We start from the raw sequence: 288,358 nt of genomic DNA on the forward strand, positions 1-288,358 counted from the left end.
TTGAACTCGGGCCACAGCGCACTCGCAGTCCTCAGCGAGTGGGACTGGCCCCTCGGCTCTTTCGGGGGCCGCCTGTGACCCTACATTTTGCAGGAGCAACTTGGCTCCTCAGCCGTTCCCTCCGGTTGGCCGCAACCCCCGGGCCCGCCGCGGCCCGAGCGAGGCGCGGCCGTTGCACGGCGCGGGCCCGCCCAGCGCCGCCGCGGGGATGCGCGCAGGGAAGGGATCGCCCTCACGGAATCGCGGCAAGGAGCGGGCGCTTTGCACCAGCCCCCGCGGGGAGGAGCCACGCTGGAGTAATACGGAGGAAGCGGGAAGAATGCCACGCTCCTGGGAATTGTTCATCGTAGGCGCGCGGGAAGCATAGTCACCCAGGACTGGTAGTAAAAGTAGCATATATGTGTAACACAAATACTACTAAATTCTTAAGAACGTGGAACGGATTGGGTTGGAAGGGACCCTAGAGATCATCTAGTCCCAGCCTGATGCGGGCAGGGACATCTTCCACTAGCCTAGGTTGCTGAGAGCCCCACCCAACCTGGCCTTGGAACGCTTCCAGGGATGGGGCACCCACAGCTTCTCTGGGCAACCTGTTCCAGAGGTATTGGGAAACACTACTGTGTAAAAATGAAAGTCTGGGGAGCATGTATTAATCACCGCCCAATTTAGGCAGGATAAGAGCTATGGATTCCTTATTTAAAAGCTTTAAAAAAATGCCACTACAACTACAGACGGTGCCGCTTTTAAAAGAAAAAACGCAACGCCGCGCCGCTCACACCCCCCCCCGCCCCTCAGCGGGAGCGCGCGCCCGCCGCCGCGCGCGGCCTGACGTCACCGCGGGCGGGCGGGCGTGACGCACTCCCTCCCCTGCCCTCCCCGCGCCGGCGGGAACGCGGGCGCTGATTGGCCACCGCCTTCCCGCTTCCTCCTCGCCGCCCGAGAACCCGCCATTTTGAAAACCTTGTTGATTCCGGGAGGAGGGAAGGGGGAGAAGGAGAGGGAAAGGGCAAGAGTGGTTGCTGGCCGTAGGGCTGCGCCGCGGCGGGGCGTGTGTGTGTCGCTGCGCCCGGACCCGCCTCGTCCAGCAGTAACTGCCGCCTTCAGCTGCTGCCGCCGCGCCTGAGGAGGGAGCCGGGGCTCGTGCTGAGGTGGGTCCTGCCGCCATGGCCGTAACGGCGCCCGAGAGCGGTCCCGCGTCGCCGCGCCCGGGCCGAGCGGGGACGGACTGTGACGAGGAGAAATGAAACGCGGCCGCCGCGCCGCCGGGCTCCCGTCTCGTCCCGCCCCGCCCCGCGGACGCGCCGTGTGCGGGGCGCCTGTCACCGGCGCTGCCTGCGCCCCGGCCCCTGCCCGGGGTGTTTGCTGGGTCCCGCCGTGTCCTGCGGTGGGAGCGGGCCAAGCGCTCCTGAGCCCGGCTGCAGCGGGAAGGCGGTGGCGCCTTGGCCGCCGGCGCCACCGAGCGCTGCGCATCGCCGTCCGTTCGCCCCGACATCCAGCGTACAGGGGGGATAGGTGGAAAGTCCCTGTGTGAAAAGCCCCAGCCGGGGGCGGGAGACCCTCTTCCGGTAAAGGTGGATCCCAGAACCCTTTTTCCCTAAGCAAAACGTCGTCCCGAACCCAGGTGGCGGAAAGCTAAGAAGTCAGCTTTCCCTCTTCAGTTCCCATTGAAAGAGAAAGGAGAGACAGCTTGTAGTGCTTCTCTTGCTTTTACTCATGCCTTCAAGTAAAACGAAAATGCCAGATTACTGAAATGCCAGATCATTTTTTACAAATGAAATACTGGTAGTAATACCCTGAAGGATGTATTTTTCCCTGATGGTTTAGCCAGGAAACTTTACTTTTCCCCGTACTATTGGTAATAAATATTAACTCGTGTTTTCTATCATTTGGAACATGACTGATCTCTGGTACCTACTAATGCTGCACGTAAGCAGCAGATTTAAATGTTACTTATTGCACCTGATCTCTTGCAGATAATGCTGGCTCTAGTGTTGAAGAAAGAAAATGGTTAATTGTGTAAAATTCTGTTCTAGATCTAAACGGTGAAAATTTTTGAAAGCTAGAATTTAAAAAAATGAAACATATGGTTATCTTGCTCTATTGGATAGATGTTTTCTGTTAGTGGGGAAATGGTACATGTATAACTAAGATATTTTAGTTTTAAAGTTTACATATAGGCCACTTCAGATGTTAAGAAAGGACTCTTAAATATGCGAAGTATGAAGCATTTATTCTTTTTTGCTGTAGATCTGTAAATTAAAACCAGGAAATATTTTTATGCCTAAAGATGTAGCAGCTGTCTGGGTTATGAAAGCAGTGTTAATTCTTTCCTGAATTGCTTGCAACTTTTTTTTTTAATACTTCTGTTCCCATTTCCCGTCTAAATAAGTAACTTGTTTAAGTTACTAGGAAACTTGTATGCATAGTTAACCATGATCAAGAATAAGTATTATGTTTATAGGAGGGTGCAGTAAAATGGTGAGATCTTAAAACGCTGCAGTTTTTAATAGATAGCAGTATCAGCTGCTTTGAGTGGGTGTTTCCGAATGCTTCACAAAAGCAGCTTGAAGACTTGTGTGTGAATACAATTTATAACCTTTTAGAGTGTTCTTTACCAGACTAATTGCAGAATGGATGGCAACTTGTTCTGAAAAGTTGTGTATATTGTGTGTATGCCAAACACCTTAGCGATTAGAGAATGTGAACGATCACAGTACCAGCACACTGCTTCTGCTGGACAAGGAGATCATTTTTGAAAGCAAGATTCCTGTGTTTCTTGTGGATGTTGTTCTACTGATGATGGTTTCCCTGACTCTTTCTACAGAAGCATATATCATGTCTTCTGTTGATTCATCAAAAGAAGATACAATGTCGTCAGAAAAAACAGATGAGAAACAACCTGAAACTGAAAACAAAGCTGAGGAAAGTGATGAAGATGAAGAGGAGGAGGAGGAAGAGGAAGAAGAAAAGGGTACTTTTTTTCCATTGAATAAGTTGTTCTTTAATGAATGCCAAGCTATTGAATGCAGTCTCCTGTGAGTCTGGCTAATTGTACAATCATTGCGGAGATTCCATGGTGCATCTGTCTCATGGGTCATAATAGCTTCCCAGTAGTCTATAACAGACAGTACTAAAAACAGTGGTGCTGATATATCTCAGAAAAGATTTAAGGAATTGCCAGCGTCCTGGACTTCTGTACTAGGGATTTTTTTGTTAATGTATAAATTTTTCAACGCTTCTAGTAGGTAATGTCCCTTATCAAATTATTTTTTGCCAGTAACACTCTGAAGTGATCTGTGTTTGCAAAAGAGAAACTTGTAAGTGTGCAGTAGTTTTGGAAACAAATGAATGTCTTTGCTTAACTACAGTGAATTAATTTTCTGGATATCCAAATGTAATTATATTGGCTCAGTGGAAATTCCTTTAGAGTAATTTTGGTAATAAAAAATTGTGGCAATATGAAAGGATGAGCAAGCAAGGCAAGTTTTTGGTTGTGGCGTGTAATTGAAGGTAGTCAAGGAGAACAAAACAAGATGAAGGAACTACTGTGCAAGAATGTTAATTTCTATTGTGAGCTCTCCAGGCATCTGTTTTCAAAAGGAAAGCATTCATGGAAATAGAGCTGTAATGTGGCACAGTGAAAACCAAGTCACTGATGCTCTTGGATCCTTGAAAGAGATGCAGTTTGTCTTTAGGAAAGGTAGTAGAAAGATGACAGGTTATGCTGTTTGGAAAGCAGTGGAGTATTTAGCATTGGATTTTCAGAAAAAAAAAATCTTTTTGCCCTGGTTTGATTATGTTCATACAGGTTTTGAAGTTACTTTCAGATGTTAAAGCCAGGACAGCCCATCTGTTTAGCTCTAAGGATAGTGTTACTTGAGGTCAAGTATTTTAATATGAAATGTTTAGATGAAGCTTTAGCTTTTTCTTCGGAGTGGTATCATTAAATGGGTGATGTGCAGGGTGTACGTAAAACAAGCTAAATCTATTCATTAGTAAGCACTACCAGAATGACTGGGAATAATACCTTTGTTGTATTCGTGACACTTGTTATTGTGCCCTGCAGAGTGCTTCTCTCTGTGCCCTGGGATGGGTAGTACAGTCCACTGCACTTGTGCTTCTGCCTCTCCTGCTGAAATGTATGGTTTCTCCAGTCCAGTAGTGAGAAACAAATCTGTATGCAGGCATCCTTGACCCTGCTTTTGCCCATCTGCTGGTAGTATTCTTCCTTCAGAGTGCTTTGTGTGGAGCTGTGTCGCTATGGACTGCAGCATCCAAGGAGGGTGTGTAAACAGGGTCAGTTTCATACCTGAAAAAGGCAGCGAAATGAGAGAAGGATGGGTTTCTGAAAACACCTAGTCCTGCAGTCACCATCATAGTGGTAATTTCCTCAAGTTACCTTTAGCAAATGTCTAATGGTAATGTGAAGTTACCTTTAGTCTTGTCTTCAAGGTTACCTTGGGTACAAGATTGTGCTGAAGAACTAGAGAGGCTTCTAGTTATGTACGTGCAGCTCCATAAAATCACATTGGCTTATTAGCCAAAGGTCTGAAAGTGTCATGGTGCCTGGTTATATCATCATCTGGTTTTGATTTGCTATTTCAAAGAGTCAGTGTTGTGTTGTCTGTCGCTTCAGTCAGATCTGCAATGAGGAATGTTGTGTTTAAGGCAGCTTTCTTTTGCAGAGAAGAGTCTCGTTGTTGAAGGAAAAAGGGAGAAGAAGAAGGTTGACCGACTGACCATGCAAGTGTCCTCACTGCAGAAGGAGCCTTTTACAATTACACCAGGTAAGCTTGACTTCTCACTTATGAACTGAGTGTTAGGAATGATAATGAAAACTCTAAAAAGATGAAATTACTAATTTGTTGTAGGTGAGACCTAGTTTATGAGTCATTATCATTTTTAAAACAATAAGGCTATTATATGAAAACCCTCTTTTATTCTGAGCATCAGTTTAAACTGTAAAAGTTTCATGATATTTGAGCTTACTTGGAATAGTATCTTTGGTACCTCACCACTACTAACAAAGGCAAGAACAGCCAGAAAAGAAATGCCAAATCTTTGTACCCTGATCTAAGTAGTATCAAGTAAGGCAGGTGAAGAGCCTGTCAGGATGCCTAACTGATAGGAAAAGGCCTGCTTAGTGTTTGACCTATTATAATGTCTAATGCTGGTTTTAAGTAACTTCTTTGCTAAAAAAAAAATAATAAAGTAGAACTTTAAATTATAAATGTACAGGTAAATATGAATGTGATGAAATAGCATAAATGATTTTAATTCTTTCAGGCAAAGGACAAAAACTCTGTGAAATTGAGAGGATACAGTTCTTTCTGAGTAAAAAGAAGACAGATGAACTTAGGAACCTGCACAAACTCCTCTACAACAGGCCAGGCACTGTAAGATTTTCAATCTTGTATATCCATTAGTTCTTATGTATAGTGAAAATGTTTGCAATTCAGTTTTTTACACTTGCACATATTGATCTATTTCTTAAGTGTTATTTATTATAAGCTACTTAGAAAATGGGTATTTGTAGGACCAGTTAAGTAAGTCTTCTCCTTGTAACTCCTATAAAATCTCTTCCTATAAAAATCCTGCGGCAGGGTGTACTAAATCAAGTCTCTTGAATGTAGATTTAATTTTTTTTTTAATGGGGTAATGGTGGATTACCTTACAAGGATGAGTTGGAAATAATTTATGGTTCACATGCTAAAGCTGCTGACATGCAGATAACACTCAAAATACTCCATGTATTAATACATTACTGCTTATCTACTGTTTTTCTCTTTGTACTAAGCAGTAGAAAGATAAAGGTGATAAAAATCACTGTTAAAATTTTATATATAACAATTTTTTTAAGATAATTAAAATATTATATCATCCATTTTGGATTTAAGGATGACACTTAAAATAGAATGGAAAATCTTTCTTGGAGTGGTTTATGTATCACTGATTGTGCCTAAAATTTCAGAGTAAATATGACCCATTTTCCTTGCTAATGGAGGCAAAATGTGAAATTCAGGCAGATTTACATGTACTATTTCTGTACGTTTACTATAATTATTGGAACTTTTTAAAATACCTTTGTGTATTTTGGAGACTTGAACAGCTAGCACAGAAACCAGAAGTTGAATGTTACTAGTACAGATGTGTGCTAGCTCTAATTGTCAGACCACTGCTTCCAATGCAATGTTTGTTTAAATGGCAAAGAATGATCTGTTGCCACAAGTATTCAAAAAAAGAATATGTCAGTATGGTTTCAGTCAAAACTATATTTTATCAGAGTTTTTGGGAACTCAGAATGCGGTTTAATATAGTGAAGGTCAGTCAGATCTTGTTTCATATGCACATATTTGTATGTGCTTTTAATTGTAATTAACACTTTCAATAAAACATACTAGTATCACCTGCAAATTTTCGTAAGGTGCTGGACAAAGCTTTTTGGAAAAGGAGCTCAGCTTTGGTAAAATTATAAACGAATGAAGTAATAGCAGAAACAAAATTTGTAGAAGTATGGAAACCTAGTTGAAATTATTCTTGAGGGTGTTGTAAAGATCTCAGAAGACAGAGAGATCTGGGGTTGCTTTTTAACAAATTCGGGGGTTTTTTTGCAAAAGGAGATGAGGTGAAAACTTAAATACACTTGTGATCTTGATGGGAGCAATTTTTCCATTATAAGGGCTGTTGCAATGAGATTTCAACCCAGATCGGACATCAGGTGTAATGGTAGAAGTTGTAGATTGAGTGGTACATAAATGCAAAAATTGGTCCTACTAATAAGAGGTTCAAAAATATAGTCATGGTCCTATGTAAGAGTTCAGAATAGCTAGTAAAGCAAATTACTTCAGCAGACTGTAGAATAAAAAATAAAATTCCCTACTTTGTAACAAATTACATGATACAAGGTGTGCAACAAGCTTCATAATGTTGTAGTTTTGCAAACCCGCAAATTATCATGCAGTACATTCTAAATGAGCTTGAAATGGCAGGTGACTTTGTCCAGTAAGTGTTATAAATTATCAAATTAGAAGCCAAATTTATAAGAAAATTTAGCAATGATTTATTAGATCATCAACAAAATAGAATTTCAAAAAAAAAACAACCACCACAGCCAAGGCAGCATCAATCCCGGGATCGGTGCTGGGTGAACCTGGATCTGACCGCTAAAATGTCAAGAGTCTCCCCTTTGGTTCACCCCGACTGCTTGCAGGGAGCTTATATACAGTTTATTCTGCCTGGGGCAGAAATGACCAAATGTTCCTTTGTGTCCCTTCACATGCAGAACGGGGGCCATATATGTGCAGGGGTAGACAAAAGTCCTATTCCAGGTGTGCAGATGATGTCAGAGCACTCCAGAAGTCAGTATTCGCATGTAAAGGGTGGTGCTGGTAGTAGATGCAATCTCCAATGAGCAGATCACTCTTGAGTGGCCCGGGCATTCCAGGGAAGTCAGTGATCATGGCCCAGGGAGGTTCCATTCATACATTAACAGGCTTGATACTATCTCAACGTGGTCCCTGGTCCGGGCGCTAATTGAATAAAAATAAGACTCTGCTCCCGAGACATAGCTTTGGATTTTACAATATTTTATACATAAATAGCATGAATTATCTACTATATCTATTATATACTACATAAGTTATTAAAAGTATCGCAGTCACAAGAGGTTGAACTTAAACGTTAGTTTGTCTGTCATGAGATAAGTAAAGGCATAATCCATGTAGGTTATAACTTAAAAGGTGTAGCTATGTCAACAGAAAGCAAAATGCTAGAACAGATTTTTCTTGTATGAAAGGTTAACAAATGTAATTTGATGAAATCTTTGAAACTGCTTGCAATGAAAAGTAATCTGTGTGCTCTGTTCTAGGTTGCATCCCTAAAGAAGAATGTGGGTCAGTTCAGTGGGTTTCCATTTGAAAAAGGAAGTGACCAATATAAAAAGAAGGAAGAAATGTTAAAAAAGTAATGATCTCTTGATAGTTAACATAGCTTGACTCATTCTATGCGCTCTATTTTTTCTTTTTTCTCTTCCACAGTTTTACTTGATACTAAAGTTGAACTATAAGCTTGCTGGCTGTTTAGTAGAGCTCTACAGTTTTTTTCTGAGTTCATTTTAATCACGCAAACTGGTCTCTTAAGACGGCTTCAAATGTATTAAGAGTTACATTGTGGACACAATTCCTAGATTCCTGACATTACCAATTGCATACTAATTATTAAGATTCTTCTGCCAAGTGAGAGGAAGGCATTATTTCCCCGGGGCAAGCATAGTGTTGTGAACACATTGCACTTTATTCATGGTGCAAACCTGCGTCCTTCTATGCCTCAAAACCTTCCTCCTTCAGAATCAAAGCCATTTCTGCTTATTATATATTAAATATACTAGAATCGCCATAGCAAGTAGTCTCAGAAACTCAGAAACTTTTTTTTTTACCGTCTCCCTTCATAAGTTGCTTTTCCATCAACAGGAGAAGCTGCTGCAACTTAGTTTTGGCTGCCCTGAAAGGGTTTAAAATGCCCTTGCATATTTGTGTAGCTAGTTGTAACAAATGAAAGAACTAGTAACATCTGCACAATATATTCTAAAACTTGGAAGTTTTTTTAGTGGCTGTTTGCTGATAGTGGAAAGGCTTCCAGAATTTGGAATTTTTAAATTTTTCTTCTTCAGATTTGCAGTTTTCCAGGACTACAGCTTGTCAAATAAGTGGGAATCTACAAGAGAAACTGTATCTCCTGATGGGAGTTTTGACGGTTTCCCAAAAGTTTAATTGGCTAATTCCCCTTATCAAAAAAAGGCTGCAAAATAAAGTAATTTTGCACAATTTTTTTCACATTTTCCATATGAAACAACTGCTAGCAGCAAATATTTTGAAACCTGGTTGCTTTGGGTTGCATATAAAAGGGCAGAGCCCTGTGTGCTTGCTTTACTGTGGTAGCTTCTGCTATTTGTAGCTGTATGGAACACAAATTGTTGATCAGTTTCTTAATTTGTTTTACCTCTGTGGTTGATTTCTGCCCAGTCTTTACACTTGCATGTCATATTTTAAGAACATTGAACAAGATGAACAAACGTCAATATCTACTTTGCAGAACCTTACTATTCAGGCTATAGATCATAAAGAATGTAATACTTTTTTACTGTGATTCCTTAATTTTTTAAAATATCCTGTTATACAGACATACAGATTTGGGAATTCTGTTTTATTTTCTTTATGTAATATAGTGATGATTCCTTGCTTGACCATAGATGAGACTGGAAGTGTATTTGACTGTGTATATATATTGTCAGGTGGCAGACACAAACCAGACAGCAGCTTCTAGCAGTCAGATGTTGATTGTTTAACATATGTGATACTGAATCTTTTTTTTTTCTTTTTTTTTTTTGCCCTTCAGATTTAGAAATGCAATGTTGAAAAGTATCTGTGAAGTTCTTGACTTGGAAAGATCAGGAGTCAATAGTGAGCTCGTTTCCAGAATATTAAACTTCCTTATGCATCCAAAATCTTCAGGCAAGGTGAGATACAGGTTCTTACACTTGCTTTTATAGCTCTGTTCTGATAGAAAATGCATCTGTTCTCTATTGCTCATTTGCTTGTTTCCAGTGATGATACAATTTCTGTTCTAACTTACTGAAGTAGGAATGACTTGAAAGAGAGTAGTTCTACTACTGCAGGCATCCATGATGGGGTGAGGGCTTAAATAGAAATTCTGTTTACATGTGGGTGTACCCATTACACACTCATAGTGCACAGAAGTGTGAGTTCAACACATGGAGCTAATTAGGATATTCATTCCCAAATATCAGTTAGCTTCTGCTTTGTGGGTGGAGGAGAATAGATACATGAAAGGACAGGAAAATCAAGCTTCAGATGTTACCTGTGTTTGCTGTATTTAGCACATGTATGTTATCACATTTGGACATCACCAAATGGAATTTGTTGCAGGGTACAAAACCAATGCAACATTCAGAGTGCCACTGCCAAGACTGCTAAACTCTGTTGTTAATCTTCTTGGACTTTCAGTTTTTACTCTAGAAGTAATACTAAAATAGTTGCAATGTTGCTCAGGAAACTAAATCCATTCCCAGCAAACCCTGGGAAGTGATGTGAATAAGGGGTCAGCATGCTGCTTTAGAGACACAGGTAGAGTTACAGCAAAATGCAGGTTTGCATAAGATGTTACAAAATTCTTGCCTTTAAGTCTTCTGAGTTGTCAGCTGACTTGTTATCAAAAGAAAAGGCTTGTTTTATGGATTGGTAGGTAAAAGAACAATCTAGAAGTAACTTTTCTTGCTTCCCTTCTCTAATGCCCAGTCTTTGAAGATTTGTTTGCTTAGGGAAGGGGTGCACTTGGCTTAGAACTGGAAGTTCATTTTGCTCAACTCTGTCTCAATAGTGAATATTTCCTTGCTGCAAAGTATTATGACTTAAGCGTACATAAAATAGTCCTGGATTGTGTTAAGACACCTCCATATTTGTTTACTAGTCCTTGATGTGATTGGAAAGAATTTATCTTTTTAAAATTCACTTTTGTATTCCTACTTGGATTACACACATCTCTTGTCTCTCAGCCATTGCCAAAGTCCAAAAAACCACAAAGCAAAGGTGGCAAAAAAGAGCGCACTAGCTCTGGAACAACAAGAAAAGCGAAACGTACCAAGTACCCAGAGATCTTGTCAGATGAGTCCAGTAGTGAAGAAGATGAAAAAAAGGAAAAGGATGAGTCTTCAGAAGAAAAAGAAAGTGAAGATGAGGTAATGAGTTGTTTTGTTTGCTTGTCAACATTATGTCATTGCTATGAATTGGTAACTCTTGGAACACAGAGTTGAGGAGCAAGTGATACTTAACTGAAAGAAAAGGGAACACATCTGCAATTTAGAAGAGGTTTTCTTAAATTCTGAGTGTGTTGAATTTAGAGAATCATTTAGATAAAAGGCAAATTTCTGGTTCTTGGGTGTATGTATGCACCTTATAAAACCATTTCGTATGTGTCATTTTGGGGCAGCCAAGATTGCTAGTTAATTTATTGTATTTCTTATATCATCTTCTGATGATTTTATTGTAATTCCATAATGCAGTGTTTAATTTTATACCTAGGAATTAACTTTGAGTTCAGTAGTAGCAGTCACTGACCTACCTGACTACATTGGTTTGGGATCTTGTTTCCATATTCCTCCTGGATTTTTTATCTTAAACTCTCTCTTCAGGTTTTGTGTCTGAAAGTAGACAACATAGTAGGCAGCCTTAGAAAGATCCCTGCAATCTCTGAAGTGTCTTGATCTCATTGTATTTTGTGGTTTTTTTTAAACTTTTTGCGTACTAGGCAAGAAGCATCAAATCATGGAATAGTTAGGGTTGGAAGAAACCTTTTAAAGGTCATCTAGTCCAATCCTCCTGCAATGAGCAGAGACATCAGGTTGCCTCATTCAACCTGGTCTGGAATGTTTCCAAGGATGGGCATTTGCAGCCTCTCTGGGCAACCTGTTTCGGTGTTTCACCACCTCATTGTAAAAGAAACTCTTCCTTATTTCTTCTCTAAATCAATCCTCCTTCAGTTTAAAACCATTAGGCCTTATCAGACCCCTGCAACAAAGTGCAGTTAGTCAAACTGCTGGTGTCCAAGAAGATTCTTTATGGAAGCTATGGAGCCCTTGGCTGTAATACAAGGCCACTGTTCACTTGGGTTACGTTCTGTCCGTTGAAATGGAAGTTTGACAGGCTGTTAGGGTAATAGCCTGAGCTATAGGAAATAGTAGCAATCTTTTATTAAAAGGCAGTTAATGTAACTTAAGAGTTTGTTATGTTGGGGTCATTTTGATAGGTGTTGGGTTTAATGTGAAAAGGAAATGTTCAAGGAAATTCCTGTGCCTCCATGGAACAACCTTAATTTTTACTGTGCCTTTTTCTTTTCATATAAACGGCAAATTGAAAGAGGGCTGAAATATGAAAAGTTGACATATGTGTTAATTTCTTCAGGAAAACAGGGTTTCTACTGTAGGAGAGGAATATCTTTTTCAGAGGCCGTTGTTGTCATATTTCCAAGAACATGGTTATTTTTTAAAAAGAGCCAAAAATCGAAAACCCTCCAAACAAAATTCTAACAAACAAAAAGGCCTAACAGTAAACTCCATTGATCTAACTGGGTCATCTTTGCCTTCTTTCAAAAGGTAGGAGTTAGGTATGTCTGCAATGGCTGAGTGGACTGAAGTCCTCAGAAAGTGAAGTTTAGGTGCATGAAATAAAAGCATAATTATTACAAAAGCACTGGTTTGTCAAATTAGTTTGAAAATAGGACTTGATGAAATGGAAGATATCCATTTGTACAGCTTTAAGATTGCAGCATTTTAAAAAAGATTTAGGTTTATGACACCTTTTGATATACTAGAGTTAGAAGGATGTAGGCAGTGTATCTGTTTTGCTGCACCAGCTCTGTTGGAAGCTTAGGCATGGAGTTGCTGGAGTAAATTGTCTTTAGAGTGGAAAATTTTCCTTTCTGGAAAAGAGGTGTGGATTGTTGAAGTAATACACATTAATTTTCTGATTTTCTTTTTGTAGCCCCCAAGAAAAGCATCTAAAAGAGAAAAATCTAAAAAGACGACTTCTAAAACAAAGAAAGCTGTGAAGGGTGCAAATGTCAAGAAGGCAGACAGCAGCACTACTAAGAAAAACCAGAACAGTTCTAGAAAAGGTAAATGCTTTAAATCTTTCATCATACGTTGCCCTGTAGCTTAACTGGCATGCTTATTAGAAAGCAGCTTTTGCACCTTAGTGTGAAAGAAAATGGAATTTGGTAAATTGTTTGGTTTCTACTTGATGTTTTTCCTTGAAACAGTAATAAAAAAAGTTGTTGGTTTGGATATATTTCATGTATTTCCTTCTGTCATGCTGCTGAGCATGTCTATAGTTTTTATTTGCATATAAACTGCAAGCATCAGCCAAGTTCTCTATTTTGCTGGAAGAACCATTGGTGAAGTTCTGTTTGGGCCTCTACAGTGGCTTTATACAAGTCTTGTAATTGATCCAGTGGTGTGTCTTTGGTTCAGCAGCTTGATACAAGTTTTTTGTTAACGTAGAAATTGTTTTCTCCGTGCATCCTGTTGCAGTTGATTTTCTTATATCTAAGGATGGGCATAAAGGATATACAGACACTGAGTTTGTTAATAACTCCGTAAAGATTGCAGTACTGAGGGTGGGGACTGCGTTGTCTTGCCAAGCAGGTTTGCCGAAAAGGGCCTGGCCGGGGCAGATGGTTCTTGCAGACAGCTGATGGAGGCCATTCAGCAGTGGGCACTCCTGATAAGGAACACTGACAGCACTCAGGGCTCTTGCTGCAAGCATGGGGCCGGTGGCTCAGGGAAGTGACTGGCACCCTGTCCTGCACCTGTGAGCTGGCCTTGGCAGCAGTGTCCAGCTGTGGGCTCCCTGGAGCAAGACAGGCATGGACATCATGGAGCGAGTCCAGTGGAAGGGCACCAAGATGGTGAGGGGGCTGGAGCACAGGGTGGAGGAGGGAAGGCAGAGAGAGCTGGACCCCTTCAGCCTGCAGAAGAGATGGATGAAAGGGGATCATCCTGCAGCCTGCAACTCCCAAATTGGGAGCGTATGGGGAAGGCAGGGCCAGGCCCTGCTTGGAGGTGCACAGGGAGGGGATGGGAGGCAATAGGCCCAAGTTGCCACCAGGGACTCTGTAGTTATTTGTTTGGGGAAGAAACTTCACCATGTGGGTGGTCACAGAAATGGGGCCTGGGGGAGCAGTGGAATCCTCATTGGTGGAGATATTTGGACATGAGCCTGGCAGGGGCCCAAGTAACCAGCTCCATGCTGGCCCTGTTCCAAATAGCAGCTTTGGTACCAGATGATCTCCAGAGGTCCTTTCCCACCCTAAATTCTCTGACACTCTGCGATAGCAGCCAGGTTTGTCACAGTTGTACTCTGAGTTACTGATGCAGATTATATCCATCCTGCAAAAGTACTTCCTTTAATGCTGCCACTGGCATATACATGCTACAGCACAAGCATCAGGTCACATTAGTTACCCTTCTTGTCAGTGCTTTGCTGAAAGGTGCAGATGAGCTCTTGAACATAGAATTAAGCTAAATTTCTTTCATAGCCTTGGTTCTCAGCAGAGTAACTGGCCTGTGCTGAACTTGGTGTATTTTCAGTTTGATTTCTAAATATGGCTGTGTTGTGTGTATACCTTATTTTGTCATCAGCATATATATATGTATACACACAAATGTTATATATTTGTTTGTCCTATAAGTTATGTAATATATTTGTAATTTCTTATTTACTCCTCCTGCATTTCTGTTTCCAGTTTAAGTAGGTCATTCTGTAAAGTCATTATCGAGTTTGTTTGGCATCTGCTCTGAATTTTGTCTTGTTGGCAGTAGAGGAACTGAGTGGATGTTGGAGTCATTCATTCTAATTCATTTTCTGCTGGAAAAGATTGTAGGAGTGTTCTGTGCCCCTTCACTTAATTTCATTTACAAAGTTCTCCCTATTCTCTTCTCATGGTGCCTTCTGATAGCAAGTTTGCAAAATGACATTGCAAAATTACAAGAGCCTAGTGTGCAACACTGCTAGGGGAACAGAAGAAATATAAACTCCTTTTTAAAGGAAGTAATTACTTTTTATTTTCTTAGGGCCATAATACCTGAAATAGAATAATTGTAATAACTCTTTTTCATTAGTTTGATAGATGAAATTAGTCCCATACTTCTTAGAGTTCTTGTTGATTTGTAAACTGATGGTTCATCAATAATTACACAAATTCATAAATAAATGTACTGATGACATTAGCTTTGTTTTTAAATGGATAGTCTAGCAAGATGTCTGTTTTAAAGGAAAACATCTGGATTGGATGTTTGTTGAAAGTTCTGATGGCTTCTGTTTTTACGGCAGAAAACAAACTGAAAACCTGTTACAATGCAATTTGTTCTTCATATTTAGAAAGTGAGTCTGAGGATAGTTCAGATGATGAACCTTTAATTAAAAAACTGAAGAAACCACCTACAGATGAAGAACTGAAGGAAACTGTCAAGAATTTGTTGGCCAATGCAAATTTGGAGGAGGTTACTATGAAACAAATCTGCAAGGAAGTAAGTACAATTTTGCATTCTCTTCATAGGTAGTGGATTGTTTGTGAACTGACTTTTATCATCATTTCAGAAATGGAGGCTTGTACTGTTCTGTTGTTGTTGCAAAACTAAATCGTTTTGCATTGGTTTATTTACTTGCTGATAGCTATAAAAATGAGAGCTTTAGTCTTTAGACATGCAACACTGATGTCAGCATTAAAAGGGAAATATTAAAATTAGCTACCTGGGATGTAGCAGTATTACCTCCAAAGCAAGTGCCATGTGTGACAGTGCAAATATCTGACATGTTTAGACAGTGCAGCAGCTTTGCTGCTGTCCATAGAGGAGGGCTGTCCCCTGTGCTCTGTACATTTCTGCTGCTCACCTTGCACACTCATTCTTCATATGTTCTCTTTATAAGTCCATTCAGCTGTCTCCTATCAGAATAGTTCTCAGCTGAGTTAGTGAGTTGAATCAATTCAGCAAGAAATCCATTAGTTGTCAGAACAGGTGGGAACCATGTGGCCAGAAAAGGGAAGGGTGGGGAAAAGTGACCAAAACACAAACAATACCCTTACCTTTATATTTTCCGGTCAACTCACATGTTTAATTTTCCTGGGAATTTCAAGATGTTGTCCTGAGAAAACTAAACCAGAAGTTATGAGAAAACTGTATGTAACTTTTTTTCATATTTATAGTCATTCTAGAAGTCTGAAATTTGGTATGCTGAAGTAAAATACTCTGAATTGGTTGTCAGTGTTGGCATCTGGTTTTTGTTTGTTTGTTCCTCTCCCACCCTGTTAATGAAAGAGTAGTTGTACAGTAGCACTCAAATGTTTTGACTCTTCTGTTAGTCTCTTGAAAGGATCACAGTTTTACTTATAAATAAGCCTTGGTATTTGATAATTTTTCATTAATTGTTTGGCTTCCTACACTAATGCAAGCTATTTGACTACTTAAGAGAGCATTTAGAACAAAAATTGGAGAATTCTTACTTGTGTGACATGACAAGCTAGACATTTCAGTTTGTAAATGTGAAAAATTATAGTACCAGTTTAGTCAGTGACCCAACATAAACGAGTACATGCATTTAAATATTTGTGTGGTCAAAATAAGGACAGGAAAATAAGCTTCTGTCTTCCCTTAATTAACAGAGGGCATTTTGGCAGTTGTAGTACTAGAGGCACCAACATGTTTTTTTGCCCTAATTTCATTTAAGCTTCTTCTACTCATACCATCTATTGAATTAAAGTAAGTGGAGGTTTATGCTTTTGTTTTGTTTTTTCTTTAGGTGTATGAAAAATATCCTAGTTATGACTTATCTGACAGAAAAGACTTCATTAAAAAAACAGTCAAAGAGGTAAAGACTTCATCATTTAGAAAATACTCTGGGTTGGGGTGGGGTTTTTTTCCTTCAGCTTGGCATGGCATCCTCTTACAGCCATTTTAATAGCTTCTTGTATAATATTGAAAGTTTAGTGCTCACCTAATCCTTTGATGTTTGGTTAGGGGTTTTTTCCCCCCTTTAAAAAAATAATTGCTTCAGATTTTCTTAGCATGCCACTACTACTCTTATGCATTTCTTTGGGAAGCATAACTAGAATTAAGGTTATCATAATTTTTAATGACTTGTACTCCGAAAGCTCTGAATTTGCTTTAAATTACAACCTTGGCTATGAGATGCACTCTTAATTCAGGCACTGGCCACATGCGTTCATAGATAACAACGCATGAGGTTGTACAAGCTCAGCAGACCGGTCAGCTAAGGCAAAAGAGAATAAAGACAGGTAGCTTTTCTCTATCCTGGTGGTACAGTTATGGTAACTGGTGGTACAGTTACGATGATGTTGCCTTTGAGTTTGCTGTGCTGAAGATCAGGCCTTATCTACTGTACTTATGATAGAGCGTTTGTCCAATCTGAGTTTTGTAATTTGTAAAAAAATCAGGTTTCAGTACTTTTGCTTGCCCTGAAACTAAAAATGGAACTGTAGAAGTGAGGTTCATGTAGTGTAGTCAAATAAAGGAATTTCATTTTCTTGTGGCTTCACTCGGAGATGTTGATACATAACTGTCTAGAATTGCTGTGTCTATGTCTTGTGCATAGACAAGCATGATAGTGTCCTGCGTCATTATCAACAAAGGCATAAGAGAGCAATTTGTCTGCTCTAGGGATGTTTTTGGGTTTTTTGTGATAGCAAGAGGAGAGTGTATTTTCATGATAATTTGATACAAAAGGAGATGTTACATGTGATTGCATTGAAGAAACGGAGAAAACTAATGCACTTCTCTTTTCAGTTGATTTCATGATCTGATTTGACTGTGGGAAATGAAGATTCCTGGGTTTTTGTTTCCATGGATTTGAAGATCTGATAGGCACCAGCAAAAGGAATGTGTCTTACCCTTGTATTTTTAGTCAGATCTAATTCTGCTGATCTAATGTTAAGAGTGTTAATGTAAATTGCTTTGTGTGGGTTTTTTTTGTTGTTAAACAGAACTGCATTTGATGCAATTTTTAGTTGAACATACTTAAGTTTCATGCATGGCAATAAATGTTCCCTTTTTATAGTTTTGTACATTTTGAATTGCATTGTATAACTAGATTCATTAGATTCATCATAGCTTTTTAGCGTGGATTACCAGTGTACAGGAGATTTTAAAATCTACTAAGATGAAAGCTGCTTATCTACACATATACATGCAGAGACTGGAATATTGCAGTATTGGTTACAAAGATATTTTGAATACATATTAATTCTGAAAATAAGAAGAGTTAGTCACATATTAATCTCTTTTATATTCTGATACATTCTACAGATACAGAATTATTCTGAACCTAGATTACAGTCTTGGATGTGTAGGCACTGAAAGAACTCTCACAGCATGGTAACTAATTGGCATATAGATGTTATTTTTGTACTTTCAAAAGGCTTTTTCTTGTGTATATAAAGTTATTTCAAATTTCTTTTGTGCAAATCAGTTTTTTAATCTTGTTATCTTTGAATTTATGACATGAAATGTCAGTGTTCAGCAGTGAGGCCGTGATAACAGGTGGTGTGCAGAAGTTTCATGAAAATGAGCTAAGGTTTCATGATATTTGTCTCATCTTACCTTGTACAAAAACTAAACTGTAGGTTTATACCTGTAGTTTAACTTCATACAGAGACTACAGACATTGTTTTAATGTCTTGGATGTAGTAAATAAAATCCCTCCAAAGGCAATAGGAAAATTTCCAGCATCTCACAAGTGGGTATCCAAGATATACAGCTGGAGGCTTGATAGCTTTGGAAATCCGCAGTAGGGCTTCCAAATCGGATAGCACTGATGTGAACATGTGTTTAACCTCTCTTCTGTGTGGGAAAGCTTTTCTGAACCTGAGCTTCATTGTCTCAGCATGAGCAATGGTACCTGTAAGCCTGCCGTCTTTAACTGTGGCTGGCAGCTTTTAGGATCAAAGCAAACTCTGTCCATAAGTTTTTGATTAGGTTTTCTCCGTACACCTTGTTTCTAATATGGGAAGTCCTACACTTAAAATCATGAAACTAAGAGCTGCCAAAGTGTGGGCTGCCATTCACACCGTGAGCACAGAATCCCTCTGACTAGTATTGCTAGAAAGACAAAGTGTATTTTTTTGAATTTTATTATTGTACAGTTGAGAAATAAGGGTTCATAAATTATCTAAATTCCAAAAATGTTCAGCCAGTTAGACTGTTGATCTTACACAGACTTTTGAATTTCTTTGCGTGTAATCATTTATAATAAGGCTGAATGTAATGGGGATTTTTTGTATTCAATAAATGTCTTTCACAAAAATGTAAATCAGTTTTAATCTAACATTTGCTTACATGTATAGTAAAAAAAAACCTATACAGGAACATGGTTGGTTGTCTTTATCTTATCTGCTAGAAAATATTGGCTTTTCTAGTTTAGAAGACACTATTGCTGAAATGTATGTCCTTGCACCAGAATTTTATATCTTCTGTGAGGTTGGTTTGTGTTTTGTTTTGATTTTTTGTGGGTTTTTGTCTGTCTCAACGAAAAGAACACTTTTTAATTTGCAATTTAAAACATCAAAAAATTTCCAAGTCAGTCTTAGGAGCAGAAAGTTACTTGTATTAAGTGTTGGTGTTTTACAAATACTTGAACTGCCTCTTGATTTTTATCTAAATGTACTAGCCAGTTTTAATTATATGGGTCAGGAAGTGTTTTTACAATTCACAACTCTAAAGTATAAATATTTTTTTAATAATTTAAATTCTAATGAAAACTTAGAAAACGATAGCATACTTCTATTTATTGTATTTATGCAATAGTTGCCACTTTGAAATTGCACAGATGGAATGGAAATGAACTTGACATTCTTCAAATGCTTTGTTTAAATCTCTTAGCAACTCAGTGTTAGTCCTCAGCGGAGAAGAGGACTGCCTGTTTCCTTGCTAATCCATCCCAGTCTTGCTGCAGCTGATACAGGATTCCAGTTCTTTCTGCAGCTGGGAGAAAGGCTGCAAGATAGTGCTAAAAGGTGAATAAAATATCCCGATGCTGTTGGATTAGAAGCACATCTGATCAAGGATCTAAATCCTGTTCAGACTTTCATAAAAGTAGAAATGGGTTAACTGGATAAAAGATAACTGAATAAATTGTTCAAGTGTGTGCCTTCCAGGTGCTTAAGGTAATGCCCTGACCATTATTCTCAAGAGAAAAACACTCCTAACCATCTTGATTTGATTACTTCTAGCATAATTCCTACAATCCAGTGTGTTGGTTCCTCTTTTTGGTTAGGCTTTTGGTATTCAGTATTTTGGTTGGTGACTAGCAAAACCACAGGTTAATCTGAATGATTTGCAGGTGTAAACAGCCGTTCTTACAAGTACTTGTGGCAACAGTGTATGGGGCCTGCAGGAGAAGGAAGATGGAGAGGGCTAGGTGGGAAGGAGATCAGCAATTTGGAGTGAAAAGAGGTTACATGCATTTAGAGTTACGTGGTAACCCATGGTATAGTGGTCAGGCATGCCTAACCAAGATGAAATTACAAAGACACAGCTGTAAATTCAATCCCTCTTTTTTCCAAAAGCTCTAGACTAACAGCCTTCTTGGACCTGAGCAGGCTGTTTATAGGGTTTGTAGTCTTTCTATGTTATCCTGTTACAAGGCACATGACAAAGCAAGATCTAAGAATTGTCTGAATTTATATTAGCCACTGCTAAGCTGTGCTTGAAAATAACCTTTTTGGAGGCCAGTACTTAATCTGGAGAAATAAAGCCCCTGGCTGTCAGCACAGTGATTCAAGTAAAGTTTATTATTAGCTCTTCTGTTTCAGAGAGGGTGGCTCATGACCACTTGGGCAGATCTAATCTTCCTTGTTTCCAAATCAGAAAGTTGACTATAATAGAGTAGCTTAAACTGGACTAGATGAAAACATCCCTGAAATTACTTCTGGTGGTTTTTATTTAGGGAGAAGAATGGAAAAATCTATAAGATACCAGAATACTGTCTAAAAACTTGCAGTAAGAAATGTAGTAAAATCAATACTCTAGTTGCTGAGAAAAGAAACATCTCGAATGCTGACAAATGTGTTGTTTTCCTTCTGCAAAGAAATATTTCTTCTGCCTTTGGACTCAGAAGTATTTATTAAAGCAAGATGCTGGAAATTACAGCTCTAAAGGTTTATTCTTGACTTGCAGAAGAAAGGGGCTGACAGGCATCTCATAGAGGTTAACAGAAGCAGAAGCAGCATCCTTCTTTCTGGGACAGAGTATCTCCACTGAACAGGGGGAGTTGGGACTGGGTTGTCTTGCCAAGCAGGTTTGCCGAAAAGGGCCTGGCCAGGGGCAGATGGTTCTTGCAGACAGCTGATGGAGGCCATTCAGCAGTGGGCACTCCTGATAAGGAACACTGACAGCACTCAGGGCTCTTGCTGCAAGCATGGGGCCGGAGGCTCAGGGAAGTGACTGGCACCCTTTTCTGTACCTGTGAGCTGGCCTTGGCAGCAGTGTCCAGCTGTGGGCTCCCTGGAGCAAGACAGGCATGGACATCATGGAGCAAGTGCAGTGGAAGGGCACCAAGATGGTGAGGGGGCTGGAGCACAGGGTGGAGGAGGGAAGGCAGAGAGAGCTGGGCCCCTTCAGCCTGCAGTAGAGATGGATGAAGGGAGATCATCCTGCAGCCTGCAACTCCCAAATGGGAGAGTATGGGGAAGGCAGGGCCAGGCTCTGCTTTGGAGGTGCACAGGGAGGGGATGGGAGGCAATAGGCCCAAGTTGCCACCAGGGACTCTGTAGTTATTTGTTTGGGGAAGAAACTTCACCATGTGAGTGGTCACAGAAACGGGGCCTGGGGGAGTAGTGGAATCCTCATTGGTGGAGATATTTGGACATGAGCCTGGCAGGGGCCCAAGTAACCAGCTCCATGCTGGCCCTGTTCCAAATAGCAGCTTTGGTACCAGATGATCTCCAGAGTTTCTGGGTGTAAGAGGATGGCAGTATGATGTAAATTGCCCTGCCCTTTCACCTGACCTCATTCACTGGACTGCACAATTTCACTTACTTCTGACCTAAGTGTTAGACAACTGGGCCAAAAGGAAAAACATACCCTCTGGGGTTTTTTTTTTTTGAAGGATTTTAATTTTTATAGGGAGTATGATGTAATCTGCTGAGTATACATTATGTTAAAAAACAGCATTTCATTTCTATTTAGCTTGTTTTTCTTAGAATGAAGCTATCGTTTTTCAAAAGCATTATCAAGTGTAATGAGTTGGCAGTTGGAGAACAATCCTCAGGGTACAAACTTTGAACTGCTAACCACGTATGACAGGGTTAGGGGAAAGCAGTGAATCTTGCCCCCAGTAATGCTTTCACTGGTTCAGACCTACATGTGGGTGAAATAAACTTTCAATGCAGTAAGGTATTTTTCACTTAAGGCAGCTGCAGTCAGACTTAAACTGAATGAACAGCTGACATCCCTTTCAGGAAGAACAATGTAGATAAGTGTTACTAGAATCCGTCATGGTTTGTATTTTAAAAATTTTTAGTATGTAGTCAGGCTTGCATATGCTTATAGTGGTCTGTGCTAGTAGGAAACTTTCAGGACCATAATCCTATAGCGTTCACACTACACCTACTCCATGAAAAGCATTAAATAGTTATTTGTTAATATTTGAAAGTTATGGGCCATGCTTCTCAACAATTATTACTAACTTAAATTTCCTCTGGTCTAAGGAAAATAATCTAACACAAGCTTATGAGTTGCTTTGTAAAACTTGGAGGCAAAAGACAGTGACTATAGTATTGTCCAAAGAATAGCAGTTAGGACTTAGAGCTCAGAGAAGGCTGTAAAGCTGCACTTTTGAGGAAGTGTCTAGCTGTAAGAATATACCAAAATGAAATCTTAATAAAAAATGTAATAAAAAAGTAGGCTTAGCTACTAGTTAAATTTAAAGGAAAAAAAAAAAAACCAACAACCACAACAGGGGCATCCCGTGGATACTTTCCAGTTTTATTCTGCTGGCATAACATAGTCACACAGAAGAACTGAAGTGTAACAGGTCATGCTCTGCATTCAAATCTTTTTAATAACATTTAAACAAACCTACTCAAAGAAAACATTCCCCAGTTCTTTATTTGAGGGAATAAATTAAACACAAAATTAAAAACACATACATGCTTGAAATAAATTTTAATATAGATATTAAAAAAATGTTGGGCAACATTGAAGAATGAAGTCTCAGAACCAGCCTGATGTTCTTACATATTTCAAATGAACGTAAATTATAATGGAACATACTTATTTACTCCTCAAACTTCAGTGCAGCACAAAACAGTTTTAAGTGCCCTGGCACGAAAACAATATACAAATAATTAGTAGACTAGGTCACTGGTAAATTTACCATTTGTTATCAGTTTTTCTAATGCTGTAAGCTTGCATCATCTAAAGCCAAATGTGATAGTATTTCTTCATGTCCATCTCTCTTCTCTCAAATACAGCGTTTATCTAGCTGCAAAGATGTAGCCAAATTGAAAACCCCAAGTACAAATTAACAGAATGACATCAAGCATGTTCATACCAACTTTGGACTGGAGAAATGGATGCTGAGCTAAACTTTCCAGACCATTCCTACCTGAAATGTGACATGTTTGTATCTGTTAATAAGCTGACTGAAGTTTTTAAGCATGGTTAGCTAAAGCAGCCATTGAATATAAGGTTTTGGGCTTGTAGTAATTAGCTTTTATTCCCACCACCAGAAGCTCCTCTCCTAATAATTTGTCATACATGATAAAGTGGGAAAGAAACTTGGAACTCAAACAAACATACATAGCTCTCAATCTTTGCTAGTTATGCCATAAGTTGGCCTGTAATATATGAAATTAACAAAGTGCAAAAGACTGCCAAAAGCAAAATTTCATGTCCTGATTGTTTTTTATCATCAGAAGGCTTTGTCTTGCTTCTTGCAGCCTTCAAATTGCAATTCAATAATTGGAAATACTTTAAAACTGTACATACAAGTATTTATGTAGAGGAAAATTATGAACAGTTACACTCTTCCTATTAGTCCATATAACTCAGCTTTAAGAAGCAGAACAGAATATATGTCTGAAAAACATCTAGTTATATAAACATCTTCACCTTGTAAATTAGAGATTAAATAAAGGGTTTTAACAATATCATACCTACTCTAAAAACAGCATACTACATATCTGAAAAGAAGAATTGCATTTATTCAGTAGGACCCTGCTGGTGTTCAAAGCCAGGCTGAACAAGGCCTTGAGCAACCTGGTCTAGTGTGAGGTGTCCCTGCCTATGGCAGGGGGCATTGGGACTAGATGATTGCTAAGGTCCATTCCAACCCTTTAACATCCTGTGATTTTTCTTAAGGTTGCCTGTTGTTTATTTCCAAGGATGAGCTTTAAGGAAATAAGCACTGTATCATTCTTAGATGAAAGGACTAATAAAAGAGAAAATGCATGAGAATGGGGCAGGATAGAGTAAGCGCTTATGTTCATTTCAGAAATCATGACATTTAGGCAGCCAAGTTACAGAGAAAGTGTGGGGGAAGAGATCTAAAAGTGGATTTTAATTTTTTTTCATTAATACCAATATAGTGGAACAGTATTACAATAGGTATCCCAGTTACATCTCTGTTGTTTCTGTTGAAAAATATTTTCCTCTCTGTCCCATGAAAAAGCTACTAGATAGATGTCTAGCTGTTACTGAATTACTCTCTCAAGTTGTTTTTAATAATACTTTCATAGTAAAAGAAAAAAAAATAAACTTCAAGTCAAAGTGCAAGCCACCTTGTTTCAGCCCTTCATAAGAATGTTAATATTTTTCCTCATTCATCTTCACTTATTTTTTAATATAAAACTTCAATGAGCTATTAGGAACTTACAGTCCTGCACCCCTCACTGTACAGTCAAATCAGCAGATACTTCCTCTATTCAGCCCAAATGAATCTGGAAGTTTCTTTTCAAAATAATTACAGCAATATGGTATTTTTAAACTGTCCTGTTTCTACAGAAGCAATGAGCAAATCTAAACTCTTAGCCTATTATTGTAACAAGAATTTCTCAGAAATGTCAGGACCCAGGACACACCTCTGGCTGTCCAGGACACCAGGGTCCTGCTAGGGGTCTCAGAGACCCTGTCACAGAGCCCAAGACACCTGTGGTTTTGATTATGACCCATGGAGCAAATTACCAACCTTATATGAAGATCAGCAAGCCACAACAGTTTAGGTAGAATAATAGTGAAATTATCACGGGCTGGAAAAGAAGATTTTGGGTTTTTTGGTATGGGGGTTCAGGAGGCAAGATGGAGGGAACTGGGTGTGTCCAGCCTTTCTCCTTCTTCTTCTTGGCCTCCATCTTCTGCTGTGATGTTGGCACTTGGGGATTGGTTTAGAATAGAGGTGCACTGTCTAGCATGGGTGATAGGTATTGGAAGGTAAAAGTAAATATGATATACGTAATTTGTAGTACAAAAGACGACGCAGCCTTGGGGTGGGCGGAGAGTGCCTGGAACTGTCTTGCTGAGCTGACCTCGGCAGGGCAGGAGAAAATTTTTTATAGATAAGATAAAATAAACAACCTTGAGACCGAGAAATGAAGAGCCCTGACTCCTTCAAGCGCCGGGCTGGGAAAAGAGACTTTCGAACTTTTCTCGGGGTCACTCTGACCAGCTAGAGATCCCGACACAGAAATATCTCTGCTACTTATTCAAAGTTTTCTAAAGTAAGCTAGAAGTTAATTTTTCAAGTTTTGATCAGCTACAATAACCTTTCTATGATTGCACAGTAAACTGTTCCAGCTTTCTTATTTAAAGGAACAAACTTCATATCCCAAAGCCCGCTTAGTGGATGCTAAGAATATGAAAAAATATTATAGAAAAGGTTACTGATTGCAAGTGGGAAAAGTGATAGTTGAGTTCCTTCCTACATTAATCCTAGATTTTTTTCTAGGCTATTCAGGCTTTTGGAAGCCAGTTTGAACTCCTATGAGCATAATCAACCTGAGAAGCACAGTTAGTGGAAAATTCCCATATCATCACTAACTGCCAGCATTTTTAATGCTGTATGTTAACTTAGTCTTGTTTTAATCTGACCTTCTGAAATGAAGGTTCACAATAGCATGACTTGAGCCATACAGAAGAGGACTCTTAACAAAAGTTCTCTTAGTTAAGCTGTGGCTGACGATTCCAATGTCACTCCTGCTAGTAATACCTTAGCTGGAAAAAAGCCCCCAGCAATATGTATCATCAGGGCCTAAAAATGGGGTGGGGGAGAAAGAGGAAAAGGAAGATGAAGACTTTTATCTTCAGGTACCATATACTATTCAAGTACCACGTAGGAAAAAGGCAGCAATAGGAAACTTGAAGATAGTTTTACCCACAGAAATCAATTAAAAATATGTCTAAAAACACAACATTTCAGTACTTAAAATGCTGCTATTTTGCTGGCTTCTCGAACCCCACTCAAGTAAGCTCCTGTAACGGTCTGAGGAAAGTGCCTATTTGTGGCCTGTATCAAAAAAAACAAAAAAAAACAAAGAAAGAAAAAAGTCAATTGTTTCTAAAAGTGATAGTACAAAATTTTAGTTTATAAGATCACTTTTGTTTTCCTTAAGCATATACCTACATTTTTAAAAGCCATGGAAAACTCATTAGAAAGAGCATTAAAGGAAACACTCAAGATTTTTAGCAACTTCAAAACTTGCAAGGAGTCAGCTACAAAAGCAGCAGCGTGTTCTACTATCTGCACTTTAGTGGGGCAGGTTAAGTTCTGCCCCAGTACAGAATGCATCCTACACTACCATAGTGCATTTGTTATGTTACCCACAAGTGGAGTAACAGACAATTTGACTAAAATTTCATTTTACTTGTGACCTGGAATATTTGGCAGACTTCCCATGCTCAGTAATGATACGAATAGAGAGAATTCTGTGTCAAGAATTACTAGCATATTTATATAACAATATTTATATACTACCTCTACATTAATGGTGTTGGATAACAAGAGATGATCTTCCATAAGAAACTGCTCCCAGTAACTTTAATCAATGGTAGCAAAGATACTTACCTCACCAGCAAAAAAAACTTTTCCTTGTATGTCTTCAGCTATCATGTCATAAGCTTCACCGCTGCCCCCGGTTTTCACAAAGCTGTACGCCATCTGCAGCCAAGGGTCATTGCTCCATCGAGTCACAAAAAACTTCACTGGCTCAGGAACCTCCTACATAACCAAAACAGAAGTTAAGCACTGCAAAGAAAACCTCAGAATTGCACAGCTTTTTCTCAAACAGTTTCTAGTCATCTTTGGAGTATTTAGTATTATTAAGATACAGATTAGATCACATTCCAGAATTAAATTCTTTTTTTTTTTATTACAGTAACAAAATAATTTTGTTTGCTAGACTCGCCTGATGCCTGAAACACCACAGCTGCACTATTCTGAATGCAACAGATCTGCATGTTGTAATACACCTATAAGTACACGAGAAAAAAAAATCCCCTTAATATACACATACTCTTGTAAACAAATGCAATACTGATATTCAGCATGTACATATGTATAATGTAAGCAATTTTTGTCTTGGTTAGGCATAATGCTTGTTACATCTAGCTTGTTAAATCTCAAAATTCAATTTTCATTTTGGAGATAATTTTATTCCAATGGATCAATAAGATAATTTATCCAAGATCAGAAAATGAGCTGTCTTGAAAACTAGGTTCAGGGAGAAAACAAAAACCAGGAAGTCAGCGTCTGGCTGAGCCATGACAAGTAATACTGTGTATTCTTTGTCCAACTGCAGCATGCAAATTCCACAGATTTCTACCAAAAAGAGCCTGAGTAACACTTGTATGAAGGCTTAGTCAACTACAGCTGTGTCTTACTCTGGAGGAGCTCAGGACAAGTAAACAAAGCCAGCTCTGCTTGCCTCTTGCACAAGGTCTGCTATCCACAGATAAATTCCATTCAGGCAGCACATGAGAAACTCAAGCTCAAATGATGAAAACAAGGAGCAGCCAAATATGACAAGTTGTATGGACGTCCCAGAAGTAGCTCTGGTACACCCCTGAAGCTATTTTGTCTTTGAAAAATCCCACTGCATCGTCCTCAGGTGACTGAAATTCACCACTGCTGTAAAGCATGGGGACAGCCATGAAATTCACTCTTCTGGACCAGAGTGGCACTGAAACCAAAGACCCATTTGCTGCATTTTCATGAGATCAAGATACAGGTATGTGAACTTCCACTGCATGTGGTTCTTGTAACAATAAAGCCATTACCTAGCCCATGTTTCTAGGAATAGTTGAACTTTCAGATACTGAAGTTCTTCCAAGATCATTAATCCCAACATTTGAACCATCAGTAAAACTTGAGAGATCACCCCTGAACACAATCATTCCTGGGGATCTAACTGTTTGAAGTAAATCAATTGAGGCATTATTGTCTCTAGAGTGGAATGCAAATAACATTGCTAAGTGATAGTGTTTTGTTTGCCCTAAATTTTCCTGATTTTCCGATTAGTTTTCATCCTAATGATGACCTGGGGGAAGAAAAAAAGGTAGAAACTTTTATCTAGGGTTTTTTTACATGCAGGATGTAGGGCCCTTGCTAGATCATTTTGCCCATACCTCCATCCCAAGACAGCTGATAACGGGTTGTTAGTTAGTAGAAGAGAAATGGATTGGATTGGTTTGGGGGTGTTGTAATTTCAGTTGCCTTGGCATGGCAGAAGGCAGAAATCAATCAAATTCATCTAGCTTAAAGATCTTACTATATATTAGAAGTGGTGATGACCAGAAAAAAAGTGACAACTAAGTAAGAAGTATGTTTTGTGTTACCTGCCTGAAGTACTACTTTTAATCAATTTTGCTTTTTAAAAGCATTTTAAAGGATGGTAGTTCATTTCTATTTTTCAGTTATATACTGCTGTCCTTCAGAGAGATCTAAGGTATTTCAATATACATTTTTCACACAAAAGACCAAAAATTGTGATTTTTAGTATGTCTCAAAACCTATTCCTTGAAACTGACAAGAAAATAATTGTTTTAAATGTCAAAGGTCTGACTATACATCATGAAGGACTACATTTGAAAGCTTTTATTCTGGTGACAAGTTAATTCATGTCTTAATGGAAGAGGCTCACTTCTCTTACCTGCTCCTTAAACAGCTCTCGGAGTACAGTCATACACTGTTGCAGTACTTGTTGATCATCTAAATTCTTAATGGTTGTCACAGCATCTCCGGTGACCACTGACATTAAAATGCTTTCTTTGCCCTAAAAACAAGAGCTTATTAAGTATTTCATAAACAGTCTCTTTTAATTGGTATTGCAAAGATATTTCCAGCTGCAAAGCAACTGTTGCTCTAGAGAAAAGTGGGTTTGACTCCTTGGAACAAAGGATGCATATTCTACAGTAATTATGCTCAAATTACTACATCTTCTGATGTCTTGTTCACAGATCTGTTACAGTCAGCCTCTTTTACTACTTGTTGAATTCACTGAAAACTTCCTATCTGCCTACTTAAAGGCTGTACCCCAAAAGAATTACACTGATAGTGTTATTCTTTGTGACCCTCTTAAGCTTCAGTTTTGTGCCAAACTTTCACCTCAGCTGTACTCCATTTCCATAATGTGGTGACAGAGAGAGTCTATTTAAATACTAGTTAGATGTGCTTTTTATTAGACCAATACTACGTTCTGACCAGCAGCTTTTGGACCAAGAAATGAAAGGTCATGTCTACTGGTATTTCCTTCCACCTGATGACATCTGCTACCATGCAGAAATTTTAGAGGTGAATTGGTGAGCAGGGAAGAGCACACAGGTTCTGAGTGCCTTTAAAGCACTCTGCCTCTCTTCCTCATGAGAGGGAATAATTCTTCTGTTACTGACTTTGATAATTAGTAGAGAATAGCTATCAAGAAAATTAAGCATTATATGTAGGGTGTCTGGACAGCACCAGCACACTGAACCTCTTGTAGCATGAGCTTAAGAGTACTGGAGAGAAGTCATTTAAGCAAAGTTGTATATGGGCACAAATCAGGCAGTAACAGAGCACAAACGTCACAGGATGGTCTCCTTTTGGAGTAAGACATCAGGTTACAAAATGGCCTTTTAATTGCTACCAAGCAGTAAGCAGCAGCTGTTGTAAAAGTATGAAGAGGTACAACGTAAATGTGTAATGTATCTGCTTGGAACTGGCAGGGAAGAGAAACGTGATGTCAATGCAGTGGTTTCAATTTGCTTTGAAATTCATGAGTATGAAACTGACCCTACAGATCTCAGTTTCACGCAGAACTTGGTGTTTATCTTTTCTTCTGCTATTCCAAATAGTTATTCAGACTACTGCAAGCCAGTAGTAAGCATTAGTAAGTCAGCATGATCATTTAAACTGAATTTTTAGCTGATTTAATAAGGAGACAGAGTCCTAAACTGGAAGTGACTAGTAGCCTTTTTCCCACATTAGCAGGTTTATAGTAAAGTATTACAGACTTGTCTTCAGTAGAGATTGAGAATGTACTTGCTTGTATATTAGTCTGTATCTGAACAATGGAAAACATTCCCATTTATTACAACAAAATATTGATGAGCTTTATCTAGATAAATAACACTGCTTCTTCCACTACTTTTAATAGCTGCAGATGGGGGGGGGGGGGGAAAGAAGAAAAATTTTGTTGTTTAGTAATTATTACACCTAGATTTCAAACTGAATTTATGAAGGGCCAAGAGAAAACACTGTTGGCATATATCATACCTCTGGATCCATGTCATAGAAGACACTAAAGAGCCCACGTTGGCTGGAATTAGGTGGAACATGACCAAAAAAATCAGCTCCTTGAATTTTACTGTCCCAAAATCTATATGGAAACTGCAAGGCGATCTAGAAAGATATGAAAAAAATGGAATTTAAGCATTTCATACCACAAAATTCATAAGAGGATATGGTATATGTTCTTCTAACGCATTTTCCTGTTTCCACTCATTTAGACACAGCTCTTCCTATGAATGGGTCTCAACAGAGAACAAATGAACCTGTCCTCCAAGGGGGACAGGCAAAGAAAAAAAAATGCTGATGTCATAAATTGCAAATGCACAGAATATCAAATCCACAATGGAAGTAATTGTGTGAAATGCTCAAGTAATTTGGCTGATTTTTTTTTAAACCTAATGTATAACTTAAATGAGCGGCATCCTGTATTTGGAGTATCTTAATATTGTCTTTAAATTTCAACATTGTCATAATCCTGTTTCTAGCATTACTTTGTTACTGTTTTGTTCTAAGCACACATCTTACTGGGGAGCTTTTCAGGAGAGGCTGTGTTTTTGTATTGGGAAAGGGTAGGAGATTTTACACTGGTCCAACACACAACTTGCAGTATTCTTCGCAAATACTTTATGAATTTACTAGGTTAAAATGACCTGAAATAAACACATTATTGGAATTCTGAAAGATCCAGGACCACCATGAATCTAAATTAATAACAAAATATTTACGCCATGAAATTCTGCTGCAAACAGTTTCTTTAAAACTGCCATTAAGGTGTGAAATCTAAGAAGCAGAAATACATGTGATGACCGATAATATTTTGCTCTCCTGGGCTACTGTATACAAGTAAAATATAAATGTATGTTTATGCATCATAAACCCTGATAAATACACTGCAAAAGCAGCAGGGACAGAACAACCAATGTTTCTATGAAAAGAAAATTGAAGATAATACAAAATCACTTACTTTCTCAATGACTCCCGCTCCCAAACTATTAATGGCTTTAATTTTTTTTTCTGACAGTGGAGGATTAAACTGAATGGCATTTTTCTGAAGAAGGGCCAGGGGTACAGTCACCAATACCTGAAAGAAATAGCTACAATCACAACAGTACCGAGACCTGAATACAGTACTTAAGCATCACAACATCCTCCTAACTATCTTGGATTATGCTAGTAGGATGCAGCATAATAATGAGCCAGACATTTCTAGATTAGTGTCTGGTTTTAGTTCCCATTAATGGGAAACACATGCCTTACATTCAGGTGAGAACAGAACCCACAGTTCACTAATTTTAAGTCGTAGTCTGGTGAACTGCTTGTATCACAGTGGCTAACCATGCTACCAATACTTCAGTAAATTATGTCAATGGCTCTCAGATTAACTAAACTGTCTGTGTGAAATGAGAGATAGAAAGTCAGTGATTTGGTTTGGTTTGAATTCCTTTAGAGATTCCTTCTCTTTAAAATACACTCAGTAACACTGTTGATGTCAATCCAATCTTTATCAAGTCTCATTTTAAAAATTACTGAAAGCTGAATTACTCAGCATGAAGAAGGTGGGGATACAAGGAATAAGAGAGATTGAGAAATAGGGGTTGTCAAATCTTGAAATTTTAACATGATACACATGCTAAGGGGGGTAAAGCTGAGCAGGGAATGGAACTAAATAACATAAATGTCACTTCAAAGACCAGATAAAAATCTATTTGCTTCACATTTTTAGTACTACCCTTTATAGTCCTTAGTTTTTCAAGTCAACTCATACTGAAATCTCAAACATGCTCACCAAAAATTAGGCTCTAGGATACCCTAATAAAGGCCACTAAAATACATGAGTATTTATCTTTGAATGGGGAGAAAATGGACTAAATAGTATTCTGAGAGAAAGAAAAAACCAGACATGTACTGTGTGTTCTCTAAAATTCTTAGTCTTGAAGTATACTTGGTACCTTTTGTGTTGTCCACACTGTTCCATCTGCAGTAGTGATCTGCACTTCTTCACCAGAATAGTCAATACTCTGAACCTATTGAAAGACACATTGAGTGTATGACAAAATGTACATATGCAATGCAAATTCCAGCAAGAATAGCTAAAATAGCACTTGTCAGCAATCTAGAAAGTGAATAACACTAATTTCCAGAGAAAATCTGAAAGACAAAAAATAGCCTTCATGAAGATGAAAAAGAAAAATCATCATGATTCTAACATGTAAGATCATATAATAATATTTAGGTACTGATAGTCCTCAGAGAGAATTTCAGAAATGTTGAAATTGTCCTCTTGGTTCTTTTTAAAGACAAATTGAAACAGTCATAGGCACAGATTTGCCTGGTCCCAAAGAATATAAATACATGACTGGGTGTTTCAAAGCAATCCAAGACAGGCACTGCATCAATGTTTTCCAGACTCACTGGGAAATTCAGCCGGATGTCCAGCCCTTCTGCCAACTTATCGATCACAGTTGAATATCCCACTGTTAGGAGAGTGTGATCTCCAGCAAACTGGGCAAAAAATTCATTGTGGTCCCATGAGCGTGCAGATACCTGTGGACAGAACATAACTGGCTGTTTCTACTGGTGAGGGGACATGGGTACTATGAGAAGTTCCACACTTTAGAAGAAACCACCCTAGCCCCTTTGCAACTGGGAAAAAAAAAAGTTTATCACCAGAATTCATGGCAATGCTGACAAAATCAAAATGCTTATTTACCTAATGCTATAACATATGAATTGCTGGATTAAGAAAAGTCATAACATGGGTTGGTCACTAGCAGGGAATTTATGGTTCTGCTTAGCAGAGAAAACAGGGAAAATAGTACAAAAATCCGAGGGAATTGCAGTGTATTTATTTCAGTTGACTGTATCTAGCAAAGTAATCAAATTTTACAGCCTTAGGACTTCATATAAAAATAGAAATAGCTTATTTCCCAACATAAAGAGGAAAATAAGACACCAAAAAACCCAACTTGATGGAATTATTCTGTCATTTTGGAGGTTGTTCCATGATACCTTTCATTGACCTTGTCCTCCAACCCCTGCAACCTTATAGTTAATAAAACAGTTATTGCACTAAGCAATTGCCATTTGGCAGTGAAAAATCTGAAACAATTCTCAAACTACTATTCAGATGCCAATTCCTATAATTGCAGATGCATAAAATCAATCATATTTTGATTTTTAAATTTAAGGTAAAGTAGATTTTTGCATCTTTCTTAATTCCCCTGGGCACTCATGGAATATGAAAATTTGACTTATCAAAATATTTTCCAGTGATTGCTCTGGTATAGCATTGTCTTGCAGATTTTTGTTATGTTCTTGTGTGCTTCTCAGTTCAGATTTGTGCATCTACACATACCAGTCAGCTGTCCCACTGCTGTAGTACAATTGACACTAAATGTCTTTAAACGTAGCAACAGGACCGAGTAAACAATGCACTGCCAACAACATGATACTTTTGTATTTCCTGGAGCTGCCTGGCTGAAACTGAAGTCAGGAGGGCAGCCAAGAGAGTACCTAGGAGTGGTGAACTGGGGCTCACCACCAGCAGGTTGGAACATTTCAGGAGTCAAATGCCTTTATTCTCAAGATACATAGCAGGGTAGAGAAATACCTCCGTTTCTGAACAGAGCTGAGAAGCAGAAGTCACACCCAGCATCTGAGGAGGAGTAACTGTCCTGTGAATCCTATCACCCAGCATCTCAGCAAAATGCCCAGCTCCCTTCTAACCATCTACTCTCAACTTATACTTAAAGAGCATCTCACTGGAAGCACATCAGGAGCTCCCATCAGATTAAATCAGGCAGTGCTGCAGTCAGTGTCTCAGTGCTTTCAAACAACAGGTTATGCGCGTAGGAATAGTCAGGATAGCTGATTCTTCCTCTAGGGCCATAGAATGCATCAGGTGATTTCTCAATGTTACTTCTGACTCTGTCTCCTGTGAAGCTCAGTCCCTTCAGAACACAGCTGTCAAAACTCACCTGAGAGAGATTGCTGCCGCAGGCATATTCCAAATTACTGAGATGGAACTGCAGTACTTTTTCTTCCAGCTCACTGAACTGGATACCAGACTCCTGAATAAAGGCTTTATAGATCTCTTGTATTTTTTCTGTGAAAGAACACATTTAAAATAAGAATATATGACAATTTGTCAGAAGTGCTACTGCATTTCAACATGCTGTTCCCTGGATCACAAGATTTTCATGCTTATAGCTAATTTGTACCAAGATGCTTTTCTTCTCATAGAAAAAAAAAAAGCAAAACCACAAGATCTTTTCACTGATAGAGTATAACTTTGTTCTTTACTCACAGGTTTCTGAGTGAGACAGGAGAGAAATGAATTGTTTAGCAATCATGAATGTAGAGTTGAAGATTTCAGGTAAAATACACTTTAAGATAATGGAGGATCTTTGCAAATAAATCCTGATTAATTTTTACAGTATCAAAGAACTGAGAAATTTGATCTAGGGTTCACTGAAGAACATAGGAGTTACTAATTCTGTCTCACAGAATCCATGCTGAAGAGATTTGGAGGCAGACATTTCTGAACAAGTTTATTTTTTGCTGTTGAGTTTGCAAGCTGTGAGTGTGGTGGGAGGTGTTACCAATGGAGATGGGACTATTCTTGCCAGCAGAAGGCTTTGATCAGGCTCTTTTTTAGGCAGATTAGTCAAAAAATATAAGAGCTAAGTCTAGCATGGCCTGCTTCAGCCAGAAGCAAGTCTTTGGAACTGCTAGTGAAACTAGTTATACTGAAAAAGCTACCTCACGAAAACAAGATACAATATCAGAAATACCTATTGGATTTAAGGTCAGATGGACAGCCACAAACTTATAAAATCATCTGATGTAACAGCCAATTTAATATAGAACTTTATGAACACAGCCAACATCTTCAATACATGTCTCACGTTTACAATACATGTCTCACTTACCACCAAGAGGAACATCTTGATGTTGGGTTTTATCTTTTCTCCACTCAGAGACGACATCTAGGATGGCATTGAAATGAAAGTCCATACGTTTATCAATAGTGGGATCTGTTATCCTTCCACCTTCCTGGATCAAGTCACATTTCTCCCCTAGTTTGTGCATTTTAATGCCAAGCTTAAGAAAAAGACATTTTATTGCTTTTTTAAGTATGGAAAACTACAGCACCCAGCCCACTCAAAGTTACTTAACCTAAGGTGAGTGCCTCACATTTAAGTGATACCATTTAAAAAACATCAACAACTTTAGTCAGAGTAACTCTTGCTCTCTTCAAACTGGAATATCAACAATCCTTCTATCTGTTAATTGTCCACAAATTGGTTTTTTCCCACTTTTCCATCCTTTCCTTTACTGGGGATTCAAAGAAACTTTCTCTGGAATTGTCCTGTCAGGCAAGGGAAAGTTGCAGTACAGAAATTTAGTCTGGTAATCAAACATGATGAACCAGTCTCCTTTATTTCTACCTCAATTTATTTTCTAAGTCACAATTAAAATCAGTTACTTTCTACGACTTTCTGGTGTCTGAGGCCCAAACAGTTCCCTGAATTCAGAAATTGACAAGATACTGCTTGCCAGTTAACCACCAATGTTATTAACCACCAAGCAAAGAAAGAAATTATTTGGAATTAAACCTTGCTTTGTTTGTCCAACCTGCATTGAAAACACAACAGAGCTAAACTGAAATAAAGATGGTTTTGAAGTGTACAGAGTCAATCCAGACAAAATAGCACAAATACAGTGCTAATTTCTTCCTAGGGGCTTTTTACTTAGGACATGCTCCAGTGTTTTTCGCATAACCTTCTCTAGGCTGTTGGTCACCACTGCATATCTTGAGATACAGCTGAACTTTCAATGAAAAATTACATTAAATGACCACAAAGGGATGAGTTTCTAAAGTGTATCCAGAAGTCACTGTTCCCCATTTCATAAATAAAACATGATTCTTTTAAAAAAACAGAATTTCTTCATGGCACTACAGGGCATTAACAATTAAAATGGCATGGCTGGATTTGCACGTGTCTCTGAGGAAAACCCATACTCAGATTCCACATGGAGAAATTCAGATTCCTACCTCCAAAAAACCAAAACCAAACTAGCAAGTAATAAGAATTTTTAAAGAAATTGAACTGCAGCATGTTTGCATCAGTAGCAATTTAATTGTTAGACATGTTGATCTTAACTAGAGCAGAATTTTACTAGAAATATCGAGAGGCAGCAAAGGCAAATCCATCACAAAAGCAGTAGCCTCCCACAGTAAAGCCTTTCCCAGCCCTAAGGAAAGATGCTGGGGCTTTTTATGTTACTACCTGTAGAAAAGAGGAAAAAAGTGGTTTCCTCTGGTTCTGAAGCTGGAGCCACCTTGCTTTTCTTTACATAATGTCCCTGAAACCATTCTAGAGCCCTTCTCCGTTCCCAACTGTTATCAAAGATATATTAGCAATGTGGGGTTTACTTACAATGCAGAACAGGATTTTAATCATGTCACAAGAAAAGGACTCCCACCCTTACCCAGCCATCTGAGGCTGGCTTTAACAAGTTTTTCACTAGTGATAATCATGACCACTGCAGGAACCCACTTGCTCACACATTAGTGCCATTGGGTTATTGACACATCCATTGACGATTTGTGCACCTCTTCCAACAGTGACTCCTGTGAATGTCTTGTCATCCCACACTCGGCCACCAATTCTGTCTTTAGCTTCTAAAACAATGACCTGTGGCAAAGTGCAGCTTAGTAAATTGCAAGATTTAATTCTATTAAACATATCCGTTCAACTCCAGAGCAAAGGAGAAAACAAAACACAAAAATAAAACCCCGAGCCAATCCAGCAATATTAGCAATCTTAACACTTTTTTTCATTTCTGGATTATTTGTAGTTAATTTATGCATTTAAATCATCTTAGAAAGGTTACACTTTGGGATATACACATATAAAATAACTTTTACTTTAGAAACAAGCTGAACAAAAATAAGCCTTCTTTTTAAAAAAGCTGGAGATTTATTCTGGAAATCCCAAAATTGGAGTTTAAGGCATGCTACAGGCTATTGAACACAATGATCTGTGTGCAGTGTCTGTATAAAATATATGCTGCATACTGTTTAATTTTAGATACAAATAAATGCTGGTTTTAAACAGCAGGTTTACTCAGTAAAACCCCAGATTAATTAGGGTGCCCTGTACATACATGTTTGTAACAAGAATGTAGGCTTTTTCTTTCTGATGAACAACACTCTTCAATGAGAGCAAGTCTGATTTCTTTAAGTAATGTACTCTAAAGCTTCTTACCTTAATTCCAAAGTTGTGCAGTTGTCGGGCTGCTGCTAATCCTGCTGCACCAGCCCCAACAATAATGACAGATTTCTAAAAAATATTAAAGTATTTAAATAAAAACAGTTAGAAATAAAATAGAAATTGTAATTTCACTCTCATTTGCTAAAGGTAAAAATGTTTGTAGAAGTCTAGGCTCTCTTGTCATCTAAAGTAATCTGTGATAACTTTTAAAGATGGCAGTGCATTTAATATAGAAAAAAGATCAGCGGTAGCTTTGAAAATAGTTAAAGTTTTTAAGGACTTCAAAAGAAGATGCCTCAGGTTTTTTTAACAGAAAGAGCTGAAGAACAAGAAGTTACAAGAGTAGGAATCTAATTGAATTATCAGACAAGAAACATACTCATCTTGTAAAGATTTCAATCATAGATTGGTTGACCAGTAAAAACTATTTTATAAATGAAAAACATCTACAAATACACTTTCCAAACATGACTTACAATTTCTAGGAGATACCCTTTTACAGAATACAGTAATTTAATAAGCTTTGGGTGCTAACAACTTTCTAGTCATAAACATCTTCCCTCTTAATCACAGTTCTTGCAAACCAACATGGAATAGCAGTTTCCTCGCCTATGGAAGCAGAGGTGTATTATAGGAGCCACAGAATCTGTATATTTTTCACACAGTTCCCATCCATTTGAACAGCACATTGAAAACACAAACCCATGGGAATGAACTCCATAGATTTTAGTGGGGAAAAAAATCTTTTTTGGAAGGAGTCTCATTGATGTAGTTTCTGTACCCATTGAAGGCATAAGAGAACAATGTTCAAAACTTTCCATATATTAGGTTTTAGATGTAATTTTACCTATCATCCCATCCATTTATGTAAATGAGCCAAAAATCCAGAACCAAAAAAATTATTGCATGCACCATGTAGTTTTATAGCACTAATAACATAGAGATTATCACAGCAACTTACATTGTGGTATTCCTTAGGAAGAAGGTACTGGTCAGAATTGACTGACAAAATCCCTGTATTAATTAACCCTTTCCTTGTCATAAAATACAGGATCCTCTCCATTTCCTGAACACAGCGGATCCGCACAAGCCCCCGAACAATTATATGATGGATACATTTTTGAGGGGTGAGAGCCTCCTGCAAAGGAGAAATGAAGAATAGAAATTGTTGATTTTTGAATAGTCCATTTATTCATACATTTACATCATATTTAAACTGTAAACCAAATGGTAAAAAAATCACGCCTCAGGCTTCTGAGATCATTTTAGAATTTCCACCAAAGAATTTTTGTGGAAATTTCTTGTTAGAGAGCTTTACACAGTATGGTAACAATTTATTAAGTAAGATTAGCATGGAATAGAACCAAATGAGTCTACAAGAGACTTTTGATAACTCCATGGTGTGTTCCATTAGTACAGGAAGCATTAGTGTTCCATTAGTACAGGTATTGATGCAGATTCCCATTTACAAAATGAATCTACATGGTGGCAATGTTCACAATGGCATTCCAGTAAAATCCATTCCAAAATATTCTGAAGGAAAAGGAGATTAATATCCAAAACCTTTCACATAAATGCAGACATCCATATCAGAAAGCATTGGTATGTGAAACTTCAGGAGTTCTACTGAAGGCAGTGCCATAGGCTTAGCCTAAACAAAAAGACAATCACTTCCCTGTCCAACAATCAGGTTAAAAAAAATTTAAATAATAAAACACCACAAAACACTGTTTAGATGTGTTCAAGCATCCCTTTAAAAAGTTAATAGCTGGGCAAGCACTGTAGAGTGATAATAATTTTAAAACTTTTGATTTTTATTGCAGAAGAAGCTCCTATGCAGGGAAGGGATAGGAAAAGGGGAAAAGGGGGAAAGGGGGAAAAGGGGGAAAAAGGAAAAGGGGAAAAGGAAGGGGAAAAGGGGAAAGAAAAACTCAACCCCAACAAGTCCGCAAAACCCAGCCAATCTTAGAATGGACTTTCAAAAACATGGGAGCAATTTTTCTCCCATGAAAATTCAACCCAAATATGGGTGCATAAGGAGACATCCAAGGAGTCCCCATACCAGAAAAGCTGCTATTATTTTTAAACAAACAAATTAATTATCATCATCTCTTACCTTGCAGTTTGTGTACCACAAAGCCAAAATCAAGTTTCTCAATGCCAGGTACATGGTAGGGTCTCGTGAATATTCTGGGAACTCATAGAGCTCATCCAGTTCCATGACATCTGGCCTCACACAGAGTGCTTTCCCACATTCATTGGGCTGGTAAAAAGGCTGGAAATACTTGTTCATGCCTGCAACTGCATAAAGAACACACCAGGAATTAGTCATACTCCATCATATCTTCATCATGTCCTTCTCCCTCTAAAACAATCCACTGACCTCACACAGATAACAAGTAAGGAAGCTTTCCAGCCTCTAGGAGCCTCCATAATGACTTCATTTACATGGCTCTCCTCCCTCCTGCCCTCTAGGCTGTGCATTAATTATTGTCCTGCTGCCTCACGGGTACGCCTTGGACCTATCAGAGCTGAATTTTTGTCAAAGAAACAGTCACTTTTCATGGCACTCCAATGCCATGAGGAGCCCAACAAGGAGTAGGATCTAAATTCAAGTGTGAGGACTAGCATCACTGTACAGACTCAAGCAGTACTCTGAACTCCTTTCTTCTTCAACACCCAATACTGCCCAGAGGGAGTAATAATTATTCATCTTCCATGTTTGGTATTGGAAGCTCTTTGTAATGAAGTTTTCTGTTAAGCAGATATAACATCTGTTGAACATATGAACAGATTTATTTTCAGTACCTAAGGAGAAAAAAGCCTGCTAAGACAACACATAAGCTGAAATTTCCTCAAAGCACTCTCTCTGAGATCAGTATGACAATCCTGAATTACCTTTCTCTATCCTTGGCCTGTTCTGCCAATCTGCACTCCCAGGCTGTCACTAGCAAAAAAAAGAAACCTAAACAGAATCTGAATGCCTTAAGAAATCCATTTCTTTTCTTCAAAGCCCCAAAGATCCATGATATAAAAATTAGCAGAATCCTAGGGTTTTTTGACAAATCTTCATTTCCTTAAGAATGCAAACAGTCTTTAAGTACCCACATGGTAATTTCTTGTTTCTGTACACAAATGGCAGTGGCACACAGGAAGCCTCTGCAGTCTGTGCTTGCTCCCTGAGGAAAAGCTGTAAGAAATGTATTACCTTTATCTTACAAACAAGCAAATGGCATCAAACGACAGAGACAGTCACAGAGAGACTGTGTTTTAGTGCTGAGAACAGAACCAGTGTGCTGAGTCAGAGGAATTAATGTGCCTAATAAACTCAGTTATCGGACAAAATGTATTCACACCTATTTAAGCAACAGAGCCCTGCAGATGGCCCTTACCAGTCACATTAGGCACGCTCTTTAGGTGCTCTAACTTCACAAGGTTGGATTCACCAGGTGACCGATTAGTGCTGGTACAGGATGGACTCATGCCCACGCAGTCTGGATAATATGCAGCTAGAAAGGGAGCTGCCACACTGTCTTTCAGCAAAGGAGGGAGTATGAGCATGGAGTACCACCAATGGTCTGAAACTTCAGCCACTCTCTGGCCAAGCGGAGAAGTGAAGGAAAGTGGGGAGAAGAGAACATGTCAGTACTTCAAAAACGTTGGAAAATTAACCAATTTCCCCCCTCCCTCCAAAAATGAGACCAAAAAGCACTAGAATGTCAGAATTGCAAGTCATAAAGACATTTTCTCTCCCTCTTTCCCCATCCTCAGCCTGACACAGAAAACCTGTAGTACTGATCTCAGATATGGAGCTGAAACTTCATAAACTCCACACCATGTGGAAAGCAAAAAAATGAGACATCCCATAACAACACATCTATGCCTTATCAGGCCCTTTATAAAACATTTACAGTCACTTATGCATCCAGAAATCTGAACCTAGAACTAAGTCCACACTAACTGATTAATTTAATTTAGATTCTGCTATCCCCATCAAAGACCTCCTAGAACCCTAAGAAGCACTAATGATTCACCCTTAATTTAGAAGTCAGACATGCATTAGGGAAACAAAGCCACAAAGCTTCTACAAGAGTCAACAATAAGCTTGAATGTGTTCCCTGTAGAAGTACCCTGTAGAACACATAGAAGTACCTCAGGTACACTTGTGAACATGGCTTATTGAACAAAAGTTTGTATGAAATCAGAAATGCAGCGTCACATGACCACAAACCCTTTGAAACACCAACATACGTCTTGTATGTACATTTTGTATTGCAAGGGAGAGGACAGAACACATGCTTAGGTGCTCTCTTGCAGTCTTCAAAAAAGTGAGACTAGCTTGACTAAAGATAGAAACCACCTGAAAGATGAGAAAATTTTAGGATGGGAAATTTTACTTGAAAGCTGGCAACTGAATACTATTTTGCCTGATCAAAAATGAGAATTAGGAGTAAACTTTGAGGCACAGGCCATGACTAAAGGACACCACAAACCACTTGAAAGCTACTTAGTATGGTAAGGGAAAAGAGGAAAAATATGAGAAAACAAAAGGCCCTAGGCTCTGTTGCAAATAGTGTTTCTCAATTTCCTGAGCAAAATGCATAAATACTGACATAATTGGTCAAAAAAGCAAAATAAAAAAGGAAATAAATATGCCATGCTTTAAGATTGCTTTCATATTTTAGGACAAATGAGGAGGGACAGCCACTACTCACCAAGTCCTCAGGCATGGAACATTGGTCTGAGCCCTCAGTCTGAAAGAAAAAGGCTATGAGAGCTATTCTTAAGTTGTATGGAAAAACTTAAGTATATAGCAAAATAATTTTCTATGGCATAATTCTCTAAATTAAAAAAACCCCAACATTTAAAAGTGCTTAGTGTTAACCTTCTGTAGTATACATGAATGTTAAAAAAAAAGAGGTAGAGAAATGTGTAGGTTAAAAACACAGCACACCATAAAGCAAAAGCACTCTAAAAAATGTTTCTCATTTGTTAAGTAAGTTTCTACTGATCAGACATTAAAATATACATCCTATTCCATAAAATGGGATAGAACACTGAAACAAATTCAGAAAAATACAACAGAATTTTATAGAAAAATTCTGGAAATAGCCCACATTTTTCCAGAGCAACTCTTCTAGTCTAGACTATAAAAGAGAGTTTCTTATTTATTTTAAGAGTATCTTTATCATAGAGTTTCAAAATTAAATGTTGACCCTTCATGTTTTCATATGGTCACTATTTTCACGTTATGTTTTTTCACGTTATAAGTGCCATACAGATTCTATGGCACTTTAAGGACTCTTTCAAATTTGAGGAGTTATCTTCATGCCAAAGCTGAAACTTCTTATGTAAAGCTTCATGACAGACTTGATAGCAATTAGGAAAAGCGCATTGAGCTTTTCAAATGCTTTCCTCAATTATGAAAAAAGGCCACACAAAACTGAAATGGGAAATTTGGTGTATTTCTATTTTTACATCCTGATAATAATCCCCTAGCTGAAGGACTTTACAATTGACTGTGCAGACAAAGATATTTCAGATACTTCTTTCTTGACACTTCTTGACAGAAAACAAAAATTCCAAGCAGCATGTAAGCCTGGCACTGTGTAGCTCTTCAGGCCATCAGACTTTCATTTTGACATTAGAGACACTGAGCAGCAAGCAAGAAGAAATTAATTTCTGCAAACAAGAAATCCCAATTTGTTAAGTTTCAATATGAGCAAAACTGTTGCATGGTACCTTGGTGGAATTGTTCAGTTTCATACCACATCTGTAGGTTTTTGCTATTTGTGGTGTCAGCTGGATTTCCTTTGTCAGCTGACGCCATTTACCACATTCTGGTTTTGTGCACTGCACCTACAAGTCAAAAAACAAACATGTTTTTACTTGTTGCTTGTGATTAGAGATAAGATTAATGCAACTTAAATAACCAATCAGAAAGAAGCCAGACATGGGAAAGTTGTAAAATATAATTGTTAGATATGTTCTTGTGTAATCATCAGGTCATAGTAGTGTTTGATCTACAGAAATCTTGTACCCGTTTCTGCAAAACTGAATTTCTGCACAGAACCCAAGGCCAAAATTAATTCAATTCCCCATTACTATGGTCTTCAGTAGACTTTGCAAGCATTACTTCAAAAATATATTCTTCATCACTTAAAGAAAAAACAAAAAAAAACCTCAAACAAATACCACTACTACCAAACTTCCTTCCATTCCCATCTTTCTTCCACTCTTTTTACCAGGGAAATACAAAATCTGATTTCAATGTCTTTCACACTCGTACTTTTCCTGCCAATCTTATTCTTCCTGAAAATCACAGCTGCTGCTTCACTGAAAAGTAACAGAAGATTGGTCTTTGTGGGGTGTGGAGGAAGTCTCCAACAGTGGAGGAGCTGATGAGATTTTTTATCTTGAGCTTTTTCACAATCCTCTAATACTAGAGAAAAAAACCCACAAAAACTCAGCTGACCTGCTGCTTGAACAGCAAAATATCAGAAACACATCAGAACATCACATTCCTATTAAATAAATCACCTTTCACCTTACCCAGTAAGGAAGCTGTTGATCAGCCATAAAGGCTTTTGGACTGGGCTCACTTTTACCATTGCTTGTCCAAATCCTTTTCCAGGCAGTGTATTTCTCATAACCATCTTTATGGCTAAGAAGAAAGAGAAAACAGCAAGCAGTCAGAAAATTGAATATCTAGTTAGCTTCAAGCAATAGCAGTTACTCTAAAAGTAAACATTTTATATAAGGACAGAGAAAGAAGTATGTAGAGAGCACTCTATTTCTGCTGTTGAAAGGAGAGAATCATGGTTCTTACGACAGCAACAAATTGCATCCTGACCATTATTTCCAGTTGCTTATGAGTGCAATTCCTGGTATCGAAGGCCTGGACTGCGTGATGGGTACTGCTGAGCACATAAGCACACAAAAACCTGGGCAGAGCTGGATGTAACTCCCACTAAAATGGGAAGGAGCTTGGAGCTGAAAACACTCTGTCAGCCCGACAAGAGTCTTCATGGTCACTGAACTGCAACAGTTAAACCAATTTCTAATTGCTTTTTATTGTACTGCTTTAGAGAGACAAGGTCTCCCGAATGCACAGTGTAAAGTGAACTTATAAAGGAAAACACATTTAGTCATAATTGTTCTCATAATTTAAAATCCTCTGACATTGTTTTTAAAAAAGACAAAAGCTTCAGAATAACTGCAAATACACAAACCAACCTGCCTAAACTAACCAGTTTTGTTCACGCTGCCCTGTTGAAGTTGATTAGTCCATACAACACCTACAGTTTTATTGTCAATGTCTAAGCCTCACTCTAACCAAAGCAAGCACAGAGGAACAATCTTTGCATTATGTTTATGTACATGATGTTTCAACAGCTGCCAAACTTTAATAAGCTCTGAAAGAACACAACCTTAATTGGTCAATCTACCTTCGGTAATAGTGGTCAAAACATTCATTGCAGAAGTGTTCCCCACAGGACAGATGGTACCATCTAGACGTGTACCCATTTTTTGCACATCTGTAATGCAGGAGACATAGAAAGAGTTTTATAGTACATTTAGGAAAAAGAAATCTTTCTATTGACAGTAGCATGTTCTAGAAGAGGAACACAATATTCAGAGAACAAGCCAGGGCTTTATGTTACGTTCATGAAGGCTGAGTTACACATGGCACTACAGCCATACAAACAACAATAAGGTCATTCCAATTGTCTCAAACATTTCCAGTTTCCAAACTAAGCAACACCAGATGCAAGGGAGGCAAAGAGTACACAATGTGCAGTTTTATAGTTGGTCTGGCTTTAGCAGCCTCCCTCTAACAATGGTCAACTGAGCCTGTCCTTAGTACCCTATAAGCAAGCATTTCCTGAACATGAAACAGTGAATATGTGCTGTGACACACTAAGCGTTTTGGAAATGTGTAAGATGACAAAGCTCCTCTCCACAAGAACTTAGAGTTCCTTTACTTTGTTGTATTTTCTTCCAATATTAGTGCAGAGTTGGAAGGGATCATTTAAATTAGCATTTTTCTTGTACATGTGATCAATTGATTCATAAGTCATTACAATGTTCTGTCCCTAGAACAACTGACAAAACTATAAAGGCAAATCAGATGAACACAAAACAGATGTTCCCTATTTTTTGTCATGTACAACTTGTGATTTTAACCCAGTGAGACAAAACCCTAAGGAAGCAGTTATGCATTCTCAGCATTTGTTCTTTACCAGTCTCAAAAAGAAATATCCATTACAAAGATTACATTCATCAGATAAACCAATTGTTCTCCAGTTGGAATACTCTCATTAAACTCACTGAAATTATTCAAGATAAATGCACAAAGTAAAAAGCAATGACCTAAGCTATCGACTCAAGCAGCCATGAAATGAGCTCATCTCAAACAGATAAAGTTGGAAGTATGTACTTGGGGGGAGGGGTGGGAAAGATGAAAATCAAAATATTAAAATAACAATTCAAGAAGATGAGTAAGCAGTATGTATTGTTTCCTAAATAAAAACTGTAATATCACCAATGCTGATCTCACAGGTGCTCACTTCCCAGACAAGTCTCTCAGGGAACTGCCAAAACACTTGGCTTCTCTATGACAACATCCAGAATACATTGACTTCCTGCCACCAAAGAACAATCCATGGATATAACTAAATGAAACACATAGTTAGTTTTATTTATTTTTCAGTGCTATAAAGAAGGAAAGTTTGTCTCAATTATCAGGGTGGGAGGAGTGCTACATAACTACAGTGTGCCTGCTTCATAATGATGTCTAACATGTTGCCTATTATAAGTATACCTTGCCAGTATTATGCTTTCAAAACCGCCAAGTCAGAATGCAAAAGCACTTGTGAAAGTGCAGAAAGAACAAAGAGTTCAGGTAAGTATGACTATCTCTCCTATGACCTAAAATTTCAAGGCTGGAACCTCATCTCAGACTGCAAAGCATTCCAGTGAAGGAGTGCTAAAGACTTTCTACAGTAAATGATGGTTTCATTTTCCATCTTGAAAGCAAGTTCAGCTTTCTCAGATTACATTAATATGCTCTCACTTTCACAGAAGCAAGACGTGTTCCAGAGGACACCATTAATAACATAAATAAGTATATCCCAAAGATAGTCTGTATCTGAATTAGCAACTTGCACAGGAGAAAGTTATGGACAACAGGAATAACTTGTGACATTTTCCTGGCACCTTAAGACTCCTATTAGCACTATCTTTCAATTCTCCCTCTACATTTAGGTATGAAGGAATTTTTCAGAATATAGTTAGAAACCTAAACTTCAGCTGCAGGTTTAGAAAGTCTATGAAAAATGCAAATAAAAAGTAACAAACCTTTCTGCTGCACTGGCAAAGCAAACGGGACATGTTGCGGTGCATCCAGCTTTTTCACACTTTCTATATTTCTTCTCTGATGCTTCATCATCATCATCTGCTGCTTCAGCTGCTTTCTTCTTCACCTAATAAAGAATAGCTGGAATCTGACCATAAATGACACAAATGCATCTTCTACAAAGCAGCATTCAGACGGTTTTGCAGCTTGTGAGTGGCATCCCGTGGTTAAAACAATCCTAATGAAAATCTTTGCAGCCATTGTGAACTAGCTGCAGCATGAAACAGCTGTCAAATTAGGTCAGATTTTTCCACTGAAAAAAAAAAAAAAAACAAACAAAAAACCGACCAAAAAACCCCTCCAAGCCCACAGTAAGACTGGAAATATCATTTATATCTAAAAATTTCTTGCCATGGTCTAATTGATGGCACTGAAGAAATTATAAGCAAAGCTTACAGTTTAAATAGTATTTTAAGCTCCATCATGTGTTAATGAGTCAAGCCTCATGCATTCATTTTATTTCTCCTTCAGAAAATCTCCTCTTTTAAAATACTTACCGGTATTAATTACAAGTGGCAATCCTATCTGTGCCTCAAATAAAATATTAGGGTAGGCTTTTTTGGATACAGGCATTTTTTTGGATACAAAACTGTATACCAAATGTCTCTTCTGGGCTCCAAAGGTACTGTGTATTATGTTGTTTTAGCTCTCTGGATGGGCAGACAGCTTTGTCTGACTGTACAGAAATCTGTGATTGTATTTTTAACACATTAAGTACTTACAGGTTATATAGAGTATTTATATTGTCTGAATATTGTTTGCAAAATGACCTGCCTATTCACAGAACTAACTCATTCTCCTTCTCTCTGGATAAGTAGTCCAAGACCTTACTTACCCACTTTTTTTACAAATGTCAACAGAAAATAAAAAAAAGCAAAGTACAAAGTCATGTATTTTTAAATTATTATAAATACCTGTCTTCCAGAACTCCTCACGGGAAGGCTGTCTGGAGACTGATCTGAAGAACATGCCTTTTTTTTCGTTCGTACCCTTCCCGTTGACATTGTATTGTTAGACCTGAAAAAAGGTAGTCAATAGTTAATTAATTTAAATTGCTTGACTTTGCAGAGCTAATCACAGCCACTCACAATACTACTTTTCACAGAGTTACCTAGGTAAGAATCTGTTCAGCTTGACTGTTAAATCGAGAGGAAAATGGGAATGAGGCATTAGGGGAAAGGAACAATACTACTATTTTAAACTAAATTCGTCGTTAAGATTAGATCCCTGAGTACCTCTTGACAGGCTGTTCCAGATCAGCATATCCTGGATTTCAATAATCTGATTTGCATTACGTGAAGATCTGGACTGGAATTTGAGTTGACAAAGTGAACAGACAGCAGCTCAATGCTGATGCAAGCATTCAAATACCACTCAGAGTAACACTCATGCTGCTAACTACTGATTTATTGGCAGCAAGAGATTTGCACTGTAAAGCACTTTTCCAAACAGAGTACTGAAGAGACGTTTAATACCAGATGAGCAACCAGTTCCAAGACTTGCACAGCCTCCTATGAAAAGAGATCAGAATTTGAAGTCTGGACTGCCATTATATTGCATGTGTGATTGGAATATTACAAAGTTTGTTGTTAAGTATTCTACAGGACAAAATAAAATATTTATGGCATGAGAGCGCTCTGTAGCTGTCTTTGACTGCATTGGTAGGAGCACAGAATGGACCACAGTTAACCACACAAACTGCAAACCACAGAGTGTGAGAAAGTATGATACAGAAATATGAAAGCGTATTTAAAATCAAAGGCATTCTTTTCACAGGGAGTAAAGCACAAAGACAGCCTAGAGGAAGAAGTAAATCTAAAGAGTGCTCTACAACATACAGAAAAGAAGTGGAAATTAACCCCTTGTACTACAGCACTGCATCATGAATGTTATTTTGTTGTAATAGGGATCAGTTTGTAATTATGTTTTTGGGAGGGTTTTTTAATATATATATATATATATATATGAGGCTTCTCAATTCTCCCTGTTTCAGGATGCAACTTCCTTATTCAACCTGTCAGTGATGGACAAGGCAGCAGTATCTTTGTTCAGAAATTCCATTAAAAGTCAAGGTAACAGGAGTAGAGTGGGAATTTTTACAAAATTTTATATTAAGCTGATTCAAGTCAAGTAAACTGGTGCTTCATTCTCCTTTCAAGATAGGAGAAATTATTTCTGAGAGGAAGACAAATCACATGAGGATATCCACACATGAGAAAAATTCGTTCAAACAACCCAATACAAAATTAAACTTTGTTTCTTGTATGTATCGCCTCCAATTACAACTAGCCAGAGGTAGGAAAAAGGTTACTAAGTCAATCTCTGTTGATCTCTGACAAAAAAAAAAAAAATTATCATCACTTCACTGTAACTTACCACTGTACGGGGGTGGATGAGGTTGGAGAGCAAAAAAACCCAACCACTTTCATTTACATGAGATTTCCCTAAACTGCACCCAGAAAATGGTGGCTTTTCCCCTCTAGAGCTTTCTTTATGTATCAGTGGCACAAGAGTATTTCTCTGTGTCCCCTAGTCTTCTGATGGTAAATAATCATTCTGACAGGCCATGGTCCTTACAGTCAGAGGCTTCCAACCGAGCAAGGAGTGCCGAGCAAGGCACCAGGTGACTCATTTTGGTGACCATCAGGTGATCACAGTCTGCTGCTGCTGTGGGGCCCTTTTATCCAAGAAGGTAAAAGAACATGTGAATTTTGCATTATGTATGTGGGGAGTAGAGAAAGTGTCAATCACTAGGAAGTTTGGTAAAAATATTTCAGATTCAGAGAGGCTGCCCGTTTTGAAAGGCAGAGGTCAGTTGTACAGAATTGCAGGCATATTTTTGCTATTACCCCTTCAATAGGGGTAAGAGGGAGGTGGGGAGAAAGGGAGAAAAAGACCAGGTGTATGATACTTTGTGCTCACTTCCCCTGACAAACCAAAAAACACCCTCCCAAAAAACCACAAATTTTTACAGAACAAACAAACATGGCTTACTCTACGAAGCTTTACATGACTTTGCATCCTGTCCTATAGACATCTTACTGGCTGAGAAAATAAGCCCTTTAAAAGGAGAGGGATGCATAATGTGTGAATGTCACATTCAATAACGTTTCATCCGTCTGTAATGCGTGGCCTATATCGGAAAGCTTTGTGGGGTTTACCCGCACAGTTGGCAGCCAGTTTGTCATTGGGGAAGAGAAAAAAAAATTAAGAAAAGAAAACACACAGACACACACTGTCAGAGACGGGGAGGAAGCGAGAGCAACCTGATTAACACGGCGAGTGCACCTCTAAAACTCAGCACGAGTCGAGCGGCGGCGCCCGGCTGACAGCGCCCGCCCCGGGCCGCGGCTGTGACAGCTGGCGGCGGGAGGGAGGGCGGGGGTCCCGAGGGGCACCCCGGGCAGGGGAGCCCCCGCGGCTGGGCTGCCCCGGAGCCGGGCGGAGGTCCCGAGGGGCAGCCCCGGGCAGAAAAGCCCCCGCGGCTGGGCTGCCCCGGATCTGGGCGGGGGCGATGCCGCCGGCGGGGCAGGCGCCTGGCACTCACCTCGGGGCCGGGTCACTCGGGGGCCGGAGACCACATTCACGCGTGTCCGCGCCGCCTCCTGCTAGAGCTGCAACGGGGAAAAAGGGTGGAGAAGGGGGAAGGAAGGGAGGGAGTGAGAAAGAGACGGGGGAAGGAAGAGTGAAGCGGGGAGGTGAGGACAGGGGCAGCGCTGGCACCTGCCCCGCCACCCCGGCGAGGAACAAGCAGCCCCGCGGTGGGCGCTGCAGCTGAGGGAGGGAGTCACACCACCGCCGCCGCCGCCATCCCCACCGCCATCCTCCTCCTCCCCGGTGCCGTGCACCCTCAGCCCGCCTCCTCCTGCCGCTGCTTCCGCTCTCCGCGGTGCGTAGCGAGGGGGAGGGCGGGGAGGCACCGCCCCGGCCCCACCGCCCTCACGGGATCCGCGGCCGTGCAGGTACCGCGGCTGCCGCGGCCCGGGCGGGGGGACCGAGCGGTGCGGCGGCGCTGAGCCACCACGGGTCACCCCGCGGGTCCCCCGGCCCCAGCAGCCGCCCGCCCCCGCCTTCTGCCCGCGGGTTTCACGGGACAGAAGTGTCGGCATCTCCCTCCTTCGTTACCGGGGTAGGGGGGGCTGCTCGATGGGTGCGAAAAGGGAAGCCACCGGCGGACCCGCAGTGCTGGGCGGGCCCGTTCAGCCGCCCCGGGAAACGGGGTCTGGCCGAGTTTATCGGGAGCCAAGAGTGTGCTGATGGCTGTGTCGCTTTCGGTATACTGCGACTGTCACCAAACGGTGATCTCTTGAGTTCTACTAAATTTTTGTTTGTTTCGAGGAAGTAAGGGCCAGTTCCAAACTATGCATTGGGTGGGGGTAATTCTTCTCTCTTTTTTCACAGCTACGAGCACTCCCTGGAGACATGGACCACTCAGCGGATGCATCCGGGCTCCTGGAAGCTTCTGATGTTGGGTCTCAGAAAGACAGAGTGGTGACAGAGGAGGAATGGCTAGAAAAATGGGAAATGGGTAACATCGGGTTTCACAAGGAAGAAGGGCATCCGTACGTGACTTCACTTTTCTGCCTAAGCTGTTTTAAGTAATGCCATGAGATGACTGGCTTGGCTCATTCGAGAAACTCTTAATTGAAAATGGAACATTTGCAAAAAGCAAATTATCTTACATGGGCACGTTAATTTTGGTTTTTGAAATAAAAATTAATATAGATATTTTTGTGACCTACATTTGTCAAAGGACAGATAAAAGAAAGTATTGAAATGAATTTAAAGCTTTTACTCTTGAATCAGGTTTTAAACCTTAGAGCTTGGACAGTTTGGCTAGAAAATCTTAAATTTTCTAATGGAGATGCTTTGTTCATGTGAAACTGGGCCTTGAAACTATGTGCAGAGGACATCAGAGCAACTAGCATGCAGTAAAAGACAAGGACTTAAAAGAACAAGCCTGATTATATAGTCTTTCAAGACCTGTAAAAGTGATTTGCTTGATGCAGAAGTTTCATAATCTTTCTGTTTAAAATCTCTGTTATGACATACTTAGAGGTGGGTTGGTTGGACTGTTTAGTTGCAAAGGCAAACAGAAAATAGAACAAACAGAAATGTGTTGATTTCTGAATTACATGAAATTGACTTTCTTGCTGTGTAAGTGGAAGGTGAATGCTTTTATTTTAGGTTTTTATTTCTAATGGCATGAAGCAGGTTGAGCTAATAACATCTGTGCCATTGTGGAGTTTTCATGCTACCTGGCATAGTGCGTAGCACTTGGCTTTTCATGTGCCAGCACAAATACTCATAGAGTTAAGTAAAACGTGTCTGTTCTTCTGCAGGCTCCTCCAAAAGTATCTGGATGTTCTTCTAAATGGCAGGAGTGGACTGAGGATATTTTTCCCACTTTGTGGTAAAGCAGTAGAGATGAAATGGTAAAACACAGCTAATAAGAGCAAAAATCTTACTTGATGTGGGGAGGGAGGGAGGGGGAATTCCCAACCTTGTACTGGCCAGTGGAAATGTGCCACATTTCCACTGCTAGGAAAGCAGTATCACTGGAAGCTGAAGGGAGGAGGAAACTGGTGTTCTATATAGTAGCATTAAATTGAATGGATAAGGTCTGATCTGAAAGTCCTACTGATTTCAGCTTGGAAAATGCTGAAATCAGATGGACAGAGTGACTGAATCTATGCCCTTGCCAGTGCTGCTTTCTGTAGCAGTGCCAGCTTAAATTACCCACAATGAGATCAGTTGTGTCAGACAACATTTTCAAGAGACCATGTGGCATGCCACTCTGGAAATTTAAGTGATTTGGGCTAAATGTAACTTCTTCTTTTTTTTTATAATTCATGTTTACTTTTCCTTTTTTTTTTTTTTGGGGGGGGCATGGGGAGGGAGGGTTGTATTTAAAATTAGGGCCTATATAAGCCAGTACTTTTTCTTGGAGGGAGGAAGCACAAGCTAAAACCTGCACTGCATCTTCAAGTAATCCAGCTATCAGGTTTTATCACAGTACCTGCTCCCTAGGCTGATTGTGGGCTCTGACACACGTTGGTGTTTTGCTGAGCTGCAGCAGCGCCGAGGTTACTGCGCCTCCTTTGCTGCCCGTTCCTGCCAAGCCACAGAGGCAGCTGGGTGGACACTGTGCCTCAGTCACCTCAGTTCAGAGCACAGCACCTTTCTGAAATGGACAGTGTCTCACTGTGCTCACCTCTGTTTTCATTGAGTTAGTAGGAATAAATTAATAATTCATTAAATCTAAATAAAGCATGTAAGTCCTCGTCAACTGTATGCTGAGTGGTGCTAATTTAAGCTCAGATCATGGAAGGGAGGTGTACAATATAATGTGAGCACTTCAGAAAATCAGAATTAGGCATATCAGGGCATCCTAAAACTAGGCTTTCCCTAATGAATAAATGATGAATGGGAGATGTGCATTTTGCCCAGCCTGTGGGCCCAATGTAAACCTGGGCCTTCTCTCTCTTGTGTGCAGGCTGGCAGACATGGGGCACAGCATTGTTGGTGTGGAAATCAGTGAGCAAGCAGTGAAGGAATTTTTTTCAGAACACAGTCTGCCTTATTGTGAGGAGCCAGTCCCTGAGATTTCAGGAGCAAAAATGTTCCAGGTATGTCAAATGATCTGGTGTGGTTTATTGTGTAATTCTGGCATAACTGAGTAAACGAGTCATTCTGCTTTTATGCATCTATTTTACTGGTAATCATTCACCTCTCCTGAAGAAGTCTAAAAGGAAGCTCTGAGTTGTATTTTTGGACTGAGAAGTTATTCTTCTAAACTTGCTACTTTGGCCTTCTTGTAACAGTGAAGCACCTGAATGTAGAAGGAATGTATTTTAACACTAGAGGCATGCCTTGATAGATTGATAAAAGTTGCATGCCTTGGTAGATTAGAACTTCTCTGGAGGGGATCAGAAGAGTTACCTCAGTAATCTAAAACTAAAAATATTTCTGTGTTTTTCCCCATCGCACATAAATGTATTTTAAAACTTTCATTTTTAATAGTGTATGGGTATATTTTAAGATGTGAAATATAAATATATACTTATGAGTGCGTATTTAAAGATAGTTAGCTGACAAAGATTTTTTCCTTTGCTTTTATTGTAGAGTACCTCTGGCAACATTTCCCTCTACTGCTGCAGTATTTATGATTTGTCCAGGTAGGAATACTCATAGTATTTTACAATTCTCCATAATCAAATATGTATTAATACTGTCCTATACTATTATTTTATTTGAATCAAGCAAAGATTTGTCAGGTCCTCTTAAGCAAACTCACATTAATTTGTATGAGAAATTTGAATGGCCAATCTCCAACAAAAGTCTAATTCCATTGTTAATTATTAAGGATGACAACTAATTGTCTTTAAATGGGCTTCTTATTCCAAGCCATTCTGTGAAAGTTATCAAAAAAACATTTTTGCTTTTACAGTAAAACCAAATTATCTTTAATATTACTGATGAATTCTATGAAGCAAAACTTAAGCACAATCCCTTACTCAGAGTAACTTAATAAAGAGAATATATCCACAGGTGTCTTAGCACAATAGTTCCCTCTTCTTGCAGTTCTTACTCAGATGCGATTTTTTCCCTAGATTATAAGAGGGTTTTTTGTGTTGTTTGCTCTTCTTGCAAACAACTGTCAGGCACAAGAATTTTGTCCCATGTCTCTTCAGTAGGGAGGAGGTAAAGTCTTAACCTTTACTTTGATGGGCTTTCCAGAACTAGTATATACAGGCACAATAGGTAGCTCAGGACAACAGAACACAGTGTTTACTATATGATCTCTTTTTTTTACAATCTGCCAAAATACTGGAAAAAAAACTATTTGTTACTAGAGTCCAGAGTCTTTCAGATAGCAGATCCATGACTGAGACTTCTGCTGCTGCAGCTGACTCCAGTTGGTTTGACTGGTCTATGTATGTAACTAGTCTTGCAAAGTGTTGAACAGATGGGGTGTGTATGAACGTGACCTTGTAGATACTGCCTGGTTTCTTACCCACCTTTTCCCTCCAGTGTAGTTACTTGCTGCACTGTAGATCCCTTTAAATCTTTCTTGCTGTGAGTTGACAAGTTGCCCAAGGATTGCTTAAGCTTCTCAGAAATTTTTTAAAAATTCAGTCATAAGTTTTGTAGCAAGTAGTGTGGTGAAACTTGTAACTTCTATCACAACATGGTGTAATAACCCTTTGAAATAAACTAAAGTAGGTAATTAGTGACAATTTCAGTGCATATCACTGGATCCAGTCCATAGTTTGTCACAAAATAAATTGGTAGATAGACGTTCTGGATGCAGAATGAACTGTATTCCCAACATCAGTCAGCAGATACCTGTGACTAGAAAAATGCACATGCACTTCTAGTTTCTGTGCGCAGACAATTTGGTTAATTACACAGTAATTATGGAAATTAAAATTCATTCTCTCTTGCTGAGGCTGGCCTACTAACAGGTTCCTTTCATCTCCATTAGCCTAGCATTCATTAGAAGAAAACTCAGATGTGCTCCTGACCTTTGTCGGAATGGGACGTTTCAAAGACTCTTGCTAGTTAAAGAGTAACAGGAATTACTGCTCTTTCTGGGAATTCTGGGACATATGTAAAACAGTTACATTACACAATCACTCTACCTCCTAATACAATTTTGTCTGCAAGACTTCAAAAGAAAATCAAAAATTGCATTAACTGAAACTACTAAACATATACAGAGATAGAAATTCACAAGTTTCTTCTTAAATCCACTGGGTTTTCTGCAGATATGTGAATTTCTGATTTCCATGTTAAATTTTGTTAGATGTAGTAGTCCCTAACCCATGCTGAACGCCGTATAAACACATAGCACTGTGTTACAGTGAAAGTGCTTCCTCATACCTTAGCTTCATCCTGAATCTGCATCAGTATGAAAGACAGCTGTGTGCCTTTTTTGACCTTTTCCTCATGGCTTCATTGTGTTGTGAAGGAAATTGGATGTGCAGAGGGACAAGGAGCACCCAGACACTCAGCAGGTCCTGAGATCTGGGCAGCCAGGAGACCAGGACTGAGACAAGGCCACAGCATGAGCCTGCCTGCAGCCCGGGATGTCTGTAGGCCTTGATGAAATAGCTTCGGAGTAAAGTACATGAAATGCATGTTTGGAGCCACTGCTGCCATTCCAGTTAGACCAGAATAAAGTTTGAAAGAAAAATCAAGTGCAGAAAACCTCAGTGGCTTGCATGAGGTCACCCAGCAGACTCAGCTATGCAGAGAGGAGAACTGCCTCCAAGCTTCAGAAGATCACATTTGTCACTTGCCCCACTAAACTCTCCTTTGTGCCCTGAACGTCCATTGCTTTTTTAACTATCTCTTTAAAAATCTCCTTTCAGTTACAAGGCTGGTTATTTAAATTAGATGCTTAGACTTGGAGAACTTTAAAAGAAGTCAGCACTTGAAAGTGTTATCATGTCTCATCACAGTAGAGTGGGAAATACAAGATCAGCTTGTAGGTTACATGCCAGAGACTTAGCAATGCCATTGCAGTGAAAATAGCAGCGGTGAGAGAGAAGTTCTCATGGTTTAACTCTGGCTAAGGTGGTGGAACTAAGCACCACACAGCTGCTTGCTCTCTCCCCCATCATGAGATGGTGGGGAACAATCAAAAGGGTAAAAGTAAGAAAGAAATGTGTGTGGAGTTTAATAATTAAAAATAAATTTCAAAAAGTTGTAAGAAAAAAAATACACAACAAAGAACAACCAAAGAGAGAGGAAAATAAAAACCACGAAAAACAAGTGGTGCAAATGAAAGCAGTTGCCCACCACCAACCAAGCAACTGATGCCTAGCCAGCAGCCAAGTAGTGCCCCCATCCACCAACCCCCCACCCAGTTTTATTGCTGAGAGCGGAACCAGATGGTCTGGAATATTCCTTTGCTCAGCTGGGGTCAGCTGTGCTTGCTGTGTCCCCACCCAGTGTCTTGTTCATTCATGTACTCTCCAGCCTACTCACTGGTGTCAGGGCGTGAGGAGCAGAAAATGAGTTGGTGCTGTGTAAGTGCTGCTCTGCAGTAACTAACTCATCAGTGTGTTATCAACATGATTTCAAGCCCAAATCCACCAACACAGCCCCATGCAAGCCACTATGAAGAAAGGTAACTCTACCCTAGCCAAAACCTGTACAGAAATGAAGACAGAGGTGATGCAATTGGACTCTGACACCTGCCCGGTAGGCAGAAGAGTATTGCACAATTCCATACCACATTTTTCTAAGTAAACTTATTCAAACTTTCTTTAAAATTACGCAATTTACTTAATTACTACCATACTGTCTTACTCCTATTTTAATAATTACCAAAAACAAGGCTCTTTCTTATCCCCAGATATTCTTTTGTGTTGCTCTGGCTGCTCTTACCATCCATTAATAAAGGCATTTCTTGATAGTCTTGCTCACTGGCAGGCTTTGGGTGGCTGCTGAAGCCATCTGCCAGCATATCCAGGAACAAAACTAGTGTCTGCAGCAGAGTTGCACTTAGGCAAGCAGCAGTGTAACTTAGCTTTTCTAGCATTAAACAAATTGTAAGCTGAAGCTGTCCTGGGCACGTAGCTGGGGATTTAGGTGTCTAAAGTTACTGAGTCAATGGTAGTAAAGCAACTGAGAATGTGCTGAGTCAATGATAGTAAAGCAACAAGGCAGCTTCCTTAGCCTGCATATGAAATCATGCACGGTCAAGAACTGTTGATGTGCTGAGTGAATGTTAGACAGTAAAGGATGTGGTTACTGGACACCCAGACTTGTAGCCCAAATGTGTTAAAAGTACACTCCTTCCTCCCTGCCATGTCTCATCAGTCCCTAAAGATGGGGAAGCACTGACCAATTCCCACACCTCTTTGCTATTGCAGCAGGACAAAGAACCAGGAGGGTTTCTTGAGTTCCAAATCCTGTTGGTTTGGATTATAAAAATGCTTCACTGTAACAGAAAGGTGATGGGAAATCACTAGCTGCAGGATCTTTGTGACCTCACAAAAGTGTCTGAAAGAAGATGAAGGTCCCTTTTTACTATTTTTAAGCCTTTTCCTTATCTCCTTATAGCTCAATAGTTGGCAAGTTTGATGGGGTTTGGGACAGAGGAGCTCTTGTAGCCGTGAATCCATGTGACAGACAACGGTGAGTAAATTGCATTGTTACTGCCTTTTCTCTGATGTATCAGTGACAAGTTTTTGATCCTGTGACTTGTTAATGAGTCGTTTTTCATTTAAAGGATAAACCTACACAAGCTCTTCTCTACCACAAGCATCTGCAGAGTGCTTTATTCTTCCTTCAGGAAGCCACCCTGCCTCTTGGTAGGAAAATATGTGGTTTGTTGCAACCCAGCAGAAGCAGGGCTGCAAGGCTCATCTGAATTCTATTATTTCCTTTTCACCACGTCTACTTCTTCCGTCTTTGTTCCTTTCCTCCTCACTCTCCTTGATTACAAATTTTTGTTCTTGCCTATAGCCAGCCCAAATTTAGTTTGAACCTGCTCTCGGGATTTTTTAATTAGATACAGAATCTTCAATTCACAATAATTTTAAAAGATAAGGACTGTACTGTGTACTGTATTCTGGACTGTGGCATATGAATACTTTGTCTATGAATCTTGAGTTGAATGTGCAAAAAAAGATAAATGCTTGTTTATGGGGAATAAATACAACTTTTATTTTATGTTTCTCACGTGTGGCATGAATTTTATGCTCCTGAAATTTAAACTAAGTTTTGGTTAGTCTCTGTGCAGTTCAGTTCAAATTCTGTCTGCATAGAAATGCATTTTTTTGAATATTTTGAAAGCTATGCTTGAGTGCTTTACAAAAATAATAAATTATAATTTTTTCCTTTTAGCTATGCCAGTTTGATGATCAGCCTAGTGGAGAAAAATTCTTCATATCTCCTTGTTACAGTTTCATATGATCCAAACAAACACAAAGGTGAGAACTTAGTACTGCTCACGTTGTGATTTTGCTCTAATACAAATTGTATAAAGATGTATTAGATGTAGATGTATTAAATTGTAGATGCATTAGTATCTTCCCCAAGATTTTTATCTGCATAGCTTTGTTAGCTGGTTAGATTTTTATCTGCATAGCTTTGTTAGCTTGTGACCCCAGTATGACTGTGTATAACTGTGGGTTAAAAAGTTTAGATATTGACCAAGCTTGGGACTAAATTTGTGTTTTCTCTAGCATTCAGACATGCTAAAGGTAAGTTGAGGACACTCGTGGTATATTAACAATGAAATGAAACTGTAAATGTGGCTGCTACAATGAAGATGGAAGTCAGAGCATTTATTAACATCCTGTCTAGCCTTGGGAGCTTGAAACACTCCCAAGAACATCAGCTTCATGCTGTTTATCCGGTATTTGCAACCCATTGTGTTGCCCATCTTGTGCCTCTCTCTCAGCCACTACCACGCTCTGAATGTACTTGGAAGAGGTGAAATTCTGTAAAATCATAAGGTATTTCTCCTTTTATAGTTTTTGTATTATGTACCTAAGTGGGAGATTTTTTAGTTGATATTAACTCACAAAAGAAAGAGATCCTTTTCTGCTTTTGGGCCCTTCAGCATAATTTCCCCCCCAAAATAGGTCTTGCTATCACAAGCAAGAACAGTTTAATTCATTGCTTTTCCTCTGACAATGTTCAGCTCTTAGCCTTAGTCATGCCACTGTAATATAAAGTGATTGTAGGCTGGATTCACACAGCACACTGAGAGTGCTCATATCCCTGTCACATTCATGATTCCCTGCTGCAGCTGCAGATGAAGCAGCAGCAACACCTGAAGCTGTCTGGCCTCCCAAGGTGCCACAAGCTCCTGGACATGTTTTCTGTTTCCTGCTGATGGTGCTACATCCTGGGGCCCCATTACAGGGCAGATGCTGTGAGTGAAGGGCTTGTTTCTCCTACTGCAGTATAAATTTTGTCTTCTTCCTATGTCTCCTCTCTGATTAGCTTCACCATTTTTTTTCAGGCCCACCATTTTATGTTCCTGAATCCGAAATTAAAAGTTTGTTTGGTGAGTAAAATTTCACTTAACCCTTAGGAATTTTTTCAAAAACACATAAAGATGTTTAAATGCCTTTACCTTGCCCTATGAATGATACAGTCATTTGCTTCTTATCTAAAGGCTAGAGTAATGGAAAAATACTAGGAAAAATAAATACCATTTAGCCACAGGGATTTTGCTGGCATGGAAAATTCTCAGTTCTTCAAAAGATATGAAGAAAACCCAAGAGACAAACAGTTTCTTGTCTCCCTTTGGTACCTTTTTTATTCTCCCAGGATTCATACTGCATTCAGTAATCCTGTAGCTGCAGTCTTAGAGTTCTGTTTGACCATTTTGTCTTTGCCTGCACCTCATCAACCAGTTGCCCTGGTTTTAATACAGCCCTACACGTGCTACAGTTTCTACTGTACTTTTGTGACAAAGAAGGACAGTAACATGGCACTCAAAGAAAATGCTAAAAATGTACAACTCAAATCCATCAAAATAATGAAATTTGGAGCTATGTCAGGAATTTAATTTTAGAAGTTCCTCCTGGTGTGCTGTAATATCTCAGTTTTAAATTTACAACTTTCTGAGACTCTGGAAGTGGTTGTGTGGAGTGAGTCATTGGCATAGACAGTTGCATCCCAGTACATAAGAGAGCAATTCCCCCCAGTGCACTGTGTTAGGCTCTGTGGGTAAATCTGTGGCTAAGATTTTTTTTTTGTGGACAATTTGCATTTTTCATTGACTAATCATTCACTAATTTGTTATCTTTACCTCCTCTTCAGGCAACTGCTGTGAAATTAGGTGTCTTGAAAAAGTTGATGACTTCTCAGAGAGGCACAGACAATGGGGACTAGATTATTTTCTGGAGGTGCTATATCTACTAAAGTTTGTAGCTTGATTAAAATTTGTTAAAATAACTTGCTTCACACCTTGCTTATTCTTGTATCTCTCATTTTAAAATGAGGCATTCTTAAAGCAGGGGTTTTGTCCATTTTGCTCACCAAGTCAGCTCTCCTACACAGCTGCCTTTACTACCTTGAGTTGTGAACAGCTTTTCTTAAACTCCATGCACAAACAGCCATTACCAAAGCGTACCTTTTTCTTCCATATCAGTTCAAATCATGAGAGCTGTGAGAGAGAAATGTTCCTATTCCTTTTCAGCCATTGCTGGTCGACTCTGTCTGCCTGGCATTCTGCATTTTGCATTCTGACGAGGCAACTCGGCCTCGTCAGCTGGCAGCCCTGGCAGTGTGGCAGCTGCAGTTCAAACACCATTTTATGGGGCACTGGCCATGCACCAGGCTGGGCAGAGAGGTGGGAAGCTGCTGCAAGTTGGTTCTCTCCATCCCTGTGAATATATGTTAAGTGAAGAGCCGTCAGTGAGCAGGCAAGGCAAGGCAGCAGCTGCCAAGAGGAAATTACCATCCAGCAAGCAAGGCTGGAGGGAAGTAGATGGATGACGGGGAGGAATGGGTGGGAAATGTCCTGAGAGCACCTGATGTTATTGCTAAGCCATTCTCCATCATATCTGAAAGGTCATGGAATATGGGAGGGGTGCCTGAGGACCTCCCCTTTTCCTTTTTTGGAGGAAAACCAATGTCGCTCCAGTCTTGAAAAAGTGCAAGAAGGAGGACCTAGGAAACTCACCTCAATCTCACCTTCATCCTTGGGCCAGTCAATCTCACCTTCATCCTTGGGCCAGTCAATCTCACCTTCATCCTTGGAACAACCCATCCTGGATGTCATCTCTAAGCAAATGGAGGAAAAGAAGGTTATCAGGAGTATTTCACCAAGGGAAATGGGCTGGGTTAGTGAACAGTGAGGTAGATTAAGTGACAGAGCTCAGTGTTGTGATCAGGCTAGTTAGAGGGTTTTAGCAAGCAGTGTTCCCAGGGGTCAGTACTGGATCCAGTCTTGTTCACCTTATTAATCAGCGACCTGAATGAAGGGACAGAGTGTACCTGCAGTGAGTTTGATCATGATACAAAACTAGGGGGGTGGCTGACACATCACAGTGCTCTGCAGCCATGCTGCAACACCTGGGCAGGCACAGGAGCCAGGCAGAGAGGAACCTAGTGAAGTTCAGAGAAGGCAAGTGCAGGGTCCTGCACCTGGGGAAGAAAAACCCAGGGCACCAGCACAGGCTGGGGCCTGACCTGCTGGAAAGCAGCTCTGCAGAGAAGGATCTGGGAGTCCTGGTGGTCAAAAAGTTAGCCAGCAGTGTGCCCTTGTGGCCAAAAAGGCTAGTGGTATCCTGGGGTGCATTAGGAAGAGTGTGGTGAACAGGTTCAGGGAGGTGATCCTGCCCTTCTACTCAGGCCTGGTGAGGCCGCCTCTGGAGTGCTGTGTCCAGTTCTGGGCTCCTCAGTACAAGAGAGACCTCAACATGGAGCAGGTCCAGCAGAGGACCATAAAGATGGCTGGGGGACTGGAGCATCTTGCTTATGAGGAAAGGCTGAAAGATCCATTGTTTATCTGGAGAGGAGGCAGCTGAGAAGGGACCATCAATGCTTACAAATATCTTTAAGGGCAGTTGACAAGAGGATGGGACAAGACTTTTCAGTGGTGCCGAGGGATGGGAAAAGAGGCAAAGGGCACAAACTGAAACACAGGAAGTTCCATCTGAATATGAGGAAAATCTCTACTTTGAGGTTGGCAGAGCACAGCGACTTCTCCCCTTTGCAGCTTATTTTGAAAGGAAAGGTATGATTGCAATGTAATGTATCCTAATTCGTCAAGAATAGAAGGCGAGTAAAAGCCATGGGGCGTTTTTTTAGAGTGCCATAGTCCTAGAGCTGCAGATGGGTCTGCTGGTTTTAGCACAGCAGTCCCCATGCCCACAGCTCATTGGAACACTCAGTATTGCTCATAGATACTCGTGTTTCAAGGCTGGGTTAACAGAGAGAAGAAGGGATGTAGCCAGTGGGCCAGTGCAAGCTGGGAGCTGCTGGTTTTGTTTGTTTTCACTCCTGGCCAGTACTGCAGCTACCAGGTTTAAACATCTCCTTCCTTTCAAGTTTTTTCCGGATGCAACATGAGAGCTCCCAAAGTTTATCTCAGACACTGAGATATGTGATAGCTGCAAAAGGCCAGGCGCTTGGCACGAGGCTGCCACATGCCCTGTGGTGTCCTGCACAGGACTCCCAGGCATGCAACAGCCTGGCAAGAGCAATGCCATGTGCCAAAACAGCCATTTTAGGATGTGTAAGATCTGTGTGTACCCTGTAACTACTCTGAGAATTCCCTGTAAATACACCTAGCAGAAGAAGCACATGCTGTCCATGCACCTTACAGAAATGTGTGTGTCTGAGAAATGTGTCTACTAGTGATGAATGTAAATTTTTCCTAAATTTTGCCAGAACAGTGGGAAATTCCAATGAGACCAAGGTGTTCACAGGGATGGAGTACATCTCCTATGAGCACAGGTTGAGAGAGTTGGGATTGTTTAGCCTGGAGAAGGCTCTGAGGAGACCTTAGAGCAGCCTTCCAGTACCTGAAGGGCCTGCAGGAGAACTGGACAGAGACTTTTTACAAGGGCATGTAGTGACAGGACAAGGGGAAATCTGACAGAGAGTATGTTCAGGTGATATATTAAGAAGAAATTCCTTAGTGCAAGGGTAATGAGATTGTAACATGTTGCCCAGAGAAGCTATGGATGCCCCATCTCTGGAAGTGTTTAAGGGTTGGATGGAGCTTTGAGCAAACTGATCTATCCTGGTCATCCCTGCCCATGGGAGGGGGGTTGGAACTAGACAATCATCAAGATCCCTTCTAATCGAAACCATCCAGTGATTCCACGATTCTGTAAAATTGTGGCTTAATTCCTTACTATGGTAGGGGCATAAAGAGAGCTAGTAACGGTACGGTAACTTGATAACTGGATGTCTGTAAGAATCTGGTGGGTGTGTGAATATTCTGGCGGGTAGTTGAATATCCTGGTGGATATTTGGATGTCCTGGTGGCTATATGAGCTCTGGCGGGTGCGCGGGCGCAGCGGTGGGTACAGGGACACTCGGCGGGAAGGGCGGCCCGGGCCCTGCTCTGCCCCCGCTGGCCCGCAGGGGGCGCGCGCCCGCCTCGGTCCTCAGCGCCCGCCCCGCTGGGCCCGGGGATCCGGCCCCGCCGCGGGGGCTCCGATCGCTCTCCTCAGGCGGGGATGGCGGCGGAGGACGAGGCGGAGCTGAGCCTGCTGGAGTGCCGGGTGTGCTTCGAGCCGTACGGCCCCGACGGGCAGCGGCGGCCGCTCAACCTGCCCTGCGGGCACGTCCTCTGCCGGGGCTGCGTGGGGGCCCTGGCCGGCGCCGAGCGCCAGAGGCTGGAGTGTCCCTTCTGCCGGCGGCTCTGCGGGCCCGCCGAGACCAGCGAGTGCCGCCCGCTGCTGCAGCTGCTGGAGCTCCTGGGCCCCGCCGGCGGCGGCCTCGCCTCGGCCCTGGGCAGGAGCGGCGGCGGGGCGGCGGCGGCGGCCCCCGCGGGGCTCGGGCTGCGGCTGTGCCTGGGGGGCTGGGGGTCGCTGGTGAACCCCACCGGGGTGGCGGCCTGCCCCGGCTCCGGCCGCCTGGCAGTGGCACACGACGGCAAAAAGAGGATCCACGTCTTCGGGCCGAGCGGGTTCTGCCTGCGGCGGTTCGGGGAGCGGGGGGACGCGAGCAACGACATCAAGTATGCGCTCGATGTGACGGTCACGTCGGACGGACACGTGGTGGTCACCGACGGCGGGGACTGCTCCGTGAAGGCCTTCGATTCTGAGGGAAGGGGAGTCCTGGCCGTCCGGGAAGGCTTCTGTTTGCCATGGGGCTTGGATGCCACCGCCAAGAGCGAAGTGATCCTGACCGACTCGGAGGCTGGCGCGCTGTACCGCTTGGCGGCCGACTTCCAAAGGGGGGAATTAAAGAAGTGTCAGATGATCCGGTCCCGTCTTGTCAGCCCCAGAGCTGTTGCTGTCTGCCGGAGCTCGGGTGCTGTCGTGGTAGTAGAGCACCTGAAAGCTCGAGGAGCGAGCAAGGGCAGCACCCGAGTGACGATATTCAGTGCGGAGATGGATCTCATCGGCCAGATGGACAGCTTCGGTCTGAACCTCGTTTTCCCCTCCAGAATATATGCTACGGCTGTGGCCTTTGACAGAGAAGGTCGTGTTATAGTGACGGATGTTTGTAGCCAGGCTGTCATATGCTTAGGGAAACCTGAGGAATTTCCCAGCTTTAACCCTCTGATTAGCCACGGGCTTTCTTACCCGGTCGGACTGACTTACACAGCAAACAATTCCCTCGTCGTTTTAGACAGCGGTGATCATTCAGTGAAAGTATATAGCTCTGCCTGAGTGGGCTTAGATGCTTCCTGCTGCAGGCTCAAGCTGCTTCTGGCCGTAAAGCATGCGGGGTTCTGGAGTTTGTAAGAGTGGAGGGAGGAGGCGGTTGTGGGGCTTTGAGTGTAAAATCACCCTCCGACCAACACGCCGTGCTTCCTGCAAAACTTGTATCATGTCTCTTGCCTACCTGTGGGAGAGAACCTGGCTGTTGCTGCCTGTAGCCAACAACAAATCAACCAAACAAATCACTTAGCATTTTAAAACTATTCCATGCCTTGACAACCAAGTGGTTTTGGTTCTTTTTGACACATAATGAAAGACCAGCACGTGTGAAAGTAATGCATCATTTATTTACATTTCCCAGCACATAGTTACCTCTATGCTTAATTAAGTATAGATACACTCCTGAAAGAACTGTTTCCAGGAATTGTGCACAAGGAAGGAGATTGCCTTGACAGAATGATAGGAGAATTGGAAGTCTCCATTCAAGGTTGCATAAATCCAGCTAAAATCATTGTGATGGAGGAGCTACCACTGATGAGTGAGTTATGAGAAGTGAAATGTTCAAAGGCCATTTTTTCCAGGAAAATGCATTTCTGGGGGCACTCTTTTCTCTGCTAGTTTATTCCTGCATTTATTAAGGTTCTACTGGAGCACTTTGTCTTCCTCTAAAATGCCCAAGTCTGTGTCTTTACCTGGAGATAATCTGATGTGTGGTTACACAGCGTGGGCTGCTTTGCCTAAAAGCCTCTTGAAATAGTCACGTTTAGACCACAACTACTCCTGCATATGTAAGTTTGAGTTGGCTCTGCTGCTAGCACAGCTACATGTAGGAGGTTTTCAGCACTACCTGCCCCTGTTTTGCCATTAATATGGTGCTTTTGCACTCCCAAACCCCAGGATTCAACTGCAAATTGAAATGTTAGTGAGAGGTAAACCTCTTTTTTTTTTTTTTTTAAGCTTCCAAATGAGATTTTGTTGATTGTGAACACACAGGAGATTTAGATCAGTTTATATTCTCTTGTTTTACTCACAGTGCTATTATATTCTCATTTATATTCTCACAGTTTGACTGTGGACACAAGTCCTTTTGCCTTATTGCATAGTGGAAATTAGGGTATATATGACTTATTTTGAGAAGGATTTAATACCCCCACTCGAAGTCACTGCTGCATTTTTAGGCATTTATGTGCTGCTAAAATGACTACTTAGATGGTTCAGCATTAAAATGAAATTAGATATAAATGTGAATGCTATCTGAGGTAGAGATGAGCAGGTTAAAATGGCATTAAACTTTTGGGGTAATTTCTTTTTTTTAGTAATTGAAATCATTAATATTAACTAATGTAATTTGAAATTCACAGGCATTCTATCAGTAAATTTTTTATCTGGCTTTTGGTCTGACTTCAGGGCATTTAATAACTGCATGTGTTACAGCACCAGTGATTTGCCAAATACTTGCATTAAATTGGAGCAGTTTAGCCCTCTAATTCAGCCAATCTGTTAATCTGTCTCATGTCAACATTTATATAAACAAAACAAATTATTAATTGCAGCTATTTGTAAAGGTTAATTGAACAGTGACCTGCCAATAAAGTGTGATTTGCTGCTATATTTTAATAATTTAGTGATAATTCCTCATGTTTTTTCATCACGTTTCCTTGTTACAACACCATTTCTGTATTGCAGTTGCCCTGTAGATGGTTTTTTCTTCTGTTTGGGGATATCCTGCAGAAGTTGCTGTAGAGCCATTTTGTGCTCTTGAGAATTATATGGATGTGCACAGTTGGTATTTTTCAGCCTTCTCTACTGCCTGGCCAGAGAGCAAGTGCCTTTGGAAGAACCAGAAATCCTCCTTGGCTGTTCTGCAGTATGAGCTGTATGGCCCTGAGCTGGAGCCCAGCTGGGAGGTCAGGAAGGAAATTTGCTCAGAGGAGGAGACCCCTGGATGATATATTCCTTTCTAGATGCCAAGGAGACTCCTGCCTTTGATAGAACCAATTAGATAACACTTCCTTTGGGGGACTGCTGTGTGTCAGAATGCGTGCAATGCCATCAATGCTGTATTCATACATAATTAATACTTTGTCACAGTAACACTTCCTCTGAACCATGGGCTGTGAGCTTTCATCTCCTCAAACCTTTGTGTGCACCAGGAGCTTGGTTTTGCTGCTAAATTAATGGATGGGAAAATTTCCTAGGACCTACTGCCATGTAGGCAACTTTCCAGCAAGCTGAAATGCTGATTTTTAAACATTTGACTCATACTGTTTTAAAATCTACAAAAACTCCCATTGTTGCCCATTCTGTTCCTGACTTTGGTAAGTAGAAATCACTTGATTTTTGGATTTGTAAGCAAAATAAACTTTGGGACTTTATTCTACCTAACAGAACTTTTTTTCTTTGTGCCACCTCCTGCAGCCTCTGCTTTACCTACCTACTGAAAGCAAAAATTCTGTGAACAATGCAACTGTTTTCTTTTTACTCTACAGCTTGCTGCTTAGTGTTGTACAACAATTACATTCTGCCTTAATTAATTTGATGCAGGTGCCTAAATTGATAAGCCATAATGAACTGTATAAAACCAAATATTAAAAATTATGAGTTCTTTGGTTCTTAAGGGAAAATGCAGCAGTAAAGCTGAAATCTTTCTTTTGACACAAAATCTTGTGTTCTGAGAGAGGGATGGCAAATATTGAAGGGTCCATGGTTGAACTGATTCCTTAGGTTTGGGGTCTGAGTGGCCGTGCTTGGAATGGGGATATCTAGATGTGTGCTTACCTTTGGAAAAGAGTGGTGGCCATTCCATTTAGAAAGGAACATAGAACTGTGTCTAGATGCTTCAGTGACAATTAGTATTGAGTTTATTTTTTAAAAATCCATCACCTTTCCATAACTTTCTTCGCCTCATGCTCTATCCATTGGATTAAAACCAAATAAATATAATGCACAGTCTTCCTTTAGTGTCATGTCTTCAGCCCCTAGTAGAGATTTTTATGTCTGTTGTACACACACACACACACACACTGCAATTCCTATTTGGTTTATTTTTAAGCACTGATCTCACATTGCATATAAACATATCAGGGTGTGTTGACAGTGTTAAGGAATTAAAGGAGTCAGAGGAGTTTCAGCATTGCATATTGAGATGATGTTCTGTAGCATATATATTTTTTGTTTTGCTGGTGAAAAAAATAATTTTAGATAAAGAATGTATTTTTTCAGATTGATGAATAAGGTAGAAAGCTTAAAAAAAAGTAAAATTTATTTCATTTTGGCCATTGTCCCTTTGAGCACCTGTCAATTCCCTCCAGTCACATTGCTGTGCACATCAGTTTGATCTTTATATTTTCCCAAAACATGCATGTAACATCACTGTAGCATTTTTTAATATGGACTGATGTCAGGGGAAGAGGGGATCTCCTGTAATATCCAGCCCCCAAACTACTAAGAATGTTATAGAGCAGGTCCATCAAGATGATAACCTATAATGTAGGAGACCTTTCAGTTCTGGAAGGATTGATGGAGGTCAAAAAGCAGCTTTCTTACCTGGGACCATGGGTCACAGTGCTGTTGCACACCCCATAGGAGGAATTCCTTTCCTTTCCTTTCCTTTCCTTTCCTTTCCTTTCCTTTCCTTTCCTTTCCTTTCCTTTCCTTTCCTTTCCTTTCCTTTCCTTTCCTTTCCTTTCCTTTCCTTTCCTTTCCTTTCCTTCCCTTCCCTTCCTTCCCTTCCCTTCCTTCCCTTCCTTCCCTTCCCTTCCTTCCTTCCTTCCTTCCCTTCCCTTCCCTTCCCTTCCCTTCCCTTCCCTTCCTCCCTTCCCTTCCCTTCCCTTCCTTCCCTTCCCTTCCCTTCCCTTCCCTTCCCTTCCCTTCCCTTCCCTTCCCTTCCCTTCCCTTCCCTTCCCTGTTTTTTTCCCCTGACTCTTCTCAGAGGTTCACCTTACACTTTACATGTCACCTGTGAGTCACAGCTTCCCTCCACAGGAGCAAAGCAAAAATACAGATATTTTTCAAGTGAGTTGTAAACCTTGCTTTTCACTCAGGCATCTCAGGAGAGCTGACAGATCATTCGGAGAGCAGCAAGCACTTCTTTGATAGTGTTACATAAACATCCAGGCTTTCTCTAAAGTGCCTCCTTTGTGTAACATGTCTGACTCTCCTGGACAGCTTCAAAGCTCTCTAATACTGGAGAGGTTCTCAGGGAGCAGATGATGCATTGCACTTACACCTTTTTCTCACTACTGCTTTCCAAGAGATTTAGAGATATTCCTGAACTTGGCACCCCACCCTCTCTGTGAGGCAAATGCAGTGCAAATGTCTTGGCCCTGCAGCTGCAGACAAGAGCTGAGAATCGAGGGAAGCCTTTGGCAGACTTCAGGCTAGATCTTAGAGTTCCCATCAAAAGGTTACCTTAATAAAGCAAGGAGAGTCTGTGTTTAATCATCCTCCTGTCTGGGAGGTGCCTTCCTGATTTTGGAAGATGTTTTGACACTATATTGATGATCTTGTTACTAATTCCTTTGGTGTTTCCTACAAATCATGGAAATTAATACTTTTCCAAACCACACTGTATTCCTAGATAATTGGTTCCAGTGTGCTCCAGAAAAGTGTGTGGTTTTGAAATACTCAAATTTCACATTAAGGATAGAAAGGAGGAGATCAACTCTGAAAGGGAAAAAAAATTAATGGAAGGTGTCTGTGGCTTAAGCAGAGGGTGAACTCCACCAAGTCAGAGCACAGAGCACACCCATCATTCCAGTAAAAGGAATGCATTCTTGAGAGTTGAAGCATTTCAGCCTGGAAAATGGACAAGATGATAAGGGCTGTTGCCTTTTGATTAGTATTTACCTCTGGCAGAGGAATAACCTGCATTTGAACAGATCTTCCAGCTACAATTAGACACTTTTCAGATGGCAATCCTTAGGAGAGCTATCAGATGCTTGTAGCTTTTATTATCTGTTAGTTTGTAGCAAAAATCTGTGGGAGGTGGGAGGGGAAATAAAGATTTGGAGCAAACTAGGCATTTTAGGGAAGTATGCTCCCTGTAATTGAATTAATTCATATGAAAGCATTTTCCTAAAGATTCCTCTTAATGTAGGCAATTTTTATTCTTTGCTCAAGGTGAGCACTATATGGGCAGCGAGTTGAGGTGAGAGAGCAAATCCTGCTTTCATGGAATATATTTTAAATCAGGAAACTATTGCTTGTCCCGAGATTCCATAAAACATTTTAAATACTTCAAATATCATTATATGCCTTGTAATGAATAAAGGGTAGGCAATTTTAAGCAAGACATAGGATTAGAGATCTAAAATTATAACTGAGAAAAAGAAAGAATTTACTTTGAGAAAACTCTGAAGATACTAAGAAAACAAACCAACCAACCAAGAAAAGATAAAATGTTTTTTATCAAAGCTTGCTTTTAAAACTTCTAGCACAAAAAAAAATGCTCTTGAAAGAACTATACCCCTACATAATCACAGGAGGTAACTCTTACTGGGAATTTTTCCAAATATAAATAGATGAAAGATAAAACCCATCTGATACTCACTTAGCATGATTTCCTGAATAATATGGACTGTGTAATTTAACCAGTATTAACCAGTGTTTGGTAACTACTGATCTGTACTACCAGTAAGAAACAAAGAACAATTGTGTCTTTTACTATCACAGACTAAGGCATTGCCATGAGAAGAAATATAATGTCATTAAAATATGCTTTATAAGAAATCTAGCAAAAAGAGTCAGACAGATTAAGTATTAAAAATATATAATCACTTTAATATGAAAAGGATGTGCCTGGCTCCCTTATCTGTCATTGTCCTTAATTAGGTAGGAAATAGAGCTCTTCAGTGAGTTCTCTGCCAACTTCCCCTCAACTTACAGCATGACATTATGGAGCCAGAAGTATTTAAAGTACGTGTATCAGTCTTTTCTATTCCTAATATTACTTGAACTGACTTGTTTGAGTTGAGGCTTGCTCTGTCATGAGCAGTTTATCTGTGCAGTCATGAGTACTGCAAATGGAATTGTCCACATAAATAAAGGCTGCAGGACTGGGCTTGAAGTCAGGGAGATTCAGGCTAGTACAGAGGCTTGCCCTGGAGAAGTCTTTGCAGCAGACTTTACGATGACAATTTCTGGGAATGCTGCTTTGAGGTTTTATGTGCTGAAAGTCCTATGCATGTTTAGAACACATTATAAGCAATTATAACTTTCAGCATCAGAAATCCTTTGTGAAAGACATTTATTGTAATAGTTTAGCTTTTCTTATTTATTCTTTCATAATATACTGAACCCTTGCTTGGTTCCTAACAGTCCTTTAGACTTGAGTGGAGCAATACCACACTTCCCTTTTGGCATGTGCAGTTGCTCAGTAACCAACAAGCTGGGGCAAGACCCACTTTGGACCAGCTTCAGTGCAGACCTTACACCTGAACATGTCTTGCAGATCCTACAGAGGAGGTTTTTAGTCTTAGCCAACAGTTTAGAAAAGGTGCAATGTTCACACTGTAGTTGAGATTACACTCTAGGTTCTAGTTCCAAGAAGACTGTGTGAAAAGATTTCTAAGGCTGCAGGGTAGTTAGCCACTTCGAGTTTTATTTTGCAAGGATAGCTGCCTTTTAAAGACCAAGTGAAAAGTGCACCATTTCTTCCCTAGTACGGCAAAGTGAAATTGAAGTTTCCCCAGGCCCAGAATTAGAGCTTTTTGTAATTTGTGATGTTCATAAAGCTGTTCAGTACTTGGATTATATTATCATTAAAATGCAGCTGATACTATATTTCACATATTTCCACTGTGTCAGTGTTACTGAGATTAAAAAAACCAAAGAAACCCAAACCACTTAGAAAAGTGTACCTTGAAGGCAGAAGTAAATCTTGTCTTTCTTGTATCTCTCTCACTGGATAAATAAAAGCCATGCAACTGAGTTATTATCAGACATCTATATCAAGCCATGGTCTTTCACCCTTTTGTTTGACTTGACTTAAACCTTAAGTCAGTGTTCTTAATGATAAGGCTAAAGCTTTGATTTCTGAATTTCAATCACGTTGTTCCTATTTGTGACTTCTGCACAACCCTTAGCCATTATTCCCAGCTGGTTTAGTCTGTTCCCGAACTGTATTTCTCACTAGCTGTTGTTCAGTCAAACTGTGGTTGTATATGTGTGTCCTCACCACTTTGATTTCAGAAGAAAGGTTAATTCCCCCAGAGGTTCTGTCCATGTTTTGGTTGTGCTGAGTTACTTTTCTAAAACAGCCTTTCATCTTTGCTGTCAGATTAAAGGGAGGAAACCTCAGATCACAATATGAATTGTGGGAAAGGACCTAAGTCATTCAGGGAATGCCTTTGGGAGACAGGCAATGCAAGCTTTATTACAGGAGCGAAGAGGGACTGTACAATTAAAACTGTGTGTGGACTAACAGTTTTAGGAATCCTTCTACCCTAGCTCCTCCTGTGCAGCTCCATTTGTAACAATGACTGTGGGAAAAATTAAATCAGAAGTCTAACTTCTGATTAACTAACTTGCAAGTCACTGGTTTGTTGGGGTTTTTTTCAGTCCTCTGCAATAGCAGCAGGCTGGTCTCAGTGACCATGACACTGTACTAGATTTTGTGGGTGATTGCTATAACTGGTCTGAGTTTTCATATCAAATAAAGTTCATATCCAACCTACAAGAAGTTTGGGAGCTTCCATAGGCCATCTGTTATTCAATTTATATTTTTACCTGCAAAGAGCAAGCCTTTTGTCATGTGTTAAAGAAAATAAAATTTGAAGCGACATGACAACAAAGGATCCCCAGTGGTTGCACTCTTTGATAGTCTTCAATAGACAAGTGAGAGTATGGTCTATTGCTGATAATTTTGATGGTGGTGGTAGTTATGAGATTATTGGTTTTGGTATGTGTTCTTCAGACTGGAGAGAACTGGGAGGAGAAATGATGGGGTGTTTTGTTTTCTAAATAAAAGATCATAAGTCTTATTATGCACCTTAATTAGCGCCTTCAGCACTTGTTTCCACCTTCTACAGGAACTGATGAAACCTGCTCAACTTCATGTGAGTCTTCTTGATGACATCAATAGACAGCACACAGATCCAAGATCTGTGCTGAGCTGACTTCCATATGTTTTAACAAACACAATTCCACCTCCTCTCTCAAGGCTTTGCCTCATTCAGGTTCCTTACTTTGCTGATGTGTCCATTTGTACTGTTCTCCTTTCTAATCTCTTTCAAGCAAGACCTTCTTTCCTTCTCCACACTTTATGAAGATAACATGTTTGGCTAGAGTGCTTATTTGCCGGCATTGCTAAAAAGTGATTGCGTAAGGAGGAATTTTGGCTTGGCCAGCATGGGTAACAGCTCAGCTTTCTTAGTAAGCAAGCCTGGTGGATGTACTCCTCCCTCCCCACCCTCCTCCTCCTCCTCCCAGGGGCAGGGCCCCAGTTCCAAGTCTCTCCCATGGTAGCCAGCAAAGTTCAGCTTCTCTCTCAAAGCAGAAAGTAAACCAGTAAGGGGACTGTGACGAGGCGCAGAAGGGCTAACAGGAAAGCTGCTCTTTTGCTCCAAGAGGCTGCTGCCATTAATCAGGCTGTTTATATTTACAGCTTTCCCACTCACCCGCACTGAGCATAAGGCTCACCTCTGAAGACAGAGTCTGAACACTGCTGTGTGCTTGACAGACTGCATGTAGGATCTGTTTGCTAACTAAAGACACTTGAAGGCTGCAGACTCACTTTTCCTATCTGTAGAACTAAGGCACACACCTGCACTTAGTAAATGCAAAATAATTAGTGATGCTCTGGATAATGTTTGTGAGCCAACTCCCTGCTCACAAGTGCCTTAATCTCAGTTTGGGACTTGCAGTCACAAGAGAACTGCATGGATGTGCTGGAGTGATGCTTGCATACCAGACATTCCTAATCATAAAGATGAAGAGGGGTGAGAGCTTTCTGGGTAGGGGGAATAATGGCAGGGTTGTCCTTTCCGTCAGTTCACTGGGGCCTGCCTACTGATTTAAATTGTAAATAACTTTACAAACCAGCTGTGGCACTTTGTTTTCACTTAGGCAAAGCATCTGATTTCTCTAACACATAGGAGAAGACTGAAAGAAAAAAAAAGGAAAAATATCTATTAATTTAACATCAATCCCTTTTCATAACTTAATAGTTATATTAACCACAGATAGGTGATGTCAGCTCCTTTGGGACCTTGTGATCTTACTTTTTAAGAGTACAAAACTGTTTCCTTTCCCTTTCCTTTCCACTACCATAAAATATTATCATCACCATGATGTTTAAAGACTGAATAGTGGCATATGTCTGGTAGGGTCAGCAAGAAAGGTTCCCTGCTATCATGTCACCTAACCCAATCAAGCTCACTCTTAAAATTAGCTTAATTTAGTCCTCTGGTCTTCTGTGTAAGAAGCCATTCCTCTGGGGGTAGAAGTAAATTCATTTCCAGCCTGAGACAGAATGATTGAGGTTGGCAGGGACCTTTGGAGCCCATCTGATCCAACTCCCCTTCCCAAGCAGGGCCACCTGGTAGCACAGGACCGTGTCCAGATGGCTTTTGAGTATCTGTAAGGATGAAGCCTCTACAATCTCTGTGGGCAACCTGTGCCAGTAGTCAGTCACTAGTCAGTCACCTTCACAGTGAAAAAGTGTTTCCCAGTGTTCAGAGGGAACCTCCTGTGTTTCAGTGTGTGCCCATTTCCTCCTGGCCTGTCACTAGGCACCACTGAAGAGAGCCTGGCTCCCTCTTCTTTGCACCCCTCTTCAGATGTATCTATACATTGATGAGATTCCTCCCTTTGAGTCTTCTCCATGCTAAATAGCCCCAGTTGTCTCAGCCCTTCTTCTTAGGAGATGCTCCAGAGCCTAAATCATCTTTGTGGCCCTTCACTGGACTGTCTCCATTATGTCCATGTCCCTCTTGTACTGGAGAGCCCCGAACTGGACACAGCATTTCAGGTGTGGCATCACCGGTGCTGGGGTAGAGTCACCTCCCTTGACCTGCTGGCAGTGCTCCTCCTAAAGCAGCACAGAATACAAGGACTGTATAAAAGAGAGTTTACTCTCATTTGTTCTTGTCCTAGTGTTTTTCCTGGAACTTCAGTAGCACCATGCTTTTGACTGGCCTGAAAGAAAGCATAAACAGCCATATCCCTTCTCAGTCTTTATTTTGCTAGACTAAACAAACTGAATTTTTTTAGTCTGCTCTTCTTTGATAATCACCATTCCACAGTTCTCCCAGTAACCCTTTAATGTGTCTGTTCTGTTTTGAACTCCTCTTCCTAAATGCTGTACTGAGTTTTCCAGGTGCAATCTCGGCTATGCTTTTTATCATGTCATCTGTACCTCTTCTTTCACTGTAGGAAATAACTGAAATGATTACTGAACTACATAGATTTTCATTCAGGTAATACTTGGTTGAGTCCAGGATGAAGATCCACAGCCCTGCTCATCCTGGTATAAACAAATTTAGGAAGGTATTTGAGTTGGGGATGGAGTGTTCCCTGAAATAAATAAGGGATGGCATGCACATAATTAATATCAATAGCAATAAAAATGTAAATAAAGCCACCATTTCTTTCCTGGACAGATAAGGAATGTTAGTTACATAGAACACAACTAGCTGTCAGAGGAAGACACAACTGTTGCTCATATCTGAGGTTATAATTGCAGGGATGTTAAATTTCCTGCCATAACCAAATCCCTCCCAAGATGACAGTAAAGTTCAGTTTGGATTCAGTAAAAGCTTTAGTCACACTTTTGTAGTACAGGGAGATGTATCCGAGCCATATAAAAATTTTTTTTTACTTCCCATCATTTCCCTTGCTACCTTTGCCCCCTTTTTTACTTCCCATCAGTTTCTTTGCTATAGCTGCATTCCTCTGCTTCTAAGCTAATTTATTTCTATTAATAGGACTTCTCATCTGTAGGTAGTAATGATCATTAAAGTTCACACAGTACTTTGAAACTATTTTTCTGTTCTAAGTGATAGGAGATGGGGAACAGAGCTCCCTGCCCCCTCTTCTTCAGAGAGTGGAGCAAAGAGATTGTCCTCTGCAAAATGGTCATGGAGTTAAATGTAGCTGAAATTGAGCAGCTCCACTTACAGGTGGGTTAGTTTCATTTACTGCACTGATCTTGGGATGAAGTTTATAAAAGCCTATTGCAATAGTGTATCAGGGGCAGGGAGAAAATATCAGATTTTTTCAGTGAAATTGCATGTGATATTTTTCCCCCCACAGCAAGGAATGTTTCAGCTCAATGTAGATGTGACTACGCCTGTGTTGGGAACATTCATTTGTTGTAATTGTTCACCTCTGATCCCAGTGTGAGATCTACTGTGGAGCAGCCAAGGTGGGCATGGAGGCAGAGCTAGGATCTAGCAGAGGGCATCACCCCAGCGAGGTGAAACCAATCAGGTAATTCAAAACATATGTAAATTAGCCTTTAAGCACAGATTTAGTCTGTTCATCACAGAAAGCCAACTCTGTTCAGAGCTGAGGTAGGTTTAAACTGCAGTGCCTATTCAGAGCTATTTACCTTGTGTAGCTTTGAGCAGCACCTGCCAGGCAGGGTAATGTTTAGGTGCATATATTCTGCATTTGTTCTTAATGCTGGCAGTTCAAACTGCTTCATTTTTTTTCTGAGTGTCAGAAGAGCATTTGCCACTGCAGCCCCTTTCTGGGCCCAGAGTGTTGCCATAAATATGCTGGACATAGAGGACAATTTTCACGCCTCCTGCACAGCTTTAGAGACAGTCAAAACAGATCTTTGATAAGACAGAGGTGGCAACCATCCAGCCTGACTAATGTCCAGCTTGAGTTTGGAGTGAGAAGGAAGTGGAAAAGCAGCCTGAAAAGTGCCCTCAGACAGGTCACTGGCTAAATACCTGCCCTCACACTCTCGTAAATTCAGCGAATCTGTCCGGAAGGGTTACTTGCAAAACCTAGTGATGTGTGACATAAATTTGGTTCCTGGTGTGCAATTATGGGGAGATATTTGCTTCCCCAGGTGCTCTCTAAATGCATCTTATTAAATGAAAAATTCAAATTTGCCTGCATAACAGGACAGTCATTTGTGTCCTGTCACAAATATAGTCACATTTTATCCCACTCCTCCAATATGAAATATTTCTCCCTTCCATAACGACCATGCCTCCTTTCAACGTGCTAAATATTATTAAAAATAAATGCATGAATTATGAGCCATTCTTGTTTTTCAACAACAGGAAAAGTGAACGATGTATCAATTATTTTTGTTAAAGCTATGGTTTCTTCCTGTTTTTTTTTCTAACTTAAGTGTAATGTATTAGATTATCTGTTGGTTCTATAATATTTATATATTTATATATTTATATTACAAATATCACATATTTGTTCATTTTGTGTCTTTCTGACTGGATGATGCTATAATGTGTTTGGGTTCAAAATAGAGGTTTTTTTCTCTGTTAATTCAAATTCTAAAAAATACTTCATAAAATTTTGTAAACACAAAACTCTTATTTGGGCCAGTCTTATAAAATACACTCCTTGGGTTAAATTTAGTAGTAAAAACCTTCACTGTAAGCATTTCTTGGATTTCAGGTGCTGTAAAATTAAACACTTTGTCTTTCTTTTATCACTTTCAACACCAAAAGAATAGCTCTGCTTTCCATGCTCCCACTGCTGCCAGCTCCTCCTCCCCTCTGGCTCCTGTGACACGAGATGAAGTTGGATATGCCAGTGACAGCATGCATCAGTCAGGCACAGTAAGGTATGTGCTGGGGATGCTGCTGACAGGATGTATATTCTTGGCAGGCTCCGTGACATTTCTCCTTGCCCTTTGCTGAAGAAAGGAGGTCACTGGAACACCATCAGGGCTTCAGGCATCAACCTGGATGCACAGCATCACTCCCCCATTTCCATGTCATGAAGCAGAGCAATTGACCCTCCTGCTCAGAATATATGGGAAGACATGGGCAAATCACATCAAATCCCATTACCTGTCTTATGCCTTGGGAAGATGAGGAGCAATTGAAATTTCCCACCAAACCAAAGGAAGGAGCAATATTTTCTTTAAGCTCTTTGCTGAACTGTGGATCAATGGGCAAATGTACAGAAATGCTCTAAGGCAATAAAGAAGAATGAAACAGATGAAAAACAAGAAACAGACAAAGATTAAATTCTGGCCCTAGTAAAGCTCCAAAATTCCTGTTGACTGCAGTAGTAGAGAGTCAGAAAAAAATAGAGGGTGGAGGAAAACAGGGAGAGGAAAGGGAAATCAGGGGAGGACGGCTCCAGATGATTTTATCCCCATGTTTCCATCTGAGTTCCCCCCACCCACCATCAGTCTCCACTTTCTCCAGCTCTCACCTCTTTTCATTGCTGAAGCAGTAAGCTGTCATTTCTCATCCGGTATCTCCCATCCATCCATCAGCATGTCTGGGATAGCTGGCAGCTAATTCCGATGGGTTAGCGACCCATCAGTATCCCTTGCCAGTTCCCACGGGGCATGTAAACTGATCAAGTTAACAAATTCTGACAGGTGAGAGACATTCATCCTCAGTTCCTACCAGTAGCAAAGACAGAGATGTAAAAGGTTCCATATGGTATTCAATGGGGAGATACAATGCCAGAAGAGAAACGTCTCATTGGCCTGAATTCACAGATTGTTCTTTGATCTACCTAATAATCTCATGGGGCCTCTATAACATGACCCTCTTCCTATTCTGCCCTAATGGCAAAGGGTTAGGGGAGACCAGAAATACATTCTACTGTAAGCATGCTGCCCAGTAGGAGTGGTCAGGTCATGGTACAAATGTTGCCAAAAGCCCTTTCTTGAGAGGGCAGAAACACCTGGCAGAACCAAGAAAACATTTTTGGTAGCTGTTTCTCAGGGTACATTGATGTGAATGAAAGATTAAAAGTCCCTTTTTCAACTACCTAACACTTGAATAAATCAGAATTTCACAAGAAGTGAACAGTTACAGTTTGCATTAGAACAAACTAGGTTGCATCTGCCTTTTCAAAGAGTGTTGCATGGTTGGCTTTCTGTACCTGAAAATGGTGGAATATAATTCACCAGACATTCATAAAAATTTCTTCCCAAGACTCTTCCCACAGCCAAAATCATAGTCAATCTTATAAAGACTCCCTTTAGTTTCTCTTCAGCTAATGTAATTGTTTTTATGTAATCTTGCAATGATGTAGTTTTTCCACTAAGAGGTGGAAAATTGAGACGGAAGGGAGTATTTTCCCTTCCATCTGTTGGCTGTCTTCTCTTTCCCAGCAGTGTCCAAATTTCACAGAACAACTCCCTTTCTGCACAGACATTTCAGACCTCATGCCTTGTCTTGAGCCAGCGCTCACTTTGATCTGGGTTCTTACAGTCTACAGCAGTAAATAGGATGTCTCATGTCAACAACACTCCTTTTCTTTACTCGTTGGGCCACATGCTTATGATGCATTTCATAATGAACTTCATTCCTTATGCCTGCTTCTACAGGCAAGAAGTCCATGTGCACCAGCTACTCCTGCTAACATTCTCCAGATGCCCGGCTCTATTTGGTAACCATTCTCTTCTGCTGTGCTAAGTGCACGGCTCATTTCCTTTCAGCATTCCTGCAAGTTGTGACCACTTGGGACAGCCAGGCCTCCTCCAGAAACAGTCCTCTCAGTCACTTTGCAGGACCCTGGTTGGTGTGCTGGCAGCTGGGAAGGGGTTGATCGTCTAAGCCTTCCTCCATTGTTTCCACCTCTGTTTGAAAGGTCTGCTCTTTCTCAGTGCAGCTATCTATTCATCACTGGTTGTTTAGCCCGTTCTCCTAACAGTGGTTTAGCCCCAGAGTAGACAAAGTAATCCCATTTGGGTTTGAGCCTGTCTTCCATAAAGAAAATCTTATAGACATCACTGTTTTGCACCGGGATTCCTGCCAGTTAGCTGCATTGATAATAAAGATTGATTCTTTGGAAGATATTTTACTGAAGCTAAGGAAACACTTTTGGGGAGAAAAGGTTTTAACAAGACACTTTGAAAAGAGCCCTATTGCATTTTTAACTAAAAATCTTTCTTGGCTTGCCCACTGGAAGCTCAGTCATCCTCGGAGCTCTCGGTTGCTGGATAAAACACCATTGTTTGTAACGCTTTCCCCCAAAACTGAACTGGCCACTACCCTGTCCTGCAGTGTTTGGGCCGGCACTCGTTAATGGTGGCCTGTCGCTGCCTGGAACAGCAGGACAGCGCGGTGGCCCCGGCACTTCGCAGGTAGCCCTTCATAGCCAAGGAGGTGCGGCTGGGGCCCGGGCAGGGCTCCTTCTCCATCACCTCGAGGTGCTGCACCGTTTCCAGGCCTACGTTACACCCAGGTCATCCTGGCTTGTGCATATTTTGTCAAAAGAACATCCCCTGACGCTACAACATTTTTTCCGTGGCAGATTGTGGCCGTTCCTTTCCTTGTCCCCAGGAAACTCGATGTACGGTCGGGCAGGCCGGTGTCTCTGCGGTGGCGGCGTACACCTGCACAGGGCAGGACGGTGGCTGTCGGGCAGGGCCCGCGGGCAGACCCCGCTCCCGCGGCATCCCGGCTCCCGCCGGCGCCGCCTTCCCGCGCAGCGCGCATCCCTCCGCGCACGCTCCCTGGGAAGCAGCGGCCGGCCGAGGATGGGGCGGGGGGAGAGGGAGTCTCCCCACGCCCCCGCTCCGAAGGCGCTCGGGTGTTTCCGTCGCTCTCCGGCGCCATCGCCTTTCCCCGCCCTCTCGCCGCCTGCCTGGGCGCCCGCACTCCCCGCGGCGCCGCGGGAGGAGGAGGAGGCGGAAGATGGCGGTGGGGATTGGCAGGGGGGCGGCGGCGGCAGCGGTTCTGCAAGCGAGCCCGTCGGCAGCCAGAGCCGGCGCGGCCCGCGGCTGAGCGAGGAGGCGGCTGGGGCTGCGCCACCACCGCCCTCCCCGGCGCCGGACCCTCCTCCTCCTCTCCGCTCCTTCCCTCCCTCGCTCCCTCCCTCTGTCGCCTTCCCCGCCTGCCCCGGCCCTCCGCCCTCGCGCCCGGCCCGGCATGGACGCTGGCGCTCCGCCGTGTCGCTGCCGCCGCCGGCGCTGAGCGGGGCCGCCCGCCCGCCACTCCCGGGAGCGGGGAAGATGTCGGACACCAAGGTGAAAGTTGCCGTCAGGGTCCGGCCCATGAACAAGAGAGGTAACCGGGGTTTGGGGGCATCTCGGGGCGGGGGCGGCACCGGAGAGCGGCGTCCCCCCGCGTTCTGCCCGGGCTGGCGGGAGGACGAGCCCCCTCGCTCCCGGGGAGCCGGCGGGGGCCGAGCTGCAGCGGCGTGCCGGGAGAAGGGGGGTGCGCTCGCTCGCCCTGGCTGCAGCCCCCCGCCGTGTCGCCTTGCAGAGCTGGACCTGAATACCAAGTGCATCGTGGAAATGGAAGGGAACCAGACTGTGCTTCACCCGCCGCCTTCCAACGCCAAGCAAGGAGAAAGGTAAAACCCCGAGTCGCCGTGCCCCGAGTGGAAGCCCGGCTCCTCCGCCTCGCCCTCGCAGACGCCTCGCTTGGCTTTGTCAGGGCAGTGGCTGGGTCCCCAGGGTGTCGCTCGGTGCTTTTCGGGGCTGCAGTGCGAAGGACAGCTGCAGGGCGCTGACCGGGGCTGCTGCATTGGGATTGCATCCGTGGGATGTGAGGGTAGTTTCTTTACCTGGCTTCCTGGGGGAGTCGGAGGTACCCAGTGTGGAGACAGAAGATCCCTGTTAGTCTCCCGGGTTTAGAAGTTGATTCTTGATTGACTGCTCAAAAAATAAACTGTTGAGTAGGTAAGGACTTAGACTGTGTGTGCTGTTTTCAGAAATTTCCCTTGCGTGTAGGCTGTTAACAACTTGGTGTAACCTGTGGGGGAACAAAAAGCAGAATCTGACTTTTATGCTACTGATGATTTTTTTTAATATATAACTTTGTTTACTAGGTTTTAACTTATTTGCATTTGAAAAGGCTGTAATTGCTAGATCCTTTATTAATTCAGTGTTGTTCTGTGAAGTAGCCTATGAGAATATGCTAAAATAATTTTGAAATCTGGCATTTAGTTGTGATGCCCCAGTAAAGAATACCCTTGGAAAAAATCCAAAATACCAATGCACTAGACTGTAAAAATAGATCAGAACAGGAAAAGATTTCTTTCCTTTGAGGGAGTGTGGGGAAAGACAGGGAGGTGCAAGGGGAATAGTTATGTTGTATGCTGGTGTGTTCAGTTACCTTGTATTCTTATCTGCTCGGTTACCTGTTGACTGCTCAAGTTCAATTGACCTGTTAAATGCATTTAATGCCAAGGAGTGAGAAATCATGTGAATGAGTATAGAGATTTTCAACCTAGCACCTTTCTACTACTTTAGCCTTTTTATAAAATTTTTTGACTCAGTTCATAATAGTTATGAAGAAAATATAGTGTGAGAATATTCTTTCTTTTTTTTTTTTTTGCAAACTCGGAGTGTTATGCTTTTGTAGCTTTCCAGCAGAAAAGGCTGAGACCTTTTGTATTCTTACATGTCCAAGGTGTGAAGGTTCTTCTCACATTAACCGATGTACTAGAATATAGCAGTAATCACACCAGTTTATTTTAGATCCAAATTGCATTGTCTTCAGAACCATTGTTGTGGCTAAAGTGCTGGCCTGCATCTTGAAAGATTTGTGCTTGTTTCCTGCTTCTTTCAAAGATCTTTGCGTGGTCTTCTATAAGTTGTGCTGCTTCTCTGGGTCTTAGCAGCTCATCTGTGAAGTGGAAATCTTGGGGGTTTTTAAAAACTGTTTTGTTTTAGAATGTATTTTTTTTTAATAAACAGGAGTTTATTGAAGTGTATATATAGCTTCTATCACAACACTGGTGTAAAAAGATTCAAAGTGAGTGGAATTGACAAGTATGAAACATAAAATACACATAGAGTTTATAAAGCAAAAACAAAAGCAAAAAAAATCACTGTTTCAATAGACTTGAGCGACTAAGAGCCAGGTAGTTTAATGAAGATCTGGTAATGGAATTTTGCTTGTTGTGCACATTGGCCTGCAGGTATCTAGTGAGAATGTGCAGTGACTGTCTTTTGAGAGCTTTTGTGTTTTGTGTTTATCAGGCTTTAATATCGATAAAATATATAAATTCTCTTAGTGGGAGCTGGCTTCTGTTTCGTCAAGAGCCTTATGGGTGAGCTGTGACGCTTGTGTGCGACCTCACCGTCGGCAGCTGTGCTGGCAAGGGATAGCTGTCCTGCCTGCAGCACAGTGTGAGGCTGGAATTTGGCTGGCTGCTAACTTGTGTGTTTGAAACAACTGCCAGATGTGTTATTGGAAAGAACAGGCAGAAATACTGATCAGAAGTAATTCTCATTAGTGCAAACAGATAGTTTGGGTGCCTGCTTAATGGCAGACATTGTATGTAACCTGTCAAAATGCCTAATGGGCTTTCTAGTGCCTCGTGAACGTCCTCACCTTTCCTTCAGTGCTAAACTGCTGGTTTGTATTTTTTACTCCATATAAATAGTTTAATTTCTCATGATGAGGAATGGATTCTGTTCTTCTGTGTATACCCACCATAGAGTGTCTGTATAAACTGGCTCTGAATTGCTGAGTAGTTGCTGCTTGTACTTGGATTGATGCCTTGGCAGGGTTAGAGATGTCAAACGGATTTTTGGTTTTCTTTGTAGCTTGTTTTTATATAGCTTAACTGGATTTTTCTTTCAGAGCAACCATGTCATTGCAAAAATGATTTAATTTGTTAGGGTGATTAATTGGTCTTTCTCTATTCTATGTATTATTTTAATATTCTGTTTAGTCTTACCTTTCCCTTTTTGCATTTTATCTTTTTAAATGGAAATTTCCCTTTTCTAGCTGAATGGAAGTACAAGTTTGTGCTGCATTTTGGAATAAGAATAAGTAGCCTTCTAAAGCAAATTTGGTTTCCAGGGCTGCCTTTTTTAATTCAGCTGAAGCCAAGAGACTATAGGTTGTAGGGAGTAGAATTCAGGACTGTGCTCTTTATTTGCTTTGTTCTCACAGATATAATTTAAAAGGTACTGACAGATTTTTCTAAAGTAAAATTAGGTAACTCTTTAATAACTATAAAACTATAAAAATTTGCTCTTGGAAGAACATCCAAGGTTAGTAAAATCAGATTTTACTAGCTTTGTCTGTGTTGTACGAAGTTTTTGAATTAAATCTAAATTCAGTTGCATTATTTTAGTTAGTCTTTAGGCATTATTAAGGATAGTTCTGAAGGATTTTAGATGGGCAAGTAATGCTAGTTTTACAGGTGATGTAAAAGGCCTAAAATCCCAGACAGTGCTGTCATTTGTCCAGCGTTCATTATGCGTTAGAGGTAAAGTTGTAACCATAAATTAGAACAGGATTCTGACTGCATCTTCTAACTGCTAGACCACACAGCACTCACACGGTAACAAATACAGCTACAAAATAGTAATTGTTATTGAATGCAAGTGTTCTGTCTTTTTATAAGCAGCAGGCCTGCTGTTGCCCACAGGCACATGACTTCCAGTGTTCTAAACTAATGAAGGAGGAAAACCAGAACATAGTAAAACTGAACAGTCCGAGTCTGAAAGGAAAATCTTTATCAACTAAAATAATAGGAGACAGAGTTCAAAAAGGAATGGTTTTCATTAACTGCTATCAGGTATAATCTCTGGTGCTGGCAAAGTATTTTGAAGTTTGTTGTTGGACTTCATACCTTTAACCCATGTTTTGCTTTTACTGGTAGCAGCAGTTTCCTTTATATGTGCTGAAGTGTGCTTGTGTGTTCTTTTAGTTACCACTCATGTCTCTCAGGCATTTCCTTCCCAAACCAATATAGATTGCCATTTCTTCCCAAGAAGAAAGTTTCTGGGAACTCTGATTTTCCCCCTGTCTTTACCTAGCAGCCTGAATTTCCTTTCTCAAAGTACTCTCTTTGCAGAAAAAACCCTATTGTAACTTATTGTCTTTTAGAAATGGGTATTATGTTTCAAAGCCAATTGAATAAATCCTGTTGTCCTGCTATAAATGTTTGTATTTGGTTGTTGGCAATAAGGTGCTGTATTAAAATGTAACTATGCGATAATTACGGAGTCACAGACAATCCTGCAAAATGATTGAGTAATTTTTTACAATAGAGATTTCACATCTCTATATCTACTAAAGATCTGACTTTACATTACGGATGTTATTTTTCAGTAGGACAAATGAGGTCTTGCTGGGTTGGTTTCTCCTCTGTTTCTGATTGTTAAAATATGTTTTCCTTCTTTCCTTTCAGCTACACTTTCTAACACATAGGATCTGAAAAGTTTTCTTTTAGCTCTCTGATAACAGGTCTTCATGACATGATTTTTCCTTTAGTAAGCAAAATATTTGTCTTGACAGAAATAAACAAGGAACCATGGAAACAGTAGAACTGAAATGCTATTTCATCAGTAGTTTTAACTGAAACACAAATTTGTTTATTGGGTAATTCATTCCATTAGAGCACAGTAGCCTATTGCAAACTTTGCCTTAATAAAAATCTCAGAGCAAAAAATAAGAAAAGTGTCCTCAGATTGTAGAGCTGAACTCAAAATCTCATTTTTTTCTGAAAGTATCTTTCTTGCCTGTCTTAACTCTTAAAAAAACCCCGCCATGCTATGACTTGTTTGTTCTGCCCTCTTCCATCGTCACTTTGATAAGACAAGTAGCACCAAAGCCCAATTCTACTTAAAAAACCCCTCTTCCTATAGTGCTAAATGACTGAAGATTCCAGAATATGTCGGGGCTTTCTTGTTTTTTTTCATAGGTTTAAGCTCTTTAATAAAATAAATAGCTGGGAACAGATGTGTATGTGAGTCTATCTAGTTTTTGTAGGTCATAATACTTTCAAAGATTAATATCTGAAGCACAGATTTCATCCCTAGGCAGCTTGTCCTAAAACTCTTGTTTCCAGAAAACAGCTGTTGCACCTTCTGCTTTGGAGAAAACATGATTTTGGATGGTCTTGAGTACACAGTCCTTCCCTTGGTGGTTGCAGTATTTCACAGTTTTTGATATCTTGCTTTCAGTAGCATCAGAGGTGAGAGAAGAGCGCTGTTGGGAGGCCTTCATGTTAATGGTAACTTTTTCAAACTGGAACTTCTGGAAGCTGAATTAGGACAGCTGCTAATTAGTTCTGTATCTAAAGGAATGACTGACCAGATCACGCCTTTGATGTGTGCACTTCAAATTATCACCTGTCAGAGGTGGATCATAAAATAGAAGAAGGCAGGAACTTTTATCTTTGCAGGAAATTGTAAAAGTAATCTGACTTTGACCTGTGTAACTTTCCTGTTAGACATCAGTGTTCAGGATGTGAACTGTTACCTTTGAACCTTGGCAGAGGAGATGGATTTGAATTATGTGTGGTTGGAAAATGTAATTTTGGGAGCTACATTTGCATTGCTTTAATCCGTTCATGCCTCAGATGCAACACTAGATGCAGTTCCTTGAAACTGCTGTTCTAAAATTCCATGCAATTTGGAACACAACGGGACACAAACTTGTAGTCCAAAATACTGTGTGGTACTGCTCTTGGCTCTTCATGAGGTGACCTGAACTGTGAGTAAATGTAACATCCATTATTTTACTATGATTATAAAATCCAGACTGCTGATAGGACCTTGTGATTTGCTCTTTAAGTGTGGTTTCTAGAGGAAACTACTGTTGAAAGCTGTTGGGGTCATGGGTAAGCAGCCTGTAGTACGTAGCTGGCAAAATTTCAGAATAAAAATAGATAGCATGTTTGAGGAGAAGGAAAACTGTTCTTGGAATGACCATGTTTAGGCAGTCGTTGCTTTGTAGCCATTCTGTACTTTTGGACTACTGAATGTTATGTTCAAATATTTCTGAGTAGAACACAGTTGAAGGAGGCGCGGCTTCAAACCTGCCCAATTTTTCTCTTTTGCTATGTTGGAAGTACCTATGTTGTGAGACAGGAAAATATGTGTAAAAAGATCAGTAGGCCTGTAGACGTGCTTAGCTTCTGTGTGCAGAAGGTACAACTATGCATGCATATGTTTATTTCTGCAGCCAGGGGTGTTTTTGAGCTCTGGATTAGTAGCCACTACTCCTTGAATATGTTGTCTATTGAAATGAAATATGAATTTAAAAAAAATGCAGCTCTCTTAAAATGGAGGAGGATTTTTGTCCATTTTGGGGGGATGTAAGGCCTAAAGGAAAAAGTTTTATTTTTGCCTCCTTACCCCCTTAGTGTAAACAGAGACAGTTGTCTTGTTTTGAAAGCAAGATTCTCTGTTCTGTTGTGTGTCTAGTAGGTTTATTAAATGTGCACATGGTAAGACTCCAGACTTCTAATTCACTGTACTTTGATAGTTAAAAAATTAGAGTTAAATGATGCTTGTAAACATGGTGTAACCCAGATGTGGGTTAGATTCAAGATACTTCACGAAGTGCTTTAGTAGTGCTGGTGCTGCAGAACCTGAGCTCAGGGAGCAGCAGTGCACACCAGCTGCCCTTCCATGCAGCTCTGTGTGCCAGCAGAGCTGGGGTGTGAATCTTGGCACAAAGTGTCAGGGACAAAGCGAATCCCTTCTCAGTCTGATCAGGCCTGCAGGGCAGCATGTGCAGGCAGGCAGCTGCTGTTCAGCCATTCAGCATGGTGCTACTTCTGGTAGTAAGACTAGAGCTAAATCTTTAAATTGACAAATGCCCTTGCTGCTATTGTGTTTGAGACTTTCCCAGATTTAAACTCCTGTGTTCCTCTGGTGCAGACTGAGTAGTGGTGGCTGCCTCTGGCTGCAGTGCCAGTGTCTCCTGCACAGACACACTGTCCTTAATGATGAGAAAGTACTGCAGTGCCTTTGCTTATTTGGCCTGCCCTGGGCATGGTTTGAATCTATTAATGGAAACAATTACTGCCTGCTCTAGCAAGATGCCAACTGCTTATGCAGATGCTCTTGCTTAACTAATTTCTCTGGTTGTTTGATATTTGGGGAGAATTTCTGTTACTGATGGCAGACTGAAGAAGGCTCTTTAAGGAAGTGTAAAGTGTTGGCTGGAGACAGTGAGTGCAGTCCACAACAAAAAGGTCCCTGCTGTGCAATGATGTGCACCACAGGACTCAAATAATGAATTAACTTGTGACCCAAAGCACCAAGTTAACTAAAACAGTTGTGTCCTTGCTTGGAAGTAATTTTGCTCTGTGTGCTACAAGAGGCAGTAAAAGGGCCATAAGTTTGTCTAGCCAGTACCTGACTTTGTATGTTGATATGAAATTGGTCATTAGAGTTTGAGGTTTGATGGAGCTTGGGGTGGTCCTGTGTGCCTTCGGGTTCTTCTGTGTGAAGCTTGAGACTGGTGTTTGCTGGGGGGTGATAGAAGAGCTCAGTAAGTTATCTTAGAAACAAAGGTCAACCAGAAAAATGCATTGCTGACAGGAGTTGAAAATCAATGACTTCAGCTCAAGATATCCATGTTGATGAAGAGCAGGAGTTACACAAGCTGCTTTCAATGCCAGAGGAAAGTGTCCCTTTATGTAATTTCTCATTTTGGGTGAAAAGTGAGTAAGTGGCTTTCTTATAATGTTGTGCTTCGTTAGTGTTATCATCTCTAATTCTGGCCTTTTTTTAATGATAGTTGCCTTCTGATATAAATTAATAATTTAAAAACCCAACCCTCAGCCATTGAAACATCTATAAATTCAGAATCTTATCCTTAGCTAGTATATTTTGTAGTTACCAGCCACACCCTTAATTTGGCATTTTTTCACATCCTAAATAGAGACATCCTGTAGAAATACTCCTACATCATCTTTGGATAATGTGAAGCTAATAGCTTGTAAGGTGGAACTTTTTCAATAGGAGGTAATTTGAGTGTTTTGTCTCATTTCACTCGGATCACTATAGGGAAATCTGTAGTTACAGCCCCTCATGAAGTCCCTGGCAGCTTATCATCCTATAGTGACGTATTTCTTATTTAAGTGTTATAACTCAGGACAGAAATTTATACCACAACTACTGTTTTGACGAGTTAAGCCATGAATATATTTTGGTGTTTATTAATGGTACAGTGCTTATTTTGAGGCGCATCAGTCAGCAGAGCAGTGGAAAAGTGTGCCTGAAACATTTCTGGGTGCTTGTGTTAGTGCATGGTAACTAGCATGGTTAATGATGCTGCTGCAGGTGGGTGCTGAGAGGCTCATTGTGCGCTAGCAGCAGGTTCTGTACTCAGCTGTTTATTAAAAACTGGTCTCCACCAAGCCTGTGCTGCTGCCTCTTCATGCTCAGTAACAGCATAGACAAAGGGCTAGTAGTGACTGGAGATTCATGGTGTCACTGCATCTTCTTTTTGCAGTGTGTATGTATATTCCAAGAATTTTAAGCATTTCATAAACATGAATCAAAGCAGCTGCTGTGGCTGGAATGGCATGCTTATCTCTGCATGTACTTAGGGCGATACTGCTCCATATGTTTCAAAAAGTGCCAGGGTGTATTGTGAACTGTAAACTTTCTATAAAGTAACTTGATGCTTTGTTTTTAAAACACATTGCTGAAAATGTCAACACTTGAATATTTTTTCCTGAAATTTCTTTGTATTAGAGAATATTTTAGGCTTACAAATACAATGAAAAAAATACACATCATATTTTATTTATTGAGCTTACATTTCAGTTTATTCCACAGTCTCTTTTCAAACACAAATGTCAACCCAATTAAATAGTGTACGAATGCCTCTAGCCAAGATTAAATTTTCTTCTAGTGTAAGGCTTCAAAATTCTGAATCTGTCTCTTGAACTACTGCAATAACTTTTCTAGTGTTAAATACTAGTATGTGGAACTGTCTGTTTTGCTTAATAATTCTTACATGATGACAAGGAACAACAGATCTTAGATAAGAAACTGGAGGATTTGATACTTCTCATGTGGTTTCCACTTTCTGTCTGACTTCGTTATTAAAATCATGTCCAGTGTAGCTGAGGTGGCTTTTCATAAACTTGATTCTTTCAGAGTTGAAGCAAAAAGGATCATGTGTGGTAGAAGGGGCAATTTATCTGCCAAATAAATTGATTTATATGCTTACTGGCACTGGCTGCAATGTAATTTTTTAACTTCAGAGTTCTTATTATTGTTGAATATTTAATTTAAATTCAGTTTTACTTTGTGATTCAAAAGCACAGGCTTGTTTTACAGTTGACAAGCTTTTGCAAAAGATAAATCAACAGAGCATTCCAGTGGAGGCACAGAGCTGGTGGAAGTTCTCTACTGGCAAAGCTGCCTTATGGCCCTGAATGAGCAGCGTCCTGTTCTGCTTTGGAAAGTTTCTTTGTCAGCATCTATCAATGTGAGTTTTTAGATATGCAGTGAGTCTGCAGTGTTCCAGACTTGTTTTGGCTCAGTAGTGCCACCTCCCTGAATGATGCAAGTCCTAAACATTTTGATGAGTTTTGGTGTTTTTTCCTTCCTGTCATACTGTGTTGTCATTCTTTATTTTGAGATACTTCTCGATTTCTTTTGGACTTCAAATACATTTTCAGATCATTTTATCTAGCAAAATCAGACTGAAATAGAAACTGGCTATTTGGTAAAAGAGAGAAACGTTCATTTATTCACTGTATGTAGCTGAAGACATGAATACATTACTTATGTATCCTCTGGATGCTCAGCAACAAGTAATTGAGTTTGAATATGTTTTCTTTAAAGAGACCTGTGCAGTTATGTAAGGGAGTAAGAGCAAAATGTATTTGCAGACCTCCTGCATTTTGCTGTTTTATTACATTGAGATAAACATATGGTTCTGAAAGTTTTGTTTTAAGTGTGTAATGGCTCACCATCCCAGCACTCATGTTTTGCTGTTTTGGAGCTTCTTTCTGGGTCCACAGTAGATATGCTATTCTGAAACAAACTCTCCAGAAGGCAAGTACTTTTCATAGTGCCCATGACATTTAAAAAGAAGGAATTTTTGAATAGTTCTAGTTTTTCCAGTGTAAAACTAATGCTTGTACCTGCATTTTTGAATAGGAGTGCCCTTGAGAATTGCTGCTTCAGTGTCTGCAGAGAAACTGACACATAAGGTAACCCAAGAGATGGCTTGTTAATGGATTTGCTGCTGATGTGGTAGAATATATAGGCAAAGGATACTTGGGAACCAGGACAGTGAAAAGCAGAAGAGAGCTGAAGAAATGTTTGTCCAACAACATGATGAAACTCCTTAAAATACTTGTTGGAGAAAATCAAACCAACCAACAACCTCTCCTGCCTCCGCCCCACCCCCCCCAGCAAAAAAAAAAAAGCTTCTTTTCATCCTTCTGAAAACCTGGCATTCTCTGGGGTGGTACTAGTCTTCATGGGTGTTCTGGTTGAGATCCAAGTTGAAAACAAAAAGGAAAATCAGTTATTGTAAACAGACCATTGAACACTGGGTAGTTTGCTATGTAGCTTCCTTGTCAAGAGCTTCCAAGTCCTTAGAATGTTTATTGTTTGAGGTGTTTATAACATTGTAGCTAAGTCCATGGCATGTTTTAGTGCATGGCTATAATCCATATTTTAACACTGAATTTTTACTGTTTATTACATTAAATGTCATGGATAAGAGCCTTTTAAAATTGACTGTGAAGTAATCTAATGGGAGACAACTTGTGTGTCTATCAAAAGGATGATGAAGTGTGTTTGAGGATGAGCATTTAAGTGCTCTCCTCAGGTCCCTTTCAATGGAACAGTAACTTGAATATTTTAATAAATTTAGTAGATGTTCTGTCTCTTTTAGCATTGCAGTTCCATGATTGTGATTGGATTCCTCTTTACTGTCGGAATTGCTGGGTGCTGAAGGAGGGAGATGTCTGACTTTGGCATGGTGAAAGTTAGAAGTTAGCCCTTGACAGTTCTATTTTCAAGTTCTCAGCAGGGTATGCTGGATGGGTACTGAACCAGGATAGATGTCAGTTTAATCTCTCCTTCCTTGTTTGTTCCTTGGGGCAGCCTGCATTCTCTCAAGTTGTTCTTAAAGTTTCAGTTTTGCAGATGTGAATGTGACAGTAACACACTTTTTGTCACAAATGCTAATGCTGTCCTTGCTGCCATCTATACTCACAGATAGAAGTTTTGTGTGTGCTCTGAAGAATGTGGTGTACCTCTGTTTGGAATTTCAGGATGTCCTCTTGCAACTTTGGGCTAGTTGAAACCCAGAAATGCAGATTGGCAGTGTTGAGCATCCTGAATGCCCTTAGTGTTTTGCAACACATGTATTTTCTGAGTTATGGTTCTTTTGACCTGTACTGTTGGTGGCTATTTCAGAACTTCATACCTGAATGAGGAAGAAATCCATGGCTCATGTACAAGATAGATCAAACAGACTTTGAAAACACTCTTGTACTCACATGACCAAGGTGTGAAACTAGTTTTATTAAAACCTCTCTAAGTCAAATTGATCTTAATCTGTCATCATTTGTTTAGGAGGTTGTTGTAGGATGACTTCTGAAGGATCTAATGGTTCAAATGAGTGTGCAGATGCTCTTGCTTAACTGAGCTTAAATGTTTTTGTCAAGGTATTGGTATCTTCATCATGGTTCAAAAAAGAGAGGCAAATGAGCTTACCTTTGCTCAGATGGAAAAGAGAAAGTAAATGCTGGGTCTTTGTGGACTCTGAAATGGGATATTATAAAATGGAATTGCAGAACTGAATTTTGAATAAGGAATTTTGCATTAGCAGTATGTAGCAAGGAAAGAAAGTCAAAATACTGACAATAAGCAGTTGTTGTGTAGGAAATGAAAATAGATCTAGCTAATTTCATTAATTTCAAGAAACATTTGGAAGTGATAAGAGTCTGACAGCCTGTTGACTAGTGGCTGTAACAAGCAATGTCAGAGTTTAGTGAGCTCAAAGTGTTTGATTTGACTAGGAAACTTGCACATTTTTTCCCAAATAGTGGTGGAAATATTTCATATGTTAAATATTTTGTAATTATCATTCTACTTTGCTTCCAAAATAGAAGTTACAAATTCCCTACAGAACTTCTCCTCTTAACAGAAGGAGCAAAGGCTGCTTTATGTTGGTCTCCTATGGCATTTTTGGTTGGTTCGGGTTATTTTTGTAGTATTTTTCTCTTAAAGTACCATTAATCGAAAATTATTTGAAATAGGATACCTGCCTTAGCTGCTGCTTCTCTTCTAGCATGCTCTTTCAGTTTCATGTCTCAGTTTGCAGGTGTAGTAGATGAAAATAAATTAGGCTGGCGTGGAATTACTCATGAAACAACATGTCTTAGCCTTTTTTTTTAGTAGAATGGCTATTTAGGCAAAGCAGGAAACAGCTGACTCCTTATTACATTGAAAATTGAGAACTGAGGGTTGCTGTGACTTAAAATATTAGTGGTGATGGTCAAAGTGGGAAAGCTACACTGAAGAATCAGTGTGATAAACTTTTAAAATAATTTTGAACTTAATGCTGTATTCAAACCTGAGTTTTGTTTGCAGTATTGCTCACCTACTTTGCTCCTTTGCATTCTTATCCTAGTGTTACTAACCCAGAACTGCTGACCTCATTAATGCTGCTCCCTAATTAATGTAATGCTTATCAGAGTTCAGAACCTGTGTGCCCTTTCATATGACTTTTCAGGGTGTTTCAGACCAATCTGCTTGCTTGGAGTCTTCCTTTTTCCTTAACATATAACTTTTCATTCTCCTCTTAGGATTTTTGTCAACTTTTTGAGAGACCACATGTAATTGTGCCTTATTTCTTCTTGCTTGTTTTGTGTAACTCTATTCACTATGCAGGCAGATCCCTGGATAGATCATTTAGGCCGTGGGTTATTTATGGCAGAGATAATTAGCTGAGTTGCAGCTCCTGAAACAGAAGAATTGTGGCTCAGTGTTGTGGAAGTTTAGCTGATAAGCTTTGTGGGGCCTCAGCTCCTCCCGTGCAGAGTCGCATCAGGAGACTCAGTGCTGGACTCCCACAGTCTGGGTGTCTAGCAAAGCTTCATCAGCCTGTGCTGCCCATTCTGTACCTGGTGTTTGTGGCAGTCTTGGAGTCAAGAGCAATGCCAGGGACGGGAAAGGGCAAAAGGTAGCTGGGTGTGGGCCTTCACTGCTGCTCTCCTGGTTCAGATGCAGTGCAGGATGAGCACGTGTTCAGGTAACAAGGCAGAGCTGATGGGAAGTCTCCTAAAACTCATGTGTGAGATGGCTCTGTGGAGATATCTAATGGACATCATGGTGTTGATTTGCTGTTTGGGAATACCTCAACATGCAATACCACAACATGCCTCTGAGTGTACACTCTGTTACCTGGGGTTTTCTGTTTTCAGAGTGGTTCAGCCTACTCCCATCATGAGTGCAAGAGCTGGCTGCAATTGCAGCACAGATGGTACTAAATAGAACTATAAAGCTGTGTCAAGTAGTATTTAAAATATTTTGTTGAATACCAATGAAGTAGTTTAAATACTTTGCCAAAAAGTGGGGTAGCACTCAGATTGATTTAAATACACCTGTTGACGTTACTGATTGAGCTGAATGTTAAGTTTAAAGCACAGTTATTTGCAGTATCAGGAGAAAAACAATCATCAGGGTGGAATACATTTTTCATGGTTCTCTCTTTCTGTGAAGGGGACTTCCCATTGTGTAACTGCAGTACAGCATCACTGGTGAACACTTCATATCCTGGTGCAGAATCCCAGAACTCCCTTTTTAGCTGCCTGTGAGTGGGTGCCAGCACAGGCCATAGACTCTCCTGCAGTCTCTGGGTCAGCATGCCCAGTAGCCAGGCCTGACCTATCACCCTGCAGGCTCTTTAAATATACTCAGCTAAACTAAGTACCATAATTTCTGTGCAAGCAGATCCATAGATAAAATTCATGCCTTCTTCTGTTCTCCTCAAGTTTAACTTCTGCCTTTTTCTTCCCTTTGTTCTCCTGACCTTTTACCTGCATTCTCCCATGTGCTTTAAAGATACCATGTAAAGTGTTATCTCCAGAAATGATGGTGCTTCAGAATAGAGCTTGAATGCTGTTAGCAACCCCCAGCAGCACTCTACTGCTTACTCTAAATTGGAAGCTTTGATTACATTTAATCATCTGTAGTGATTATGGTAGGGTGTGTGTCACTCATGTCTCAGCTCTTTTGTCTGCTTTCTGTGTCTCACTGCTCTGAGTAACGTCCCTTATAGTAAGTACTCATTGGCAGGGATTGGGGTTTTTTCAGATTATTAACTGATTTGTATTTATATTTTTGTATGCTGATTGGTAAATATCTTTCTCCTGCTCTGAAACATGTCAGGGCTGACAGCTTGATTTGATTTTAAGACATCTAATTTAGAGTTTGGTTGTTTTTCGGTTTTTGTTGGTTTTTTTCCTGCTGCAATAAGACAAATCTTATAACGGAATAACTTTTTTTATGTTGCAGCTGTGCTTAGCATGGTGCTGCTGAATGGAAAGGCCTCTGCCTTTCTGCAGGGTGATACAGGCTCTCCCGTTCTCAAACCCTCCCTCTCTTAACCTGGTGTGCTCCTTGGCTCACTGTATCCATGCTGAAGCTGGGCCCTTTTTAGTACCTAATCAGGCACTTTCCACTGCATGAAAGGGTCCCTGCACCTTCTCTATTTTTAGGCATTGATTTGTCTCTTTGCCATTTCTTTGCTTTGTTTTATGCCCTGAGTTAAAAAAAACCCAAACAACCAAACCTGGCTGGACTCAGTGTTTTACCTGCACAATAAATCTGCAACATGGCTAAAATCCTCACAGGTAATGGCAATGGGAAGATATTTCAAAAAAACTTCTTCCTTTCAGTGTGATAATACAGCAGTGTTCCACTCTTTGTAGACAAATATTCATAAAAAGAGAAACCTGTCTCTACAGTCTTAAGATCACAGCTCAAAAAACTTTTTGATGGGGTATTGTTAGATGCAAGCCAATGAGGGGAAAAAAGTTTCCAGTAGGAGTTAAAGAAGACTTAACAAGTTTTTAAGAAATAAGTATTATCATATCTTTAAAATATATGAGCTGTATATAGGCTTTGGGTAAAATTCCATTGGGAATACTGCATGTTGTTCAAATACGTGTTTTTAAATGTCAAAGCATGTGTAGAGAGAAACCAGTTGTGTAAGGAAAAAAGTATTTTCTGACAGTAGCCCGCTGTGCAGGCTGCCAGTCGGAGTTCCTGTGATGTCTGCTGTCAACAAATGTGAGAGTTGCACAGTGTAGGAAGTCAGTTTGGGAAGGTGATTATGATGACTGGCAATCTTTGAGTAAACTGTGTCAGGAGCTAGGTGGCAAAGTTTTTGATTTTGTCAGTGCAACCTTTAAACTATGATAGGACCTGAAAAGATGCAGAATCAATTTTTGTTAATTATTATAGCCCTGTGGAATTTTAGGGTCTAGATTCTTTACCTCCCTATTTCTTGTTGTCAGTTCATTGTGTCTGTACTGCCTGTTATCTCTTGGAGCTTAACACCAGTTGCTGTGGTAGAAAAGAGTAGATGTATCCGTCTTTTTTCAGTGGCTTTGAATTTGAGAATAGTAATTTTGCCAAAGCCAGCATGCCACTGTAAATTCACTGGACAAGTTCTGTGGAGAGAGAAGCTGTTAATCCTAGCTAGACATTTTTCAGAGCAAAACCTGCTAGGACTTGTTTCAAGCACATTGCAGTGTTTATGTGCGGAGCAACGCGTGGAATAAATTGGTGATCAGAGGTTTGGTGAAGCATGTGACAGGAATTACAGGAGTAGTTGGGCTGGGCATGCTTGTGTGAAATGTTGTGGTTTTGGGGAATGGGATAGGCTTGAATTCAAAATTAAAATAGATTTTTAATGTTTCTCTTAAATTTACATTTGAACTGGGTTTTGTTTTGTTTGGGTTTTTTTTTGGTAACAAAGGCTGCAAAAGCTTAAATACTTAATTTTGGAGTTTTAAAGTTTACAAGTCAAAAACTGAAAGAAGAATCCAGATGTTTTAGTGAACAAATGTAGTAGTAAGTTGTAGATCTCTGTAGGTTGTATCCCAGTTGTGATTTTAAAATGCTGTAAAAACAGTGCATTACTGGTTTTAGTTTGGGCTTGATTTTTTTTCTTTTTACATGATATTTGATATAATGTTTTTAAAGTAGACATCAAATAGCTCCTATTTTCCATTTCTTTGTCAGAATTGCCTTTTCTGAGCACTTAATTCTCTGGGACTTCAAAAACAGGTGAGGATTAATCACTTCTGAGCGTGTTCTTGTTGTCAGAAGGATATTTTTCATCATGTTCCCAATTTTCTTGAACAAAGTGTTCCAGCTGTCTTCATTCAGTAAAGATACCATCAATTACAAGTAATTAACAGGTCAAATCAGATTATGATCTGTGGGTTTTCTTTTTGAGAGGTAAGATGATTAAAATGTCTGTTGTGATCTAATAATTCTGCATATGGCAGATCCAACCTGAAGCAGTTTCTGAAGAAGAAAAATGTATTGTGGATGCTTTTTCATATTGAACATTAAGAGTTTAAAAGGTCAAGATATGAATGAATGCTGAAATTCAACAAATTGATGAGAGGCCAGATTACTTTGGCTTAGTAGTTAAATCTCTCCCATGCACCTTCTTACTTCTGGCTTTTTGAAATGAAGCAGTGTGTAATTTACTGCTGAAGGTTCCAGCGCTTTTCCACAGAAAAGTGAGTGAAACTGTAGACAATTAACTTGAACTGGATGAGCAACTGACCTTGAACTCAAGAGTGTGATCAGGTAGTGCCTTGCACATCAGGTGAGGTTTCATCAGAAGTTACTTTACTTCAGCTGTTTAATACTGTGCCCTGAGAGTGTCAGTGTCAATGAAATTCTTTGTATTTCAGGTTTTTTTTTCAACTGTAATACTTAGATTTTAAATAAGAATATTAAAAATTAGGTATTTTACTATTGCTAATGGTAGATGGATAATTTCATACAAGGAACAGAAGGTTTCATAATGTACTAAAGACTAATAGCTGAAAGCTCAAGTCCAGTGATGGGTTTGGGGTGGGGGAGGGAAGGACAGAAGTGCATTTACTTTGTTATTGGAAGAAACTGCTGAAGGAAAGAGGGAACATATCTACTGACTTGAGGAAACAAGATAGGTGTTTACTTTTGCCTTTGATCACCTTGTGCTTCTCTTGTTTCTGGCTTGTATGGTGGGTGAGACAAGTCAGTATCCTTTCTGAAGTGTGGAATACTTTGACCTCCTGCTGCTTGGACGAAGCTGGGATGGTGGTTACCATCTTCCAAGTTTCTGGTATCACAGAAAAAAATCTTCTGTCTTCAAGGCCTGCACTAAGAATTCCACCTGCAAAATTTTCTTTAGTACTGTGTCTGAGGTTGCTGGTGGGGTGGAATATTGGTCAATCAAGAGAATTCTAGTAAAAAAAATTTTTAAATGTGAACTCAGTTCCTTCTGAGTCCCAGTATGGGATTTCCCAGGTTTGAGAGAAAGTATGTGATAGCACATTTTGCTAAACATCAAATACAGGGTGGTAATTAAGTTCTTTTCATTGCCCATGCCTATCAGCTAGGAACACCTTCTAAAAATAGCTTTTCCTTTGGTGTTTGTATGCCCTGTGTATTTGGGCACAGCAGTTTAATGAAAGATAAGAATTGGGGATGACTTCTAAATGTGCAAAACTGGAGTCACTTGAAGGCAGAAGGCTGACCACTGATACGAGTACAGCTTTGGACAGAAGCTGTAGGGGGACAGTAGAGCTTTGTGTATTATGAGCTGTGTCAAGGGGGCTTCTTACAAAATGTGTAGGTGAGAAAGAGAAGTCTTGGGGAAGCATGATAAAATCAAAAGCTGGTAACAGTTCACAAGAGAATTTCTACTGCATTTGTACATTTCATAAGATAAATTAAACTGTTCAAGTTATATTTTCTTGGTATTGTTGCTTATTGATGCCTACAGCAAAGTTGCTGTGGCTTCAGAGAGAAGGGAGAATGGAAAGCCCACTACAATTGTTAAATTTCATCCTTACTGTCTCCCAGATTGTAGTCCCAAAATTCTGCAATTTGCAAGCAGAGGACCATAAAATTTTCCAGTGTGTATTTCAGATGACAGATTGCTTGAGCAATCCAGTAGTTTGTCTTGTCTGTTTAAATTATAAAATGACATATAAAGTCTGAATCATTGTGCAATTAAGTGGTGGTTGAGTGATAAAAAATTGTTTCCTTAACACTTGCTTCAGACATGCTCATTCTTCAGCTGCCTCTAATAGCATTAGAGAGGTCTCTGATTTTAGAAATGTATTTTGGTTTGTGTACAGGAAACAGTATATTGCCTTGATGGAACAGCTTTTCTTTTTTTTTTTTTTACGTAATTTTGGCTCAGTTGATAGGCATATTTGGAAAAAACTCCAGCATGTAATTGTGAGACTTTTTGTGATTGTTATTAGAAACAGGTGCCAAGTAAATAGTCATGAGTTTTTTTTAATGGTGAAAAGGTTCATGGAGATGCTTAGTTGTCTCTCTGAGGTAAGCAGAAACTTTGCTATGCAAGACTGCTGTTAATGAGCCTGACTTTTATTATTGCCAGCTGAACAAGCAGCTCAGAGCAGCTAACAGAATTTTATATTAGTCCTATACCAGCTGGAGTCAGCACAGATGGCAGTAATAGTTTCCATCACAGTGCAAAGATAAATGGCTGCTCTGTTGTGCCATGGTGGAGTGTTAAATAGAGATCCCAAGTAATGCATTTACTAGTACTTATTAAGATATATTGAGTATCTGTAAGACCAAGTCCTGAATGTTAAAGTTCTCTGAACTTTATTAACTGCTGTGATGTGAAGAAAAGCACCTTATTAATAAATAATAAACTTACTTCAAGAAGGAAGTGATGTGTTTGTAAAGAGATGAGGTTTATGGATCAGATAGTGAATTTGTGCAGTTACAGTAAATTAGAATCATCAGTGACTTGGATTTGGAGGACAGAATTGCTGGGAAATGTTTTCTTTTTCCTCAGCTAGTGGCAAAGGTGTAGAACAGAGGCAAGGTTTCACACAGGGACTGCAGGAGGTTGTAAATAGAATGGTCAATGTTTAGCATTGGAAGGAAAATCCTGTGATACAAATTGAAGCTTAGATGAGGTGATTTAGTGGGAATTGGGTCAGAAGGCACTGGTGCTGTTGGAATGGGAAAATTGCTGTAAATCTCTTATCACAATTTTCTGAGATTATGGAAGTAATTTACAGTGATGAAGAATAGATGACTTTTAAAAGCTCTTCAGGAATTAGTTTGGAAAAAAAAATCCACAAAAGTAACTTGTCTGTTTTGACTTTCTGTGAATGCAAAAATATTTGAAACTGGTTCTCTGAAGAAATACATCTGCTTGCGTGTTGTTTGGGGTTTTTTTAAAGCTTTTTCCAGACTTAGCTATTCTCTAGGTTATGGCACAGAAGAGAACAAAACCATTAAGTAATTGCTTTGACTGGAGCTCTTTGCAGGGTGTGGGTAAAGCAAACAACTGAGCAAACCTGGAGGGCAGAGGACTTTTTCATTGTTCCCTGCCAGGGTCACCAAGCCTCCCCTCACTGTAGGCAGCAGGCAGAATCTCCAGCATCTCACACAATTTTACCTACAGGTAAAATGAAGTGAGCATGTCTTTGGAACAGCTTTGGATTACAGTTTTTCACATAAGTTGTTTAATGGGGTATTATACTGGAAGAATATTTCTAAGCTTGAGGTATTTAAGAATTCTTAGCACTTCTTCCTCTATTAATCTAGTGTTGCTGTTGGCAATGAAAATGAGTGAAGGTAGGCTGGGTGTAGGTGTGTCTGCTGCTGTTGAGCACCAGAGACAATCAAATGTTTGCATGCTGTGCCTCACTTCTGGAGAAGAGCTGCTGTCAAGGAATAACATTTTAACTTTGGTTTTATTTAGTGTGCCTGATTGCCAGGTTTTGATACCAAATTAAGATGTGTAAGAACAATAATCTTTCATTCAGGAAAATCTGGGGTATATTTTACTGTGGTGAACAACTCAGGTCTGACCATGAAAATACAATTGGCACTCATGGATGGCTGAAGTATAGACAGTGTAGAGAGTATAGTTTCTTCTTTTTATGTGATTTTTTTCCCTTTTTCTTCATGTGTGAGGTGTGGTTTTGGAAGAGAGTTACTATTAGTGACAAATTTTTCTTAAGAAGAACTTTTTTGAGACAATTCTTAAAATCGGCCAAGATAAGCTTAGTGAGATTTTAGGTTTGCAAAATCTACTTTTAAGCTGCTGAGTTTGTTGGAAACAGCCACTTCACCCAGATTTTCCTGTATTATTTTCCCTGCTATTGGCTCCCCCAATAAAAACATACATGTCCAAAATCTCTCTAGGTTGTTTGCTTATGTGTCCCTCTGAAAGTTTAACTAGGGATAGCTACTCATAATGCAGTAACAGTTGTTTTACTTCAGGTATACTAAACTGCTCTCTAGGATTAGCATTGCATGGATTTTATTCCTTTGGAAAATTGCTAGCCAAGATACCAAGTTTACCAGGGATGCTGTCATGGTCCATTGTTGTTGTTTGTCCCAAAGCATGAAGGAGATAAAATGCAACTTGAAATTAAAGTTCTTGCTGTTTTGGGATCTGATGCAGACACCTTTGTGGTCCTGTGGTTTTACAGGTAGGTGTCTGTCAATGTTGGAAGTACTCTTAGAGGCAGAAATGCTGTGTGCCAGCACTCATTGTACTATTCAGAACTTAGACCTTTTCCTGAAATTCTCTTGTTTGTTTCTCTACCTTTAAAACAGAGAAATTAAAAAACTCTGGGGTTGTTTTTCTCCAGGCCTCTGATTAGCATAGTAAATATTCTTGAGTTGTGTCACTTTTTTTTAACAGGTTTGCTGCATTTCCACAGAGCTTCCCTTTTACTGTAATTTAGAGTTATGTTTGACCTGAAGTGTGAAACTCATGGGTACAAAAGGTCTGGAAGGATGGTTCAAAGACTGGGCTGCTATTGAGGCAAGACTCCTGGTTAATTTTCATGCCAATAGTTAGAAAATACAAATAAGGAAGCAATTACTTTTGTTGGTGATTGTTCCTTCAAATGCTACTTTGAGGCCATTCCTTCATGAGGAAGGCACGCACTTTGATGGAGAATATTACAACATATTTTTACCACTGTTTTTCTGTGGAGAATCTTCAGAAAAATACTAATTACTGAGAAGTATTAATACGGTGTAAGAAAGAAGAGCTCATCTCCTGTGCCTCACATATTCAAATGATGCTGAGTGTGCAGTTTTGGTGTTGTTTGTGCTGTGGGTTGAGCACTAATATGCAGTATATACATGTAACATGCCCCAGGACACAGACACATGACTTGGTTAATCCATGGCATTTCAAGCACTCTGTTTTGAAAGATTGTAGACGCACCTCATGAAACCCCTAAAGGTGAATTTGTCTATAGAAATATGACTATGTGTATCTCTGGATGGATTCAGGCTGCATTTCTCATGCTGAAGTTCCTGCTTTTCAAGGCACAATCCTCTGTTTCTCTTATTTCTGACAGTGTCTGGTTGGCATATGCACCTGAGTTGATCTAAGGTTATTACTTACACCTTACCCTTTCTGCTCAGGATTCATAAAGCATTATTGCTTTAAGTTCTTGGGAAATCTTGTAGTCAAGTACTGAAGAGTGGTGTGTCTAGCCAGCCATTGGATTATAATTCACATTATTGCAAGTCTAAGTTCTGTGTTACAGTAGCTTTTTTCTGCTTGGTTTTTATATATATTGTATTCTCCCTGTGGAGCAGACCAGCTGATTTACACATTCTTTTCATGTATTTTGGAAAAACACCCATTCTCTCACCTTGTATTTCTTTAATGTTGATCCTCTTATATGAAGGTATTCTTGCAGAGTATGAATTTCAGAATGAATTTTGCAGAATGCTGGGTTTCCCACCAAGATCACCGGTGAGTTACAGAGCTCTCCCCACACACCCTTATCTTCTGTTCATCACATCTAGCTGGACTGTTGCTTTGGAAACTGTTGTAATGTCGCAAGTGACTTCATTATGATTAAATGAGGGGAAAAAAATAGAACAAAAGAGCACATTCCTGTTTCAACATGCAACTGGGAAACTAAAACTGTCTCACATACATTCTCTGTATTTCAGAACACTTTCTGGTAATGGCACAGATCTGTCCTGCTAGTCAGGAATAAAATCCATACTTTGAAATTCCCATTATGTATTTCCTTTAAATAGAATCAATAATCAACTGATGTAGTTACAAGGATAATTATACTTATACTCTATTAAAAGCTGTGTGTGGTTCTGCCAAAAAAGAACCATTTATTGTTTACACTTCTTTGTCCATCACGGAGACTTAATTAGTTGTCTTTAATACTGAGTTTTCTGTTCTGTCTGGGAGTATTTTCTATTTATGTCTAGTATCTGTATAAATATTTAGGTTTCTGAAGCAGGTCTGTAACTGCAGCTAAACAGAAGATTATAAAATTGTGCCAGGATGCTGCAAAATTTTTTGGCACTGTCTCAGCATTGTTACTGATGTAAAGAGATTTCCATGTATTTTGTGGTTATATTGGAGGTTTTTTTCTCAGTTTACACTTAATAGCTTGTCTAGTAAATTTAAGTCTTCAGTGCTATATGGTAAATAAATAAAACTTACTAATGACTGAAGAAGGAAAAACCAGAGTTATGGTTTCCTCAACCTGCCCCCTTCATGCTCTAGAAGCTGTTTGCTGAAGGTTGCATCTAGTTTTCTAAACAGTGAGCTCTTCTTTCTGTCCAGCTTCCATTCAAAACCACAGAATGGTCAGGAGCCAGATCAGTGATGTTACTTGGAGGTGAGAGGGATGGGAACAGGAGGACACACTGCAGGAGTTCCCACCCTCCTTGGCACTATGGTGTATGTGCAGTGCTGGTTGGATATCCTGCTGGTCCTCAGCTCTGGGTCTGGGTCCCTCCCTGGAGTCTGTAGTAGCTCAGTGTGCTGGGAATCTCTCCAGAACAGGTTACTGAGCCACAGCCAGGCCTTGCTCTGCGCCTTACAGGGAAGGGGCTGGCACTCAGAGCATTCCTTGCTATGCCTGCTCCTGTGCCAAGCTGAAATCACTAGCAGGTCTGCAGAAGTTTAAAGTGCTCGGCATGGGCAGCTTGATTAATGCCACAGCAAGTGAAGATAGTTTGGGATGTGTTTAAATCAAATTCTTTTTTTTGTTCTTCTCCATTCAACTTTATTGTCACTGGTTTGTTACAGTGAATGAAGTGGTTGGTGTGCGAGATAGTGTTACAGAAGCTGGGGAAGTATAGAAAAAAAGCAGGCTGTGAGACTCGCTGCAGAGACACCAGACCAGTATTTTTTTCGTTGGCTATATTCATATGAAGTGCTAAAATTGACATTTACAGCCACTGATAAACTTTTAAGTCATTAATACTTTCAAGTAACTTGTCATTTTTTTCCCAGAGTGTCCAACACCTTCCTTTTTTGGCAAAGCAAAATGAATAAGCCTATCCTGAGTAATCCATGAATTATCTTTTCCATTATCTCTCAGGAAGTTCTGATTGTTTCTGAAACGCTGCGTACTACTGATCTGCTACCTGAGGAATGTGTCCACTCCCTCTATTGTATAAGTACGTGGTGTAATCATTAGTATGAATCTGTTGTTCTCTTGTTCTGTCTGGAAAAATAATTAACGATATTGAAATGATACGGTTTCTTATACAAAAAATTTTTTTTTTTCTGAATGTGTATTTTTATCATCTGTCTAGGTAGCTGCAGATGAGGGTCTTATCCCTAAGAATCTCTTCATAATCATGTCTTTTTGCTTTTGTGGCCGGAATCCTAAATTAATTACTGAATCATAAGATCTAATCTTGATGTTGACCAAGACAACCTCTTGGTTATGGTATTTCTGTACTATCAAGGAAACTAGTGATTAATCCAGAAATACATGCATATTTGTGGATAAATCAAACACTGGTAACACTGGCATACAAAGTATACACTTGTTGAGTCAGAAGTCCATCAGAGAAGTCCATTGTGAATTATCATCAGCTAAATAAAAGAGATGGGATGTGTAAATAGGTATTTAATTCACAAAATTCAGAGGGACTTGCTTTACTGAACATATTTGGTATTTTTAGCAGACACACGTTGAACTGAGGCACAGTATTTGTTAGAGGCCAGTTCTTTCTGAATTCTATTTATAGGCTGGCCTGGAATGCTCACATGATGATACTGTTTGTAATCTTGGGTATTTTTATTGCCAGTGATGCTATGGCAAAGAGCTTCTCAGTATTTCCATTATACTGTTCTCTTTCTAAGCTGTATACCTAGTGCCTAACATAAAGCTTGGCTTGGAGATTGAGGATGTGACTCCTCTGCAACTAGAATAAATCCTGTCTTTGTATTTTTGGATGAGTTATGTGATTGCAGTGACTTGTATACTTTTCATTATCATGTTGCTACAACAAATATTAAAACTCGTGGTAGTTAAAACAAGATCTGAAAAGTATCCATGGAAAGTGGTCAAAGAATAGACAGAAAACTGAAACTGCAATGTTGTAGTTTGTGAGTTTGCTCTGGTATAGTGGAGTTTAATCCAAAATGTTCAAACCATAAATGATTTTGAGCTCAGTTAGTGAGACTCTGATAAGAATACTGGCCCAAATGAATGTTGGCAATATTCCAGATTTTTTGTTTCAGTGTTCTTTGGTTTTATTAGGTTCACTCCAGTTCATTAGCGCCGTGTTTAAAAAAACAAACCAAAAAAACTCCAACCAAACAATTTCATCTGAGGAGAGTAGAAAAGGAGGAGTAGAAAATAATCAAACTGGCAGGAAAAGAATACCACTTACGTGTAGTTATAATAAAATATGTCAAGGCAAAAAGGAAAAGTACTGATTTTTTCTGTTTAAATTTTGTTTTGGTCAGCTGCCTAAAGGAGTATTTCTGTCTTCCACCTGATGACCACTGATGGTCATTTTCTTCTATAAGGAAAAAAAAATCTTTCTCTTCCACTTCCTGCCATTACTCCCTCTTTCCTTTCCTCCTAGGTAGAATGTGATACCGTTGCCTTTTCTTGACAAGGAGGGTTGCATTTGATTTAGTGTATACAATGGTATTTTCCCCAAGGATTTTTTTTTTGAGTGCGACAGGATTTAGAAAATGCTTGATACTTTTTTCAGCGCTGTAGAGAAAGTTTGTCTATTTGTAACTACCCAAGAGTCAAGAGTTATGGTTCTCAGAGTAACTAAAGGAATTACCCTCAGTGCCTTATGTGGATTAGTCTAAAGAAGTGCTATCTGGAAAAACTGGGTTTCTATTGAAAGGTTACCACTTTTGTATATCATTATGTTGTGCAGTTAACTTCTATTTGCCTGAGCTTGACAGTAATTTTTATGCAACTGAAGCATTACTAAAGGAAATGTTGTATTGAGCTTTTGAGGTTTGGTTCTCTTTGTTAAGGATAGGTTCCATTGCCTACAGAGAGGTTGTTTAGATTAGGAAAGACTCAGTAAATACGAAATAATTGCATTTCTTCTTTTCTATTGACTAGTTACTTACAGGTATTGCACAGAGGAGAAGGTACATGTGTGTAGGGCAAGCAAAGAACATCCATTTTTGTCAGAGGTAGCACAATGTACAATAAATAAAAACAAAATTGCAATCCCAGAATGTAGCCACTCAGTTTATACTGTAATAATAGATATTGAAAGCTGTATTTGAAGAAAGCTTTTGTGTGTTTCACTTATCTTGATCTCAGTATTTGGAAAGTGAGGAGTAGAAAAGATAAGATGTTTGTATTATATTCCATTGCAACCTGTTGAGAAGAAAACTGAAAATAAAGCAAATATTTTCTGTCCCTTGGATATACTGTCTCTAGCCTTGCTTTTTTTTTCTTCTGGAATACAATTTCTTGGATGCAGCATTTGAATTGGATGATGCCACATAATTTGTTTGCAATATATTTAAATTAAAAAAGAGCACTGACCATTGCTTCATGTCCCAAGCTTTAGATTTGATTGTATGTACAGGTCCAAAGGTAGAAGGATATTTTGCTTTTGAAGGATATGCCAAAAGTCAGTACTGTCATTTTGGTTTTTGGACTTTTGTATCTTCTTTTCTAAGTGCTTTTCTAACTTTCTAAGTGCTGGATGTTTTTAATCTGCATCTTTTTCTTCTGAAAACAAGAGCAAATGGTGTTCTACTTGTGGCATCATCATTTCAGATAATTGGGAGGAGCTGACCAAGAAGTTCTGTAGTTAACTTATCAACACTTAATTTAGTGTAAAAACCTAGTGTCTAGCAAAAATATTGATAGCATTTTTAGGATTCAAACTTATTTTCTACATTGCTTTTTGGCAATTCCTATATGAATGGTATTGGATGTAGTATAGTTTAGCCAAGGTTTTGCACATAATTTTGCTCCATTTGGAAGGGATGTGCAAGTTTCCTTAGCCTGTTTTTATAAAGACTTCTAGAAGATTCAATACTCAAAATAATTTTACAGTTCCAGTGAGTTATTTTAAACTATCAAGGCACAGATATTCGTGCTTCAAGTGTTTTGGAGGAAAAGAAGCCAGCTACAACCCACAGACTTATGACTTTTAGCTTCTTCCACTTAATAAAAGTAATAGACTCGGCAGGCATGAGCCACATGTCCAACCAGAATCCTTTTTTTCACCCCTGAACATCTTGTGCAGAATCGTGAAGAGTTCTGCTTGGTCTGGTATTTCTTCTTTTATAAATGAAGGGCAGAAGGGGTGGGTATGGGTGTGATGGAATATATTGGCAAGACAGTGTTGATGTGGTTGCTGTTGTAGTGTGGCAGCCACAGAAAGCTATGGGATGCCTTCAGGTGGGTTGTGGCTGAATGATAAAGGGATACATGAAACTCACTGTGAAACACAAAGCTCTTCTGACCTTATGTACCCGCCCATGGTTTCTGGGCTCCCTGTTCCCAGGCGAATCACTTTAGAGTTGTGCTCATTTGAGTGAAACCTCAGCTCAGTGCTCAGCAAGTGGGTGAAAAATGGCAAGAGACTGACATGACCTACTGGGAAAGCATGTTGGGAGAGAGCATGAAGGATGGAGTTTCATGTCTCTGTATAGCTCCAAAGTGCTCTTCACCATTGTGTTTTATTCTGGCCCTCCTGTCTCAAAAACATCTGCTGGAACTGGGCAGTAAGGGTGGTGAGCTTACAGACCACTTCTACATGAAGAACCAATAATAAGGAAGTCTTTAGTCTAGAAGAAGACAGCTTGGGGAGGCAAAGGGATGTGGTTAGAGATCTATACATCCATGAACAACAGTAGAAAGGATTTGCTGCCCATTGCCTTACAAGGACTGTGGGACTTTAACTGAAATTATTAGAAGGTGGATTCAGAGCAAGTACAAAGATATGTCTATAATTAAACTATGTGCTTTGCCACAGAATGTCAACTCTCAGAAATCTGATTAAAGGCAATAATTATAATAATATATATATTAATAGGTATTAAAGGTAATCTTTATAATTATGTATATATTTATAATTAATAATTATATTAATATATTAAATCCCAGTCATTGAAGGCCATTAAGGTTAAATATACCAGTCAATTCCATCTGTAGTTTCTCACTGTCCATGGCTGGTGAGAACACCTGTGTTTTGCAGCTGCACTAGGCTGCTGCTGGGTTTTCTGCTGTGTTCATCAGGTGGCTTGATTAAAGGACCTGATGGCTGTCAGAGGCAGGATCTGCCCCTTCTGTGAATGTTGGCAGTGGTCTAACAGCCAGTACAGCTTCACCCCCTCTCCCTGGGTTCCTTGCACATTGAAGCTTGCTGTGTACATTCCCTGCATTGGTACAGCTGGTTTCTGGTTCTGTAAAACTAAGATAATTTTTCAAATAAAAAACATCGAAGCAAATTAACCTTCCCCCAGGCCTCCCATTGCCTAGCATTTTTCTGACAGAAGTATAAGCAGAATGTGAGAGGCTGTGGCATGGAGCTAGGAACAAGAGGTTGGAGAAGAGCAGTAACTTCTTAAACTGGCTTTGCCTCTTGGGCAATTACACTGAGGTATTCTTAGAGCAACTGTTGCCAGTGTCTTAGTCTGAAGTTTACTCATTCTGCCTCAGACCTGAAAGAGGGTACACACATGAAACCTTACCTGTTTTTCCTCCTCCTCCATCTCTTGCAGAGATAAAACTATTTCGCCTGCAGCCTAATTAAAGATACAATCTCTGCTTTCAAGGTTTTCATTTGTCTGAGATATTCTCAGAAAAAATTTGCCAGCTAAAAGTTCCTAAAGTTTTTTTGCTAGTTTCAGGTTTCTAAAATAAAGCAATTTCTGTGGTTGTCACCTCCTTTCTGGTCTCTAATGCAAACCAAAATGTGTAATGATTTTTCCCTTTGCAATTCACAGAAGAGTTAGGCAACAGTTCTTCAAGAGTACTGAAGGAATATAGCAAAGTTTGGAAGGAGTTATGCTTTCTGTGCAGGAAGATTTTTTCTTTCTGTATTTTCCAATTTTTTAAAATGCAAATGTTCCCTCATGAACAGCTCAGTATGAATGCAACATAGGAACAATGCCATTCTAAGAGACTCTTGGTAGTATTGGACTTGATAATATTTTGGACTTTTGTTGTATTCTCTGTATTTTAGGTTCACTATGCTTAAGAAGTATAAATTCAAACTGATTTGAAGAGGAGGAGAACTGCCAAACCTCCGTATGTAGAAATGTGTTTTGAGCTGCGAGGGAAGTGCAACATATGACAGCACATGTAGAAAGCCAAGTTTGATTGAAGGGTTAAATTACAGGACAGTGTTGATACTAGAACAAAACAAATGGATTCAATTTCTTCACTATCAAAATTTGGGAAAGCTTTCTGGACAAAATATAATTCAGTCAAAATAATTCAAAGTCAATGCTGTTCTGCCTCATGGAAGGCTACTCAATCTCAAAAGACTTCATGGCATTGTTGCTTGTGACAATTATAGATTATACGACATGGAGATTCTTGCTCTCTGTTTTATTGCTTTATTCAGCCAGCTAATGTGTATTGGCAGATGTAAACTCACTCTTTAGCTGTAAGAATACACACAAATATTTTTTTGTTTCTGTCTTTTCAGGAATACTGAAAATCCATTTTGGTTCTTAAGTGTCTGATCACATTAATGACTTGTGTACCATTATTTTGTGACCTCTTTCTAGACTTTCTAAAAGCCATCAATGTCTGTGAGGTCTGAGATGACTTCTACTGCCTTGTAAATGGCATTCTTGCTGTGCTTGTAATCCTGTGAGTTCACATTTACTCTTTGAAATCACTGTTTCTTACATTGAAAACTGCTTGTTAACTTAATCAGGAATTTTACTCTTGACCTGCACTGTAGTATTGCTGTTAGTTTTCAAATGAATTGAAATTTTTATGGGACAGAGGCCAACTCTTTTGGGTATTGTAAAAGTGAAGTCTATTGTAACAAAACAAATAAATTAAGCTGCTCTTCTGTTTTTGAGTTAAGCACTACAAATGCTGGCATTTAGCTGTGGACTCATTCTCCACTGAGGCACTTCAAAGCTGTAACTGTCTTCCCTCTATAGGAGAGTCTCTGTGTAAAGTCAGCAGTAAATCAGCTTTGTCTGTTTTACCCATTTACATTGCTGACTTGCGCATGCAAATCTTTTAAGATTTATTCTAATTTGTACCTTATCCCTTCTCAGTCTTACTGAGTATTTTTTCAGAGTCTGTCTTTAGGCATTTCATTTCCACTGCAGCTGTACTGTCACTTCCTTTGTAATGGCTGTGACCATCTGCTTAGAACGAGAGAATTTGCTACTGTGATGTTAAAAGTAGTACTGTCAAAGCTTGTTCACTGAAAATTGAGAGGTGAAACCTGGATTCCCAGCCTGGCCTGGTAACTTTACTTGATGAGCACAGTGAATAATATTCTTCGCAGAAGACTGCTTGTATTTTTTTGGAGATGTGGACAGAATTTGGTCATAAAAACCAGGTATGAAACCCCACTGAAGGTTGCTGAGTTGCCACAAATTTTATATTACGTTGACTTTTTTTTGTGTGTATGTGAAACTGCTATATATGGGTTGATGTGGGAACACATGGTCTAAGGATTTTTAGAGGTCTTTTTTTATTGATTTCTTTAAAATTGACATAAGTCTGGAATGATAGTAATGGTTAAAAGTTCTTGAGTCTCAAGCCTTGCAGATTATATTTTATACATTTATATAGCCATATTTTTATATATTTATATATGTAGCATCCATGCTACTGCTTTGTACCACATCTTTAAAAAGTGATTTTAGCTTTTTTACAAGAGTGTTGAGGTTGGAGGCCATCTGGTTGAACCCCCAGCTCAACCCCTCTGCTCAAGTAGGGCCTCCTAGAACAACTTGAGCAGGACTGTATCCAGACAGCTTTTGAGTCTACAACCTCTGTGGGCAGCCTGTGCCTGTACTTGATCACACTCAGAGTGAGAAAATGGAGCCTCCTTTGTTTCAATGTGTACCCATTGTCTCTAGTCCTGTTACTGGGCACCACTGAAAAAAGCCTGGCTCCCTCCTCTTTACACCCTCTCTCAGATATTTATATACTTTAATGAGATTCCCCTCAAGCCTTCTCTTCTCCAGGCTGAACAATGCCAGCTTCCTCAATGCCAGCTCTTCTCACAGGAAAATTACTCCAGTTCCTAATACTTAATTTTTTTTCTTGTGATTTTATTATTCCTCATCATGTCAAGCCAGGCTTCTTTAAGAACATGAATTCAACCATTTAGAATTCAATTAGATCTAGCAGAAGAATTTTCTTAATATTGGATTGAAATATCATTTGGGTCTTTTAATTTGTTATCTGTTAATATATTTCAGTCATAAGATGATCCTTGTTTCTTTAGCCCTGCAAAGATGTTAGACTTGTAGTGCTGCTACAAGTCTAAATATTTCCTATTTTTTTGTACAAAAGCAGTGTGTACTTCATTTTTCAGTCCAGGAAGATTTAGGGATCTTGGCATCTTTTTCCATGCTTGTTGTAGTGGTTGATTAGAAGGGTGGTGTGTTTGTCACTTGTGTAATTTGTGATTTATTGTAAAGCATCTGACAAGGAGGTGGTTGTCATTTCCACCAAGTACATGGTACATACATCCCATAATGCTTGCTAGAGGGGCCTGGCCTGCAAGCTTTGCTGTAAAAAACTGAAATGCTTGTGGCTCAAAGTAACATAATATTTATAGAAATTGTCACAAATTCACAGCTCACTGGAGAAGGGGAGCCTGTTAAATACTTTTTTTCTCACATCCCTTGGTATGTAGGATGTTCTCTTTTATGTTTCTGATATCTACTAGAAAGGCATCTAATCTCTGTCAGAGGTCCTCAGATGAAAAAAACCCCAACTCTTAGTGCCATAGCAGTTGCCACTCATCTCTGCTGGGGATTATCTATTTTCAGATTGTAGAAATGCTCTCAGGTTGTACCTTTCCATGATAGATTCAGTAACTTAGTGCTTGATGTCATCTCTCTGTAAAGGTGGTTACCTGCCTGATCTGTTAAGTGGTAAACTTGGAGCTCACACCATGAAGACTTTCTAGCCTTTGGATTAATTGTGTGGTTCGTTTCATGGCACACACTGGGTTGCTTCTTAAGCTTTGCAGAACTCTGTGGAGAGATTTCTAGAGGTGTCGCTTGCATGAGTGCTGTATAAAAATAAAGTGTCCTCACTACTTTTAGGTGTTTGTCCTGCAACAGCTCAGGAAATCTTACTATTTATTTAGAGTTGATTTGAGTTGGCATTCTTGGTATATTGTTCCACACAATAAACTTAATTCATCCCATGAATCACCATCATCATCTTTCTCTGTATTATGTCCACTTTCTGATAAATGGTAGCAGTTGTTAATGCTGGCTGTTAAAGCAAATAATGTCATCTCAAAGTTACCAAAACAGCTGGTGTTGCAGCCAGCTGAGATAAGACTATTTTTTTTACAAAATGCTTTTGGTGAATTTGCTGTGCTAAAGTGTATTGTCATCAGACTTTAGTTTTAATTTTAATTACAAATTAATAAACAGTATTTTCCTTCTGATAAGTTCGTTCAGTATTCATGTCAATAAAAACACAGGCTAGGATGAAACAAAAACAGTAATCTGTGAGTTTTGCTGAATCTCAGATAACTTTTTCATACTGCAGCTGTTTGAAGAATGCTAACATAGGGTTGCAAAGCTGTGTGAAAGGATGAAGTGTCAAATCCAATTAGCATCTCTCTTGAAATCTCATTAGTAAAATAAAGTAGATGACAATTGAATGGTAGTTTTCCCTCTTATGACACAGGAATGTGACAGTGAAACCTTGGGGTTCTTGTCTATTGTCCAGTCAGAATACATGGTCAGGACTAGTGCACATGCAGTAACTTCTCAACAATATCCTTGTCCTGACTGAGTATGAAAAATATGCTTCTCTTGTATTCAAAAGAGTGGGTTCTTTGTCTTTTTTTTCCAGTTGTTGGGGAAAGTAAGGTGTTACAGCCAAAGTTCAGATCCAGTTACTTGATTTACACCTATGCTTTAGTTCATTCTGGTACAGTCTTTCTACTGACAAGAGATCTTCTGTCTTCTGCCATGTCAGTGAAGCTGTTAATTGCTCTGTTTATGTCCTTTCAGCAAATTGTAATGCCTGAGTTTTGAACAAGCAAGCTAACAAAGTCAAATTTAATTTACAAAATGCTATGTTGCTTATCAATTTTTTTTCACATACCCTTGGAAGTCATCTGTCTTGGATTAAGTACTGTATATAGTGATAAAATAGCAGTATATTTTTCAAAAGCTTTGAGTGCTACTTCCACAAGGGGTATATCTTCACTGGTGTTTTGATGGTTCTTACAAGCAGCATTTCTGAAGGAATGCTGAAGGAGTAGTAGTGTTGGAAGGGGACATTTTCCATTGATGTGGGAAACTTAAGATGTAGTTAATAGCTGTCAGTAGCCAACTCCAGTGATGGGCTGGGTGAGAGTCTCCATAGAGATTGTGCAGAGTTGAAATGGCAGTTATTGCTTAGGGTGTTTTCTCCTCAAGAGCACTGGTAATAAATGCAACAGGATAAGAATAGCAGATGCCTAATAAATGCCACTGCAATTTTATTAACACTCCTAGAATATGTTTCCACATACTTTCCAGACCTGTAGCATGTTTGCTCTGACAGCAGTTTCATTGCATTCAGGCTAAGAATCATTCCTTGGAGACTGCTCTTAAGGGCTAATAGATCTTGGGTTCTGAGATCAGATTCTTTTTCCCCTCCCTCATTTCCTTGTCCTGGTAAGTTAAACCTGATTGTGTCGTAAAAATCTACTTGTTTAGATTCTTGTACTTGCAGTTTTATTGAAATGGAGGGGGAAAGAATTGGTTTTAAAAGGGGCAGGACTACTTGGTAATGTACCAGGGAATATTAGGTAGACTTTCCTTTGCCTCTTTGTCATGAGGCTATAGCTGGATGTTAGTAAGAACAAGCTTGTTATATTTGTGGTTTTACTATTTGTAATTGGTGTAGCAGGTTTTCATTACCATAACTAGAGTCTTGGATAAGTTTTGAATTAGCATGATTAAAGACTTGGTGAAAATAGATCATTAAACTTGGGGGGAGGGTTCTAGATGGGGTCTCAGCAGTATTGCATTAAAGCTCTTGAGTCTCAGAGCAGAGTGACAATTTTAGTTTTTGCCTTTTCAGTGAAACTAAACAAATTAACTGAAATGGGTTGTTAAAGCCCCAACTTATTTTTTGTGGGAGAGTATTCAGATTTTAGTTTTTTAGTGAGTTTTCTAGCAGAGTAATAAATTAATCTGCTGATGGGTGGTGACTGCTCTCTTAAGGCAGTTGCTGTTTGCAGTGTGATGTGCAGTTGCATGCAGGCCAGGTCTGTCTTCTTCTGGGCTGTCAATAGAAACTTGTTTTTACATGACATCAAGGCTTCTGTGTAAAGGTTAGAAACACTTGAACTTCGCATCAACAAATTGTTGGCATTGGAATAATAATGCCTTGGGCAGCAAAAATACTCAGAATTTGGGAGTGAAGGTAAGTTAGCAACTAATGATGTTCCTGGACAACTGTCACTTTGTCTTCCATCTTGTAAATGTCAGAATATTATGCCTTTCACTTACTTTAATGAGCTTGGGTTGGTTTCATAATCTGCAGATTATGGTTTGTTTCCTTACTGTAGTGACTGAACTTCAGTGGAACCCTGTTATGGTGAAATACCCAAGCGTCTTTGTTTCCTTTGTGTCATGGAAGTCACTGCTACTGTAATGTCTGTTTTGTTTAACTTGTACTGCAGTATTTGTCATTTCTGATTTCAGTGTCTGACTTTTGTCTCTTTGCATGTGGTAGGTTTCTGTAAAGCGTGTGAGAACAACTTATTATTAGAGTATGTGTCTGTTTCTCATGGTGTTTCTGATTACGATCAGCTACCACCTTATTATGCAGGCACTTGCTCAAATTGCTTTGTTAAAATGTTTGGGGTTTTTTTGCTGTTCTTCAAAGGATTGTTTTGTCTATAGAACAGGCTTTTGCTGGGTAGGAGGATTAAACAGGGCATGTGCTGTTCACCTTATGCAAGAATATAAAATAACTATTTATATTTGTGGATGTATGTGTGCTCACGCCGTATGTAAAGTAACTCTTCCAAGAATTGTGCTAAGGAATCATGATGCCAGCTTCATTAGTCAGCTGTACAGGAGGTACCCCCCAGACAAACACAAAAGTGGGATGCTGATCCCTTTAAGGACATTGCCTCTGCCATTTACTTTACTCTGCTGAGAAAACTTATGGGAGAAATGGGCAAGTAACTGTTCTTTTTCTGTGTTCTTTGTAGAGAAAGTGGTGTACTATCAGTAGTATAAGCACCTGAAACTGCTGCTGTGGCAGACTGTGATCTTTATCTGGGTAGTTTAGTACAGTGTTCATCAATAATATAAAGCCTCGCTTTTTAAGGTGCTGGTATCAGGCCTGCAGGTAACAGCCTGCAGTGATAAACCAGGGGACAAGGAAGGGCCCTAGAGCTGCATGACCTTACTGTGAAAGATAGGAGAAACATGATCTTCCTGCTTCTACATAATTGACACTGCAGTTAGTGCTGAGTGCTTGCTGTCCCTGCTGCTGCCACTCTGGAAGCTGCACGCGCATGGATAAACAAACAGTGCAGTTACTTCTGTCCTGGACAGCAAGGCACACTCCTTACAACTATCCTTCCATGGGTCTGCTCCCTTGTACTCTGCCATTGAGTGAGGCAAGCACACAGTGCTGGTGACAGGCTCAGCCTGAGCTGTAAGGCAGCCTGATTTTAAAAAACTAAACCAAATTTAAAACCACTCCAAAATACTAAAATACTTGTTTTGAACGGCTGTCTTTGGACTCCAGAGATGCTGAAGCAGTGAAATGTAAGAAATATTATTTTTTTCAGGATGATCTTTGCAATTTGATCATCTTTGTGCTTGCAGAGGAATGACTATTTTATATGACAAAAGTTGAAAAAAGACCTGAAGACTTTTCTCCATCTTCTTATATGTTAATAAATGCTCGTAGTAATTCTTTTGACCAGTGACCCTGAAGAGTATGTCAATGACTATGTAACCACTAAATGTAAACAATTATATATTTGGGAAATCAGTCAGTACCGTGAATTTGCTGTGGTTTCACATGTGATGAGAGCAAAAAGTTTTTTCAAACACAACATCTTAGATGTTGACTTTCGGTGTAGTCAGCTTACAAGAGCTGCAAACTCATCTGGTTCATTCATTTATAGATACTGTGTGTGGTTATTTAAAATAGCTGGTTATGGTTGCTTCATCTTGATTAACTAATGTGAGAAAGTATAGGAAAAAAAACCCCAAATACTTTCCAAAATGAGAAATAATTATAGTACAATTGTGACCTACTTGGCTGCTTAAAACAGTTGAATTGGAGATGAATTGGGCTGTGTGCATGTTCCAAGTAATCTAAGACCTGTTTTTCAGAGACTCCTTGTTCCTCTGTGTCCTTTAATGTGGAGTAGCTGGTTTTACACCTACCTGTTCGTTTTATAATGTACCTTGTCCCTGTTGAAGGTGACTTTCTTGATGGAGGGTTGGGGGTGGGTGGGGTGATGAAGCTTCATTACATGAAATGTAGAGAAAAAATAGTTCTTTCAAGGTTTTTTTTTTGATGTATAAAATGTCTTTCCTTCTGGTGGAAGCAACATTTGGCTGGGAATACTGACTACAATCACCGAGACAAAAAAGTCTTTTTTTGAAAGTTACTAAGTCTTTAAGATGACAGTATCACAGACTTCTGGATGCTCATAGTGCAAGTGTCTTCTCTTGCTTCCTGTTGCATGGGACTCGTTTTTTCTAGTCAGAATATGCAGTGTCATCTTGTATCAACTTTTTGTATGACAAAAGGAGACTCCTATGAGAGAGATTGAGGATAGTTAAAGAAATGAAGAAAGAACCTTTGCTGCTGTTAAGCTGCTAGCAAAATGCACTCCTCTTGTGATGTGCTGTCACAGGCAATGGGTTGAGGTGCTAGAGAGAAAATGTGAGTGCAGTCAGGAAGACTTCTCATTCATGTGCTGACATAGAACATGAGAACTGGCATTTTGTGAGTCACTTCTCTTAGTGAATGTGGGAAGTATTGAGTTTAGTCTCAGCAAGAGATAACAGAATAGAAAGTTGACATAGGTTACAGAAAGGTTTGTGCCAATCTTTCTTTATCTAGCTTAAAGTTTGAGGTAGCAAAGCCCTCTGAGATCTTGATGTGTGTTAGCCAAGCAGGGCAGGAGAGGCTTAGTACTGTTGTGAAACAAAAAGCCTGAGTAGGTACCTACCTACCTACTTACTGCTCAGTAAGGTTAGAAAATCATTCTAGTGATATTTTACTAAAGTCATGAAGACATAAGGACAAAGGCAGAAGGAATTCCAGAAGTTCAGTGGGCTTTGTGGTCATGAATTCCATACTTTTCCTTTGACCTGTAAGAATATTTTTCAGACTCTGGTTGTATTTGCTTGAGTTTTGAATTCCAGGTATGTTAAAAAAGTCAGTCTTCTGTCTGAGTGTATAGATTGAAGATGCCCATCAGGTTGAACCAAAATCTGCTGTGATGCAGATTCATTGCAAGGTTAGGTAACTTTGATTTCCTGAAATATTTGCTAACTGTCTGTTTCAGAGGAGATTTTGTTGTCACTCAAAAGTCATACGTGTATCTTGTCATTGACACCATGGATGACTAGACATGGAATTAAAAATTCCTGGAAATAAACATTTTAGTTGCTGTGTCTCTGATCTGATGTCTGTATGTGTATTGTGTGTGTCTCTGCTTCTCCAGCCCCAGCTGTGACGCTGAATGACCACATTTGTGTGGTCACTGTTTGGTAAAAATTGAGACAGCTTCAATTATCTATGAAGCTGAAAAATGCTGGAAATGGAAAGAAGTAAGGAAGCACATATTTTTAAAAGAAAGACAGCAAAGCAAACAAAAATATATGTCAAAAATTGGTTAGGCTAATGCAGGATTTTATAGTACATCTTTAAGCTGCCACAGATGTGATTTCTGGTAAACTGTAAACAGTTCTTTAGTTATTCGTTTGAGTCCTTTGATTGAAGTATTTTGGAGTGTTTCCATCTGAATCACTGCCAGAACGATGGTTACACTGAGTTGATTAGCTGATATATCCAAATAGCTTAAAAATCTATCCTGTGAGTTAATATAGCTGACTTATTCCAGAGGCCTTTGATCATATTACTGTTAGTGATGCAGAGAGTTGCTGAAGTTGGTATTAAGAGTTTGGAGCATTTGGATGTGACATATGGTAGGAAGCTGCAGCTCCTTGTGCTTTAAAATCCCAGAGATCCATGATGCTACTGGGAAGCTCTGCCATCCACCAGGGGTTGAAAAAGTGACTATTAACACTTATCTTGAAATAGGCATCAAAGTAAAGCTAGAGGAGACTTCCAAAAAGGTAGTGGCTTACACTGCTTAAGTAAATATGTTAAGAATCATGTGTCAAACCATTTATTCGCTTCAGTGATGTTCTGTACCTTTTCTAATTTGGCCTTACAAGAATGATCCCAGGAAGAAAAAGCAGTTGGTAAACTTTCTGTTGGATTTTACTTCCAAATAAACTGTTTAGGACTTCTGCTGAATCTGTACATCAGTCTATCAGGAATTCTCTAGTAAAGCTGATATAATCCTAAATTATTTTTCAAGGTATGAGTGTATTTAAAAGCTTTCCAAAAAGCTTTGGATGACTTCTTTCAATAGGAACTTCTCTTTTAAGTTTAGAGGTGGTGCTGGGACTCTGTCTAGGTATCAGTGATCTTTTTGCCTGACATCTGGGAGGAATGATGAGGAGGACTCCCATCTTATCAGAAGGCTAATTAATTACATTATTATACTATATTATTCTCTATTACATTACATCTAAACTGAATCTACACAAAGCACTCAACTGCCCAGAATCTTGTGACTGTCACCTGACAGTCCCGACACACACATATGGATTCAATTGGCCAATGAATCAAAACACTCACACCAGAATTCAGTTACCAATTCCCTTCAGGTAAACAATCTTCCACAATGCATTCCACTTTGGCACAACACAGGTGCAGCAAATGAGATAAGAATTGTTTTGAGAATTCTTTTCTCCTCTCACTGCTTCTTTGAGGTTCAGAGAATGTGAATCCCACATCTAGACAAGCTGATAACATTGTAATTGCATCACATCTGAAAATGGACTAAAATGGTAATATTCAGGGTAGAGCTAAATGTATTTTTCAGATAGATAAGAGTGCATTCTGCACAAGTTCTGAGAGCCACCTGTACATGAGCTAGCCGTGGACTGAGCTGTGTTGCCACCACTAATGAAAGGGTAAAGCTGCAGCAAGTGGTTTGGCTGGAGGCAAACGATGTTTGCATTACACCAGTCCCGTGTCCCAGCTCTGTAACTTCTGTTTCAGGTAGATGTGTCATCTGAGGTACAAGCTGAGAGTAGGCAGAAAAGATTGTGCAAGAGGTGTTTGTGGATTTGCGTCCCTTCAGAGTTTTTTGCTGAGCCTCGTATTGTGGGTTGCTAAGAAAACTGCTCAAAGTGCTTTGTGTCTTCCCTGCCCTCCTCCCAGCTTGGGGTTGTACAGACTGGTGGATGAAGGCATGGCTTGGTCCCAGGTGTTTCTGCACTGAGGGTGCAGAAATATGTATGTGATATATTTGAATTTTGTGTTGTGTGTCTGTTGCTATACCTTTCATCTGTGTCCTTATCTTATAAACCTTACTGCATTCTCTGCTTGAGTTGTTTGTCTATAGACCTTTCTCATTGTGTTTTTTTCCTCTTCATCCACATTTTCTTTTCTTTTCTTTCCTTTCCTTCATCCATGCTTTTTTTTCCCTTGATGTGAAGAGCGAGTGGCTATTTCTTATTTCCATATATAATTTAAACATATACGTAAGGTTGTAGTCTTGATGAATGGCCTAAATCAGTCTAGCTCTGCACTGTGTGTTCACCTCCTCTATTGCATCAGGAAGCAGAGGGCTGCACAGGGAGACAGGGCTGTGATCTCACTTGAAACCAATCCCACCAGAAAAACCCAAGCTGATTGAATTTATAATGTGGCCTTATACCTGCCAGCAAAAGCATGAAAGAATTTAAGGACAATTTGAAGTACTTTGAGCTGTTGTCTTTTGACTGTGGGTTTGTCATCCCTGTGTTATTTCTGATAGCACTTGTTGGAGCTGGGTGTGAATGGTGATGGTGTTTTTGCAGTGGTTTCTTGTGCACTGTGTGGGCTTTATGTGACTGGGGAGAGCACAGCCTACACAGGTTTCTTTTGCTTCTCTTCTGTAATCTCTGCAAGAAACATTTGCTTGACTCTTACCATGGTCATGTTTGTGTAGCACTGCTGAACTCAGTGGGTCTTCACCCTGGCACCTTGCTCTGCCAGTTTGCAGGCTCGGTTTATTTGCCACCAGAGATGGGCTGTGTTTCATATTTTATGACAAAACAGATACTTGTCTTTCTTCTGGAACACAGCTCTGTTAGATTTTTATATCTATAAGGAATCTGGTACTTTCTTTTTAATGTGGGAGAGTATTAGTAATTAAGTAATTACTGGTTAAAAATATGTGGTATCTCATTTAAATATCTTCTGATCTTATTACTCTTAAATACATTGTGGATTTAAAAAAAGTTCAAATTATAGTAATGACATACACTGACTTTGTTTCTTTTTTTTTATTTGTTCCCTTCTCTTTATGTGAATGGTGTATTCATGCTTCTCATCACTGCTGCTGGGTTTATTGCCAATCATCTAGAAAACCACCAAAGGTAAGTATTTTGTCTCTTTTTACATTTGTATCTGCATGAAAATATTGAGCACTGCAGAAGTATTGGGCATATTGGGCTGTAGTATGTGAACAACGTGGCTTCAAAAAAGGAAAAAATTTTAAAAATCTGTTCTTCAAACTTCCAAGTTAAAAGCTTCAGAATTTCAGAAGAATATATTTTAATCCAACTGACATGCAGGCAAGGCACATGGCTTGTTAAAGCTGTGACCAGGACAAGCCAACGTTTTAATGCAGTCGTAAAAACATTTGGAAGACTGAATAAATAGTGTGTGTAAAACATTTCGTTACAAACAGTTCTGTTTAAAAGTTCAAATACTATTTTTAAAAGGCAACAAAAAACATCTGGTAATAGAGAAACCATTTTTGTTTGCACTTGACAATAGTCAGGAATTAGTAATTAGTGTAAAAGTTGTCAAAGTGCACCAGAATTCACATAAAAAGATTGTCTGTGTTCTTCGTAGTGCAGGGAAGGGCAGGAGAAATGTACCTGTTGGGAAATTTAATAAAATTTTTCTATCAGTTGATATGCATAATAAAAGAGAGTTTGATCAGGAAGAAATCTCTCCTTCTTTCTGTTGTTGTAATTCCACCAAAACCCATTGTTTTTAGAAGAGCCTTCATTTTCTGTAGCGCATCATTTGTGTTCCATTATAGGCAGATAAAGTTATTGTGGATATTATGTAAAAACTTACGTATGGCCTTGTGTTTCCTTGACAAAACCAGAACAGCTGCAGGCTTGTGCGTAAATGTCACATTATTGTTAGGTATAGTTGGATGGTCATTAATATCCTTAAGCCATAGTGCTGAAATTTGTGATATTATGTGAAATATTTACCAGATTGAGACAGAAGAAGGTTAGTACCATCTGGGGAAAACTGGCATTGCTAAGTTTATAAAGATGTGGTATGAGATTTCTTGATTTATACAGTTTTTGGGGTACTGCTCATAGTTGATTTTAAAATCATAAGTTTTTAAAATAAAATTTTGTAAATAATGGAAGTCTCTTTACCTTTAATGGGCTACTTTATCATCAGCCATGGATAAATTGTTTTCCCAAATCCACTTGTTAGCTCAGGTATCAGAAGCTGTGATAGAAAAATTTATATAAGGATATTGGGATGCTATTTTGCTTTATCTTTTGCTATTTCTGCAAGCATTCCATTTAAGTGTAATTTTGTGGCAAAGGTAAAACAGTTGTTCTGAGCTGAGATCTGTGATCTGTGTACCAGGGTCCCTTCAGATTTTCTCTCCACAATTCTCCAGCCCTGTCACAGGTCTTATGTTTGTCATAGTGAGCAACTTTTTTTTTCAGTTCTTTAATTGCTTCCATGGATATTAAGTTGACTGGTGTAGACTCTGTCTGCCATTTCCTTGTGTATCTCCTGTATTACTTATCTCCATCAGCAGCTGTAAGAGGGCTGTAGGAACAGCTGCCCTGAAATGAAATTAAAACTTCCCTTCTTCTGTTCTCCCTTCCTTTCTTTTTTAGGAACCAGCCAGCACCCAACCTGTCAGACTGACTCTTCTCAATGAAAGCAAAATGTGATTAATTGGCCAGCTCTTGGTCAGATAGTAATGGCCATTAAGCATTGGTCATACATTTGGAACATTTTATAGCTGCACAGACAATGTTTTAGGGATTATGTTCAATCTGGGTAATGCATTCCTAAATGCTGGAAGCCCCAGACTCTGCCTGGCCTATACTGAGGATTAGACTTTATAAGAATAATGAATGTGAAATTAAACTCCTTTTGAAAACAATTATGTAATTTGGCTTAAACAGGCAGGCAGTTAATATTGGGTATGGTGCTCAATACCTATAACTAGTTTTTATAAGTATACTTACATGCATAAACCCTTAAAATTATTATTTCTGCAAGGCATTGATTAGGAACCTTAATGAAAACACATTGTGCAAAATGTTGGTTTGGCTTTTTAAAATGTGAGCACCTATTTGGCTCTCTTTTTAGATTCTGTGATACCTAACTGCAGCAGCAGTTGGTTGCAATGGCTCCTCTAGTTTAAAGTCTAATTAAAATCTGCAATTTCATTTTAAAGTCACAGGTACAGGTGAATTTGAGACAAAACTCTAGATTTTTCACTGACACGTGTGATGGATGCATGGACCTGCATCCCAGTTTGCCTTGTTGAAGAGACCATAACTTCTAGTTGTCTCCTTAGCAAAATAACCATCAGCTCTTCTCTTAAACTGCTTCAGATGTTTGCTGAAGCAATCAAAGCCCCATATCTTTTGTTTTTCTTAAATGTTTTGGTAACCAGAACAAATATTTTGTACGATTTCTAAGAGTTGCTAACACTCCAAGTATAGTTCTCTATAACCTAGAAATGACCTACATAACTTACTTTATTAGGCTAATGTGCGCATTACAATGACTCTGGATACAGTAGTACCAGGATCCAGCACTTCCCAGCTAGCTTTTTCTCATAAATTTCCATTTTTATATGATTGTGCTGAATGTACCCAGTTATCCCTTCATTCAAAATCTTTGCTTTGTAACCTGCTACCCTAGTGTGACAGGTTTCTGGCAGCCTCCTTTTACCTAACTTTCTGTTTTAGTTGCTAGGATGAAGTATAAGATACAGAATCTTGCAGAAAATAAGAAAGTTTTAAAGGCTTGTTTGTTAATTCCCTCTGTTGTTTAAAAGCCCAGAACACTATTAATGAAAATAAAGAATACTATTAAACACCTCCCAAAATGTAGTTAAAAGCTAATTCATATAAGGTGCTTGAAGTATAAAAAGTTCTGTTTGTGTCACAGATATCATTGTTCAAATACATTTTAATAGTTTTGATATAGCTGGTAGATACACTTCTGGTACAAGTTGGTAAAGATTTTTGCTAAAAAGGCTTTTTCAGTGCCTGATAATGCCCAGTTTGAATATTGGCTATTGAGTCTGAGACTTGAACATTAACAGAACTTCTCATGGCTTTGATATTGTATTTACAGGTGGGTTAATACCCTTTTCAGGAAAATGGATTCTGGGGAGAAAAAAATTATTAAGAGAAAAAGAATTATTCTGCACACTTCTATCAGAAAAAACAGTAATACCCACCACTTCCATTTTAAGGAAGAATAATCAGTGAAGAGAAAGAAGGGAGCACATTAGATGATAATTAGAATATTTAGTTGTTTCTTCATGGCATATATTCTATGTCTTGACCCTAAGTATGCTTCCATGCTCAACTTGGGATTGCTTGTCCTTGCATTCCTGCACTGGGCATCAGAAAAATATAAAATAGCTACCTTTTTTTATCATCTTTTCTGTACAAGGGTTACTCTTTTGGTAGAATGCTGTCCTACAGATATTTCCCATAAAATGCCCTCCTCACGTATGTGTTGAAGAGCTGATTGGGACCATGTGTTTTGCTCCTGTGTGCCTTATTTTTACTCTGTTAATTCCTGTGTTTGCAATCTGTTTTCCCAAAGGTCTCAGTTGTCCATAAAATTGTTTTGGTTGGGTGAATCCTTAAGGTATGGTTGCTGGGAATGTTCAAGGTTGCTGTTTTGTCATCACTAATCGAAGTAATGGTTAAGTGTTCTCCTGCCTGTTTTAATGGAGAGGGGACTTTAGCTGCAGCTGCTCTGCATGTTTTGCAGATAGTGCATGCTCCAGCAGTTTCTGCCTTTTTGCCTGACACTTTTTTTTTTTTTAGTAATCTTGTTACTTCTGTTAGAAGGATTTGGCAATTTTCCCAAACAGAATTTATAAATAGACCAAATCCATGCCCCAGCTTTTTTATGTTTATTATGGAAACAAACTAAAATGCTATATTTACATTTGTTTTATCTGAAGGCAGATTTTTTCTCTTCTTATTGCATAATCATTTTTTGACCTTTTGAAAACCAGTCTGACCAATTTTTACCATTTTAAAAACATCCCAATAAAATCTGCTTTTCTAGAAGAAACACTTGGCGGCAAGCCCATATTTTAGTTTTAAGAGTCTCTTTGCAAGACCAGTGTTTAAATTAGAAATCATTGAATGATCCTGTCATCATTTTCCGTGTTAACCAAGGGGAAAATGTGTAGGACAATAGATTAAATTGGCCTATAGTAGTGCTGTATTGACATTTAAGTCATTACACATAAGCATGTATAGCCTTTTTAACTGGTCTGTGTGATCCACTGCAGATAACACTCAGTTTTAAGGAGGGAAGGATGGTCAGTTTTGAGTCCTTGCAGTAGGGTCTGGGGTTTTTTTTGTAATTTAATTGCTTGCTATTTGGTCACTGGAGAGACCAGATATTGTTAGCAAGTCCTGTGCTGAAAATTTCCATGGAATTTGAATATGAGAAGAGGAACAGTAGTTCTTGGACTGTAGAAGTTAGGAAAAGGATTTGTGTTCTTACTGATGACATAGTTTTTTGCCTAGATTTGATGATCAAATGCACAAAAGGTAATTTAAAATGCCCCAAACTTATATCTGAAGACAAGGTGGAGTAACTGCTGCATTTTACTTGCAGCTCAGTGGCCAAATGACGTTTTTGACTCAGTCACATCAGGGATCATCCTGATTCATGATGATGTCTGATTCTATTTGGGCTGCAGTGACTCAGGCCTCCCTGTTAGATGATTATTATGGGTTTGTTTGTTTTTTCTTCAGAAGGGAATTCCAGAACTCTTCACTCTTACAGACTAAGGGTTGTCTCAGTATTGAGTCTTCTCTCAGGCCATTTGATGTGTTTTGCTTTAAGCTGGAGGAAAGGGAAGGAGGTGAGGTTGTTGTGCTAACCTGGTGTTACCTTCTGTAATATTTGCAGCAGTAGATGTTTTGGGAAGGGTTAGATTGCAGCATATCTGTAGATTATATTGTGTAGTAATTCTGAATAGCTGGGACTTCAAGATGTTCTTGATCCCCAAAAGCCAAATGAAAATGATCCATCTTTGTCCTCCCCTCAGGATTTGTCTCTAGGGAATTTGCGTATTTCAGCTGACAGAGCCTGTGGCTCTTGCTCTACATGCATGGTTTGTCCCACAAAAGAGATCACCTGTTGGATGACCAGGCAAAGACAATCTTGACCCCAGCAAAGTTTTATTTAAAAGGTGGTTCAAGATTTTCCCCACCTCTTGTGCTTCCCCCCAAAAAAACTCAATAACAAAACTAGAATCTATATTGTTAACTCATCCACAGTCAGTTTATCATGGCAACATGTGGAAAATACACTGCAGCTTAAGGTGGGTTTGTAGCAACCTAAACCTGTGAAAAAAAAGTTAAATGTCTTACATGATGTTCTGGAATGTGCAGGAAAATAAACTTGGATCAAATCCCAGCATGTTAAGTGGTTTTACAGGACACTGTTCCAGGTTTGCAAGCCCTCTGAGCACAGTATTGAATCTCATTCAGTTTCTCGCTGCATCTCTTGACTGAAGTGATATTAAGCCTTTTCATTAGAGCAGGCTCTGATAGCTTGTTTCTCTAATAGAGCTACATCTTCTATTTGTAGTTTCTGAGCTTCCTCTACTGAGATGCAGTACTGTCCTCTTTGTTTAGATGGATAATCTAATACTATTTATTTGCTCCTTAAGGCGTGTGAGTAGTAATGCTCTTCTGAGTATCAAAAGCGCATCCCGTGGTAAAAATTGTGTATATTGTGCTGATGTCTGCTAAATAGTCATCTCACCAAATTCTGTGTATTGAGTGCTTGTGTTGCTGTTCTGTTACTGCTAGCAGAAACATTTGTCATTGTTGGTGCTTGGAGAAGAGTGGAGTTAAATATTAGTTTTTGTCTGTGTTTTGTAATCTGTATTAGGGAATGGAGTAAGGAGTAATCTGTATAGTGTATCATACAGATAGAAGTATTGAGCTTTGTTTCTCTCATGATTACACAAAAGTATTTGATTACACAAAATTATTTCTGCCAATTATGCCTTATTACAGTTCTGATTTAGGATCTGCAGAAATAGTAGAGCCCAACTGCAATTACACTGTCATGGATATGTAATGCTTTAAATGAAAAGTCTTATAACCAGGGCTCCTAATTTGTCTTTTTATGTTCTTCTACAGGTGTTTGCCTTTGATCACTGCTTCTGGTCCATGGATGAATCAAACACCACAAAATATGCAGGTAAACTATTTTCTATACAGTGGACAGTGTAAATAATTTGAGAACGTATGGGAGTTTGGGCCTTTGTTTTGTGAAGTTGGTTTGGGGTTGTTTGTTGTTTCTTTTTTGTGTGTGCATTTTGCACTGTGATGCTCAAGTGACTTCTTCACAGGGGCAGACTTACTATTTTTACAGGGATTGAGTCATCTGGTACTAGCTCCTCAACTGAGAAGGAATGCAAGTTTTAAGGTGCCTGGGACACTGTTCAGGAGAGATGTTTTTACATTTAAGCTATAACTGGTTTTTTTTTATCATCTGGAAGTGCTTTTTGTCGTTTCTGTCACAGTTTCATTTCTGCATCAGCAATTACTTCTGACTGATGCTAGTGATGAATGTGCATGTTTTCAGTGCTCTGCATCTCTGTGCCTGAGAGGGGCGAATAAAGCATGTTCTCCTCAGACAGTGTGGTTATCTCAGGTCTTTCAAGTGATTCATAGTCTGACTGTTCAGATCCCTAATGTGTTTTGAGTGATCAGCTTTGTGACTCCTGCCTCCCAAAAGCTGGCTAATCCACGTAAGATTGTAATCCTAGCAGTTTTCTCATAACTGGATTTGTCTATTAGTATATTCATATTTTATAAGAGGACTTGTTTTGGTAGAGAAAGCTCTGAACACTGGGATTTCAAGGCTGTGGCCATGGAGAGGCAAAAACCCCAAGCATTCAGTTTAGATATTCATATTATAAATTTTTTTGGCCCATAAGAAATCTTGAAAGCTGGTAGGATTCATTTCCTCAAAGTTTAAGATCAGTTATCTCATAAAGGAACTGCTATATACATGTGTTAAAAATATATTTCTGACTATTGTAGGCTCTGGTATGAAATCTCAAATCTTAAGAACTGCACTACATTTCTTAATTGCCTGAACAAAAAGAGGCTTCTTCAGGAAAAAATCTTTTTCACTTTTTCAGCCTTCAAGAGCTGTGTTTGCATTGAACAGGTGCACTGGACAGTATTTGTAGTATTTGTATCTCTCAGGCTGAGAGAGCCTTTGGAGCCCACAGCGCCTCCTTATGTGCCTGCACACCCCTGTTTCCTTTAAAAGGAAGGAGGTGATGGTGTGTGCCCATACCTTGGCCCCATGTGCATGTAGGAGCTACACCTGTTGGGTACACAGTGGCACTAACCCACAGCAGAGATGGGATAGACCCAAGAAACACTCCTAACCAGTTGGTCTTGTTTCTGTCTTGGTTTAGCCCATCTCCAGGTGAATTCAGTGGGGTTCTAGATCTGTTTGTTTTCCATTTGAGTGAAAGCTAGATGTCTTCAGTGTGTTTCAGAAGTTGTAAGTGGATTTGTCTTATCTAAGAAATGAAGTTTTATTATCTGTATGTAGATTAAGCTCTTGTTGGACTGGTTTCTAGAAAATGGTGCCTTGCATCTCTTCCACTTTCTTACTGGCTAGTAAGTTATGAGGTGGTTTTTTTGCCTATTCCAGTCAATATTCCTGCCTGGGAAAAAAAAGAAAACCAAAACTGGTTTCTGACTTTGGTTTTTCTCCTTGTCTGGCTAGGGGGAAGTGGGGGGGTGTTTTGTTGGAGTTTTTTTCGTGGTGGAAGGCTATGTGGGAGGCTTTGGTGTGGTTTTTTTTCTTTTTCTTTTCAGAAATATGCTAAGAATGTGGGCTTAAAGACTTGCATACAAAAAACAATGGTTTCACTGTTTTGTTGTTATTGTGTTTGTTGTATGGTCTTGAAGCTATCTTATGACTGCCAGGCCTTAGGTTCTTGAACATAATGAATTTGATACAATATCAAAACTAAAGTAATTAAAAACCAAGCCCAAAGTGTTTCAGGTGTAAGTTACTGGGTTGTTCACCTGCTTGGACGTGAGCTGATGCTATCCTATGCAACAGCAGCATTTCTTGGTTTAGGTCCAAGAACCAAATGCTGATATAGCAATATTTCGGATTTATATATTGCTAATATTAAGGCTTCTTAAGTCTGTTTTCACAGCTTGGCCTCAATGTGCATATGTATTAACAAAAAAAAAATTACAGTAACTGGGTTTGGTTGGGATTTCTGATAACTACTTTGGCTCATAGAACAAACCTCCGTTGTCCTAGGCACCTTGTAAATAACCATCTTGTCTTGCATCCAGAGACTGTTAATGCTGTAACAGTCTTTGATGCAATCTTAGAGTCCTAAAAGCCATCTGACCACCTGACTTTTGGAGCTAAACTGGTATCTCTTGGATGCTGGACTACAGAAGGAATGCTGATCTGGGAGCTTGATGCATTCAACACTCCCTGCCCAAAGTAGCTCTCTGTGGATGTGTAAATTTAATGTCATTGCCAGGAGCAGGGATGAGTTGCACAATTAAAAGGAAACATATAAAGCTTGAAAAATAAGTCCAGACTGCTTAAAAATGTAAGTTGTGTATGAGCTTTAGGCTGAAGTAAAATTCTTAGAAAAGGCATGTGCAACAAATTTAGTTCTTTGAAAAACCCTTTTACCTGTATCACAGAAATACAGTGGAAGATGATACAGTGAAAGGTTTAACAAGTACTAGGCCACCCTATCAGTCATTGCTCTCTGGGCAAAACCAAATCTTGCATTATGTTCAATGGATATATAGTTGTGTATATCACAGTGTAATAAGGATTTATCTGACTGACAGGTGGGTCATGAGAGCACACAGAATGAATGGTGTGCACCACAGACAACTTACATGGATAACTCTTCCTTGCTGTTATTTTTTAATGCCCACAAACCCAGTGTTTGTCCATTCCTGGCACATTTGTTACAGGATCTTTAAAACTATTACACATGATCAGACTGACTTTATTTCTCACTTTATTGATCAATCTGCGCTGCTATCAGCACTTACTAATATTGTTCACTCAAGAGCGAGATTCTGTTTGGATAAACTTAATTGTATGGGTAATTGAAAACAATTCCCAGGCTCTGGGGGTGTAGGGCTGACCCTAAAATGGTACTAGTCATCTTTCTTTTATGAGAGATCTTCAACTTATCTGGCTGAACATAAGGCTTATTTTTTTTGTACTAATTTTCTCTGTACTCATGTTTGGGAAGTACCTACCTTATCTTTCCAGCCCTTGAAAACATGAGTATTGTTGCTGTTGGCAGAAGAATTGCTTTTTTAGCAAAATTTTTTCCTGTTGAAATGGAAACTGCAGTCTTAAATTCTAAATGATCCGGTGATATCACCAACAGAAATAGCGAAGGTAACCTTCAGGTGATGAAAAACTTGTAGAGGGCATCTTTGCAGCTGTCCTTGCAGGACTGGCTCTCATAAAGACAGCAGGGAGTCTGGAGTACAGAAAAGAAGTAAACCCTTTACAAGCCTTTGTGGAACTGGTGCTCTCACCTCTGCTCCCCAAGATAAGGGGGCTCTTTAGCAACTTGATATATTGTGTTAGAGAGATCCCCCATCCAAGCTGTCCTGGAACACTTCCAGGGATGGGACCTCCACAGCTTCTCTGGGCCACCTGTGGCAGTGCCTCGTCACGTTCACAGTAAAGAAGTTTTTCCATATATCTCATCTAAGCCTATACTGTTTCAGTGTGGGGTTTTTTGAATTTGTCTTTGATTGGTTGGTTTTTACAGTGAATATTGATGCTGTGCATTTCTGAACAGTTTGTGTCTGTGTCATTCCAAGCAAGGAATGGTTTGTGCTGATCATCACATGCTAGCTCCTGCACCTTTTTTTGTGATTATTTTTTTTTCTGAAAGCCACAGTTAGGTGTTTGCTGAAAATATGGATCTCTCATTGGGAAGGGGTGAAAAAGAAGTCAGTGAAGTAGTTTTTGAGGAAGAGGGGAATTTGGTTGTAGGACAGAATGAGTTTGCCTTGATCTGGAAGAGGGATGAGCTTTGTCTGTAGGCTGCAGTAGAGATGTCTTGAGAGTGAGCAAAATAGCTTGTTGCCATTTGTTCATGACTTGAACGGGTCAGGAGTCAGTTCGTGGATAAAGGACACACCTGCTTGCCTTGGAAAGCTCACAGATACAAATAACTGCTCAGCATTTTGGTGAAGAGGAGGATATTGAGAAATTCTCAGAGATGAGAACAAAGGATTCTTTTTACAAGCCTGGACAACAGTAAGAGCCTATTGAAGTCTGCAATGAAGTGGATTTTTAAAAGGAAAAAAAGAAACCCTTCTGTTTGGGAAGGATTCAGGAGATGGCATAAAATAACTACTGCAGCACTTAGGCAGGTCCATTCCTAGGACCCCACACTGTATTGACTTGCCTGTGGGTTTTTCATGAACTCCCTAACCTCCATCATGGCTGGCCTGAAATCTCAGCTCTGTGTTTCTACAGGCTCCTGAAAGGCCATAGACACCTGACTTGGAGCTAAACTGTAATTTTATAGGAAATATGTATGCTGAATGCAGCACTTTCCTTTTTAAAAGGAAGCAAACCCTACAATTGGCTTAAAGAACTCTACCCTTCTACCCTCACAAGAGACAATGACTTCTGGATTTTGAGCAGACACAAGTGTCTTGTCTATTTGTAGTTTTGACTTAACATTGAAGCTGTTCCTGGTCTGCAAGAAAAATTCACCAGACTTTGCTTCCCTTTCCTCAAAAGGATGGGCAGAGTGGAGTTCCTGGTGTGCGAGAGCTGGCAGCTCATTTGCTTACCCTGGGCTCCCTGGCAGCCTTGGGCATGCTGTCCCAAGCTTGCCCCTGCTCTGAGCAAAAGCTGGGAGAGGGGATGGATGTCTCTGGCCTTTAGTTGCCTCTAAGATGCTAAATTGTCTTAGTCAGCTGGAAGATTGGGAATTCCCTTCTTAAAGACTGTAGGGGAAATTCTCCCTTTAGGTAATTTTTTTTTGTAATTTCTCCCATTTGCTGAAAATTAGGTGATAAGTTAAAACCCCTGCTTACCTCTTTAAATGCTAGGCATCTGTGGAAGAAAAGTCACATAAATAAGAAAAAGTATGAGTTGCAGGCAGTATTGAGTTACTTAGCAAAACAGAAATGCAGCAGTGTTGACACTGGATCTGTATTATTTCTTTTGACTGTAAACACATATGGACATCATTTTGTATGATACAGAGTTTGTAAGCAGTTTGCAGACCCACTAATAAAATTCAAGGGGGAAGCATTTTTCTTAATAAAAAATAGCAAAATATCATGCATGATATACTGCTACTCTCAGTGCCCTGCATTTGCAAGTTAATAAAATATCTGTATTTGAAGTTCAGCATTTTGTGCTCTTTTCTGTGAGTGCACTTAAGACCAAATCTTATTTTATCCCATGATCATTTGACTGGTTACTATAAACAACACTTTTTAATGACCCATTTGTCTGTGTTGGTATTGCTGAGCTCTTCAAATATGTAATAAAAATACCATTTTAGAGTTATATATCAGTCTCATTGATTTTCTGTTTGTGATGACAGTTTGAAAATTAAGTATCTCCTGAAAAATAAACCCAGTTTTGCCAGTGAAATTTCAAGTGGATTCCTTCCCTGATATTTATCAGTACAGGAATCTGTAGGTCATCCTATGGTCATTATGACCAGGCACAGTTTTAAAACACTTTGGTATTTGCTTTTTTTTCCTTAGGAAACATGGAGGAGGTTACTGGTTTATTGCTTGTCAGAAGTGGGTGATAAAAGTTTTTTCTCCTTCTGACAAATGGTTTTGTCTTCCACTCACAATCACTGTGTAATATATATATACTTGATTTTCTTTTAATATTTATATTCAGCGTCAGTCTTTGCTTGATATTGTGTTCTTGCTCAGCAAGACAAGTGGCTCCCTCAGGAGTTGGTTAGAAAGTAAATTTTTGTTTATTCTACATTTTATTAAAATCTTCTGCTGATATATTTCATTCATCAGTAGTTGAACATTCTCTGTTTCCAGGCTGTTGAGCAGAGCTCTCTCAGCATAGATATTATAGAATGACCAAATGACCCCTAGTTGAAGGAGTCAACTAGCACTGAATGTGCATGGTGAAGGAAATGGAGTCACTCCAGAATACAGGGGACTTTCCTCTGATTTTAGTTCCTATATTCAACATTTCTGAACTGTGTTAATGCAAGTCCAGTGACACTTTGGAATTTTAGAAATTCAGCTAGAAAGAGACACAAAGACCATTTCATAGTGCATCACTACACTAGTTTTTTCTTTATAGGAGAAAAAAAATTAGGTTATAATGAAAGGAAAATGAAAGTGATGTACTTTCTTGTCCTATTTATATGCTTCTAAAACATTCTGCAGTCATTCCAGAGGTGGTTCTGCTGGAATTCTCTGGGCTATGGAATGTGGATGTTCTCATAAGTAATTATGTAGCAAGATTTATGCTAGTATATGCCATTTTGAGAGTACAGAAGTCACTACTGCATCCACAGTAAGAAATAATTTCTCCCAACTGATAATTGCTGAAGTTCCCATACCAAGATGAGAGAGGCAGCTGATCACAGGTGTTCAGAAAGTCACGCAGTGAATCTAAGTTTCATACACCTGAAGGGCAACAAATACTGTCCTTAGCTCAGCTCTCCTTGTTTTGGGTGTACACACAGCTGGTGTAATTGTCTGATCAAAACTCAAAGCAGACAACACATTAACCCTCTTTGTGGCGTACAAATTCTGGACTTTCCTATTAATAAAACAAACAAACAATATGACTATTTTCATCTTCTACATCTGAAAGATTGAAGTCTAAAATCTGCCTGGCTCAGGGAGCCAATTTTCGAGCTATCAAATTCTGCAGCTGATGTTTCAAATTATGGATTTGGCAGAGTATGTCCTCAAACGACTCTCTTGAGGTCTCACAGCCTCCTAATACACATTTTTTTCCTGAATGTCGTTGGAATGCTTTTATCTTGTTCCAACATCACCTTGCTACAGGGGGAATTGTAATGGCTTGTGGTGAAACTTGAGGCAAGTTCCCAAGAGCACAGCTACTTGTTCCTGTGTGCTCCTGATGTCCTGGTTCACCAATGGGTTTCGTTGAAATTTTGTTACAGGACTCTTTCTTTCGACTCTTTTTGTTACAGGACTCTGTGATTAAACAATACGTATTAATTGCAGAAACTACACTGAAATAATAAAAAAATTTGACGTCTGTGTTATTTTTTAAGTATTCAATTTCTATGAAACCTTTTGAAAAACTGCTCACTTTACAGATAATCAGCAATATATTTAAACATGGGCAGCAACAATTTTGATCTTACCACTCAGTTGTGCATGAATAATGTGTTTCCATCAGTGCTCTTAATCATAAAAAATAATGTGCAAACCTTTTTTATTCTTGTTTTCGGTCAATTCTAGCATGTTATACAATTTAAAATAAACCAAATTATTTTCTAGGTCAAGAAGTGGTGTTCAAGTGCCTTGGAGAAGGAATTCTGGAAAAGGCCTTTCAGGGATATAACGCTTGTATTTTTGCCTATGGACAGACAGGTGAGTGCCGTAAAGGGAGAAAACACTTTAGGCACTTGGGAAGTGAGAACAACAAAACATAAATATTAAGGTAGATAACATTTAAAAATTGCACTTTGAAATATCATGATATTTCATATATGTCTATTATAAGCAGTGATAAGTGAATTCCTAAAAGCAGCTCTGTCAGTACGATCCTGGTTGCTACCTGGTGGAGCCTCTTTCAAAGCCTGAAAGGAGTAGTGAGTAGTCTCCTACTGGAGACTTAGTGAGTTTCTAGTGTTTAAGTGTGCTCCAAGGGGCCCTAAGTAATGTCCCTACTGAAAGAAACTTTCAGGATAATTTCTGTTTTTGTTTACCTCTACCTTGTCCAAAGAATTAGCTGTCTGGAATAGCATGTCATGTTGTTCTGATACATGCTCCTGGAGAAATGAAAAGAGAATTAAAATGTGCTTGAATGAATGAATAATTAAGAAATTATATTCTAAAGCATTTTCTTCTCCTTTTTTTCTTTTAGGTTCAGGAAAATCCTTTTCCATGATGGGCAATGCAGAGCAGCTGGGTCTGATCCCACGGCTCTGTTGTGCTTTATTTCAGAGAATCTCTGTAGAAGAAAATGAATCTCATACTTTTAAAGTAGAAGTGTCCTATATGGAAATCTACAATGAGAAAGTCAGAGATCTGCTTGACCCAAAAGGGTGAGTAGCTTCACTTTCCCCCACAGCCTTCTGTATTTTTCTCTAAACTCTAAAAAGAGGAATTGGTTTTGGAAGTCCCTGAGAAGGTTTTTTCAGAATGTATGTTTATATGACTTCTTTAGAGAGGATTAGATAATCAAACACGAGAAAGAAGAGAATATTCATGTGTGTTAAATTAATCACTGGTGTGATTAATTTAAACATTAGGATACCATCCTACTGATGCAAGCAAATGCTGTATGAAGTACTTTACCACCAGAAAGCAAGACCACATATGAGTAAGTTCTGGGGTATTTTTGCCAGATGATCCAGGCAGTATTTGTGTAGGAATTTTCATCAGCTAGGAGAAATTTGAAGCTTATTTACAGCTAGGTCCTTGTGGTTTAGATATTGAACTTTTTTGAATGTGGAAAGGTGACACCTTAGAATTTACTCAGGAATTCTTTCTTCTATTTTGTCTACACAGAAATAGTGATTAGGCACTCTGGCTTGGAGATGTGTGTACAGGAAGTAGTTTGACAACACTTGTTCAACTGAGCATTGATATACGTGGTTTATATTTCAATTCTTGAACATAATTGCTGAAGGTGTTGTATGCAAGTTAGTTAACAAGATAGATTTCAGATCTCTTTGGTATGCGTCTATAAAGTATAGAAAATGTGAGAAGAAGTGGAAGCTTTAGGAAATTGCTACGGGGAGGGTTTTTAGTCTCCTTTTTTTTTAGCTCAGCATTCTTTCTGCCAATTAAGGCATTTCAGGTTTTATTCCAGCCACAAATACTGGGGTGGGAAGATGCAATAAAAATAATTTATGTATATAGATCAAATCTGCTTAGATTGGTTTGACTCTTTATTGTTTGAGTTACAAATTCTCAAATACTTTCTTCTTCCTGTTATAATTAAAAAAGACATAAATTGACTTCTGCTATATAAAAGGTACTTATTTCATACTAGGGTAATAGTTGGCTATCCATGCTAATGAGTAGATTGTGCATGAGGTGTACTTTATTCCACAGGAGCCGACAGTCCCTCAAGGTCCGAGAGCACAAGGTGCTGGGTCCATATGTCGATGGCCTGTCTCAGCTGGCTGTTACAAACTTTGAGGTAAATCTAAACCAGGGACAAGTTTATAAATAACACCTGTGTACACGAGCAGTAGGAGTCTCAGAAGAGGTAAACTAATGTCTATCCAGATATTTTGGTTCTTGAGTGATTATGGTCTCTGGCCATTGCAAAGATCGTCTCTAATTCTTCAGGAATATTTATTTCATGTGGAAGCACTGGGTTTGCCCTTATGTTAGTTACAAATATAGTAGTGGTATCTCATTAATTTGCAGTTTCACTGCATGTAATATATGCCATGAACACAATATTTGCTTGACACAGGAAATATGAGGATTCTAAGATAATTATATTAGTCTTTCAGCATGAATTTGACTTTGTTGTTGAATACCACATTCGGTTTTATATAGGTAATTCATAACTTAAATCATAACAGCATCTAAGCCCGCTTGATTTACCAAAACACATTCAAATAAATTAGTATTGTTGAAGCCAATGAACCACTGTAGGCACAATGGAAATAATTAAAGCAGTGCAGTTTTATGAGTTGTGTAGGAATTTCTTTTTATGAGGAAACCGATTTGGAAATTTGATTTGGAAGTGTTTTTAAGAAAATGTTAATTATTTGTGTAGTGTTATGTCCTTCTTTTTATGTTTTGGGGTTTTTAACATTTTTCTGCAGCATCTGTGCATATTATACAGTTATAAAAACTGCTTCTGCAGCTTCTATGGTGAATTGCTTAGTTTGAAAGCACACCTCCTTTGTGCAAATTCTAGTACGTGTTGTTCGTGCTTAGGTTTTGGCTGATGACTTCTGAAACTGTTCTAGAAGACTCAGTAAGCACATATATCAGGCTCTGCATAGTCATCTTTGTCTTGCACATGTGGGAAGGTACAGGTTGAAGTGAGGTAATGTTTTGAGCCAATTAAGTGAAGATAGCATTAGTGCAGGTCAGTAAAGAGATGCCCTGTGTTCACTTGTGTAAGTGAATCTGTGCTGGCCTGATTCCTGGCATTAAACAATATGTGGATGTCACCAACATAGTTCAGCAGGGGATAAGGAAAAGGTGAATTGACTGTAGTTGCTGGGCTTTAAGTGTAGCACTTAAAACAGAGATATGATTTAACATTGTTCAGCGGATTTATATGCCTCTGTAGCAATGCATCTCAAAATGTGCAAAGAATTTTCTCATTACTTCTACCTTCCTTTCTTCCTCTCTCCCACACACCCTTCCATCTAGATGGGGATTTTGTTTAGCAAGCATGATACTTTGCTTTTATCCTAGCATCCCTTTTTACTCTTTTTGCTCTAGGATATTGAGTCACTGATGTCAGAGGGAAACAAATCACGGACAGTTGCTGCAACCAACATGAATGAAGAAAGCAGCCGCTCTCATGCCGTGTTCAATATTATAGTGACTCAGACACTCTATGACCTGCAGTCTGGTGTATGTATTTCTGTTGATTAATTTATGAAGTTGAGGTGGATTCTTCTTCTTCCTTTCTCATACACATAAATCATCTATTTAACTGTGTTTTGACTTTTGATACCGTGGAGTCCAGTAATCAAGAATGAGAGAGCCCTGGAAGAGTGAGGAAGCACACCACATAAAACAAACAGTTGGATCACTTTTTAAGATTATGTTAACACCATGAAACTTTCTTAGGTCTTAACTGTTGCTGGATTTAATGTGTTTTAATGGCCTATTCTGCCATAAGGTGATTGATATTACCACATGGCTGGTTCTGGTTCCTTGGTGCTTCAGGCCTGTACTAGAAAATATATGGGTGACTTTCAAAGATCTGTAAGATCTCTGACAATTCCTTCTTCTCTCATGTCTCAAATGTGATACTTTAACCCACATTATTATGAAGAACAGTGTTTCATGGTGCCAGTGCAAGCATGTTGGTGCTTCATGCCAGTGTTTCTTAGCTGTTGTTCTCCCATGTCCCATCTGTGCAGAATTCTGGAGAGAAGGTCAGCAAGGTCAGCCTGGTGGATTTGGCTGGGAGCGAAAGAGTGTCCAAAACAGGAGCTGCAGGAGAGCGCCTGAAGGAAGGCAGCAACATAAACAAGTAAGGCATTGGCATACACAGGCTGTGAGCCCTGATCTTGAAGGAATCACTGTTGCTTCCCTGGCCTCCTCTTGGTGTGCTTGTCACAAGTCAGCTCAAATGAGCTTCATCAGAAGCAGTTCAATATGTCTCTTTCAGCTGCTCTGTGCTGAGCAGCATGTGTTTCCTGACATTGGCATAGGGATCCTGATTCATACTTGACTCAGATGAAGGCTATATGAATTTTATCTGGAAAAAGTGACAGCAGTGCTCTTTAATTAAGCATATACCTTTTGTGATTCATTTATACACCCTGTCCCCAGGCTCATGTGTTTGCCTCATCATCTGCTTAAGGAAGAGTGCAAAGTTGCAGAGTTGAATGGCTTTGTTCCAACATGAATTAAATTATGTAAGGGCATAATGCACAGTTTGAGAAAATCAGATCAGAATGAAGCTGTGTTGGTTTAGCATTGCCTTGGGCATTTGTGCTCCAGCAATGACAAGTTTCAAAGCACTTTTTTTAGCCATAATTACTGTGTTACTGTCCAAAAGCAAGAATGTAGCACAATATTACTGCTGTCTTAAATGTACTAAATTTTTTGGAAAAAAGAGTGTAACTGTTACATTAAAAGCTACTGCTTTTTCAATTTGTTTCAAAGTGTTACAAAACATTTTGTATTTTATGTTAACAATGACAGCACAATGTGTGTATGAGCAGCATGCATACTTACAATGATTCAAATTTACCTCTTGGACATTTTTCCTCTTTCTAGCTTAGTTTCTAATCTGCTTTGTGTCTACTGCATCATTTTGGTAGTCACATTGGCATAGTTCTTATGAAACAAAATGATGTCTTTGCCTAATGGCAGATACTGTAACCTTACCCCACAGGCTCCTAGTTAAATTCAGGTCGATTTTACTAGAAACTGTATTTGTATTTTGCATAAACAAAGGTGAAATAAAATGTTTCTTTCTAATTTTTGAGAAAGAATTTAAATGCCCCCTCTCCCAACAGCAGTTAACAAATTGCAAATATAACTATGGATACAGAGACTTCAATTTGTTTTTTTCCTTTTAGGATCTTTATTCAGTGTTAAACTTGTATGGTATCAATGCAATAGGAGAGGGTGTTTTTTGCCTATACTGAACCTCTGACAATACAGAACTTCAGATAAAAGCACCAAACATTTCTGTAAAAGGTATTTTAAAAAGAAAACTGGATGGCTCTACATTTTTCATTCAATTAAATTCTTATATAATATAAATCTGTAATACTTAGTCCATTTATTTTACATTCTCTATTTGAAATCTCTTTTGGAACTGATAGGCAAAAGAGAATTCTTAGTGCTTGCTGTCTTCCGTTAGAGTTTTGCTGTTGGAGCTTTAATGAAGTCTGACTTTTTAAAGCCTAAAAATAGATGTACATATTTAGTCAGACTAGTTTTTTGGAGGACATTGTGTGCAGTCTTCTTTACGGTACGATGCAACTTACTCATTAGGGAAAGGTAAATTTTTTTTCTGGAGTGATAGAGTATATTTAAACCATATACCTTACTATGTCAGCTCCTTTTCTTATTATATTTCTTTTATAAAAAACCCAGTAACATATATCAGTGACATGTGTTATGTTTAATGAGATAAAAAATGGAGCTGCTGGCAAGTAAACTTGCTGCTAGTTTTATGGTTTATTGCCTTGAAGAAGAATGTGGAAATAATGTGCCTGTTTACTCAGTGTCTGTACCGTTTGTTTCTGATGAAAACTGGCTAGAGCTGTGGCTAGATGGTCCCACAACTTTTCCTTTTGAAAACATTATTTTCTTCCTGAAGACAGCATGCTGCAGAGAGGGGCTGCTCTCCCACTTACTGAAGCAACTGAGAGTTGTGTAATTTTGTGTCAACATCTCCCTCAAGTTGTAATAGAGATGCCTTTTTTTTTTTTCTCAGAGCTGGTGCAGAGTTAGTAAAGGAGGTTTTTGGGAGACTTGCCATACCTCATAGGAAAGCTGGATTTGCTTGTTCCTCCCCAGGATGTGCTAGTTCCCATATCCAGTGCAGAAAAGGAGGTGTTTAACAACTCTTTGTGGTGTAGTCAAAGAACTTCTTGAACACAGTGGTAGGAGGAAGCAGAATAAACAATCTGTCAATTAGTGGCTACAAAAAAAAATACTTTCTGTGAGCAGTCTGCAGTTTTACCTCTGATGAGTAGAATCATAGCTGTTGTCATTTTAACTTTTGAATGCAAAAAGATGATATAGGCGGGGGCAAGGAATGGGTTGGGACAGGTCTGGCTCCAAGCTGATTTGAGGGAAGGTTTTAGTATTCAGAGTTAACTGCTAGAAAAATGGGTTCTGCTCATTGAGGTGTTTGGTTCTAAATTGTACAGAAGTAGCTTGAATGGGTGTCACTTAGGGACAGAGTTGTTCCCCTGTGATGAGGAAGTGCCACTTCTTTTTGAATGCTGCTGGCTCAGGCCTGTGGTGTGAGTGTGGAAGCTTCCCACTGCCCACTAGCAAGGACAGCCTGGTGCCTGAGGAACAGGGACAGGGAGATAAGACACTGTGCAGAAATGGCACTTTCCTGTAATCTTGCAGCAAGTCCACTCTGCTTCTTCTGCAGTGACTCAGTCTGCTGTGTGCTGTGGGCTTAGGACTTCTGGTTGATTCATTATGTAAGTACCGTGAGATAGGATCAGAGTAATGACAGATCTCTGAGGCATCATCCAGCAAAAAGCAAAGCAGCTGATGAGTCCTGTAATTATTGTGTTGGGCAGCCATTCCTTTTGCTGCTTCCCTTAAAGTCTTTAAACAGCTTTGTATTATGAAATCTCAAGCAAATTACATAAATTATTCCAGTTTGGCTTTTATTGTAAATGTATACTCTTAAAATAAGATCAGTATTTGTAAGGAGCAGTAATATTATCACATTTTTTTAATTCCATGTTAATAAACAATACCTTATAATTTCCCATTCATTAAAATGCAGTACCCATAACTCAAATTGGTGTTGCAGCCCAGTTGGGAAATAGTTTTCAATCACAGTTCTTTTTGAATGCCTGTTCTTCCTACTTCCCTTCTGACTGTCCACTTCTTCCCCCCACCCCCGCTCAGGGTTTGGCTTTGGTTTTCATATTTACCCTCATTTAAAGAAGGAAAGTAGTCTAGGGTAGTTTTTTAGTTTTATGCTCCATTAGGAGTGTGCTGGTGGTGCTTTTCAGTTGTGTTGGAGGAGGTTGCTATAGAGCAGCATGGAGCATCCTACTGTTTGCTCTTTCATGTTTAGCATGCTGTCATCTCTCTCTGTGGAGATCAGAGGCTGGAGGCAAGAATTAGTTCTTGTTTTTTCTATCCTCTCCTCACAAAAATTCAGAGGTTATTAGGCTTTTCTTTAGGCCACAAAACTATACTAAACTTACTATTTTTGCTATGAATTTTTCAGAGGTGAATCAGAAAGTTATCGTACAGGCAAATTTACAAGATAGAGTGCTCTCTTGGGAGTTCAGATTACCTACCTAGCCTTTCCTTAAATTTCTTTTGATTTTGCTCCCAGATCTATGCTGTCTTTATATCCAATATGGGATACCTTTTTTGGCACTTACCCTTGTTAACTTACCCTTGGATGTCTTCCTTAAAATCCTCTTCTGCAACATTTTTGTCATTTTCTAAGTACTGTTTCTAAGCTAGTGGCTGTTTCAAGCAGCACTGAGGCTCTGTTATAAATATGTGCAAATGCTGCCTATAAACCAAAATAGTATTACTTCTTTGAAAAGAAAACACAAGAGGGTGGAGTGGAACAGTACAATTAAAGATTTATTTGACTATCTGATTGCAATGCTGCTGAAGCTTTTTCCTTAGTACTTCTAGAGAGTAGCTGGATATTCGAGCAAGAGTGTGACAGACCCAGAATTCTCTTGGGCTTCAGCGATGTCTCCTTTAAAACCCTTTAGGCATCTGTTTAATGTTCTCAGGCTCCTCAACAAGCTCATTATCTTAAACATACTCACCCTAAGAGCCCTGATGTCACTTAAAATTTACACAGGGTTGTATAAGAATTGCATAATATAGCGCACATATGCTTTGGGTGGATTGCTGAAGCAGTTACCCCAGTTGGTAGAAGCTGTATATGTACCAAAATGCATGAGTTGGCTATTTTCTTCACGTTTCTAGAGTGTTGTTTGGGATTCAGCTGTCTGCTAAGCAGTTTGGGGGCTTTTCTCTTTCACACTTGTGCAGCACCTTTGTAAGTGGGAGCTCATTTGGTCTGTGCCCCCCAGAGGAAGCTGCTGAGGCTCTACCTCAATTATACTTCATTTGTCAAGGGACCTCCTAATCTGCCTCTTCTGATCAGCAGCTTCTATGGCTGGTCACTGCCTCACCAGGCAGATGAGTACTCCTGGGCCAGAGCTGGACTTGTTCTGAGGCTGCCTTCTTATGGCTGGAGAGTTGTTTCATTTTAGTTGGCATTTGAGTCGGCATTCTTAAACAGCATTCTCAAACACTGTTCCCAGCACAGGGATTCTTGCTGTGCTGCCAGCACTGACTTGTAACACTGTCATGAGACAGTGTCCAAATCAGAAAGATTTTTATCCTCTGAAAAAAGGTAGGGATTTTTCATATACTGAAGCAGTCTATTTTAGACTTTTCAAACTATTCTAAATATTTCAACAGTCTCAGTCTTTCTGAAATATGATCTTAGTACCACCTATGATGAAACACTGTTGATATCATAGTTTTTTTCCTCCAAACATGTAACTTTAAAGAAATACACTGGCTTGTTTGGAGCCAGGCAGTGGACTAGCTGATCTCTTGTGGTCATTTCCAACTTAAGTTATTCTATGATATTTTTAAAATTGGATGTGAAGTTCTGCAAAGCAATCCCTATTTTCTGTGTTTTATTAAATCTGCATTTGGAATATGTGCTGAAGCTGTTCTGCTGTTTTGCATTTATAGATCACTTTCAACACTGGGCTTGGTTATATCATCACTTGCTGACCAGGCAGCAGGGAAGGGAAAAAACAAGTTTGTGCCTTACAGAGACTCTGTACTCACTTGGCTTCTCAAGGTAATTTATATTTTCTGTTCACCATGTTCACAAGATGTCAGCTTACTCATTTGTAGATCATTGTAGTATGCCTCTGTGTACATGGACTTCTCATCTTTTTTAAAGAAATGAGTGAAGGAGCTCTCATAGCTATGTTATTCCAAGTGATATGGACAGCTAAGTGTATCTTGTGTTAATTCAATGTAAAATCCTACTTGACTATTTTCAGTTGTAATGGAATCAAAGGTGGTAGAGGTAGCTAGAAATGTTTATGGAACACACAGATTAGTTTATTTCCAGAGGACATTTCAGTGCCTAAATAGTACTTTCAGTGTCTTTATTAAGGATTTGAAGTCTCTTTGTGAAGACACTGTATAGTCTCAGAAAAATTTTTAACTGTTGAACTTTCTGTGGCTGCACTACAGGACAACTTGGGAGGAAACAGCCAAACTGCCATGATAGCCACAATTAGTCCAGCAGCAGACAACTATGAAGAAACTCTCTCAACTCTGAGATATGCAGACAGAGCCAAAAGGATAGTTAATCATGCTGTGGTGAATGAAGATCCAAATGCTAGGGTCATCAGAGAATTACGTGAAGAAGTTGAAAAACTGAAAGAACAGCTCTCACAAGCTGAGGTAACCTTATACATAGTACAATGTAAAATGAGTTTCTCAAGGAGCTGTCATATTCTGTGTGGAAGACTAGCTTTCTTACAAAACATGGAAAGGAAGGATCTTGCATCCATTCTTTTTTCTTTCCTTTTTTAACAAAATAGTTGATCTTTTTTTCCTGAATCCAGCATAATGTATGCTTATCTTTAATAATTTTTAAATGAGGACAACATTGTACTGATAGTGACCCCCTTCAGTTCTTGAGGAACTTAAGGCCAAGCAATAATTGATGCAACACAGATAAGGACTAGATTACATCTTCATTGTGTAGACTCACTTGTTAGCAGAATTTTCTTTTTTGACAAAAAATGTCAGATGGAAAAGTGTGAAAAGTCATAAATCCATTGTTGGACAAGAAAATTCAGGGGGCATTTCTCTCTAACATTTGTGAAAATCTATTAAAAATTGTCATAAATGGAACACTGAAAACCATCAACAATTTGCTTCACTGCCTTAATAATTGACACTGCGTGACTGATGCTTATCTTAGATTTATACTTCTACTTGAAGAATAAACTATCCAAGTAGGATAGTTTATTTGGTATCCGGGATATCTGCACAAATTAGGTACTTATTAGATTTGAAAATATTTTTGATCTTTTCAGGTAGGACACAAAATACTGATGGAAAAGGAATAGAACTGTGCTGGAGGGTAAATTTGTGTGGTGTTTAAATTTCACCATTATATAAGGAATAGTGTTATTCATGTGAACACTTCCTTATAGACTGAAATGGGAAAATCTTCTTTAAGGAAAAGGAGCCATTCACTTTTTTCATAAATAAAAACCTGATCTCAGCCCTTATTTTAATTTGGAAAACATTATGGTAGCATGTTGGCAGGCTGCAGCTGAACACAATCAGTAGGAAGGTGTCCAAAGTCTTACTAATTATTTGTTAAGTGTTTTCTCTTCTACCTTCTGTTACAAAGCGTTATATAGGGTTATAGGCCAGCCTGTTCAATTGTTACTTGGCACTGGACATATTCAAGCCCTTTGCTTTTGTTTCCTGTTGTGAAATGAGAAGCCTGTGTTAGCTCCAGAACATGCCTTCCTTTGAAGGTAATCAACAGAGTCAGTCTGAAAGCTTTAATGCAACTGTAAGAGCACTTACAAAACCAGGATGGAATGGAAGGTTAAATGTCTAGAAGAATTTGTGTTTGAAACTACTGTTGGAAGAAAGACATTGCACTTGAACTTCAGACAGCTAGAAATTAAAGTTTTTAAATACTCACATATTTTTGTACAGTCAGTGAAGTTTGAGTGGCCAGGCCCAGAGATTTTTGATCCTTCCATTAACTCTGGAGCTATGTCAATCTTCAACTATTTCAGATCTGGATCCAGTAAAGGTGATTTCTGTCCTCCTCCATTGCAAGTTTCCTATTTCCTCAACTTCCACCTTGAAAAACCTGGGAACACAGTAAAAATCTCTGCTTGTTGCATTTGATGTTATGTTGCTATGTTGAGTTTCCTTGTGCAAGCAGATGTTGCAGTGGTAAGAGTAGCTGAGGACTTTTGCTAATTTCTACCTTATAGGCCATGAAGGCACCAGAACTGAAGGAAAAATTGGAAGAATCAGAAAAACTAATAAAAGAGCTGACAGTCACCTGGGAAGAAAAGCTAAGGAAAACAGAAGAAATTGCACAGGTACTTCAGAAAATTTTAGGAGGAAAGCCAGATACTCATAGAGTACTAGTCAGCTGAACTTCATGAGCTTTAGTGGACTATGCTGTTTTCCCACCACCTATTTGAAATGTCTTTGAATTTTTGTCTTTTCCCCTTGTTTCTGGTTTTGGGGTGGATTTGTTTGTTTGTTGGTTTTTTAACCAACAAATGTTCATTTGTTTGTTGGCTTTTTTGTTTTTTGGTTTTTTGTGGTTTTTTTTAACTCTAGATTTTATTAGCATAAATCTAGCAGTGTCATGATAGCATTGATAAAAGCGAGTATTTGATTTTAAAATAAAACATCAAAATGTGTTTGGGCAGCTCATTTATTTATAAGACCACAGTTGGACCATGGGCATGTTTCCCTTGAAGTAACTAAGGAAGTGAAAAACTACAGAAGGATAAGAATTGTGGGTGGTATTTGTTGCTTTTGCTTTTAGTGATTTCTAACCAGAAAAGGAAAATGTGTACATGTAGTCACTAATGTTTGGGGTTTTTTTTTTTTTTTTTTTACATTAAAAAACCCCTTTCTGGCTTCTAGTGTGTACTTCCATCATTTCCTTCATCATTAGCCTGAACAATAAGTGGTGTTGGCTTCTCTTTCTAGTCCTAACGTTCCAGAAGCATGTTTTGGTGCAACCACTGTTTAAATAAATTTTTAAAAAAGAAAAAAGGGTCAAGGGAAAAACCCAAACCTAACCAGCCAAACAAAAAACCCCAACACCCAAACTGTAGCAAAAAAAAAAAAAAGGCTCATGTGATCAAGTGAGTGCTTTAGCTGAATTAATAATAAAACTGCAAAAGAATAAGCCTCAGCTATGGCATGCTATTTTCTAAATCATCTGTGACTATGATTATCTTTGAAGCAATTGGAACTGAGTTTCATTTTTTATTAACATAAAGACTCAAAGCCACATTGTGTTACTTATATATAGATTTAATAAACTCAATAGAGCTGTGTAGAAATGTAATAGGACTGCTTAATTAAGCTCCACTTCGGGGAGGCAGGTGTTGGAGGGTTACATCTAACTTTTTATGTTTGGTGTGTAAAAATAAATTCTACTGACTTTATGGTACCTGACCAGTGTCTGGTGGTGATATACAGAATGCATACTCAGCATGTTGCATCTTCAGGTTTAGTTGCTCTGTGCTTGTCCCTACACATTGCAGCAGGCAAGATTAACCTATTTTTGTGCTTGCAGGAGAGGCAAAGACAGCTGGAGAGCATGGGAATCTCCCTCGAGTCTTCAGGTATCAAGGTTGGGGATGACAAGTGTTACCTGGTGAACCTGAATGCAGACCCTGCACTCAATGAGCTTTTGGTTTACTATTTAAAGGTAAGGATGTGAACAGGATATTTACACAGAATGGAAAGACACTTGCTTTGAATTTCTAGCTCTAATTTATTCAACGGGGATGTAGATTTTTTTTCTGCAACAAAACAGGATAAGCCTCCTCCTGCTGCTTAGGCTTATGTTCTCCCTTTGCAGTTCAGCTTCACTGTTTTCCTAATTGATCTCCTGATTGCCAACAGTAGGAGAAATGCTCAGTGTGGGCCAATGTTGAGATCAATTCTAGCTTTTCCAGGCAAGATGTGCCTGGCCAGTGGTCTTCTGGCCTGAACTTCAGGCAGGAGCTTCATGGTAGATGCTTGTTTTTGTTAGGGAGCTGGGAATTGCTTTAAATATTTGGAGAGTTAATAATAAAGAGATGATGATCAGTAGTAATCAGTGAGAATAACATAGTCTTCAATGACAGGAAAGCTTATGAGAGAGGGGGTTAGAAAAGCACTGTTAAAAATTTACAGAAATGTATTTTCCCAGGGTTGTTAGCTTTCATACTATTCTGTTTTGCATTTCCCATGCCAGAGTGGAAGTGTCAAATACAAACCTAGGAGGTTTGTAGGGAAATGTGAGCTGCTTGTCAATAATATATGAAAGAGTATTTTGTCTGTTACTCCAAGAGTAAAGCTACTCTTCTGCTTTGGTAGCTGAAGGAGGGCTTGTGCATTTGAGCAGCCAATAAAACACAACCTCTCAAACACTAACAAAATAAACTGTTTCAACAGAACTCAAAATATGACTTGGAATTATGTTGAACTTAGTATGTTTAATTGAGTTGCTGTATAGCTGTTTTCTGAAAAGCAGAGAACTCTGCACCTTGTTTTACTATCCGTGCTGTTCTCTTAATTATGCCTATATGACATGACTGGTTTTCTTCTGGTTTTTGTGTTTAATGTATGCATGCAGGCATAGCATGAGAATACTTTTTAATCAGAGTTTGTGTGTCAACTGCTTCATTTTGCTTTAGCTAAAACTGTATGAAGATGAAGTTCAGGGCAGAACAACAGTTTGTGTGTAACTGTTGCAGTCTTCAGATCTGCTGTGGCACCATTTCCGCTCGACAGACACACAAACTGTGCAGTCTCAGCGCTTCAGCTAATATTTTCTTACTTATGTCAACAGTGGTAGTTTGCTTGTCTCTTAGTAACAGCTTGTTTTCTAGGATCACACAAGAGTTGGTGCAGATACCTCTCAGGATATTCAGCTCTTTGGTATAGGAATCCAACCAGAACACTGTGAGATCAGTATTGCTTTAGATGGAGAAGTTACACTCACACCAAAAGAAAATGCAAGGTAAGGAAGATCAGCAGCACTTTCCATTGAAATGGAAATTTGCTTTTCTTTGACAGATAGTGACCTTCATGTATTTTTATTTTACACAGACAGAAGTATCTTATGATCAATGAGTATTTTCAATACAGTTGACTTAAACAGATACTTAGAGGGAAATTCAGCAATTAAAACTAAGATTTCCCTGCACATGTGAACACTCATCCCCCCACTCTGCAGGGCAACAGGCTATCAGTGGCTTGGCTTGGAATAAGCCATCTAAAGAAGGTGTTTGGTAGGAGAGAGGGGCCATTGCCTGTCTGTATCCTGGGTAGCAGTGAGATCCCTGAAATGCTGCCGGCTGTCCTGGCCTGTGTGATGGGATAGTAGCTTGTATCTTGATGGCAGAGAATAATTTGTGCTTCGTGGGTAGTTCCTGTTGTAAAGTTCAATTTTTGTGAGGAAGAGGTGCTTTAAAGACCTGAATTCTCTTCTAAATCCTTAATTACTGTTTTGTCTAGTTAATATGCAGTGCACAGTAACGCTTCACCTTCTGTTTCCACTTCTGTATTTTAATAATTTTTCATTCCAGGGGCACTGTGACTCCTTGGGTGGAATTGTAAATGTCTTTGTCACTTGATCTCCAAAAGCATGTGATAAAGCAGTACCTTTGTCCTAGTTAATAGTCATGTGCTTGTCTGAAATTTGAGTATCTAAATAATGTACAGATTAGTATCAAAATGAGAAACTGAAGTTTAAAAGACACAGAAAAAGTCTGATTTCTTTCAGTCTTCCTTTAGTAAAATGCATTTGTATTTTTCTTCTGCAGCCTACAGTACAAAATTTCAAACAGATGGGATTCAGGCTTGTGGTGATAGAGTTACTGTACTGGAAATCAGTCATTTTGACTGGCAGGAACAAGGGCACATATCAGTGGAAAAAAACATATTTTGTTTTACTCATGTCTGATCTGCAATGCTTAAGTAACTGTTTTTAAGATACGAGTATCAACAGAAATTTAGCTACCAGAATTTCATTGAAAAAAGTTTAAAAAGATCTGATTTAAAATGAAGTGCTTATGTGTTTGTGTTGACTTACATGAGAGAGACTGCTAAAATGAGAGTGCTGCATCTGAAAAGCCTTTTTCATTTTACTAAAGTTTTTTCTCCTTTCAAATAAAATGCTCTGCTTTGTGACTCGCACATGCAGAAGTTCAAGAGCTCAATTTTTACCATTTTGTGATTGAAACTTAAATACAAAGAAATACACTAGTATACCAGATGTTCACAAAAATAGACCCTTGTTAATAATAGAGACTCCATTTGTTGAAAGAATAAAACTTGGATCTAAGAATCTTTTCTTACACATGAATGCCGAATCTGTTAACAACATGTTTGACAGCTCAGTGTTGACCAAGTTATGTCTTGGAGAGCTCTATCAGTAGGATTTGCATACATTTATGTTTGAACTTCATAAGTTTATAAGAAACAGGCAGTGACCCAGTTTGAGAAACAGACATGTAAAGAAAACTTTTCAACCAAAATCAACCCTGTCTGTATGTTTACTGAAGAGTTGTACCAGCCAAAGGCAGAGGAGAAAAGTGCTAATTCTGACAATAGAAATCAGACCAGTAACTTTCCCAGTGGTCTTTTCATGAGAACCTAGCTGGGTTGTTACCATATGATACAAGTGACTGTCAGTAGTAGGTGGGAGAAACAGCAACTCTTCAATCTTCTATTTTCAGGATTTCACTGGAGATGTATTTTTTTCTTTCAGATCCTGTGTAAATGGTACACTGGTATGTTCTGCCACTCAGTTATGGCACGGAGATAGAATATTATGGGGAAACAACCACTTTTTTAGGTAATTGTTGATGTTCATGTTCCACCCACTTTACATTCAGTCTATTTTTTTTCTTTTGTTATTCTAGATAAATTATTTTATAAATTGAATTTCCATTTTTTCTCAGAATCAATTTACCAAAGAGGAAACGTCGAGATTGGCTGAAAGACCTTGAGAAAGAAACTTCCTTAGGAGAGCATGATCTGGATGCAGCTAGTGAAGCTTCTTCAGAACCAGACTACAACTATGAGTTTGCACAAATGGAAGTTATTATGAAGACCCTGAATAGCAATGGTAAGGAAACTGCCAGATAAAAATGTTCTTTTGGATTGTCTAACAAATTCAGCCTGGAACTCAATTTCTGGGTAAAACAAGCAGTACATTTGTTCCAGGGGCCTTTGGAGATTTATTTTACAGAAACAATGTGTGTGCAAATACATATATATGAAACATATATTACTATATAGATATGTAAAAAAATATATGCACCTAGGTATAAATACACACACAGGATAGTAGTTGGTTTGTGCCCTGACACAATTTTATCAGTACCTCTACTCTCTTTTATAGTGCAGTTGAGTTGTAACCATATGCCTGTCAAATTATCATCCAAGTTTACTAAGTTCTTGTTTTTGTCAGTTACTGTAGAAAAAAAGGGGTACACCATATATGGTTCAGTTAGTTTCATCCTCCTTTTTGTATCAAATGTTACTGATGCCATTTTAACCTTATTAAAAAAAACATTGAAATGATGGCAAAGCAATAGGCAAATGCCAGCTTGTTTTTCAGCTCTTGATCAATCTTAATATTTCATTTAGTCTTTTTTAAAACAAATTGTGATGCTTTTTTGGATCAACACTATAAGATAGAATATAGATAAAATAATGGTAAGGTGTATATAAAACAATATGGCTTTTTCATGATTTCCAGAAGGCAAGTCATAGTTCATGTGATACAGTAGAATATAAAGAAATGCTGAAAAACTTGGTAAACTATGGAATGCTTTGTACAGGTTTTAAATACACAAAATCAGAGAGGCAAATACCTTGGGGTTTGGTGCCTGATCAAGAAGACAGAGTAGATGGTGGTTCATTGCTTTCTGTTCTCCTTTCTTCGTCTCTTCACAGTATTTCCATGGTTTGCTGTGGTTTGCATTTGAAATACAGCATTTACTTTTTATTTCGTCTCCTCTTATTGTTTTACTTTGTCTGTTTTGCCATTGAGTACATCATGATGGTTTCATATGTTTGAAGCCACAATACTTTGCAGATTTTTACAGTTTAATTTTTAATGAGGTTGCTTGTGTGAGTTACAGGATCAGGTCACTTAAATTGATATGAAATTGCTGTTTGATAACAGAAATATTCTCATTATGATTCACTCATACCAGGAGATGAATTTCAGATGAATCTGCCATCCTGGTGGTCTTCAGTGTTGTCATCCCTTGTGAAGACTCTGTTGCCCATTTTAAGGCCTCAAACCATCTCATATCTGTACCAAATCTGGGACAAAGGTTTTGAACTCAATTGGCTTGTGCATGAGGCTGCTGGAAAAGTCTGAAAGCATTAATTGATGCTTGATCTGCTTGTTACTAACTGGAGATTTGACTGAAGTGTATCAGTCTATAATGAGTCAGTGTTCTTTGAATAAGGGGTCACATTTTTTGGTTTTCATGTGTTGTTATCCAGCTGATTGAAACAATTCTTCACAACATTCCAAGTGTCTTTACATTTTAGTTCAGTAAGCTTTTCTGATTGTGGTCCAGGCTAGTCTTTGTTTTGGTTGGTTGCTTTCTATGTCTTGGTCAAGAACAGTTTCAGACCTTGCCATTCCTTAAAGCTCTTTCTTCCCTACTGCAGAGCAAGTGTTTGCAGCCATACATGTCACACTGTTTCAGAAGGGTCATATCCCAGTTTCTACTGCTTCTGCTCACTCCCACATAGGTGGTGCTTAACTAAATTGGAGTAGTTAGTGATAATAGAATGCTGACAAAACAAGTGACACTGAGGATCATAGCTTGCTCTTTTGATTTGAAGTTAGATAAACAGAACCTAGCAGCACTTTCTCAGTGCTAAAGTACCTTTTTTCCAACGGGCTTCCAGTTTGTTGTGAAAGAAGTGAAGAAGCTTTGTTAGAGTACCATTTATTTATTCTTCCTTAAAATGAAAAATAAATATGATTAAGGAGGAAGAAATAACTAAATGACTGAAGACTGTTAATTCTATTGCACATATTTTCTGGAGAAGTTCTAAGAGGGGAATGGAGAGGTATTTTAAAAATTTGATTAGATCATTATTTTATAATCTTGTATAGATACAGCCCAAAAGCAATAGGGTTTGGTTTTCCTTTGTTTTGGTTTTTGGATTCCTCCCTCCTGCTGGATTTGTTTGAGAATTATAATCCTCTTTAAATAAATATCCTGGCTTCTCCAGGGTGCAAACACATTTGTTTTTATGGCATGTAACCAGTGCAACAGTGTCACAGACTCCATCCGGCTCCAGAGAACCTCTGAGGAAAATGTGTAACTTTGAAAACTGCTGTAAAGAAAACATCCCGATTCTTTCCTTCCTTCAGCATGTTAACTTTCTTTGTGGGATTCTGTCAGCTTTGTACTGCTACTTTGTGATGCTGGTCAAACACAGACTGCATCAAAGAAGTTTACTTTATTCTTGTATACTGTGCAGTGGTTAAGTAAACAATGTGATTAGGTTAGGCAGCTTCTCATTTTAGCAAACAAAACTGTTACAGCTCAGGGAGAGGATTTTCATAAAACTTAGCAAAGCAGCCTGTGTCATAACCCTCTTCTAGCTTGCTTAGACAAATATACTTGCAAGAAATGTTAGGGAATTTATTCAGCATCAGTGTGACTTGATTAACAGATTCCACATGTGAATTAAGTAACATTATACCAAGGTAATAAATGCTGCTCATCCTGTGAAGAAAATACATCTTTGTGTTCTGTGTTAGTAGTCTTATGATTTTGCAGGGGATTAACTGCATATGAATATTTTTTCAGGGTCATTGAACTTTTGTTACATGAATATGTAAAGGATTGGGACTTGGAACTTCAAATGGTGCATGGAATTTGCTGTGTATTTGGCAGGCACTGGGTAGAAGCTTCCTTAATTTATTTGACTTTCCATGAGGAATCCAAAATTGTAGAACGTGGTGTTTAGATTTAATTTAAACACGGTTGTAGTTCTTTTGAATTGTAAAAAATCTTAATTGCTTATTTCTTCAAATTTTACCTAGATAGTTAATAACTCACTCCATATTTTACTTTTTTCCTGTGACAGCCTTAAGGTTTTCTCAGTAAACTCTTTCCAAAGAAGTTTTCTAAGACTGTGACTTTACCTTTCGCATTACAAGACAAGCATAATCCGCCTTTTTTTCTTTTTTTCCCAAGCAGTACAGGATTATGTTGCAATTGGAAAGTTTTATACTATGTTCTTGCATCTTGTTCCAAATATTTATCATGGTGTAATTTGATCCTAAGGTTGTTGTGATCCTGTCAATCTAGGTGGCTGAAAAGTTTACTTTTATTAAAAAAATCTGTTTCTTGAACTCATAGCTGCTCTTTGAGCAGTTTAGGAAAGTCTCATCTTAATGAGTCAGCCGTAGATTAATTTCCTGTGTTTGCAAACACAAAGGAGGGATGGAGGGATTTTAATTTCTTCCATGTCTCTGCTCTATCATCTGCATAATACCTGATTTTCTCAAACATTCTTATATATAGCTAAAATTGGTTTGGGGAATTATGCAGCAAAGCCCCTGTATTTTAAGATAGTTCTGGTGTTATCTGGAGGAGTTAGGAGGATCATGATGGTGCAGATGAACATTAATAATTTGGTTTGTAGTCCAGAATTTTAGAACTTGGTTCAGTCAGGGTTTTTTTTTTTGCACTGTTTAAAGCTAATAATAGCTAACTTCTTTCTGAGAATGTAATGTACTAAAAAGTAGTATTTCCAGTTATTTTAAGGCACTTTTATGCATCACTAGTTTGCTATTTGGTTGCTATTTATACTGACTGATTTTTAACTTTGTGCTTTATAATTACCATTGTGGTGGTATTTGTGATGCCTTTGTGTGAAGCCAGTGATTTCTTCCATGAATAAGGCCAGGGCCACAGAAGCAACTTGCAGAAGTGTTCGCAAAAAGCAAAGGGAGGATTTTAGTTTATAACTAAATCACACAGATGTATTTTTTGGTTTTGTGGGGTTTGAGTGGCACACCTTTAGTTCCAAGATGGAGCAGTGTAATTGAATCTAGGTTTATTTTTCTCCCTCCTTTGCAATAGACTGGCATTCTTAAAAGTTGCAATAGCTTTTTTTTTTTTTTAAATAATGAAATGGAAGAGGTATCACAAACAGTTATTTTAAAACTGAAGTTCTTTGCATTTGAAAATCCTGGCTCCTGGCATGTCATAGAGCTGCAGTATTGCTTCCTCTAAGAGTCTACCACTCCAGCTTTGGAACCTCCTCTCCCTTCCTCTTGTGGTGTACAGAATCAGCAATCTGTTGGTGGTGTGCTGTCACTCACTCATCTAGACTGGTCCTCTTGCAAACCACTTTTTTTTTTGCTATATTTGAGCTTCCAGGGATGTGTGCATGAACCAGGTATATAGACTGGTAGTACATAGAGCCTACTCTATTAAATGGCTCTTTCAGAGGCACAGGCATGGGACCTAACCCTGGGAACAGACAGAATAATGTTTCATTCATTTGAATGCACTTCAGATTTATCCCTAGCTGATTGACACAAGCAGTCTTTTCAGGATAGAATATCCAAACAGATATTTGTTCTGTGTTGATACCAAGATGAAATGGGGTTTGTAAAGCTAAATGCAGAAGCCCCCCCAGGACATATTTTGTCTGCCTCAGTGCTGTGCAGCACATTAGTGCAGTGTGATGTGTGACCAGTCAGACCGTTTGTTTGTCTCGGTTTTCATCTGCAGCTCTCCAACGTGTTTCATTCTCTGCCAAAACAGAGAAAGTACATTGCTTTTTACTTCCTTAAGTCGTTTCCTCCTCTGGTTAACATCATCTTCCCTTGTATTTTGCTTTGTTTTCTTATTAATTTGTTTCCTTTTCCATCCATTTTTTTTTCCTACTGGGATTCTGGAATATATTATAACTACACAGCACTTAAATGTGCAATAGACAAGGGTCTTAACCATTGTTCTATCCTTTTGCATGCCATTTATTTTTTAATTTTAGTTTGGATTTGTCTATTTAATGCAATATTTAATAATTTGGTGTGCAATTTGTGTTTGCAGACTCTGGGGTATGTTGATTGCTGTTACCAACTAAATAATGGGCGTCCTGTAATGCTGAAATGGCATTTTCTCAAGTTTTCTGGGGGTTTTTATTATCTTTTTTCCCCCCTTCCGTTCTTTTTAGATCCAGTACAAAATGTGGTGCAGATCTTGGAGAAGCAGTACCTGGAGGAGAAGCGGAGCGCTCTGGAGGAGCAGCGGGTGATGTACGAGCGCGAGCTGGAGCTGCTGCGGCAGCAGCTCTCCCCAGAGAGGCAGCACCAGCACGGTAGCGACAGGCTCTCCTACACTGCTCAGGCTGCACAGCAGAAAGTCAATCTCTGGACCGAGGAAAGGTGAGAATACTGGAGTTAAAGCAAAGTAGTAAGAACTACAAAGGGTGAAAAATGTGGCTGGAACCTTGCATCCAAAATCAGTAACTCTTTTTGTGGAGTTGATGTGCAGAATAAGAGCTACGCTTCCAAAAGTGTTAGCATTATGTTTAGGGCTGATGTTTAACATGTGCAAGATTTAACTCACAAAAGACATAAAGATTTAATTTTTTTTGAGCAGTATTATAGGTTGGTTTTCTGTGTGATTTTTTGGTTTTTTTCTTTTTTCTTTTTTTTTTTTGAACTTGAAAACAGCTTATGAAATGTTTGGTTTAGCAAGTATTGTTTTAGATCATGAAAGAAAGGAAAGAATAGTGCAGTAAGGTAAATTTGTCAACTAAGACTAAAGAGTCCAGTAAAGAGTATTGTGTTTTGCAAGCATGCAATGAGAGCAGTAATACTTTGCAATCAAAAAACCATAAAAAGTACAGAGAATGGGGATCCGTAAATGCTTGTACAGTTGTGTTCCTAAAGTTAAGCCCAGCTTTAGGAGACAATTGCTCTGGTTGAGCTGCTTAGGAAGTTAAAGGCTTGCCATGAGTGAATTGGCCTCTTTACAAAGGAATAGCAGGCGCCTGAATGTAGCCTTGGTGAAAGACCATCATGAGGTTTGTGGGAACAGTTAAAATGCAGTCTAGGAAGATGTGAGCAGAGCAGTTTTGACGATGGAAGAAGCTTTCTCTTGGTGTCATTGCGAAGGAGAGAAGGATGCCAGCTCCACAGAGAGAAGTTCAAGGGGCAGCAACAGCAACCGAGATGATTTAAGTTTTCTGAATACCAGTGAGTATTCTGTCATGGGGCTAATTCAGCAGGAGGAATGTCTTGATGTTCTAACAGGTTTCTTGTAAATTTTTTTCATCTGTTTCTTTTAAAACAGAAGCTTCCTTATTCACTCAGTGGGGTTTTTTCCCATATGTAGTGAGTTTGAGTGCTCTTTTTTATGTAATTATTTTTGCCTTATTCTTCACCATTAAAAAACCAAATCAATTTACAAGAGGGATCTATACCAAGATAGTCAACATTGGTTTGCAGCTTTCAATCGAGAGTGTTAGAAATAGAACAGAACGGATCTTGGTTTAGTTTTTGTGCAAGATTTTGTTTTGTAATTTCTGCCCAGTTTAGCCTGGGAAAAAAACCTAAACAAATAACTAACTGTTGACCAGCAATGACTAGAATGTTTTTCATGGCGAGTGTAGGGAGAAGTAGTTCTATGATTCAGCATTAATTAAAATAATTTTTTGCCCCTAAAAAGCTAAAAACAGAATCATTGGGAACTGAATGTAACATGTCAAAGAGTTATGGTTGGGATTTGCAGACTCTTTTAGAGCTGCACAAGGAATGCAGAATGAGAAGTGTGTTAGCTGGAGGCCTTTCTATTCAGAACTCCTTTGAGCACAGCAAGGCCATCCAGAAATCATTGATAATGTACTGCAGTAGCAGAGAAGAGAACTGGGCTTACTGGCAGGGGAGGCAGTACCTCTGAAAAGATGCAGCAGAAGGGAAAAGGAAGTAGCAAAAATACTTGCCTGTCCTTGAGAGCTGTGAAGAGAAGATGGTAATTGATTCACTTAAAATTACCCACCATGACCATGTAATCACAAAAAAGAGAATCTGGAGTGATATCAAGGCTAAGTGTTCCATCAGCTTTCACTTCTCAGTAGTTGTTAAATGTTTCTGAAGAGGAGCTGTGCTTTGAACAAGAAGTTTTGCCTCTGGATTTCATGGGTGAATGTTTTACTCTGTATAACTGTTGAACTGCTTGAAGCCTGTACTTTGCTGCATTGTAAAGAAGAGGAGAATGGATTCTCTTTGGAGTGATCCATGAGGAGTCTGATCATGTTTTGGTGGCGCTGCCATTGAATAAGCAGTTTTCTGAAAGAACTCATTATCATTTTCCTGTCCTCCAGAAGACCCTCTTAGATATACTTTTTATTTATTTGTAGCTCTAGAAGAGGTTTCGGCTGCTGAAAAAAGGGGGGAAAAATGAATCGTCTTAAATAAGAAACCAGAAAAAAAAAGTCTTTGAGTGGTTTCTGCTGTAAAGACATGGCAACATGTTGCTGAGAGGATGTTTACCAGCCAACTGGCCAGAGGGCAAAAAATCATGGGAAGAATGGGAAGACTGGATGTGAAAAATGTGCAAAAGTTCCAAGAGTCTGGGTTGCAGGGGATTTGATTGGTGCAGTCTTAGCTGCCTCTCTGTTGCTGTTGCAAATAAAGCTGGGCTCTACTGGATTAATTTGATAGGTATCAGATGTGGGCATGAGGCAGTATCTGTCAGATCAGCTGGAACACATTGCACAGAGGTTATTCCCACTTTCTGCTGACTGTGGAAGGCCAGATGATACCTGGCCTGGTTTTAAATCCTATTGGCATAAAGTTAACCCATTATAACTTCGAACAAATTTTATTTGTTGAGGTGGTTGTGAGTGTCAGTTGTTTCTCCTTGTCTGGCTTAAATAATTATTTCAGGATTTCATGTTCAATGAGTATTTGCTCCAGTTAATACCCTAGTGGAGCTTGTCATATGTTTAATGTAGTGAGAATTAAGAAATCCTGTCTGAAGTGCTTTTTTTTTTCCTTAACTTTCTGGAAGGGTTCTGGCACAGCTGTATGCAGAAAAACACAACTGTTATAAGAACTGCCCATAATAATTGGTTGAGTTACTTGTAAGTTTGCCTTACAGTCTTAAACCATTCCTTTCTCTAGAATGTAGCTAATACTGGTGTGGGAGCCTCCCAAAAAACTTTCAAGGTGCTGATGTCCCAGAGCTGGTGTCCCAAATAAAAGAAGTGACTGGCTGTAGCTGGGTCCAATGGCTCTTACAGCACTCACATGCAGATAAAAGCTGCCTTCTGTTTTCCCAGTTAGTTGTTTTACAGTGGCTGTAGGTGTGGTACACTCTCAGTATCAAATACTTTCTTGTAATTAAGTTCTGACTACCTTAATTTGCCATGTGAATCCAGAATTATGGCTGACTGTGGAATGTGTCACTCATATGGTCTGGAATTGCTTATTTAATTTTGATAGCCTGGATAACAGAGGCAAGAGGCAGAGAGAAAGGAATTTTCCATCTAATGCTGGGAGGAGATATGGAGGAAGTTACTAAAAATCCACTGATGGTAATAGCTATTTAAGACCCAATAAAACCACTGTTGCAAACCTTGGCTGGGTAGGGGAGAGAGACAGAGCTGCATGTTTTAGCATTTTGAAAGCACTAAAATTCAGGGCTGCTTGCTAACACTGCTGGTTGTTTACCACTTTGGTTATGGTATCAGGGGACTGTCAGAGTGTGGTTTGAATTAGCCATTCCTTGGGATTTTTTGGAAAAAGATAACTAACCACTCAACTAGAATTCTGTTGGTGACTGAGAGGCATGTTAGCAGCAGGCAAACTTTGCCTGTGTTCATAGGAAGGCCCTTGTTCCTCCTACAGTTGTGTATAATTTAAGGTGTTTCATAGAAATGAGAAGTGCATGTGCTCAACATGTACCATATTTCAGTAGGACTTTGCATAGAAAGGCTAAAAAAAATCATACGGAGGAAGCTGGTGACTGAAATATCCAAAGTTTGATCTTGAGTTTTATAAAGGTGATGAGACACAGTAAGTGCTGTTGAGATTACAAAGAAGGCAGAATGAGCTTTGCTCAGGGGATAATCATGATCATTTAAAAAGGTAATTTAAAGATGAGAATCCCAGGTGAGGGCATATCTGAGTACACAGGTGTATGTATAGTATGTGTCATAGCAGGTTTGCCAGGTGTTGCATTAGTGTAGATTTGCTCAGACAGGCCTGAGAAACCTCTTTGGAATTTGTCCAGAAACTGAGTGCACAGGCTTTAATCTCTGCTCATTCATATGTTACTTAAAAGATACCTTGGGTAAATAGGATTTAAGTTTTTTTATTTATATTTTTTAATGTGTACGCTTGAATAAGTGGAGGGAGGTCTGTGGTCACTGCAAAGCCCTTGGAGTGATACAAAGCTGTGGCCTGCAGTGAATGCAGATTCTAACATTATGGTCTGAGGAAGAGCAAGTTTTATCAAGATGAAATCTCACATGTTGGGACTGGTAGATTCTTTGGAACAGGACTCCAGATTAAAGGGAAAGACAGCTGCAATTATTTCATTTCTTGAAAATTTGAAATGTCCTCAGGGCTTTAAACAAATCATCACTGTACCAGCTCCCATATTACTGTGACCTTTTATTTGGGCATCACCATACTAGACATGCCTCAACAGTGTTTGTTTAATATATGATCACTGCTTTCCCTCAATAAAATTGTGTGAGTGTTTTGTGTTCACTGACACAGTGCTATTCAGCATTTCCTCTTAAACTTGTTTCAGAAAAGCCTTTGTTAGCATCTCTATTTGCAGCTTTCCAATAATAGAAATAGGTTTCTGTGTATTTTTCATGTTACCTACTGCACCACAGGGATGAATTGTTTCGACAGAGCCTGGCTAAACTTCGAGAGCAAATAGTAAAAGCAAATACTCTGGTGAGAGAAGCAAACTTCTTAGCAGAAGAAATGAGTAAGCTAACAGATTATCAAGTAACACTTCAGATCCCTGCTGAAAACCTCAGTGCCAACAAAAAGGTAATGATAACAAAGAATGATGGAAAATGTAGCTTTGTGGCTAAACTTTGTAGACATATATAACATTCATCCAGCTTGAGCCAATAAAATGTTACTTTTGTTAGATTATGCATGGGCAAAATAGAAGCACTACCTGATTAATATACTGGAAGTGAGTAATTAAGTAAAAATGGCAACAGAGCATTAAGTATGGCTCTTGCTGTTTTCAGCTGTGTGAACACCATATGTGCAATGCATATGAGCAGACATTTGTGTTCTGTTGCTGCAGAACCTGCATTTTAGTTATATCTGCAGAAATTAATGGGTTTTGTTGCAGTTTCCTACAATTTTGTGTCTTAAAGGGTTTTACAGTGCTGCTGTAAATATGATAGCAATTAGGATAATATACTTGTCCTAAGGGCTTTGACTGAGTGTGTTAATGTTCCTGTGGGAATGATCATGTTTGAGAAGGATAAAGAGATCTGGATGCTCAGAGATGTGTATAGGCCATGCTGTGTCTGAGGACAGAAGTAGCGTGACTGGCATGCGGAGAGAGGCTGCAGGGTTCTGTATTTTATTCCTTTCTAGGAATGCAGTTTGAGTGAAGAGTTAAACTACTTACATGCACATTTCCTGCACTGATTGTTTTTTCTTCTGATTTAGAGGGGTGCAATAGTAAGCGAGCCTGCAATTCAAGTGAGAAGAAAAGGAAAAGGTACTCAAGTGTGGACTATTGAGAAACTAGAGAACAAATTGATTGATATGAGAGACCTCTATCAAGAATGGAAGGAGAAAATTCCTGAGGTAATTTATATATTTTTGAAAATGGAATGGATCAAAGATTGAGTTTGCTTTCATATTAAAAAAAGATTGAGTTTGCTTTCATATCACAGGGTTTAAACCCTTTTAATATGTCATAGACAGCAAGTGCAATGACTTTGTATATGAAAGGATAGGGAAATATGTTTAAAAAAAAACCAAAACAAACAAAAACCCAGAAAAAAACCAGTATAATACTAAATATTCAAAATCCCCACGCATAATAAAACACAGGTATGTCCTATCTCACTTGTGTTTTCAGATGTTAAGTGTGCTGATGTCAGATATAATTGTGGTGAGGTAGTGACTCACAATGCCGCTAAGAGCATATGTTTACCTGGCATGCAGGTGACCACCAGCTCTGAATGGAAGTAGCAAGCTGCATTAGAAATAAAGTTATTTAGTGTGTCAAAGCTAACAAGGGTGCTGCTTAAGGTGCAGAATATAGGAGTGGGATAAAACTTGATTTTAAACTATGAAATATTCTTTAATTTCATTTGTATATTTCCCAGCCTTAAAGCAGGGAAGAAATCAATTGGAGATACTTGGTCTCATCAGCATTTCTGTCATAACCAAGTGGTATTTTGTGAGAATTTAAGTAGCACATTAGCCTTGACAGATAGGCATGAGATTTGCCAAAAACTTGCTTGTTTACTAGAAAGAGACATGATATTTGGTATTGCAGAAGACATCATCTAAGTATCCAGGTAGAAGTGCATAGGTAATACATCTTACTGTCTAGTGGCTGTTAGGAAGCACCTAAATTACTTGTATCAAGAATCATTCTCAAATATATTTGAACAATTCTTGTGCCTTTGTTACATGCTTTGGACGGGACAATGGGAATCTCTAAAATCATAACACAGGGGAGGTCAAGCACTTCATCTGTGCCCATTGAAGACAACGATGATTTTGCTGCTGACTTTAGTAAGAACTGATAGCACATATTTGAATACATTATGTCTGCCTGAGCCAGGATCATTCTTTCCATGACCTATGTCGTCCATAATGCATGTGTTCTATGTGCTACATAGAAACACGTAGGTCAAATGCATGTGTTGAAGATGAAAGAGGAGAAGAAGGGAAGGAACTAACAAATTCACTGAGGAGTGCATATCATGCTAGGAATCTGCATGAATTCTTTGTGGCTGTATGGGGAATGCTGCAGGTGTGATCTCAGCTCTATGGGAGTCATAAGAACACTTGTTGACTTAAGTAGGAATCATCCTGCACCTTCCCTTTGCCCTTGTAGTGGTAGCCAGCAGCCAGACCAGCACAACCTCAAGATGGTTTGACCTCTCATAAGTATAAACAGAGCAGAAAACATGAAACATCTTGAAATCAATGACTACTGTGATTTGTCATGGTAAAGTCTGCTTTGCCTTGACGTTGCTAAAATATGCAGGTCATCATATTATTATATCCCTTAGTAAAGAAAGGATTGTATAATGTCTCATCTCAAAGATTTCATTTCAAATTTGTAATATGATTCTAGTCTCTTTCTGGCTGTGTAACAGGAAGGAACAAAGATGGGCAGTGGAGTCATTTTTGTGCCACAATACTTTAATACTATGAGGTTATTTGGTCTCCTGTTCCCACGCTGGTGGTCTTCTGACATCTCATTATCTCTAAAACAGATAAGGAAGCTGATTGGCAAGAGAGGTGATCCTTTCTACGAAGCACAGGAGAACCACAACTTGATTGGTGTCGCCAACGTGTTTCTGGAGTGCCTTTTCTACGACGTGAAGCTGCAGTACGCTGTGCCCATCATCAGCCAGCAGGGCGAGGTAAGGCCGGGCTGGGCGTGCTGAGAGCTCCTGCAGGAGTCTTTGTGCTCCTTGTGCACCAGGGCTTTAGCAAGCAAATGGTGCCTGCTGTCTTGTTCCCCAGTGAATAAGTGTTTTTCAAGTGGCCTTGTATGTTCTCTGTGTAATTGCCTTCAGGTGGCAGGGCGGCTGCACGTTGAAGTAATGCGTGTCACCGGATCTGTCCCAGAACGTGTGGTGGAAGGAGATGACTCATCTGAGAACTCCAGTGAGAGTGGGAGTCTGGAAGTCATGGATAACAACGGAGAAATTATTCACCGAGCGAAAAAGCTCTCCTGTAGGGTGCGTGAGAACACCTGATGAAGTTTACAGTTTCGAGCCTCTGTAACTATGTAGTCAGTCTGATGTAAAGTACTAGGCTATGTAGACTATTGCTGGCTGAAGAGTCTCTGAAAGGACTCCTCTTTTTCCAGCTCAGGGTAGGCCAGTCAGTGGTTTCCAGTGGTTCATATAATTTGTTTTAGTTTCCAGTAGATGCACATCTGCACCATAAATACTGGTATTACAAGGACAATCCTTTACAGACACAGAAGGGGAAACAGTTTTTCCCTGTAACTAGCTCCTGTAGTTTGATCATCTAATGTAGTATCTATGGGTGGTGTATGGATTTAATTTCTTCTGTGATGAAGTATTTCATTCTCCACTCAAGCTTATCAGCTTCCCCCAGTGAAACATGTACATGGGTGAGGTCCTTATGTCTACATTTCTATATATGCAAAATCATATTTCCTAAATGGGAACATCCTTACTGTCCTTTAAAATTTCTTCTTGGCTGTTGGTCTTCAATTTGCAGTTGAAGAGGAAACAGTCATATTCATGACAACATCTGTTTTGTCTCCTCAGGTAAAAATAAAAGAAGCAACCGGACTGCCACCCAATCTCTCCAATTTTGTCTTTTGTCAATACACATTTTGGGATCAATGCGAGTCAACAGTAGCAGCACCAGTAGTAGATCCAGATGTGCCTTCACCTCAGAGCAAAGATGCTCATTTTACAGTGACCTTCTCTCACTGTAAGGTAAGTATTTTTATTATGAAACAGTGTTACCAGGAGGATCATACCTTTAGAGAAACTGTTTGAAGTCTGAGCCTTGATTTACTAGGGGAAGAAGAAGGAGAGGGTCAAGTCATATAACTAATGACTTTTAACTATGCTTAAGAATGCCTTAATATTTCACTTCATCACTTCCTCAAAATGTAGCAAAAGGAAAAGATGTTTTGATTAGGGATCTTTTAAATTCAGATGTGAATTTAATGTGTGGAGAAATCTATCATTTATATAATGACAGCTGATTATATACTTGTTTGGTAAGCTCAGTAGCTTAAAAGAGATCACTGGAGCTGAGACATCACTTTTATGATGAAATGTGGTATGCAGGAGCATGAATTGCTGAGATGATGAGGTTTTACAACTTTCATGTCCAGAGTGGAGCTTTGTGATGTAAACTGTATGGTTGATCAGGCAGGAAGTTAGTTGTTTGTGTCCTTACAAGCCAGTTGAGGCGATACAATTATTTAATATGGTTAAATGTGATTTGTTTTTCTCATTGCCAGGACTATGTGGTGAATGTCACAGAGGAGTTTTTGGAGTTCATTTCAGAAGGAGCTCTTGCTATTGAGGTGTGGGGTCACAGATGTACTGGCAATGGCAGCTCTGTTTGGGAAGTTGATTCTCTTCATGCAAAAACTAGGACACTGAGAGACAGGTACAAATGTATTACAAATGAATGCTTCCATCAATTTTTTATAAGTTTTGTAGTACCTGTGGTGCACAAATACTTTGAGGCAACCATGAGTTTTTATGGGGATGTCTTTTTAGATGGAATGAAGTAACTCGAAGAATAGAAATGTGGATTTCCATACAAGAATTGAATGAGATGGGTGAATACACTGCAGTTGAACTCCATCAGGCAAAAGATGTAAACACAGGGGGAATTTTCCAGCTTAGGCAGGTATGTATCTTTTCCTTGCCATCTTATTCATGCTTAAATTAATTTTTAAATTTTATTCTTAGGTTTTCTCTCTCTCTCAATTTCCTGCTTAGGGTCATTCTCGCAGAGTTCAGGTGACAGTGAAACCTGTGCAGCATTCAGGAACGTTGCCTCTCATGGTAGAAGCAATTCTTTCAGTCTCTGTAGGTGGGGTGACTGCCAGATCAACCAGACTGCAAAGGGGCTTGGACAGCTACCAGGTAAGGTTAATTTCTCAGTTTAGTGTGGTTCTGCTGTTCTGGACCCAACTCAACACAGTTCCAAAAGGGACCTTAGCACACTGGTACATGATTTGCAGCTTTACACATGCTTGAGGTTAATACAAGTAACGTGAGCCTGTGGTGCTAAACCTGTTTTTTTTTTTTTTGCTTATAACTCAATTTATAACTGATAAAGTACGGAGTATGGCAGGACAGAAGGAATATGGCAATTGTTTTTACCTTTGTGTAAAGAGGTGATTAATACTAGATTCCTAGTGCTATTAGTTTTCCTCCCTTCCAGAGATGGTGAAAGTTGAGGAGGGGAAAAGCAAAAAAAAAAAAAAGAAGAAATTTATTGGAGAAAATGTAGTGAGATACTATTTAGCTTTTTGAAAAGCACCAAGTTGTGATTTTATAAGAATCAAAACCAGTTGTCACTGAATGTGAAAGGGCTATTCCACATAGCCAAGGAAGTCCTTAAGAAGCATAAATCATTTCAGCTGATATTGGACAAATTCATATTGGAAATAAACCATGATTTTAACCGTGATGGCAAAGAACAAGTGGAATGGGCCACCCAGGGAAACAAGGTGCCTTTTGTCAGAAGGTTTGCATTCAGTTCCACAAATAATTCTAACATTGAATACAGATGAAACTGTAAAACTTGAGATTAGTGATCTACTCGCTCAGTCATTTTTCTGGGACTGGATTCTGTGGTGATTTTTTTTTTTTGATAAACATATTCACTAATACTCAAATCATTGCTGACCTGCTACAGTGTAATGAAAAAGAAATTTTCTACCTTTAATAAGACTAGTTATTTGAGTGTTGTGATTTTAACATTTTACAAGTTTGTGCAGAAATGTTGGTATTTGTGTTTTGGGTTATTTCTGTTAATTTCTGTTGAGTGAAATGCATGGGTTTTATGTTTTACAAAATGTATTTTCTCCTACCAGAAGGAGGAGGATGATGGTGGTGATATGGATAGTTACCAGGTATTGCTGCTCTTGCTGTCAATCCTGCGGCATGGGGCACAGCTAATGCTAATGGCCAGCAACTCTCAAATGAACAAGCAAAAGCGGCTTTGAATACACACATGCTGTGCATTTTAGAGGCTACCTGAGCTATAAAACACTGCTATTTCAGTTACCTTGTGACTTTATACTCTTACAGTGTCCTCTCTTCTCTAGTACTCTGCAGTCAGCTCTCCTAACTGGCTACATGAATTGCTATGGGAATAAAAGCTTTGAAACTTTAATTTAGGATGAAAGCAATTTCTGATGAATATCACAGGGAAAAGAACCAGCAGCTGCAGGCATCTTTTCCAGGCAAATTATGCAGCATAAGATATTTTGTTTGTTTTCTAAAGAAAATATCATAACCCTTTATGTTGTGCAGTTTTCTGAAATGCTTGAGTGAGAGTGGAGGATGTGAATGGGGGTAGATACAGAAGCTGCAGTGAAGCAATTTTCTTTTATCTGCACAAAACCCAACCTTGACCCTGTTTTCCTGTGTGATAAGGCGCAATTTAGACAGTGTTACAGAAGACTCATTCTAAAAGGTGACAAAGAGCAGAAGAGGAAATCCCCCCAAAGTAAAATAAATTTCAGATTTCTACATAGAAGACTTTTTTCTAATAGGCAGTCCAACAGAAGTAAAACCAGTTAGATGAGAATGCTGACATCCCTTAAAATGATGTGTTAAGTTTCCTAGCAATCTCAAAAATATAATTTAAGGTACTAACTTCTTGCGGGCTGTTTATGCGCTTCCTGACATATCACAGAGAAGAACCAACTGGATTTTCTGTGATACCACAAAGCATGATTGCATGATGGGTTTTGTTTGCATGAGAAATCTTTTAATTGCACTGATAGCAGCTGCTGGCAATGGAATTTTGTGCAGGTTTGAGGGTGTACTGACCTGTCTAATCTTCAGGAGAACTTACGATCAACTGATGATACTGGGTTTTCCTCTTCCATATGCTATTCAAAAGTTTGATTGCCGCTTCTGTGAGTAATTAGCCCATGGTGTGTAATCTGTTCAGCAGCAGAGGCAGTCACGTTTTCTTTTCTCCTGTTGAAATCTGAGACTTGAAAGTAAATAAACTTCCCTTCATGGGTGATGAGGTACTTAATCAGTGTGCATGTCATTTGGGGGAAAAGAGTTTTCTGCATTGTGCAAGCCATTTAATATAAATTCTGATTAAATTACCACAGAATTCTCTGCCCTTTATTCTTACCCACGTAGTCTCGTGCCCTTCTTGTCTGTTTCCATGTTAGGAAGAAGATTTGAACTGTGTACGAGAAAGGTGGTCCGATGCATTAATAAAACGCAGAGAATACTTAGATGAGCAGATCCAAAAGATCAGCAACAAACAAGGTTTGTGACTTGAAGTCTCTATCATAAGTGCTTTATGCCCTATACCACAAAAAGTGTGTCTCATCTGTAATTCTAATCTCTTCCACTGTAGAAAAATCAGAGGATGATATAGAACGAGAAGCCCGACTGGTGGAACAGTGGGTGGGGCTGACGGAAGAGAGGAATGCAGTGTTTGTTCCAGCACCAGGCAGTGGAATTCCCGGTGCCCCCGCAAATTGGTATGTTCAGAAAAGCCACTTGAGTTGCCAGCTTTTTGTACATAAAATGTGCATTCTGCAAGGTACAAATCTAAGGATGTTTTGGAGTGTTCTCCTGTGATACTACAAACTGCATTCAGCTGACAGAAAGTTTAGGTCAGGTGCTGTTCTGAATGTAAGAAAGATTTGCTTAGCTAAGATATTATATGAAGTAGCTTTGAAATAGCTTTCAAGGTTTGAAAATCACCTTTGAATATAATACAGTATTTTGCAACTTTATACAATTGGGAAAATTATTCAGTAGTTTGATTCCTTTCAGAAAAGGAATGATTGAAAGATGAATGGTAGAACACGTGATGATGTCATTGATAAAGGCTAGAGAGGGAAGAAACTGATTTCAAAGGATGTGTTCTCTGTTTCATCTGAATTTGTAATATATTTCTCTTTAGTTTCATTTAAATTTGTGTTTTGATGAAGATCTTTGGAGCTGACATGCAAAAATGAAGAATTCAAAGTGTTAGGTTTGGGAAAGGGAAGGCAAAAAATGCTCTTCTAATCAAGAGTACACTAATGTCTCCAATAGTATTCAGAGAATAATGTAGCAATACTCTTTTCTTGCCATTTTTCCCCTTATCCACCTGAAACATGCTGTGGACATATGGCTAAAAGTGTGTTCATGGATATAAAGACTGCCAGTAGTTACATAGCCAGTTGTTTGGAGGGTTGCTGAACTGTATGTGTGAGATGACTACAACCAGTTAACTTGGTATGGAGCAGAACAGGATGTTTAAAACTCTGGTCCTCACAATAACTGCCACATGCTGTGTGGTGTGAATTGAGTTTTGACAAAGCTCTAGCTGTAGCTCTGTGTGTAGATAAACAAAATGCTGTTTGTGCCACACAGGCATTCAGAGAAGCCATCAGAATTTTGATAGCTTTAGCCATTGGTTACAGTTAATGAATATTGCATGGGGATCTGTTTGCCCAAATTAGCTTAGGTGTATGAATTTGCCTTCTTTGTTGCCAGCAGTTTGTTTTGTTTCAGGATTCCACCTGCAGGAATGGAAACGCATATACCTGTCCTTTTCCTTGATCTGAACGGTATGTTGTAAAATCAGATTAAGAAACTTGTCGAGGGGGAAATGAGATTTAGTTTGGGTCAATAAATGGTTGAATGGAAGAATGAACTTGAAAGGTGTAAGAAATCAAACAAGTCCTGGCAATGACATTGTCTGATATGGCTTTTATAGTGCTTCTGTTTTTTTCTGGTTGTGTATGTTGGCATAATTAAGCACAACTATTTTAGAATAAGGATTAAAGTCAGGGAACACAGTATCACTGTACTCAGTGATAGGCTGTACAACAGAAAATATGGTAAGAAAGCAAGCTTAGTTCGAATCAAACAGCAGATGAGGAAGTCCTGTAAATGTTTTGACATACAAATTCACATGTCATTAAAGCACTGATAGAGAATTTCCCAATGCTTTCAGAGCTTCTTCCACTGATATTTGTGTAGAGTTTTAAACAGCTTATTTAATGAACACTGTGGTAGGGCAATAATGAGCTTTTTTAAGTCTTCTCCCTTTCAAGGTATTTAGTTCTAAATGCGAGAAGAATACTGATATATATTCTTAAGACACAGATACACTGTGTAAGTAACAAGAAACTAGAGGTAGCTCCACATTTAAGGACTGTTTAGGAAGCAAGTCTAATTAAAAACCAGAACATAAAGCACAAGAGGATCTGTAGGCCTTATCACATCCAGCACTGGAGTGGCCTATTACACATATTTATATAGGCCATGTGTCAATAACCTGCTTTAGCTGATACTTTTGGAAAGTGAACTACCCTCTTCCTTCATCTTCCTTGTGTGCTCACAAGGAATGGTTTTTTTTGGTGTGGTTTGTGGGTTTTTTGGTTTTCTTTTTTGTTTTTTTTTACCGTCAGTAGAGATTAGCAGACAAAAAATCAAACAGGATATTTAAACAGGTTCATTGTGTCATTGCACACCTTTTGTTTGTTTAGCTAAAAGTGTAATGTAGCCAGAACTGCTATTCTCAATTTCTTTTGTATGCTGAAATCATCTGCAAATGCTGCATAGTAATAAGATTAATTAGGGTTAAATGTATTATGAAATATGGATAGCCTGGATTGCCTCTATATATTCATATCCTTTGGTATAAAACTATTTCATTCTTTGCACATTTGTTTCATTAGCTGATGACCTCAGTGCCAATGAACAACTTATAGGTCCCCATGCATCAGGAGTTAACTCAATACTACCAAAGGAGCATGGGAGCCCATTCTTTTATCTGCCGATCATAAAACACAGTGATGATGAGGTAAATTATTAGCAGCCTCCTTTTTGACAACTGCAGCTTGTGTAAATGCTTTCTTCTTATGTTTTATTTCCTATTTCTATGTATTTATTCATTATTGTTATTATTATTATTACCTTTTTGTCTTAGAAGTACCATCTGTATCTAGTGCTGCCTTTATTTTCCGGCCTATTTATTCAGAATTTGAGAGGATATGACTTGTTAGCTCTTTTGCCTTAATTCAGAGATGACAAGTCTTAGCTCTTGGCAAAGAATAATTCAACTGCCTGACTTACAATCCCTTTTCCTGCTTTCCTCACCCCTTCATCATTCCTCTTGCAGGCTCTTAACTCTTCAGAGAAAATGACTTGTTTTATTGTGTGCACTAGGCAAAGCTTAATACTTAAATAAAAATTATTTCATTTCTAGTTATTAGTACAAATTACTACTAATTATTTTAGTTATTACTACAAATTACTACTAGTAATTACTGGTTTGGGAATTGTTGGAAATTGATGGTTCTGAATCCATTTTGGAATTTCTTAACTGATGCCTTCCATGTCCTGCAACCACTCAGGCCATTGTTTAAGAGACCGTTTCCAGAATAAAGAGGACACCAAGGTTGGGAGAAAGACAGAGGGAAGGAAAAAAGTTCTGCAGAATATGTGCAGGTTTATTCTGTCTGGGCTGTTAACCTAATCCAACATAGATGGAAGATTTTACATTGAAATTAATGTACTTCTAATATAGTAGCAGTAGGATTCCTTCATCCTGTCTTTCTTCTGCTTTCCTTTCTGTCTCCAGCCATGTGAAAATTTCCTTTTCGGGCAGGGTTTGCACAGTGCAGGGATTGTGGGCATAATTGTTTCCTCCAGTATCTTAACACCTATTTTATGAATTTTCTGAAAAAATTCCTTACTATGAAATGGAGGTTTGTTTTCACTTTGTTCAATGATGGTGATTTTTCTCTCATGTTTTACTTCATGTTAAATCATTGTAAATTATACCTGTTGTTAGAATAATAGAATATTTGATTACCCTTTTCTTCTTCCACTTAATTTGTCTGCATAGGTTTCAGCCACTGCTGCCTGGGACTCTTCTGTCCATGACTCAGTGCACCTCAATAGGGTAACTCCTCAAAATGAGAGAATTTACTTAATAGTGAAAACTACTGTGCAGCTCAGTCACCCTGCTGCAATGGAACTGGTATTACGCAAGAGGATTGCAGCCAACATTTATAACAAACAGGTAATAAGTTTATATATTCTTTTATTCCTTGTTTTGTTTCATATTCTTAATTTAATGAATGTGTTTTCTTAGCTGCTTTCTTAATTTTGAGAGTCTGGTCTCCCCAGTTGTTATGAGAGAGAAATGAAAACTAGATTTTTATAGGTTGCACTGAAGTTGTGCACTGGTGTATTTCTTTGAACTGTCCATTTTTTAACTGATTGAACTTAGTAGCATTATATACTGAGCACAATGTTGTAAAGACTGCTTAAAATATCATAAATGCTAAAAAAAGTAATTTAATAAATTACTGTTCTGATGGGCTTCATAATCAGATTTTTCATTGCACCTTTTTATTTCTTAGGATGTCATAAATAATAATTATCAAAACAGTAACTGAAAATTACTTTCTTTCTAGAGTTTTACCCAGAGCCTGAAAAGGAGAATATCCTTGAAAAATATATATTATGCCTGTGGAGTGACTTATGAAATAGTATCCAACATACCAAAGGTAAATCACAGTATATTTCTCTGGCAAATTCACAGAAACCAAGAGAATTGACCTACTGCAGTGGGTGATACTGATTAGAAAGTAAATGTCCTGCTTTGCTGGTATTGGGCAGGTTGCCAAAGTGGATATACTGAAGTTCAGTGTGAGATGGTATTTATCTTTAAACAGTTGAAAGCTGTGGGGATTTTATTTTCTCCTCTACTGTATTTAAGTGAGTTTTTGTAGTAAAGTTATTTTTGAAAGCCTGTTAGTGTCTACAGGGAAAACATAGAGAATACTCAGAGGAATGTTCAGGTTTGTGGAAACAGAGTAACTGGGAATCTGAGTTCACAGGAGTATAAATTACTTTTTATAGAAAAAAGCTTGTACAAGTTGTAAATGTACTATAAAATTTATTTTTAAAGTAAACAAACTGGACAAATGAAAACATAAATAGTCTTGAAACCCTGTAATTGTCACTTTGTTGTACTACTTAAATTTTAAACTCCAGGGAAATCACAGCATGTTTTAAGATTTGGGAAGGAAATTACATTTCCTTGCCTAGGAAGTTGCCATTAGTTGAACCTTAACATACACAATTTCAGGTTATATATGCATTTTTTCTAGAAGTGATTTACTATAGCAAATGCTCAAAACTTCTCCTAAGCTTGATCTCTTCAGCATCATTTGTATCTCTATGGAACAACCCTGGATCATTTACTGTAATTAGGTTTGCTGATTAAGTTTAAGATGCCCAATTCAAATTCATTTCTGAATTGAACTGGTCTAAAAAAGTGAGATAAAACAATTGGCTTTCCTTTTTGAAACCTTGGATGGTGTAACTTCTGCTTTAGGCTACAGAAGAAATTGAGGATCGTGAGACCTTAGCACTGATGGCTGCAAGGAGTGAGAACGAGGGCACATCCGATGGCGAAACCTACATTGAGAAATACACACGTGGTGTGCTGCAAGTGGAGAACATTCTGAGCCTTGAACGGCTGAGACAGGCAAGGAAAAGGCATTTCTTGCAATGTTTGCACTGGATTATGTGAATTCAAGAGAAGATGACTGATCTTTTAAAAATACTGTGTGGCTTTTTTTGTTTCAGTTGTTTTTTTTTAGAGATCATTGGACCGATAAATGTAAGATGAAGTTAGTTCTGTGAAATACGAATTTCCAGTTGTGGTGGATGTAGTAACTAAAGCTAGCAATGATGTAGTACTCAGAACCTGAACAAGCAAAGGCCAGAGAATGAATTTCAGACAGAAGCTTCAGTGGTTGTGTGTGCAAATTAAGATTTGTGAATGCAAGCCCTGATTGCTGCTGTTAGCTACACTGAAAAAAAGTTCCTATCCTGCTTGCTCAGTTCTCCTGAGGAGACCATGGCATTGCTCTTAGTGTTTTGTTCTCTTTACACAGGCAGTCACTGTCAAAGAGGCTCTCTCCACCAAAGCCAGGAACATCCGCAGGAGCATCAGCACTCCGAACGTGCACAATGTAAGGACCCTTCCTCGTCAGCACAGATGGGGCAGGGGCTGCTGTCTGTGTGCTGATGTAATGCTTGCACAAGGAGATAGGGTAATGATTACTATGGTGCTGGGACTAACCAGCCTGTGGGGAAGTGGACATGAAGTGAAATCCTGTCTCTAAAATTGTCTGTCCTAGGAGATAACAAATTTATCAGGAAAGAGGGAGGGTTAGTTGAAATTCTTCTCCTTGTAAAAAGGATATTCATTTGGGAAGTAGTTCAGGATGACAACTGCCCTGATTCAGATTACTTTTACCTCCAAATTGCTTTAACTTTTTTCATGGTATAAGGGGTAGTTTCCATTTTATGTGTTCTCTCACTCACTCATACAGCAGAAACGTAGACGTCTTTATACATAATCTGGTCTGAAAAGAGAAAGCAGGACAGTTATTAGAACTAAATGATCATAGTGTTTCCTCAAGGTATTACATCTCCCAAATAAAAGGTAGGCATTTTGTCATTCTGTCTGTTGGTGTTCCATAGGTGTCCTGTAGTCGACTGGATCTTTCTGCCTGTGATGAAGATGACAAGGTATGGAAACGTAGCAACAAATAGCTCACATTCTCAGATTTCCCACCCCCACCAGAAGCAAGACATGTTTGAGAATTTAGGGAAAAAAAAGGAAAATAGAAATAGTATTTAAAGACTTACATAATATATCTTCAAAATTCTGCACCCATTACATATAATTTTGCATTAAACCTTATCATTCTTCTCTGCTTTTCATATTAGAGTTTTATGAACTGATATGTAAGAAACAGAGCAAAACTTATTCTCTGACCAGCTAATTGCCTTTAAAACAATGAATTTCTATGTGTTAGGAAAATTGTCTGAAGTCAGTAATTGACATACTTTTGGTTTTTGGGGTTTGGTTGACTCTTAAAAAAAACACCTGAGTTTCCCTATTGATTTTTTCCACATTTGCCTGCATCATCATGCAGATTTATGTATTTTTATTTTTTTAGGGTTGGTCTGAAAGTCACCTAGATATATCTGACTGTTGTTCCAGTTATCAAGATGTGTCATGCTATGGTACTTTACCCAGGGAGTCACCTCGTAAGAGCAAAGATGGCAGTGGTGAGATTTCATATATGTAATGACAGTGCTGGTGGATTCTTATTTACTGTGTTAAACTGAAAATTAAATTCCCAGTGCTCTTTTCCTAATAAATGTGTTATCCAGCTTCTACTTAAGGAGCTAAACATAATCTGGAAATAGGAGAGAAAAGGAGAGATGCATAAGACATCCGGGAAAGAGGGTAAAGAGGAGGGCAGAATGTGCTAAATATAGAAATCAAAACTGTAGACTAAAAAAAAGAAAAAAAAACAACACCCAAAACAAAACAAAAAAGCACACACACAAGAACAAAATGCAGCTGCTTTTATTTTATGAATTTGAAGATGAAGATACTTTTTTTGAAGTGGGAAGTGTCCTTAGACAGATTCTTTACACAATATGTGGATATTGTCTGTGCCTCCCTGTCAGTGTGTCACAAGTGCCTTGTTTCCTTGAGGTCACATTGAACAGACAGTGCAGGTAGAAATACTGCTGCAGTAAAGTGGGACTGGGGGTTTATTAATTGCTTCCTTGCTTATAATTTCCTTTTTGGTCATGCTGGCTGTTCTGGATGGCTGGCTTGGTTACAGGGCGGATTTGCAGTCTTGTGGGCAGAGGTCAGGTGAGACACAGGAAGCAAAGAGCTGCTCAGTTCTATTTTCAAGGACACTTCCACTGATTTTATGACCAAGATGAAAAGGAGAAATGTTGGAGCTTCAGAATGGAAGGCGCAGATACTGCTGTTCTCTGCTTTCCTTCTGTTTCAAGATTTCTCTGAGGATCTCACTGAGCTGTGCATTATTTCATGCCTAGGCCAGTGGTTAAATACTTAAATACTGACATTTTTCTGTAGCCAGCAACTTTGTCAATTGCATGGCTTAACCTTCAGTTGTTTTGAAATATGATCTTGCAGTCAGGATATGAAGAACTGAAATACACTGTTTTTGCCTTTTTACCTAGGTGTTGTAGCAGAGAATTCCCATGCTTTAATGGCCAGCCCTTTTAAAGCATTTTCTCCCCAGCCACCAAAGTTTTTCAAGCCCTTAATGCCAGTGAAAGAAGAACATAAAAGGAAGACACCACTTGAAAGCCGACCTCTACTTAGTCAAGAGGTAATCTTTGAAAAGCACCTGCTTTTTTATGGGAGATGGAGTGGTTTTGTGTACTTGGCAAATCATTTGCATTTGTTGCAACAGAATTTTATAATTCTCTGGTAAAAGTATTCAGGTCACTCTTTATATCTGGTGGAGTTTTGCTTTTTGGAGTTTTGTTTTTTACCTGAACACAGGGTTTGTGGATTTGGGGGTTTTTTTACTTCTTGGTATGTATTCTCCGTTACAGGATACTTCTATTTTAGAGTAGCAGTAACTACTTTACTACCTTTACACCTTTTTCTTTTTATTCTTCTGTAAGATGTTGGTGTGTTTTTTTTAATAGATGAAATGTAATTCTATGAAACTATTCTGGGGTGGTTGTAATTTTGGCCTTTATTCCTACCCTCAAACTCTGGGAAGAGTGCATGAGTTCCCCTACCCATTAACTTGAATTTTGATGTCTGTATGGCCAGCATGGGTGTTTCACCTTCATCACATCTTCACACCTTTCTGACTTGGCACCCAGTTAGCGCCGTGGTCAGAGCTGTGGTTTGTGTGATGTGTTGTGTGTTTCAACCTTTGCAGAGCATGCCTCCATCTCAGGTGCACTGTGCTGGCTGTGCTGTGCCTGCAGGAAGCAGGGCCAGCAGCATGCCTGAGGAGAAGATTGTAAGTTTTGTACCACTTTCTGTCCCGAGGCCTGGTGGTGGGCTTGAGGCACTCACGCTACTCCAGCAGGAAAAAGTAGTTGTGAGGTGGAAATAACCACTTGTGACTGATTGTAGGTTATGGTTGTAACAGTTGCTTGCCTGGCTTGCAAATGCATTCTGTCTTTGGAAATAACTCTGCTGGGGTTTGGTGTTCTGTTTTTGTTTTGTTTTGGGTTTTAATGTTTATGTGTCATGTGTCTTGTTGGGTGGGGGGAGAGGGGAGGTTGTAGTATTTACAGGGCACAAATGATCAAGTAAAGGATGGGTTAGTGAGCCATGCTGTTGTCACTCTAATATACCTTGTATGTTACCTAGATTTTGTGACTATACCCCAGAGTAAATGGAATGATCCCATTTGGTGTAAGTAACCGTGCATTTAGGTGTGGGTACACTATAAAAGCTTATAATTGCCTGACATGGAAGTAATATGACTAAAATAAGATTGCCACTCTTAATTAACCTGCAGCCTGTCTTCATCGTAATTCAGGTGGAAATTGAGGTGGAGGGCTTTTGTTTTAATCTTCACTTGCGAAATCCTTTTCTCACTGCTGCTTCAACAAAAGGTGTATCATCATTTCTGCTGTATGATGGTTTTGATTTTGGGGCTGTGGAACATGGCTGCAAATACTTGCTTTAATCAGAGCTTTAGATTTAAAATTCAGAACCTTCAAATTATTTCCTGTAAGTCCTATGGGACACTTTTCCACAAAATTCTAGTGATGGGTTCTTCTATTCAACAGTTATCTTCATTCCTGCCATATAGCCAAGCCATTAAAAAACCTGTTCTGGGTTTCTCATGCTGTTTTGTCAGTTGTTAGATCAAAGTGTCCTGAGTATTCTACTGTATATATTCGAAGCTTGGCTGCTGGTTTTGGGTGGCAGCTGTTTTATTCTTGATCATGTTAATTTTCCATAAGGTAGCTGATGTGCTGACTTGCACTGAGTCACTGATACAAATAGCATGAAGGTATTTGGAAGAAAAAAATCTTCTAGTGGGTTGCAAAAACATCCCTTGGAAAAGAAATTGTACAAAACTTTCCATAGCAACTTGAGGGCAGTTCTAATCCCTTGAGTGAAAACAAAGTCCCACCCCATGCATGCCCTGAATTAACCCAGGCACTGCCTGTGCTACTTTCCACACATACACAGAAGCTTTCAGAGCTAGGAAAGGGCAACATCCTGCCACTAGGCTTTGCCAGCTAGAAGGGAACTAATTCACTGAACACTGTAAACCTGCTGTAGCCAACAGGACCATAGAAAGAGGTGTTCTTTCACTTCTCAGCTGCTTGACTCCTACTGACTTCTTCCTTGTATCAACACAGCTTTTTGTTTGGTTGCATAGGAACTCAGATCAAGGGAACTGATCCACCCAGCTGATGGCTTGACTATCGTGGAGTTTTTCATTTGGATCTATTCCTCTGTCTGATGGCTTTTTAGACCCTTGAGGGTCCTGGGGAGACAGGCAAGAAGGAGCAGCTGCTAGTGGGGAGGAGGTTGACAAAGCTACTCTGTCTAGCCCAGGTAGCCTAGGGTGTTGTGTTTAGCAAGTGATGCTTCTGGGGGTTTTATTGCTTTAGGAAAGAAGCCTTTGTGGGATGTATGCTTCCCAGGCTACCCCGTTTTTCAGAGCTGCAGTGAGTCCTATATTTTAACTAGGCTGAAGTATTCCAATATTCAAAACACATCTGCCAAAGGAAGGGGGGTAAATAAAGCAGTTAACAAAAAGTATTTTTTATTCAGTTGGCCTGAAATAGAGCATTCAACCTGGAATTTGAGAGAGTACTTACACATGCTTGATATTGCAGCTGTATCCAAACAGCATGATATATATAGGGGCATGTTCTGTATAATATAGGAATACAGTGACTTATGTTAAGGTCAGATTAAATGTTTTCATATTAAGTGTATTTAAATACTGCCACTAATTAACACGTTTAAGAGAGGGTTTGCTGAGAGGAAGCCCTTCTAGCAGGCAATAAAAATTGAGGCACCTGTGGTGCAACCACTAGATAAGTATTACTGATTTTTAAATTAGTAAAATGGGAACTAACTTGTTGAGGTTACTCAAGAGGTGTAATTTAGGGATTTGAAAATGCAGATGCAAAACAGGTGTAGGGAAGCTGCTCTGTGCTCTTGCTTATTTTGCTTCTTTACTGCTAGAACTTGATGTATAGCCTTGTCTTGTTAGTTCTTGCTGTCGTGGTCTTTCTGTTACCAGTTCTTAAATCTGCTTTTCATTATACTCATTCAGTTACATCCCAGGGAAGTTGCTGAAATTTCTTGATCAGTTTTTCAAAGATTTTATCTTTATTTATACCAATAGCATGAGCTGTACAAGGCACCTTCTTTCGTTTTTTCCCCCCATCTCACATCCACATAAATTTGAAAAACTCTGGAATTGCTTTTTTTCTGGAATTTCCCAATCAGAAAACTTAAGATGAGCTCTGAAAGGAAATATGTCTTGTCCCCACCAGGGGCATCTTTTTGTTTGTCACAAGGTGATGTCTCCTCACCTATTCACAGCATTCTTCATAGCCCATATTCTAGTAAGAGGTCTGGTTCTCTGTAGCTGAGCTTTTGTACTTATGCTGACAGATAATCCTGAAATGGCACATGACTGTCACTGTGGTTACTTGTTTGGCCTTTCCTCATCACTCACCAATGTCTGTATGTCTGTAGAGCCATTTCTCAGTTACAGCCTCTTATCCAGTCTGATTCTGAACAGGGACACCACCAAGGTGGAGCTTTTTCAGTCAAATGAGGAATCTTGCAAGTTTCAAACGAGACACAAAGAACTCTTATAAAAGTACGTTTTGATCTCAAGGGGACATTTAGCTATTATCAACTAGAAATACTTTCTTAATTAACTGTTTATTAGTTTGGAGTTCATATATAATCTTCAACTTTATAAAGTATATTTTATAAACTCTTAGTTTTTAATGTTTTAAAAAAACCAAACCCTAATTATAAGGTTCAGCATAGAACAAAACTTAGTTTTGCACAAATAAAATTGGTAAAAGAGAAGAAGTAAGCAGAATTATTGAGAAAACATCCCTCAGAGATGAGCAACTGGTATCCTGCAATATGCAAAAAAGATGCTTTGCATAAGGCTTTAGTGGTTGGAAGGATATTTGTAGTCTCAATAAAGCAGGTATTAATTTTTTCCTTTACTTCTAAGGGAGCTGTGGATTTCAGATGTAAGTAGCAAGATTTTCAACAGTATAAATAATACTCAGTAGTTTTACATGGCATTTTATAACACTATTGCTCCTCTTCAGAGACATAAATAATTGCAAATGAAAGCCTTCGTCCAGATTCTGTATAAGAAATACTCTGGAAGAGTGCCATGAAAGTTAGAAAGCAAAGGATACCAAGCCTTTACTTGATCAAATATTAATAATCTGAAATGTGGTTGGATTTGTCAGATATACTTAGACAAGTAGAGACATCCTGTTGAGATACTGAAAGCTGTGCCAACAAAAAATTAATATTATTGAAAATCTTGAGTCATCTTAAGAGGCCATTTTGCATGGGCAATGCTGAATTATATTTGCTATGAGTTTGAACTTGCTAAGAATGGACATGAGACCTTGTTACAGATAAGGGCCATCTGACAAATGGGGAGAGGCTGGAATATCTGGAGCTGTTCAGCCTTAAAGAGACCAGTCACAGGAGCATCTTATCAATATATAAAAACACCCGATGGGCCAAGGCAGACTCTTCTCAGCAGTGTCCAGTGACAGGACATGAGGCAAATCAAAACACATGAGATTCCATCTGACCACAAGATGGAAGAAGAAAGCACTTTGTCTACTGTGAGAGGGGTCAAACACTGGAATGAGTTGTGCAGGAAGGTTGTAGAGATCTCACAACTCACCCAATTGGACACTGTCTTGGACAACCTGCTCTGGCTGACCCAGCTTGAGCAGAGGAGATTGGGCTAATTGACCTCAAGAGGTGCCTTCCAATCCAAACAATTCTGTGATTATTCTGACATGGGCAAATTGAGCAAATCTGTTTCCTGTGTGGGCATTGGAAGTTTTATTATACAATGTTATTTGAGCAGTCTTGGCTACTTTAAAGTGAGGAAACATTTTCAAGAGGATGTTTAAACTGATGTGTTGGTACTCTGTGGTCGTCTGGTTAACTTTTCTGCTTTTCCTTTTACATTGGTGAATCACAGCAGGTGTCTGAAAGCATCCAGGTACTTCAGATATCACACAGGATCTGCCTTGATCAGAATTTGAAATCTGTGATGCAGATAAAGGAACTGAGAAACAATGGGTGCTACAGTTTCTTTAAAGGACTTCAGCATTTTTAATTTTTCCTAAAATACAATTATTTCTAGTAGAAATTTCCTGTAAACTAACCATTTTTACTATATATGTGTGTGTATATATACACCTATATTTATACCTGCATATATATGTGTAAATGAAGACTTTTATATATATAATGAAGGAAGTACTTAAAAAAGCACCCATGTAGAGTCCTGCCTGCAATATTTTATCCTGGCGGAGCAGCCCTACCATGTTGCCAGAGTCTTTCTCAGATTCATCTTTACAGACTAAAGTTCTCAGCTTCATATGGACTCTGAAAGCCACATCTGGTCTGGTCATGGTGCATCCCCACACATCAGGGAGGCACGTCCAAGTTCTGCTAGGGTGATTGCTGTCACATATTTCCCTCCAAACACGTACATGTCTGCATACAAATGCTTCCTTGAAGATTTGCTGTAATATTTGATCTTTTTGCTTGTATATTCAAACATCCTGAACATGTTCAGCTGTGATAGCCAGGGTAAGCAAAATTATTTAGCCTTGCTGATATCAGGTTAATAGAAAATCCCACTATGCAAAGTTTTTTATAATCCCAAAGTTTTTAATAACCTGTATTGCAGGTTATTAAAGTAGCAGGAACTCTTTAAGGCCTTTACCATTCATATTTGTGTTTGTCTTGTTAGGTAGTGAATTAACTCTATAAAATACCTTCAGTAGGTTTAATTAGTCTAAATCATGGGGGAAAAAGTTTGTGTATGAAAATATGTAACTTTCCTTTTATTTGTTTATATTTTCTGAACTATTTAGAATTTATTTTCTAAAAATTGAATAGCTCCGTGTAGATAGGATATATTCCCAGCAGCTCTTTTCAATGGTGTCTTCCATTCTTCAGAATAAAGAATATTACACGTACATATTTCTCCATGCTCAGAAAGGAAAAAATCAAGGATGGTTGGTTTATTTTGGAAACCTCACTGTCACAGGTTCCTAATCCTAATTCCTCTTCTCATTTGCAGGACTCTGAGGAGGAAGACAGTGAGTTGGAGGCCATTAATAAGAAACTGATAAGTCCACAAAGTTTTCAAAATTTCCGGCCTTATGTACCGGAGGAGTTTGCTGACTTCAGTATTTACAATGCCAGCCTGGAGAACAGGGAGTGGTTTTCCTCTAAATCAGACTTCATGAGCTCACGTGTTCTTGAGAAAGAGGTGTCCCGCAGCCCCACCACTAGCAGCATCACTAGTGGCTACTTTTCCCACAGTGCCTCTAATGCCACCCTGTCTGACATGCTTGTTCCCTGTAGTGATAGCACAGACCAGCTAGCCAGTCACTCCAAGGAGCTGGACTCTAGTGATCCCTTGGGATCATCCCTTGCACATGATTTAAGATCTTCCTTAAACAAGGAATGTCGAGAGTCAGAAAAGGAGTTAGCGAGAGAGAAGTTACCTGTGGTACCACTGAAAGAAAACAGTGCCTTAACAGAGCAAGTACCACTGTCACTCAGTGCCACTGACAGAGACTCTCAGCAGTTACCCAGAGCTGGATCCCTCTCAGCCCTAAGTTCCTTGGATGGGAAAAACACCATCGAATTTTCAGCACGTGAGGTGACAGTGGAGCACACAATGGACATTTTGGAAGATCACTCCTTTACTGAGTTCATGGGCGTTGAAGATGGGAAGGACTTTGACCATTCAGCAGCTCCACAGTCGTGTTCCCTTCTGTCCTCTAACAGAGCGAGTGCCTCGGAGTCACCCCGGGGCCCTGGCGAGGGGCAGAGTCCGTGCCTGGGCCAGCAGAGCTCTGCAGCAGCAGGTGACAGCTGGCTTGTGGATGCTGTGGAGAGCCCTTTTTGTTCTGGACTGCTGAAAGACACTTCAGAGCCTGAGACTTATCCTGACACTTCCATGGACGATTTTATTACGAAGGACCACTTGGATGGTTCTGACTGTGAAGAAGGTGCTTCTGCAGATCCAGCCCACATCTTGCCCAGCTGGGTGGCCGTGGGTGAGCAAGTCTGTGTTGGAAGTAATAAGATGGGCACAGTGAGATATGTTGGAACGGTGGACTTTTCAGCTGGAATCTGGGTTGGCGTTGAACTCAATGTTCAGCTGGGTAAGACTAAATGTGTTCTGGGTTATCTATGCAGCTAGTGTGATCAATTTTTAAAGCCACAGTACAATCATTCTGTCCAGTTCAGTCCTGGGAAGTACTTCCCATTTCCTGAAGCTTGGTATCTAATACACCCAATCATCAGCTTTCTGGTTATAGGGATGCTCTGATCCACTTTTAACTGTCTGAAAGCCCTGCTTTTGCATGTTGTGGTAGTTCCCCATTGGTACCCATCTGTTTTTACAGGTCAGAGAAACAAGCAAAACCTAAAGGTAACATATTATTTTTAAATCATTGCGTACGCATTCATGAACATTATTAACAGTGTGCATCACTTGTCAGATAGGTTTGGTGTCAGTGACTTTTAGAGATGTATTGTTGTTTTCCACCAGGGAAAGATGAATTCCAGAGCACAGGTTTTCTGTTACTTCAGAGGGGTTGGAAAAAGTCAGTGCTCTGCAAGTGTAAAGAAATTTCTATAGGAATGCTTCAGGTAATTTAAAAATATGTTTTTAGTAGTTTAACAGATCAGAAGTTTGTCTGCAGCTAAATTTTAAGCTTTGCAAGCAATTGGTTTTGAGGACAGTTTATTTTGCAAAATGAACACAAGCTTGGCTTTTTAAACTGTTAGTTAACAAAGCAATATTTTAGAAAATCATCTTTTTGGTCACATTTTAAGCCCTCCTTTCCAAGTTTTATTCTCCCTAGTGTATGGCGAGCATCTGGCTCTGTCACTCAGCAGGAACAATCTTGACTATTTGACAGATAACCAAAGCTATTCACACTTCAGCGCCTCAATTGTATGTGCTAATGGCAGCACCAGCATTTAATCCTGTGCATTTCTTTCCATTGAAGGGAAGCACGATGGAATTGTGAAAGGCAGAGAGTACTTCCACTGCAAACCACGGCACGGGGTTTTCGTTCGTCCCGGGCGCCTCAGCAAAGCGCCAGCTCCCGCAAGGAAATGGAATAGCACTTCCCGGTCTCAGGCATCTTCCACTTCAGAGAAGCGGAAGAGTTCTGTGCTTCAAGTCTCATCAGTCACTCCCAAGACAGGAGGAGATGTCCTCTGCCATTCAGGAGATGCAGCAGCTTCTGCTTTTTCTAGAAAACACGAAAACAGGAAATCTTGGATTAACTAAACCGCAGTATTTTTGCACTTACTACACGCATCACTGTGTAGAAAACTCTACGGATTTTTGAAGCTATTGTACATTTTAACCTGTCCATATGGAATGTGTATTCTCTAGAGTCCTTGACTTAATGCTCTAATTTTTTATAAATAATATATATATTATATATATATGAATGTGTATCTATAGTTTGTCTGCCAGTGGGCAGATACGGCTGCACACTAAAACACAGTTAAAGCTGATTGTAGATAACTGAGGTACTGGACTATTTGTTACGCAACAGCTTGGGAGATATATTTTAAACAACAAAAGATATTTTATTGAGGAAAAACCAGGATGTGAATCCGTATTCTTTAAAAAAAAACCCAACCACTGTTCTTAATTACCAAAGAACTTGTTTTAGACTGACATATTTGCTGTTTATATCTTTCTATTGTAAATGTTTTAACTGGTAACTTGGTGCCATGTTCCTTTCAGTCACTGGGCACCGTGCAGCCTTCCGTGTTTAAGCACACTGAAATATCCAACTGCTTCATATGTTTTGTCTTCCTTGAGGCCTGCCACTGTGCTGACTTGGCATGGGAATGACTGACAATGCCTGAAGCTATGAGTCTGGCATTTCACATGTTAGCAAAAGCCAGCTGGGCAGTTTGACTGCAGAAACAGTATTACTGCAAGGGTGTGAGAGGACAACATTCTGGGTTTTTTAGGGGGTTTTGGGTTTTTTGGGTGTGGGGTGGGGAGAAATGGGAAATAAAGAAGCAGTAAATGGATCATGACTGCAAACTTTGCACTTGTTACTTGCTGGTTTATTATCAAGATGAAATAGAACCTGCTAAAGTACTTTTAATCTGTAAAGTTTATTTTAATAATGGGAATGATGGAGGGATTTATGTCTGGTGCTCATGGATTCCTAAGAAGGTTGTTCCACATGTAGATACTGTAGATGCCTGTACAAGCGTTCTGGATATTTGTAAAGCAACATGGTAAAAAATGAGTGAAGTGAATGGCCTGCTGTATCTTTTCTTTGTTCCTTAGCAAGTGAATGATTGAGATACCTGGGACCTTACTGAAAAGCTGCTGTTCTTTCTTTGATTGTTGTGTACAGTAAGCGGACTCTCGTATTTTACTATTTACTGTAAAGAACTGTAATTTATATACTGCCATACTGTATTTAATTGGTGCAGACCTGTTGTGTGTTAGAATACAGACTGTTTACTTGGGATTTAAAAAAAAATGTTTTCCTTGTGTTTGGTACAATTAGGCTTCATGCTGAAAGAGGGAGCTGTTTCTAGCTGGTGCTGCTCAGATGCAAAGGACTTGGTAAAAATGCTGAAGGATAGCGTGGTTGGAATGGACGATATGAACCCATCTTACCACTGAGCCTCAGAGGAGAATAGCAGCCCCTGTGGATACACATTCCTCACCTTCTGCTTTCCCCATCCCTCTCAGGAGAGGGAGCAGCACCAGGAAACTCCTGCCAGAGAACAGAATCCTGTGGGTCAAGGGGAGATGGGACAAATTCCTAGAAGACAGACAAGAGAGGATCATTGCTAAATATATAAAGGCCTCAGCTGCTGGCAGCTGGGAGGGCAATGTGCTGGAGGAGGCAGTGAAAGGAGGGGCTGTGAAGTGCAGTGCACTGGCCCTTGCCATGGCTTTTGTCCCTTCTAAGACAGCAGGATTCTTAAGTGTTAATTGATTTTGAAATGTGTGTCTTTGCAGAACAGTTCATGCTTCTCGTGTCCACAGTGAGTTGCTCTCACTGCATTAATGACATTGCTGCTGGAGGAAACTACTGTAGTAGAAAAAGATTTTATGCAGAATTATTTTATCGGGCACAGATGATTGTGGAACACTGCCAAGTATCAATGCCAAACACCCCAATGTCTTGAAGTTAAGTTTAGATGTCACTTTAATATTTTTAAAAACATTTTAGGAAATTTACTTACACATTGGCATTAACATATTTGTCCAGGACCAGTACAAATAATTTTGGAAATAAATGTGGCCATTTTCCTATGGCACACATTCAGTAGTTACACCAGGTTAGCATCAGCCAGCATCAGCTGGGCTCTTCATTGTTTCAGACCACTGAGAATACAGACTGCATGATTGATTGCTTCAGAAACACTGGGATAATTGTGCTCTTGGAGTAGGCAATCTGTATATGCCAAAGAGACCAAAGCAAGCCAACCTTGTGTCCTTCTGTACCCATTTCACATAACCTATGCCATTGTGAGTTCTGTTGTTATTAAAAGACCTGTACTTCTGCAAACCTTGCACGTTTACATGGCCTGCCCTGGGCTGATGTAAAGTTAGAAGGAGCACAGCTAGTGGGTACAATGATGTGATAGGATAGATGAAAGCTCTTTGGTTGATGTGCTCCTCAAAACTCTAGTACATAAACAGAAACATTTTTTTCCTGATAGCAATGTTAGACTAAGATTTTGCTGTTTTGAACTTTAGATTCAAAGTGGAAGAAATTTGTGGTGATAGTGCAACTGTGAATTGCTTTTTTTCTTTTTAATATTAACTAGCAGCTGCCTAATAAGCACAGTGTACAGTCTGTAGCAAGATCTCAATTTAAAAAAAACTAAACACCAATCATCTTACTGAATAACGTTATGCAGAGCCAATCCCTCATTCAACAAACCTGCCATCCTGTTTTCCCAGTCTGCACAGAATTAATGGATTTTGACATCAGGGTCATTAGAATGCTAAGTAAGATCATGCTGGCCTTCACCTCGTTTTCTGAGTGTATGATGAGCTGTTTTTTCGAGCGCGCTTGCCTTTATGGAGACACGGAGTGCTCAGGGAACAGCTGTGACAGCCCAGCAAGCACCAGCACAAGCGTTTAGTCAGCACCAGTGACTAACAACACCATTCCCCCACCAAAGGCTTCCTTCGAGTTTGCAGCTGGAGGCAGCGTACGGAGTGCTGGTACTCTGTAAACAATAACAAGTGCTATGGAGCAGTGTAATGAGGGAAAGGTCGGCTGCCAGCCCCTGGGAGCAGCTCTGGCTGTTCCCTCCCGTGCCCTCGGGTGAACTCGCTCAGGTAACTCGTCTGTGCCTACAGGAGTGGGAGACGGGAGCTGCCCCGGGGCTGGACAGGCTGCTGGTGGACTTGAAAGGGACTTGCCTTTCAGCCTTTCCCCTGTTTGGGTGCATGTTTGGGGGGCCTCTTCACCTGCTTAGCTGGTAATTTACAGAATCCAAAGGGGGTGTGGGGTGTGGAATGTGTCAAAACCTCTGACTGAAAAGGACCGTAATGATTTAAGGTTGTTGGGGAAGGGCGGAGAGGAGGCGGCTGGATGAGAGCAGGCGCTGCCCTTCTTTATGCAGCAAAACATGCTAAAACCAGCGTTTCTCATTAAAAAAAATTAAAAATGAGTAGTGCTGTCCAAGTGCAGCGGAGTTTTCATCCATGAACGCGTAAACTGCGAACACCCGAGGGTGGATCGCAGAGAGGGATGACGCTAGAAAGCCATCCAGCTTTCCTGACCTATTTGCGTCTCATTCCAGCTGATACGTGCGCGCTCCACAGGGCGCAGGGACAGCGCAGCGCCGGGAAGCGGCTCACGGCTGCCTCCAGTGCATCCATCCAAGCCTCCATGCCGCCTTAACCCCGCGGCCCCTTCCCCGCGGGAGGGCGGAGCGGCGCAGCGCGGGGCGGGACGTGCGGCACCGCACGGCTCGGCCTCGGCCGCCGCCGCCGCCGCCCGGGGTGAGTCGCAGCGGGCGGGCCGCGAACTCGCGGCCCCGGGGCCGGCGTGAGGGCCCGGCAGCCACGAGGGCGGGGAGGCGGGTGGAGCCCCGGCCTGAGGGCCCGGCGGTCGTCGCCTCCCCCTCGCCGAGGCTCCGCCCGCCCGCGCTGTCCCCTTCGCCCTTCTGCGGGCCGGCGGAGGCACGTAGGCTCGCAGCCCGCCGCGGCTCCGTCGCTTGCTTTCCCCCCTTCTTCTTAAAATGCCGGCGGTCCTGGGAGCTGCCTCGGGTTAGCAGCGCAGTTCGGAAGCGTCGCGTAAGTTGAGTGTCGGCCGAAAGCGCTGCTCTGGAGCGGGGCTGATCTCCCCGGTTCTGAACAAAAGCGGTGATCCCGGCCCCAGGGTCTCGGAGCGGGGGTGGTTCCGTGTTCTGCAGGTGCAGGAGGAAGCCGTGACGAATGCTCGCACCTGGTTCTTTAAGGAGAGCCCCTGACAGGAAGGTGGCAGAAATACGCACCCTGGCTGGGCCGCTGATGTTTGATTTCTCCCCAGGTGAAACACTTCCGAGGGATCCTGATGTGTCTCTTTCAATCTACCGCTAGAAGGTTGGTTTCCCAAGTGCATTGTGGACTTAAGGCCTCGTCTTCAAAGAAACAGAAGTTTTGCTTGGAAATGGCCCGTCCCAGTTCAAGTAAGACGTGTATTTGTTTGCTTTAGCACCCCGGACAGGTTTTTAAGGTGGATTTGAAGTGCTAGAAGGTTTTGTGTGCTAGGTGAAATCCGTGGCTTAATTAAAAATGTTTAAAACAGTGTGAAGTTGCTTTATTTGTCCCCCAGAATAGTAAAATTACCTTTCTGTGTCTGTATTCTGTAGAGTTCCAAAAACCCCTTGCAGTCAGCATGGTTACAACATAAACACGTTTTTAATGTTTATAGTCTATGCACATAAGTATGCAATGGTTCATTGCATTTCCCTTTCATAATGCTAATGAGTAATAGAAGTAATTCCTCATTTCTTTGTACAAGACTGGGCCTTGAGCATTTGTAACAGTTCAGGAGCCCTGTTCAGGCTAACAGTTAAGGCTGACCTCTTTTCACCTGTTTGGGGATATTCTGGTTTTGTTTTTCAATTTGAGAATGTGCCTTAACTTGAAAACTGCGCACAGGTACTATAGCAACCCCCTAATGTCGGGTAGATGAGGCAAACTTGATTTTTCTGCTGCCTTGAGCATCAGCCTTTGGCTGCTGCCAGAGACCTGGTGCGTAGGGCTTTTGGCCTGAGCTTTACACATTCAGGGCTTGTGAGGTTTGGTTTGCAGCAGCAGGTGGGGCATCACAGTAGCAGCGTTCTCTGCCCAGTCCTGTGGCTCTGTGCTGTGGGTCTTGGGACCTCTCCAGTGGCTCTCCCTCCCTACAGGAACTTGCCTGCCTTTGGGTGGGCTTTTGTGTGTGTAGAGGGGAGAGGGGGTAGTTTTGGTTTTCATTTGAAAGATCACCTGGTAAATTGTGAGGATTAGGGTTGTGGTGAGCAGCTCAAAGTTCAGCTGGAGGCTGCTCACTCGTGGGATATTGTAGGAGCCCGGACTGAGGCCAGTGTTGTTTAAGAGCTTCATTAATAACCTGGACAATGGACCAGAGTGTATCCTTGGCAAGTTTCCATATAATACAAAGCTGGGAGGAGTAGTTGATACTCCAGAGGGTCCTGCCCCTGGGAATAAATAGCCCCAAGCACTAGGATGGGCTGGAGTGACCAGCTGGGCAGGAATGTCCCTGGGGATCCAGTGGGCGCCACCATGTTGGCCTTAAGCCAGTGATGAGGCCTTGTGGCAATGAAGGCTCTAGGGCATCTTCTCAATGCATAAAAACACCCCATGGTGTTTGTCAGCTGTGAGGGTGGTCAGACAAAGGATTGAATTGTTCAGGAAGGTTATGGAGATATCAAAAGCCACCCCACAGGACACTATCCAGGGCAGTCTGCTCTGGCTGACCCTGCTTAAGCAGAGGGGGTTGAACAAAACAATCTCCAAAGGTCCATTCCCACCTCAGCCATTTTGTGATTCTAACCTGTGTTGCTTTAAAAATCATATCTGAGATAAACTGCAAGAGATTTTTTTTTATCTGTCTGTAGCTAACCTGTTCCTTTTTAATCTTGTCTTGGCTCACATAAAAAGGCAAAGGAAATTTTCCATCTTTTTTCCAAATTACCATGCAGGGAAAAATGGTGGGAATAATACATTTAAAAATATAAAATACAGCTGCAAACTTAGAAAACAGGAAAAATGCCTCAAAAGAAAGTGCATTTTCCCAAATTACCTTAATTTTGAAGGTGATACTTTGTGGAAAAAAAAGTCCAGACAAAAACAACAACAAAACAAATGTATTTTTTTTTCATCTCAGGATCTTAAGTAACAATTAGGAAGCAAACTGTTCCTGGGTGGTGGTGCCAACAGTTGTTATTGGGGTAGCATCCAGTATGGGGTTTTAGTTAAAGGCGCTGCCTTTCCAGTATTGATTGTAATCACGTTTAGCACATGTTGCCCTACTGAGCCTGCTCAGACACATATTTGAGGATCTCCAGGAACCGCCCTTTAAATTCCAACATACAGAAGCTCGGGAGCCAGTAGGTATTCCAAAATTGAAGTCATGGGAGGTGTGTATGAAAGCCATTTCTGGATGTGTAAGTGTGGCCTCTTAGGTCAGGGTGTGAGTGCCTGAACAGCTCCTTGTTTCCCTGCCCTGGCACAGACATGGCTGATTTCCGAGAGGTGTTTGCCAAGGCCAAGCACATCGCCATCATCACCGGAGCCGGGGTCAGTGCCGAGAGCGGCGTCCCCACCTTCAGAGGGGCTGGAGGCTTCTGGAGAAAGTGGCAAGCCCAGGTAGGTGCTGGTGGCCCATGCCTGCACAGCCGTGCCTCTCTGTCCATCACGCAGGTGAGCATGGAGCGTCAGGAACAGATGGAGGAAGAGGGTGGAAGTTCTCCCATGGCAGTGCAGCAGGGACAGAGCTCTCCCTACAGCTGCCTCTGCAGCTCTTCTCTGTGCCCTTGGGGATCTGCTTCTGTCCTTCAGTTTATCAGTTGCTTGGAAAAAACAACATTCTTGCAGGCAGCTCTGGGTCTTTCAGCCATCCTTGTTTTCCTGCAGTTCAGCTGTTTGCTCATCTTTTGATACCCTCACTGTTTTCGCACCATGTGGGGCCTTTCCTATTTTAAACTCTTTAGTGTTTAAACCAAACCAAAATACCAAAGGAAGAACTGACGGTAGACTGGTTGTTTTCTTTTAATCTTGGTGTCTCATAAGACCCTTTAAAATGCTTTAGGACTTGTTTTATTTTGGGGCAGGTTCTTTAATTCTCCCACAGGCTGTCTCTCTTGCTGGAATGATCTTGCCAGCATTGGGAGCCACAGGGGTGGAAGAGGAGGTGGGAGCGGACACTGGGAGTACAGCTGAAGGCACCAACAATGTGAGCTCTGTGGGGCCTCATGAGTCTCATCCTGCTGGTGCTGCAGGTGTTTCAGCAGCTGTTCTGCTGTCAGTACCTGCTACCCCAAATGCTGCAATCACACCTGCTTTCTTTGTGGTTTTTAATTACAGCATTCCTAAAAGATCTGATGAAGCTAAAAAAGTGTCAGAGACATGACTTTTTGAAACTGGTTTGAATCTAAATATGAGTTTTTTGCTTTCAGTGACCATCAATTCAAATAAAGCATGTGTGTGTATAAATGTTTGGTCCTGCTGCACCAGAAACTTGCATTCAGTTTCTGTGTCAGTGGAATTGTGCACTGAGGTGCTGGACTGAGCTGCATCTTGTTTTTGAGAAAGAGAAGGCACAATTAGAGTTAGCATGAAAAGCAGCTTCAATTTTACCTGCATACAAAATACAAGACATTAGACTTTGGTTTTGACAATGGGTGTAATTTGGCTTGTGTTACACTTAAAGCAGAAAATAAATTCCTAGCAAAGGAAATACATTCACGTGATGCTGAGTTTTATGGCTGCCGTGGAAAAGAGTTGTGGGTGCAAAAAAAAGGGTGTGCACTGGAATATCTCATCTTGCTTTGTGCTAAGCTCCTAATAGTTTGGTAGGACAGCACAGAGTACAGCTGGAGTGTAGTGTAAACCCATGTACGCACACCATTTCTGTAAGTTATTTCCTCTTTTGATCTGACACTTTGACTTTTTACCATTTTAACTTGCATATTGACTTGTCACCCTTGTAAGGGCTGTGGAACAATATTCTTATCAACTGCATTTGGTTATAGATAATCTACTTTTGATGACCTTGTATTGCAGGCAGCAGTATAAATGGCAGAGCTCCAGCAGGCTTCATCTGGGGAAGAGATTCTTTCGTTGTAGGACGACCTGTTACATCTTTTGCAGGAGCTGGCTACTCCAGGGGCCTTTGCGCGAAACCCTTCCCGTGTGTGGGAATTCTACCACTACCGGCGGGAAGTGATGCTGAGCAAACATCCCAATCCAGCCCACATTGCCATTGCAGAGTGCGAGAAGCGTCTCAGCAAGCAAGGAAGGAGCGTTGTGGTCATCACTCAGAACATTGATGAGCTGCACAGGAAGGCAGGCACCAAGCACCTCTTAGAAATCCACGGTAGGAGTTGGCTCACATGTCTGCCACAGGCCAGGAAACCTGGGATCGGGAGTGGGAAGAAGGGAAAACAGGATAATTACAGAGAGAAAAGGTTTTTGTCTTTAAAATTACAATAATTTGCATAAATTTATTTACAGTGACACCCTGTTCTCTTTTGGAAGTTGTTTCAGGTACTTCGTAACCTCTCTTTATTCCTCACCTTTAGGATCACAGAATCTCATCTTTCTGTTTTTAATGGATTCTGACAGTACAAAGGAAAAGGTTCTCCCTTCTTGCTTGCACAGTTTTCCACAGATCCACTTGAATTCGTGTGGCTGTGACACCTGGGTGATTTCACTTAGAAAAGGGGAAAAGAATCCCCAGGGATTCCACTGTGTGGTAGGGGTGGTGTCAGACTGCCACCAGTAAAGGGTATGTTGGCAAGCCTGGCCTCACCAGCCCTGGTGCTTTCCCTCTGTCCTGTTCTCACTTGTGCACTTCTTGGCTACAGGAGGACAAAGGGACTGGAAACAATTGACATTCCCTTACCTTTCTTTCCTGTCGCCAGTGGCCCTCCCCCTCTCTTCCCTGTAGTCAGTGGTATTCCTTACTCTCACAAAGTGCCAGAGGAGCACATGGCAGGTGCAGCACCCTAGGGGTCAGCGGGGGTTTGGGGTCTGAGGAAATGTACAGGTGTGGAGAGGAAGAGGGTGTGGAAGCCCTTGGAGGTGACCCGACAGAATCACCATCTCTGGATGTGTTTAAAAAAAGACTGGACATGGTACTTGGTGCTATAGTCTAGTTGAGGTGTTAGGGCATAGGTTGGACTTGATGATCTTAGAGGTCTCTTCCAACCTCATTATTCTGTGATTCTGTGATTCTTCACTCCTCAGGCCCTGCCACAGGGTAGAAGTCTCCCAGGACAAAGACCCATCCTGGTCCTCCAGCACTGTGATGCTTTTTAACTTGCATAGCACTAAAGGTGTAAATGGGATTTCCCACCACCACTTTTGTGCTTTGGACACAGGAAACCTGCACAAGCTATTTTGCAGTTGTGGACCCAATGAAGTCTTGGCAAGAGTTTAATTTTGGTTATTTGTATTCCTTACAAAATGGACACAATTTTTAGCTCTTGGCTATATTGCACATCTCCGACGGCATGTTAGTAATGCAACAGAAGTTTTGGGGATGGAGTTTTGCATCAAACAAAATGGTGTTGACCAGCATATTTTTTTTTTTAAGAAAATGTTTTTGATGTAAGAGGAAAAGCAATAAACAGAAATCATCTCCCTCAGTGATACTTTAAATTATGATTTTCCTGCAAAACATGTTATGGGACTGTGTATTATTCATATCCTGAGGCAGAACAAGGTGACACAGTGGGACTGTCTTTGCTGTTGTGTTCCTGTTGTAAGTTACCTGCAAGGCACAGCCTTCAAGGTCTGTAAATAAAAGCTGCCCAGGATAAACATAACCATTTGCCTGCACAGCCACACCTCAGAGCCATTGCTTCATCCCTGATGTTTCCTCTTTGTGTGTTCCAGGTAGTTTATTTAAAACTCGGTGCACCAGCTGTGGAAACGTAGCTGCGAATTACAAGAGCCCGATCTGCCCCGCGTTGGCTGGGAAGGGGTAATCCATTCTTTCTTTCACCATTAAAAAAGGAAGTGAGCAGGGGGATGGGCCAGGCATACTCAAAGATTTTTTAGGACTTCTTTCCCTTTACATTTCACCAGACCTTTAGATAGTTACATAAATAGTTGTTGTGCCTTTGACAGTTTTGGCCAGCTTATTACAATTGCTCAGCTTCAGGATAATTCTGGACAAATTCCTGCCTGCCTCATGTATGGTATTTTAGGACTGTAGTAGGTGTTCAAGTTGGCTGAAGTGGCAGATTCTTTGATTGGAGGGTGTGCTTTAGAGAATATGAAGGTTTTTAGAGAATGTTAAGTTTTTATTAATCTATAAAATACATTTTGTACCGCTGAACATGTATTTCCATTTTGTAACTACAGGGCTCCAGATCCTGACACAGAAGATGCTGCCATTCCAGTTGAAGACCTTCCTCAGTATGTATGGATCACTTTGTTGGGCTGTTACCTCTTCATGCTTTGTGCATCTCAAAGCTTCATGTTACTGTTCATGTTGTTTTGGAAAGACATTCCACAGGAGACAAAGAACTCTGTGTAGGGGGATAGAATATAAGAAAATAGTGTAGAAAGTAATCTTACCCCTAAGGAGTTGCAGCTGGGCCAATTATTAAAGATTAGGAGCAGGCCTGACTTCAACAGGCCACAGCTGTAACCAGTGAGAAGAGTGCTATAAAAGAGTGGGGTGGTTGAAAACTGGAGTCAGTTGGCTACTCTGTGAAGAAGAAAGAGGCAGTGCTCTGAGGAGCTACTCACGAGAAACACCCAGAAGGTGTGAAACTTTTGCGATAGGAGATAACAGTATGGAACCCCTGCAATAAGATGACAACAGCTCTGGAACTCTGCCCCAGGAAACTGAGTATAAAGTTACAGGGGCATCAGACAAAGGAGTGTCTAGAAGTTACCGTGGTGCTAAAGGCATCACACATTTTTGTACTTGAGCACCAAGATGAAATATGGCCAAATTCCTGGGGTTTGTAGTAAGCAAAGTAGTAGGAGAATTGCAGCAAGAAAGTGAGTGCTACAGCAGTAAATGTTTTGTTACTTTGCAGGCGTCACCCACTGTTTTTCTGGAATACCATGGTGGGGTCCCCTCACAGGCACAGAATGTGCCATGATGCTTTTTTATGTTGCCTGAAGCTTTGCCTTAGCTAGTTGCAGATGGAAAAAGCCACCACATTTTTCATCTGATTCCTAAGGAAAAAGAGGCTAACAAGATGCTTCTGTCTTTTGGGTCATTTTCTCCTTAAAACCCTGTCAGCTAGTTTGTTAAAGCTGATGGAGGCTGAGTTTTAACTTTCATGCATTTCAGGAGCTGAGTAAGGGGAAGACACAATTAAGTATCTGTGCTGAACAACTGTTCAGCACCCCCTTCCTTGGGATCATGCAGTACATGTGTACTTCCAGCACATGTGTAGCATGGAATGATCTGCCTTCTGTCCAGCATGTGGTAGAGGAGGGTGTGGGGAGGGCTGTGAAGGAGGAGAGAGGATGATGGCAGGTAAGACCTGCCCAGGTGAGAATGCGATCTGCTTTGCCACTCTGCAGCCTGAAGAGCTGCTGACCTGTCCCTCTGTGGTGTCTGAGCAGGTGTGAGGAGGACGGCTGCAATGGGCTCCTGCGGCCCCACGTGGTATGGTTTGGGGAAGCCCTGGATCCTGGCGTGCTCACGGCGGTGGAGAAGGAGCTGGATATTTGTGACCTCTGCTTGGTCGTGAGTGGCGCTTTCCTTACCTGTCCTCTGAACTGGCAGGGAGGCCACGCTAGGGACGTGGCAACTCCTGGGAAAAGCAGATGCATCTGTGCTTCCCTGAGGGAACTGAAAGCCCCAGAGGGCTTCTCTGGTGTCCGGTGCAAAACATTAAAAGACCTTTCATTAAACTGTACACAGACTACTCAGAAGTCAAGTACACAGGGGTTAGAGATTAGACAATGCTGTTTGGCTGCTGAATTTCACTCCTCTGCTCTGCTCTGGTGAGACCCCATCTGGAACACTGTGGACAGTTCTGGTGCCCCCAGCATAAGGACATGGAATTGTTGGAGCAAGTCCAGAGGAGAGCCACAAAGTTGATAGAGGCACTGGAGCACCTTCCCTATGAAGAGAGGCTGAGAGAGTGGGGCTGTTCAGCCTGGAGAAGGGAAGGCTCTTGGGAGACTTAAGAGTGGCCTTCCAGTCCTGAAAGAGGCCTGCAAGGAAGCCAGAGAGGGACTCTTCATCAGGAACAAGGGGTGATGGCTTTTAACTGTAAGAGAGTGGCTTTAGATTACATACAGGGAGAAATTCTTTACTGTGAGGGTGGCGAGGCACTGGAACAGGGTGCTCAGAGAAGCTGTGGGCGCCCCATCTCTGGAAGCGTTCAAGGCCGGGTTGGATGGGGCTCTGAGCAACCTGGGCTACTAGAAGGTGTCCCTGCCCATGGCAGACGGGTTGGAACTAGATGATCTTTAAGGTCTCTTCCAATCCAAACTGTTATATTGTTCTAATTTCTCAAACAGTAAAAAATACGATTATTTTCATACTCAGTTTGAAAAGGAAGTAAGTTATAATGTGCTGCTTTTTTGCAAGGTGGTTTGCATGCCATGTAGGTTTCAGATCCCTAACCAAAATACTTGGTTAGAGTGTTGTCTGCCATTTACAGGATGATCTCAAGTAACAGAAGGAAAGTTTTGTTGGGTTATTATTTTTCTGTGAAGACAAAGTGTGCCATTTTGTTTCTGGGATTTTTTTTCCCATATACAGTTACAAATGGGTTTCTTTGGGCTGCATCAGAGAAACAATTCCTAATTGCTATGCTAAATTAAATACATCTGTTACCTCTGCAGTGACACTAATCAGATACTGATTCGGTTTCATTTCTGTAGGCATCTCCTAGGCTTCAGTGCACGTACAGTTGTGAGAATGGCCCTCACCTCGGGGCTGAGTTGGTTTGGTCTGTTTGAGTGCTGTGCTACTATTCTTGTGACTTCTGTCCCACTGCCCGCAGGTCGGGACCTCGTCCGTGGTGTATCCTGCAGCCATGTTCGCCCCGCAGGTCTCGGCCAGAGGAGTCCCGGTCGCGGAGTTCAACATGGAAACCACTCCTGCCACCAACAGGTTCAGGTAACGCCGCTCAGGCAACAGCCTTCAGTCCCCTCCTTCCTGCCCCTTGGTCCAGCTGCCAAAACGCTGGGTTTAGACAAATACATCTCGTTTGCCCCCCGGCCTTATGAAATATTAAGTTTCTGTTAAAAAGTAAGAAAAGAGGATTCTTCCTCCATGGTGGAATTTTCACTGGAAACACATACCGTATTATTTAAAGGGTGAGGCTGAAGTCTGTCCCTACGCCCCACAAGGCCTAAACCCCTCTCTCCTCCTCGTCCCTCCCGTGCCTCCGCCAGACTCGCCAGGTAAAGCAGCGGGACGCGCCGGAGCCTGCCCGCGCCCTAAACCTGCCGCTTCCTTCCAGGTTCCACTTCCCGGGCCCCTGCGGGACCACGCTGCCGCCGGCGCTGGCGCGACACGAGACGGAGATCATCTCCTGAGACCTGGGATCATCTCCGGAGCCCTGGGATCATCCCCGGAGTGCCGGGAGCGGCCGGGGCCCAGCGTGGGGCGGGCGGGCCGGAGGCGGCGGCGGGACTCGTCCGCACGGCAATAAAGGCGGGGCGGCGGGGCCACCTCCGGTGTGCTGTATTGTCTGTGCGTGCATCCCGCGGGGGGGCGGGCGGGGCTGGGCGGGTGTCCCGGCGCTCGGCATTCCCCGGCGGAAGGCGGGAGCGGTTCCGGGGCGGGCGGCGGAGGGGTCGCGGCCATGGCGCGCCAGCAGAAGGCGAAGGCGGCGGCCGCGGCCAAGCGCAGGGCTCCCGCCGCACTGCCCAGCCCGGCCTCCTCCTCGGAGGACGAGGCGGACGAGGCCCCGGAGGAGGTGCCCTTCGGCGTGGCGAGGGAGGCGGCCGAGGCCGAGCGGAAGCTCGTGGGAGAGGCGGCGCGGAGGTGCGGACACGCCGGGGCCTCCTGCTTCTGAACGGCGGCTCCCACACCAGCGTTTCCTCCTCTTACCCCCTCCGCCTAGCCCTGCTCATCTCCCCTTTCACCCCTCTTACCGCCGCCTTAACCCCTCGCTTACCTCTCTAACCCCCCCCTCCACCCTTCTTACCCTCTTAGACCCCTTTTTACCCCGTACACGCCTCTTTCTCCCTCTTATCCTCCCCTTATTCCCTCCCTCATCTCTGCTTATGTCCCCTTGTTGCCTCCTTTCCCTCCCCGCCTTATCTCCCTTCTTACCTCACCACCCGTCTTATGCCTCCCCGGCCCCTTCTCCTTCCTTATCCCGCCCGCAACCCCTTCCCCCCCTCTAACCCCCTTTCACTTTTCCTATTCCCTCTCCCTTATCCCCCCACTTGCCCCTCCTCACAACCTCCTTTGCCCTTCCAAGCCCTCGTTCACCCCCTTTGTCCCCGCCCGTAATTCCCCCTCTCCTCCCATGGAATGCTGACGGTGGCTCGCGCCTTCCCGCAGGCACCGGGAGCTGCTGAAGGAGAAGCGGCGGCGGCACCAGGAGCTGTTCGCGGAGCAGAAGGTACCGCGCTACCCGCGCGGGGCGCCGGGCGGGCCCCGGCTGTGTGTGTGTGCCGGCCGTGTCCGTGCCCGCCTGACTCCCCTCTCTCTCCCCCACAGAAGCGCAGGCTGCTGCCCGAGGCCGTGCTGCAGGAGCTGCAGGAACTGCAGGATGTGCCCGCACGGTGAGGGGACCAGGGCAGGCGGTGGTGGCTGTTGGAATCCCCCCTCTCCGTATCTCTCACCCCTGGGGCAGCCCTTTCTGGTCCTCGTTTGGGAGACCATACTGGAAATGGGGGTTTCATTGCTTTAGTCAAGGAAGGCAGTGTAAATTGAAGAGTAACCTGTTGCCTTCCCTTTGCTCCCCAGGCCCGCTGAGCAGGCTGCGGCAGATGATCCAGGTATGTTACAGCTCACTTTGCTAACAAGGTGCATATCTGGTACTTCAGGAATTTATTCCTGTGCCAGAGTTCAAGGGAGAGCTCTGGTGAAGACACCTTCTCCAAGTCTGAATCATGAACACACTGGACAGATTGTCTTTTCCCCAGGAAAAGAAATGTCTGCAGAAAAATACAAAGTCAGATTCAGTCTAATTCTTACACATTTTACAGAAGTCACTTGCTGTGCAGTGATTTCAGTTAAACAGCCTGAAGTGTTTAAGGAAACCATGGGCAGGTGTTAAAGCAGAAAAAGCAAGGATTATCAAAGGTAGATTCATATTTAGCCTGCATTTTAAGTTATAGAGGCTATTCCTGGGCAGAGTTGTTAAATTGCCTCTATGCTTATCAAACTACAGTTAAATAGCATCTGTAGGATATTAAGTAACTTTTTTCAAACTCAGAATTACAAAATCAAGAGTCTAGAGTGTTTACGACTGCTGGTTTTGCTTCATCTGTACTTCTAAGTACTTTAGAAAAAATCTTTTAAAAATATTTTATTTAAACAGTTCTCTCATCCAAACCTCACATGCTGCTGCATTATGTAACTGCTACTTTTTCTTGCTTTTATTTAAAAAAAGATCTGTTGTATTGACATAACAAAGAGATGAGCTGAGAATGAAGCAAGACTGAAGCCAGAGCTGGATTTCCCTTTATGGGTTACCCATAGCTGTTGTGTTGCATTGAATTTTTGTCCAGTGATGGGATCCCATTTTGTTGATGCCAAGGAAAGCTGGCTAGCAGTACTTTGGGTTGCTCCCCTCAGCATATTTCTTTCCCTCCCTCATCCTAGTTCATCCTAGTCAGTGCTTCTGAAAAATGCTGCTTGTTGTAAGTCCTGTTCCTGTTTCACCAGTCGGTTTTGATTTGTAACCTTTGGGAAATTTCATTTACAAGTTACTCTAGGTGAAGAACTTGAAGCTGAGGCTGTAGAGCTGGAGCAAGGCCAAGCTGAAGTGCAGGAGAAGAAAGGAAAGAGGAGGAAGGGTGCCAGGTAGGAGGAGGAGATGATTTTGCTTGGTGTGGGAAGGTCTGTTCTGTCACTACATGGCTGTACCTCTTTGCACTTCATGCTCCCCCATCCTTTGTCTGATTGAAAGCGTATTTATGTGCTAAAAGCACCTTTAATAGCTTCTGGTTTAGCATACTTATATATGTGTGCATATATATATATACATATATATATATATATATATATGATAGAAATAATTTTTGCATATTACATATATGTAACTGCTATGAGATGGCTGGGCCGTCATAAGCACAGCAGTACACATTGTGCTGTAGGGTGGTTGAGCACCAAATTCCTGCCTTTCAATCAGCTTTTCTCTCTGCTCTTTATTTCATTGTCACTGATGGCCCTAGAGAGTAATTGCCCTAGCTTCTGGTAGGATAAGCTCAGGATGCCTAAGGAAACTACTCAGGGCACACAAAGGCATAGGACAACAGCTTGAGAGTATTGGTCTAGCTTTTTATTTTTTTAATACTGCCACAAAGCTCATCTGAGTATCAGAAACCATCACTGGCTGCTGCTGTGCTCAAGTAGCAAAGCTTGACAGCAGTGTCTGTTCTGGATCCTGTAACCACGCTTCAGGGATTTACATCTCTCTCTGACTAGGACAAAAGGGAACTACGTGGCTGTGTGCTTGAAAGACCACAGTGCCACAGGCCTCCACCAACAGCTGGCCAAAGACTTCCTAAATGCTCAGCTCTACGGGCCACACACCAACCGGGTACCGGGTAAGCACTGCTGCTCTTGGGTGGGTCTGGATGGAGCCTTGTCTGCCCTGAACTTGGTTATTAAAATAACATTTGTCTCCATTTCAGCAAATGAATTTTTCTCCCTTGCAAACAAGAGAGCCCCTGTCAAAAAAGCTGCTGTTCAGTTTGTGGACAAGTCTTGGGGTGAGTATAGAAAGTCAGAGTAGGTACTGTTTTCTGCATATGTGGCTAAAAGGTACACTTGAATAAAATCAGGGTTTCCATGCCAGAGCATCATGGCTTGTGATCCTCTAACTCCAAGCACCTGGAGAGTAAGGGAAGGGCAGCAGCGCACTGCAGCTTCAGTGGGTGTCATGAGCACACTGCCAGAGATGGTGTATGAGACACTATTTAAAAAAAAAATTACCTCATTTTTGGTATGTTAAGAGACAGCTCTTGTATTAGAGCCAGGGCTGCTCAGTGAAATAAATACGTAAGGAGCTGTTGTTTCAGCCTCCACTCTCTGAGCTGTTGGAAGGCATTTTAGATGCATCTCAGACTTAAAAGATACCAAGATCCCAGAACCTCTATGTGAGCACAGGGAAATAGCACACATGTCTCCTCATTTCCATAATGGACAAGGACAGTTTCACACCCACACATTCTGTGAGGGTCATGAACACCAGAGGGAAATGTTACTGGTCCTTAGCTAGCAGGGCCTGCTTTCCATCTGTGCTCCACCACTGCAAGCACCACTGTATCCCCCCCACCCTCCTAAGGAGGCTGGTGCAAACTGCTACTCCTGGCCAGTGGAATGCACCTGGGGCACATAAAATACTGTAGGAAGTTTATCAGTGTTTGAAGTGGTTGTTCTGTTCTGAAATGCTGCAGCTGCCAAGGGATTGCTGCTTCTCCAGCACACGGGGGCTAAGAAAAATGGTAACTAACAGCTTTTTTTTTTTTTTTTAAAGGGCAAGATAAAAAGGAAAAAGCAGCAAGGTTTAAGAAACGCTGGCTGGCAACACATATTAAAAATGGAGTCTGAAGACAGCTTTTTCAGAAGATGCTGCTAAGGACTTTTAGTGACAGTTGATCTCAACACAACACAGGTGTTTTTCCCACTTCATCATCACTTTGCTTTCAGCTCCAGCCAGCAGAAGGCACTGAGCTGAGCCTGATGGAACTTCCCTGTATTCTCCTCTCCCCTTTCAGAAGTTCCTGGGGAAGCTACAGAGCAGCCAGGCCAGTGTTGTAGAACAGCTGGTGCTAGGACCAGGCTTGCTGAGCTGCCTCCGTGAGGCAATGCCTTTGCAGAGAATAAACATCAGCAATGTTGTACCTACTGTTGTGGCTGCTGCATTCCTTACAGCAGGCAGTTACTCCTGCTGCTTCAGTGACTGGTGTCTCTAAGGCTGTACCCTAACAGCAGAATCATTAAATCAGCTCCCACAGCAGGACACTTCTCTCCAGCCTCATGATTACTTTCCAGCAGTAAGGGATTTTCCCCATCTGCAGGGAGGCCCGAGTAAGCTTCCTGCACTGTTAGCTAGACCGTGTGGCAAGAACATGGCAAAACCTTTCACCTGGACCAGCCCAGCTTCCACGGGGAGGTGGCAGCTCCCCTCAGAGGTCTCCACAAGAACTGCTGTTCTAGGATGGAGCTCTAGAACAAGACAATGTAGCATACACGTCCATGCTACTGTGGATGTAGATGTAAGTTTTTAATGGCTGGTTAATTATGATATCACTACATTTTATTGCAATATAGTACTATTTAAGCACTTTTAAAAATGCAAGGTGTACAAAGATTAAATTAAGACTGTAAATTGACTAAATATTTGGTTTTTATATAAATAGGTCATAACCACACTGTGTTGACATGTAATACTGTTATAATACAACAGTTAAACTGGTGAGCCTACACAACAGAAGCTGTCTGTAGTTAAACAAGGAAACGAAGTTGAAAAGACCATGTTAAAACAAAAAACTACTAAGATCAACAGGTTGGGATTGTAAGTAGCAACAAACATATTCACTCAGCTCCTGAGTAATTCAAGTTTTACAGTACACATTAAAAAATATCATTTCTTCCCATCAACACTATATATCCAAACCATTTGCATTTTGCAAATTACACTGATTGAACTATGTAACAATGGGGGTGGAGGTTGGCAAGTCATCCTGCTTGACGTTTACATCACCCACATGCTAATACATCCATGTTTTCTATTCTTCCGTCCCACCACAAGGTAGCAGGATTTTTGGTTTGTTTTGGACAATCGTTCAAAGGATTGGTACTTGTCAATTTGGATGTCTGACGTTACCAGTGATATTTTCAACTCTTAGTTGTCTAAGAGGTTTAAAGATGGAAATCTCCTAACACTAAGTTAGAAATCATTTGCATCATGCTGTAAACTAGGAAGCAACATAAAGCGACAGACTTGTCCTTAGTACATAATTAAAATTCCAAATTCCAGTCAGCAGAGCTGGTCTACTTTCCATGTTGAATATGCCACAACGCCTTTCAGACCTTCAAAATGCATAGCTAGTGTAGGTAGTCTTCCACTGTAGCAAAGGCGCAGGATCCGATTCCTGACCGGGCCATCAGTCCTAGACACTGTGACGCCTGTCCCATGGCCAGGGCAAGCGGGGGTTGCTTTGGCAGATTGTGAGTCTCTGAAAAAGAATCACAGTGCCGGTTAAAATACCTGAATAATTTCATAATAACACCCTTAAAACTTGACATCTAAACTACTTAAATCATTCATCTGCAAGTTTACTCTTCGAGCAAGCCACAAAGTAGGAGCAACAACGTTACCTTGCACAACACCATTACTGAACAGGCCATTTTTGCTCTGAATTACAACAGCAGGCAAGTACCTGTTATTTTACATACCCTCCAAAACGATCCCTCTCTTCCCAGAAGAGTGTACCCAACACTGCTATCCTTACAGTGGAGCAGCAGAGCCACCTGTGTGGGACACGGGGGAGGCAGCCCGAGTCCCCTGGGCAGCCAGCAGGCCACACTTACCTAGTATTGCACTATTGAGCACAGAGCACACTGGTTCTCTTTGTATGGGGTCAAGCTGATTTCCAACAGGGCTGCTCCAGGGATCAGAATATGCAAGCAAACTGAATGCATCCTGTGGGAAGATGACTTCAATTACATCTACAGCTACAAGCTACTAGTGAAAAGAAGGGATATTTTGTTCAACTGTTTTGATTCAGAATCACAAAGGTGATTGTCAGTATCCATCAATACAAAAAGATAAAAAGAAATTGTGACAGGACTTGCTCCATTTAGGGTTTTTTCCCAAGAGCAAGGCAAAAGGTAGCATTATTTTACTAACTGATGGGGTAAGATACAACAGACTGAAAACTGCATGCAGTCTTTGGCAGGAGAATTCTTTTCTAGAGCAGTCTTAAATCAAGGCAAACTAATTAACATGCAGATTTTGGGCATCTCTACCAATCCCCCTGCGGTTCATTTATCATTGACAAAAGATCAAAAAGACGAAACCAGAACTTTGATTCTCGAGGGCAAGTTACATGGTCACAAATGAGAGAAAGGAAAGCACTAAATCAATTTCTGTGTTTAACTGTGTAAAAGCACAAAATTATCTTCCCTGAGCATGTGTTGCACAGACAAAAAAGAAGACAGTGCTACACCACAGCTGACCAGAACATCTACTCTGAGACACATGAAAAATGGCAGAATTTAAGGCAGAACAGTATTCCAGCACAACATGCTGTGGGAAGTTCCTGCTGGGCAGCACAGTTATGCACCTTTACAAGAAGATTAAACATACCTTGAGCATTTTCTTATTCACTGTGTTTTTGCCACATTCTCTTCTTAGCTGCTCGCTCATTGCTTGCAATTCTCTTCCAAAATGGATCATCCTTTCAATGGCTGCTTGGCTGCCACCACAGAGCTGGCGTCTTAACTGACTTGAATCTACTTCTAAAGAAACGATATCTTCATCATCACCACTGGCAGAGCCGAGGGTAACAACCTATGGATCTACAGACTCTGCACTGATTTCACCCAAACACAGCTGCCTGCCCAGAGAGAGCAGGTCAGCCTCAGACCCTGGCCCCATGTGCTCCTGTACCACACACTGGGGAACTGCTCCTTAGGAATGTTTAAGAGATCTGATTCACTAATGGCAAAGGCTGTCACAGCACGTGCTGTTATCTGCAAGGGGTAATTTTAAACTAACTAGAAGAGAAACCAGATTTTACCCTAAAAATTTAAGGGAGTTTTAAAAATAGCAATGAAAGTCCCACAGTTCTAACTTTTTTAATTCTTTGGCATTGCATTTCTGAAGATACACCAAAAATTGGGAACTAATGGAGTGTAAAAAAATGCCAAACTTCCTCAACAGCCATGATGGACTCTGCTACAAGACAATAATTTAGGCTGTTCATACTCCTTGCAGAACACATTATCTTAAATAATTTGGCTATTTCAGGCTTCTTTTGTAATCAAGCAGGACACTACAACTGATTTGTTTACTGTTTCATACAATACTCCCAATACTAGTGATTTTAAAAGATATTGATGCAGCTTACAAATAGTAAACTAACACTTGGCTTCTTTGAAAAATCTGCTTTTTAAAAATTTACACCTAAAGCATCACATTAACAAAAAGGCATTTATCCATTCCTTGTCTTTTTTTCATCAATGGAATCAAGTTTTAAAATGAGCATTTTGATAGACTCTTCAGTTACAAACCCATTCTTCTTTCTATCTTTAACACTGCTATTTAGTGATATATTTTTGACTACTCTTTCAAAACAGGATTTTCAACTGGCTACTTTTTTTTCCCCCCTTAGATTTATGTGTATCACCTCTGGAAGATACCTGCCTACTTAACCTTCAATACACAGCACTAAGGAGAATATGTAAATATTTCAAAAAGTGAAAAACCACCAGACTCAACCTAGGGGCAGAGTTGGGGGGTAAACAGTGTAGGTGAAGCACCCACAAATCTTCAAGTAGTGGTGTTTGTCCCTAGCCTCATCTAGACTTTCCAAAGGCAGGAGACAACTACACTACAAAAAGCACAACTCCCTGCCCTGTGCAGCTGCTGCATGTCTGTCACAGCAAGTCTCTGCAGAAAAGGCTGCAAAAGAGCAAGGACCTGTTTTGGGTTTTCTGTCACAGAAATAAGGTCTTGTTATTATCCAGTTTCAGAGCACAATGCAGGGAAAATGGTCTGGCAACTTGCATTCCTCCTTGCAGGGCTGTAGGAGAATGACATTTGCTGTCCCACCGCATTTCCCAGCAAAGCTGCAGGATCAGCAGCAGCAGCAGCCCCAGAACTGGGAAGCGCTCTCAGCGCTCTGCACACGCTGCTGCATTCTGAAGGTCTCCAGTTGCACATTTCATTTAAACTACACATAACTGACATCTGCTTAAATCAATTGTTTGAGTACCAATTCTGCAGCTGCACAAAGGGCAAGCAGAGGGGATTTAAATACTCATTTGTCACCAACATCAATGGGCATGACAGAGTATAAAGCAAATTAAGTAAAATAAAGTTAATTTTTACCTTATAACTATACAGATAGGTATTTTTTTGGTGGAAAACATGGGAAAAAGTTAATTTTTAATTTTTACATTTCCCTAATAAAACTCTTGTGCATTCAATATTAGCACTTTGCATTTCAATATAAAAGATTTAGAATTTCTGTGCTTACTGTGGAGCACAAAGATGCCATGAGAACCATGAATGGGAAGAGGGAGAAGCAATTTCCCAACTCAAACACAGGGTGCTACACAACCAGGTGTTTCTTCTCAGAGGGACTTCCTTAAAAATTAATGCTAATTTCAGTAGCCATGAGTTACCCATTTTCCCTGTTCTCACACTGATATTGGACCACCTAAATCAGTGGTTTTAAAATATACATCTAATAATAGCAAAACAATCAAAAATTAAAGATTTGAGCTAGTAACCCTAATTTTCAAGTTGGGAAGCATTGCAAGTAAAAACATAACCTTGTTGCCATCACTTAATAAAAATGTAAGAAATATCACTGCAGACCCATTTCTGTGTCACATTCTTCCATTTCGTGATCATGTTTAGAACTACCATTTAGGAAGCCATTGGATGAAGTCTCAGCAACCCCATTGGAGTAGTGATCTGTTTCCATGTCTACATCATTGCTGAAAAGAGAGTAGTAAATACAAGTTTTACTCATATTTAAGTACTTAGGTTATCTTTACAACTTCATCACACTACTTCCTCATCTTAGCTACTGAAAAGCTGCTGTTAAATATTACCAAGGTAGACCACAGTTTCTTCGACAGCAACTGGTGATACCAGAGCACCATGGAAAGTTTCAAGGTTGCCTTAACCATAGTTTTCAGTAAAATACTGTTTTCAGATGCTGAAAATTTAAACATGTCCCCCATTATTCAGGAGTAAGGAATATAAATACAGACTAAAAAGTTCTTACCTTGTTTATATAATTGTATATACACAGAGTTGAAGAAAATGCATTGAGAAAATATACTACTCCCACTTTTCAATACAGTTAGCATTTATACATCAAGAATATAATTAAGTCAATATACATCCTACTTGGAAAATACCGTATTTAGATAACTAATTATTTTGAAAAAATGCCTTCTCCTCTTATTTACTCTGTGGAACGACAGAGGGAAAACAAAAAAAGAAAACTCCAAAGCAAATGCTGAATAAAGCAGAACACTGAAGAGACACTCAGTGGCAAATGCAGAGCATTCAGCTCCTCACAACCCTCTGCTCACAGAAGTGCTTTTAAAAATGCCAGCGTGGCTTTGGGGACTGAGCTTTGCGGACAGTTGCATCCTGGCCTGTTCTATTCCATCACGGAGAATAGCAACCTAAAACCTCTGTCAAGACCAAATAGATTCAATTTCGAAGTTTAATATCTTGCTTCTAAGCAACCAAAGATACTCAGCTTCCTTTAAGGAAGGAAACCAAAAGGCCTCTCTGACTGGGCAAGAACACAGCCAAGAAACTGTCTTCCTCCCTGAAAAATCTCCAAGTTGCCTGGACACTGCCAGACATTTTGGCAGAGGCAACTGCTGATGCAAATAGAAATTGTGGAAAGTTAAAAAGTAAATTGTTACTCTTACTTTTTTACCCCAATTATCACTATTCAACTAAAATACCTTTGGTCATCACCACCACATCATCACATCCTGTGTGGTAGTTTTGGGAATCCATTTGGCACAAAGCAGCTGAGTGCTGTTGCATTTCACATCAAATTGGGTTCTGCTGCATCCATGCAACCCAGAGCTTAACCGTACTGGTTATGAAGAACCCTACTAACCCTGGTTTAAGAGATTTATTTTCATTCTCTGAACTGAATGCATTTGCACTCATGACAGTGCCTGGAGTAGGCAAACAATCCTGGAGTATACAGGGAAAGGGAATCCACACTTTATTTGCATTTCAACTGTGTTTACTTTCCAGATACTGCCACAAATTGAGAGTATCTGGAAAACTTTTCATTATCTGTGTGCAACACACTTAAATCATTATCAGTGGCTTCAATTAAATTGAATTTTTAGAAGTGCCAAAGAGCTAATTAACATTCACTATGGAACTTCAAAACTGACCATAGCTATAAGCAAGGTAATTTATTTTTGTCCACTTCATTTCTTTACCCCAGCAGGAGAAAAAGGTCTATTGAGCTTGAACTGTCAAAACAACCAGAATTACCACAAGCTGTTGGCTCCTTACACTTTGTTTCAACTGTCCTTAGGGAGGAAAAAAACCATCACATCAAAACCCACTGAAAACTCTTCCCTGCCATGCAAACACATGGAGAACAGAGAAGCCTTAAAGTGATTTAGAAGCATCTTAAGTTTATTTACCTGGAATAGCTGTTAACCTGCTGTGATCTGGATACATTTATGTTGTTGAGCTCTGGTACATTCAAGCTGGTGGTCGTGTGTTTACTGTGACAGTAAGACTGATGCACTTTATTTGATATTACTCCATTACTGCAACTACTTTCAAACCCTGCAAGGAAATTTTAACAGTTGTAGTCATAAAGTGGTACTTACAGATAAGTTTACAGAAAAAAAAGAAGTGTAGCATTTACTGACCAGGAACAAGTATGCTAAATTTGCCACACAAACTCAAGTACTTCACCTCCATGTTTCAGGTATTTGAACCCTTAAGGCTTCTAGAGTGCAGAAGTTAAGCATTATTTAACAAGTATGAACACAGACACAAGAAGGTTTTTCCAGTTGTACTAATATACTGGTAAAACAAAAAACTGCATTAATGCAGAAGATTTTTAGAAAATCTTTTCTAGGCCACTGTAATCATTATGAATGGAAGCGAACATTATTAATTCCTGATCACATAATTCTTTTGATAAATGTGCAGTAGAATTCAGTGCTGAATACTCTGCATGTTGCTATACTTACATACAACCTCCTTCACCATGTAATTATTTTAATTGTTAATATTGTGCTTTGCTAAAAAAATTACACCATGCTGTGAAATTATGATGCCTAGATAAAATCTCTTCTGACCCTTCTAAAATATAACAGGAAAACTACCATTTGAAGCAAACATGTAATTGCCAGTTCCATCAAACCAAGAGCTCCCAAGTATGTTCTAAAATAGAAACAGGTCACAGGAAGGGCTTATTATAAAGAAAGCAGCTGCTGCCATTTACAAAATCCCAAACAACAATTCCAGTAATACATTCATTAACCTGCCTCGATTTTCAAAATTACAAAAATTACAGGTACTTTCTACACTACATCCCAATAACCACCTGAAGAACAACCAGAAAATCTGAGTGGTTCTTCACTGGCACCCCAGAGAGGGAAAAAAAAAAAGTGCCCCCAATCAGCTCCAGTTTGGATTTGGAAATTAAACGTAAGTGAAAACTGATGGTCTCTGCTACCTTAAGAGTCTTAGTCTTCAAGGATGCCATGTTCAGGTATCATTGTAACATGCTCTGCTTCCATTCAGCAGGGGTGCTTTGGAAGGCATAGGGATCTCCCCATAAGCTTGGGACGGCTCTGAACATTAGTGGCCTCCCACTGAAGATTTCCCACTACTTAAATGCTCTAAGAAATGTTCCAACTGTGCAGACTGAAATGTGGCTGCCAGCAGCATGTCTTTTACTCAGCCATACCACCCAGCTTTCCTGCTCAACCACAGCTATTCTGACTTCTCCATCAACACCACAGGAAATGGATCATATATACCACTTACTGGACTTAAACCATCTTGCCCAAGCCATAAATTATCATCAAAAAGACAAGAGAAATGTATGTCAGAACCTTCCACTTCCCAGAGGTCTTCCCAACTTCTTAGAAACTGGTAGCAACCTACTTTGCAAGAAGTAAACCCAAGAGCACATGCAAAAATTATGTGATGAAACTTTCATTTTTCCCAGGGACTGGAAATCCCATATTTTAATCACTAACATTTTACTGTTAGACACAGCATTCAGCATAGAATCTTAAGTTAAAAAAAAAAATTCTATGTGGCATGGTGCGTCCAAATCTGTGTGGTGCATCCTCCACATGAACTTACCAGTGAAGTGTGTGCTGCTCCCTTTGCCTGTTGCCAAATTGTGAATATTCATTCCATGGCTGGGACTCATGCTAGGACTACTGAATGACCGTGGGCTAACAGGGTAACTGTCTTGAGATTTTGGACTGTGGCCTCCCAAACACCGCACTTCACTGTCTGTACCATTCACCATCTCTATGAACTGACGCACCCTAAACAAAAGGCAGAAAGTTAAGCTAATAAAGCCATTTACACATTTCAAATTACCAACGATAGCAATGATTTCATTTTAGTGTTAAATATAGAACAAATCTGACTCAACAAAATGCTGAATGTCAGTAACCCAATCGTCAATAAGCACTGGAGCATTCCGCCAAAAATACACAATTACAAATTTGTGAGGGAGTCGAACAGGAATATTATCCTTGGAGGACAGCCTTTGTCACTAAGTCCTCAAAGTCTAGAGATTTAAACTATATTTTCTTGGTCTAACTGTTTTCTTCTATTGGCAGGGGCAAGGTTATTTCTTGAGAAAGATATGTCATTATGTTGTCATGTCTGTCATTTCTCTCAAAGTAAATGAGAACAGAGTTTGACTGTCTGGAACATTAAGCATTAAAGGGTAACACCTAACATTAAACACCTGCCCTAGAAAACAGTTTGAAAAGCAAAGTCCCATACAAACCTTCCCTTTAGAGGCTGTTGCTCTTTGTCAACTTCATTTTAGATAAGGAGGTTTTACTATGGACTTTAAGGAAGGCTCAGAACTCCTGCTTTATGCTTAAGGCTTCAGTAGCCTCAATAGAACAGGCAAAATTTAGACAGACTGAGAGAAAGATAACATAAAATTGATGCTATTGAGTGAAGTCTTTCATCAAAATGTTCGCATTTTGTGAATTCTGTGATAAGTCTGGAGTACTAAGTCTGGAGTGAATTTTGTTCAGCACTTGAGCATGACAGACTTCAAACACATTCCCAGTTATTTAACTGAACATAAAATTAAAGTGCTTTGTTCTTAGAGGAGATAACGCATTTTTTCCACATTCAAACACTGCAATGTGATACAAAATTCTGGAGAACAGCACAGCTGGCAAGTAAAAATGCCAGAATGAAGGAGACTATTGTGTACCTGGGAAGTCAAGAGAACTCTTTGGGATTACGGAATTCCACAGTTTTAGCCAGAGTTTTCTAGTAAAGTGGCATGGAATGAAATGGCTCATTTAAACTGGTCTTTAAAGTCAGTCACCCCTTTGGAGGAACAGACTAACTTATGCCATCTGGATTGTTAACCTTCTTGGATATGCTACTTCATCAGTTTCCATTTTAAGTTTTACTTAACACCCAAATGGGATTAAGTTCATTAAAAAGAACTACAGAACTTAGTTCTAGAGAAAAGTCTACAGGGAGATGTGAATTATGCTGCAAACCAGGACCTCGATGACAAAACCTAGTTAAACATGTAGCAAATAAGAAGAGCATAAAAAAGTGAAATACACACATTTTCTAAAAAGCGCTGCTTAACTTTGTATAAATTTCTGTGAAAGCTTTAAATGAGTAACTGTCTTGTCTCAGAAGGTACTGTGCCATCTATAAACACACATCTGTATAATTTGAAGACTCACTTTAATGCAAATAAGAGATTAGGATTTCTTTCTAGTAAACTTGGATACAACTGTTGTGTTGTTTCAATGGCTTCTCCCATTCTTCCTGCTAAAACCAATTTCTGAATTCCTGTTCACCAAAAAACAAATAAGAGATTAGGATTTTTTTCTAGTAAACTTGGATACAGCTGTTATGTTGTTTCAATGGGTTCTCCATTCATCCTGCCAAAACCAATTTCTGAACTTCTGTTCAGCAAAACCAACATCAGTTAAATGGACAGCTTATGGATTAATACACGTACATAAATGATTAAAAGACACTGCAACCATCAATCAACAAGATTTTTCTCCTTTTAGAAAAAAATAATGTAAAGAAAAATCATGTTTGCTTAAAATGTTCAACAGGAAAATTTAAGAGCTGCACTCCACCTACATGTATCTAAATGAGAACTCAGTATTTTTATTTATTGCCAGCATCCAACTGCTTTGTAGTCAGACTACGCATTTAGAGCTAGGAATAAGACTGCAGACACTGTTCTGTGATTTACTTCTCATTTTCACAACTTTTTAAATAAGCACATTTCAAATTACTGTCACTCAAGAACATCCAAATTGCATCACACTGCTACAGGTTCAATTTTGACTAAGAAAAACAAAAATTCAATCTCTTTCACCTACAACACATACTTCTAACTAGAGTTGAGCAAAATCTTTCACAAAGGTCCCTGCTTTAGTTGATGCTTCTGTGGCTGTAACTTGGCTCAAGCAGCAAACAGCCTCCCAGCTCTCTTCACCAACAGAGAAACTGATCCAAATGAAAAAACCCCAACAAATGTGTTGTTTTACAACCAAAGCAGTTTCCCCATGTGGTATGTCACACAGTAACACAAGTGCTGATGGTCATAGAGCAGGGATTTAAATGGAAGGGGAAGGCACTGTTCCATCAGGCTGCAAACAGCACTGGCATGGCAAGTTAGAACTGAACTGCTGTTAGTTGTCCTTGTCCTCTTCCCCTCACAGCTGTAAGCAGGAAAACTCAGATTTCATTTAACTTATAAAACATTCTCTAAACTCAATCCCTTTTCACATTCAGATAAAAATATAAATGTTTGTCACGACTAAGTTTTATATTCCTGTTTGTGACTAACTATTAGCTCTCACAAACACTCAAGAGACATTACACACAATTGTTTCAGACATATCACAACCTTCCATTCCAGAGAAAAGACAACAGATAATTTACCACATTCTGCTACATCAAACAAGTTACAAAGTATTACTGTGTTGATTTTTCATACCCAGCTGCTCATACATGTGTAACATTAGATGACAGCAAAGAACTGTGCTATGGAGCAGTGCTGCAAGCAAATTCTACAATGCTGCTTAAGAAAAAGCTTTATGTAGTATCTGCTTAAGGGAGGAAAAAAGGGATGCAACGTGCTTTCCAGCCTTACTTTGTCTGTTTTTAATGGAAGCTAATTCTTCTAGCACAGTCTGGTCTGTGGATCTGGCGAATGCCTCTGCTGTTGCACAGTATCCATGGTGAACTAAGTAAGATGATACCATTCTAAAAATAAACAAAAACAAAACTCAGAAATACTCATTAAATGCAGGTAAGAAACCAAGAACTCCTGAATGTAAAAACTCTTTGATAAAATAAGCCGAATTGAAAAATTCAGCTTGAAATGCAGAGACCTCTGTACAAGTCAGACAAAAGTAATTCAATTAAGAGTCAGTATATTCTTCAAAACACTGTACAGAAAAATAATTTTTAAAAATAATAAAAGCATAACTTTATTATGATGAATTTTAGTAACAATTATTCATGACCCAAAGGCAGGGTCTGTTCAAATATTAACTGCTAATTAAGCTGTTTTGTTTCTTTTCTCATTACTCCCACTGACGTGAAATTGCTGCAAATTAAGTTTTTGTTTTCACTGAAAAAATAAAAAATGCAAAGTGAGATCCACCATTTTTCCAAGAAATACTAATGAGACACAACTTAACCTGGCATGCTGAAGGCTGAGAATGCAAAGGGAAATTTCCAGAGCCCAGAGTATTAAAACTGCCCATTACAACCACAACTTTCCTACAAACTCCCAAGCCCGTATTAAATAAGACAAATTAGAACAGAAGTCTTAAACTCATCATTATAAAGTCCAAATTATTAATGACACAGACAACTCTGCCACAAAATCTGCTCATACTCCTTTTTACACTGTTATCAAACCTGGTAACAAACTTACTTGTACTATTTTTAATAGCATCTATCACTTTTTGCACAAGACAATAGATAAAACATTTTAAAGATCTCTGAAATCATGCAACTAATGACTTTTAAACAAACTAATAATATTACAAGTCTTACTTCTGAATCATTGTTTGCCACTCTCCTTCCCGATCTCCTATTGGAAATCTGTCAATCTGTGCTTGAATTTTGGTTCTCCACTCTCGCATATAGTCTTCAATATCAAATACAAATGGGTGTTGTCCAAAATTAGCATCCACAACCTCTCCTGGTGTTTGAAGCCCTACTGTAGGGTACAAATTTGGCTGCAAGAAATATTTTAGTTAGTTTTTGACACTTGCCCTAAAATCCCCACTGTTGTGGGTTTGTTTTGTTTTTTTTCCACCTCTAGTAATAACCTCATTGCTTCTAGTAGTGTACTCCAGCAGTAAAAGCAGCTTCTGCCAATACAGCAATACAATGACTGACTAATTTTATTCCCAGTGCTCATAATTTCTTTGTGTTTGGAAGAGGAAAATCTTACTGATATTCTAGCCAGAAAATACACTTTTTAAACTGTGCTACATGTTACAACTTTTGGGGTAAATTCCACAAAATATTATGTAACAATTTTTTATTATTTTAAAGACCAGTCTTTTTCCTTTAAAAAGAGAACAGAAATTAACCTTACAAAGTGGGCCATTTTCCTTTTAGGGCCATTTTCCTTTTAGGGAAATACTTAAAACATCACTGAATTTTAGTGGTAAGAACTGACAGGATAGAAAACTCAATAGCCTCAAAGACCAACTGTAGTGCCTAACAAAAACTGTAACAATGCATTGACAATTTCGTGAATTCCTGGACTTGTAACTAGGAAAATATTTGAATGGCATTTATTGTTGTCTCAGTTTTATTTTCTGCTTAGAAATTAGGTCTCCATGTAAATTTAAAATATGCCAAATATGAGAAAGGTAAAATCTGCCTTGGGATAAAGGTACTTTTCTTAAATATAACGAGCATCTCAGCAATGGCAAGGCAAATCAATTGTTCACTGTGAATGGGGTTTTGTTACTGGGGTCTTTTGTGTGTGTGTGTGTGTGTGTGGGAGGTAGTTTAAATTTTTTTTGAACTTTATGAAATAAATATACCTACATCATAATTACACTGCAGACAATGGTGGTATGGTATAATAGGATGTTGATCTACAGAACTATTATGCTAAATAAATTAAAGCTATCAGTAAGAAGTTATCAACACACAGGTCAGTAGGAACTCTGGAGCCCAGAGAACCCAGTGAAATGAAAAATACTCTGGTTTCTCAAGCCACACCCAAGCCAATCTTGCCTCTATTTTCACAAATACACCATTTGCTTTTTTAAATAAACATGCTCATACTGTTACCTAGTCTAAAATAATCAACAAACCACAAGTCTCAAATCTTTTAATGAGATGGAAACCATTGATTCTAAAAAGGGGTTCAGCTTCATACTTCAGATTATAGTGTTACTTTTCCTGAGCTGGCACCATGTGCTAGCAACCTGAAGATCCAGAATAGTGGCAGTGGTTTCCTACACAAAACACTCAACCCTGTGGTAGGACTAAGAGGCTCCTTGGGTTACTGACTTCATTTTTCCTTAATATCTGTCCTTGACTCTTAAGGCCACACAAAGGGAGCAGCTGGCCAGGTGGATGTGCATCACACACTGCACCTTGAACAGATTAAATCAGAAATGAAGGGGATGAGAAGAAAACCAAAGTAATTGCAGTATCATGCCTGTATCAGTAGTATAGGGAACAGATGCCACTTTTAAGGAAAGCACAATTTAATTGACTCAAAAGCTACAAGACTTCAGATATGTGCACCTTTAAAAAAAATTGATACATTTGTTTCTGTGAAGCAAAACTTGTGAAAATCAGGCATCAAGAATGAGTTACAGTGACAACATCTCAAGCAGCTATCTACCATGTTGGTGTTTAATACATCTCTGATTCTGTATGTAAGGCTTGAATATGCCAAAGCATGTAATAATTATTTACATGTATTATTATTCTGCTAAAAAAAAACCTGAAAAGGAAAAATCTCTTGTAAGGATCAGTGTAAAACCAAAACACCTTCTCCTTCAATTAAAAAATCACCACTGAAATCATGATGAGAAATATCTAATATTAAACTGGCTACAAAGATTATCATTGTGATTCCAACAAACACAGGGTAAATGCTAGTCTGATCTGAAACATCTGTTTAAATACACAAAGGAAAACTATTTGGAAATGCACTTATCTTACCGGTAAATCTGTGAAAGCGATGCCTGTAATAAAGAGAAAATTAAGATTAATTTCCATGTGTCTGGATTCAAGCCTCATTTTCTTAAAGTATCATTATCCGTTCAGAAATCTCACTCAAACCATCTCAGAAATAAGCAAAGTATGGTGAAATCCATGATGCTTATGCAAAATTCACGGTTTTTAAATAATAAATGGCAGTATTTGGCAAAAAGTAATCATCAAAAATACTTAAATTGCCCTTAATTTTTTCAAAATTGATCATAAGACTTAGCAAATCATACAGATAGGCAGATTAGAAAGTCTGAAAGTTCTAGCTACATACTATATTTAGAGAAAAAAGGTAAGGCTATCTGAAAATACTTTTTCACTTGCATGTCATGATGCTGCAACGTCAAGATTTAATGGTGTCTTTTCTTGTTTGCTATTATTTTTCTTCATACTCACTCACAATCTTTACACAAGCAGCACATATCTATAATACTCCAAACCAGCCTGCAAGTGTTTCACTCTAATCCATGCCCTCATGCTTTGGTTTTCAAACAGAACAGCTTAATATCTTCTTACATAATTACACACATCCATCTACCCTTAAAACCAAGGGAGTGATTTTGCTGTCTCAGGATTAGAGAAAAATATGACCTCTATACACTTCAGGAACTTCAGGCAATTTCAGAGGGTGGGAAGCTTTCAGCTAAAAAAAAAACCACATCAGTAATCTCCTTCTGACAGCCAAATAATAACAGTATTTCAGAATTTCCTTTATTGTTGCAAGTATTTTTTTTAATGCTGAATTATTCAAATCCAGTTATCCCTTCAAACTTCAATTTATTCTGTACCACCACCTTTTCAAATTTAAGATGAAAAAAAAGCTTTTAACCTTTTGTCCTAAATTCCATCCCTGTTTTCAATCTCTACTCTTCACCAGGATTTCAAAGCTCAAGAGCATCTGGATTCCTTACACACATCTTTTGAGACAGAAGAATGGCATACTGAGTGAATCTGTTTCCTTTGTTTCCTCCCATCATATCTCAAAGCTATCATTTTATTTATTCCCTGCTCTTACTTTATCTTTTTCTAAGCTATACCATTTTTTCTATGTGGCAATTTTGACATCCAGCTTGCTCTTTTCCAAAATGGAGGCTGCAGGCATGACAAATGATGACTAAGTGATATGTAGGAGCTGGGGTCTTGGGGGTGGCGTGGGGGTTGGTTGGGGCTTCTTTTCAACCCAGGATTTCACACTTGCATAAGAACAGCTTCGCCCTTTCTGCAGCATCAAATCCCAGGCTGAGCCAGAGACTTCCTATATTCTAGGCCAAATATGTGGGCCCAGAGATTAACATTAATGTCCTCCAAGTCCCGAATGTATAGGAGTTCTGGACAACTAGCAACAACTCAGTGAGACAGACAAAATTTCTGATTTCTTTTTCCACTCAACACAGAATCAATTTTCTCATGTCAGAAGCTAAAGCTAGCAAAGTCCATGACAGCAGAACAACTGTCAGGTTTCCTTGTGAAATCCATAAAGTGTTTCTCAGACTCAGTCTCTGACAGATGACATTTTATTAGCCTCCCCTCACCCATGCCATTCTGGTCTCCTCTAAAAATGTATTTTAATCTTTTGCACTGTTGTTTCACAGTTGGCCTAATCCAGTCTGCTTTATGTTTTCCACTGAAAAGGAGGGTTCTGCTCTTCCTTTCCTAGCTCACTCACACTTTCAGGTGACTATAAAGGTAGTGAGAACATCTGTGTCTCTTTAATTGATCACATGATCCAACTTCTCTGCAGGCACATTGTGAATGTTTCAAAAAGGGAAAAAGGTAAGACTGCTTTTCTCAGCTTTAACTCAGTTAAAGATTAGGGCAAACACAAGCCACTTATCTTCCAGCTGGACCTATCCTGCAATAGGATGCCAAAAGAAACAACTACACAGTGCATGCTTCAAGCGTCCCACTGCCCTAGGTCTCAAGGTATATAGACTCATTCAATTTAGAAGGAACATTAAATCATGAAAGAATATAATCACAGAATTGATTACATGGAACGGACCTCAGGAGGAGACTCCTAAGCCCTGCTGTGAGTAGAAGCAGGAAAACTCCCAAGTCAGATGTGTTTGCTCAAAGCCTGAGCAAACAAACTGTCAGTCTCATTCAGGGAGGCTAGAAAAGAATTTAAACCACATCCTTCCCCCTTTTTCCAAACCTACTTTGTATTTGCCAATGTAAGAAAATAGAACAGCAACTTCAAGACCACCTATCTCAATAATCTCTTACTTCATTTCATGCTACCCTCTCCTTTCCTTATCACCATTTCTACCCATCACAGAAACCTTATTCTTTGAGGTTTATCCCTTCAAAGCTCCTGCTCCCCTCAGCACAATTCCAAGATCTCTTCCCAAGCCCCCACTCCTTTCTTAATGCAAGAAGTAATTTTTTTCTTCTTTCCTTACAATCTTGGCTCAATAAATTACATTAAGTAACTGAAATAGATATTCCATAAAAATTTTTAACTTCACCCACTCCTGACATCTTCAAATTCAAAAATTATCTTGTAGTGTTGCCCAATACTACAATTTACTGTATGAGTTTAATGGACTTAATTTTAGCTCAACTTTTATAATTTATGGCTTTAGCCCAACTATGAATGACTCCAGACTGGGGATCCAAAATACACTGTTCTCCAACATATGCTCAAAATAACATGCATCCAATGTAAGGTTTTAGTGAAGGCTGGGTGTTCCCCCTACAGCAGCAAGGAATTTTAGATATATCCATTTTCCTTATCTTCAGTTCTCTTTTTATCTATTACTTTATGACTATCAAGCACTATTTGTGGATTGAGTAATAGAGTTCATTAATGCAAATCCTGTGGAACGAGATGCTGTAAGACCAATCCTCCCAAATTTACAAGGAATGCTAGTGCTAATGGCACAGAAGAAATTATTTTTCCCAGTTCTTTAATTACTTCATAGACTATCAAACTATCAAAAGAACTATTCAAACCCTTTGCTCCTGATGTGAAGAGAGTTTCCTATTAACAACAGACTTAAAGACATAGTGCTGTCATGAAAGGCAGCATTTCTGCATACCCAGGCTGTGTCCATTCTTGGTGTAGAAGCAGGTGTTGTTGATAAGGTTGACACAACAACCAATGACATCGCCCGTAGTAAACGTTGGGCCATAAGGTTGTCCCGTTCCAGAGGAACAGAATGAATGGCCATCGTCTCCATGGTAACCATATGAATGTTTATCCCAACCTAGAGAACAAAAGCATTTGCAGTTTATTCATTTTCTTCATTATTAAATAAATTGAAGACTGTGCTAAGTTGGTATATTCTAGCCAGGTTAACACAATTAATTACTATGCTCAGCTTTCTAATATTGCTTATCTAGGAAAGCCACTGTGTAATCTTTAAAATGACAACTTCTTTTATCAAAATGGCTGAAAAAGTAATTGCATTTGTAGTATATAACAGGTAATGCAAATTCAGATAACACATTTTTCTCTTTACTCCAACATACAGTATTACCAACCCCAAAAATATAATCAGCTACAATGCTGAAATTCAAAAAGCTATATACAGATCTGACATGTCCCAGTAAAGCAGTGAAGATTCTCCTGTTCTCCCTTTCATTTTGCAAAACTATTGCTACCATATGTCATAATCAGATTTGTCCTGGCTACAAACCAAACAGGCATCTCTGGGGAAACATATTTCTAGTCCTGATTATTCTCAATGACTATTCAGCAGCAAGCAGCCTCTGCATAATAACAGAATCTCTAGACTATAGCGTAACTAGCTATGCTGCCCCTGAAAATAAAAATAAATTTTAAATAAAAGGAAAAAATTAGCAATACAGGTGAAAATCACAGCCAAGAGCTAATCATTATGCATGCAAATATGGTGCTGATTTTGCAGTTGAAGAAGCTGTAGAATCTTTAAGAAGCTTCATACTCTTACACTACTCAATGACATTCACAACAAGCAATCTTGGTCTGTGCTCTTTTATAAATACCTATCTACACTCTCTGCAAGTCAATACTGAACCTCTTCTGTCAAGCTGCTGCCTAGCTGCTGCCTGTTAATTTGGAAATATTTTACACACTTAGACCCTTAATCTTTATCATCAGTAGCTTCAGCTGGTACAATATTAAGCATCTCTCAGTAAATTAAAGACAACCCCAAATTATTGCAGTTACATTGATTAGTAGTATCTTTGATAATTATAGCATCCTAAATCAAACCTAATACCACCCACTAATAATTCATGAGCCTTAGGTGGGCTTGCAGTGTAATGGGGACTTGCAGTCATCATATGGATCTCTACCAGAGCATTTGGTAAGAAAGTTAAAACTCAAAAGTAATGAAATGCAGATACTCGAAGGTCAATTCAACATGGTTTTATATTTTGGTAATTTCAAGTCGGTTGGTTTTGGGTGGATATTTTTTTACACATTTAAAGATCTGTTAAAAACCCAGTTTTTTATGTATACACATACAAATTCAGAGATACTACAGACAGTTGTTAACTAGACAGTGTCCCTGACCATGCAGGTCAATGGAACAGTCAAAACTTAAAACTAGGCTACATACTCTTAGTATGAAGGCTGGAAAGGCAAAGGTACAGAAAGCAACAAAAGGAGAGCTCCCTCCATGTTTGACAGAGAGTTTTTATCATAGTAGATAATTTTTATTGCTAGAAATCCAGCATACAGAGCATGGAAATCTATAGCTTCATTTTTTATCGGGACACATGATGAAAATTTTATACTATATTTGTTTGCTAAAAAATATCTTCATAATGTTAAAAATAACAGTAAGAGCTGACAGAAGTAGTACAGGAGTAAATGTACAGTAAAAGTTAAACTTTTCAGCTGCAAGTGTTACATAACTCCAGTAATAGATACAACACAGAGGTGTCATGCTACACTCTATTGCTTACCAAAGCTGAAGCATATTTGAAAAACCAATGTAAGTAACTGAAACATACCTGGTAGTCTGTTCATGTTCACACCCTGTGCCGAAAGCCCAATTCCCATGTAACTAAAAATGAAAGAACAAAAGAAATGCATCTGTCTCTTACAAAAATACCACATGTATGTGGAACATTGCCAAGAAACACTATGCTGACTAATCATGTACCAATTAAGCTACTGAGAGGTCATTTAATAGTGGCAGAAGAACACGGGATTCCCAGCATATATGGTTTAATATGGACAGATCCTGCCTCCGCAGGAGGTAAGGACAACTTCTTTTCTTTTTGGCATCCTGGGCTAAAATGATGTTCCATTTATGCTAACATTTTATTAGTTAAAATGTTTAAAGCATGAACAAAGGAAGCCAAAGGTCATATCTTATTTTGAAAGTAGGGGCACAGCCATACACATACCAATTTCATCATCTTCAACATACCTAATGATGTTTTGCAGACAAACTGGAAGGAGTAATTTTACAAAATACATGCAACACTGCTTTACTTCAGCAGCAAAATGCAACCTTGCACAGCACTTATGAAAAGATCACACTGAAACATTAAAGGCCTGGATTGTACAGCAGAATGTTAACTTGAGAAATTTACCAACAATGGCACTCAGCTGCTTGTAATCTGATGGCAAACTAAAGAGGGGAAAATATTTTTACTACACTAACCGGTAATCTGAAATAAAGTCCAAAAGCCAGCTTTACAAAAAGGTGGTTTTAATAAAATCAGTGTCCAGGACAGTTGTTAACAATTTAATAGCAAATATTACAAAGCTGAAATGAAGAATTTCCTCATCCCTAAATAGCACTATTAGAAGTTAGCAAAATCAATTTTGCTTGTTTCTTAAGCAGAACTAATGCCATTACCAAGACAACAAGGAATACAAAAAGAGAAACAGCAAAATGAAAATCTAGACTTTCACCACTGTCCTTTGCCCAAAATAAAGCAACCCCCCTCCAACAACTAAAACAAGCATCCAAAAATCACCTGAACCTACATTTACTTGTTACCAAATCATTCGAAGTATTTTGACACTAGTTCACATCAGTTAACAAGAATTTGCTACGAAATAATAAACTGTATGAAAACAAAATATTCACCTGTGGCAATCTAGAAAGTTTAAGTCAACAAACAAGACCTTTGTATTCCCATCTCATAAAATGAAATTTTTAAGCAACTATTCCACTTGGAAGTGCAAGTTAATCTGCTATTTAAAATGCTTTTGCCACAGAATGGAACTGAGCAGAACATCTCAGAAGTGACATGCTTAATTGTGTATGGGGGTTTCTGCTCTTTCTGTGGATCATTTCTAACAGTTACCTTACCTGATTCTATGTTTGATACCTCAAAAGCCCTCCTCTGATAATTTCTAATGTATAATAATACCATCTTGCTCTCCTTCAAACATACCAGCATGAAATGGAACCTCAGAACCATATATAGCAGATATTACATTTAAAAATACTGAAGAGCTGAAGCAAAGGGCAACAAACAACAGGATTATTCTTTGCTGCACTGCTGAATACATTACTGAGGCACCACTGCAGCAGCAGATTCAACAAAATAATTATAAATGAAAGCAACAAGTGGAAAGACCTTGATTTTGTCCTAAATAATAAAGGCAGAGTTGTTATTAGCATAGTCTGACACAAGAAGGATACTCATGTGAAGACTGAAAATCTCTTATTCGTTAAAGAAAGGATGTTTACTTTTAAAAACAATTTTAGATAACTTTAACTCCACTGACTGCAAAAAGCCTTTGAATGCAAGTCAGATTAAAAACGCAATCAAGCTTCTGTTTCAGTATTTTTATAGTAACAAGACTAAGGTTACACAAAAATTCAAAATATTAGATAGAAGATCATGGTCTAGGCAACAATTTGGTAACACCACTGTTTTCTTCCTCAGATATCCTAACTTCCAACCTTCCTCAGTAACAGCTGTAAACACAGGCAAACTGTATTTAAATACAGCTGGGAACAAGGAATCTTTACCTACTGGTAGTGACTGGAAAGCACTAGGCACCAGCACCATCTCAGGAAGAAGATGGATGTTAACAGTACATATTTTTCCCTGGGATGCACTTACAACTACTCGAAATGTTAACACCATTTTGTGAAGGAGACTTGCTATTAATAGAAACTGAAGTTAGATAAAAACATTGCAACTAATAAATTTACTACAGACACCTTTTACAAGGCAAAAGGAATGTCTACAACTTATGGTCTGAAGCAAGAGAAATTAAAGGCTCATCAATTAAGCTAATTATTATTTTTTAGAGTTGACAGATAGCTAATTTCACGTTCAACTAGGTTAGTACACTATAAACTATGGGGGGAAAATAGTACCATGACAGACAGGCTTTAAATGCTCTAAAACTTATTAAAAGGAATTGTATCTATCCCAAACCACTACATGAAACTTTATTACTTTTTCCCCACACCTGTAACCTTCAGACTGGAATGGACTTTTTTGTTTGTTTTTTTAAGACACTTAACCCTTGTTTACGTCAAGAGTCAGGGTTTGCAAAGACTTGCTTCAGTGGGAGGAAGTACACAAACTGTCCTCCCGTTTGCTGCTTAAAGCTCACATTTCATGCACGTCAGGATCGGAAGAGTAGCAGAGCTACGTATTTAAGTTTTCCTCCCTTAGCTTATGACAAAAATGATGGGCAGCACAACAAGCAGCCCAGGTGCAATGCAGGCCAAGAATGTTCTAAGTCAACTCATGATGCTGTCCTGTCACATTAAGAGGTTTGGTCTAGGAGACCCAAGTGGACCTGTCCTTCCTGTCTGCAGCTGTGTTGGCCATAAGAGCTGTCCTTGGCAAGTGGAAGTGTCAGCACCATGAAGAAGCATGCTCAGTCCATCCTGTAGCACCTTCCAAAAATGGACACAGCTTTGTGGCTTCAGAGACCAGAGAGGGTGAACAGTGGTGTGGTTCTGATGCTGCCTCCTTTAGTACCTGAGGACTGTCCCTCCACCTCAGCTCCCTACCCAGACATGTCCCTGGCTGTTGCAGTGGGAGGATCATTTACCCAGGCAAATGGCACCAAGTGGCCTGGTGCCTGTTTTATTAAGCAACCCCTCTTTTGAGCAATTTCAGTCCCACTGGCTGCTACTGATCACCTCATTAACATGCTCAGCTCTTACAGGATCTCAAAAAATAACAAACAACCACTCATGGAAGACATGAAATCAACCCATGAGAGTCTGAAATTAGAGAATGTAGCTGGAAAGCAATTTAAAGTACAGACAAATTGGTATTAAGGACCAAGAAAGCAAGTGTATTTTACAAAGACTTTTTTTTTACTTCAAATTGTATTTATTCTTGTTCCAATCCAGTTCAATTAAGATATAGGTTACCATTTTAGCGTCTCTGCACATTTTCTAGTCTACATTTCACAAGTCATACAGAAACTTTAGGAACACCAGAAAACTACAGAAATTAAAATTCGCTGAAGAGTCTTTTTTTTTTACCACAAAGCAAAAGAGAAAACGTCAAAAAAAAGAGGCCTTATGATACCTACTTTTTTCCTGTAACACATACTGAAAAGCCTAGGCTTCTCTGCAGAGAAATGTTTAAGAAGCAAAAAGCTCACAATAACTATTTTCTCCTCAAGTATCTTTCTAGTCAAAGAACTAAATTTACATTTTTGCTGGAGCCTTAAGTTTCTACTTGGATGCCTGAATAGATTAATTTTGAGAAATAAAAACATCCAGAGCCAAAGAGAAGGAACAAACAGCAGTAAGAGATGGTACAGAACTTCAGATGCTAAAAGATCAAGAAATTAACAAAACCCAGAAAGAACCACAACTCTGATTTTTATTTATAACTGTTCCATTCGATCTTGTAGCCACTATGTTGAAGGTATATGGAAGATCTTTCAATATGAAAGCTGACAAAAATCAGAACTCAGATTAATTATATCCTATCCTGCTCACTCCATAAAGAGGAATCTCAAAAACTATACCAAACCACAGACAACTCAGAAAGGCTGAAGATAAATTCAAGTACTAAACAATCACTTCTCTAGTAAAAAAAAAAAACCAAAACAAAAATTCCATGCTGTATTTATAAAGCCAACTAACATAATCTAGCAGATACTTACATAATAGTATGTGGCAGACTTCCTACTACAGAAATTTCACCTGTTATCTCTGCAAAGAGTCAAATTTCTTCTGACTTCCATTGTGCCTACATATGCTACTGAAGACATTATAACCTGGGGAACTGCTGCATGATGCTTCAAAAACCAACTCTTTTGCTGTTGCAAAAAGTAAGCAACCAACGTGGTGCCTTATTCTCTACACGTTATCCATTTAAAGGAAGCAACTTCAACCATACAGCATTAAAACTTAGGTTACCATATTATCTGTAGGGAACCTAAGACAAAGCACTAAAAGATTACAGCCATAAATAAGGCAACTGAAAACACCCTAATGTTTTCAATGCATAGATTATTAAGAAAAGCAGAAGTAACGCTGAAAAAAAATATAAGCTATATACCAAGTAGAGTTTGCTTTATCATAATGTTACTACCTTGGAAAGAGGACAAAGAGAAAAAAAATGCATCATCTTTAGGACTTTAAAGACTCAATGAATTTCTATAGGGCCCTCACAACTGGCTTGCAATGACATAAAAAGTTTGAATAATGTTCTCCTATAGTTTTCTACACTGCTTTCACTGACACTATGAGGCCAGAAATAAGCCACATTAAAAAGGTACCTACGTTTATCTTTAATATAGTTACTCTGCATTAAAATTTTGCAGAAATGTGCCAATTCAAGATCCTTATTGTCTGCACAATCACAATAAGAAATGAGATGTTAATCTATTTAAATGTTTCAAAATATGCCAGACAGTTTGAGTCTTTAATTTCAAATTGAAAACAAGTTTAATTTTACAGAGTATTTCCAAGGAAACAGTATTTTGAACACGATAAACTCAGGTTTCAGATCAATGCAGTTCTGCATAGAGAGGCAAAACCAAAAATACATCAGGCAGTCATTTTGCATAGTGCTCGAAACTGCTACTCCTGTAACATTTTGCTTGTGATTGCTTTAATGTTCCTAGAAGGATGCTCATTTACTGACATCCCTCCCACTTTGAGGTTTCATCATTTCATCCTGGGACACTTGTCCCCAAGGACTAGAGCCTTTTTGGGGCCCATACTGTCAGAAAAGAATAGTTACAAAGAAAATAATATAATGTAAATGTGGACTACAGTAAAGTTAGCATCTATACACTGTATTTATGTGAATGAACTTCAGAAGAAAGAAGTAAAAGATTTTTCAAGAAGATAAGACCAAGAAATCAAACATATTCTCTTAACACTCTTTTTAAATTACAATTTTCAATTTCTAGCATACACCATCCAAGAAAGAAAACTTTTGTCACAGCTCCAATATTTCTGACCAGGTAAACACAAACCTCAATCAATCTTATTAAACATTTAGTTAATGTTCATTTCTGCCAATATCTGGTCTCATACACTCAGGTAAAAAATTAATTACTGCTACAGTTTAAGAAAAGATACACTTGCTGATTCATGACCTGTTCTCTTCTTGCAGCTGCTACAATTCAAATGAAGACACTAATGAAGGAAGGATACTTCAGACCTTATCAGATTCTACCCTATACACAAGTACTCTGCAAGGCCTACTTATATGTAGAGACTGAGTGAAGTTTTGCATGTTGTTTTACTAAATGCCTGTTCTTTTAACAAATACCAGCTGAAGACATATTAAAACTATAAAAACAGGTCTTGGGACTGCATAAAATTTTCAGAATATATTAATAATGTACAAAACAAATACAAACCAATCAGCAACTGACAGTGTTATATATTTTGTTTATTGGCTAATGCTTCTGTTGAACAAGAAAATGGGTAGACTGGATGCTAAAGGAAAAGCCAACTTACTGCAACACAAACAACTTGTAATAAAAAAAGTATAGTTTGTGTTTGAAGAGCTACACATACATCCTCTAGGAGACAACAAAGCATTTATGACTCAAACACTCTAAAACAGTTCAGGCTCCGCCGCAGGCATAGGTGTCATGAACACTCAAACTTAATTCTCATGGTATTTTTGTTTTGGATAGTTTTTCCTTTTTTTACTTCACCACCTACTTCATCACATACACAACACATACTACACAAGATACTGCCAAAACAACAGATGACTGATTGTATACCCAGCGTTAAAAACCAGCCATAGTGTAACAAGTGTTTAAAGCCTTATTAACACTGCTTTACCAAAAATATACTGATTACTTGCATGAATTCTGTACTAAAATTTTAGAGCACTATATTTAGCAGAACTTACACATGGTGCTATAAAGGCTGGCCATGAAGATCTGCATCAGCACCACCGCACCACAGACTAAACAACCCTGCTCACACAAGTGCAAGCTCAGTGCTATTTGCTAAAAGGATACAGCCTTTCTAAACTTAGTTTTCATCAATTCTTCTGGATGGCTAACCACTCCCAATCCTTGTTTTTATTCTTCTTTTAAAAAAAATCAGCAATGCTCCAGGCCAGGTTGGATGGAGTGTTGAGCAACCTGATCTAGTGGAAGGTGTGCCTGCCCTTGGCAGTGGGGTTGGAACAGGATGATCTTTAAAGTCCCTTCCAACCCAAAGCATTCTGTGATTCTATGATTTTGCATTTTAAGCATACATCTTCCTCAGCTGTTCTAAAAGCACTGAAGACTGTCTAGAAGTACATGCTATTACTACCATTTTTTGCTCATTCTTATTAATTGTATTTACAAATCAATGAGTAAGAATGGACAGAAATTCAAGACATGGAAGATAAAATTATTGTTCCCAGAAGTTCATTTTCTCTGGGAAAGAACATGTCTCTCCTGGTGAAAGATTTAAAAAGCCAAAAGGCTGTATTTAAACTAAAATTAATGGATATGAGCTACACCATGACCAAAAGTAGCATTCCCAGGCCCTTTGTTTCACATTTTGCTTTCTGCTCCTAGTTTCACCCTCTTTTGCTGTCATAACTACTCATGAAATGATACAAGCAGCCATACTGGGGGAAAATGAATGAGAACAATCTCACTCTGGAGGTCAGCTTTTGGAAAATAAGTTATCCAATCAGATTTACCATGAAGCTGATACAAACAGTCACAAACTGGGAAAAGGGACACCAACTCAATGAGTGTTCAGAGACTGCTTCTTCTCCTGGCCAAAATTTTTTATTTATTTTTAAGTTAACTGGACATTTCAACAGAGATGCAGACATAACTTACTGTTAGTTAATAGTCCCCTTCCTACCATGCTTTCTAATCATCACCTTGGTACTGTTCCCCATACACCCATTACCCTTCTACTGTTACTCACATAACCATCCACAATGTTCCACATGAGCCAAACAAAGCAAAGCCAAAGAGACTATAAAAGGAGAGAATATATATAAATAGAAGCCCTTAGGCTACAAAAGACAACATGAAACTAAGAAAGAAAACTGAAAAAATAAAGAACAACAGGAAATATTTACAAAGCAATACGACAGTTGGTTAGAACTTTCAGCAAGAATTCAAAAATATCTAGAGTAATTATTTCATGTATCTGTACTGTAGCAGCACATCAGGACTCCTTGTGTCAAACACTCTACAAATACCAAGACGGATTTTGTTAGAATGATATTTCAACCTTACTACTTCTACTGAACTTAATTCTCACTTCCCTTTTTCTCATCCAGTACCATCAGTTACTGACCCTATTACACCACATGGAGGTATCAAAAAGCAACTTTGCTGCTCATCTGCTCTGCAACACCAATTCCCATATCCAGTTCTTCCTTCCTAGTAAAGCTGTTTTTTTCACACTTTCTTCAGTGTGTTCATAAGGTTCTCAAAGTTGGTCATGAACTTCTGCAAAATTAACATATTACACACCTTCAAATTTCTACTCAAGCCAGTTACTCACCTAGATACATTAAAGAATTTAATGACCTAGGTCATTAGAGTGACAAAACCAACTCTGTGCTCAAACACAGCCACAAGAAGACATGCTACATCCACACCCTAAACAAAAAAGAGCTGTGCTTCTTCAAAGAAGAATCATTTTTGCCCTGCTACTTTCAGATATGCAAGATTAGATTCCAGAAGCAGCACCTTCAAGTACTACAGTAGTATGAAAAACAGATCTCCTACAGCAGGTTTTTAGTAAAGGGTTTTTGATTATTTCAGGCAAGTCATGCTAAGTAGAGCACACAAGCAAGAAGGCTCTTAGATATACTCCTATAATACGGTACATGGACTAAATACTTTCAACGGAGTTTATTAAAAAATTAAATAGAAGTAGTAAAGACTACTACCAAAGGGAATCCAAACAAACAGCACAAAATTATCCACTGACATTTATGCAAGCTGCAAGCTGTACTTCAGCTTACAGATAGATATCTCAGTTGTCTCAGATAGTCTAGGATTTACTTTAAACAGTATGGTAAAATACAGCTCTGCTGCTGCCACAGCTAGGCTAACACCTTGAGAACACTTGATTTTGCAAGTAAGGCATTTTAGCTAATTGACCCAATTAGTTACATGCTGGTCTTCTACAGATATGGTCCTCCTGAACTCTGTTCCCATTACTAGATAACAAAAAGAAAAAAAAAATGGCAAAAATGTACCTGGAGCAAGCCAGGTGAAACACAGCAGGCAGTGAAAAAGAACTAATAAATCCAAACTGACAGAAACTGGTTTCTATAGTCCTATTTCTCTGCATTAAATTCCCCAGTTTACTTATTATGGAAAAATTTATTAGTTTGAATGCAAGGTAACACTGAACTGTAAGAGATTCATCCTGCATCTCACCAAAGACCACCTAGACCTGAGAACAGGGTCTAGAGATACACATTTAACATCCAGTGAGGTGCCACATGTTGACTCCTGGTCTTTATCAGCCAAGCAGCATTTGGCTTTAGCTGTGTGTACAGTATTTCCCAGCTACCATACTATCCGACACAATGAAAAAAATTCACATCTCAGCTCATTATGCAGCTAATGTTTCATAAAGTGACACTAAATGAAGTTCACAAGGCTGAAGCAAGGATGAGCCAGTATTAACTGAAAAAAGTACCCCTCCATTTTTTATGCAATCTCAGCAGGCAACTTTGCAAGTCATAGCTATGTACATCTCACAAGTAACCACTTAAATACAAAAAAACTTGAAAAACTTTACTCAGTGATGTCTTCCCACTTTTGCAGGGTTGCCTTACTGAATTTGAAATTATTAAAATCCAACACAAAGGATCTACAGTGAAGTGTTAGAGAAGCTATGTAAAATGACACACCCACATATGTGGACACTTTTTGAAATCCATCACTTCAAAAAAGCTACCTTCCAAACTAAGGAGGCAGAAAACTATTTCAAGAAGAGACACACCACTAGCAAGTCACAATAAGAACTTCTCCTTAACCCACAGCAAGCAGCAGGATAATTTTTTAAAAAATGTTCCTAAAATTAAAAATACCCCAAAAACCAAAAAACCAAGAAACCTCCCCCCCCACACCCCAAAATACAGGTGTTCCTAAAATCGGTAGCAGAATGCAACTTGAAAAGCTAATTTCTACCACCTCAATTTAAAAATAATTAGGTCTTCACAGTGTAACAAAAGTAACTATGGCTGTAAGCTTTTCACAGCAAAGAACTCTCCCAGGGATAACTTTTGAGAACAGAAATAACAACAAACTCATAAATGCCCCTACAAAGCTGCAGCACTACTGAAAGGATATTCTTTCAAAATATCACTACGCAATACTATAAGGAAAACAAAGAAGTTTGAATACTGTTTCTGACTTAACAGAGGGCTTACAGGACTCTGGGAAAATGAAAGAAACAAACTGCAGCAAGACAAAGAAAAGACAAAGGCACTGAATTTCATCCATGGTTCATTCTCTCAAGATTTACTGTCACACCAGGGCATAAGCACCTGTAATATGCTTGTACAGTACCTAGAACAGGGACAGCCAGTCCTGACTACAACCTTGAAGCAGAACCAGAGAATGTACTACAGCACATTAGAAAGCAGTCCTACAGTGCATCAGAATTAACACACATCCTCTACCAAAAGCAGTGAAAGATGAAAAAGAACTAAAGTGCTTCAGCAAAGATTTCATTAGCACTTCAAGACTTTCCCAGGTGAGATTCTATCTGCCTCAGCAGACTTAAAAGCATGTATCACTTGTGCTTCAACAGATTCATAATTCAGATGGATTATGGGAAGCAGCAGCTTCTTACTCATCAATTCTTGTTCTTTCCATAGGGTGATAAATTCCCAGGCACTTATTCAGAATATTCCCTTTATTCTTATTACTGTTCATCAACAAGTAGCCTTAAGAATAACTTTCTGTTTCAAAATTGATATGACATCCATGAAAAGATCACACTGAGGAAATAAGTTGGTCTGCTACACACCCTAAAAATTACATCAAAGTGTGTAAATCCATATAGCCCAAACCCAGCACCTTTAGAGGTAAGAGCAGGGTCAATCTGGTCATTCAAACCCTAACTTTTCTTGTCAAGAAGAAATGAGATGATGTTTTGATATTTATTGTACACTGATTTGTGGACAATAAATACCACAATCAGTTCTCTTAAAAGAATCAAATATAAGAGTGCAATTTCTCAACAATAAGGAATCAAGCTATATAAAGTAGTAAAATAGGAAAATAATTTTTGATACTGAAAACATCTGTTGACTGAAAGATGATATAAGGCAGTATTTCAAGAAACAATTAATTCATAATGCACTCTGCTTACCCATCTCTTCCCTTACTGACAATTTTAACTTCGAAATAATATATGCCACAGGCTGCAGGTATAGGATGTGTAGCTCGAACAGAAGCAGCATCTTTTGGAGTTTTTCCATGACCTGAAAAACAAGAGCATTCAAAACACACAAAAAATGTACTTTAGTTAATTGCAGAAGGTGACTCAAAGCTATGCAGGCCAACTACTCAAACCAAAAGACTTATGCAATGAGCAAACAACATATAATATTCTTATCAACCTGATTTTTATGCTGGAGTATTTTGTTTCAAATACTGTAAGCACCTGTATTGCAACCAAGGATGCTAAAAGAAGTCCTGGATATAGTAATCCAAATAGGTCCTCCTCCAATTATTTAAAGGGAAACCAGGAAAAAGTTTCACCATTCTAAGTAACATGATTGACAAAAGGCCACCTGTGTTTGAAAGAACTGTATGATTTCTCAAATGCACGGGGCTTACTCATTTTTATAAACTGAAACACAAAGTAAGAGAGTTTCATCTAATGCTTAGTACTTCTCAATCTACAAGTTACTGAAGGCACTTCAATTCTAACACCCTTCAGAATAAACATCAGTCATTATACAGAACATGCTACTCACAATCAATTTCTACATTCCAATGTTGTTCCAGGACAGCATTAAGCCTTACAGTCTGCAACTGAGCTCATGCAGCTCCTACTCCTTTTTCTTATTAGGCTCACTCTACATTAGCTCTGTCACAATAATGGCCAATTTCAGCTCTTGTCTACTCCCAGGATTTTCAACCCAAACCCAAGAGCCACTTGCATTCTACTAACTCCAACCTTCTGAAGGTGTCATTCTCCTCACAGCCCTTTCCAAAAGCAACCTGGAAGCAGGCTTTTGACCAGATGACTTGTTCTAGCAACAACCTGCTCAAGCAAGCACAGTGTCTCCCAAGTACACCCAAAACTCCTCAACTTTTGTGTGACAGTCATGCATGGGCCAGTGGACATAGTTTAAAAAAATTTAACAAACAAGATGGAAAGCATATTGGATCATGGCAAGAAGCAAGGCAATTCAGTAAGATGGAAACCAAGAACAGACTGTCACTGCCATAAGAATAACTCATGCAGATCCCATGCCTACTCTTGAAGTGGATCTGTAGCATGATGAAAGGAGCTGCCTGTTTTGAGTGTGCTGTACAAATCACTTGTGCTGCAGCACTCCAGCTGTCATTTCCAGTCCAGACAGGGAGGCATACTGCACCTGCATAGCAATTGATCTGCATATGCAAAAATCCCACAACCAAACACACTTCTTTCAGGGGCATTAACACTGGCATTACTGCTCAGGCTCAGATTAATCATGGTCTCAGGTGCAGCAAGTCAGGTCACACAGCAAAGAAAAAACTGTAGGAGAATGACAGCCTAGGCAGGCAGAAAGATAAGGCCCAGCTGGCCCACAGTACAAAACCTCTAAGGGCAGAGGGTCAGGGACTGACCTGTACAGAACCTCTGAGCACAGTGCTCCCTTGTGCAAATGTTCATAGAACTGTCAGTGCTTATCAGCCTGCAGAGCCAGCACCCTCCAGCTCCCAACCAATGGCACGTGCTCAGCCAGGCAGAACTCTCACCAAGGCTGCACCAGCAACCAACACCTTTTTGGACACCACAAATTCTTCATCCATTGACATTAGGTTTAACCTGCCATGTTTTCTCTGATGTTAATGACTCACCCCAGTGTGCTACTACCTAAACACAAGTGGCCAACCACCTTACTTTTCTGAGTGCAAACCCACTGCTTGCTTCAGTGTTTTGTTAGTACTACTAAACATTTTGTGCAGAAATCTTTCGATCACCTCACACGTTTGACAATGTTAAGCTTGCTGCCTACGTTCTGCATGTTGATTTCTGCGTGCTGATGTGATATATCACATGAGGAAAAAACAGTAATTTACTCCTCCGTACACAATACGTTTTATTGTTCACTACTTTTAAGTTATTTCCTCGGGCTGTGACAACCAGTGTAACAACCAAGTACATAATCTTAGAGCTTCCATGAGTTTGCTTGGTTTTCAAATGCTGGCAGACCACCATTTAGCTATTACAGATTATCATGCCTAAGTACGTTGAAATCCTTCAGCTAAAAGGGCAGAACACTGAACTCCTAAGACATCCCTTAAGTTCAAAGAAGTCCGATTAAACAATGCACTGGAGGAAGGAAAAATGCTTTCTTCTAAAATGTCTTTATGTTTTAACTTTAAAATAGACTGCAAAGAAGTTCCCTTGGTTACTCTATGCACTTGACAATCTGTGTAGTTTCAGTCTGAGTCATTCTCCTTATTTGAGAAAGTCTTCCACATAGAAAAGACTAAAGCAGTAGGAACCAGCCAAATATTATTGAAAATGTAAATCTATTACCCAGCAGACTTAGCTTTGTGAAATCACAATCTAAGTGTTTGGCAACAATACCTATTTAAGGTATTCTTAAAACCTCTTCCTGAAACTCCCCTTCTCCCACCTCCTCCCCAATCCAGGCATTTATTTGCAAGGCCATACTAGGAACCAGATTGATTAGCTGATCGAGGTTTAAGAAACCTACCAGATTTTTTTAAGCAGCAGATCAGTTCCCTGATCCAGTTCTCAACACAGCCACACACAGCTGTCACACTGCAAATAAGAGGTCAAAAGAGGGGCAGAAGTAACAGGATACCTTACCAGTATTGCCAAACACTTCATGTGGTGAAGCAACATGCTTGGGGAAGTCAGTGCCCAAAACTACTTTCATCCCATTAAAACACAAGACACCCTAAATTTAGAACTGCTGTCCTTCTAACATAATCTGCTATGAATCCCATTTTACTGCTTGAGCATACTGCTTTTATTTGTACTTACATAAAATTAGTAAGTCTAGAAGGCTAAACATCATCCAGTTAACTACTTTCCAATATTCCAAGTATCTCCACACCGTCTAAACACGGTAGTTAAGTCTTTCAGTACCACCAGGCTACACTGAATTACATGTGGTCATGAGATCCTAGTTCATCAGCCTGCTTTAAGACAAGAAAGAGGCTCTTAACTGAACAGTTAGCTGAACTGCAAAATTTCTTAGCAGAGGATACTATAGATGTTAGTGTTTAAGAGAACACAGCTTCTAGAACTGCAGTTAACTGAGACACTGCCTTGAGTTCAAAATGTCCTCCAGCTTAAAATGGCTGGAAGCTGAGAGGGGAAACAGACATATACTGTTTATACCCGACATGTTTTTAGATTTTTTCTCAGGCACTTGCAACCACTGTCACCAATGAGGCTCTTGAGCTGAGAGGCCCATTAACTTGAGGTCTTCTACTGCTGCCACATTCTTTGGTAACCTGGATCCTCACTTCCTTGCTTGTGAATAAAAAAGAACTTTGACACCCAACTCTGAACTTTTGAACTGGAGGTTCCAAACACCTGAAGTAGATCACACAAACACTGCCCAATGTTTCCTCAAAACACACCCCTCCATCAGTCACAAGCTATAGGTTGAGTATTTAAAAGAACACTTTTGAAGTACGTAGTATTTAACAGTAGGGATTTTCATCATTAAAAAGAGAACTCTGCAAACAGATGCACTGGGAGCAGAGAAGGGTAAACAGGTCTACAAATCTTGAACTTTACACTATAAACCAGATCATAGGTAAGTTCAATTACTAGAACTGTTTTCACTTGGGCTTTTATTAGAAGCGTTTGACAACCATGAGCTGACCATGCTTTATACCACTTTTTAAGCACTCACACTAATGATTTTTAGTACGTAGTATCACTACTACTTAAGCAAAATTACAGTGAAATTAATCTAAATTTTAATTCTATCAAAAGCTAACTCGGATATAAACATGTTCGGAGAAGCCATCTCTGCTTTCAAAAAAGATAATTTTTGAAATTTTGAACCTAAATATAAGTTTATAAAGCATACACACCAAATAGCCCAGAAGAAATCTATAGGAGCACCTACCTAGACAAAAGCAAGCATGTTTATCCAGTTTAAATCCTTAAATGAAGTTTACATAAGCTGAACTGCACTTATTTCCAACAGGTGGTTCAATGACTTGCTCACACTGCCAAAAATAAAATAATCAAAGCCTAATCTTCTGTTGTATTCATTAGGCAAGTTTCACTGAGACAAGAATGGAACAGGCTGCCTAGGGAAGTGATTGAGTCACCACCCCTGGAAGTATTTACAAAACCCGTAGATGTGGCACTTAGGGACACGGTTTAGTCGAGGACTCAGCAGTACTGAGTTTGTGGTTGGACTTGGTGTTCCTAGAGCTCTTCTGCAAACTAAATGATTCTATAATTCTAAGAAAAAAAACAAATCAAAAGACACAAATTACTAATTTTACTTTAACTTCCCCAGTTTAAAAAAAAGCAAGACATCTCAGAGCTACAAGGCTGTCCAAAACAGGCAAACTGTACTGAATGTACCCTGAGTGTTCTCTGCCAGAAAAAGAGACACCACAGAACTATTGTAACACTGAGTGACAATACAGAACTATTAGTATAGAATCCTCTTCGTTTTCCAACAAGAAATGGAATGCATAGTTTGCACTGAAAAATAGTTTATTTTTGTTTTACACTACAGGCAGTTCAAAGGCAACTGCACTGTAAATAAATGTATGGCTAAGATCCCCTGGCCTGTGATACATTAGAAAAAGTTCATGCAATGGCAGTTTAGTCAAAATTGCATAACTTTCTTCAGCTTTTTTGGACAATTGTCGCAAGACTAATTTAAGTGAAGTTTCTATAGGAGTTTCCATTATTTCTGCACCAATTATTTTGTCTGCTTACCTAATTCTGTATATAGTTTCTTCCATGGTTACAAATCTGAGTCTGTTTTTATCTCCTTACACTACATAGTATAGATCACTACCTGCTGGAAACCTAACCTGCCTGTCTAGTGGATCTTTCATATCACATACACCATTTATGAATTCCCTGGTTTTCAACAGAACCCATGTCTTAATCCTGAGTATTTTAGAAATATCTTGGAATATTTCTAAAGATGTCTTGCCTTACTAGCTATGTAATTTTGTGCAGTAATGCATGATTTATGTGCAGCATGCACTTATGCTTTCTTTACCACTTACCTACAGCTCAGAGCTGTAAAAATTATAATTAAGTGAAATGACATCCATTTTTTCCTGATACAGTTTTTCATTGTCTCCCTTACAAAGAAAAACCACAAACAACAGGTAGTAAGACAGTGTTAGCTTTCTATCAGCTTGCACAGCTAACTGGCAGCAACACGAGAATGTATGTCTGTCCATAGGAAAAACAAAAATACTCTAGATATAGTCTTTCATATATTTACAGTATCACTGATGCCATTGTCTATGTATTTCATATCAAGATTTTAACAAAGCTACCTAACCTGCTAAACAAAAACACCGCCCCATTTAAGTTTTCCTTTCCAAGTAACACTATGATTCTGAGAGATAGCACAAAAAACCACTGACTCTTAGGTTTTGTTTGCCTTAACAAAATTTGAAGAGCTTTTATTCTGATGCTAGACTATATTCCTTTTTTTAAAACCTCCACCACTAGATCAATGCCTGGTTTTGTGGCAGTTTCCATTTCTTAAGCACTCTGTAGGATGCTTGCAAAAATCTTCAGGTCCAGAAATGCAGTACACAAAACATCCCAGCTGCAATGGGTAGAAAGAGACATCCACTGCACTTCATGTTTCCATACAACTTGTCCACTGGTTAGCAGGAAAATAAAAGGAATCTTCAGAAATTACATTGAGAGGACCATAATTCATCTCACGAACCAATGAAACAAAAATATCACTGCTCACAATACATCAGCACATTAAAATTATGAAGGTATCTATATGAAAAATAACTTTTAAAGCTTTTGCGCTGATTGTTCCTCTCACAGAATTTTTCAGTAGCCCCAATACATCCAAGGTGAGGGCAAACACTGCTGTTAACACTTTCTGCCTCCTATCAGTCACAGAAGGAAATTACTCCAGAAAAACAGTTCTATAGCCAGAAATCTACAGAGGTAGAAGAGAAAATTTAAGTGTACAGGGTACCTATACTACAGTAATTGAAAACAGTAAGAATTGCTTTAGGTTACTGGCTTCTTTGGGCAGATCTTTTTCCTTGAGTATTTTGGTCAGGAATACAACAGTTCTTTACCCCTGCTCAACATATAATTCATATTTCCTCTCAACAAAAACATCCAATGTTCTTCCACTACTACTGAGGTAATTTCAGAAGCACTGAAAGTGTCAATATTACAAAAGAAGATACTGTGAGCGCTTTCTTTTGAGATCTGATTTGTAAAACACTATTTCACAGTGCTAAGCACATTCCTACTTGCCATCTTCCCTTACTCTCCTCATTGAACCTCCTCATTTTCTCCCCTTTTATTGTATTCTTAGGGCTGAAGGATCCAGGAGGGAGAAAAGGCAGATGTTCAGCACGTTTTCCTCCTGGTTCTCAGGCAGAAATACTCTGATGCCATTCACTGCTTAGCCCAGTTAGCAACTCCAGGTGCCAGGCTGGTAACATAAACATGGAGTTGCCCTAACAGCCGCCTTCATTAAATTACCCAGAAGAAAAGATGGGCCACTTAAGAAGCCATTTACTCCCATCTGCACTTAGGAAAAAGAAAAGCATAGACACGTTATACTGGCACCTCTCCTTTTCAAAGTCCTTTGGGCTAACCTAGGAACTCTTCAACCTTCAGCACTTGTCATTATTTAAGAGCCAGAGTAAAGGTATTTAATTGTTATAACCTACTAACTGTGCTTCATGACTTCTGTAATTTCTTCGAGGTAATGATTTTCTATAATACTGTGGAAAGGAAGTAAGTGAGGAAAAACAGGGATAGCACAAGGAAGGCCTGAAAATATACTTCTGCAATAAAACTGAGAGATCAGAGAGGTTCAACCTCTAAATTCTAGCTTATGAGAAAAATAAGTTGGCCAAAGCAAAACAAACCAGCAGAAGGAGTTCATAGCCACTAAGCTGTGATCATCTTAGAAGAAAAAAACACCAAAACCAAACAACTCACTGCCACTAAGCACCAGAAAATACAAAATGTTTCTAAAAATACAAGGTCATAAAACACTGAACAAAAGCCAGGAAATTCAGAGTTGAGTATTAAATTACACATCCTTAAATCACTCGGTGCCTCCCAGAAACCTGCTCTATAGTCATCAAACTCCTTTATTATCTTTTTACGGTGCATTAAACTTAGAATTTTTAACAGAGTATTTTGTGTGTGTGTAATATTAAAACCTCTCTATTTAAAAAAAAAAGTCTCCCAGAGTACATTTAATCCTTTCATGGCAGTCAAATCCTGCCATGTGTTTGTGTTGCCGTTTTCCTCCTCCGATTAAACAGTAACATGTTTATCGAAATTTCCCTTGAATTTCTCCACTGCAAACTCTGAGAAAGGGTAACTGCACGGTTGTTTTTTTCCCCTCCCACTACGTTCATTTGACTACAGACTGACAAAGGATCCAGTTCTTCACAGCCAACTCAGAAGTGGCTTTGAATCCACAACACTTCTACTTTAGGACTTTGGGCCTAGAACACCAGATGTGTCTGTGTTTTTTCAGGTCAGAGTGTAGGCTTATGTTTCCAGGTTTTATGACATTTCATAACAATCAACACAAGTTTTTCTTCTAATACCTCTCGCTGATGTTATTTTTTAATATCAAAAGCATACTGTTTTTTACCTTTTACTTGAAAATCTGTAACTTTAACTGTGAAACGTCTAGGAGGAAAGTTTTAGACACCTTTATTAATGTAAATCCTCTGTCGTTCCTTCCCTCAATCACTCTGTGCAATAGTTAGGCAAGACTATTACCAGTGACTTTAAAGTCATTTTTTTCACAGCTTAAAAATAAACCGTGTTTTTCTCAGTGCTTTCCCCTCCCGTCATTTCCGTGTTCAATAGCTTAACGCTTGCTGCTCTTAACTCCATTTAACCCTTGCTCTTCTCGAGAGGAGAAAAAAAAAAAAGCAGCCACTTCTTTTTCTCGCTCATTACCATAAACAGGACACGTCATGCCGAGCGTCCTTTATTCTCCTGCCTCCGACCCAAACGTTCCGGCGATACCTGAATCCACGGAGGAAGTCTCGGAGTTTACATAATGCCCACTCCAGAAGCATAAGGAGGCGGGGGCGGCCCCTTGTGTCCCCCCCTTTCCCTGCACGGCGACAGAAAGGGGGAGGGGGAGGGGAAAGGAGAGAAAAATAAACCTGAAATAAGGGAAAACAAGCCCCTTATCTCCACGCTGCGGGGGGAAATTTAGGGGATCGGAAAACAGGGAAGAAGGAGGGAGAGGAGCGTGTGTTATTTCCTGTTATTGTTACTCCTGTGCCCACTGCCCGACGGAGGGGTCGGGCAGCCACCGGCCCCTGGGGGGGACAGGGGGTGTCGCGGCGGCCCGGGCCGCCCCTCCTCACCTTTGTAGTGCACCCGCAGGTTGTTCTGCGAGAGGCCGATGTAACTGAATTTGTCCTTCGGGCTCCAGGAGCGGGGCAGCGGCGTCTCCTGCTCGTCCACGGCCGGGTAGAGCCTCTTCAGCCGCCGCTTCAGCTCCTTCTCCTGCTCGTTCAGGGCCGGGTCTCCGTGCGGGAAGGGCGCCGGGGCGCTGGTGCCGCTCCCCGCCGCCAGGCCCAACGCGGCGCCGGCACCGCCGCCCCCGCGGCCGCGGGCCCGCTGCTGCCGGCCGTGGCGGCGGCGGGTGGCGGCGGCGCCGCGGTGGCCGGAGGCGGCGGTGGCGGGTGGAGCAGGAGCGCGGCGGCCGGAGCGGGGCCGGGGCTTGCGGCGGCGGAGGGGATCCCCGGCGCCGGCGGGGGAACGGCGGCCGCCAAAGAAAGCTGTGGCGACGGCGGCTGTTGTTGCTGCTGCTGTTGCCCGGACATCCCGGCTCCGGCCTCCTCCTGCTCCTCCGCCGCCACCTCCCGCGGCGGTCGCGACTGTCACCGGACGGGCCCGGGGGCGGAGCGACGGGCAGGCCCGGGGCCGTGCGGAGCGCGGGTCACCCCCACAACCGGAGCGTCTCGGTAGAAGACGGGGGGCGGGGTGGGGGGAGGGTTGGCGATGACGGCGGCCGGTGGAGGTGCCCGATGGGAGCGAGGGGCGTCGCGGGGCGCGGCGGGGCTGGGGGCGAGACGGGCAGAGCAGCGGCGGCGGCGCCGGGCGGAAGCGGGAGGCGGGCGGGGGAGCGGGCGCCGCGGCGGCGGGGCTGGCTCGGCCCCCGGCCCCTCCTCCGGTCGGGGGCGCGCCCGGCGCGCACACGCTCCGTCCGGCCCCCGGCGCCCCGCCGCCGCGCGCCCCCGCATCAGCTGAGCCCGCGGCCCCGCCCCGCCTCCTCCCCGCGCTCGCGGCGGGGCGGGGTCTCCGCCCCTCGGCGGGCGCGAGGCGCGGAGGGAGGGGAGCGGGGCGGGGGAGGGAGGGACGTGAGGGATGAGAGTTGGTCTGGTGGTACCGACAAGGGCCCTTGGGGGTGGTGCTGGAGCGATCCGTACGGTCCCGAGCTGCTGTAGGGCTCTCTGGCGTGACCCGGACCTGTGGCGAGCTTTTCTCCAGGAGGAAGTCTGCGCGATCGGTGGCTTACTGAAGGGTGCTGCTGCCGAGGGCCAGCCAAATGGTGACTGGCCCCTCGTCATGAAATTATCATGGAATCAGAATATGCCGCTGGAGAGTTTTGTCCAAATGTGTCTTCAACTCTGCCAGGCTTGGTGCTGTGACCACTTCCATGGGGAGCCTGTTCCAGTGCGCAACTACCCTCTGGGTGAAGAATGTTTTCCTGATCTCTACCCTAAACCTACCCTGACACAGCTTTATGCTGTTTTCCTCGAGTCCTGTCACTGACATTACAGTCATGAGACTGTAATGATAATTCTCTTCTCAGTGTTGACCTGGGCACATCAGATCTGTTGAAAAGTTTTCTGGTGTAACCCAGACCTGCTGAAAGGTTTTCTCTGGGACAAAGTCAAGCTGACCCTCAGAGGGGTAATGGGGACACACATTAACCCTCAGTGTGTTAATGACCAATTCAAAAGGATTAACTAACCAGAGTGAGTCCAATGGGGATTGTCCCTTCCTGATGAAATTAAACAGTCATAATGCCAGCCCTTTTCCTCCCGGTATGACCTGGGCTTGCAATACGTAATAGCTGCCATGACCCACAAGCAGTGCTGGATCAAATGACAGTTCTTATAAAAGAACATAAACTATGTACATACACCCACATATATATATATATATATATATACACACACACATATGTGAACTCCAGCCACTCACTGTCATTTCACTCTAGTCCACTGCAAGTGATCTATTAACAAGAACCTCAGTTACCCTGCCTTCAGGTGCGGGTCATGATATTGAGTTGGAGAAGAATGAGAAGGTGGCATGGCAGCAGGCTCTGTCACCATTGGGAATGATTTGGGATGGCAGCTAGGGAAAATGGAGACAGGCTGGTGTGTGCCACCAAGGAGGCTGTGCCTCCTGACAAGCACAACGTGGGTCGGCTGCCTTGTGTCCAACACTGCAGCTGGTATGGGGAAATGCCACTGAGAGCGTTTCGCAGAGATGGGAAAGCTTGGGAATGCCTCAGCTCAGGAAGACAGGAGGAGCAGCACAGTGTTTCTGAGGGGGTTTTGTTTGGGGCCTGTTTTCCTTTGGTTTGTGTGTTGCAGGGTGGTTTTGTTTGTGCTTAATGTTGTTGGTTATTCAGTTGTTGCCTGCACTAATATATGGCAGCAGTGAAAGAGAAATGGTTTACAGATTGGCAAGCTTGCCTTGGAAAACATTAGGAAAAGAAGAAATGTCATTGGCAAATCTAGAGCTTGTGTCCAGTTCTGGGCTCCTCAGTACAAGAAAAAACAAGGAGTTCTGGAGAGGGTTCAGCAGAGGCCACAAAGATGATGAGGGGTCTGGACCATCTCTCTTATGAGGAGAAGCTGAGGGAGCTGGGCCTGTTTAGTCTGGAGAAGAAAAGACTGAGAGAGCATCTCATTTATGCATATAAATATCTCTAAGGTGGGTGTCAAGAACATGGACTCTTTTCAATGGTACCCAGCAACAGGACAAGGAGCAGTGCCTATAAATTAAAACAGAAGTTTCACCTGAACATGAGGAAGTTTACATCGAGAATGGCAGAGCACTGAATGGACTGCCTGGGGAAGCTGTGGAGTCTCCCTCTCTGGAGGCATTCCAAACACACCTGGATGTGCTTCTGTGTCACCTGCTCTAGGTGACCCTGTCTTGGCAACAAAGTTGGACTGGACGAGCTCTTTCAACCCTAAAAATTTTGTGATTCTATGAACCCAAAATGTTGATCACTTCACAAACCCTTTTCCAGCTGCCAGCATATTGGAGATGTGCACAGGCACAGCAGCAGGAAAAAGAGGAGGTTAATTATGCTTCATCTGTGTGAAATGGCGTGTGAGCTAATGGAGGTGTGACACTCATGAACGCTTGTAAGAAGCTAAACATTTCTCACCTATAGTTACCAAAATATCCTGTCACATGCAACTGCTTGGTGATGTCTAATAGCATTTATGGCTGGACAAATTGCAGTTATCTAAAAATACCCTATCAGGAGGAGCTGCAAACGGTACAAGAGTAGAAGTGCCTAGGATGGATGTTGAAACACAAGCTGGACCATACCTGAGGTAAATTACCCTGGCACTGTAGGCTATCTCCCACTATATATGTTTGCTTTCTAATATCTAGATGTTGTTGTAAACTGTGAAGCTTAGATGTTTACATTTTTATTAAAAATACAGTATTTGGCTAACAATAGACATTGGGAGATACATTTGTTATGTTCCTATGTGTAGATGTGTCTTAAGTCTTTTGTGATTGTCAGTAAATCTTCTGCCATATCTACTTCCTCAGTTGTGTCTCATTTCTAGCATTTGTGCCAAAATGTTTCATGTCACCCATTTGAGATTGCTACCATGAGGTTCCTGTTTCTTGAACAGTTAGACAGGAGAGCAAATGTTTGTGCCCTTACTTCTTGACATTATTTGCTACTTTGCTACTCTGGTTGCTTTTATCACATCTTTTGCCATCTTTCAAGGATAAATAATCCAAGTGTAACAAAGCATTGTTTTTTATAAAACTCTTTTCTCCAAACTATGCACCTAGACAAACACATTCACATCACTTTTTCTGAGTGAGATAGACTGGACACTATGCCAGAGGTTTTGTAGAGAATTCTAATAATTGGTGTTAACCAGTATGTTACTTATTCCTCCTGTGTTCTACTAACTTGTTTTCTGACTACAGCTTTGTGAGGATTAGAAATAGCAGATAGATATTTACATAAATGCCCAGTTTACTTTCCAGTTTAGTATAAATGAATGGGAGCTTGTCAGATTTAGAAGCAGCACTCACATCCCTCCCTAACGTGCGTTGTTTTGCATTTTCAGTATTGAATTTAATTCACCATTACATGGTGCATTCTGTTTCGTTAGCACTTCCTCATCATCACAGTCCCCTCTTGTCTTGCTTAGCTGAAATAATTATGACAGCTGCAAATGTTGCCATCTCACAATACAGCCCTCTTTCTAGATCAGTGGTAAATACAGCAGCAATATGAGACTTGCTGCAGAGCCCCAAAGCTGGCTGGCACTAACCTTCCGCCATCGCAGAAACTTGCAGTTCAATTCTGCTCTTTGTTTTCCATCTCCAGTTTTTGAACCATGATTGTACTTTTCTTTTTGCCCAGTGATTACTTAGCTGCTTGAGTCCTTTCTGGCTTAGAGATTTAATCAAAGGCCTTTTGAAACACTGTAAAACATTGACTAGTCCACCAAAATCTCTTTGATTTTTTGGGGTGGTTTCTTTTTTTCATGCTTTCAAAGAATTTCAGTAGGTGGATCAGCTAGAGATTATTTAGCTTTGCAGAAAGCCATGCCCGCCTTTTGTTAGGCCTAATTTTGACATTTAAATGCAAACATTCTCTTCTGTATGCTTGGTTTTCATTTATGTTTACTTTTAGGGACCATTTCTATCAAGGAAGAAGCGATCCAAGCATTCCAGGCACTGAGGGTATTTGTTTGGCCTCTTGTTGAGCCTATCAACAGGGAGTCAACGTGTGGAACATGTGTTTTAAAGTGAGTGCAGGTGATCACTCCCTCAGTCCAGGAGCCATATCCTCCAGGCAGATGTGCTATGTGGGCATCAGCTCACTGTCAGTACACCCGTTGCTCTCCTTGGGGAATCCAGAGCCAGAGGACAGGGGAGAGAAACTCCGGCTGACACCCTTCAGGCAGCACCAGTAGGAGTGAAACTGTCCTGATGGCACAAACACATCTTCTTCTCACAGCAGAGCTTTGTGCACGGCCTCGATGTCGCAGAGGTTAATTTAGCTCCTGGATCCTGTGTTGGCTGCTCTCTGTGTTTTCATTAAGAGTGAGTAAGTGGGCTAGGGCCATCTGTGCCAGTGATGCCGATAGCATTCTGGCTGTCATCAAGAAACAGAGGCAGGATTCTCCTTGGGAGTCTATTTCTGTATGTGTCCTTTGTCCCTGCTGTAGGACCAAGCCTCCTAGTTGCACATGAATTTAGTGCTTGTGCTGTGGCTGCCAGCCTGACACATTTCCAGCCACTTCCCTGAAATTTAATATCTCCCGTTTGTAGTGATGGTAACTGTTTGCTGTTCTTTGTTTAGTATTCCTCCCAGTTAAGCTTTTCCAGTGCGTAGTTTCTTTGTAACTGTTTTGGAATTAATTTTCCTGCTTCTAGAAGCTGCTTGGAAATCAGCAGTGTGTTATTTATTATTGTGCCTACTGAGCTGATTTACTGATCCTAGCAAGAAAAGAAAACCACTAAGAAGTAGGCAATGATATTTGAACAGTATGAAGGATAGATTTCTTTAAGCTACCTGAGCCCTTTTCTCCTTTTTAGCCCTACTGATTTAATTGCTTATGTATAGGATAGGCTTGATGAACTGACAAATGGAAGACTTGCCAAAATGAATCACATATGAATTAGAGGCCATCATCACCTATTAACTTTGTTGAATCAAATGGTAATCCATTTGCAATTTAAGTATTACTATATTGCTGCTCACAGTGCATCTGCTTTGATAAAGCTGAGCAATCTACTCATAGAAATAGTTTTGTTGTATGACTCAACTATGCCTGTGCTATCTTAGAGCAAAAGTGATTAGAAATCTCACTTGTTTGCCAATGCTTCAGTTGTGGTATTTATATATCTATACAATATATCGGGAGAGATAGATAGATAAATATCTATATTTAGTTAGTTTTGGTACTTGAACATCAGCATGTATACACAGCGGGATCAGGCTTGTTCTCTTTATTCTGTTCTTACCTTTCTGGGCTGTACATGAGCACTGTGACCTACAGGCACACCAAGTTTTATAGAAGTATGATTCACTCTTTATACACAATCTCACCAAATTTAATCCCTGCAGTCCAATTTTTCTTTTATTATTTCTTTGTGTTTTGTTAATGAGTTTAGAGAGTTTATTCGTAGCTAACTTTATGCTTTTCTTCCAAATAACTATTCACATGTCTTTACCATATCCTGTTTCCACACTGAAGAACAATTATTCTGTATCATTTTCTGGTGCATAGACTTGTGGATTTTTTATTTAATATTAAAAGTCAGTTTAAGGAGAACTGAAAATCTGTTCACTGGAATAGCTCAAAAATAGAAGATTTTATAGTCTCCGCTGCCTGGGTTACTGTACAAGCATCGTATTCCAACTAAAATCTCAAAATGTGTACAAAAATAAAATGCCCTCCATGCTGAATAGAATGTTTTTTATTCACAACAGAAATTTATGTGGGGGCAGGATAGAAAATATGATAAGACACATTGGCTTATTCCCTTTGTGAAAGCAGATATCAAACTATAGCACTAGTATAGAACCACTAGAGAAGTGATTCTCAGCTAGAAGGACAAGATCCATTTCTGAGTCATCATGAATTTCTGCCGAGGGTGGAAGCAAGTTGGCATGATTTAAATGTTGAAATATAAGGAAAACTATTGAAGGGTGACTAAAAAAAAACCCCACAGCAGCCAGATTTTCTATGGGAAAAGAGTTTGTTTGACCAGATCAGCCAGAATTAAAAAAATCCTGTTGTGGTGTGTAACCAAGGCTGAAGGACAGGAGGAGATGAAATGAAAGTGAAGAGCTCACCACACAGCCTTCTTGGACTAATGGATGGAAACACTCTGCACTCCCTTTTGTCTTACCCTGGCTGGGCACATCAGCAGGCTGACTCCTGCGAGTGCCTGGAGCCATTCCAGCAACCTTTTAGCTAGTGGGGGGCAGGTGGGTCACAAAACTGCCGAGTTTGGAAACTACTCTGTGGCCAGGCACCATAAGACACCCTCTCTGTGATGTTTAGGATGGAAATGTAAGAGTTATGTGCTTTTGGTAAACAATTTAAGTTCCCCTGGCAAACCAGGCAGTGTTTTGTTTCCAGCCTGTGCATTGGTAGGGTGCCCATTACCATAGATGAGCAAGCTCAAAGACTGCAGGCTTTCAGAAACACATGGGATGTGTCAAGCTGACCCACTTCTTGAAAGCCAGGCCAGGCCTTTGTGAAATGTCCTGTACTTGTTAGATGTTAGGATGTCAAGAATGTTTAAGTCTCCACTGACGCGATAATTATTGTTATGGTGTTTATAGAGGTGGGAGGGCCCTAAGGGAAAGGCGGCCAAAAAGAAGAATCCGGAAGTGAGATGAATAAGGCTTCAGGAATTGCACACAGATAGAGTTTTGTCTTGCTTTTCTCTTTAGCTCACTTGGGTCTTCAGTAACAGAGATGCTTACATATGAGAAACTATTTTTTCCTCTCTGCATCTGTCACACGTACAAATTTAAATGCTCCACATGTTAATTTAGTGGCAAAAGTGGATTTTAAATGGACTTTTAGTGATGTGAAATTGTCAGGTGAAAACACAGTGTTCTAATAATCTTCAGCTACTGTAGCTGCTCCCATTCCTACCAATCTGTAGTTTGTCTCTTTCACATCTGTTCCAGGGAAACAAGCACTGAATCCTGAATATCTGCTGAAATCTGGAATCCTGAATATCTGCTGCGCTTTTTAGACTGTAGCATTATATTGTACATGACCAATCACTATTTTATGATTTATGGAATATGTTAAATATACAAGAAGCATGTAGCATGTACAGACAATTGCCTTCTTTTATTTCAGAAGTAAAAAAACCCCATGTGTCTACAAAGCACATTGTCTGACAAAATGCAAAGTATTTTTCTGACTTTGTTCAGTCATAGTAACTTTGGAGAATACTTGCATGACAGAGCAATTAAAATGTTTCAAACAAGGTCATGATTTTGCAGGTGATTGTTTTTAAGATTAGCTTGCCATTATGTATGCTGTCATGATTGCAGTGTATATGCTCAGAAGCTTGGAGGAAGAGTAGCTTCCTGTTCCAGTACATATTATTATTATGATCAGCAATTATTGTTGTTTGCCAATCCAGACCTATGCTAACCTCTGTCATCAACAATATTGTTTAATCAGCTTGAAAATGACTAAATCTTATCTACTTGACAGCTTCTTTTATCTTACCTTATGAACTTGTCTGTGTGAGGATATTATAGAATATTATATAAAAATCTCAGTCTATAAAAACCACAGTATCATCACTGATTTGTCACAGCTGCATGGCACTGCCTCCCTTTGAAGTGTCTCAGTAATAATTCCTTTCTAGGAATCAAAAAGTTGAGAAAATCTGAGGGATTCTCTAACCTCCTGTCCCCTCCATGGCTGGACCTGCTATGCCATGAGCATTCCTGACAGGCACTTGCTTAAACTCTTCATTAAACATCCTGTGACTGAGACACTAACAAGTTTCTCTTGTGTTTTGACTAGCAGCAATGCTTGAGTGGTTTGAAAATACATATTTAATTTGGATAATCTGAAAATTAAATGGAATACAAGCACTTCTGTTGCTTTAAATTTTTTTCAACAGATATTTTTGAAACATAGAATTTACATTTTGATCCAGATTTACATTGCCACAGTGAGTGTTCAAAACTCATGAGTCAATGCCCACCCACAAATGAAGTTGGCTTAAAAGCCCATTTTCTTAAAAATAAGACATTTAGAGAAGATAGGTAGGCGGTTGGTTATTTGCCATCTGTTTTATGAGTTTTTAGGAGACTTTCTTTTCATATTTACAAGTTTTGTGGTACAGAAAATTAAAAACTTGCTTAAAAAATAGAAAAGGTAGGATTCTTACTGCAGTCTCTTGACTTTGACCCCAGAACAAAAAAGTGTTGAAGGATTTGCAATGAAATAATAAAAATCAGCCACCCCTAATTTGACCTGACAGCGTTCTCCTCAGTGCTACAGCTTTGTAGAGAAACAAACAGTAATCTGTGTATATAGGTCCCCTCACATTTAATATATTTGGCATATTTTGAGAAAGGCTGAGGAAAAGTGTGGAGTGCAAATCCTTTCCATCTCAAAAAGCTCTCCATTGTATACTGCTAACTGCAGTTTTATTTTTCTCCTTCTTAAAGTAATTAATGCATAACAAGGCTTTGTAATAGGCAAATACTGTCTGTACTCCTGGGTTGTAATAAGTTAAGCCTCGTGGTAGAGAGGAATTTATTTTAAAACATAGAGTTTGCAGTAAAATAACAATTCACTGTTGTCATGGATTTGTCACATTTGGCTTCTTCTTGGTAATTAAAGGAACTTTTCAATAAACAAGCGATTTACTTAATTTTAATGGTCTGTTCTGGGATAAACTTGCTTGTTAGAGCCTCCTTATTTCTTCTGGTGAATATATTGTGCCCTTGTGTTAGAGAGTCCTTATTTCTTCTAGTGAATATGTTACCTTGCTGACGCACCAAACAACTTTGAGCAAACTCTGTGAATGCAAAGACCTCCTTTTGTGCAGCACCTTGCACTCAGCTGGCGGGCTTGGTGAGAGCAGCTCGCGAGTTTCCTGGAGTGCCGTATTAAATTCATATGCGTCGTAGCGTTTGTCCCTGGCTCTGAACCCACCCTTCCAAAGGTGCAATCTGTAGGAGGCCCAGTGCTGTAGGGAAGGTCAGCCCCTCCAACACTAACCAATAGCAGGAAGTTGTACTGGAGAGCCAGCTCATTAGCGAGAGCGATGCAAATCCCATATTAAAATCATATAATTGGGTTAGTTAAGTTTGATTTTTCTTGTTTGCAGCAACCTTAGGGTCCCTGCTGAAATGAAGAACCTGAAAATATGTTTTCAGAAGTTGCTGTCATACTGCAGAAAGGTACAAACTGGTGCATAAAGAGACGTGTTTCAGTTTTTGACTGCCATAAGGCTTCTGGGCCACCCAGGCCTCTTAGCCAGTGAGTGACACGCTGTGGGAGTGCACCAGGAGCCATCAAGCACTAGAGTTTCTCTCTGTGCAAGGTTTGCACTAGTCATGGATCAGCTGGTGGTGAAATTTACTGGGAAAAAATGTAGTACTCCCAGTAAGAGTGCTCTGTGTCAGTACCAGAAGCATGAATCACTTCACTGACCAATACATTGAGCTTCTTACCTAACTTCTCACCTCAGCTATGTCAGCATGTAATGGAGAAAGAAAGGTGCCTGGAAACATCCCTCCCATTCCAGCACATTTGACAAAAACATATGAACAAGTTCCAGATTAATCAAGCATTCTGTGTTCTTAAAAAAGTTATATGTGATCATACAAATTAAGGCTACCATGATGCAAATGCATTCAGAAAGAATTAAAGCTGCAAGGCTTCATCCAAATTATCGTGTTTTTAATTATTATGGATGCTTGACTTTGAAACCTTTATAATGTCTTACAATATTTTTACAGGCATGAGATATTTATGTTAAAATCACTGTATGGTAATTTTTAATCTATGCCCTTTTAAATAGTATAATTTAGAGGGAGAGGAGGAGGTTTTTGCTCTTACTGATTTCTTGAAGTACATATTTGGCTTCTAGAGACAAGGTATTATTTAAACCATGCTTTTGCTGTCCAAATCCTCTGCCTGCAGCATAAAAACATTTATTTGATGCAATTCAGCACAAGGGTCTTTACCTGGCCCCTGTGGGTCCCTTAGGATCCCTTTGGTGCCACCCAGCACCCTGATCACCACAAAGCCCAGCTGTGCCATAGCCCAGCCTGGCACACAGGTGGCCCTGGACACAGAGTGACAGTGGGTATGGGTGAGCTTGCTGTCCCTCCACCCTGCCCGAGTTTTGTGTCTGAACAAGGAGAACAGGAGGTAGCGCTGGCAAAAATGCTGAAGAGGTGAGGACAAAAGCTGCTGAAGATGCAATGCAGCTGAAGTGAGATGTGACTCAGTGGCATGTCATCCTTAGCTCATAGGAAGAGGTGAGACAAAAGCTTGGGCAAGAGGAAATACACTTGGAAAATTAAACACTTAATAAGAAAAATAGCATCTTCTCTCTTCCTGATGTCTCAATTTTCACTGCTCATCCAGGAATTTCTGTATGTATTATGAGACATTAATGCTGGCCCTGATTCTGGTGACTGTCCCTCATCAATAGAATAAGATATGACCTTTTGCAGACTTGCTACATCTTTGCAGTATTTTCTCCCTGCCCTCCAAACCTCAGTCTGTTTTCTGCATTGAACTTTCCTGCTGTGTATCTTTTAAGCTCTTTTTATGCAGCTGTGGGCAGACATGCTTATTTGTCTGTTATAATTTATCCACTGTATGGGAATCATGAAGTTATATAAACCAGCAATACTATTATTAGCAGAGAAGGCAGCAGCTTCTCTTTCAAACTTTTAATACAAGTTCTCTGTCAACTTAAATGAAAGCACAATCCATAAAGTGGCACAGTCTTGCGTACAGGAATGTTGAACCACAGTGAAAAATGTAGGAAAAGGAAGTATTATAACCATGTCTACTCACAGAGAATATAAAGGCAGCCACACAAATCTTTTAAATGTTCCTTGGTCAGGTGTGTGCTTTCAGCTCGGTATTGGCCCAGGTGGGATTAATGTGAACTGAAGAACAAACCCAGCAAACATTGTTGGAGCAACAGGGCAGGAAAAGTTTAGGGCAGCCCCCTGCTGTAACAAGAAACTGAGTGCTCCTTGTTAATGAACCACCAGTGACAACTGTGTGTGAAAGCAGCAGCGCAGAACTGGCCAGCGAGAAGTGCCAAGTGATGGATATCTGAGCTTGTGCTCTCTGGCTCTGGAAACCAAGGGTTCTCTGCATTTCTGAAGAAATGAATGCTAATGATTACACATCCAACAACATTTTTTAAAGGGGTGTCATGAAGATGGGCATCAACGCTGCTTGAAAGATAGCTCTACTTCCTTTTAATATGGATCCTAAAATTAGGGGAAGGTGGGAAGAGGAGTAAGGGCTTTGTGCCACTAGACTTAGCCATGTATTTTTTCAAAATCTTGTATAGTTTCTGAGCCTGTATAAGAATGAACTTTAATTTTTAACTGAGAAGAAAGGACTGTACAGGTCCAGTGCTTGATTGAACTTTAAAAGCATGGTAAGAAGGAGCCAGGTGTCTACTACTGTATTGAAGTTAACTACATTGCTGAATTAACAAGGCCAGAACTGCTATTCTATTTATTTACTTATCATTAAGTGATAGAACATTCTCTTCCACATCCTGAAGGTCATTAGCACAGTATATTTATTTTGGCTCCTTAGTGATGTCAAACATCCAGTACTGTGCCTTTTACAAACACATACATCAAAGAAATTCACTAAATCATTCTCCTTCAGTGCTGCCAAGAACAAAACAAAGTGTAACCAGGCTGCATATGGTTTGACTGTGGTAAAATGTCTGTGCCCTGCATACGCTGCAGGTGTAGCTCTACTGGAAAAAATATCCCAAGTAGGTTTCAAGGGTTGGATAACATCCTCTTGGAGGAACTTGAGTGCCTGGTAGATGTCCTCAGCTGACTCCAGTTTGATTCCTCTCTCTCACATCCTGTGTCTTAGATGAGAGTTACATTCATTGTTGTGGTGCACTATTCTGATCCACTAATATGTTTTCTTCCCACAGTTATGAAGTAATAAGGAGTACAATTTAACCAACAGTACTTTAGTTACAAAATCAACAGATGCATGACTTGACTTTGGCACTGCAAGATGATATACTTAAAATAAACATCAAAATAATACTGCAGAGTTTTGCCTTTGTTTACTAGGGCTCAGATGATGGAAAAATCATCGACTATAATACTGCAAAAATCCCTGACCAACAGCTCCAAAACAACAGTCCTAGTTCCTCATCATCCAGTCTCACTTGTATTAGTAGGATTTTGAACTCCCTTGGATTCTCATTGGTAAATCAAGCTTCACATTGGTGCCTAGTGTATCAGGTATCAAAGCCAGGGCCCCGTCTCTGAGCAGGAATGGAGAGCTTTGCTATGAAGGGGCACGCAGTGTTTGAATTATGCCATGTGTAAATGAGGAAATAAAGATGAGGTTACAAAGAAAAGGCAAGCCAGGGGTAATCTGACTAATATCCCTCTTTGGGGTGATTTTTTTGATACAGAGTTGAACTCTAAAAGTGAACTTAAGAGATAAGATATGCTTATTACTGTACAAGACAATTACAGGATCGTGACTGTGTATATTATAAAAAACCTTTCCAGTAGCTGATGTCTGTAAGAAAATGTATTTAGTACTAATTTACTTTTTTTTTTAAGAGAAGATTATGCAAAAGAGTGAAGGAGGAAACATCTTTTAAAATTAACTGATGCATCTCTAGCCAAATTACTTGGCTGTTCCACTTGAATCTCTTCAGAGACTCCTCAGTCTGAGGACCTGAAAGTTACTGGAAGACAAATTTAATCTTGCTGTTGGGCACTTTTTTAAAGAGGCAGAGACACTTTCCTAATTTGACAGACCTTCTGTGTGGAGTTAAGTGAACTCTCAGGCTGGACTGGAAAGTAAGTGCCACAGTGAGGCTTTTAAATGTAAGCAGCTCTTCCCTGCCATGTCCTGAGGCTGCTGCAATTCAAGCAGCATCCCTGCCTGGCTGGGCCAAGGGCATGCATAGTTACAGGTATGATAAATTGTGTATTTGTTCCCGCAGAGGCCACCTTAAGAAAAAAATTCAAAACAATGAGCAAAGTCTGCATTGCTTGTACATGTTCCAAATAGGTCACAAACATCTGATTTAAAAGCTTGTCTCTATTACTGTTGTGCCTTTTTATAAACAGGCTGAGGAACAGAAACATTCAGTGATCATCTGTTTCTGCCAGTTCTGTTGTAGATTTATAAGCACTTTGACAGGTGCTCTTCATGTTTTTATCTGCTAAAAACAAAACAAAGCAAAGGCAAATTCTGTACATAAGTCTGCTACATCAGTGAAACCATTGCTGTAAACAGGGACTGTAAACAATTCAGTACTTCATCTGTAGAACTCTATGTGATTTCAGAAAGGGTTATTACCCTACGCTTCCTGCTGGGAAAACAGTGGTGAAGAGGTGCAGAGACTTGGCCAGAACTCACCCAGCTGGACAATGTCAAAACTGTGAATAAATCCCAGGACTAATTCTTTATCCTAGAAGCTGCCTCAAAATAAATAATACAGAGAATTGTGCAATGAAGAGTGCTCTCAGGAACAATGGCAGAACACAAGATGAAAATATATATAACCAACTGAAATACTGTGAAGTGACTGGATTCAAGACAAGAAAATAGCTACATAAGTATGTGTGGGATCAAGCATCATGTAGTAAAGGAACTTTGCTTTGGCCAGGCAAAGTTTTTATTAGAAGATGTCATGTTTTCTAGATTACGTCTCTATTCATGTATTTTCTTTTTTTTTTTTTTGATTAATCAAGAGTAGCAGAAATGGCTACAGCCCTGGAAAGATAATTATCCACAGTGTCTGGAAGTAAAATAGATATACTTTTTGCAGATTCTGGATTAACTGATGTGTTTTACTCGTGTGTACTATTTAGTGAGTTCTGAAGCCTGTTTCATGAAGTTTTTCCATGTTCTTGCTGATAGAGCATTCAGCTGGAAGTTATCCACCACGGCAAGAATTATGGCATAGAGCCCTCTTGATCTACGGGTGCCTTGGGGCATCTGCAATGCAGCTGACATCCCGAGGCCCTTGTACTGGGGATTGATGTGTACATATGCACTTCAGCTCTTTGCTCTGCCCAGGCTGTGTGGATGACCACACAGTCCCAGGACTAATGTTTGAAAGGTTTCACACAAGCTTATTTTGTAGCTCTGGTATTTTGAGAACTCTCAACTTCATTCATCGCTTCAGAAAATTAGTGGAAGCAATCAGTCCTGGAGGAGTTACTGTCTTCAGCCCTTGGCAGTAGAAGGAATGCATGGATGGAGTTAAGTAATTAACATCTTCTTTCATCATCTACTTTCATTTGTCTCTCATGTCTTTCATTTTTTCCTCGTATTTTTTTATCATTCTTTTCCGTAAGATTATCTTCCAAACTCCTCTGAGTTTAAGCTACTGCACAGAACTGCAAATCACAGTCTCTGATATTCATCCTGTTTCTTCTGTTTTTCTTTCAAACAGCCCTCAAGACTTTCTACTTGTCTCTTTCAGGCCACTCATACTTTCAAAATAACCTCATCATGTGACTGAAATCCCTCAATATGAAATACGTTGCTTAGCTACTGCCAAGCTGAAGGTCAGATTTAAAAACTACTTCGCCCTGGGTTGCAGCTGCCTAAATTTTGGGTTCTGGGTGAACAGATCATTACAGTTTAATAACACCTGGCCAGCCCATCGCCAGAAGCACTTGGAAACCCAGCCCAGCAGGAGGTTGTACGCCAAGAGCAGAGTCTCTCACAGCAGACTTTGCATCACACACACACACAGAGCTATGAAGGTCTGAAGAGTGAACTGGCTGGGATGGATTCCTCAAATCATCGCATGTGTTGTCCCAGGGCATGGGGTCAACTCCCTCACTGACCCTTCCCCACAGCAGCGTCCTCATGAAGCATCCCAGGGCTCCACTCCTGGCCCTGTGCTGCAGGAGGGAGACCATCCCCTCTCATGGGGCCTGAGGGGTTACCTGGGTGAGAGAGGCTTGGCTGCTGCCCACATCATGCCTAGGTAGCAGACCTGTCACTGGCAGGAGCGCCAGGATCTCACTCCAGCCACATATTCCTTGGGACAGCAGATGAATATGGATAGGTCAGCCAGAATGTTTCTATGTGCTTCTGCTGCTGCACAGCACTGATTGCCAGCTGAACTGTGGTTTCCAACTGCTGTCTGGTCCTCCTGCCTCTAACACTAACAAAAAAAAGAAGTCTCTGCTTCCTGACAGAGTGCTCTGTGGCAGGACACCAGGAATGTCAATGCTTGTCCATTCAGGCCTCTGAATCCCTACCATTTTTCTGAATAGCCTAGCATGTGTTGGAAAACATTTGGTCCTTTTTGCGTGCTTGGCTCCTCTGTCCCTCCCACCAACTAAGTGCATAGACATAGTCAATTAGAAGAGACAGCAACAATGCTGAAACTGATTTGAATTTCAACCAGGACCTGATAGCAACTAGAGCTTTGAACAGAGAGCTGAGAGCAGGCACCCAAGGACCTGCTGAGTGCCCATATAAGCTAAAAGTTGTTTTTATTTAAAATTTTCACTTCAGTCCATACCTAGATTCAGATTAGTTGTTGATTAGCAAATGCTGATTTCTTCTGCTCTTCTTTGAGTGCATGATCATGTAAAAGAAACAGTCCACTACTGGAAATATTTTCTACTAGACAAAGCACAAAATCCTTCTTCATTTGATGAGTCCTCTTAGAGAGACTGTAACTTCTGTAAATGCTCACAGTAAAAAAGCAGCACTGATGTCAAACTATACAGCATGGGACACTAAGCATTAATTGAAGTCTTATTATAAATTTATATTATCTGCATTCAGGTTGAATCTAGAGCCCTCAATCGAGACAGGCTTCAGCTGTGCTAAACACTACATCCATAGAAATGACAATTTGCACTTCAAAGCACTTAGCATCTAAATAGACTACATGAAATAAACTGATGTGAAATCAAAGAAGTGAAGGATGCCCACCAGCTCTTCACCTGGACACAATCAGCAGACAAGTAGGATACTTGCTGCGTTCAAAATCCTGACCTCTATGTTTTTCTTTTGACAGCCTGAAAACTCATTGATTTTAATGGGAGAGAAGCACAGGAGAATTTTTCCCCGAATACATTAAAGACCAGCACTGAGGAGGAATTTGAGGATGAATGACTTACTGATTTACAGGCTAATGTGGCAGAGATGGCACAGGGAGGAATAGAAGACAATCATGCTTTTGGAAAGGCCATAAGCAGTGTCTTCTGGAACTGCCCATAGCAGCAAAAGAGTCCTTGATTTGCACAATCCTCCTTTAGGAGCTTTTCAAGTGCACATGTCCCAGTCAGCACTTTCAAGTTCTGTGGAGGGAAATTTCATTTGGCCCTATTTACACAGTGTATAATCTCAATTATTCATGCACACATTTCCTGACACGTTTATCATCATAATTAAAAGGGCTTCCGGGGTTTTTAAGGCAGAATATGATCAAAGGACAATACTGTGATGAAGTTAATTGATCTTCACCCCTGAACTACTCTACCTACTTTATTTCTAGCTTTCACCTGCCATGGAATGTGGCTATGCTTTTTTTGTCTGATGATGACAGAGCTCCTTCCAGTTGAGAAGCTGCACAACCTGCTGTTCATCACCAGGTTTCCTCTTAGTCCCATTTTCAATAAAATAAAAAGACTGATTATAAGTCTTCTGCCATAAATCAGCTTTGCTTAGATATCGTGTAACTTATTACTCCTTTGTGAAGCCTAAATTGTCAACATAATTTTTCTCAAGTGTGGGCACCGGAACAAGACACACCATTCCCTTACTGTTACTGTAATATCACCTTTCTCCTCCCACGGAAGGAATTCTACATCCAGGGATCACATCAGCTCCCTTAGTCACCGCATTGTTCTGACAGCTCCTGTGCTGCAGGTTGCCCACGTGATGAGGTTTGTTGCTAATTCTTGGAATCCTGTGATTCATTCAAAGCTGTCTGAGCTACTGCAAGCAGCAGAATAGAAGTCACTCTAAGTCACCTAGCACCTGCTGAGGTGGCCACAGGCAGCGAGGTGCACAGCAGTGCCTCTGCAAACCGCTATTGAAACATTCCTGCCGTCCTAGGAAAAAACACTCCACGCATTTAGTCATGTAAAGTCAGTCACTGGGCAAATTTGTGTGTTGGTCTGAAATACATCCACTTTGCCATGCTGCCAAGGCCCCATAGCCCAAGGTTTCCTGTGGGGCCACAGTGATAGCAAAACTTCCGTGGAGAGGAGGAGGCTCTTTTCTGTAGACAAATGAGTATGTCTCCAAGTAAATAAACAGAGTTAAAAGGTGTTGATTAGAGAATAGTGTCTACCTTACTTTCCAAATGAACATACAGTGCTATGTCTAGAAGCCTATGTGACGACATAAGGTTTCTGTATGCACATTTATTTACCCAGAAGGTTTTGTTATACTATTTGAAGTTTAGACAAAAACAAATCAAACTATTACAATAGTAGTTGTATTGTACAGGTATTATAGTATTATGATATAAGCCAACACAGTGGAACACCTTTAGTTTCACAAATGTGCTTTTAATTACCACTACTGAAGACAGAATTCTCATTTCACAATTTTTTTTCAAGTTTTCTATCTCAGATCTGTGTTGGATCCAAGTAAAATTATTATGTTCATGGACGAGACATTGCAAGAGACTTGAGTGTGCAATACTTATAACTTTTCTTGTCTGAGATTAAGGATCCAAGACCTACAAAATTAAATACTAACAGTTAAAAGACAGTAAGTTGGCTGTTTAGACCTGGATACGCAATGATGAAATTTGAGTTTAGCTCTGTGCCAACAGGTAAAGCATGAAGGAAAAGAAAAAAGGAAGACACCTAGAAGAAAATGTATCAATGTAGGGTCACTGCAAGCCAGAGTAGAGAGTGACAAAAATTTTCTAATAAAAATTTGTTCAAAGGGTTAAAACACCTGATTATTTTTTACCCCAATTAATCAGAATACAACACATGCTGTATTTTACATATTTTAATTTTTATAATAGTGCTGGAAACTGAAACATATGTCAGTTCAATATAAAATAGACGTAAATTAATCTCAATTCAGTACCTACTTATCCCTGTTCTGGTACCAGAGCCAATATAATTAGGAACAAATTAACACATCCTCTGGGTCAATGTGTAGATTCTTCATCATTTCTATCTGTGACTATCTGAGGACTGTGCCTGTGTATAAATTCTTGTACTCTGATTCAAGTTAAGAAATTGATGAGTTACTGAATCTACTGGTGGATGTGGAGCTGAACTGTCAGGTCCATGTCCCACACCTTCCAGAGACAAGAAAGCAGAGATTTAATCAAAGTCAATTGCTCCCATTCAAAAGAGGACCATCTCTGGAAAGTCAGATGGCTGGAGGATGAATCAGTTTTGCCTAGTTTTCCTGATGTTCAGGGGAGAGGCATGGAAGAATTTTCTTGTATGCAGAGCATGAAATAGCATTAAGCATGGATTCTTCAGTGCTGTGGGGTATGGTGTGGTGGTACAGCCAAGCCTCCCTGACAGCTCTCTGATGCCACACAGGGCAGTCCTGCCTCGCGCAGGTTGTGCTGATGTGATCCTGTGGTGAGATGGTTCCTCTAGCCAATCCAACAAAAATACTGCTCACCCTGTGTCGCAGTTAGTTTTCTGCTGAATTAGGTCCCTTGAAATCCTTGCTGTGAGTCTAGATGAGCTCCAGTGCCACAGGAAGGGAAGCTGCTGGGGTACATGGCTGGGGAGGAGGTGGAGTGGGATCTCCCCTTTTGGCAGCAAGTAATTATTACAATTATCAAAGGTGAGGTGAGCTGTCTAATCCCACTGTGGGCTTGACAGGCTGGGGGTGCTCTTGCAGGCACAGAAATCTTGAGCAGAACAGAACAGACAAGGCTCCTCTGGTAGCATGTTGGTTTAGCTGTGAGTTCCAATTCAAACTAAAGAGTAAGCTTCCTATGATTTGGAGGAGAGCAGAAGTCACCCAAGTCTCTGATCACAGCCCTAAGAGAGCTCAGAAGCCTCAGGCAAGGAAAATCACATACCTACTAATTATTTTGCCCATGTCTGTGTATTCCTTGAGCTGCCTCAGTAAGGCATGTTCAGTGCTAGCACCCCTCAAACACATGTCCCCAGTGGCTTCCACAACCATAGGGCCATGAAGAGATGCTCTGTACTCAGTAACTCCATGCTACTTTGTAGGAAGGGAGGGACAAAAACCTGTGCTTGAGCTAATGGGATGTGTGGGGTAAAGGGAAGAGCAGTTATGTTTTGGGAGATGATAGGATCCAAGCTGTAAAAGGTTTTCCTTTCTATAGAGGTCTAACTGAGGGTTTCTGTGCCAGCAACCAAGGACAGAGCCAGCTCTGTGAGCTGATCAGATTGAAAACAGAGGGAGAACATGTAGACCCAATACAGTAGGTACCACCTACGAGCAGGATTATGTGACAACCATGGGGCCCAGCTGAACCTCTTTTTTCGCAAAATATTTCCTTGGTAGAATATCAGGAGCCTTTTTTGTCTAGACTACATCTGTATTTCCTGAGTGAAATGAAACATGACACTCCCCCCAATGTCTCCCCCACCAACAGTGCCTCATTTATATAAGGGAAGAAAATGATGTGCAGTCACTACTTTTTTGCAACATATTTTTTTTGTTACAGAATCTTTTATCGGTATTCTAGACTTTGCCTGCTGAGCTAGCCCACATGAATAAAGTAAAATGCAAATGGTGTGCTCATCTCTGCTGACCCTGACTTTGAAAACTGGTTTTTCTTTTCCTGCTTCTCATCTTTGACAAAAGAGAGACAGGTATAACCCTAGAAATCAGCAGGTACAGCTGCTGGTCTTCCAGGTGACCTGAATCCCTCTTGTCATTACATAGAATTTCAGTACAGTGGATATTGGGAAATGATGATGCTGTAAGAAATGGTAGATGATGGATGCCAGTTAGGCTAACTTGATAGTTCCATATTTCTCAACCAAATTCTTTCCCTCCATTCCCTTAACTATCTCTCCTTATGGTCAGTTATTCCTTTCTGTCTTGCTGGTTTGTCTGAAAACCAGCCTTGATGCTAAAGGATCCATGTACATCCATCAAGCTTCAGGTAGAGGAAGGAAAAATCTCTGAAAACATCTTCCCTACCTGTGCTACCAAGCTTTCTCCTGTGAGTTCTCTTCACAGTGCAAGACTGCATAAACCAGTTCCTGAAGATACCAATATTCACAGCACCTCTCTTTCACATGCTCCTAACACTTCTCTGTCTTGTTCCCTCTGTCCTTCAGAGCCTTCACTAACTTTCCTGCAGTGTGCACATTTATTCTCAATAATCACAACATCCCCTCATTTCTTTGGCTCAGATCTCACCAAGACTAAAACCACAACTCACACACAGAGAGTACTTCCAAGCTTTTCTACTCTGTCTTGCATTCTGGCATTCTACTATCTTATCACACTACTGAAATCACTCTTGTGATTTCTGCCTCCTTAAATGATGTTGGGTTTTTTTGTATCTTCACTGATTCCCGTCTCTTACTTTCTTTTTCCCCTCAACACTTGGCTCTCCTTGGCTTCCAGAACTCCATCTTTGCTTCTCCCTTTTGACAACTGAGGCTTCCTTTTCAATTCCCATTTGCCATGGAAATCTCAGCAGGCTCTCTTTCCTGGTGCACCAGTACCCAGTCACATTGGCACCAGTGCATTTATCTTGGTCTCTCCATCCATCCAGTCCTACATTTTACCTGTTATGTCTTCTTGGAGAAGTGTCTTTGCCAACTCAACTTTCATATGGCTGCTGCTGAACTTCCAAGGAACCCCCTGGGGTGCTCATTGGATTTCTCCAGTCTCTTCATAAGCATTGTTATTCCTTTTGTCCTACCCTCTTGATTGAATTAATCAAAGTCAGTCTTACCTCAGGGCAGATGGATCATGCCCAGGCTTTGCAGGCTTTTCTCTCAAAATCACAGCATTCTTGCATGTTCCCTCCTTTTCTTCCCCCCTCTGTCCTTATGGGAGACATCCTTAACAGTCCCTTCATCCCTATCACAAGCAAAAGTTGGTACACTTATCCTTGCCCATTTTCTCAATTATTTAAGTCTCTTCCCTGACTCTCTCTTTTACCATCACTCAACTTTTAATTTTCTTCCTCCTTCACAGTCACACCCACTTCTAACCACTTTTAATTCTTATCATGCCATGTCTGTCTTTTTCTGCTTTATCTGTGATATAAACACTAATCCTTGAAAAATCTGTTGCCACTCCTTTTTAAATACTTATTTTCATTCCACCTGAATAGCTATAATACAAATATAAAACTTGGGCAATCTGTCTTCCCTTTCTACCCTGTCTCTTTCAGGTAAACTTGAAGAAATTAGCTAGGAAACTGGATTTTTTTTTAGCAGTCTAAAAGAAAAAAAAAAAACCTGCCCAATATTGATTGAAGAACAATTTGATAAAACTGATATAAATGGTTTTAGTGCTTGCTGATTTTTTACTTCCACCCACTGAGGGATTACAATGTACCATGAACAAATAAATGTAAATTGATGAAAGTCAAGCAGTCACAAATATATGAAAGAATCTATTAACTGCCTGGAGTGCACTGACATAAACATTAAAATATTTTAAAGGATGATATGGGGGATAGAAGTTGTGGTTTCACTGCACTGAGAAAAGAAGAAAATGAATAAGATGGACTTACAAGGCTAACAACTTTTCTGCCCAGTCCAGCAATTCCACAGTCTGTTTGAATTTCTGCCTAGTGCTTTCTAATTTAGGGCTTCATCCTCTGCACAGTGCTTAATTCCCTTAATGTCCACAGACTCATGGAATAGTTTGGGTTGGAAGGGAAACAAAAAAAGTAATTTTGCAATTTGGGAGTTCCAGATGCTGATACTCTGTGGATGCAGCTCTGCCACCACTACTATAAGCCATAAGCATGCTTATATTTTTGGGGTATAACCAGTCCTGTAGAAACTCTACTGACAGTTCTGCCTAATACTAAAAGCAGTGAGTAAGGCTGAACACAAGTTTGGATACACTTGAAGATGAGTTCTCGCTTCTTCACATTTTTAAAGGAAATTTTAAGGGAAATGGAATCTTGCAAACCAGGAAAGAAAGGCTTGCAAACACCCTGGAAAGGAGATAGGATCAAATGAAATGCAACTGAAAAAACTCAAAAAACCCCAGAAAACTGCGACATTTAGTGACTTCCAGAAAATGGTCTGGGAGGAAATGAGGTGCAGCGCAAAGGACCAAAACATGCCAAAACTAAGCTCACAGATGCTGCAAAAGGAAGAGAAAAAATCAAGGAGGAAGACAGAACTTTGAGAGGAAGATATGAGACATGGTATGGATATTAAGAAAAAAAAAGTTGCCAAAGTGAAAGCCATCAAAAGGCATGGCATGCCATCAAGTGCAGGGACATGGACCAAAGCTTGCCAAAATTCATCCCCATGGAAATCCTGGAAACAGAAAAGAAGGACTTCAACCTCACCCCTGAGTTCTGACAGAACGAGGGAGCTGTGAAGTGTATCCATGCAGAGCACATCCATGACCAAACATGGCCTTGGGCACTGCCCTTTGTGCTGGTGGAGCACAGAGTCTGAATGATGGCAGACTGGAGATAACCAAGGAAAGGGGAGCAGTGGAGGAGGCTGGAGTTACAGAAATATAATTATGCAGTTACTTTAGTCATGCATGGAGCTGGGTCATGGAATGCTTTGGGTTGAAGAAACCTTAAATATTGAGTTCCAACCACTTTCCATAGGCAGGGACACCTTCTACTAGACCAAGTTTTTCTTTGGTTCGGGCTTCCTGGCATTTTTTCCTTACTTCCTCTTACTTGGAATTCCTCTTTTTTTTTGAGATGGATCACTCCTGAGGTTGGAGGAGGTGATCCTTGAATATTAACCAGCTTTCTTGGGCCCTCTTCTCTCCAGAGCTTTATCCTGTGATACTCTACCAAGCAGATCCTTGAAAAGGCCCAAGTCTGCTCTCCTGAATTCCAGGGCAGTGAGCTTGCTGTGCTCCCTGCTTGCTGCCCTAGGGATCTTGAATGCCACCATTCAATGTTCATTGCAGCCCTGGCTGCCCCTGAGCTTCACATTCCACACCAGACTCTCCTTGTTGGTGAGAATGAGGTCCAGAATAGCACCTCTCCTTGGTGGTTCCTCTATCACTTGGAGAAGGAAGTTGTCATCAACACATACAGAAAATCACAGGATTCCTGAAACAGAAGTTAGGCGTGTGAAGGTTTTTCTAAAACTGACCAGCAGAATTTCCCTTACCTAGGGATTTTTCTCATTCTGCTTTTACAGGGAGAACTATGTACGGTTGCACTACATCAATATAATTAAAACACAATAAATAATTCCCTACGAGGGAGTCTGATAAGCTGTATAAAAGGGACTTACACCAGCCACTGTTATTTTACTGTAACAGGATATATAATACACACATTTTTGTAGATATGAAACGCTCTGTTTGGTGCTCAGAGAGAAACCTGGGAAATCAAAAATCAGCTCAGCAGGGGCTGATTGCACTGCAATGCCTGCAGGGAGAGGAAAGCTATGCTCTGATGGGGGCTCCTAGCAGTGCAGAGAGGCTCCCCTGTACCAAGGGGGCTTGGGGAGGTCCCAGATGTGGGAAGGGAAGTCCCAGCCCAGAAAAAGTGGGATGGGAGGCAGGAGGGTCCCTGCTGTCAAGCACTTTCCAGACTGGATTCCAGGAAAAAGGAATCTCACCAAGCATCGATGGAGGTGCCAAAAAGCCTGAAGGATGGGCCTGAAGGTAAGGGAGGTCTTGGAGAGGCTTGGTGAGAGAACAGTGGCTGGTGGCATAGAGAAGACTAAAAGGAAAAGTTCCCTGTGACTCTCCTGCACAGCTGTGAGGGGGTGCCCAGGGAACCAAGGCACACCCTGGCAGCATTACAGCTATTTTGGTCATTAAATCTTAGCCTCCCCCTCCTCATGACACAGGCCAAGACCAAATTACTCAGGCTCTCTCTACAGCAGATCTAAAAGCAAAACATAATCTCATTAGTACAATAACCTAGGTTACTCACCCGCACTTTCTGCAGCCTCCTTCCAGACCTCCTACTCTCCCTGGTGTGCCATTTATTTGGTCCAAAAATGCTTTACTCCAAATTAGCCCTGCTGTCACAGCTTTTTGAGAGAGTTCATCTCCACAGAGTTTGTATTCCTGGATTAAAAATTGCTGCAAGTCAGCCTTTCTCCCCTTGGGAGCAAGGGGAAAGTTTTCAGCTCGTGCCCTGCAAAAACCACTTTCTGATTTCTCACCTGGCACGTGCCATGATAGAAAAATGTAGTTACTTGAACTGCACAGGGAAGGGCTGGGAAGACTCCAAAGCTCTGCACTCAGTCATATATATTAATTACTTAAATGAACATCGTATGTATTAATTACTTAAATGAACATCTGTCATAGGTAAGTGATCTCAGGAGTTAAGTCTGAACTCAGGACAGGCCCCTGAAGCCCACTCTGTTTTTATCATGTTGGTAGTTTCTGATAACAATTCTAGCACAAGTGTTAAAAAAAAGTGGAAAAAAGGAAAGGAGAAAGGAAAGGAAAGGAAAGGAAAGGAAAGGAAAGGAAAGGAAAGGAAAGGAAAGGAAAGGAAAGGAAAGGAAAGGAAAGGAAAGGAAAGGAAAGGAAAGGAAAGGAAAGGAAAGGAAAAGGAAAAGAAGAAAGAAAAAAGAAAGGAAAGGAAAGAAAGAAAGGAAAGGAAAGGGGAGAAGAGGGAAAGAAGGGAAGAAAAGAAAGAGAAAGAAAGAAAGAAAAGAAAAAGGAAGGGAGGAAGGAAGGGAGGAAGGGAGGGAGAAAGAGCCAAAGAAAGAAAGAAAGAGCGAAAGAAAGAAAGAAAGAACGAAAGAAAGAAAGAAAGAGCGAAAGAAAGAGCGAAAGAAAGACGAGAAAGAAAGAAAGAAAAGAAAGAAAGAAAGAAAGAAAGAAAGAAAGAAAGAAAGAAAGAAAGAAAGAAAGAAAGAAAGAAAGAAAGAAAGAAAGAAAGAAAGAAAGAAAAAGAAAGAAAAGATGATGAGGCAGGAGACAATGTAAACCTGTTTGACTAGGTGTGACTGAGCAAAAATCAACAGACTGTAGCAAGTTACTGCAAAAATTGTATAAGACAAACTCCATCCTCTTCACTACTGCTCTGAGTAAAGTGTTGCTTTTTGCAGGAGCCCCTTGTATCAGTCTAAGACTCATGCAGCCACATTTTTGGGATGCAGGTCTTTCCCAGTGAGTGTATTTTAGCCTTTTAATGACACATTTGAGGTGTTTGTTTTGAAAGCAGATCTGAGCTGCTAGATTGTGAAGTGCCAATGCATTAGGTTTGACCCAGTGTAAAACTCCTTGGCGGTTCAGCTGATGAGGGGAGATAATTCTTTAGCCACACTACATGTGCAACACAAGCTTTATTTCAGCCTCAGAACACATAAAGGCAAGTTGGGAGCAAAATCAGCAAGCCTTAAATGTGACTCCACGAGACACACCTGACTAAATTAAACCAACAATGTACTGGGAACAAAAGACTATTTTTCATCCTCTTTTTTTGGCCAAGATACCTTCAAATACTAATCCGTATCATGTAAAAAGAGCCTGTAAAAACTTCCTTCTAAAATTATAACAACAGAAGAAATTAGGTCAGCTGCTAAAGAGTAGGTTTGGTATAATGAAGCTGTAGCACCCCTGGGACAAAAAAGGTAGTGCTTTTTGAATTTGCATTTTGTCAACTTACACAGCTGATTGCAGTGGGAGGAATTAAAGGCAAATAACACTAAGACAGGATTTTCCCAAACACTGGAAAACTGTTTGATCATTAATCACATTTGCTAGGATTGTGATTAGAGTAATTGCTCTGTAGGTCTTTTCACAAATCTGTTGTCCATGGGGGGATCAGGAAGGACTATCCCCTGCCCCATGAAGTGCAGCACAGCCCAGGTGCCTCTTTGTGCCTTTTTTTTCCTCCCTGAAGAGCCAAATACTTGCCCCTGAAAAGGCACAAAATACTGATGGCTGCATATGGAATAGCCTAGTGGTAGGATTTACTAAAGGAGTATCTGTTTCATTGTAGCTGTATCTCATTTGCTTTCTAGGTGACTAGTCATTCTTTGGAGTGAGTTTTGCAAGTGGTTGCTTTGCAGTGGGAACACAGAGCTGGAGTTTGAATAGACTTCCATAAAATCTTTCTTAAATGCTACTTAGTATTTGAAAACACTTTTCTTCATTGTGGCTGGTGGCAGCAGTAGTGCGCAAGGTCTCCTGTCGTGTCAGTGGCTGTGCAGTGCATTAGTGCTGCCCTCAGTTTGGGCCTACCTTCCTCCTTTTTTTTTTTTTTTTTAAATTACACAACTGCATAAAAAGGTTCTTGTCTGAACATGGAGCAATATTTGAACACTCTGTTTTAATTACTAGCACATGCATTTCTGTGACACACATCCCTGTGGAATCTAGGCATAGCCACTTTAATTTAGAAACACTGATATCATTATAATGAGCATAATGCAGACCTTAGACTACATGAGACAGAAAGAAGAGCACAGCTCCTGCTGTATCTCCCTGCAGAGTAAAAACTCTTTTGGATACTGCAGCATTCTTTTGTACCCTGGCTGTTAAAAGTTTTCTAGTGGGTTGTTTTTTCCTATGCTTATTATTTCAACAAGTATAAAATATGTTCAGTTCTAAAGAAAACAAAATAATCCTGATCTTCCTGTCAGTACTGCAGGCTCATCCCAGTGCTTCAGAAATCCACTGGATTCTTTCCCTCTCAGATCACTAGCTACCAGGGTTCAGCAGGATAAGTTTATGCCTTGTTTACATTGCACAACAATCCTGTCTTCAGGTTCTGCTCTCAGTGTGTGTGCACAAAATGTAATTGCATCCAGCTCATTTGCTCTCTCTCTCTGTTATGTTATTTCTGAAGAGCCAAGAGGATTAAAAAAAACCCAGCAAACATTTGATGTGGTTATTAAACCCAGTTCATCTGACTTTAGGTAAACAAAGTAATAAATCTATGCAGAAATAAGATGCAACTTTTTACAGTTACTTTCCAGGAGACCCATGCCTTAAGGAAGAAAGAGAAATGGAGGAGTTTTATGCCAGAGGCATTCCTGAGAAAGGTAAGGAGGTATGCAAATAGAAATCTAATCTGGCTCTGACGTGTGTGCTTGGGCAGAAAGCTATTGTTAGACAAACATGTTGTTCCTGAGCAGCACAACTAACGAAGCCTGATTTCCTACGGATTTGAGTCCTTTGTCCCACATCTCTTTCTCTTCACCACAATAATCCCAGCTCTCCTCATGCCTCCAATCGCGCTGCCACCACCAAGAGACAACAAACTGGGGCTGTTTTGAAGCTACAAATATACTCACTGTGGGCACGGCACGTTTGTGCTGCCTGGCCAGCTGGCTGGGACCAGCACATCATGCCTGAAAGCCTTTTCTTCAGTCAGGGCAGTAACTTGACTCTGTCCCTTATCCTGCTGCCAGACTTCACAAAATATTTTAAAAAAACATAATCATGTCCAACACTATCACTCTTTCAACTTCAGTCAAAACCTGATTTGCCAGAGGGTTACAAAAATTTTTAGGTACAGGACAAACACGGATTGTGTAAGCTTTGTTTCCACAGGAAACCAGATTCAGAAGTTCAGCTACTTTTCTCTTAAAAAAACCAAAAACCCCAACAGGGCTAATTAGGAAGTTTTCCCACAGTCATTTTCAACTGCAATAGTTTTTATAAGAAATGGTGACTGACCTGCTGTCTCACACTAACGTTTTAAGGTCTGATTAATTTTTTTTTAATAAAGAAATGTGCAAAAGCTTCTATTCTGCTGCTAGCACTGACACCTTTTATATGACTTAGTATTTCCAACCTACTGCACAATCATGATTGACCCTTTACAAAGAAAAACATGCTGCCTCCTCTGTGGCCTGCTCTCTGTGCACCTCTCCATTCCAAGCTTCAGGAGAGCTCCACTGGACTGCATTCTCACACTGCCTGGACTTTAGACTACATTGAGCAACAGCATTGTCTGCTCCTAGTGTTCCCTCTGGCATATTTGCTTGAATTGTGACCTTATGTTTTGGTGTTGTTGTTTATTCCAGCTTCTTTAATACACACTCCCAATGCTCCTTCACCAAGCTGCCAACTAAGAACGTGCTTTAAAGGACCTTATCTATTTCTCCTGAAGAAAACTAAGAAAAGAAGTAAATAACAGAGGACACGTAGGCTGCACCTCCAAAACCACCTTATTTCCTCTTCCATCACACCTGAAAATCTCGATTATGGCACCCCATGTATTGGTGGAGGAGAGCAGGATGACAAACAGCCCTTGAGGAGGAGCAGCAGATGTGTGTCATTTTGCCAGAGGCAAAACACGGTGTTGCCAGCGAAACGGGGCTTCAGAACAAAGGATGAGAACACAGAGGCTTGCAATGCAGTGTTGCAACATCCCAGAGCTGGATGGTGACCAGCAGCTGGAGTGGGTGAACGGAAAAGGAGCAGAGGTTATTTGTGTCATCAATACACAAGAAAAGGCTTCCATTTCATGTGCTGTCCTCAAAATGCCTGCAGCTTCCCATCAGCCTTGGTTGGCTTGAGGCCAGCTATTGGAAATGCACCCCAGATCTCCAGCAAGAGGCTCTGCAGCACCAGGACAGTGGGGAGCAGCAGAGGCACCCCTGGGAGGTGCCCAGACTGACGTGGGGCAAGGCACTAAGGCTGTGGTGAAATGACGCGTCTGCACTTTTGGGTTGAATAAGGAAGACAATGTACAAATCATAAAGGGAGATCAAAAAGACTGTAAAACAACCAAATTGCTGGTGAGCCTTGGATTCTGACACTCCAAGAAGCAACTTTTCATGGCAGTGTGGGAAACTCCTTTTTTCAAACCAGGGCTGTGTGTTCAGAAGTAACTCTGTTTGAATACTGGATACAGTGAATGTAAAACAGTTTTAGGGCAGATGTGTCCTTCCCTGCTGTCCCTGCATGTGTGTGTGTGTGTGTGTGTATTTCACACATTTCACACAGATTGACCCTTTTTCATCTTTGGACTTCTGGGAGCAGGAGAGAGGATCCATCAAGGTGTGGTTGGGGCAGAGAGCACCCAGGCTGAAGACTTTCATCTGCTGAGGACCTAGCAGGAAAGGAGGATAATTGAAGTACAAACTATCTTTAGCTGTAATTAGATGTGCATATATATTAAAAATATCTCTAAAGAAATTTAAAATATAATTTCAAGATCAAAATAAGGCGTAGCACATTTCAGAATCCAGATATTTCCCCTTTTAAACTCATGTTATACTGAGGGGAATGGCCCATTAGTAATGTCTTGAGTTTTGTAGTAAATTACTTCATTATTTCTTCTGCATTGGCAGAAGATTAGGAAAAAAAACACCCAAGCCTTTAGAAATCACATTTTTCATACTCATTGAACACTAGGGCATGACGTGTTTTTTGATGTACTGAAGTTACTGTAAAAAATGCTGACATAGTCCTAACGTCTGAACCAGTGGATATAATGTTGTACTATAGCAGTGGTAAAGGTTTCCAGATAGCCAAAAAATAAAAACATTTCCCTCCAGTGTTTACATAGGCCTCCAGCAGAGGGAAGTTCTCTATGGAGTTCTATCTTTGCTAAGATAAGCACAACACAGTATAATGTGACTGTGCTGGTTCATGCAAATTTTCCAACCCCATCTCTTCTTGCTGCTTCTACTGCAGTCCTATTCCAAACCCTAAATTCTTTGATGGTCAGGAATATCTTTATAATTTCCACCCTAAGTGTACTTTTGGCAAGTCTATGCCTGTCACCTTAAACAATTCTTTCCTTTTCCTTGTGTTTGCTACTAACATAGCACCAGTGAGAGCATTCCCAGAGTCTGCTTGGCTTCAGTTTTCATTTGTTAGGGGAAGTGAATCATATTTCTGAACAGCCTGGTAGCTCTTCCTCAGAACACTTACAGTTTGAATTGGTCTTTCTTGAACAGCAGTGAACAGAACTCTTTTTTGTCTTCCCATCATGAGGTAACTTCTTAACAGCATTACCTTTGTGTCTCCTTCAAGCTAGATTATGTGGAACCTGTGGTCAATACCTATTAGATCCATAGTGTTTCTTTTTCCTAGAAAGTCTGTTATACAGCTATTACCAAAGAAAGCTGCCACATTAGTCTGGCACAATCTACTCTTGATAAAGCTATACTTTTTGTGCAGTTTTCCTTTTACATTTCCAAGTATTCTTTCCTTTGTATTATTTGAACAGCTCCCTGAATGAGTGGAGGTAGCAAGCCACAGTAAATGAAATTGGATGTACTAGGGAAAGAGCTCCAAGAAAATCATAATTGTCATACAGATCATATGTGCCTTCATAAGTCTGTCTAGCTGACTAACATTTATCACATACCAAAAAGAATGAAATAAAGATTCTGGCAACAGCCTGGATCAGTCCACAGCGTCAGTACAAGGAGCTAGGTCTCTGTAACACACAGCTGTACTTAGCCATATTTATCAATCTCCATCACAAGTGCCAGTTACATATTTCATGAGCACTTCCATCGATCTGAACTCTGTGTTAGCAGAGACCACAAATAAAAAAAAGCAACCCACGTACAGGTCTCTGGGGACAAGGTTTAAATAGAGTGAATCTATTATGCTGGCTAGCTAGGGACTCATTACTGAATTCACCATCCTTTGTCTTTGGAAATGCTAGAATCCATTCTGTGACAAAAGCCCTTCAGCCCTTGGGATCCCAGCAAAAGAGCAGAGTGTCTTTTTGTCATTCAATGGCCCTATTTCATCCCCATTGCCAGAAAAAGATTATGCCAGGGTCATTGTTCCTGTCTTCAGGCAGGCTGGGATCTCTTCTGAGGGCAGAAGTTCAAAGTGCTTGCAGACCTGGTAAGAAGTGCTATGAAAAGCAGTCAGGAACTACCTTCCTGCTCCCAGAAGCTGGATTTCCCTGTGTAATTATCCCAGTAGGAGCTGGAATTTGAAGGACTCATCTGAGTGTGGGACTGAGCAAGGCATAAAGGGTGGCACTGGCCAGCTCTCCCGGCCCTATGTGGGGTGGAAATCAAGGCAGTCTTTTCCCTGGCAGTGCAGGTATCTTTCCCAGCAACAGAATTGTTGCACTCTGTGTGTGATGATTTGATGCTGACATAATGCTTCCATATAACCCCTGATCATGGGAACTTCAGCACAGGCCTCTTAAACCATCCTTGCCTACACAGCTGCTGTCCAAAATTGCCCTCGTAACTTAGCAACTAACTTGCTCCTGCTATTGGTCCTAGGCCTTCTTTAATGTTACCATTTCTTGAGCTTTTCCCTTTCATTATCTGTATATATTTCAAGTATTCCTCCCCCTGAGGCAGTGCTTCAAGAAGCAATTCACTCTCCTTGGTTTTGGCCTTTTATAGGCTATCTCTCTAATCTCTCTACAGAAATCTTACCAGCATGGCTACAGCTCATTGTCTTAGATCTATCACCACATCACTTAGCCCAGCTGTTACTTCAGTAAGAGTAATTAGCAAGGAATAATCAGCCTTTGGTCACTAGCAATTAGGACCCAAACACAGTATGCTAGAACAACATAGGTAAAAGATCTAAAAACCAGCCAACCCCATCACATGTTTATGTTATGATTTTCACACCAAGTCTAATGCAGTTTATATGAAACTTCACTTATTTCCAACAATAAGCCCTGTGCTTCATCCCAGGGCAGCAGAAAAGTACACAAAATAACACTCCACTTTAACAGAATTGGAAAATGGTTGGGTTGGAAGGGACCTTAAAGATTATCTGTTGGCAACACCCCTGCCCTGGACAGGGACACCTTTCACTAGACCAGGTTGCTCAGAGCCTCATCCAACCCTGAGCACTTCCAGGGATGGGGCATCCACAACTTCTCTGGACAATACCTCACCACCTTCACAGTGAAGAAATTTCTGGGTTAACACACTGCTACCAGCAGTTACAGGAACAGGCAGCCACGCTTGCTGCAAGGGCAGTTGTTGAACAGCTGCCTGTCTCCATTGCTGGGTTTTGTCCAAGAGCAAAGAGGAGCTCCGTGCCTCAACCCTCATTTGTGGACCAAAGAGACCGCCTTTGCTTATGTTTTCTTTCACTGTTGCTACTGTCTTATCTATTTGGTATCTGAGATATTTATACAGTACACAGACTTGTAGCACCTTGCAATTCACCCCCCCCACCCCCCCATATTTGTATCTGTTTCTATGCCATCCAGTGGCTTGTTTTATTCAGAGATATTTGAGTACCTCAGGGTCTTGTGGTTTTGCTGCATGTGGTGATGCACTAACAGTATACAAAAATATTTAAATTGCTACTTGAAATACAATTTGTACAAAAACTTAAACAAGCATCAATCAGAAGACTGATATGAATCCTCCATATAAATAAGCCTTTAACTTCAGTCAACAAGTAAAGGCTTGCAAGGGAGCCTTTGGTCATATTTTAATGCATTGAACACTGTTTTATTAAGAAATACATTAAAGCCCTCATTAAGAACACACTGAAAAACAACCCCTGCCTCCTCCAAATCTCTCTATAACCTGGCAGGGACAAGAAAGCTTGAAAACAATATTGAAACTACAAATAGCAGACAAAAAAATCCAAAATAATTTATTGAATGATATATTGAAGATTTGAAGATAGGAACTGCAAAGGAAAATGAGCTAAGAGTACTCAAGTACAGAGCTATGTTTTTTTTTTATTTTATTTTTTCCTGCTAGGTAACAGCAGAAAAAGAAAATATCTTTCAAAAAACTGGCTTTTAAGTAAATGGAGGTTTCTATAGAACATTTATGTACATTTCACAGTGAGCATATTTTTGCTTTGTTAGCTGATGACTACCACTGTTTATCAGACATTCCCAACCCTCCAGTTAGCTGCACCTTATGAATCACCAAATTTATAACTTGTCAGGTGTGGTTTGATACCTCAGGGCAAACTGGGACCCTGTTGCAAACAAGACATGTTAACTGCTTAAGCAGCTCAGCAGACAATATGTTGTTAAATGTGCTGAAGTCTTGAATGCATTTTTACTGTAGTAAAAGGAGAGAGTAATCTCAACATAGCTTTTTTCGAGAGCTGTAGTTTGGGCATGCCCAAACCAGATTATTAAAAATGAAAAAATTCACATACAGGAGCATGCTGCAGTGCAGAGACTGGAAGGTGGCTAGGAGGATTAAAGAAAAAAAATCAACTCAATTTATTTTTAAACACAGTTCCTTTTAGAGGGAATGAAAATACTAGCATCTCTGCCATAAATTTCCTATGGACTTTTGGAAGTGTGAGCCATATTTTGCACTTTTTCCCCCTTAATTTCCATATAGTTTGAGCTCCTTCTTAAAAAACTTCTCAGAGCCCAGCCCTTCTGAGTGGTGGTGCAATGTAACACATGAGAAAAGTTAACTAACTACATCAAAAAACCAACTGAATAAAAATGTAAAATTGATGTGCAAGATCCACAGTAGTGGGCTCAGTCTCTTCTGAGTACCAGCAGAGGTCCTTTTTTTTAATAGGCACAGGCCTGTCACTTTATTTGGTTTCAAATGCTCAGTGAAGAGCTTGGTTAGGTGGTTAGGTCCTTGGCTTAGCTGGAGTCAAGGAACACCAGGGAACTCTGCATGTAAATCATGAGGCAATGGAAGGGACTTCTGTTAAAGCCGTGATATAAAAGATTTTTAAAATCTCCTGCCGCTATCTGGGTCTGGTTGTGTTAAGTAGCCTTTAAAAGTGGCCTTTGTATTTATTCATTTCTTGCATTAATTTCTTTAAATACAAGTGGCCTTTGTATTTATTCATTTCTTGCATTGCTGTGAGAATTTGAGTATATAGAACATAGTATACCTTTGCCACAAGAAAACAGATCCTGGGTAAAGAGAGGAGAATGACTTAGAGTGACCCATTATTCTGGACAAAATCACAATTAACAGTGACACATTTAATAGCTGCCCATTCATGAAGTAACATGTATTCCCAAAAGTCCTGCACAAGAGGACTACAGAGTTTCTAACAATGGAGAAAGACCAAAGCATGCTGGAGATTGAAGTGCAAGCAGTATAAATGCTGAGTTTTCCCTTCAAGCTGAGAAACCTGCCCTGCTTCCATCCCGGACCACCCCCAAGACAACTATTACTGTCTCTGTTGGTTCTGATGTAAACCCTGGAGCCCTGTATACAAGCTGCATTTGACCAAATTCAGTTGCTTGCTATAAATATGCCACTGTTATATTCATGTACCACACAGATCTGTTTAAAGTTCTCACAGAACATGTGCCACTTCCCCGCAGGGAAAGAAAAACAAACCACAACCAAAACAACACACCACCCTTCTTTTTTCCCCTCACTACATTTTTACTCATCCAACAAGAAGAGATTGTTCACGAGTAGTATTACTCATGACTCAAATCAAGCTGATATAACTTCAGAATACACCAGGGAACCTAATGAACTTCCAAGAGTTTGACAGGGTGCATGTGGGATGTGGGGTATTTGAAATGTTACACCACATTGACATGCCTCACTATGGGGGTAAACATTGGCCCAAGGTTGATATTTATTTGCTGCAATATTTTGTTACTCATTTCCAATACTTTTGTTTTTGATACCAACTAGGCACCCTCCCAAGAAAACCAGAATCTTCTTCCTTGGAAGGGGCAGACTTCAAAGGAACATTGTGCAAATGCTGGCTGTTATGATCTCCATGATCCTCTCACACTGCATGTTGAGGATCAGGAGTGACTGCTCTGACATAGAACATAAGCCTAAAATAAAGAAGCAACACTACAGCTTTAAAATGTTTAGCAATAGGGTAAAAAATATGTTTTAAGCCAAAGGAAGCTTTCCTAACAAAGACACAGCAGGCCATCTATCTCCAAGGGATTTTTTTTGTTTTTGCTCCAAGTGACCCCCAAAACTCCAGGCACATATTTGATTGTAAATGAACTGTCTATTTAGAGACTAAAGGAACTGTATTGCTCATACAGAAATCTTTATTCTAAAATTAAAAAAAAACCCAATACCTGACAACAAAAACCTCAACAACAAATACCCCTTTAAATTCAAGATCTATATAAATAAAGGAAAAACAATTTAAAAGAAAACATTAGTATTTCAAAATAATAAATAATTTTCAAATATATTAAAACATTAAAAATTATTTTACTGCATACTTATTTCTTGAAGAGACTTCAAATAGAAGTTTTGTAAAACAGTAAATTGTCTTACAGGGTTCTGATAATTTTTAGAAATCATAATAAAGGTAGTTTACATGATTCCTGGAAACTCGTGCAGAGATGAAGAACTAAGTCTTGCTCACATCTTGCAGTAGTTCAAGAGAACTAGTTACATGAATTTACCTGACTTTGCAGATTTAAAAAAGCCCAAAATCCCAAACCACATGAAAAACCTCACCAGTTTTCCTGTGCAAGGTCTGCAGATGGTAGCAAGAGTAAGAAGAGAAAAGTCCACTAAAGCAGTATGACTCAAAACATCTTGAAGTACTGTTAATAGCTGCTTAGAGACAGGATTTCACCATTTTTGGAAAGGTCATTTAAGTGAACATTCACAACTAGGAGAAGTGTTATTCTAGTAAACCAAAACATTTGTGGTGGGTAAAATTGAAGCAGATTTCATATCTACATTAAAAATATGTTTCCATTTGTCAACTTGTGGTTTTAAGTACAACTCTACAAGATTCTGGGAAATGAATGATGCAAGAAACACTTCTAATAGAGAAGGGGCTAGACTGCATGGGATTTAATAGTAAAAAAATTCTTGAAGTAAACAATTTGTCTAATACATACCAGTGAAAGGGAGACTGCTCCCTTGTGGACTTTTACTGAAAACAAGAAGGAAAACAAAATAGACAAACTCAGGATATTCCCAGTAACATATCACAAGTAAATACAGTTTTGTAAGAACTCTGGATCTCAATTTTTTCTGCAAAACACAAAGAAGTTTTGGTGCAACTTGGGCTTTCCATCAAATGGAATGATTCTCAATTTCCTTCTCCAGAAAAAAATTCTTAAAGAACATCCTGTCTTTGCTATGTAAATGGGGAAATTCACAAGAAAAACTCACAACTAGTGTTTGTATAGACAGACCCTTACTCTTACATGCTCACAATAGAAATGGACTTTTCTTGAAAGCAAATTAGGGCCGGAGCTCAGTTTCAGCTTTACTTAAAGCGAGAACCTGAGAGATCTAACATTTCTGGATTTTTTTTCTTTTATTCTTTTTTATTTCTTTTTATGCCAGGCAGGAAATGAACAGATAGATGAGATTAGGTCAGTTGGTCAGAGCATGGTGCTAATAATACCAAGGTTGTGGGTTTGATCCCCATCCAGGCCATTCATCTAAGAGCTGGACTTGATGATCCTTGTGGGTCCCTTCCAACTGCAAATATGCTGTGATTTCTGAATCACTGGGGAGCTATTGCAGGCTTTCACAGCTGAAGTGGTTCTTTGGTAAAACAATCTCATTTATTTTTCACTTGCATCTTTTGACAGAGCTCTGAAAATTAAAAATCAAAGCAGAAAAATATCTCTGTACATTTAGAATTGCTCATGATTCCAATTAGACACAACATACAGCATGATACAGAGTCTTACAGAAACAAATTTGGAAAATTGCCAACTGTGAGCTTTTATTTATGACTTCAGTGATCATTTGACTCTCAACATTCAAGAGCTGTGCATTTGCAGCCCAGAAAGCCAATTGTATCCTGGCTCTATCAAAAATAGCATGGCCAACAGGGCAAGGGAGGTGATTCTGCCACTCTGCTCTGGTGAGACCAAGGCTGGAGTGCTGCATCTGCCTCTAGGGTCCCAAAATAAGATGGATATAGCCCTACTCAAGCAAGCCCAGAAGCCAGGAAGATGCTCAGAGGGCTGGAGCACCTCTCCTATGAAAGGATGAGAGATGGGGCTGTTCAGCCTGGAGAAGGCTCTGGAGAGACCTTGCAGCACCTTCCAGTGCCTGAAGAGGGGTTACATGAAAGCTGGAGAGGGACTTTGTGCAAAGGCCTGCAGTGACAGGACAAGGGTTGATGGGTTGATGGCTTTAAACTCAAACAGCACCAGTTCAGATGAGGTATAAGTAAAATGTTCTTTACTGTGAGCGTGGTGGTGCACTGGCACAGGTTGCCCAGAGAAGCTGTGGATGCCCCATCCCTGGCCGTTTCCAAGGCCAGGTTGGATGGGGCTTTGAGCAACCTGGTCCATGAAAGGTGTCCCTGTCAACAGAAGGGGAGGTGGAACAAGATGATGTTTAAGATCCCTTCCAACACAAACCATTCTGTGATTCTGTAACAGATTCTTCCCTGTACCAAAATGCTGAGTTTAAATCTCTGTCAGATTTGTGTTTGGAAATATATGGAGGGATTTTCTAAATTTTTGGAAAGCCAATAAATACAGGTGGTATATATGATGACACAGTGGTAAGAAAAGTAAATGAGAGAAGATTTTGTGTATGCACAAAGACTGGGAATAAAAAGCTTTTACACACCCTTGAAGACTTTATGGACTAGGAGACAGTAATTATGTTCTATTTATAGTGTATTTTTCCTGAATGACACATTGACTTTATTCCTTGCTTAAACACAAAGAAGCGCTGGTTTGCTGACAGTTTGGTAATTCCAAGATGCTGGTGCTCTATAATCTTTCACTTCCTCCTTCCACCTGCTCTAAATAGAAATTTATTTGCACAGTATCTGTTTTTAGCAGGATAGACCCTATGTTTAAAATTAGTCTTAAACACTTATTTTAGCAACTATTTGTCAGATGCACAAGCCTGCAGGCCAACATGTACTGATTCCATGGACATATATAGAACCATCTGCCTTGGGAAGATAAGACCAGCAGCAAAGTCATTCTAAAAACTGAATTATTGCTTCTCTAATTTGAGAAGGCGTCAAATCCTGTAACTTAGTATAAAAAAAAAACTTAAACAAAAAAGTGACGTTCTCAAGTATAAATTCATTAATTTAGAGGGGTTGTTAAGTTAGTCTACAATAATAATTTTCCTTATGTTATTTCTCTTCAGCGTCTTGGAGGGGCTGTTGACTTTGCAAATTCTTATCTTAAAGACTTCATATGAGCAGTGACTTACCTTCAACCAAAGAGACAATTTTCAAATAAAGTTGCTTTTATAATGAAAACACATCATATTCTATGAAATATTCAAAATTCTTTATTTCAGGCCAGTACAGTATTGTTACAGGCATTCATCTCTTCCTCTGAACTTGCACATGATCAAAGTTGGCACTTCCAACCACAAAAATGTTAAATGGTTATTACAATACAGGCACAAAGTAGCCAAAAAGCTTTGCTTTCATTAAGCAAAGCCATTATTGTGCTCTAACAGCATTTATCACCACTGCATAAACCAAGCACCCCTCCTCCCCTAAGCAGGAAAGGGAAATTTCCCTTAAGTGAAGGAACACAGATGGCAGCTCTGCTACTAAAACAATCGTTTCATCAGTGGAAGAATGACAGATACTTGGATACACTGGACATCTTTCTTCACTGCTTTCAGTGGCATTTCCTGATTCACGTGGGTTTAACATCTTTACAGGTGTCCACTGCTGCTTCAATTATTGTCATCACTATCAGAGTTCCAAATTTGAAGAATCAACATGATTTTTTAAGAAATGAAACAGTAAGCCCCCCCAGAAGACTGTTGGTACTGCAGTTCTCTTGCCTAAGAGCCTGCTTCATAACCACCATTTAAAATCTCTTTCCTTTCTAGAAGTATCAATTCCTTTTCATCAAGAAGGCAGCATCTGAGACACTTTGTATCACCTAAGGACAAATTAACACAACCAGTGTAGGTTACTGCATTTCCAACTTCCAGTTACAGTGGTAAGGTAAGCAATTAGCATATGGAATGAGTATCAGATACTTACATCTATCAAAGGCAAGTTAGTCACAAAAATCTCTAGAAATACCTTACAAACAAAACCAGCAGCAAACACAAACACTGCTATCTTTATACAGGACTCGTTCGTGAACACAATTGATTGGGCAGCCATCTGGAAAAAAAGCTGATAGCTATGTTACAAAAATAGCCAAACAAGTATTTGATCATAGTAACTGTAAGAACAAGTGTTAGAGGGAGGGAAGTGAGCATGATTCAGTTAGCACAAACTCCACTTATACAAGAGTGCCTCCAAGCCACAGAACACGTAGCTTCACTTTTACACTAATAATAAATACTTCAGTCCAACACATGCAACTGAGTCTGGCCAACCTGCCTAAGCAGGCAATGGAACATAATTCCATTGATTTTCTTTGCAGCATGCAGGCCCACTCCATTGTCAGGAATGCCAGTCTTTGCCTACACGAAGGCAGCAGCAGGTGCCCTGCAGCTCAGAACGGAGGGAAACAGCAGAAGCGCTCCCGTCAAGGTGAGGTTCAATGTTGGCATGGTATGTGCACAGTTTGTTTTTAGGCACGTCTTTGGTTACATTCTCAACACAGTCTGCTTTATAAAATAATAAATAAAACAGTCAAGACTTGGTTAAAAATTCAGGTAAAGATAAAAAACTTCCTTTTTTCAGAATCTCAGGCAAAGAAGTCCTTTAAATTCATGTTTTGTTATATCCATAAACGATAAAATCCCAGTGCTACAGTAAGGCATGTAAATACTGAACCTGAAAGAAAATAAAGATGGAAGGAAAATAGCATTAATATTGACATTAAATAACATTAAATCAATACCTCTCAAAACATCTCTTCAGAAAGCAATGTACACATCTTACTACAATACTAAAAGTTCAGTGACTTCCCCACCAAAAGTTCACTTCTCCTCATGTGAGAGATTAAGTTTTTCCTTTACAACAAACCATTTCAAGGTAGGAAGAGTATAAAAAATGACAAATAAGAAGGAGAGAAAAAAAAAGAATGCTGGAAAACTATCAAAAGGCTGAAAGAAACCCTTACTCGCTTACCATTCCAAAAAGATCAATATAACAAGTTACAGATGTAAAACAAGGTAATAAATAATGGGATTAATAAAACACAGTCGAGTATTTAGCAAACAAATGAATAAAAGCCATTTTAAACAAGGCTTATTAATTTTACATTTTTTAAATTTCTACTGCAATGAAATAAAAATTTTATTTCAAGACATAAACACAAAATATTTTTGCCTTTATTGGCAATGGGAGTCCTTCAAACACAATACAAATTATTTTAAATTAGTTTTTCTTCCATGTAGAGTTCAACTTGTTTTTGAGTAGGAATGGTAGGTAAAAGAATTTCCTCTAATTTTAATAAAGCACCTTTTATTTTCCATTTTATTGATTCTCTCTAAATATGTCTGAAATACTAGTACTATTAGGCTTATGTCACTGTACTTTTGACAAAGCCCACTATGAAAAAAATAATCAGAAAATCTAAATCAGAATAATTTTCTACTGCAAACCTCATTTAATAGTACTGCACACGCAGTAGTAAAATGTCAAAATGTTAAAATTACCTAGGGCAATAATGTCAGCACACATATATAGTATTTTCTCCAAGCACTTGTGTAAATATGGAAGTTTAAAGAATATGTGGCCTTGAATAGTCAGAAAAACAGAAATGTTCCTTTTTGCACAGAGATCTCCATCAGATGGATGAAGAAATCCTAGAAATGCATACAGCAGACTGCTTACATAAATTAAGTCAAGCACAGAACTTTTTGGTCCTTGTTAACAGGCAGTCTTTCAGATTTCTCACACATATTATTATTAACAGTATAAGAAGGACAAAAACCTGGAAAAATTCCATCCAAAATAAAGTTGTGAATCACAGGAAACTTCTTCTGGGTTAAGTACAGAAATAAGGCTGCTAATCTTGCCTAAGACTATTTCAAGTTTGGTTTTTTTTTTTTTTTTTTTAATAAGGGCCTTTATAAATACAGCCAATTTAGAGTTTGCCAAACATTTAACAATGTTTGGCAGTGTCACCATCAGAGACAACCGCCAGACTCCTTACCTGCTAAATATTTAATATTATCAAGCTTGTGTGTTTCGAGCATTGTTTTCAGATCTGCAACTTCTGTGTCTATTTTTCTGTCAGTTTGGGTCAGAGCTCGGTCTTGTTGTGCGTGCTAGAAAGCAAAGCAACAAAGTGATGCAATTTGAACACTTCCTAGTTTATTTAGAAATTTAACCCATCTCTTCAAGTTGTATTTTTGCTTCCTCTTTAAATACATGTTAATTTGCATTCTTACAGAAGTTACAAAATATTCTGAGTTGGAAGGGATTCACAAGGATCATAAGTCCAACTCTGCAGTGAATGGCCTGTACAGGGATGGAGTCCGCAACCTTGGCATTAATAGCACCATGCTCTAACCAGCTGAGCTAACACAGACCTTATTCAAAGACAACAAGTTCCTTCTTAGCTGATTGTATCCAAGGAACTGAATAATTTGGTGAACTCAGGAAATTTATGTGATTACGTGTTCCTTAAAAAGTAATCTAGAAACTGGCAGAACTCGATGCCTTCTTATCTCAATCTAACAGCATAAACATTACCTTCAATCTGTCATTCAGCCCACTGACTAAAGTCACTGCTCAATTGTAAGAGCTATTGAGAAGCCTAAGAGCCACTCGTGACAAAGTCATACTGGAGCAGAGAGATTTATGGATCACTAGAAAAACTGAGAATTGGTCTTGTGTCACAAAAACACATCTTTGTCTTGCAATGAGTTTTACCACAAAATTAGCTACAAATTCAGAATTTGATTATGACAGAAGACAGGATTTCCGCTAAAAAAATATGGGATAGAATTATTACTCAGAAAAGATGAAAAATCCAACTTGTAAACTAAGAACAACAACTGCTGAGCTGCTGATAGTTTCAAATCAGCAGTAGTGAAACATTGTGAATCAGTTAATGATTTACTGCTAGATGACTTCCAAGGGATAAATCAGGAAACAAAGAGAAGTAGTGGTGCTTGGTAAAAACCTCCTTTAAAATGAAGGCAAATCAGTCTAGCAATGAGTTTCTCCCTGAACATGGGGGAAAGAATTAATTTCACATTGTGAGTGAAATTTCATCTACAAAAAATACTACATGTGTGAGGTTTCAAAACAAAGTGACTACTGAACAGCTCATATATACATGCAGATGGTCTAATAATATATATGAAGGTCTTTTTGTTCTGTAGACACTTAAGCTAAAGTGCCTAAGGACATCACCAAATCCAAAAAGGATGCAAGGTCTATAACACAAGTACAAAAAGATTTGCCGTGTGATAATCAGCTACTAAATTCTTACCAATTCCACTATTTCTGTCCTCATTTCAAGTAGTTTTCTTTCATTAAGTGAATACTAGAAGGAGAAAAAAAAAGTTAAACATGATAAGGGGTCCTTAAACTTTTTTTCCCTTTTTTCCCCACTTAAAAGCATGTTTCTTTGTTTCTAGATTACACAGAACACATAATCGGGACAAGATTATTGTCTGACAGCACTTGGGAGACAGCACTGTAGGGTACCTGCTGTCCTTCTGAAAGCACACTTCAAAAATGTGAAGTGCAACAAGTTCTTCAGACACTCGTCTTCCACAAAATCTGTATATACTAGTAAGCAGCTGGAAGAGAGGCTGGCAGATTTGCATTTCTGAAAAGCAAGGACCTATGACTCTAAACAGTGACTCTGGCATACAAACACAATCAAGACTGAACCATCTGCTGCCTTCAGGAAGGGGAAAACACTTTTAAATCACATCAAACTCGGCTATCAATGAAATGTTTAGCCAGCACCATATGCATTCACAATTTGAATTGTTCTGACCTGTCATTTCATGGCATATTTGTTAAAAATAGAAAATTTGTATTGCATGTGAAGCCTTTTGTTTGTGGATCACCAGAAGCTGTGGCTTATTTTTAAGTTATGGCTATTTGGGTTCAAGGAAAAGTTAAATCCAAAATAAGGAATCATACCTTTAAATCAGGTTACCTTTCTGACTCATGAACTTGATTTACCTTGACACCCATAATGGTTCCTGCCCCGCTACTTGAGCAATTAAATTATTCACAGACAACTGATAAAGCACCAGTTTCCAGTGAAGAGTACTAAGGTCATCAGGCACCCATCTCAGAATCCTGAGTTAAACAGCAATAACCTTATCTATTAACATTCCGATGTGGAAAGTCACCTTTATTTTCCTTCACTCCAGAAGGTTATCTAATTTTAACATTAAAATCAGATTAATCTACATAAATGCTTCAGCACTGAAAAACATTCCTTAAAGATCTAGAGCTCTGTTTGGACTTTTGACTGACCTCAAGTTGAAGTTAAAAGACAGCAGGCTGCTACAAATGTAGAAAATTATATAAAGACAAATAACAGCATGTCTACAATTAATGGAGTCACTAGATTCTGCAAAATGAAGACAGGGATAAAAAAAAGAAATTCAGACATTTTTTATAAATCCCCATTTTTGAAAGTGTCAAAATGGCAGAATATTTATAAAATAATTTAAAAAATTATGTTTTGGTAGAAATGCCAGAATTGGACCTCACATTAGGAACTGATCACTATCAAAAGAACAATGAGAATGAAAATAATTTTATGGACTGAAATAGTTCATCTGTTTAAACAGATGCAGTTAGGCAAATACACATCTTTTGAATTATTTATATTCTACAAGCTTTCTGGATGTTTCTTTAAGGGTTTTTTTGTGTTTAGAACTCTCTAGGTCAGACTCAAGGATTTTACTCTTAGGTTTAAGACAGTGAAATTGGCCTTTTAGTGGAAGCCATCCTCACGTTTTTAACAACATAAACATAGTGGATAAAAAAAAGGAAGAAAGGACAAGGCTAAACCTCCCACTCTGAAATTCAACAGGGAGATTTCCCCTTAAGTCCACGTTTTTCACAGTGCAGGAAGAATTCAATTTGGTCAGATATATCTTGAGGCTTTTAACAGCAAGCTTAGAGACACTGTGATGCATGAACACATGAATATATACAAGTTTTTGTACTGCACTTCAAGTTTTTAAATCATATCTGTACACTGAAGACACAAATCACAACATAAAGAAATGTGCACTAAGTAATGTAGGATTCTCTGAGAAATAAAGTAGAAGAGACTATAAAATAATAAACTATAAAAAATAAAAGAGAAACCATTTAAAATTTGAAACATTAAGGACTGCCAACATCAGTGTAGGCAAACTAAGAAATTCTCTTTCAGCACTCCACATCAAACTGAAGGATAAGAACATTTTACTTATTGCTTCAAGCTAAAACAATTAACACTTCAGATATTTCTCTTCTGAAAAGTAACTTAGTAAGAATGCACGGTAACCTTCAATTATCCTTAGGTTTTTTTTCTCTCAGAAAGCTGTATATTCAGTCCTTAGTCACATTACAATCGAAGTAAATATAACAATGATGCTGTGCCTACTATAGAAAATACTGGATTACATCTTTCCCCCAACCCAGCATATGTGCTACAACCTGCTCCCCATTCAGCTGCTTTTTTCCTCTTCTGTTCATTGCAATTAAATGGTGGGGTGGGGGAGGAAAAAAAAGAGCAGTTTCCATAGAAACTATGAAATTATAGTTGCACAACAGACTACAAAGTTGGTCAACTTTTTTAAGAGAAAGTTGACATGCAGTTTTGCCTTTCCTGGGAGGCAAAATAAAGTTGTATTCTACACAGATCAAAGTCCAAATTCCACAATCCTACCTACATAAATATACAAGAAAATACTGCTGCCTAATTTATTACTACTGCAGGGGTTTCATGTAAGTTTTGTAAGCCCAAATTGTTACAAAGCTTATCATATACACAATGACTACATTTCATATGATGTTTTTTAAAAGCATTAGCATGAAGTATTAACCTTTAAACAACAAGTCTACCTGCTCAAATTGTACTTTATTCAAGCATCTACCATGGGCTAACAGACTGTTAGCCATTACATTGAGTCACCAACACAGCTGTTACCTAAACTAATCACTCACTGTTTCTAGGGGCACACACAGAAGATAAATGATAGCTACTTGAACAGTTCTTATTGCCTGCATTGAAGATAAGTATTCTAACTTACATAAACCTGTCTTTATAACACACCTAGGAATAAGGACTGAGAAAGAAATAATAATAATTTAGAAAAAGTTATTAAAAGATCCTTCAATTTAGAAGATGCCATTTAATTGAGATCCTAAAAGCTACTGAAAAAAAAAGACTCTATGAGAACAGAACTCTAGAGTGCTGCGCATAATGCAAGAACTCATTAATCTTCTAATTTTACATCTACATTACCCTAATTTAAGATTACATCAATTCAGATCTACCAGGTATTTCAAAGCTCAAAAGCAATATGAACCAGGATAACTTGCAATTAAAAAAAAATTTACAACTAGTTCCACAATAGGTATTTTTTGACAAACTAGATACAGGGAAATGAAACATCTCCAATGATGATCCAACAAAACATGTAAGCAATAGTAAGCATGTAAATAGATAAAGAAATATAAAACAGAATACCCTCTAGGCAGCTAGTCAGCATATTAGATTAAATATCTAATATATTTAACTGTAATGTGTTAATCCTGATATTAAAACAAGATCAAAACAGGTAAAACATACAGACCTAAACATGGCACCTTGCATATACCAGCATAAGGACGAGTAACTTGGATTAATACCATTGTGAAGCTGAGTGATACTATAGGTTAGTAGGAAAATGCTCTTTGGGTGAGATGCTCTTACCCAAATTTGGAGATTACTCAGTGTTGAGATGTTTCTAGAAGTAGCCAAAACTTACCAGTTCTTTTACTCTGCTCTTCTCCAGGTTTAGGTTTAACTTGTTATCTGCATGAACTTTGGTAATTTCATCCTAATGGGAAAAATTGATAAAGCAGCAAGCAAGATTTTCTGTTTTATCATAAGCAGAAAGAATTGGACAAATACATTTTATCTTTATTTTTATATCTCATTAATAGATCTCCAATTAAGGTATATAATTTTCAGAAGTATTAAGTATTTACAATACTTATTTATAAGTATTTATACTGAGAGCACATCCTCTATAAATGCAGAGAATGTTTTATATATCCTGTAGCTCTCTCTGATATCTAGAAACCCATATCTGGCTACACCTATAAGTTGGATTTCTTCCATGAAGCAATCCTGATGCTCAAAATAATGTTCAAAGCAGTTTCTCACCGTCCAGTGTAAAAGAAAATCTGTTTCTAAAGACTACATCTGGAATTTTCAGAAAAAGCTATAGACATTTGAAAGGTCAGCAAATGTTTACTGCATTTTTAAACATCTAACTTTTTAAAACTATTATGAAGTTGTACACTTGCATTTGACTTTATCAATAGCTGTGAGTCCTGCTTTTCCTGGTGACAGCTGCCATTTTAATGCAATCACCTGGCAGGAATTCCAGTCAGCTGATAGTTTGTCATGTGGCAAACTGCTGATCAGATGAATATGTGGGAGAAACAAGATTGCTGATGTTCTGGGAGATTCTACTGCTAGAACCAAGTAAGCATTTCTCAAGTAGGCCAATGCCAACTCATTAGGTTAGCATTAACAATAATTAGACTCAAATTCTGTGTTTGGATTTTGAACTTTAATTGATTTATCATTAGTTGTCATTTCAACAGAATACATTATAGTTTAATAAATAAAAAAATAAAAATTTTCCTTGAAGTTTTACATTGTGTCTTTTTGTATGAGCAAGCATATAACATGCCCTTGTGGGAACTGAATTTACAGTTGAAAGCAAAATATAAAGACATCTAGCTTTTAAGAAAAGATGACTGAGATCCTTGATGCTCTACTAGTGGATTACAATACCTCATTTACATGCAACTAAAACCATAAAATAAATTACAATTCAAAAATTAGATGCCAAATGTATTTTAAAACAGAGTAAGCT

The 288,358-nt window shown here is 39.9% G+C and overlaps 9 protein-coding genes across 16 annotated transcripts in view; 6 read left to right on the forward strand and 3 right to left on the reverse strand.

Annotated features, from left to right (window-relative positions):
* Window positions 1-933: 933 nt before the first annotated feature.
* DEK (DEK proto-oncogene) lies at window positions 934-18,952 on the forward strand. The gene is made up of 11 exons (XM_030943183.1): window positions 934-1,148; window positions 2,825-2,971; window positions 4,686-4,787; window positions 5,287-5,396; window positions 7,868-7,962; window positions 9,394-9,514; window positions 10,571-10,753; window positions 12,555-12,687; window positions 14,952-15,100; window positions 16,371-16,439; window positions 17,375-18,952. Exons 2-11 carry the CDS (start codon window positions 2,836-2,838, stop codon window positions 17,384-17,386), a joined length of 1,110 nt encoding a protein of 369 aa, XP_030799043.1. The 5' UTR covers window positions 934-1,148; window positions 2,825-2,835; the 3' UTR covers window positions 17,387-18,952.
* Window positions 18,953-24,933: 5,981 nt separating this feature from the next.
* Window positions 24,934-50,920, reverse strand: KDM1B (lysine demethylase 1B). 2 transcript variants are annotated; one of them, XM_030943599.1, is made up of 22 exons: window positions 50,836-50,920; window positions 50,590-50,656; window positions 47,957-48,059; window positions 46,985-47,109; window positions 45,073-45,162; window positions 44,177-44,288; window positions 43,367-43,483; window positions 42,340-42,378; window positions 41,017-41,221; window positions 39,741-39,925; window positions 38,586-38,762; window positions 37,619-37,693; window positions 36,908-37,045; window positions 35,276-35,447; window positions 34,322-34,449; window positions 32,757-32,888; window positions 32,294-32,368; window positions 31,309-31,425; window positions 30,330-30,455; window positions 28,729-28,851; window positions 26,646-26,798; window positions 24,934-26,087 (listed from the first exon to the last, which is right to left on the reverse strand). In XM_030943599.1, the coding sequence occupies exons 3-22, from the start codon at window positions 48,044-48,046 to the stop codon at window positions 26,004-26,006; spliced, it is 2,463 nt and encodes an 820-aa protein (XP_030799459.1). In that variant the 5' UTR covers window positions 48,047-48,059; window positions 50,590-50,656; window positions 50,836-50,920; the 3' UTR covers window positions 24,934-26,003. The 2 variants fall into 2 exon arrangements, with proteins under 2 accessions (XP_030799459.1, XP_030799460.1); XM_030943600.1 differs by having other exon boundaries at window positions 50,839-50,902.
* On the forward strand, window positions 50,891-60,957 carry TPMT (thiopurine S-methyltransferase). Of its 4 annotated transcripts, none has more exons than XM_030943602.1 (9): window positions 50,891-51,004; window positions 51,444-51,604; window positions 52,385-52,477; window positions 53,539-53,671; window positions 54,168-54,220; window positions 58,119-58,193; window positions 58,905-58,990; window positions 60,031-60,075; window positions 60,837-60,957. In XM_030943602.1, exons 2-9 carry the CDS (start codon window positions 51,465-51,467, stop codon window positions 60,950-60,952), a joined length of 741 nt encoding a protein of 246 aa, XP_030799462.1. In that variant the 5' UTR covers window positions 50,891-51,004; window positions 51,444-51,464; the 3' UTR covers window positions 60,953-60,957. The 4 variants fall into 4 exon arrangements, with proteins under 4 accessions (XP_030799462.1, XP_030799463.1, XP_030799461.1 ...); XM_030943603.1 differs by lacking the exon at window positions 50,891-51,004 and adding an exon at window positions 51,012-51,171; XM_030943601.1 differs by lacking the exon at window positions 50,891-51,004 and adding an exon at window positions 51,183-51,316.
* A 1,124-nt stretch (window positions 60,958-62,081) lies between these two features.
* NHLRC1 (NHL repeat containing E3 ubiquitin protein ligase 1) lies at window positions 62,082-66,350 on the forward strand. The gene is made up of 2 exons (XM_030963928.1): window positions 62,082-62,145; window positions 64,026-66,350. Exons 1-2 carry the CDS (start codon window positions 62,082-62,084, stop codon window positions 65,369-65,371), a joined length of 1,410 nt encoding a protein of 469 aa, XP_030819788.1. The 3' UTR covers window positions 65,372-66,350.
* Window positions 66,351-81,108: 14,758 nt separating this feature from the next.
* KIF13A (kinesin family member 13A) lies at window positions 81,109-185,893 on the forward strand. 2 transcript variants are annotated; one of them, XM_030944143.1, is made up of 39 exons: window positions 81,109-81,540; window positions 81,739-81,829; window positions 121,599-121,611; window positions 127,657-127,717; window positions 135,043-135,135; window positions 135,632-135,812; window positions 136,828-136,915; window positions 138,187-138,321; window positions 138,837-138,949; window positions 143,875-143,986; window positions 144,391-144,603; window positions 146,172-146,282; window positions 147,503-147,637; window positions 148,806-148,936; window positions 150,689-150,775; window positions 150,882-151,048; window positions 156,154-156,364; window positions 160,834-160,996; window positions 161,639-161,779; window positions 163,432-163,581; window positions 163,738-163,902; window positions 164,464-164,637; window positions 165,174-165,325; window positions 165,439-165,571; window positions 165,664-165,810; window positions 166,767-166,805; window positions 168,090-168,189; window positions 168,281-168,407; window positions 169,432-169,487; window positions 170,604-170,728; window positions 171,776-171,952; window positions 172,350-172,442; window positions 173,276-173,428; window positions 173,841-173,918; window positions 174,433-174,480; window positions 174,915-175,026; window positions 175,966-176,117; window positions 182,106-183,201; window positions 184,054-185,893. In XM_030944143.1, the coding sequence occupies exons 1-39, from the start codon at window positions 81,486-81,488 to the stop codon at window positions 184,338-184,340; spliced, it is 5,865 nt and encodes a 1,954-aa protein (XP_030800003.1). In that variant the 5' UTR covers window positions 81,109-81,485; the 3' UTR covers window positions 184,341-185,893. The 2 variants fall into 2 exon arrangements, with proteins under 2 accessions (XP_030800003.1, XP_030800004.1); XM_030944144.1 differs by lacking the exon at window positions 166,767-166,805 and having other exon boundaries at window positions 184,054-185,892.
* A 2,088-nt stretch (window positions 185,894-187,981) lies between these two features.
* Window positions 187,982-197,923, forward strand: SIRT5 (sirtuin 5). Of its 3 annotated transcripts, none has more exons than XM_030965426.1 (9): window positions 187,982-188,060; window positions 188,590-188,728; window positions 190,783-190,916; window positions 192,420-192,645; window positions 194,169-194,256; window positions 194,640-194,693; window positions 195,864-195,987; window positions 197,258-197,373; window positions 197,720-197,921. In XM_030965426.1, exons 2-9 carry the CDS (start codon window positions 188,614-188,616, stop codon window positions 197,793-197,795), a joined length of 933 nt encoding a protein of 310 aa, XP_030821286.1. In that variant the 5' UTR covers window positions 187,982-188,060; window positions 188,590-188,613; the 3' UTR covers window positions 197,796-197,921. The 3 variants fall into 3 exon arrangements, with proteins under 3 accessions (XP_030821286.1, XP_030821277.1, XP_030821269.1); XM_030965417.1 differs by lacking the exon at window positions 187,982-188,060 and adding an exon at window positions 188,126-188,354 and having other exon boundaries at window positions 197,720-197,920; XM_030965409.1 differs by lacking the exon at window positions 187,982-188,060 and adding an exon at window positions 188,219-188,354 and having other exon boundaries at window positions 197,306-197,373; window positions 197,720-197,923.
* A 108-nt stretch (window positions 197,924-198,031) lies between these two features.
* On the forward strand, window positions 198,032-202,662 carry NOL7 (nucleolar protein 7). The gene is made up of 8 exons (XM_030965434.1): window positions 198,032-198,246; window positions 198,772-198,832; window positions 198,931-198,995; window positions 199,180-199,211; window positions 200,145-200,241; window positions 200,866-200,987; window positions 201,075-201,152; window positions 201,920-202,662. The coding sequence occupies exons 1-8, from the start codon at window positions 198,065-198,067 to the stop codon at window positions 201,991-201,993; spliced, it is 711 nt and encodes a 236-aa protein (XP_030821294.1). The 5' UTR covers window positions 198,032-198,064; the 3' UTR covers window positions 201,994-202,662.
* A 22-nt stretch (window positions 202,663-202,684) lies between these two features.
* Window positions 202,685-241,546, reverse strand: RANBP9 (RAN binding protein 9). Its single transcript, XM_030965396.1, is given in 15 exon segments — window positions 202,685-203,624; window positions 203,980-204,091; window positions 204,758-204,909; window positions 206,996-207,117; window positions 208,819-208,966; window positions 210,506-210,696; window positions 212,107-212,215; window positions 213,540-213,652; window positions 214,454-214,638; window positions 216,599-216,621; window positions 219,688-219,855; window positions 221,591-221,643; window positions 232,363-232,474; window positions 240,801-241,043; window positions 241,046-241,546. Coding segments are annotated over 15 exon segments (2,079 nt in total). The 5' UTR covers window positions 241,263-241,546; the 3' UTR covers window positions 202,685-203,493.
* A 38,089-nt stretch (window positions 241,547-279,635) lies between these two features.
* The window catches only part of MCUR1 (mitochondrial calcium uniporter regulator 1), a 15,396-nt gene continuing 6,673 nt past the window's right edge, over window positions 279,636-288,358 (reverse strand). The window contains exons 6-9 of the mRNA XM_030943240.1: window positions 287,237-287,308; window positions 283,735-283,788; window positions 282,448-282,562; window positions 279,636-281,120 (exon numbers count right to left, since the gene is read on the reverse strand). Coding sequence (XP_030799100.1) covers window positions 281,065-281,120; window positions 282,448-282,562; window positions 283,735-283,788; window positions 287,237-287,308 — 297 coding nt within the window. The 3' untranslated portion in view covers window positions 279,636-281,064. The remainder of the gene's footprint in view (window positions 281,121-282,447; window positions 282,563-283,734; window positions 283,789-287,236; window positions 287,309-288,358) is intronic.

Source organism: Camarhynchus parvulus, chromosome 2 (genome assembly GCF_901933205.1).
Source record: "Camarhynchus parvulus chromosome 2, STF_HiC, whole genome shotgun sequence".
NCBI classification, from domain to species: domain Eukaryota; kingdom Metazoa; phylum Chordata; class Aves; order Passeriformes; family Thraupidae; genus Camarhynchus; species Camarhynchus parvulus.

Bases quoted from the DNA above. Each gene is read 5' to 3' on its own strand.
- DEK (XM_030943183.1), top strand. From the start codon at position 2,836: ATGTCTTCTGTTGATTCATCAAAAGAAGATACAATGTCGTCAGAAAAA. The intron at 9,515-10,570 runs GTGAGATACAGG...CTTGTCTCTCAG, and splicing joins ATCCAAAATCTTCAGGCAAG to CCATTGCCAAAGTCCAAAAA. The intron at 12,688-14,951 runs GTAAATGCTTTA...CTTCATATTTAG, and splicing joins CCAGAACAGTTCTAGAAAAG to AAAGTGAGTCTGAGGATAGT.
- NHLRC1 (XM_030963928.1), top strand. From the start codon at position 62,082: ATGCTGCAACACCTGGGCAGGCACAGGAGCCAGGCAGAGAGGAACCTA. The intron at 62,146-64,025 runs GCAAGTGCAGGG...TGGCTATATGAG, and splicing joins CCTAGTGAAGTTCAGAGAAG to CTCTGGCGGGTGCGCGGGCG.
- NOL7 (XM_030965434.1), top strand. From the start codon at position 198,065: ATGGCGCGCCAGCAGAAGGCGAAGGCGGCGGCCGCGGCCAAGCGCAGG. The intron at 198,247-198,771 runs GTGCGGACACGC...GCCTTCCCGCAG, and splicing joins GTGGGAGAGGCGGCGCGGAG to GCACCGGGAGCTGCTGAAGG. The intron at 201,153-201,919 runs GTGAGTATAGAA...TTTTTTTTAAAG, and splicing joins GTTTGTGGACAAGTCTTGGG to GGCAAGATAAAAAGGAAAAA.
- TPMT (XM_030943605.1), top strand. From the start codon at position 51,189: ATGGGTGCGAAAAGGGAAGCCACCGGCGGACCCGCAGTGCTGGGCGGG. The intron at 52,478-53,538 runs GTAAAACACAGC...TCTTGTGTGCAG, and splicing joins AAAGCAGTAGAGATGAAATG to GCTGGCAGACATGGGGCACA. The intron at 53,672-54,167 runs GTATGTCAAATG...CTTTTATTGTAG, and splicing joins CAGGAGCAAAAATGTTCCAG to AGTACCTCTGGCAACATTTC.
- KIF13A (XM_030944143.1), top strand. From the start codon at position 81,486: ATGTCGGACACCAAGGTGAAAGTTGCCGTCAGGGTCCGGCCCATGAAC. The intron at 164,638-165,173 runs GTAAGTATTTTT...TCTCATTGCCAG, and splicing joins TGACCTTCTCTCACTGTAAG to GACTATGTGGTGAATGTCAC. The intron at 165,326-165,438 runs GTACAAATGTAT...ATGTCTTTTTAG, and splicing joins ACTAGGACACTGAGAGACAG to ATGGAATGAAGTAACTCGAA.
- KDM1B (XM_030943599.1), bottom strand. From the start codon at position 48,046: ATGTCAACGGGAAGGGTACGAACGAAAAAAAAGGCATGTTCTTCAGAT. The intron at 30,456-31,308 runs GTAAGTGATTTT...ATATCTTTCTAG, and splicing joins GAGCGGGAGTCATTGAGAAA to ATCGCCTTGCAGTTTCCATA. The intron at 26,088-26,645 runs GTAAGTATCTTT...TTTTTGATACAG, and splicing joins AAGTTTTTTTTGCTGGTGAG to GCCACAAATAGGCACTTTCC.
- SIRT5 (XM_030965426.1), top strand. From the start codon at position 188,614: ATGTGTCTCTTTCAATCTACCGCTAGAAGGTTGGTTTCCCAAGTGCAT. The intron at 188,729-190,782 runs GTAAGACGTGTA...GCCCTGGCACAG, and splicing joins AATGGCCCGTCCCAGTTCAA to ACATGGCTGATTTCCGAGAG. The intron at 197,374-197,719 runs GTAACGCCGCTC...GCTTCCTTCCAG, and splicing joins CCTGCCACCAACAGGTTCAG to GTTCCACTTCCCGGGCCCCT.